We start from the raw sequence: 243,793 nt of genomic DNA, 5'->3' as shown, positions 1-243,793 counted from the left end.
TATATATACATATATATATTCTTTTTCAGATTATTTTCCATTATAGGTTATTACAAGATATTGAATATAGTTCTCTGTGCTATACAGTAGGTCCTTGTTTATCTATTTTATATATAATAGTGTGTGTATGTTAATCCCCCCCCCCCGCCTCAATGCTTCCATAAATTTTGCACCCTAGATCCTGCTCTAACTTTACCATAGTCCCAGCCCTGGCTGTTCTACATGATACTTAATTAAAATTTTTATTTCTACTAAGTTGTTTCTAATATGTTAAAAATTCATTTGAATCTTGGATACAAGACTTTGTGTCCAGCAAGCTTTGTAGCCCCGACTCTTAACTCCCAGAGAGGAGAATAGGGCATCCATGGCTTGACTCGTGTCTATTAAAGTTCAGTGATATGCAGATTCAGAAGGGGCTGCCCCACAGACTGAAAGAGAATGGAGTGTCTGCCTTTTTAGGCATCTGTGGGCTGTCCTCCAAAGCTCTCTCTTGCATCCCTCCACTTCAGAGTCACATACCAGGCTTCATCATGGGCAACTGGGGATCCAGGAAGTAGAACCGGAACTGAGAGCCAGGTAAACAGCTGTGGAAGGACAAGCACCAGAAGAAGAAGCCCAGCTTCTGGAAGTCCACGAAAGCCAGGAGTCTGTCCCCCATCTCCCTATCTACCACCTCTTTATTTTTCCACGCCTAGTGCCCATTACAAATGGGATAAGGGGTGATTCACAAAACTGCCTACAATGTGGCCAGATGAAATTAACATTTAAGGACATTGAAGGGAAAATGCGGACATGGACATAAACTGAAATCAGGGAGGAATGAGCAAAACTGTAGGCAAAACACCAGGTCAGAATCAGGGAGAGTCAAAGGCAGTGCCAGGGCCAGAACCAGACAGAGACTTTAGAGCAGACCCAAGGCTCTGTCTTACAACTTAGAGAGTCAGAATTTATTTTGACGCCATAATCCCTTACCTGGATGACTACATTAGCTTCCTACCTGTTCTCCCAACTTCTAACTCTGCCCTCTCCCCACAACCTACTGTCAAAATAGTAACCACAGTGATCTTTTGAAAACACAAGTCAGCCCCATAATGGGGGGAGATATCTACAAGTCATATATGTGATAGGGTCTAGGATCCAGAATATTTAAAGAATTCTTACAACTTATCAATAAAAAGGACAAGTAACCCAATTTTTAAATGGGCAAAGGATTTGAATAGACTTTTCTCCAAAAAAAAAAAATATGCAAATGGTCAATAAATGCATGAAACGTTGCTCAACATCATTAGCCATCAGGGAAGTGCAAAGCAAAACCACGGTAGAACACCACTTCACACCCATTAGGAGGACTGTGATCAAAAGACACACAATAAGAAGTATTGGTGTGGGTGTAAAGAAACTGGAGCTCATACTTTGCTGGTGGGAACTTAAAAGGGTGCAATTGTTTGGGAAAACAGTTCAAAAGTTACCATAGGGCTTCCCTGGTGGCGCAGTGGTTGAGAGTCCACCTGTCGACGCAGGGGACACGGGTTCGTGCCCCGGTCCGGGAAGATCCCACATGCCGTGGAGCGGCTGGGCCCGTGAGCCATGGCCACTGAGCCTGCGCATCCGGAGCCTGTGCTCTGCAATGGGAGAGGCCACAACAGTGAGAGGCCCGCGTACCACAAAAAAAAAAAAAAAAAAGTTACCATAGAGTTATCACATGGACCCCAAATCCTGTTCAGAGGTATATACTCAAGATCACTGGAATACTATGAGGCAGTTAAAGTGAAAAAAGTTACTGCTATGTGCAACAACGTGGATGAATCTACCAATGTACCGCTGCATCAAAGAGACGAGGACAAATGGGTACAAATTGTATAATTCCATTTATACAAAGGTCAAAAACAGGCAAAACTAATTATTTTGGCTCATACCAAAAGCATTAGCCCTTGGGCCTTGGGAATGGCAAGAATCAGAGCCTCCGTCACCACCTGGGCTCTGGAGCTTTCTTTGTCTCTTGTCTCATCCTCTATTGGGGAGTCAGCTTCGGTCTCTCCAAATGTCTTCCTCTACAGTGCAGAAACCATGACCCCCGGTCAACTCTGGACACACGTATTTCCAACCCCCTCACCTGCAACAAGACCTCTCTTCCCTCACTTCCCATTCAAAAAATGCTAGGGAAGACTTCTAATTAGCCAGAGATTATATTTGCTGACCCCCGGCTAGGCCGGCAAACAATAGCATAGGCAGCTCCTACGAGAGCCCAGTGGTTGGATTTGGGGAGTGGGAAGAGGTCTCTCTCGAAGGGATTGTGATAGACACACAATTTCATAAATGTCCATGCCATTCAGGCCTCACCTTACCTGGGATTCACTCAACTGATGACTCTGTCCCTTCCAGACCAATAGTTTATGCCTTGTCCTCTCCTGGATTAGTCCACATACACTAAGATGTCTCAAGTCTTGCAGGCAGCTGGGGAAACACTCCCGGGTGTACCCAAGGTGAACTGCCACTCCTTTCTGTTGCTGGCACTAACCCCTCTAGGTGCCCAGTGGCATTCTCTACCTTCAAGAAATCTACAAACCAAACCCTAGCCATGCTTGCCTAGTCAATTTGGCAATACCTACTAAATTTTAAATGTTTATATCTTTGATCTAGCATTTCTGTTTCTAGAAATATTACATCCTATACGCATAGAAACCCTCTCACAGGTATACAAAAACATGTGCAAGGATATCCATTGCAGTATTGTTTATATAAAGGAAAAATTGTGTTGGAAAGGGTTGAATTCCAAATATCCATCAACAGGAAACTCATTAAATAAGTGATTATTCATAGACATGATGGAACACTGTACAATTGTTTAAAAAATGAGATCCTAATACTGAAAGAAGTTCTATGTTACGTCAAAAAGCAAATTGCAAAACAATATCTATGGTACAATGATAAAAAATAAAAGAAAAGGTAATAATAATACTATCTGTGTTAGTAGGTGCAGAGAAGAAAAATCTGGGCAATATACACCAAAGTATTAACAATAGTTTTCTGGCACTGAGGGGAGGGGGGAAGGGAAGTGAAGATTTATGAGGGACTTTCATCTTTCAAAGTATATATCTCGGTAGTAGCTGAATTTTTCAAAGAAACGTAAACATACAACAATGATTTGATTTTTAAGAAAGGGTCTTGGAAGTTGGGGAGAGTGTGACAGATGTTGTTTGATTGCCTTTCAGACAGATGTCTTGCGTTCACAAGGTTGTTTAAGAATTCAGACTTATCTCCTTGCTCACTGACCCATAACACAACAGACTAAATGTACGACATGGGAAAATTCTCTGGGACAAAAGGCCTTATTCAAGCAGACCTAACAGCCATGAGCTATCTCATAATCGGCAGAGAGACAGACTTCGTTGTGCCTGTGCTGAGCGTGGGGAGAGGCCCGGTTGGGACTGCCACGGGCTGGGAAGGCGACTAACCCTTTTCTCCCAATAGCAGCTCCAGTGGCCTTGGCTTTGCTGTAAACAGGGCTGGGGGTGCCTGGTCTGGTCTGACTGTTGGGGAGACTGGACAGGAGGCCACAGGAGGAGGGTCAGGAAGCTGCTGCAGGGAGTAAGGAAGCCATGCACTTCAGAGGGCTTCAGAGCTGGAGCAATCACAGAGAAAATGCAGAGGGGGAGATGCACCTTTGGACGATGGGGAAATTGCATATCATTGAAAAGCAGGCCTATGTTAGGGACACCGGTGTAGGATCTGCATCCTGAGCTTTTCTGGCATGGGCAGATCATCTCTGAATCAGATGGTAGTAATAATCAATCCCTGATTTACAAGCCACCTTCTACTTTTCCAATTACATTGCCATCTAATCCTTATCTCACTTGATCATCGCAGCGTTGGAGGGAAGGAGACAAAGCAACTCTCATCGGTGTGGACGAAGAAAGCAAGGGTCCCACTCATGGTGTCCAGCTCCCTCAGCCCTCCCAGAACCCATCTGACTCTACAGGTCCCCATAAGCCCCTTTCGGTCTGAGTCACAGTTTAGACTCAAGTGGACCCTCTACCACATATTTTATAACTATTTTAGGGCATGATTTTTTGTTATAGCCTCTCTCTTTGTGGAAGTAGCTGGCAAAGAACTATTTCCATATCTCCTTAGATACAGACAGGCATGGTCACTGCCCCTTCCTTCTGGGAGACAGATGGGTGGGCTGGGCACTGGTTTCCCACCAGTTTTAATTCCATTAAAGCTCATCAGAAATTTGCTTCTGCATTTCACCAGGAATGCTGATTTCTTTCCAGAAGGAAATTGCTAATTGAATCACACAAAAAAATTTCTGTCTCGGACCAGTTTGGGGACACTTTTTCTTTTACAGATTGTTGGCATCACCCCCAGGTGCTGATGAAAGAGGCAAATGTGTTCGCAGAGGAGGAAGGGGCGCTGACTCCTCCTAACCCCAGGTTTGTCCAAGTGACCCCACTCCTCAAAAGGTGACTCCATCCCAGAACCGTCTGCCCAGAGAACACCAATGATCATTTTGCTGGGGTCACATCAGGATTGCAGGCTATGTCCCCCAGGGCCTTCCCAAGGGTGAAAGGGTGGGAGCTTGAACTTGAGATGGAAACAGCCTCCCTTCAGTTCCCAGGGTGAGCACTCCAATTTGGGTGCAGTTTACTTGATTGAAAGTTTGCGGAGACAGACAGGGCCCACCCCATCACAGGGACAAAGTAGGTGTTCCTATTCTTACAAATTCCCTTGGCCGTTCTGCCAGCAGTGGCTCTACCCTCCCCACTCACACCCTTGGCCAACCCCTGAACCCCATCCCCTAACTCCAACTCCACAAATATTCCTCCCTTCTTTATTATGCTGAGCCATTCTACCACCAAGACCTCCTACCACCAACCTGGGCCCCACAGGGCTCTTTGCATATTCAGAGACTCGTTACTGTGCCTTTCCAGATAATGGGGCACCTTCTCCAAGGCTCAGCCTCTCTTCCAGCCTCTCCCCACTTTTGAGGAAGGAGCTGGGAGGTGGGTGGATCTTTACTCACATCCACCCCTTCTACTCTAAGGCCCCTCGCAAGGTAGCATCTTGAGGTTTGGGATTTGTAAAGGGAAGGGGCTCTTTGATAGGAATGAAGCCACCAGCCCACACTCAGTGGTTGCCCCCGTCTATCCTCGACATGCTGAGAAGGTATCTCAGCAAAGGCTGGGGAACAGACGCCTACTGCGAGACAGATGCCAGCCAAGCTTCAGCATGGCCTCCAAGGACCCAGCTCTTCCCACCAGTGTCCAGACACTTCAGAGAGGCACCCTAACTTGGATCCTGTTACGGGAGTGAGGAGGAGAAAATAGGATAAAAAGCATAAATTGGACTAGAGGGGGTGTCACAGAAATGGTGGATTTCCTGGGATTGGCTAAAGTATCCACCATGAGGCAGAAAGAGGGCTCGAGCTAGCAACTGAGTTGCAGAATAATTAAACTCTTCTAAATTTTAATTTAAAAAATTCAGACACTTAGATCTATAGCTTTGAAATACAAGATGCATTAAAGATATTTTGATTAATATCTTTATTAAGCACCCAACATACTTCAGGAATTGCAGGATGCAGAGAATAAAACACTGAGAAACCAACAGGCGTGAACAAGTACAGGTGTAACTACCTGTGTGCACATCAGAGGCACCAGGGAGCCCAGGTGGAAAGCACCCAGATGGGGAGAGAGGAAGGCATCCCAGTGCAGGGACCCTGACCAGAACGACCATGCAAAATAGACAATGCAAAACATTGTCTATTTGTTTTGCCAGCAAAAACTGTAGACATTTCCACTTAAAAAAAAAAAAAGAACTACAAGGAAGATAGTAACATAAACATTGAAAATGAAATTCAAGGTAACTTGGAGTTAGGGGAGAAAAAAGGTCTGGGGTGGGTAGGTGTTCCAGGCAGAGGGGCCAGGTACAAATATGTGCAGGTTCCAAGAAAGCAAGGTCCAGGGGTTTCAGGGGGAGACTTCAGTGGGCCTGGGCCCCCAGGTCTGAGAGGTGGATGGGTCAGAAGGGGAAGGAGAAGCCGACCACAGGAAGGAGGCCTCGTTTGCTAAGGAATTGGGGTTTTAGCTAGAAGGTAAGTGAAGACGACTAAGGGGAACTCTGGCAGTGGGGGCTGCGTTTCTAAAAGATTGTTCCTTAGCTCTTTGGAGACTGGCCCCAAAGGAGAGCTCCTGGAGGATAGCCAGGCATTGAGAGGCTAATGTAATAACAGGCAACAGGAGGGAGAAGACGAGGGCCTGGGGGAGAGGGGAGGGGGGGAGGAAGGGGAGGGAGAGTCTGGAAGGGTCAGATGAACTGTGGTCACTCGAATATGTGTGGGAGGGGAGTCCCAACGCAGGTGAGGAGATTAACATCTGGGTAGGCCACAGGGCTACATCTCTGGCTAAGGAGCAGATTTTGAGGCAGGGACTGTCATTTGAATGATTCCCTGGCTTCTCTGAGTTGGGATCAGGGTGGGGTTTCCTCATCTGGGTTCTGCAACACTCCCCAAAGTGCCTTGGGTGCCCTTGGAGTAACAGAAAGGATGCCCGGTATTCCCCCAACTTCACTCTGGGCAGTGAAGGCATCTCTCCAGAGGCTGAAGCCCCAAGTTTCACAGGAGCTGGTCCCTGACCCTCTCCTGGAATCACCCCCGGTGAAAAGGGCCAAGCGAGGTGAAAAGACATCTTAATACTTTGTGGAATGGGCTCAACGTGGTGGTGTCTGGGATGGGGGCCAGGGCTCACAGGGCAATGGGGCTAACGCAGCTCGGAGGAGACTCGCTATAGGGGGCTGGGTCCACCCAGGGTCCAGCCCTGCCCCTGGGGGCAATGAAGGGGTTGCAGGGCAGATAATGTGCCAAAGGGCACCCAGGTTGGCTCCAAAATTGACTGACACTCAAAACTCAGGCCGCCTTTCACAATTTGCTGGGGACCCCCTCCTGGTAGAGATAACAGCTGCCATTTGCCAGGCTTTACCAGCTGCTCAAGTCTGTGCTGGGCCTGAAGCCAGCACTGCAGAGCCTCTTCCACACCCTTATCCACTTGAGGTGCAAGTACGAACCCTCATTACTTTAGCTGATGTCATTTTAATTGTGATCCCTCAGGCCATTCTCGCGCCACCCCTCGCTCTGTGATCCTTGTCCCCTGGTCTCCCAGTCGTGGCCCACACAGCCCTCAAGGCCTAGCTCAGGGCCACTTGCTCCCCGGCCCCAGACCACCTGATGACCCCACTCTGGAGCCCGCAATTCCGAGTCTGCTTCTTGAGGCGCACAGGCCTTTCCGCCTCGTGCTGGGGCTGAAAGCAGGGCTCTGCCGTGTTCACCTTCTCCCACGATGTCCTGCACACATCAGGGTCTTCATGGGCATCTGGAAGCAACTACTTCATGAAGGGAAGTGTCCCGCAAAAGGTAGCAGTGGGCGAGTGGTAACCTCTGCACCCCAGGCTGGGGCAGCTGACCATTGTGTCCAACCCACAGGCTTCTGCCACAGCCCGGCGGTGACCACATGGCAGATACCCTGCAAAGGCCCTTTCCTGGACGTGCAGAGCATCCGTCCCCCGGCCACCAGCCCTGCTCTAGGGATAGCACCGCATCACAGACTCACGGCCCCTGCAGCCACTATGCCTTCTTCAGGCTCTTCCAAAGGAAAGTTCCCCGCCTGGCAGATAGAGGCTCAGGCTCCCTGCTTCCTCCCAGGCCTCCAGTGACCCCTCAACCGTCTAGACAAGGAGCAAATAGCACCAGCACTGAGCAGGCCCTTCATAGGCCACACAGGTATGTCCTTGGGACCCTTGGCCACAGCCCTGGTGACCACAAACCCTGGGACAGTCCCTGCCCCACACTCCAGCTCCCACTGAGAATGGCTCTGCCCGGCCTGGTGTGCCCTCAGCACCTTTAGCCAGGCTTCGGCTGCCATCCCCAAACTCCCAGACCCCTCCCACTCCCCCCTGCACAGCCTGCCTGCCCAGCTTTCCCCAAGCAACCCCAGTTGTCTCCGTGACCCCAACCTGCCTAGCCAGTCTAGCTCAAGCCCTGGATCATCTCTTTTTACCCTTTTAGCTGTAGGTAGCCAGAGGTGCCCCGTGGAATCCTGAGGGATGTGTCGCCCACTTCCCAGGGAAGACATAAAGCACCTTTTCAGAACACAGCAGGTTTTAATTTCTAGAGCTGCAGAATCACCCTGAAAATGAGAAACAGGGTGTTGGGTGTCTGATAAGTGAAGATAGGGGTTTAGCGGATGACAGGTTCCGAAGGAAAGGCAGTTACACTACTTTGTCTAAAGAAGAGCCCAGGAGTCAGCCCGTCAGTAGGGTAAGCGTGGGTAGGAGAGCCCCACCGGGACGCACGGGGACGCCCTCGTTGTGACCCTCCGTCAGTCCGCGCCAAGTCCAGCCCTCGCCAAAGGCATCTGCCCAGCGGGGTGGCTGGCGGGCACCTGCAGCCGGGGCCCTGCCACCTCCTCAGACTCAGGCAGGCGGGTGTGGCCTGGGGCAGCCTCGTCATGCCCTCTGGCTTCCCACCAAGGCCATCCAGGCCACCTGCCTCTGCATCCAGCCCCGTGATGCCACTGCCCTCTTCCTATGCCAGGCACCTTCCTGTTGGGGGCAGGGACTGTGCCAGGCAGTCTTGTCAACAGGAACGGGCCGTGCTCCCGGGCGTATGGGCCCCATCCCTAGGCCTCCCTGCACATGCAGAGGGCCCAGCAGACACAGAGGGTGTGCCACCCGCATCAGCCTGCCACACTCATACCGGGGAGAGGTGGCTGGGTCACAGGCAGCTGCCCTCTGGCTCTGGGGACAGGGTGGAGAAGGCCCTGCCCTGGTTCACCTTCATCCAGATGCTGACCTGCAGAGTGTCCAGGGCTGTGAGGCCAGCAGGGGAGGACAGAGGTTCCCAGCCAGACTCCCGAAACCAAGCTTACAAAGTCAGTAGTCAGAAAGTCTCAGAAGGCCCCTCCTTGGTGCGAAGGGAACACCCGCACGAGGAAAGGGCAAGGGCTCTGGAGACCAGAGGGGAGGGCTCCCGAGGGCAGAGCCCAGGGCCTCCACCCAGGCCCCGCAGGCCTGGCTTCACACTGTCCCCAGACTGTGATCGTTCCTCCGGGATGCCTCGGACGATCCCCATCCTCTGCTGTGGAGTAACCAGGCCAATTCCGCAACCAGCTACCGGTGACAGAGAGCTGGTGGCAGGGACACTTCCACCTCCCCGTGACCCTGGCTGAGATGGGCATGGTGTGGTCTTGGAGGGGGAAGAGGAGACAATCTCAGCTCCCAGGAAGAGGCGATCTGGTGGTGGTGGGGGGGATGGGCAGAGGCAGGAGAGGTTACCGACCACATGTTCAGGAGTTCAGACCTTTGTCCCGCTAGCTGTCAGAGTTTCTGTCCTCTTTCCTAATTCTCTAGAGCAAGGAGCTTGGGGGACAGGCTTGACCAACTGCAGCCTAAGGTAGCACATGGCAAGGTACACAGCCGGTGTCAGTTGACGGTGAAGGTACCTAACACTGAAATCAGACGGGGTCCCAGCCCAACCAATTATTAGTCACTTGAGCTCTCTAAGCTTCTGTGTCCCCACCTGTAAAATGGTGATAGTATCAGTGACCATCTCGCAGGGCTACTTAGAGAATTAAACGAGAAACTCGACATCATGCACTGAGGACAAAGCTTGGCACCTGCTAGACCTCAATAAACCCCAACCACGACTGTTGTCCTGACTAGAAGTGGCAGCTGAAGAACCAGTGGGCTGCTTACACCCTAATCTTGGGGGGTCTGCCCCACTGGGCAGGCCTGCAGGTAGTGCCTCAGGACCAACTGCTTCCAGGGACACTGAGGAAATGCTTTCCCCCAAAGCTGTCTTTCTCCTCCTTCCACTGGCTTCAGTGTCTGAAGTTGTACCGTAGAGACTTGTTTCTTTGGGTGGCACCAGCAACATCTCAGATCACGGGTTTGCACAAAGCTGCTGAGAGAGCGGGTGAGAGGGCGAGGGGTCCAACGTAGACCCATTTAGGGGTGGGGATGTGAGCGGGGCAGATGGAGGACCGGCCTGACCTCCCACAGAACTCCGGATAAGGAGGGGGCCCTGGTGAGTCAGCAGCTGGGGCTCCCTCCCCCCAGCCCCAGGAGGCCTAACACACCAAGATGTAGCCTTTCCCTAGCGCCTGCCCCCATCATCACTTCCTGGGCCTCAGTTTCCGCACCTGAGAAGTAAGTACTTATCTCTTAGGATTGTGGTTAAGATCAAATGAGACAACGTGTACAAAGCCGTTCACACAGAGCTAAGCATGGGTGCTATATTTGCTCACTAGGGCTACATAACGAAGGACCACAGACTGGGTGGCTTAAACTACAGAAGTTTATTTTCTCATGATTCTGGAAGCTAGAAATCCGCAGTCAGGGTGTCAGCAGGATTGGTTTCTTCTGAAGCCTCTCTGCGTGGTTTGTAGGTGGGCTTCTTCTCTCTGTTGTCTTCACATGGTCTTCCTTCTCTGTGTGTCTGTGTCCTAATCTCCTCTTATTATAAGGATAGCAGTCATGTTGGATTAGGGCTCACTCCAATGACCTCATTTTAACTTCATTACCTCTTCAAAGGCCTGTCTCCACATATAACCACATTCTCAGGTACTGGGCATTAGGACTTCAGCATATGAATTCTGGGGAGGACACAAGCCCCTAATAGGTGGTGCTCGGGAAACATTGCTATTTAATTCAGTTCAACAAGTACCTTTTTAGGCCAGCATTATCCTAGGCTCTTAGAATGTATTCATAAACAAAGCAAACCAAGACCCTTATTTGTGTGGGGCTTAAACCTCGGGTGGGGAGAGAGGTGACAGACATGTACAGCCAACATAATAAAAATAAGTTAAATACTGTGCTAGAAGGTGAGCTATTCTATTGAAAAAAAAAAATAGAGCAGGGCAATGGAATCAGGAAATAGGGGTTGAAAGTTTAAATAGAGTAGTCAGGTTAGGTCTCCTTGCGGCAACATTTGCAAAGCCGTCAGTGAGGCTTTGATCTATTTATGACGATGATGATTCCCAGGAAATCACAGCAGATTCGCTGGTCTGCAAACTCCCACATCCCTGCCCAACCTCACCCACCTTAGTATCGGAGAAGAAACAGTGCCTCTGAGATAGAAGATCTTATCCTGGCTCTTCTCTTACTAGCCATGTGATGCAGGAGAAGTTACGTAACCTCTCTGAGCCTGTGGCCCTACACCCCTGCACTACTCTGGGCCACCACCTCAGGGTGGTGGGGTCAGAGTAGAGGCACGGCCATCCTGGGGTGGGGCTGCTCTAGGGTTGGCTGGGGCAGGTGCTGAGATTTCAGAAGGAGCCACCAGATTTTGTGTAGGAAGGGCTGTGTGTCAGTTAGGACTATGTTTACCTGCAAGTACCTGAAAACTAGAGTAACAGGGGCTTAAACAAAGAAGAGATCTTTTTTAATCTCTTGCAAAAAATAAATTCAGAGTTGGCAGTCAAGGGCCGGTGCTACTACTTAGGGCTGTTAGCCAGATTCCTTCTTTATTTCTCCTCCACCACACTCAGCACCTGGCTTTTGTCCTCATGGTTGAAAGGTGGCTGCTGCACCTCCAGGCCTCCAAACTGTCTTCCAGGAAGGTAGAAAGGAGAAAGGGTGAGGTCAGCAATCAGAGGTAAAGAACTGACGAACATGTCTGTTGAGTCAGTTCCTTTTTCAATATCTACTAGCTGACTTCTCCTCTCATTCCATTGGGCAGAACTGGATCGATATGGCCACCACTAGCTATGAAGGATCCTAGGAAGTATTTTAGCTGGGTACATTGCTACCCCTCTCCCCAACTCAGGGTCCTGCTAGTAGAAAGAAGGGGACAATAGACATTGGGTAGGTGCCTGGCACACTGCTCTCAGCAGAGCTCAGTACGGTGAGGGTGAGTGATGCATTAGACCCCTGGTAAGGTCAGTGCTGTAGCCAAGACCATTCCCACCAGCAACAATGGCCCCAAGACTGGCAGGAGAGTCCAAAACTGAGAGGGGCAGGGCCTAGGGCTGTGGATCTGGAGGGACTGCGTAGTGTGGGCTGGCCAGTGGTGGGTAGACTTTTTGCTTCTCTAACCATGCACCCTCCTGTCTCATTCACATACATGCAGCCCCTATGCACCAGCATCCTGCAGCCTCCACTTTTACCGCTTGCCCTGGGGTCTCCCGGACACTGTGAGCCTGGTGCCCATGGCAGCTGGGGGAGGGGGCCTGGGGGAGGAGGGGTTGGCCACTGCCCCTCATCACAGCTTCTTGGAGGTTTCCCCCTCCACTCTGCCAAAGAAGGGATGTGAAGCTGGGGTGTGGAGATTGTGTACCAGTTTTAATATTATTCCTAGGGAATCACAGCCCATCTGCCACCTGCTAAAGTCTAGGCTCCATTAACGTCCAAGGCTAGGACATACAAGCATGGTGCTGTGTTGGAAAGCGGGTGCAGGCAGGTGGAATGAGGAGCCCCAAGTTAATACTTCAGTGAATTATGCTGCCAGGCACGTGGGATGCTTAGCAGGCGCAGGGGACATGGTAGGGCTCCGACAGCTCCGTACTGACGGGCTCTCGTTGCCACCAGCTTAGGCTGAGCGACTTACGAGGGGGCTTGCGATCATCACACCTTCTGCGGACGCCTTTCTGGGCCCTCCTGCCTGTTCTCAGTGCTGTTTAACTCTCCACAATCTTCCAGCACAGCTGCAGATAAGAAGACCTCGGGACCAGAGGTGGCATTTGCAAATTAGAGCCATGTGAAAGCTGGGGTTGGTGACCCAGGAGAAAAGATGGGAAGAAGATGAATAGACAGAGGGCATCAGGCAGGGCATTCTGGGGAGAGGGACTGAGGGCCTGTTAGACTGCCAGGGGCGCCATGACAAGCACCACCACAGACTGGGGGCGGGGGAGGGTACTTCCACGACCGAAATTTATTTTCTTACGGCCCTGGAGGCAGAAGTCCAAGACTGAGTTTGGAGGGCTGGTTCCTTCTGAGGCCTCTGTCCTTGGCTAGCAGGTAGTGTCTTCTCCCTGTGTCCTCCCAGGTCATACCTCTGCATGTATCTGTGTCCTGATCACCTCTTCTTATGAGGATAGTGGTCATATTGGATTAGGGCCCACCCTCATTTTAACTTAATTACCTCTTTAAAGACTGTACCTCTCAAAGTTACATTCCGAGGTACTAGGGAAGAGGGCTTCCACAAATGAATGGGGGTGGGGCTGGAGACATAATACAGCCCCTAAGAGCAATCACATTGCGGATGTCCGGTACGGGGATGGCCCTGCCTGGGAAACGGGTGGAGGACACCAAGATGCTGTCCAGCTACCCAGCCCCACTCTGCTGCCTCCACCACAAGGCTGAGCCATCTCCTTCCTGCCTCCCCACCCCCCTACTTACTGCTCCCTACCACTCAGACCAGCTCCAGAGCCTTCTAAGACAAGATTAGCTTCTCAAACCACTTCTCAGGCTTGATGATAGCACCCGATGGTGAGTAACGGAGGGACTTTCAAGCAAGGTCAGAAAGGAGGCTGGCACAGAGTATGCGGGAAGGATGAGGTATTCTGGTTGCTCCTCCCCCAGCGCCCCAGGAAGTTGCCCGTCCAGGCCTCTGCCCTGCCCCGAACCCCGTTAGGCTCGCCCCGCCCCGGGCTCTGGTTTGCTGGCCCAGGCAGTGCTCTGACCTGTCGCTGGCCACACTGCCAGGCCTGCAGGTCTGGAAGGAGAACAGGGAAGCAAAAGAGGAAACTGTGTCAAGAAGGAGAGGGGAAGGACAGGGGCTCCCCCTTCCCTCTTTTCAGGCCCTGCAGGGCTAGGAGGCCCCGTGGGGACCGCATCCCTGCTGGGAGCTGCACCCCTGCCCAGCCTGGCCCCAGGTGCCCTGTCTGCCTGCTGTGACCTGGGCAAAGCATGCTGTTCCTGCACACACTCGTGCTTTCTGAAACTTGAGGAGGCCAGGGGGGTAAGGGGGTGTCCCGCACAGTCTGGGCCCAGCTGGTCAGGCTAATTTTAGGCTTTTCACAGCTTGACCAAGGCCCACTAATCTCCATTCACCCAGAGAATGTGCATTGATCAGATGGCGCCTTCACTCACTGTGACCCCCACCCGCTAAGAAAGCACCTCCCTCTGTCTAATTTCAAGCCCTCTTTCACCTGCCCCGGGTCCCACCCTTCTGAGGAAACCTGCACTGACCCCTACCTCCTCTCCCAGCCCCTGGGGCAACTGCAGTCTGAAGGCACAGTGGAGCCCTGTGTCCCCAGTGCTGGCACAGTATGGGGCCAAAAATAAGCACTCAGTCAGTATGGGTGGAAGGAATGAATGAGCACTTTATTACCCCGGGGCCATCGCATGCTACATGGAGGTTAGGTCTAAAGTTAGCAAATAAGGTCAAAAGAGCTCAGAGTTTAAATCACCCTTGAGACTCCATCAGGAAGACATAAATCTCTCAGTAAGCCCAGAGCAATGATACTTCCTCCGCAAGATCTCCCTCCTCAGACCCCCGCCCCCAAAGCTAAGGGGAGGGTCTTGGTCCTCTCCCCAGCCCCAACCCCAGTCCTCTGCCCAAAACTTGAGGCTTGCTCAGGGATTCTTGAGGTTCACACAATATGTCCCCAAAAGAACCCACATCTAGAATTCTCAGAAGTAAGAGGTTCTCCATCCCCTCTCAGCCTCTTCCGGGGCTGCTCCTCTGTTGCCATGGCAGCCAGGGTACAGTCTGGCAAATCCTCAGAAAGACCAGCAGGCTGAGGATGAAGCCAGTGAGAGACACAGAGGAGACCTCAAGGCAGAGAGCAGAAATCGGAGGCCTGTAGGAACGGCCCAAATTTTAAACAGCGCTGAAGTATGACGGGAAATACCCTCCAGCTCCAGGCATGTAAAGGGAAGTGCCCTAGGCTGGAAGATCCTAAAACTACCAGCCAAGAAAGGACAGCGATTCCTCTTACTCCATTTTTTCTCTATAGTTCGATGGGTTTTCTCTATCTTTTTATTTGCCAATTTCCAAACATAGAGAAAAATGGAAAGAATAGGACAAGAAACGCTCGTGAACACTCCATCTAGATTCAACAATTGCTCATATTTTCTATCTATCAGGATTTGGGAGTGAATTTAGTCATGGTGACACATGATCAGCCCTAAATGCTTCAGCTGCATCTCCTAAGAATGGTCCATTCTCCAACATAACCACAAAACCAAGTGTAATGGGTATTTGAATTTTAAAAAAAGTAACAACTTGTAACTAATATTTTTTTCTAAATAAGGAAGCTTTGCATGACTAGAAAAATAAGGGAAGGCCGGGAATTACAGAGTAAAATCATACCAAGCCAAGCCTAGAATGAAAAACTTCTAAATTGGGCTCTCATCACAGAAAAACAAGTGAGCTTTTCAGCTCTGCCAAACATCTACCCAGGAAGCCTCTAGGTATATATTTAACAGCAAGTCTCCAAATCATATATTTATATTTCCCAAAATAATGTTTTGTGAAACTAGAGATGTTCTGTAAATGTATGCTTATCACATAGTAGGTGCTTAATAAATTCAAGTGCAAACTGCCTTGGGGCAGTAGAAGGTCTTCGGAGCCCACCAGGTGGGCTGCACAGGGCTGGCTCATCCTGAATCGGCCCTAACTCAGCTTCACAAGAATGGCCTTTACTTAACCAAAGATTCCTCTGGTCCCATCAGCCACCAGCTCTACACGCTCTGAGACCTCCTTAGGCACCCAGGTCCTCCCTTATCTTATATAAATCCTAATTTGTTTGTGGCCCATATCACAATTTAGCTCCTAATTTGTCCTCTATTTTCTCCCCGTGGGTTGGTCTTATTTCCCCAACCAGAGCTGCAGACCCTCCTCTTTCTGCCGCAGCTCAGAGCTCCCAGCCAGAGTTGGCTACAGACTCCAGGCAGGTGATGGGTCACAGAATCCTTGGCTCCTGACAAGCCAGGTCCCTAGCTAAACCCCTTCCCAACACAATCTCATTTAATCTTCACAAAACCCTATGACGGGAGACCTAGTTTTTTTGATTTTTTGGGTTTTTTTTGTTTTGCGGTACGTAGGCCTCTCACTGTTGTCGCCTCTCCCGTTGCGGAGCACAGGCTCCGGACGCGCAGGCTCAGCGGCCATGGCTCACGGGCCCAGCCACTCCGTGGCATGTGGGATCCTCCTGGACCGGGGCACGAACCCATGTCCCCTGCATCGGCAGGCGGACTCTCAACCACTGTGCCACCAGGGAAGCCCGGGAGACCTAGTGTGATCCCCAATTTATAGACGAGAAAATTGAGGCTCAGAGAGATTAACAGAAGTCACACAACTAGTTAAGTAGCAGAGGCAGGATCTGAACTGGTCACTCAGAAGCCAAGGCCCAGATTTTTAACCACTGGGTCTCAGAGATGGGATGCAAGGCGAAGGGTGCTGCGGCGGTTCCCCTGCAGATTGGGATGCGAGTGGGTGAGGGAGGAGACGACTGAGGCTACACGCACGGAGCTGCTCTTCCAGCGCCGCAGGGATTCGGTTCCCAGTGCAAGGTTTGCATCCTCCTACAGAGGGAGGCCCACGGAGCTGGAGACACAATTGTCTCTTCCAGCCTAACCCTTGGATGTCACACAACAGGTGTTCCATAAATACTCAATGATCACAGGCAGGTATGAAGAAATGTGACTTATTTCTCCTTCATCACCCCCCTGCTTCCCAAGCAAATGTCCAGACAGCAGAGTGCAGGGAAAGATGTGTCCTCCATTTGTGTCCCCTTGACAGCTGCAGGGCGCCCCTCTCCGCTGGTCCAGTTGTGTCCTGACATCCTGCCATCGTCTCCTGGGGAACAGTTTCTCCACAGCAGACAACCAGAGGGAGAGACCCCACATTCTTCTGGAATATGTAGGACAGCTGTGGGGTTACAAGGGAGGCCAGAAATGGAGCAGGGATGGTGGGACTTGAGACACGGGAATAAAGGGCTGCCCCCAACAGACTCCTTCATGGTGTGACTCATTCATTATCCAGAAAATATGAAGCAGGAAACAAAGAGGAGATTTCAGTTCTTTTTCTCAAGCAGCCAAATAAAACTTTTAAATTATTATTATTATTTTTTTTTTTGGAGCAAGAACCTTGTACATGATGAATGTATGAGTAGAAAAGTATGCGATGGGTTTGAAAAATATTAGTGAGACCTGGAACTTCCACCTTTGTCTGTGTGGTTTCTGCCTAGGGAAAATTTAGGATTTGTTACTAGAGTTAAATTAAGAAAAAAATCTATGTGCTATTCAACTTCCACAGGGAAAAAAAAAAAGTCTTGAAAGTCAGACTATCACCTTGAAAAAGAATTCTAAATTACTTAATCCAGCCCACCACCCCATGCCCCTAAGTTAGCTTTCAGCAGAACGCGCTTTCCCCATCCCGTGTGGAGACAAGGGAAGAGCCAGCCCAGGGAATAGTGAGTAGCTTAGCGGAGGGCAGAGAGAGGGGAGCGAGGGAGCAAAGCAACCCAGTGTGTGCCCCAGTCTGGGGGAGGCAGACAGGATATAAAACAGAGCGAGGTGGGAGGAAGAGGGAAGCTACTGCTCCACCCCCCGGCCTCCCCACCCCTACTCTTTATTCAGGCCTCTGCAGAGAGGCTGCCTCTACCTGCCTGGGATGCAGCTGCATCCGTGCCAACCAGAGGGGGCATCTAGGTTAGCTGAGGCCCACCCCACATTTGAGCTTTGCCAGATCCACCCTTGGATCCTGGGGCCACAGGCCAGACTTTGTAGGAGCTGCGGGTCTAGACAGGGTGCTTCCTGGAGGGGCCGTCATAGCACAGGAGTTAGGGTGTAAGCGAACTGCCAACTCAGAACCAAGTGCAAGCACCAGGCTGACCGCAGAGGGGCCTCCTGCCCCAACAGGAGCTGGGTGGGCCACTCTGCGGTGTGACACGCCTGGGAGCACTGCAGGCCACAGAGTGGTCTCCGAGGATGCAGCAGCCACAGTGTTCTACATCACTGCCCTGTGCCCTTGCTCTGCAGAGTTGGCCTGGGGACAGTGGGCACATATGCATAGGGCCGAGAAGCCTCCCAGAACAAAAGCAACTCTGACCCTGGCCCCCTGGGCCTGTTGACCTTCAGCATCTCAAGGGCATCTCTGATGAACTGAGACGGTCCCAAATGAGAGCTAGTGGCGGCAAAGGCCTGAGAGGGGAATTCACTATGAGGACAGGTGGTGACGTGATTCAGGACCTGGGTTCAACGGGAAGGCTTAGCCTGCGGGGCTCAGCCTGTGGACTGACCCGGCTTCTCCTGGGAGTAGCGTTCAGAGACAGAGGCTGAGAGCGAGCCTGTAAACGGAACATTCATACCTCAGTAGCTGAGGGTGGGGCTCTTCTGCCATCGGGCTAAAAGCGGAGCAAGGGCACCATCCCAAGTAAGAACAACAAAGCCGCCTTCTGCAGGGAACGCTTTCCCAGCAGCATCTCCCTGTGGCAGGGGCCGAGCCACCCCAGTCAAAACGAGGGATAGATTGAAGTCGCCATCATTCACTTTCTCCCTGACATTTGGAATCCTGTGCCAACCTGGGTGCTTGTCGCCAGGTCCTGGCCCCTTCTGTCCCTCTGCTGACCGAGATCCTAAGCCTCTCTCCTGTTACAGACTGAGCTCCTGCTCTGTGTGTAGTGGGATTGACTGCAAGAGGGGCTTGGCTGTCCAGTTTCTGGGAGAGGCCTCCACATGGCACACCCTCCTCCTGGGCCTATGCTGAGCTCCAACACAGGAGTGAGTGCCGGTGTGTCACCCAGCCTCACCCACCCCAAAGCTCTACTTTCACCCACTCAGTATTTGTATGCCTGGGTCCCTGTACGCTCAGCCCCTGCAGCTGCACCCACATCCAGAAGCCTTTCTTCACTGAGGGCAGCCAGTCCAAGCATACGTCAGGATATTCCCTCCTTCTGAGCCTTTGCCTGTGACACCCTCCTTCCTCCTCCTACCTGGATTCACCTGGCTAGTGCTGAGAGACACTGCTTAGGCACACTGGCTGCAGAAGGCCGTCTCAGAATCCCTAGCATGGACTAAACTTCTCCAGCACCTGGCCCAGACCTTACTCCTAGTACTTCATTCCTTCAACAAATACTTAAGTATCTATTATGCACCTGCCCTCAGCCCTATGGGTGTAGCAGTGAACAAAAGAAACAAACAAACAAAAAATCCCCACCCTTATGGAATCTGCATTTCAGAGTGTATGGGAGGGAGACAAAAATAAATTAAATAAGTAAGTAAACTACATGGCATGTCAGATTTAGAGTTCTATGAAGATACACAAAGCAGCAAAAGGGATGAAGCATCAGGGGGTCATTTATGTGTATCTCTCACTACGTGCTCCTGTGGGATGGGCATTTGGTTGGGTTTCTCCTTGGGGCTCCAGGCCTAGCCGGGCATCCTGTTGACTGGTCCTTTTCCCCAGTGCTGTCACAGGCATGGCCACTTGCCCCTTGAGAGCACCCAGATCCCCTGAGTATCTGAATCCATGATCACCAGCCAGTCTCCAAGGCGTGAGGGCCCGGGGAAGGTCAAGACACAGCCTCCACATGATCCTGGGACCACCCAAGGAACATTAGCTCAGGCTTTCTTGAAGCCAATTCTGGGGATCCAGCCAATATCATTTCTGTGAACCCTTATAGAAGAGGACTTCAGGCAAAGAATCAATGGACACAAAATTCTGATTTTCAACAAACATGTGAATCACAATGTAGCATTAACACTCAGATGCATCAGAAGAAGGCCCTGCCCAGGGAGCTTCACAGGAGCCACAGTCTACTCAAAGAGACTAGCTCAGGACATGGGGAAGAGGGCCCAGCTTTAGTGCTTCTTTCTAGAAGTTTCCTTTCATGGTTTATTTTTTAAATCAGTTCTACCAGAGATGGGTATCATTTCCTTGCTGGCCACAGCTCAGATAGGCACCTCTGTGTTCCAAGAGATCCCTTTCCTACCCCCAACTCTAATTTGCCCATGGATCATCCATCCCTTACCCAAAGTGGCCCAATCACTTTCTCCTGGGACTGCAGAAGTGAGTCCCGAGTCCCAGAGGTGCTGCTGCTTAGAAGCTGGCTCGTGGACCCTGCAGCCGGGAGGTGACATAGGCTGGGGTCAGTGCCACATGCAAAGGCAAAGCTTCCCAGCTGTCTTGGGGAGAGTGTAACAAGTGTGCAGAGGGGTGGGGGCTGTGAGAGAGACAGAGACGGAGACAGAGAGATGGAGAGGTGGAGAGAGACAGAGAGACCGAGAGAGGGAGAGAGAGCGGCTGGGTCTGATGTGCTGTGTTACATGCAGCGGTGGAGGCATGCCCAGAAGGGCCGCACATGGCTCTGCCCGAGGATGCCAGACGGGCAAAGGTTCCTGGCAGAGAGGTGATGCCTAAGGTGAGCACTGAGGATGAGTAAGAATGAGAAGAGACACCTGAGGCAACATGGCGTGTACTGGAGTCTGCAATGACTAGACAGTGAGTGAGACTGAAGAAAGAGCAGGAGCTGAGACCTGCGGGTACATACCCCGAGGAACTTGGACGTGGTGGTCAGCCATGTTCATGGAGGAGCAAGAAATGCAATCCATATGTGATAGAATACTTTTTTTTAACCCTTACAGGCAGTATCAGGGCTAAAGATATCAATATCTATCAGAGCATTGGTAACATAGAAGTGAAAGAAATTCTTAGATGGATGAGAAATGACACAGAAGAGGAGGGAAAAGAGCACCACGCCGAGCATAGAACTCCAAGGAGCAAGACTCGGGTCTTAAGATCCAGAGCCTCCATCAAAGAGTCTTGGAAGAGGGCTTCCCTGGTGGCGCCGTGGTTGAGAGTCCGCCTGCCGATGCAGGGGACGCGGGTTCGTGCCCCGGTCTGGGAAGATCCCATGTGCCGAGGAGCGGCTGGGCCCGTGAGCCGTGGCCACTGAGCCTGTGCGTCTGGAGCCTGTGCTCCACAACGGAAGAGGCCACAGCAGTGAGAGGTCCGTGTACCGCAAAAAAAAAAAAAAAAAAAGAGTCTTGGAAGAATTGGTTGATTGACTAGGAGGAACGCCAGGCGAGAGGCTGTCTTGGAAGCCAAGGAAGTGAGAAGTCTGAAAAATGAGAGTGTGGTCACCATGTCACATCAACAAAGTGACCCAGGAAGATAAGGACTGAAATGTATACAGGGCCTTTGCACAGGCTGTGAGTTTGTCTGGAATGCTCCCCCCAACACACACATACTGTTCTCCAAGTTAATTCCCACTCTTCCTTTGGACCCTGACCTAAATGTCACTTTCCTAAGGATGCCTTTCCTGGCCCTTTGCTTGGTCAGTTGTCTCCCTGTTTTCCCTCATAGGAACATGTGATTCTGTGAAGGCAATCACCACTAGCTACAGGGTCAAACCAAGGTCTCAGTGGACAAGCACAATAGAGGCTTATTTCCCCTAAATGTAATGTTCAATGTGGGTCGGGTAGACCCCTTAATCCTGTAGCTCCACCATCTACATGGTGCCCACGGTCATCAAAACAGAACAAAGAGAGTTGAAAGAGATGCACCCCAGCTCTTAAAGTCTTTCCCTGGAGGTGATACACATCATGTCCACTCATGGTCCTTAGCCAGAATTAACCACTTGGCCCCAACTGAAACTGCAGGAGCGGGGGTGTTGGGAAATGCAGGGGAGCACACAGGATACTGGGGAAGTACTAGCTCAGCTGCAGCTCTTCCTGAGAAACTTTTATCACACTTGTCATTCTACAGTAATTTACAAGCTTCTTTGATGACAACCATCTCCCGCATTAGGCTGTGAACCCCAAGAGGGCAGGAACTGTGTGTATGCTGGCTTATCACTCATTTTCAGAGTACTATGTAGTGGGTGCTCACCAAATATTTATTAAATCATCCAATGAATAAACAAGTAAATGGGAAGTGGCCTCAGCAGGTGGGAGTTCATCTCGGGAAACACAGGACATCAATTCAGAGGGAATCAAAACTTTGAAGTCTAAGAGGTGATGTTGAGTTTGGGATCAGAGGGGCAGCACATTTTGATGGAGTAGGGCGAGAAGACCTGATAAGGAGAGGGGTGGGTAGATTTCCCCAGCAGCTTCTAGCCCCCTAAATCAGCTTTTATTAATCCACTTGGCAAGGGCTATGGCCCCTCCGCTGCTGCCTCAGGGTAAGAGATAAAGAAGCCAGTAGCTGGGGGAGAAGGGGAAGCCTGCATGGCCATCACTCCTTCCCCTCCCACCCTCCCCCTGCCAAAAATAACCTAACGACAGCAGAATGGGCAGTCTCTAAAATTAGGCACCGTGAGGAGGGGACGCAGTCTCAAAAGGACACTTGCTTTAGCTCTGTCAGTTGTCTGAAAGCAGAGGCTCTTTTTTCCAGGACAGATGGCTTAGGGACTGGTTCCTGAGACACAGGCAGGCAAGGAAAAGGAAACCAGTCAGGAGAAAAAGCCTTCAAACGTCTGGAGAGGCAATGGACTCTGGCACAATCTAAAGCCAGCTCTGCCTCTGATTAGCTCTGTGGCTCTGGCCACATTACCCAGCCTCTCTGAGCTTCAGTTTTCTCTGTACAACTCCTCACCATCAAGTCTAAGATGCACTTTTTTTTTCCTTCACATTTTAACATCTCTGAATTAGGACGCAATTTGCAATCAGTGTCAGGTTACAACACAGTTGACAAGGTGTTGTTGGGGTTTTTTTGTCCTTAATGTTACACAGAGTAGCATTTGATTTGATGAAGTGCAGCATTTCCCTTTTGCTTTAGGATCAGCAATCACATAGGTAAAGCCTCTGGCACAGGACCTGTGCAGAGTAGTTTTCAAAAAATTTGCGATTTTAATACTATCCCTTCAAGATTTTAAAAAATAGTCTTAAAGTCTTTGTGAATTGTTTGATTCCTACCCTCAGACTCTGCACAACTGTCATTACGGGCCTTAGGAGGTGCCCTTGCAAGGCTTGTTGGGGGAAGTGCTCTGATGTGTAGGCAGGACTGGAATACAGACTAGAAGACGGGTGCGGGGCTGTGTGGCGGGCAGGGGTAGAAAACAGAGAGGGATTAACAGGAGGAGAAATTAAAAGTGAAGTAATAATCGATCGTCTCCTTGGAGCTTTACAATGGCAACTGAAATGGGAGTGATGCCAGTTCCAAGCCTGGGAAAGGCAAATGAGCTCAAATGAAGTGATCGAGCCTCACGAATGACTCAGCAAGGAGCAAAGAAGAACACGCAGAACAAATCTTCCTGAGCCTTAGAGAACCAGAGGCTAAGCTCTGCCAGACCTGGAAGAGTTGAGAAGCCATAAGCTTTGATTACTGTAAAGTTGGAAGTTGAAAATCTAAGACTTTTTCTTTCCTTTCTTCTTTTTAACCGGAAGAGAGAGACCGTTGTTTGGTGCAAAGCTCCCTATCAATCTTTAAAGAAATGAAGGAACACTGTTAGGCACACGGGAGTAGATCTGGAAGGAACGCCTGCATTTACCCCCGGTAGAACCCAGCTCCCTCTGCCCTCATTCACCCCACCCCCAGATGATTGGTTCAATATGAATTGTATCAGTTTTGTTAAAATTTTGTTAGTGTGTGAGTATCTGGGTATTTGTATTTGACTTTAAGATTTGAATGTTTAGTGTGCTTTTCGAAATGCCTTTTAGGAAAGGATTTCATTGCTTAATGGAGCAGGGTAATATTTAAAGTAAAATCAGGGTTTGATCTGCACTGATCTGGAAAAGTTCTGCAGGATGTCAAATGTTTATGGTTTTACAGGTCCCAATTATAAGAATCAGGGAAAGACATTAAAACATCAAGATAGGGGCTTCCCTGGTGGCGCAGTGGTTGGGAGTCTGCCTACCGACGCAGGGGACACGGGTTCGTGCCCCGGTCCAGGAAGATCCCACGTGCCGCGGAGCAGCTGGGCCCGTGAGCCATGGCCGCTGAGCCTGCGCATCCGGAGCCTGTGCTCCGCAACGGGAGAGGCCACAACAGTGAGAGGCCCGTGTACCGCAAAAGAAAGAAAAAAAAAAAAAATCAAGATAAATAAGCTTACAGAGAAACTTGTGTAAGTAGTGACTCAGGACATTCATTATCTTAGGAGAAGGGAATTATTAATGAATTACTTTAATGGTAGAATTGCCAACTGTTATGTTACCTTTATGGCTGAATAGAGCAAATGTGAAAATGCTCAGTTTTGCTTATAATTCAGCATACAATTGTGTAAGTGTGCCCAATTCTACTCAAGGAAAGTATAAAGTTGTATAACCGGTTTATATTTAGAAAATATAGATTATACAAAAATGCAGAACTGAGTTTTTTATCATAAGATAGCTTGGCAAATAGCAACATGCTTAGAAATACTTTCTATGATGCAATTTGTCCTTTAATTTAATCAAGATGACTTTTCTTTAGAGATCATTTTTGTTAAAACAGTCAGTGATGGAACTTAAATTTGAAACAGTGAGATAGAAATTGGGCTGTTTTAATGTAATTTTAATTTAAAACATTCCATAGTGTTAGAGCTTATTTGCTTGGTAATTTGAATGAGAGCATGTAATGATTACTGGTGAACTTCATGGGATTTTATGTTTTTAGCGGTACCTCCTCTACCCATAATCTGGCCTGTGCTCTGACGTGGTTTGCGATGTAATCACTGTAAAAGAGGCCTGGGCTACTGAACACTTGGATCAACTTAGATCTACAAAGAGATTACAAACACTTTTTTTTGTTGTTGTTGTTTTTTGCGGTACGCGGGCCTCTCACTGCTGTGGCCTCTCCCCTTGCAGAGCACAGGCTCCGGATGCGCAGGCTCAGCGGCCATGGCCCACGGGTCCAGCCGCTCCGCAGCACGTGGGATCCCCCCGGACCGGGGCACGAACCCGCGTCCCCTGCACCGGCAGGCGGACTCCCAACCACTGCGCCACCAGGGAAGCCCTACAAACACTTTTAATGAAGATGTTACAGTGTTGATACTTTATTTTTTTTGAAAATAATTTTTATCTCTTTTCATATGAAACTTGTCTACGGCATAGTCTGTCCCTATCCCTGGGCTGGTTCCACAAATTACTGGAAATTTATTTGCATGATCCTGGGAGTGGCTAGTAGAGTGTGCTGTGAATATGGAATTGGTATGGTTGGATGCACTGGGGTTTGCAGAAGCCACACCGAGACTATACACACAGATCCTCAGCCTGGAAGAAATCAAGTTTCAGTTTGATGAATTTGCTCTGGGCCATCTCCAGGACACTTTACGTACCTTATGTACCGTTCCTCAGACGCTGTGGCAATGCAAATAACATCTTCTGTATCGATCCTAAAATAGCTGGAGATACTGCAGTTCCTTCTTGGAGGCCCTGATGGCAAGTGGAGGCCGGGTGCCAAGTCCATCAGCTGCATCTAGCTGCACCAATCTGGGCATGTGCCATGGCGCGTTGTCACTCAGCCCATGCCTGGACTGGAGAGAATCTTCTTCATTCTAGGTCTGAACAATCCTTTCTGGAATCAGTGGGACTAAACCACAGTAGCCAGCAACTTCCCTGAGCTCTCTTCCACCATCACAGAATCTTGGGAAGGCCAGATTCCAGCCCAGGCTGATGCTTGAGTGAGGGCTTGGTGCCTCCATTCTAGTCCCTGGAAGGCTTTGACCCCTGGATCCTTCTTCTGGCAGAGGTCATTGGTCACCCTTCAGTATGAGGTTGGGTATGTCTGTATTGAGGCTTGTCCTACCTGCCAAACTCAACCCATTTTGGAGAGGTAGGGAAAGAAATGGGTAAAAGACAACAGGTTAATAGAACTGAACATTTTCTTGCCTTTCTGATCAGCCCAGCATGCACTACCTGGGGTGGGTCAGTCAGCTTCCTGTGTAAGTGTTACAGGCCACCTCCTGCTATACCTCCCTCACATTTATACACATTCATGTTCACTCTCACATACACTCACTCACCTGTATGCACCACACACACACACACACACACACACACACACACACACACACACACACACACACTCCCACCAGCCAAATGGACAAACCACCCAAGGGAATCATGCACTTTCCTCAACTTAATAGATGCTCTTTCCCAACTATCCCCTCCCAGCCCCCAAGAAAGATGTCATTTACAGAAATCAAGATCCAACTCTTCACCCTAAAATCAAGGACAGGAAGGATCTGGCTACCTTTCATAGGTAACTATGATCTTTTTCATGACAAATTACAGGGTGTCAAAGAGCCTTCTAAACTCTGGTTCACACCACTATAGACAGATAGCACAGATGAGTCCCTGTACTGGGCTTCCCCTCTGCCACCGAGAGCACACCTACAAGCTCCTCAGCTGCTGTCTGTAACCCGTACTGGACGCCCCACTGCTCCTGGCGCCACCCAACTGGAAACCATTGGTCTCAGTCTCACTTGGATACTTGAACATAGAGCCTCGTCCAGTTCCTGCAACCAGCACTCTCCTAGGTAGGTGTCCTTCAACCAGATTATACAAGACGCAGAGTTTGAAGAGTATATTCATCTTTTGAAGCTCAGGTCTTCCGTCCAGGACAACCTAGAAGAAACTTACAATGGGGAGTTAGCAAATCCTTGACCACACCCAGCAAGGACTGATGTCATCGTAAAGAAGAAAAACTGGGAGCTCCAGCTAAAACAGGACAGCCCTGAATGGGGTTGGGTCCACCAAGACAGGAGACATCAGTCTGGAAGGGAAACTAGGATATAACTAGGTTGCATATTCATACAAATCCCATGTAAGTACTTTTAGCCCTCAAACCCCTGCCTCTATTTTTTCTCACCAGGCCCAGACCCTGTATGGTGGCCCTATCAAGGTGGTCACAGTAAGAGACTCACTTCCAATCATTTTCAATTCATGAAGTCAATTTGGAGGAACCAGTCCATCCATTAAGCTGGACATTCTGAGGACAAACAGTTCAGATGTGGGCCTGTGGGCCAGCAGAGAAGGCCTTCTGGACGTGCGGGGATCAGTCCAGGTCTTCGGTGATACTCTGAGGCCTGAACCACACCAGGTGGGTTCTGAGGACTCACAGGTGTAGTCCTCCAAGGCCTCCTGGTCAGGGGCAAAGCCCTACTTGACTGATGTTCTGACCCACAGTTATTTCCTGGACCCTGTCTTTACACTACGTGTGGGCCAGTGTCCCCTCCCCCAAAATGTATATGCAAAATACTTAAGGTTGACTTGACCGGGTTTCTGCACTCAAGGGGCAAAACTCTTATACATCAGGAATGATACTTCTCTGGTTGCCATAGGTATTCAAAAACTCACTTTTGGGCTTCCCTGGTGGCGCAGTGGTTGAGAGTCCACCTGCTGATGCAGGGGACACGGGTTCGTGCCCCGGTCCGGGAAGATCCCACATGCCGTGGAGTGGCTGGGCCTGTGAGCTATGGCCGCTGAGCCTGCGCGTCCGGAGCCTGTGCTCCGCAACGGGAGAGGCCACAACAGTGAAAGGCCTGCGTACCACAAAAAAAAAAAAAAAAAAAAAAAACTCACTTTTTCATTACCATCCTGTCAACAGACTTCCTCAGAATAAAAGGAATATTCTTTGGACCCCCAAATTAGCAAAAACTCCTCCCCAAATCACGATCTTATCTGCCCTCATCCAAGCCTATTCTAACTCAGCCCACCCATGTCCGCCTGGCTTGGAAGCCTCCCAAACATATATATGGGGCCACCATGTTGCTAGAAAACTTTTGCTCTGTTGCCAATTTTTCAAAGAACCTAGTTCTGTGAGAAACCAACTCCCAGGACACAGATAACATTAAAAGAGGTTTTAAGGCTTGGAGAGATGAACTTAACAGAATCTGACATACTGGGCCTCAAAGGCTAACGACAGCGTCTGGAAACAGCTCTCAGAGACAGGAAAACTCAGCCCTGGCCACTTAGAGTGGGCACTTAGCTTTCAAAGATGGGGTTTTCAAACAGCTAGCCTAGGCAACCTCTCAGCTAAACCTTTATCATATGAGCCCAAATAACAGGAGCTGGCAGAGGCCAGCCTAACTCAAGGAAGGTCCTCCATTCTAAATAAATTATAGCTTAGTACTCCTAGAACCTCCAGCATGACCAGATGCCAGCAACAGGCCAGTGTTGCATTCAGTAGCCCCTGGACAAGGTCCTGTACCATTGGGTAGGGACTTCCAGAGGACAGAGGACGGGGGAGGCTTGCTCTGCCATTATGACCCCTTCAGCATGTTCCCTGGGGAAGGGCCAGCACACAGGCCTGTACTTCTGCCAGGACAGAAACCCAGACACATCCAGATGTGAGGTTTCTGGCAGAATATACTCAGGTCCAGGCAAGGGCCAAGAAGACTCTAAAGGCTCCCTATTCACCTTGGATGCCAGAGGCCCCTGAAAAACTGGACTCTGTAATGGTTGTGGCCTCTCGAATTGCTGGTGTTATGGATGATGTCACCAAGACAATGCACATGATCTCCTGGACCAGAGCCCATTTCCAGCCATCACAGCCCTATTGGTCAAGGTTAGATTCTAATCCACTGACTACCTAGTGGCCTGAGTTAGCACCCCAGTTCTGGAAGCACAGTTCAAAGCCCAATGAGTGTCAATCCACCTCTCTGTCCCCTCGTTTTATTCAAATAATAAGTGAGCCAGAGCCCAGAGAGGTCCTACCATTGCTATACACAGAGGTGATTTTTAGCCAGAATCCATTCTGCTTAGTATATACTTGTAGAAATAGTGTAGTTCTGGTGAATAAACATATTTAATATGACTCCTGGCTGCGTGTCATATAGTCAGCATGACCCATTCCCTCATCCTGCCTCTAATGAGCTTTCTAACTTTGTCAATTTTTTATGACCCAGGACACAATTTTGTACAGTAAGTACAGATTCTTAAGCGTCTTAAAATGGCTCCTCAGTCCCAGGCACTGTGCTAGGCCTGGGGGCAGCACAGAGAATACCCAAGGGCCCTGAGGATTCTCACGAGCTTCCTGGCTATCATTGTCCCCTAGGACCTCGCCCCAGACATGCTTGCTTCACCAAGGGGAATCATATCTGATACATTAAAAAAAAAAAACCAAAAAAAACCCACCACGGATGTCTAGATCTCTCAGGCTACAAGAAAGACAATTCCAGAATGGAGACATCATCTGGTCTCCTCGCCCTTCTCAGCATCATGCCCTTGCTGAAATCTGGAAGGCCTCTTTCTGATTCAACTTCCTGTGAAGTTGCAGAGGTGGTGAATCCTGTCACATGCTGCCATCAGAGACCCCTGAGGGTACATATTTTGCCCAGTGGAGCCTTCCCTGCCTGCCCTCGCTCCCCTCCAGGAAGAGGAATCAGACGGGGTCAGGGTTGGCTAAAGGCCTGTACACCATTTACTTCCTGGCCAGTCTTTCCCCTGGACTTTCCCTCTTTGGGATCTCCCCTCCTCCCAGCTTTTAGGGCTGCCTCTGGCATTTCTGACTTTCAGATTCACCCTTCGCTTCATAATGGTCAGTCCGACAGCTGCCCCGTGAGCAGTACCTGCTGTGGTCCAGCTCTGCCTCAGCCTGCGCCCTGCCCGGCACCTGTCCAGCTGATGTTAAAGACATCCCTGGGTGTGTTTACCCCCAGCTCATCTCAGAAGTATCTCAGACTGATTCCTTGCTGTCCCATTCAACATAGGATGTGAGAGCTTCCTTCCGTAACTCCAACACTACCTGAGGCAACTAGGGCCATGCTGTCCTTCTCTGTTTACTCATGTCCTGAGCTGCCGAAAGGGTGGTTGTCCTCAGGAGGGCTGAACAGAGTATCAGGGCACAGTTGGTTGTTATTCCAGCCAGGCAGTCGGGGGCAACGTGCCGGCTGCCATCAAAGGGAGGTCCTCACTGGAGCTGTGACAGAAAAAACTCACCTGATAATTAAGAAGATGATTTATTCAGGTGATTGCAATAAGGAGAACATCCACTGATGAGGAACATCTCAAAGAAAAGGAAGGGGACCAGGGGTTTTATAGAGGCAGGTAAACAAGGGAGTCATCTTGGAATCTTACAGGAGTCATGAGAAAGGATGGAGTTGAGACTTCCCTTGGAAACTCTGAGGGCAGTGTGGTCCTTTGTGGTTAGCTGGTTTGTCATTTCCAAGGCACAAAGGGGTAGGGGGGATTTCTTAACCATCACTGCTGAAGTTGCACAGAGCTCAGATAACGCTCAGTAATGTCAGTCCCGCCTCCCCGTTCCAGATGACTATCTTTTGTCACTGAACAACTCAGAGGCAAGCATAAATCTCCCGAGTGGCATGAAGCAGGGCCTAAGAAACAGTCTCTCCAGCATTCTTGCTGGTGTTGTTCTTCTAAAACTGGTGGCGCATCTGTTGAGAGGTGGGGCAGAGGTCAGTTGTTTTATGGTCCTGGAGATCAGATATCTTAAAAGAGGGATGCCTAAAATAGAGACATAATAGTATAAGAATTGTATTAAGGTAAAGAGCCAGGAGTTGAACCTTGAGAATTCACCAGTCCAGGGGATTCTAGAGGAAGAAAATCTTGCAGCACCACTCCTTGAGTTTCTCAAAGCTAAGATGGCCATACTCTTGGTGATGTTGTGCATAGTCTTGGCTACCTTTCATTCACGGGCACGTGTGATCCAAGTATTTTGTTGGACTTCCTTAGTGGTCCAGCAGCAGTTTTTCCAGGGAGAATTCCAGCCTGTGCATGGTCTGCTGTGGAGCTGGGTCCTTAAAGGTTGCTGCCAAGTCACTAGGCTACAGCTTGCAGAGCTTCTTCAGATTTTGGGGGGAAAGGCCAGCTGCAAGGCAACCTGAAGTGCTGATAGGGATCCAGGTAGCCAAGTTTTAGTTCTTGGTAATGCTGAGTCAGGCAGGAGGGAGAAAAATTTGAAAAGTTAGTTTGGAAGATTGTAGTCAGATATTGAAGAAAACTGAAAGAATTGAAAATGTGGTAAGGATCGACAATTTCGACAAGGCAACAGATCCAGTCCAACTTAAAGGAAGGTACCAAAACTGGTTTTTCCATGAGGGGTGGGGGAAGGAGGTCAGTGAAATCTCATCAGACAAGACAGAGTTTGCACAGCCATCAGCTACCTGCAATGTACAAAGAATCGCTAAAAAGAAAAAAAACCTCAAAGGCAACGAACAGGGTGAGAGTCTGATAACCTGGAAGGGTGTGCTATAATTGAAACACAAATTTTCCCTTTTTTGATACCCCTCTTTTGACAAAGATAACCTCAAAGAAAGATTTTTCTTGATCACAAAATAAGGCTGGTTTCAGTAGATTTGGCCTATTTACATAGGTACCTCCAGAATGGCGATCTTCCACATAGGCCTGCTTAAGTTCGTTTGCTGGAAGTTCTAATAAGGTACCTCAGATTGGACTGTTGAAAGCCTCTTCAGGCTAGGAAGCCAAGCCAAGGATTTGCCATCAAATTCACCTGCAGTACTCATAAATTTGAGCAAATTCCTCTCTTCTCAAGGTTGCCCAATTATCCTAAGGCTCATGGGCCTGCCAGGAAGTGACCTTCCTTACTCACCTGTAAGGCTGGGAACTCGGTGAACAAGTACCAGGTCAGTTTTCTCAAGAAGGCTTTGTAACCATTGGCTCCATAAAATCAACCTTAGTTCTTTAAAAGTGTCAGGTCGTTTCTGATCAAATGAACATCATTCTCAAATATGATATTCCAGGCAAAGCCTTGGGTTCATAACCAGTGCTTCTAATTTTGTCCTGTTAACAAGGAAGACAGATTCTTATTGAACCTGTGCAAATAATTATATTGCCATGAAATTAAGAATACTCACAAGACTTTCTGAATTTTGGAACCATCAAGGAGGGAGCATAAGATATTTACACATGGTTTGTTTCTGGTTAGCAAAGCATAGTCTACTGAATTATTATGAGTTATAGATAGCTTTAGAGAAAAGAGAATGGAGTTCCTTATATACCTAGAAAACAGAACATTAAAACAACATCAACAATATTCCAAGCAAAACCCACCACCACCCCTCATTCATTCATTCAGTCCTAGGTAACGAATTCTTGTTCCCCTGGATTTTGGTTTTGTATTCTCATGAATTCATCTGTGTCTCAGCTAGAATTCTAGAAATCCTGACTCAGCCCACTGGTATGGTCTCACAGTTGTCTAAAAAAGGCCATCAGAAGCCTGTACCCCAAAGTGCCTAGCACAGTCCTTTTCCACAGGACTCTGAGACAGCCCTTCTTTGTCAAAGACAAGCACTCTAGTCTATAGCTGATTGTAAGTGCTTTCAGGGAAGCATCAGAGAAACCCAAAAAACTATCTTTAGATGACAAAATAAGATGGCTGTGGTTAACCTGTTACTGACATTTTCAAAAGTGAAAGATCGGCTGGGAGTTCATAACAAGAATAATACAACTGACAAGGAAATTTGGTTGTTTCTACAGCATAGAAACCAAAATAAAAAAGTCAATCCAGAAAATGTTTTAGGCAAAATATCTGTTAACATAACGAGTAACTCTATTTTCAAAGAAGAGTAGATATTATATCCAATTTATAAAAATGGAGGAACATAATCTTCAGAGGAAAAATATCTTCAGATATAACATATAGTAATCCTGACATAATATACACTAAGAATATATAAAGAATACCAAGTAAAGAGACTCTGTAAATCTGGAATTGGTCCTAAACCTCTGCATATTAATATAAGTCCATAGTAAAGGATATTAGTTTCCAGTTGAAAACTGCCACTGTAGTAGTTAAATTCAAATTAAAGAAGCTATGGCTGAGTTACCATTTTAAGAAATAGCTAAATTATGACTGACAACACCTCCTGTGGTTGTCTACAGTTGGTCCTGTGTCCATGGGTTCTACATCTGTGGATTCCAGCAACCGAGAACAGAAAATATTCTGGAAAAAAAAAATTCCAGAAAGTTCCAAAAAAGCAAACCTTGAACTTGCAGCACACGGGCAAATATTTAAATAGCATTTACATTGTATTTGCATAACATTTACATTGTGTTAGGTATTATAAGTAATCTAAGGAATACGGGAGGATGTGAGTAGGTTATATGCAAATACTTTGCAATTTTCTATAAGACTTGAGTATCCACAGATTTTGGTATCTGTGGGAGATCCTAGAACCAAATCCTTGTGGATACTGAGGGATGACTGTACGATCAGGTACAGCAGCACCAAGAAACAACAGGGCCAATGAGAGCATTGACAACGCTCTAGGAATTTTCCCCAGAGCATATAGTTCCTGAAATCCGAATTTAATTACAATTTACCAAACTGATTTATTACCCTGGGACATGCTACGCAGCATCTCTTCTGATTTAACAACTCTTCCTATGCAACTCATCAGTAGTAACCATCAAATAAACCCAATTATTTCCTGCCTTTTCTCTTTTTACAATGAGAGAACAAATCCTTTGTGCTTTTTCCTTTGGGAAATCTTAAAGACAGTCTTGGGTGCAAAAGGTATTATTTAGGATCAATTTGGGGTAAGACAAAATATCAAAAGTTGTCAGGATATTTGAACACCTGAATAAGGTAGGATCATGAGTTCCTGAGAAACAATACTTGGTACTTACTTAAAGTGACAAGAAAGGATTTTAAAAATAAGCATAGGAGGTAACGTGATTGTAAAGAATCTTAGCTCTTTCCTAAGTAAGAAAACTTCGTTCTCTTAAAGAATCAGGGACATAATAAAGTCAGCATAAACCATAAAAAGTTATTCTGGCAAAACACAGAACCTTTGTTACCTTGGCAAACCACACAGAAGGTACAGAATAACCTTTTACAGCTTCATATTCATTTCTGATTGCTGCTCTAACAAATTTGGGAGCTTGAAACAACACAGATTTATTATCTTATAGTTCTAGAGATCGGAAGTCCAAAGTCAGTCTCACTGGGTTAAAGTTAAGATGTCAGCAAAGCTGGTTCCTTCTGGAAGCTTCAGGAGAGCATCCATTTCCCTGCTTTGTCCAGCATCTACAGGCCCTTTTCATTCCTGGCTCATGGCCCCTTCCCCAATCTTCAAAGCCAGCAGTGAACTAGCTTTCAATCTCTTTCAGTGTCTGTTGTCATATCACCTTTTTCTTATTCTGACCCTCCTGCCTCCCTCCTATAAGGACCCTTGTGATTACACTGGGCCCACCAGATGTCCAGAATAATCTCCCCATCTCAAGGTCCTTAACTTAATCACCTCTGCAAAGTTCCTTTCACCATGTAAGGTGACATATTCACAGGTTCCAGAGATTGGGCCATAGCCATCTTTAGGGGGCCATTAGTCAATCTACCAAACCTCTCACGAAGGGCAGACCAATAATTTTCTCATTTTAACAGAGAGAAAAACAAATTCTAGTTTTGTGTCCGTATATTTGATACTAAAACTCTTTTTAAAAAATCTTATAAATAAATCCATAAAAAAAAAATCCACCAAAACTTAGCCAGCTTTGACAAATAAAATCCCCTTTTCTAAACCTTCTATACCTTTCTATATCCATTCAGGTTGTAACCTACACGTTCCTCTTTCTCATTATGGAACAACCAGTCCGTTTACTTTAGGACAAAATTACTCTTTTTTTTTTCTTAACAAAACACATCCTGCATACCTCAACTCCCGGAAACATTCCCCTGATGTTACTGAGCCACCATCTTCCCGGATCTCCACCCTCTTCTGTCTTTGCTATTACAAAGTGGGAGCCCTCGTCCTTCTCCTATGCTCCCATGAAATCTCCTCCCTCCTTAGGGACCTCCAGGCATCTGTGATTCCCTTCTCTTTCTTGTATCTTCAACTTCTTTAACTGTTCCTTCCCACAAGCACTTAAACGTGCTCAAGTCTCCGCTGTCTCCCAGACCCTCTCTTGACCAGGCCTTCCTCTCCACTTCCCTGTCTTGAAAGTGCAACCTCTACTCATATTTTCCCTCTCCATAGCTCCTGTTCACACCTTAAACCCACTGCCATACGAGTGCCTCTTCACCCATCACTCCACTGGTACGGCTCTCTCCAAGGTCACCAAAATCCTCCTGTTGCCACATCCAGCCGATAACTTCCAACTTTGTATCACTTGATCCTACTGTAGCACTAGACTGCTGACTATTCTTTCTCTGGAAATGTGTCTGTGGGACATTATGCTCTCCTGGTTTTCCTCCTATCTTTTGACTTCTCCTAGATGGCATCCATCTAATGAATTAGCCCTATTAACCAACCAGTTGCCTATGTCAAAAGCCAGGTTTTCATCCTATATTCTATATTCTCCCCTACCACCTATAGCCTTCAAATCACCAATTACTGCCTTCTAGATATTTTTTTTTTTCCTAACTGTTTCACTTTTTTTCCATGCCCCCTAGTTCAGGCTCCATTTCTCTTGCCAGAATGAAAATAGCCTCCCACTGGCCTCACTACCTCTAATCTGGCCTTCTTCCCACCCACAGTGTGTGCAGGATCAGAGTGATGTTTATAAATCTAAAGTACAGATCTGAGCTTGTCACTCCATGGCTTAAAGTTTCAATGTTCATTCCACCCAACCTATCCCCATTGCCTTCATGTTGAAATCCAGTCTCCTTAACATGGATGATATGGATCTTCAAATATTAGAGCTTTGTTTATCCTTCAACCTTATCTAGTGCCAATTTCCCTCCGTGTTCCTGCCATTTGCGACAACATGGATGGACCTTGAGGGTATTCAGGTATTCTACTAAGTGAAATAAGTCAGACGGAGAAAGACAAATACTGCATGTTCTCATTTATATATGCAGAATCTAAAAAAGATGAACTCACAGAAATAGAGAGTAGAATGATGGCTGCCAGGGGCTGCAGGTGGGGGAAATGGAGAGATGTTCATACTATATCTAATGTAAATATAATATGTATAATGTGCATATATCACATATGTAATGCTCATAGAGATGTACATATCTAATGTACAGCGTGGTGACTATAATTAGCAGAGAGTAGATCTTAAATGTTATCACCACACACATACACACAAAATCATAATTATGTGAGGGGGTGAAGATCTGAACTAACCTTATTATGGTAGTCCTTTTGCAATACATACATGATTCTAATCACCATATTGTACACCTTAAACTTACATATGTTGTATGTCAATAATACTTCAGAAGTCGGGGAAAAAAAAGAAATAACAAATTAAAAAAATAAAATTCGCCTCCACAAGCTCTAAGCTGTATATACTGTATGTTCACTGTGCTTTCCTGCGTTGGGTGCTATTCACATGATTTTCTTTGAGCATTTACCCCCATTTTCAACTGGCTAAATCTTATTTATACTTCAAGTCTCACTCTTCTGTAATTGCTGTTTTTTTGTGTGCCTTTCCTGGACCACAGGATCACTGAATGCAGGGGCCATGTATTGGCCCAGTGTCTCATTCCCACGGCTTGTGCCCAGTAATTATGTGCTCTCAATATGTATTTGTTGAATAAACAAAGTTTCAATGAGATTCAGAGCAGGTTATGTGGGTATGAGGGTGTGGGAAGGGTGAATGGGTGGAAAGAGCAGTTAAACAGGAGAGTTACAGAGTTCAGGCTTCAAAGGTAGAATCTTGGTGACTGCAGAGACCAGGATGGCGCTAACCAGGTGGTTGGTGAGTAGAGTGGAAGTGAAGGTCACTGGGGCAGAGAGTATGAGGGAACCATGACCTAATATATCAGATGAGTGGCACTTATGTTGCCCTGGAGAAGTCAGGCACAGGGTGGGGTGGGGAGGGAAGCTGTGAGTCAGGCTTCAAAGTCCTTTCACGAGTGGTGTGATTAAGGCAGGGAGGTGCCTTTTTCGATGGCCCAGCTTCAGCAGAAGACAGGAAGGGAAATGAACGTGATGGAAGAATTAACACAGGACCAATATGGACTCCAGGAGAATGATGACCCTCCTGTGTGACTCTGAGGTCTGTGGACATAGCATGGGAGACTGAGGGGCCCCTGTAGAGAGGGCTTCAAGGTGAAGAGGTCAAGGAATTTCCAAGAAAGAGGTCATGCCTCATATACTATAAAGTATAGAGTATATTATATAATACATATATATTATATTAATAGAAAGGGCTTGGAGTCCAGTAGAAGGATTGAAAAGGTATCTCCCCAAGGGCAAATTCAAATGCTCAGATGGTCAAGTGCTCAGATGATGCTGCTTCTTTCACTTTGGCTTCAGAATTTGTTACAAACTCCTTTTTCCAGAAACTTCTGCCATCTTGCTACTATAATTCTCAGCTGCAGTGGACTTATCCCAGTTAAAAGATTAATCTGGAATCCTGCTCTGACCCTTAAATCAAAGGAATCCAAACCTTGCGTGTGGGATTATCCACCCCCGTGCATTCTTTTATTCTGTGGGAAATCGGGTCCCTACTTGTTTTTGTGGAATGTCAGCACAATAAAGGCCACCTTTTGGGGGACTGCGGTTAAAAAGAAAACTCTTAAAAAAAAAAATGCAGTGGGAGTAAACTCCTCATTGAACAAAGTTTCAAAATTAGATAAAACTTGCGGTCTGCTCACTGAAGAGGGCGAGGCGCCTCCCTTCCCTGGTAACTAGAGAGAAGCAGAGACAGCCTCAGGAACCAGCTTGCTCAGGGCTTGCCATCAGTTGATTTCTCTCTGAGCCTAGACAGCTATAGTTTTTCTAATAGCTTCTAATATGTTTGAGATCAATTGTCCTTGGTTGGAATGAACTTTACCTGTAATGTGTTATTATTTTACTTATATTTCATACTTTTTATTTAGGTTTTTCATATATATATTCACTGGCAAGATTATATATATTCACTGGCAAGAGTCACTGGTTTTCTCTGTGTGTGTGTTGCATTTATTGAGGTTTTGGTATCAAGGCTATAACCAGAATAAGAATAATCGTGCCCCATCCCACCGCCAACTTGTTAGAAATGGCGAATCACAGGCCCCACCCTCGACCAAGGGAATCAATACCTGCATTTCATCAAGATCCCCTGGTAATGCACGTGGACATTAGTTTGAGAAGCTGTCCCAGGCCTTGGCATTTACCAGAAACTGCTTCTTCCATAGTCTCACGGTAAGCGACCTGGCTCTCCTCCTTTCCAGCACCTCCTCCTTTCCACACCTCCTCCTTTCCAGCTCACTTGGCCTACGGTGCTCATTACACCATCCTTTCACCCATCGTTCCTTAGATCCTGCTGCCACTTCCACAGAGTCTCTGCCCTCCCCTGGCTCCCACCTCCTCCCCCATTTCCTCATTCCTTCCTATCCAGCTCGGAGGCAACAGTCAGCAATTATTATTATTACTTCCTTGTATACACTCTCCCCTTCCTTTCCCCTTTTTCTCTCCATGGAATTATCTAACAAAAATAACCCCGGCTGAATCCAAGTCTCCACCATCCTGTGCTGGCACCATCCCAGCAAATTGTGGCCTCTGAAAAACAGACTAATCCCGCTGACTGGCCCTTCTGTACACCCTCCCCTCTCCCCTCCAGCTTCCAACACCTCCACCTTGTCCACGCTCTAAGCTGATGACCTTGCTTGCTTCCTAGTTCCCTGAGAAAAGAGAAGTCCTCAAAGGAAACGTCCACACGTTCTGCCACCTCATCCCCAGGGCTGCCTGTCCTCCGTTACTGTGAGGGAACGCTTGCCTTGCTGGTCTCCAAGGCCAGACCCGCCACTGTGCACTGCAACCTTCTCTACTTGCTCACTCAAGGATAACTCTCCAGAAAATGCTGCCCCACCCCAGTCATCATCAAATTTTCCCTCACTACTGAATCATTCCTGTCAACACGGAAGCTGGCTCTAACAGCTCCCATCCTCAAAACAAAACAAAATGAAATAAAACAAAAAATCTGTTTTGACTTCACTCTCCCTTCTGGCTGCTGCCCCATTTTTCTGCTCTCCTTTAGAACAAAGCTTCATGAAAAAATTGTCTGCACCCATGGTCTCTCATTCTAGAGCCCAATTCTCTCTACAGAGGTCTTTCTAGGTCTTATTCTTTCTAGAGACCACTCCTGTCAGGCTTTCCCACCCACTTCTGCTGAAACAGCTCTTCCCAAGGCCACTAGTTACCTCTGTGGCACTGACACCAGTGACCAATCACCACTACTAATCTTACTTGAACTATTAGCCACATTCAGAGCCATGGATCCATCCTCCATCCCTGATCTTCCAGCATGTGAACCTCTCCTGGGTCTCCTCCTGCCATGCTGGCTCCTCTCAGCATCCTTTGCTGGTTCCTTGTCATCTCCCTGACCTCTCAATGTTGGGGCCCAGGCTCACCCTTGGCCTTGTCTTTTATTAACCCTCTCTCCCTAAAGGATCTCCCTGAGTACTGTATTGAGATTTTACTTACTCTGAGGACTCCCCCAATTCTATCTCCAGCGCAGACCTCTCCCCCAAACCCCAGACTTCTACATCAAGCTCCCTCCTTGGGTGTCTCACAGGCAGCTCAACTTAATATGCCCCCAAATGTATTTCCAGGTTCCTCCCTTCATATCTGTTTCTGTTTAAGTCTTCCCCATTTCCCCAAATTGTATCTTCCAGTTGCTTGAGAAAACAAAAGACAAAAAAACACACACACAAAAACTTAGAAATCAGCAAAATCAGGCTTCCCTGGTGGCGCAGTGGTTAGGAATCTGCCTGCCAATGCAGGGGACACGGGTTCGAACCCTGGTCTGGGAAGATCCCACATGCTGTGGAGCAACTAAGCCCGTGTGCCGCTACTACTGAGCCCACTGAAGTAGTAGTGCCTACTGAAGCCCACGTGCCTAGAGCCTGTGCTCTGCAGCAAAAGCCACCACAATAAGAAGCCCGTGCACCACAACAAAGAGTAGCCCCTGCTCGCCGCAACTAGAGAAAGCCCGTGCGCAGCAATGAAGACCCAATGCAGCCAAAAATAAATAAACAAAAAAAATTTTTAAATGAATAAAATCTATCTTAAAAAAAAAAAAGAATTCAGCAAAGTCATGTCAGCTCTCCCTTTTAAATGTGTCTAGAACACGACTACTTCTTTAGTCTTCCACTGGGATGAGTCTGTCTTCTTGTCACTGGACTATTTCCAAAGCCTTCCAACTGGTCTGGATGAAACTCTCCAGGCCCTTCAGGCTGGGCTTCACACCACAACCAGAGTAATTCTTTTGAAATGTCAGACCACATCCTTTCTCTGCTCAAAACCCTCCAAATATCTCCCGCTCTCATTCAGAGTAAAAACCGAAGTCCTCACTTTGGTCTATATGGCCTCCCTCTCTTCTTATCTCTCCTCTCTCACCTCAGGGCTCTTGCCTTGCTGGGCTCCAAGGCATCCCCACCTCAGGGCCTTGGTCCTTGCTGTTCCTTCTGCTTTTCCATACTCATAGCTCACAGCAGGCTCTTTCTTCAAGTAGCTTGCCCCCTGCGGGAGCGCTAGAAATAACAATACCCTGCACTCCCTCGCCTCCTTAGCCTGTGTGCTTTTTCTCCATAGTACTAAAAACCATCTGATATCATATATATGTTGGTTTATTTGTTTGTTGTTTGTCTCAGGAGCAGGTAATGTTTCGTTCAGTGCTCCACCACCTAGAACAGTGCTTGGCACACAACAGATACTCAAAAATAGCTGTTCAGTTACAAATTAAAAGCAAAGCAACAGAAAGAAATGAAAATATACATGTATGGCATTTTTATGTACCAGAGTCTGTTGTCAGAGCTTTGCGATGCATGATCTCGTTCAACCTCATAAGCCTATGGTACTATGCTATTATACTTCTGTGTGAGTGTATGTGAAGGAACGTAGGAATAGGGACAGGAAATAGCCCATAGAGACTAAATGGTGGAGTTGAGATTTAAATCCAGGCTGTTGAATCCTATTAATATGGGTCATTCGATCACTTTCTACACTCTCTCTCAGAGGATGCTAAAATGAGAGTTACCTGTCCCTCGAAAGTAGGAAGGAATGAGTCTGCACAAGTCAGCCCCCGGCCTTTAGCAGAAATAGAGCTTTGTTAAGAGTTCAGGAAGTGGTCGTAGACAGTGGACGTAGGATTCCTTCGGTTAGAGTTCTTAGACTGACGAGACCGGGCTGAGCACCAACATCTAAGCTGCAGGTGAAAGGAGAGGAACTCCCGTTCTCTGCTTCCGCTTTTCTCTGCTCCCCCTCCCGCTGCGGCTCGGCGCGGACTCCTACGCCCCGAGTCCGCCCGGCCGCCCGGGGGCGCCCGCGGCCGAAGGGGGCGTTGCGGCACCGCCCGACGTCGCGCCCTCGGCGGCTGCGCAGACGCACGTCAAAGCCGGGCTCGGGCCGGGAGCGGGGAGCGGCGCGGCCTGGGAGAGACTGAGACTCCGGGAGCCGGGCGAAGGCTGTGCGGGGCCCCGCAGCAGAGCCGCAGCCGGAGCAAGCGAGCGAGAGCAGCAGTGCGGCGGCCGCCGCGGGAGCCCCTGGGCCGCCGTCCGCTCGCGCAGCCGCCGCTGCTGCCGCGGGATCCTGTCACCGGGAGCAGGAGCGGGCGGAAGACAACGGAGGGGCCGAGCGCCCAAGCCGCGCCGCGGGGACCGAGCGAGCAGCCCGAGGCGGCGGCGGCCGAGGACGGAGACGGCGACGACGCGGAGGCGGAGAGGGAGCCGCCCGGCCCAGCCCCGTGAGTGACCCCCGGCCCGACCCTTTTCGAGGCGCGGACGCCAGCCCGGCTTCCGCCTCCCTGCCCCGGCCCGTCACCGGCCCCGGGGCTGCCTCCATTTTCTCGGGTGGCGGCGGCGGCCCCAGCCCGGGAGTCGGCGGGAGCGGCCCGGCCTCCTCGCGGAGCCTTACTCCCTCGTCCTCGCCGGTGCGGCGCCCACGGGCCTGCGGCCGGGTCTCCGGAGGCCCCGTGCTCTCCTGCCAGCTTTCCGCGGTTCTGTGGCGGGGCTGGCGGCGTGGGGGCGTCTGCGGCCGGAGCCGGGAGGACAGGGGAGTGCGGGCCCGGGTAACTGTCACTCCCACTGCGCAAGGGCTCCGGCCACCTCGCTTCTGGTCCCTGGTAAACTTCCTGTTACCAGGAGGCGGATAGCATCTCTGCGTTCTTCAGTTCGGGAAAATGCCTAACCGATTTCTGGTTAGGAATTGTGCGGTCAGAGCGTTCCCGAGTTCGGTTAAACCAGCCTGCGCGCTGAGTGCGTGCAGGCGCCCTGGTCGGTCCGCGCCAGAGGGATTCAAAGGGGAACCCGGGCCCGCGGTCCCCTCCCCCGAGGAGCTTACGCTCTGGTGCAGGAGATAAGGCGAGTACACAACTAACCACGATACCGGGAAGGAGATGATAAGTCCTGTGAAAGAACTACAGAATGCTAGAAAGGTACCCAGGGAAGACCGGACTGATCGATCACTTCCGCCTAGCAGAAATCTGGAAGGCTTCTTGGGCGAGGCGGTACAAAGCGGGTCTTGAAGGCCCGACGGGATTTGGGAGAGAGGAGGGTTGCAGAAGAGAACGGTATGTGGAGGAGCCGCAAAGCTAGAGGACAAAGGTAAAAAGGTATAGTCTAGAAATAGTAGATAGTGCAGTTTATTGCGTAGGGCCACAGTGGGGACTGGGGGTAGGCCAAAGAGTTGCTGGGGGGACAGATCGTTGAATGCTGTAGAGGAGCCGTTTGAGTGGCATTTTAAGGAAACTTAGAGCTGATTTCTCAGTGACTCATGGGCCCGGAAATGTAAGCTAGGGGATATTAAGGGCGCTCTTGTGAAAGAAAGGAGAGAAGGAGGCCCAGTAAAGAGGTGACATTCTGTGCCTTGAATATAATGCAGTTTGAGATCGATTTTGACAGCTTCCCGGATATTCAAATAAATCCACGTCCAGGCTAAGCAAAGGACCTTTTGCAAAAAACTTCTTTAGATATAAGGCTCTTAAGAAGTAATGGAAAGGTGTGTGTAAAATGAGGTGTTTCTGTTGGTGCAGTTCACTAAAATGCATCAAAACTTCTCGCACTGTGTATTAGGTGTCTACATTTTGGAACTACTGAACTGAACATAACTTAGTTCTTTGAGATGGTTTTTGTGTAAGGCAGTCTAAACTGATGCTTTAAAAAATCAGATTGTCACTAATAGAAAGTTGGACATGGAACCTTTTCTTAGAAAGGTAAAAATTTCTTTATTAGTTTTTAGTTATGAAAATATTTATAGGAGAGCCAGAAATGAAAGTCTTTGGCTTTATTTTGTTCCTTTTTTCCAGATTACTAGCAAATAATTAACACCTTTATTCGAAGTCTAGAAGTATGGTCTATGGAAGCAGCTTAGAACCTGTGTTGGTTTTGTAAGGACATATCTGTTGTTTGTTTATATGACAAGTGAATGCCAACTTTTTTCAGTTAAAAAAAAAGACTTGTAAAATGCAGGAAGTACTGTAAAATTTTTAAAAATTATCTTATGTAATCTTACCACTTATGTTACTATTAACATTTTTGCATATGTCCTTTTCAGTCTTTTTATGTTTATTTTGTTCTTTACATAATGAAATAAGCTATGTATATATAGCTTTTCTTAGGCTTTTCATTTTTGTCATTGAATATCTTCATATAAAAATAGTTTTACTGAAGTGTAAGGGAAGTCTTTCTTCTTAAGTGTATTATTTTTTCTGACAAGATAGCCTTATTTACCTCAGATAAAATGCAGTAGTCATGCTTAATAACTGTTGCTGTGGACGGAAATTTTTCTAAGGGCTTCTTGTTTGAAGACTATTTTTTAACTTCTCTGTAAGATTTGGATCCTATTGCTTGTTGAATGAAGAAAGGTTTTATTACTTGGGATGTGTGTTGTCATCAGGTATGGAAGAGATCACACATTTCTGCTATATGAGTGGATGTACTTTTTTTTAAAAGGCACTATAAAAAGGTTACTTTCATAGCTGGTATAATATCTCCCATACACTGTGATGCACCTCCCCTTCCCACTCCACCCCATCTCCCCCCACCCCTAAAAAATAGTCTTTATACTAAGGCCATCCATATAGGTTAACTACTTTTTGATCATAATATCACAAAGATTCAGGCTAGGTGTATTTCATTTTTCTGTCGGTATTTCTTTAGTAAAATACAGAATTTGTTGTGAAATAATTTGCTGCTGTAACAAAAGGGACTTTTTTTTTTTTCAAGGCAGATCACTTTAGTTCATTAGCAGGTTCTTGTTTAAACCAGTTTTTTCCCTCTGCTTTACAATCTAAACTGCATTAATGAGGTCTCTGTTTCTCTTTCTAATGGCATTTAAAGTGTGATGCTGAGTTAGACTATAAATTTTCATAAAGTTACTGTAAAAGAAGAGCTGAGAAAGCCCAGTTTAAGTATGGGGCTTGGTTTTATAATCTGGTCTTATTTTTATTTATTTATTTTAATCTTTTTGGCTGCGCCCCGAGAATGCAGGATCTCAGTTCCCCGACCAGGGATCGAACGAACCCATGCCCCCTACAGTGGAAGCGCAGAGTCTTAACCACTGGACCACCAGGGAAGTCCTAGTATGGTTTAATTTGAATCTTTATTTGTATATTGCAAATGTGTATACCACAAGGCATCCTTTATTACTTTTGAATATTTACTAATGTATTTTTCTTTTGATCAACTTTTGTAGGTTATAGATTTCTGTAATTACTGCCATATTTTACCAAGCGTCTTTTTTCCAAGAGGAGTTGTTCATTGATCATTCACAGTTGTGCCACCTGTCATAAAATACAGACACAAACCCAAATCCCACCCCCCTACCTCCACCCACCTCACCTTAGCAGGCAAATACAAAATCCAATATATACAGCAGGATTTCATCATTTCAGGTAATGTCTTCTGGTTACCCTTCTGGTGGTGTCTCCATTTTAAACATCAATTTCCGTCTTCCATGGCTTCTTTTATTTAGAAATTTGATTTTATGGGTGTTGTCTGGTGTTAATAGAGGTGGATTAGTGTATATAATGGCAAAATGTTGGTAAAACTTTGTTGTGTGATGAAATTGTGGAAAAGAAGATCAAATCTTAGAACCTCTGTGTTAGGTTGCTTATGACTTGTTTTGTTATTTAATTATTGAGATATAAAGATCTTGTGTTTGTGTGAATGCAGATCAAGCCAAGTAGCCTAAACATTGCGTAACAGTTTGGTCATCGGTCTGTAATCTGTTTTCTATTGGAGAGAAGGCTAGTTTGGAGCCATCCTTAATTAAAGAAGGTATTGATCTATGGGACTTCTTACTTATGTGTCTCACCACTCAAATGACTATCCAACTGGACCCTAATCACTACCCTGTCAGTCCAGAGTATGAGGGCAGAGCACAGTGAGGCAAATATTTGTACCACCAGCATTTATAGAGTAGACTTGTCTGGGAGTAAACGCTAAATGTTTGTTCTGCTTCTGTTTCTTAGGCCTTCCAAGGATTCTGAAAAGAGTTATTGCAAGACTAGGTGGCAGATGATAGACTGTGGTGATGAAGTTAAGGTTAACAGCTTATTGCAGTCAGCATTTTGTGGGGGTGTGTGCACACGCATGTGTGTGCATGTGTATGTTGTCCTCCAATGTGATTTGTTTTCTACCCCACTGAGCTTCCCTGGCGCCACTGTGCTTTTAACTTTTCTCTTGAGATAGAAGGGGTGAGGGGATGGCAGAATTGTGGGTTTTTAGCAACTGTGATGTTAAGTTGGCAGAGGAAGGAAGAGTGGCATGCAGAGAATTGCAAGAAATCAGTCAGGTGTGAAGTAGCTCCAAAGGAGGGAGGTCAAGCCTGCCCTGGCCGTTTATGTTGGCAGTGTCTGGCACATACCTATTTGCATAACCCTTAGTACATTGTGTCTAATTTGATATTTCCATATTCAGAATACAGTGTTTAAGTTGTAGGTTTGTATGTGCTTCTTGATATGTATATATATATATTTTCCTGTGCATGGTTACAGAGGCAGAAAATCTAGTTAACCAATATTTAGTGGCATTCTGGTTTTATATGATAATTATTCCTTAGGAGCATTATCCAGCAGATAAATTTTTATAACCAAGGAAGTATGATAATGTTAAAATATCACAACACTTTGATTATTTTAATAACATGTTTGAGAAACCAAATACACATTTTGTAGCTTGATCTTAAGTTGCTACTTTATAACTTTGTGAAATGAACTGTAGTTTTTTCTTTTACAGGGTACCCTTAACATGTTAGTCACTGTTCTCTCCCTCCACAGTAGATTATGTATCAGCTGTATTTGGACACAAGGAAGAAATAGCATTAACAGTTTTCTGTTTACATGTCTATAGTTTAAGGCCCACTCTGGGATTTATAGGATTCTGAGAGCCAGTATTACCTGTGGTTAAAAGCACAGATGCAACCAGACTCCTGGATTGTTGAACCCCTCAGCCCTCCTATGGGCTCTGTAACTTCAGGCAATTCCTTCACTTCTCTCTAGCTTAGATTCCTTGGATAGGAATGATACAGACCATCTGAGAAGATTGTACGGGGATTAAACGAGTTACTATGTCTAGAGTGCTTAGAACAGGGCCGATTCATACTGAGTTTTGTGATGGTGCTGATGCTACACTGTTTCAAGTAGAAGAGAGCTTTAGGAGCCCTGTAGTCCGAATGGTTCTTCCTGCACTTTGAGCTGTAACTGGTGGAGTTTTCTGCGAGGTGGAGTCACTTGCTTAGGGTTGTGCTGCTTATTAGTTGTAGGACTGATGTAGAGTCTGGTTCTTTGTTCTTTATCCAGTTTGCTTGAAAGAAAGTTAATTTTATACTTTATGCAGTAATGTCTTCTTTGAATTTTTTCACAAAAAATTTACAAAGATTGTATTCATATGTTAAATGTTTTATGGCAATCCTTTTTTTAAAGGTGTTAATACACTAATGTTTATAATCATGATGTAGCTGAAAAGTTTTTTTTGGAAGGGGGGTAGTTGTATGAATATAAAGTTGTAATAGGTGAAGAATCAAGTGGTATTATCCCCCAGCATCATTACAGATGGAAGCCAAGGTGAGGGCATGTCCAAGGTCACACAGACATTGAACAGTTGAGCTAGGATTTGAACCCAGATCTGCCTCACTTCAAAATGTGTGCTCCCGGAAACAGTATGACTCTCTCATATGACATAGTTTTATCTCAGTCCATAGGGTTTTGGTTTCTTGCTGACTTCTTTTGATTTAGTACTTTAGAATGAAGGTTTGTAAGTATACCTAAGAGGGTATTAATAGGTTTCTAGGCAGCAACCACATGTTATAACACAAAATGAGATGTCTTCTTCTAAATGCTCTAGTTGTATAGAGTCATAATTTGATTAGTGATTATTAGGCCAGTAAGTAGTGTTTATTTTTCATGTTGGTCTTGTAGAGAAGATGGGAGGCTTTGTGTTATAGTGGGCAATGCAGAAGCCTGGGAATTGGAAGATCTGGGCTGGGTCCTGACTCGTTCACTAATCATGTCACTCTGGGCAAGTCTTTCCACCTCTCTAGGCTTCAGTCGTCCCATTATTATACTAAGGGGACCAGACCGAAAAGCCCTTTCAGTCTCTTTTGCTCTTATTTTCAGTGATCCTGTGTGTAAGCTTTCTGTAGGCTTTTCCCCCCTCTACTGGACACCTCTCCTTTTGCCTGTGGTCTTGAAGTCAGTTTCTTTACGTGAGCTCTGTGGCACGTAACCATGCTTTTACATTTTTTCTTCTGGTTGGTCAGGTGCCTCGTGTTATTTCACAGTGCAGTAGTTTTCTGCTTCAGGTAATGTTACATCAAAATGTATTTATTTTTCAAATTTTCTTCTTTTGTACTTATGAATAAATGGTTACGAACTAGTGTTATGTGGTTGTGAAGTACAAGCTTAGTAAGTTAATGATTAACAAATCCTCAAGCCTCACATCTAGTTTCACTGTCAACTTTTAAGTATCAATACTATATGTTGTGAAGTGTTACGAGCTGTTTGTTTTGCAGAAAGGAAAAATATTAACTAAAGGCAATGTGAATGGAAAAGAAAAGACCAAAAAATGTAGAAACAGATTTGAAGATGTGAAGAACATGCTCAAGATAGTATTCTTTGGTTATAGTTGGTACTAATCCTCTACCTGTGAAAGGGTGGTAGGCTGGCTTAGATCATAGGATGGTTTCTAGCCCAGGGTTCTGTAACTGATAAGAGATGAGAGTGATATTCACCACCCCTGAGCATTTATGACTCCTCAAACATCTATTCTGAATTAATTTGTTCCACAGGCAGTCTTTATTGCCCATTATGCTGGGTCCTGTTCTGTATGTCAGTCTCAGAGGTTTCCTAGTCCAGGTAAACAACTCTTCCCCTCTTTGATGGCATGTTATCAGCCAGTTTACTTTTTCTGGATTCTCCAGCAGGGAGACAGAAACTCAGGTCATTAAAATGATCCTTGCAGATCTTTTGGCTGTCTGTTTACAATATGGTTTTATGAGAGATTAGTAGTTGGTAGGAGAGGTTCCAGAGAAATTTTAAGTTTAGAAAGCATTGGATTAAAAACAGTTAATCAGTTTTTATTTTTTGATGATGGTCGTGTTATTGTTTTTCTGCAGAGCTTTTCAGAGTTTTTAATGATGTGGATTTTGACTGTCCAGGAGGGAAATGTAATGTACAGTATTTCCCAATTTTCGAGTTTATTTGGTAACAAGAACACCTCCTTTCCAGGAAGTACCCACAAACACCTTGAAGGAGGGTTCTGTTGGAACATAATTTGGGAGAACCTCTTATTTCCATACTTATTAGTATGGAATTCAAAGCATTTACTTTTTAATTGGAATGATTACTTACAGCAAGTTGGAATTCAATTAAGGTTGGAATATTTTGTTTTGTTAAGTAAAAGAATGAACGCTTTAGGTGAGTGGCTTTTCAAGCTCCGCCCCCCGCCTTTTTTTAAACTTCAGCCCACAGTGAGAAATTCCATTTTTAATCAGTGACCCAGCACACATATAAACACACTGTCAAAACTGAAAAAGAAGTTTCATGAAACAATACTTAGGCCTGCCTATGTACAGTGCATGTGTTCTGATACTTTTTATTTTGTTCTATTTTTAAATGTATGTTATTAGTTACTGAAATAATTCACCATTCAATTCGAGAAACACTGTGAGGTTACATGAATTTATAAACTCTTAAGATTTAGAGTGAGAAGATACTGTCAAGACTGTTTTGTGAGTGAGAAAACTAAAGCTCAGCCTAGAAGAGGAAGGGCTCTCCCTTTAGAATTCCTGGATTTAGATTCTGGTTGTGTTTTCTTGGGCGGGGTGTTCTGTGTCCATTCTGCCTCAGCTTTCTCATCTGTAAAATAGCAAGAGTAGAACCTACGGATGAAGTAGTCTTGAGGATTGGAGGATTCAGTAAGAAGTGCTTTGCATAATGTGTCTGATATGCTTTAAGTGCCCAATACCTTTTAGCTTTTATGATAACTGAAGTTATAAAACTCCTTCTGCACTGTACACACTTTCAAAAATATTTTAGGACGTTGAAAGTGTTAAAGTGGCCTTCAGGTGAACCTGAACTCTTTTTGATCTGCAGCTGGATATATCATTTGCTCTGATATCAGCCCTTTGGAATAGTAAGCTTTAAAATAGCCGTAAGGACCCACTTAAAGTTGATTTGCCTCCTAATTGTAAATGGACTCATAATTGCTTCATGCCATATTACTGTATTTTTTAAACTATTTTTAACAGTATCTTAATTTAGAATAACCTTTCTTTATAGCATGTAATTAAATACAAATAAGTACATACCTATATCAGTGGTTAATTTAGTATTCTTATAGTTGTAGTTCACTAAAAGAAGAACAAGGTAAAAGTTGTTCTTTCCTGTTTTATCTCCATTTCTGCATTTTTTAAATTCCCCTATCCTCAGTATTTTATAATGCTATTGAGGGTTTCATTTTTGTGTCCTGACCTAAGAAAAGGAACATTTAGAGGATATTAACAATGGTGGGGGCCAAATCCAGTTTGTAGACTGTTCTCCATTGTCCTGAACTTAGCTGGCTGCTTCAGTCATTTTTGTCACCTGTTGAGGCATTTACATTGTCCATCCCTAATTAAATTTTCTCCTGTTGTTTCTTTTATTGCCCATTTGTCCTCAGTATGACCTGAAGTTTCTGAAATGAGAGGTTCTAATCAGCATCACTGAGGCAGACCAAGTCAGTATTAAAGAAGCATAAAGATTCTGTACTTGTGTAAGTAAGAGGAATGAGGTAAAAAGAATAAATAATTACTAACATGGCATATATATGTTACCTGCTGGTATAAAGTTTAAGACCGCTATATATATTTACCTCATTTACTCCTTTAATAATCCTATTTTCATTACCATATTTTCAGTTGAGTAAACAGAGAAAAAGAAACTAAGTAATTGGTCTGAAATCATACACCTAGAAGGGGGCCCTAAATTTGAAACCCTGGTCCCGGAGGGTGCACTTGTATCCCACCATACCTCTGTTGCCTTCACCACAAGGTATTGAAATGTAGAATCATCCTGGAACATAGGAAATTTCTGTTACAGAAACAGATGAGATCAAGTTTTTTTGGTCAGGATGTGTGATATCCTAGGACACTGAGACAACTTGCACATTACTGAGTAGCTGTCAGGGGTCTTTGAGGAGCTGTGAAGAGAGAGAGCTGTGCAGGCAGAGGAGAGAAGCTAATGTACTGTTCTTCCAAAAGAGGAAAAGGTGGAATCCACAAATCATAGACAGTGAACTTGATGATTGCTGGACAGATTCCAGAAAGGGGTGAGTCCTTAGCAGAGTGTTGACTTCTAGAAGCTACTGTCCATTTATTAACTATTTCTTTTCCTAATAGGATTCTATTAAGTGTGTTGGATTAGGATGTAGCCAAGATATGGATCTGTAAGGATTCATAGTTTCATTCATATTTGAGATTGTCTGAAAAATGTTAAATCGTATAATTTAAGTTGGAATATTTTTTAGGACTTAGAAGTCATTTTGATGTCTTTACAAGATCACTTTACTTATGTTTATTGTATTAGAATATAGCTTTATAATAATACGCTTTTCCTAGGCTGCATCTGGCAAATCAGTTGCAGATACAGTGGCCCGCATCCCTGTGCCTTGCCTTCTCAAGTAGGCAAGGAGGAACTAGAACTGGTACCATCTTCCTGTATGTGCACACAGCAAAGTAAATACTTCCTAGTTTTATATTGTTAGAATCATTCACCCCTGTTCTTTAAGATTGGTCATAACCCATTTGTTTACCCAAGAGCTAGTCTTGCTCTTGTTCCTGAAGACTACCTAGCGAGTGACTGGAAGTAAGTTGATGGAGGAGGACTGGACAGTAGGGGAGTGCACTCCATCCTCACAAAAGCTAAAACCTTTTGGGGGGGGGTTAGCTTTTTTCTCTTTTATCTTATGAAAGCTCCTCCACTTTTAAAATTAAATGTAGTGAGGGATGAGTGTCCTTAGCCTAGGCTATCACAGGTGTTTGGAAAGGGCACAGCTATCTTTTGCAGATGCTTTTGTTGTTGTTAAGAAGAGGAAGGAATAGGGAAGAGGAACAAGGCATAGCAGTGCATCCGGAAGGAAGTGACCAGAGAGAAAGACAGTGGCTCTAAATTTGTATGTCATGTGCAACTTTGAAAGAGCTAACGATAAAGGTGGAACTGGTTGCTTTTAGGAATTGTCTTAAGAGCTGCTGCACTTCAATAGATTGTTAATCATGGAATATATTACATGTATATTAAAGGCTGTGGCCTCCCAACCAAAAAAAGGAGGGAATCTTCAGACCCCTACAATATAGACAGGATAAGTTCTTTTAAAAATCTTGAAAAACTTATCAATAAACTATCTCATCTATTCTAGATTCTACAAAAATACCAGGAGGTATAAAATTCATGTTTAAAAACCAGCATGAACTCTTAAAAACACAATAAAATATAAGAGAGACAACCTGCTGAGACATTACAAAAGAAGAAAACTATGTTTCGATTTCACTTGTGGAAATAGCCATGAAAATTCTCAGTAAAACACCAGCAAATTTAATTAAATAGGAAATTCTCTTAATTAAAGAAGACAAATAACGCTTGGTATTTACTGTGTGCCAGGCATTGCTCTAATATATTATCTCAGTTAACAGTCCTCAAAACAGCCCTAAGAAAGAGGTTGTTATTATTACCCTCATTTTATGCATGAAGAAATTTAGGCCAAGAAGTTAAATTGTATGTCCAAGGATAAATTGCCAGTAAGTCACAGAGCCTAGTTTTTGAACCCTTGAGGTCTGGTATCAGCATACATTGAACATGCGGTATCATACCAGTATGTGCCAAGATAACAATGCTAATTCAACAGTTCTTCCTGATTATGAACTCTTTAAAAGAATATCTGTTTTAAACCCACAGCAAACAACCTACTAAACGGAAAACATTGGTGGAATTACCCTTGAAATCAGAAAATGAAACAAGCGTGCCATACACCTTTGATGTTTGATATTATCCTGGCCAATGCAAGAATGCATCAAATAAAAGGTATAACTGCTTGAAAAAAATGGTGGAAAATAGCAATATTTGCAGATGTTGCAATCTTAAACCTAGGAAAACCAACAGAATCAACTGAAAAACTAAAAGTGAGAGTTCAATAAGATAGGTGTATACCACAAAAAGATATTTAAATGTTGGTAGCATTTTTCTTGCTAGCAATACCCAGTTATAAAAATACTGGGAGAAAAATCTCATCATAGCAACAAAAAATAAAATTCCTAAGTTGGGGGGATTGATATGAAATGTTTAGGATCTCTGAAGAAAACTAGTATAAACTTAACTGAGTGAAAAAACGACTTAAGAATGGAGAGTTACCATGTTCTTGAATTTGAGTACTGAATGTTATGAAGCAAGAAAATTTCCCAAGTTAAATTAGTGTATTCTTGGCCAGAGAATACAGTCAGATTTTTAAAAAGTCAACTTAGGGAGTTCATTGAGAGGTATATATGCACCTAATACATAAGTGAAATCATACATCAGTGGGGAAGGAGGAAGGAGTGTTTAGCAAAAGATTTTTAGATAATTGGTTATTTGTTCTTTGGGAAAATCGAGTTTGATAATTAAGCTACCCCTTTATGAAAATAAATCTGTTGGGAGAATGAGAAAACAAATAAAAACATAAATTAGAGAGAACATTTATCTGAATATTTATCAGACCTTTGGATGAGAAGCAGGCTTATTTCCATTGCTGTCAAGTGATTGAAAGGGAAAAGACACTAAGGTAAATATGTGAAAAAACTTTGCATAATGATAGACAAAAGGTTAATATTTACTTCAGTAATAGTAAAAGCTCATACAGACTGATAACTGCCATTTATTAGTAAGCTCTCCCTGTGTTTTCAGTACTACCCTGGGCATTTTATTCATGTTAAAAATTTAATAGTCATCCTATCATTATGTAAATAATCGAGACTCAGAAAGTAAATGTTTTGCCCAAGAGCTTTTGTGCACACTTGTACTAAATGGCAGGTCTTGGATTCCAACTTGGGTGTGATAAGATCTTATGTTCTCAGCTCTTAAAAGATGTTCTTTTTCAAACAGGTTGTAAGACTAAAAGCACTGGATAAATGAGTAGTCAATTCAGATAGTGGCTAAATAAAAGAAATTCAAATAAACAATGGGGCAGAGGCTATTAAATAGAGATTTTAAAAACTGATAATGCTTATGCTACTAGGGGTGGGTTGAGACGTGAGATAAGGCAATTTTATGTACAGCCTGGCCCTCTGTATCCACAGGCAGGGGTTGAGCGGAGTTGGTTCCAAGGACCCCCATGGATACCAGAATATGCCCTTATGTATAAAATGGCATAGCATTTGTCTATAACCTTTGTACATCCGCCAGTATATTTTAAATCATCTCTAGATTACTTATAATACCTAATACAATGTAAATGCTATGTAAATGTTGTAAATACAGAGTACAATTAACCTTTGGGGCAAATTAGATCAATTGGATCAGCTTGTTCTGATCCCTTCAGCAATGAGAGCAGGATAGGATGAGTCAGGATAATATTTAAGACATAGGGGAACTGGCAAATTGTTGACTACCTGGCCTGGAGCATAGTAGTTGGTGGGAGATTCAAGAGTTAAGTTATTCCATGACATGGGCATATTCTTCCTGGTGAACTGTAGATGTTTGCTGATTTGAAATACCAGATATTGCTAAGAAAGACTTATTTTCATCATCACTGACAAATATTGATATGCAGGTGACCCTGCTAGGCCTTGCTGTAGGTGGAGGGTGCTTTGCCTTTGCTAAATCAGAGTAAATGAAATAGAAAAGTTGTCTGGTCATAGGGGAGGCAAGATGGCCATAGTTTAGTAGGGGTAACCAAATGTCTTGGCTTGCCAGGAAAAGTCCAGGTTTATGCCTGTTGTCCTCACATAATTATTCATTGTGTCACCCTTTATTCCCTGAATTGTCCTGGTTTGGATGATAAATTATGTCATCTAACATTTAGCAATTGCAAAACTAGCTGTTCTTGGACCCCTTCCCTGCCTTATTTACTTATTTATTATTTTGGATGCTTAAGGAGCAGGGTTGTCTCTCAGATCCTCAGGTGTCTCCTCCTAAAGTAGCTTGATTTTTGAGACATTTATTCTGGAGCCATGGCAGCTATCTGATTCTTCTTTTGAACCAAAAGACTTTTCTCTCTGAATGAGAACTCCGATGTTCTAACTCTAAAATGTTCTGCTTTACCTCAAGTCAGACATTTGAATGGAGAGATTCTAAGTGTAAACACCTTGTTTTTGCCCCAATTCCCTCTTTCACTCTTCCTCCACTCATATGTGTAGCTTCTCAGGAACTACTGAAGAAAGAGAAGTTGTGGAGTTCTAGTTTTTCAGTGGTTGTTGTTGGATGCCATATAACTCTGAAAAAGACTTTTTTTAGAAAAAATTTGTTTTTGAGGTATAGTTGATTTACCATGTTGTGTTAGTTTCTGGTGTACAGCAAAGTGGTTCAGTTATACATATACATATATCCATCTTTTTTCAGGTTCTTTTCCCATGTAGGTTATTACAGAATGTTGAGTAGAGTTCCCTGTGCTATACAGCAGGTCCTTGTTGATTATCTGTTTTATATGTAGTAGTGTGTGTCTGTTAATCCCAAACTCCTAATGTACCCCCCCCACACCTTTCCCCTTTGGTAACCGTAAGTTTGTTTTCTATGTCTGTGAGTCTGTTTCTGTTTTGTAAATAAGTTAATTTGTGTCATATTTTAGATTCCACATGTAAGTGATCTCATGGTATTTGTCTTTCTCTTTCTGACTTACTTCACTTAGTATCTCTGGGTCCACCCAAGTTGCTGCAAATGGCATTATTTCATTCTTTTTTATGGCTGAGTAGTATTCCATTGTGTGTATATACCACATCATCTTTATCCATTCATCTGTCAGTGGACATTTAGGTTGCTTCCATGTCTTGGCTATTGTAAATAGTGCTGCTGTGAACATTTGCGTGCATGTATCTTTTCAAATTAGCGTTTTCTCCGGATATATGCCAAGGAGTGGGATTGCTGGATCATATGGCAACTCTATTTTTAGCTTTTTTAAGGATCCTCCATACTGTTTTCCATAATGGCTGAGCCAATTTACATTCCCACCGACAGTGTAGGAGGGTTCCCTTTTCTCTGCACCCTTTCCAGCATTTGTTATTTGTAGACTTTTTTGATGATGGCCATTCTGACCGGTGTAAGGTGGTACCTCATTTTAATTTTAATTTGCATTTCTCTAATACTTAGTGATTTTGAGCATCTTTTCATGTGCCTATTGGCTATCTGTATGTCTTCTTTGGAGAAATGTCTATCTAGATCTTCTGCCTTTTTTTTTTTTTTTTTTTTTTTGTGGTACGCGGGCGTCTCACTGTTGTGGCCTCTCCTGTTGCAGAGCAACAGGCTCTGGATGCACAGGCTCAGCATCCATGGCTCACGGGCCTAGCCGCTCCGCGGCATGTGGGATCTTCCCAGACCGGGGCACGAACACGTATCCCCTGCATCAGCAGGCGGACTCTCAACCACTGTGCCACCAGGGAAGCCCCCATTTTTTAATTGGGTTTTTTTTTGTTGTTACTGAGTTGTATGAGCTGTTTGTGTATTTTGAAAATTAAGCCCTTGTCGGTTGCATCGTTAGCAAATATTTTCTCCCAGTCTGTAGGTTGTCTTTTCGTTTTGTTTATGGTTTCTTAAAAGGACTGTTTAAAGAGATGATATACCTGTATTCACTACACTTATATATTTATGTAATCTTTAATTCTTAAACTTTTCCATATTTCTTCCACATTTCAGAGCAACTGTTTTCAAGGGAAAGATAAAGGGTTTCACAAAATCATCTTGAGAGTTCACTTTAGGATGTCCATGGGAAAAAATTGCATTTAATTTGCATTTGCTTATATAATATTGAGCTTTATTCTCAGTTTGTGACAATAAATGGACATATCTATTTACCCATTTTCATTTTTTTATGTTACTTCCTGTGTCATTTAATGACACATTTCAGATCTCCAGCCCCAAAAGTAGGCATGTGGAGTACACGGTAGAGTAAAAGATGGTGCCACTGTCAGCCTTCACTGCTCCAGCTTTGGCCTCTAAAAGGTTGAGAGAGCAATGTCTAAGCCCTACCCTTATTAGAGTTGCCTTTCTGAGGCACAGGGCTGGAGCAGTGATGCCTAGGAAGTAGCCCCTATGTTACTTGGAACTCCCTGTCTTCCAACAAGGCAGAGGTTTAGTGAAAGTTTATCTCAGGGAGGAGTCAAACACTCAAGGCAGAAATGCACTGGGGTCTCACCAAGAGTTCTCACCAGGGACACAAACTCTGTTGTGAGTGTCCATCTGCCACTGCGTTTCTCTGTTTACTCACTGTTGTGGCCCCCCTCCCCCCAGCATCCTCTCTCTGCAGACCAGCTTCCTCCACCTGATAGAAAGCCTGGTCACCTACATTTCTTTCATGGAGCTTCAGCCCCTCAATAGACACTTTAGCCCGGGGTCTACCTTCCTCTCTAGGTTACTTTGCTGGGGACAGCAGGGGTATGGTTCTTATAGGACTATAGCACCTCCTATTGGAGCTGTGTTAATGGTGTGGGGTGGGAGGGGCAGTTGCCAGAAGGAGATGGTGCTGGGGACCTTATGACCCTATAGAGTGACCCTGTGATGTTCCCAGCTGTGAGGATTGTTGGCATTCTTAGCCTCCTATCTGATTTGTTTAGGTGTCCAAGATACGAGTTCTAAAGGACTTCTTGGTTATTTGTCTGCCCTGAGGCCACATATTTCTTGCTATTCTTTTGTCCTTTATCTTTCTTTTTAGCCTTAAAAACAGGCTCCATCTTAGCTCCTCTGGCCATAGATATCCTCAAGGCCCAGAGGAGTCTGTAAAGAATTGGACCATAGTATCCTAAAGGAAATCCACCTCTGACTAAAAAGCTACTGCATTTGTATCAACAATCCTGGAAATACAGAAGGAGGGGCTGGGTGTTCTGCTTTTAGTCTAAACCAGCAGTGTTTGTTGATTGAGTAGCATTTTGATTTATCGCATCATTCTCACTTTGTTTCAGCTACAGTGAAGTGCCCTTTGCCTCTGCACCGCCCCCCCCCCCGCGGCCCCAAATGCCCTGACCCCTAGTTGTATTCTTGTTGTTTTTCCTAATTTCCTAGAAGACATTGGAATAGAATAGAGGTTTGGAAGTATAATTCAGCCATTATTTTAATTTATGAATGGTATTTTTTACACTATGAATAGAATACATTTTGTATAACTGGCTAAAAATATTTTTTGTAAACACAGCCATTCAGACCTTGTATCTGTAAAGCCTCATAGGTAATAGGGGCTTGAAAAATATGTTGAATAAACTTGGAAGTATTTTTTATTTATCCTTACTTACCAAATGACAGGGACTGAATAGGAGCTGCATGCTGGAGTCAGAGCTCTTTGAGTGATGGAGGAGCTGTGACAGCCATCTCTCTATGTTAGAAAAGAGGCCGGGGCCATTGTTATTCACAGAAATTATTTGACTCTGAAGAACAGTGATGGAAGTACTTTATTTTGCTGCACACCATACACGTTGATTGCCTCAATACACTTTCCGTGTTTGACTTAATTTCGTAATCTCTTCCCAGACGGGATGTCCCCTTAGCAGTGTTACCTATTTCCACCTGAGCGAGAAAATTGACGCACTAGATCTTGCAGTATTTAACAAGTTTATCATGGTGGTAAGGTTAAAACCACACCCTTATGTTAAGATTAGCTAGTTATTTTTTTTTTTCATGTTTCTTGCCTTCCATTTTAGGGAAATGCAAAAACATAGGGGTATGTTTCCTTCTCTTTTCCCCTTTCTGTCTCATCCTCTCCCTCACCCCAAAGAATTAGATAAGGAGCAAAGGAAAAATAAGGAAAGACAAAATGATTCCTGGGGCAGGGTTAGTACACAAATAAATGCATGTCTTTTACACTAGCTAGTTGGGGACCACCCATTTGGCTTTGAGTTTTAGAAGCCAAAACAAAGAAGAAATCGATCAATTGCAAGGCTGTGTTCATGAGATAAAAAGTAAACCAGCCACTTAGGAGAAGCATAATTTTTCCAGGAATTGAGACCCTGTGGATCCTTTATTAATGAAGGCTCTGGGTCCTTGGTACATTTCTCTCTGTTCTCTGAAGTGTCTGTAAAAGTACCCAGTTCAAGTATAAGGCATCTTAGTACAAGACATAGGAATAATGTTAGACTGGAGCACAGTTTAATTAAATCACTACTTTTCTGATGCTCTGTAGCTATGGAAATGGCCCCCTATAATCGTTCATGCCGTTGAACTTTTTATGAAAATTGAGCACCAAAGAGGTCCAAGGTTATAGTTTTCTAGTGACTGCTCTGCTTTAACAGTTAACTGAGGGGGCCAGCAGCACCAATCATCTGCCTTTGAAAAACTGAAGAGTTTAACCAGGACTGGGTTTCACATCTAGTTGTAGAAATTGACTTGGAGGCCAGGTCATTGAATTCCTCAGAAAACAGTTCTGTGTCCAACATGCAGACATGCTTTTTGGTTTTGTTTTCTGTTTTTTAAATTTTATTTTATTTGGCTGTACCGTGCGGTATGCAAGATCTTAGCTCCCTGACTGGGGATCGAGCCCATGTGTCCCCTGCATTGGGAGCATGGAGTCTTAACGAGTGGACCGCCAGGGAAGTCCCCCAAACATGTTTAATGGATAGTGTTTTACGTCACAAGGTAGTGATTGTTTTTTAATTTGTTAAATTTCTGACACAGAAGCCCAACATAAAAAACTGATAGAAGTGAGGTGTTTGGGCTAGAGACGAGGTGGACCCTCACCTGCTCCAGACCTTAGGGCAAGGTTTAAAAGCCACTGTGAGATTCAAGGCTAACACCATTTTAGTTTGGAAAAACTTCAAGAAAGCCTGGATCACCAGACTCCCACTTTTATGGAACAAGCTCACCCTGTGTGCCCCCTACCCACAGAATACCTGTAGAAAGCCTAATTTTAACATTTAACTCATTAACTTCCTGTTTAAACCACTGTGATTCTGATAGGTTGGTGACATGGTTAGCAATAACCCAAATATTTGGTAGATCAAGTTAAAAACTAAAGAAGGTGGATTTTTGAGGCCTAGTAATCATATTCACTTGAGTTGGTAGCATTCTTCTGCTGAAACAGTAAAGGAAAAACAGAATCCCATGTTCAGAATTTTTGTAGAAGGAAATAAGTTTTTAATGGAAGAAAATGTATCCTTTGTAGCTTTTCCTGAATGTTTTGCGGCCTCTACCTTAACTGTCTATACTCCCTTGGATATAAGATGTCTCTGTTGTGCATTTTCAATACAGCTTTCAGATAAAAAGCAAGTTTTCCATTGTGACTATATTGTGATGTCAACACTCACCTAAAAAGCACCACTCCATAAAGTGGGGAATGTTCTTTGAACAATAAAAGAAGCCACGTGTTTATTCTGTAAACAGCACTTAAGTTTACAGTGAGTTCTGTAAACTCACTGCCTTCTGCCTTCCTTTTCATTCAACACTTTATTACCCACCAGAGCTTGATGAAATTACAAAATAATTTTTGTTTCCTTATCAGAGTTCAGATTGTTGCATAAAGCTCTCTAATCAATTGTAATACATTTTCTGACTTTCATCCAAATTTATTCTGTCTACAAAATGCAGCTCAAGAATCATCTCCCTTGTTGAATGAAGTGTGAGACCTTCAACACACAGTGCCCTGTCTGTCCTCTGAGCTTGCAACTCGGCTCTCTTATTTGGGTTTTGTCATGCAGGGTCTGGTGGCATGTATTAGTCTTCCATAGATTTCACTCTTCCTGTGTGTGCCTTGTCTCCCTAGCTGTATTCTGAGTCCTGGAAGAATTCCTGTGTGTACCACATGAGGCATGACCACATCTTTTGGTCCACGAGCTGAGTTTTGGCTGTAGGATTGAGAACTTTTACCCTCCAAAAACACAAGCAAGAGTTTTTATATACGATCATGCCAATCAGGTGACAAATGAATTCAGTTACTTCCTCTGATATAAAATGTTTTTAGCCTCATTATTTCATCTAGAGTTTTTCTCTCAACTCAGGATCAAGCCTCCATATGCCAGTTAGTGTGTTGATTTGGAGGGGTGGAAAGGAATGTTGACTGGTTAGAAGAATTCTCAGAGAAATCATCTTTGGGTAAAATGTTCTACATGATCCTCTAAAGGGCCATGCAACTGTGTATTCCGTGACTCCAAATATTTCTGCTGGAAAAAGTCTGTTTACACTGAATACCACCATACGGTGGCCTTTGAGCAGTTTTAAAAGAAAACAAACCTTCAAATCTCCAACTATGGTGCTTCAGCTCAGGCTGGTTTTGTGGCATGTTTATGCTTTTGTGGGCATTTAGCCAGAACAGAAATAGCAATGCTGAACCTTGAAGGAGAGTGATTTTTCAGGTTTACATCTGATCCTCTAGAAATAAGTTTTACGGTTATAAATTTTAAAAAGGAATTTTTTTTTCAAAATACAGTTCTTAATTGGAATGACTGAAAGGAAAAAAATAAAAATCATTTCAGCACTCTCAGGTGTAACTTTTTAGAACCACAGTATTTTCTTTCTTTTTCAATCTATCTTAATTCTTTGACAAAAAAAAAATTTTTCAGAAAGGCTTTTATTTTTCTTGTTTGAACTTTGTTTCAAATTTTCTCACTTGTTTACTGTTCAAGTTTTGAATTACACAATTTTTTTAAGGAATTACCATCTTTTTAAAAGAGCAGGATTGGCTATTTGCTTTTTCTTCTTTACCAAACATGGGTGAGGCTGTGATGTTTACTCATGGTCATATGGACTGTGCTTCCACAACCTTGTGGCAAAGTGAGTAGTAAATTGAACCAGAAGAAAAATGGATTTATAATTTTTTCCTTGAAGATTAATGGTTTCACATTTAAAAATGTGGACACTGATTAACCTTTCATATTATTAAATTCAGTGCTAATTTGTCAAGGAATAGTTGAAGTTCATGTTTCTGAAACTAATTCTACAGCTATGATAATGTAACTTAATTCCTTAGAATATCTGTGAATGAATCAGTGTAGATAAAATTAAAGATGGCAGATCCATACTGATAAAAGGCTTTTAACATATTCATGGAAATCAGTTAATTAGTCATGTATTACAAGTATTTCTAAATAATGCTTTGTAATATGTAACTATGATTTCAAGTCTTAAACCAAGTGATGAAATCTTTTTGCCTTGTGATAATTTAAGAAATTAAGCATTGTGAACAAGATAGCTATCGTTAGTAAATGAACTACTCAGGTTGATTATAAATCTATTTTACAAACTGCCGTCCCATCCTATCAGTTGGTTATGAAATCAATTTAGTGGGCTATGACTAGCATTTTAAAAGGGAGGGAAGGGAGCAGGGGACTAGGATAGAATAAAATAGAATGGAGAATGTCAGTGTAATTTTGCATAGTGAGGATAAGTGCTGTTTGGTGGTACTTTGTGTGTGTCTGTGTGTATGTGATACATTTTTTTTATGTATGAATATATGTGTCTTGAAATCAGAGAAATCTGTAAGCTATCACTGCTAGTGGTAATGAGTTAGGTGACCTGGTGGCCTTGTGGTTGTTTAAATGACTGTACACACAAAATAGTTAGTGGGAAGCAGCTGCATAGCACAGGGAGATCAGCTTGGTGCTTTGTGACCACCTAGAGGGGTGGGATAGGGAGGGTGGGAGGGAGATGCAAGAGGGAAGAGATATGGGGACATATGTATATGTATAGCTGATTCACTTTGTTATAAAGCAGAAACTAACACACCATTGTAAAGAAATTATACTCCATTAAAGATGTTAAAAAAAATAAAACCGCTAAGACTGATGTCAGAAAAATTAAAAAAATCAACGACTGTACACACAATACAAACTGATGGCCGGCTTTAATTGGAAGGTTCCAGTATTTGTACTGTGCTTCTAAGAGGGAATAAAGGAAGACCTGTGTGACTTGCTGAACAGATTTGTATTTGACAGGAATCTGGTAAGGAAAGCTAATAATACTCTGTTTAACAAACTAGAGATCCAAGAAAAATTTTTAAATGTCAAATGTGTATTGAATCTAAATCAGAAGCAATTTAATAGGAATAATTGTTCAGTCCAGCAGGTTATGTCGCAAAAGGCAGTAGTAAACAATGGGTGCGGATGTGGTTCACTACAGAACATACAGGTCAATTATGTTGCTCAATAGAGAGCTGCCATGTAATGTATCAAAACTATTAATGGAGTTTAAGACTACATTTATGAAATCTGTGGATAGGTAGTCTTGGATCATATGTGGAGTACAGGGTCTGGTTTGGAGCACCACACTTTTAAGAGGGGTGGTGACAAGCTGGAATCCTGGAGAATAACTGAGGGGAGTCCTCTGATTGAGTCAACTCCTTCAAGTTTTATCTTCTTTATCTGTAACAAAAGCACAACTGGTTACATCTTATAGGAATTTGGCTGCCAACAGTGCTAAATGTAACGCAGACTGAATGGGAATATTATGGCTCTTGTTCCCAGACAGCTCACAGGCTAGCATGGTGATGGTAATTTATATATTAATATGTCTGATTAGGCTGTTCAAAGTGCTTTGAGTTCTTCTTTCTACATGACATCTAAAAATATTCTCAAATCACAGATTTGTGTTTTTGAAAAATATATCATTTAAATGTTTATTTGGCATCATCCTTATTTAACATGTATTTTAGTATAGTCACCATTTATAAAGGAATACATTCTGTACCACCCCACCCCCCAATAACTTAATTAGGTGGCTATTGGAGAAAGGTCACTAATTCATGTTACTATAGTGGATTTCTTGATTGATTTTTTCCCACAACTAAGCAGTGCTAGTGTGAAAGTTGCCTCACTGTCAAACTGGATATCATAGTGAGGTTTGTTAAATTAGATTCTACTAGAACTAATTTCAGAAAAGGATACCATTGTTTAACTGTAAGTAATGTCTGATATCTATAATATGAAATCTTGCATCATAGTCAGTATGCAGTTACAAGCTTGATAGGAAACCCAGAATTCATAAAGAAAAAGATTATAGATAAAGCTATAAGAAAATGAGAACTTTGTACATTGACAAAAAGTTGGAATGCAAATGGAAAAACTAACATTTGCAAAAAAAAGACAAAGGGATAATGTTCATAATTATAAGTATCCTATCAATCAATGAGAAAAAGACTCCAGACCCAGTAGAATAATGGGCATTAGAGATGTACAAACAATTTTGCTAAGGAAATACAAATGGATAATAGGCATGAAAACGTGTTCACTGTCATCAGTGATCAGCAATTCAAAGAATCAAGTTGATGTGTGGGGAAGAGAAGGTCAAGAGAATAGCATTTTTAATCTGACAGATTGGCAAAAATCAAAAGGGTTAGTAGGGCTGGTGTTGGTTGGCTGGTGAGGAAATAGCTGCCGTCATCCACTGTTGATGACAGTGTAAATTGGCATAAGCTTTTGGTGCAAGTTAAAAAACATTTAGAAGAGTAGTCCCATTCATGGCACTTATTTTAGTCCTGAGCAAACTACCTTTCTTTTAAACAACAAAAGATATTTGAAAACTATTATGGGGCCAATACTCAGATGGAGCAAAAAGCAGATGTATAAGAGCAAACTTTTCTGCAGAAGCCAGGTTCAAGTTAGTGTGTGTGTGTGTGTGTGTGTGTGTGTGTGTATTTTTAAGGTTAAAATTTAAACTTACAAGAAAGAAGTCAGAGAGCTCTGAAACATGATACAGTCTTAACTCCTAAGAATTACTTAGCTAATTCCAGTTTGGTTAAAATACTTCCAACCATATCTCTAAAGTGAATTCTAGAACTGTTTAAGTGATTGTTTATATGTGCCCTGCCCTGTTCCAGAAAGGATTTAAGGTAGCTTGAAGTATTGTTTTACTTAATTATCATAATTTTAGTCTTAGAAATCCTTAATGACTGCATGATACACTGAAATTACCACAGTAAAACTTGACACTAGTAGTATGGTTCTCTTAAAAAGTGTTTGAGGCTTAACATGAGATTCCTGTTTGTAAAATTAATACACAGATTTTTTTTTTTTAACAAGAGCTGGTGCTTTAAAAAATCCTTGTAAAACTATTTTTGTCTAAAAATTACTTTGTCTGAAGCAAAGCTCTCTCCTATAAACAGGTGTCTCTTGCTTTGTTGTTCAAATAAAGAATGAACTTTATCATTAGAGCATATTTCATAAACATTCATAATTTGACATTCGCATGTTTAGTGTGAGTAAAAGAAACTTTCAAGGGTTAATAGAAAGCCTATTAGAAGAACACAAAAGTGAAATGATTTCTAAACATTGTATTTACCAAGCCCATTTCATTAAGTTCTCGATCTGTAATTCATACATAACAAAAGCTATTAATTTAAAACAGGAATTTTTTCTAGAAATTTAAATTTATGGGAATACTATTAAAGATTGATTCACCTAGTGATTATTTACTACTTTTGATTACCAAAAACAATAACAACAACAACAAAAAACAGAATTAATGGTCCTTATGATGTACGTAATTGGTACATTTAGCTTTAGGGTCATGGAGAAAGTTCCACCAAGAATAGTCTACCCTAACCTACACTTCTAAATTCTGAAAATGTTAGAGATTTGAGGTCTCCAACAATCTCTCTTTTTAAAAAGTGATCTGGAAAAAATATTAGGCATATGCCTAAAGGAGATTTGTTTTAGTTAATATGACATTTTCCCAAAAGATGAGTGGCTGGAGAAGTTCGTGGTCACTCAGACCTATACATGTGTTTGGGAGATTTTAGTTGGAACTGGAAGGTAGTTCCTAGCTCTCTATGCAATGCACTTGTTATTTAATAGAAAAAAGGAACGTGGGTTGTCAACGATGAGCAATAAAAATCCTCTCCAAAGCATATGGAACAGAGATGTGGGCCAATTTTTGTTTTTTGATATTGTGGGGTTTTTTTTCGTGGGGGGGGGAGGGGACAGTCAAAGTTATCCTTTTCATATTTATTTAACTCATAATAATCTTAGAAATTGCCTTTTGTCTATTTGATCAGAATTTAAAGATCAATATTTTTAAAAAGACAGTGAACATTTATTTCTGATTACTTTTTGATAATTAAGTCATACTTCCATGTTGTACATTTTGTGATACTTGATCTGTTTGTAAGATGATAGGACAAATAAATACAAAGAGAATTTGAAGTCAAAAGACTTGCCTTGAATTCTGATGCAGACGTTCAACATGGGATCTCAGGGCTGACCTCTTATGTGAATCTAAAGACGTACAGCAAGTATTTACCATAGAAATTGGGGAAAGTGGGAAGGGGTAGTTTCATGGATAGAAAGTGTTGGATTTAGAGAATACACATCACAGTATAATGCCCAAGTGATCAGTCAATTAAGTTCATTCTAATTTAACATTAATAAAAAGTCAATGCAAAAAAGTTGTGAAGATCCAAAACAGGATGGTTCTACAAATTGTGCCACAATCTTGAGAACCCAGATCCACCCTTTCAGTATTTCATCTTGGTTAATTACATGAATCTATTACACTTTAGTCAGAATTTTGCCATGTTTATATTCATGGCACAAACAACATACAGGTGGCAACTTACAGATTGGAACAGTTAAGTGAGCAGGTGTGGGTCCAACTTTGTACATAGCAATAGCTAGATTATAGGTGCTTACCTAGATTTCCTGCTCACTTATCCTCCAAGACCATCTAGGTGGTGGCCCCTAACCCTGTTCTGGCTGGGTTTCAGATTAAAACTTTCTGGTTAACTCCTGGTTGTTTATGTATCAATAGTTTCTGTGGCCTTTTTTGTTTTGAGAACTGTTTTTCAGTTCCAGTCAATACATGTGTCTGGAGTCTTATGCAAAGCAATATGCCAAATGTTACGAGAATGTAACATGTTGGCTGGTATTCAGTTTTGCCACATTCAGTTTTGGGGCTTCCTGACTCATTGAGGGTGATACATATGTAAATAATAAAAGCACACTATAATCAAGGTTTTGAAAGCTCAGGAGTGAGGAGGAAGATTACTGTGGGGGTCTTCATGGAGGAGCTGTTATTTAAAAGTGGAATTAGACGTGGGCAGGATTTTGGACAAGTAGAGAAAAGGGGGGCATTCCCAAGGCGGGGATACTCATGCTGGCATTGCTGTAGTTTTCCAAGAATTTCAGGGAGGGGCACTATAAGTCAGCTGTTGAAGGCATTGCCTGTGTGTACCTATTTCCTCTGTAGATATTCTTTTCCTGTGCCATCAGCAGATAAGTTAGTTTATTGAATTACAGTGGACAGAATGACAACACATATACATTGGAACAGTTAAGTAAGAGCTGTGAGACTATAGAGGAGAAAGGGTTGTTTTTATGTCAGAAACATGGTTTAAGGTGATCACTTTGCAGTTATACATAAATTTAACTTTGACCGTTTAGGCAAATAAAGGGGAAAAAAGCAAAAGCAAAGCACAATGGACATACCAATTACAAGAAACATAACAATTCTTTAGAGTAAAAAATGTTCTCTATTACTGATTTTTAAAAATTATGAAAATGTTCAAGTATATTCAAATACTCTAGTATAATGAAGTTCTAGCTCCAACAGTTACTAATATTTTGCTCACCTTGTTTCATCTATCCCCCCCACCTTACTGTTAGGGAGGGGTGGTACTGTAGTATTTTGAAGCAAGTCCCAAATCACCTGTATTTCAGTATGTATGTCTAATTGATAAGGATATTTTTTACATATCTACTATATTATAATACCTAACAAAATTAACAGTAATTTCTTAATTATCCTACCCAGTATAATTTTCCTGACTTGCCCATGTATCTTTTGTATAGTTTGTTTATTTGAATCAGGCTCCAGAGAAGAGCCATATATTTGACTATGTCTAGTGAGTTTCTTTTATTACTTAACATTCTCCACTGCCTTTCCTGCCCCCGCTCTGCTAACGCTATTTGATTTGCTGCAGAAACCCAATATTCGTCTTGTCGAGGGGCCCTTGTTCTGGGTTTGACTTGGTGATTCCATGTGATGTTTAACTTGTTCCTTCATCTCCTGTGTTTCCTATAGACTGATAGGTTTAGGAACTTGATTAGCTTCAGTTTTTTTTTAAGTGGAGGAAAGGAGATCAAATATTTTTATAGATGGACCTTTGTGCTTCCTATTGCATCCTATCATGAGACACATTGATGTCTGATTTTCCTATTTTTAATGATAGATCAGTGTTCCAAGTTATCAGCTCCAGTTATCTACTATGAAGTTCTCCATCAACCTTTCACCTATGATTTTAATGGCTGTTGATAATTGTTGCCTAGATCCCTTATTTCATCAAGGATTACAAAATGATAATTTTCTACTTTTCTTTCTACATTTATTAGCTATATGAATCTTCTATAAAAAAACTTTCCCTTTCAACTCTTTGGCTACCCTCAAATACAGGCTACGCAGTAAAGACAGAATAAATGTGCCATTCCCTTTCTTTTATTTACCAGTTTGGGGGGTATTGAGTTCTCACAAACTCTAAGGTGACCAATGAATTTTCTTTTTTAGTATTATAATTTTCATGGGTTTTAATGTTTTATATTAACTGTATTATTGTTACTTGTACTACTATTAAATACATAATAACATATTATATATGCAAATTTTAATTTGCATGTCAATTCATTGCAATAATTTTTCTTTTTTATGCCAAAATTGTACCATCTTAGGCCTGTGGGAGCCTTTCAGGTTGGCTCCTGTGTCTGTTTTGGCAGGACCTCATCCATCTTTGCTTTCTGAGGTAACATGCCCTAGGCTTGGCTCATCTTATATATTTTCCTGCTCCTTCATGGAGCCCTGGTTCCTCTTATTGGGAATGATCTTGTACTAATTTTTTTTAATAGCACTTTTATACTCAGGAAAAAACTGTACATGTACATTGTAAATATTTAACATTAAGAAAAATTTAATATGGAACACACATTCTCACTACCCATTATTAACCTCTGATTTTTTTTCTCTTAGTCAACATATGTGTTTGCATATATAGAACACATGACTATTTTATATACATATATACACCCATATGTATATGTGGTGCATATAAATATATATATATGCACCTTTGTATCTAAAGTGTTTTCAGTTAAAAGGAATTGTGGGCATTTTTTCACGTCAGTAGAAATCTTCAGAAGAATAGATTTTTAAATGAGTTCACAATGTTCCATTATATTTCCTGGGGCTTTTTCCCTTTTTTTCAACTGTCTTAAGTAATGATTCAGCTGCCATCTTGGTACATAAATCTAAGAGAAGCAGGTTTAAGAGAGAAGCATTTTTAAGTCTCCTGATACATAGTGAACATATTCATTGTCATATGAAAGACACTGGTTAATCTGATAGATGGTGCATTAAGAGTTGGAGTCAAAACCTTGGAAGTCCTTTCTCTTCCACTTTACTAACTAGCTTCATGGTGTTTGAATAAATTATTCAATATTTTTGTGCCTTAGTTTACTCATCTATAGAATAGAAAAAAAAATAAAACTTAGTAATGAATCAAAAGAGTTCTACTCTTTCCTTGAGAATCAAAAGATAGTTTGCTCATTCTACAGATATTCTACAAGTATGTTCTAGACACTGTTCCAGGGTCTGGGTATACAACAATGAATGAGTGAAACAAACAGAGTCCTTTTCCTGGGACATATATGTCAGGTAATGGTGACAAGTACTGGAAGAGCAATGAAGCAGGATAAGGAGATGAGATTAGGGGAAAGGTGCTCTTCTGGAAACACTGGTCAGGGAAGGCCCTGTGAGTAAAATGAGGGAGAGAGCCATAGTGATCTGAGCGAAGAACTCTCCATGAACAGTATGGGGAATGTACTTAGGCCGGGCCCAGGAATGTCAAGCCAGACAGTGTGGCTAAAGCCGCGACTGTAAGAGATGAGGACAGAGAGCAGTAGATCACAAGGAGCCTTGCAGGCCTTGGTCAGGAGTGTGGATTTTATTCTGAATGAAGTGAGAGGTCATTGGGAGAGGAATTAAACAGAGAAGTGACGGGGCTTTGTAAACTGTGAAGTGTAGTACTGTAGGAGAGATCTTACATTATTTAAAATATTGCTACTATTACCACCATGGTAACCATCTGATTTACCATCTAGGCTATAAAAAAAATGTCAGTCTAACTCCTGCATAGTATCCAGTGTTGCACATCATTGGCCCCTGAAAGTCTGATCAAGATACATTAATTGCAAAGCACACTTTACAGGTCGTCTTGTATGCTCTTGAACACTTAATTTTGGTTTTGACATAGTTGATGATGAGCTTTGTATATGGTAGCTTTGGTAATTAACCAGAGGTCCAGTTGCTTCTTAAAGCTATCCATGGTTTATTTTAATGGAGCTGAGTCATTGCATCTTATTTGCAGCTTAGAAGGGCATGTAGCCTATCCTTCCAAAAACTGAATCAAAACTTTTAGATGCAGGTTTTAAAAGGATAAGATCACTCATCTTACATTGCTATACAGTCTGTGTGGATACTTGTTTTTTTTTTTTTGCGGTACGCGGGCCTCTCACTGTTGTGGCCTCTCCCGTTGCGGAGCACAGGCTGCCGACGTGCAGGCTCAGCGGCCATGGCTCACGGGCTCAGCCACTTCACGGCATGTGGGATCCTCCCGGACCGGGGCACGAACCCGTGTCCCCTGCATTGGCAGGCGGACTCTCAACCACTGCACCACCAGGGAAGCCCTGGATACCTTTTTTAAAACCCATTTTGGCTTTGGAAACAATAGTCATGAATCAGATTTTAGAAGGAAAAAAAAAAACATGTAATTATGCTTAACTGCTGTTTATTCAGATTTTACCATATGCAGATGCTGTTCTAAACACTTGAAACACATGCAATTCTTATACCAAGTTGTTAGGTTGCTATTGTTTCTCCCATTTTAGAGATGAGGAAAGGGGGCTTAGAAAAGTCTTAAGTCAGCTAAGGCATGGTGAAGCCAGGATTTGAACCCGGGTTATCTTTAAAGCCCATGTAATTAACTACTGTGCCTTATATAATTGCCCTACCTTACTATATGGGTAGTCTAGCACCTAACACAAGATCTAGCATGTTGTAGATATTTAATATTTATCTGAATCAAGTAACATTAACCCTAGAAGCAGGGGATTTAGGTCTCAGAGCCAGCTATCTAAAAAATGGATTCAGATGTTTACTACATTTCACACTTTCCATGACTGCTTAATTAAGTACCTTGATAGTCCCCTGCAACAGTCTTATTATTGTATGTGGGGTTTTTTGTTTGCAGTTTTTGCATTTGACCACCAAGTTTATGAGTCAGATCTAACATATATGTTAACACAGAGTCCTGTGAACTCAACTGTTTAGGAATGTGTTGTCATTCAGGAGCTTTTCTGTATTGTCTTAAAACATATACACCCACATCCATATATGCCAGAATGTTGTCTTCTTGAGAGCAGCCACTCTTGGTGCCTTAAGTTTGTATGGTACATAGTGAGTGCACGGTTGGTACTTGAATGAATGAATGTCCTAATTAGTGGCTTATGGACCATTTGACTACTTTTCAATATTTATCAGTACATAGGTGACTAGAGTTAGCTGCATTTAGGGGTTAGGGGTATGTTGCACGAGCCCAAAGCAGTCAGATTGCCTAAGAAGGTCAGTGCCTAACAGTCCTAACTAATGGTGTTACCCTTCTAGTTTCCCAGTGGGTGTTCTGTATGTTCTCCAGCGGTTTCTTGGTATGGAGCTTTGTACTCTGAGGAGTATTAACCTAACAGACCAGTGACTTGAAGTTTTTGTGCTTTGTAAGATGGAGGTGCCCATTTCTGCTATCATCTGGTCTCCATCTGTTTTAGAGAAGAGTCCCCATGTGAAAGACCACAAATACAGAGCAAGTAATAAAAAGAAAAATATATATCAAACTGTTAATACTAGCTGTCCCTATAGGCTTTGCAGGTGATTTTCACTTTCTACCTTGAGTAGTCCTTTAATGTTTGAATTTTGCATGATGAATAGTATAACCATTTTTTAAAAGCTAGAAGTTTAACACTCAGTGATGGACATAGATGCAGGAGTAGATAGAAAAACTTCATTTATTCTGACTCCCAGCCTAGCCCTCTCCTCCCTACCCCAAGGATATAGAAGCTAGCTAAGGACTGTGCTTATGTGGACAGTGGCACAAAAAGCAACCCCACCCACCTTTTAAAAGTGATTTCAGTGGGTCAGTAAATGTCCCAGTCATCGTGGCGACCAAATTTTCAAGAACATCTCCTAGGGGTGATATTGGCCCCATTGACAACCACTGCCCTTTGTGGAGAATAGCGAGGGTCTACACTTGATGTCTGTAGGGACAGAGAGATTTAGAAAACAGAATTTACTGAAATTGTGAACTGATTATATGGAAGAGTTAATGAGTGGAAAGAGTCTGCTATGGTGACCAGGTTTTGTGATTGGGTGCACAATGGATCCATTCACTGTGAAGGGGAATTTAGAAAAATAAGCAGGACTTGGGGATGAGGTTTGAGTTGCCTTGAGGACATCTTTCGGGAGCAGTAGTTAGAAATGTAGGCTGATTGGTCGGGGCTGGAGGTAGATTTCAGGTTGTTGAAAACGTGGGTAGATGAGATCACTCAGAGAATATAGGGTAAGAAGACAGCCAAGATAGAACCTTAAAGGACATCACCATTGGAAAAAAGATGAGTCATTGAGTTAAAGGCAGAAAGAAAGAGCATTTGGAAAGACAGAAAAACAAATGCGTGAAACCTAAGGGGTGTAACAGTGCTAAATGTTCCTGCAAATTCCTTTCATGCAGATTTAGCATGTTATTTCATAAATATTAATTTTAGTTTAAAAGCATGCTAAATTATTCCCTACCCCTGGCCTCCCTCCTCCCAATTTTCAAGTTATATTTCCCCTCTAACTCTTCTTTACCTTTGGGATTCAGGTATACACCACTAATAAACCATCAGGAGCACGCTTACCGCCAGTGTGCGAGATGGTAGGCACGGGTTTCCACAGCCCTCTAAATGCGGACAGTGGCTGGCGTTCTGCCAGTGGCATTGGTAGTTTTGACCCAGCCCAAGGAATCCTACTGAGGTTTATTATGAACCAATTTTTTTTTTGAAGGAATGGGGAAATGAGTATTTGAAAACTAAATGAATTTTTTCAATTATAGTACCTTTTTTTGTCCATTTCCTTCATGAACTCTAGTTATGTCTGAAACATAGTTTAGGCAAAACATAGTTTAAGAAGAAATTTGAATGTACAGAATAGTTGAGTGGCAGTGAAAACCCATATATCCATTTAGATTTAAAAATTAAGATTTTTACCATACTTGCAAGTTTGTGGTACTCTGGCTTAGAGGTAGTTGGCATATTTAGGGAACAGAAAGGACCTCAGCGTGGCTGGACCTCTGTGCGAGCCTCTGTGGGCTGTGCGAGTTGGAGATGGGTAAAGCTATGGTAGGGAATTTGGATTTTACCATAAGGGCAATGAAAAGTTATTGAAGGGCCTTACTCAGTGAACTCTTGCTGTTATTGTTCCCTAGAATTCTCTCAAACACGTATGACAAAGGAAGAAAGTGGGAAATGAGAGTCAGGCAGGTGAAAGGTGTCTTGTAACCATCTTATCCTTTGTTTAACCATTGCTGCTTCCAGCTTTGGCATCTTCATACTCTTGGGATTGTCAGTTCCAAAACTCAGACATGTACCTGGGTGTTTCACATCCTTCAATGAGACAGAACCCTGTGAATAGCTCTGCTTGATGGTGGACCAGGCCCCTTTCAAGGCACCGTCTCCACTCCTGGGAGAAAGCAGTGTGGGCTGGAGAGTTCACTCTCAGTGGTGCCTTTGCTATCATTTGAGCACTGTTGGAAGGTCGTGAGTTGTTCTGTGAAGGGATTCGCTTCTATTGCTTGTAAGGACTGAAGTAAGGAGACTGAAGCTTCATGTTCAACCCTTAAACTAAATTTGTATGTGGTTCCAAATCGTGTGGATTTCAGGTTGTTCTTTATTGTCTCTAAACTTAGTTAGTGATTCTTGAAATCTAGGTTAGTCATCCATATTTTTTTTTAGCTCTGTGTGTGTGTGTGTGTGTGTGTGCACATGCACATGTGTGTAACATTAAATAGCTTTCTTACTTATAGATCATGATCAAAGTTTGCTGGTTTTATTGGCTCTGACTTTGGAGATGAGTAAGATTAGTAAACTGGCAGCCGTACTTTTCTGTGTCATTCAGCCTTCCATGGAAATGTTTTATGAATAGTACTTTTTATGTATTAAGGATAGATTGTTCTATATTATTCATTGATTTCTTTACACTTAGTTTTATGTTTATCAAATTATACATGTGAAATTGAAGGACACAGATAGTTACAAAAAGAGCTTGTAAGAAAAAATACCAGTCCCCCACTCTTCCTGCTCCCCAGAGGTACGCCCTCTTTTGATCAATTGTTTTGGGATCTTTCTCCCCATCTGTAATGAACATGCTTATATGACACATCCATGATTTCACCATATTATAACATTTGCCTCAATAGCTGCTTTTGTTTTCTTTATTAAAGTCAGGAACACGATAAATGCTTAGTAGCTCTGTGCATATGAATCTAACATGTTTACTGAAACTTTTATTTCTTAAAGCATTTCTCAGCCTTTTAGCAATGTTCTAGGCACATGTATTGGCTACCTACTTGGTCATCACTTAGCAGCCATTCATGAATTTTAAACTTTTCTATGTTTTCAGTTAATTATTTAAAAAGTTGGAACGCTGAGTGGCATACATTAGCATAAGCTTAATGCAAAGCAAACTTAGACATAAGAAACAAATTCTAATGCAGAAGTTTTAAGGGGTATTATTTCCTTGTTTTTGACCCCCCAAATCTGTCTTAGTTGTGTTGATCAAGAATTGGTGGATTTGAGGACGTAAATGAAAGAAATAAAAGGATTTGTTTAATTATTGCACTCAGGCTTTAAAGTAAGAACTATATGATATAGTTTTTATTTATACTTTTTTTTTTTTTTTTTTTTTTTGCGGTACGCGGGCCTCTCACTGTTGTGGCCTCTCCCGTTGCGGAGCACAGGCTCCGGACGCACAAGCTCAGTGGCCATGGCTCACGGGCCCAGCCGCTTCGCAGCATGTGGGATCCTCCCGGACCGGGGCACGAACCCGTGTCCCCTGCATCGGCAGGCGGACTCTCAACCACTGCGCCACCAGGGAAGCCCAAAGTATAGTTTTACTAGTTTATATGTTCTGCAGAATCTTGACTGCCCAGTGTATTAATTAAGAGGAATGATTGTGTCATGCTTCCCCTTTCCCTCAACAAAAGCATTTTATATATGTATTCTCTTCTGCAGCTGTACTCTTTTTGCTATGACCAATATTTGGTGTGTGGTAGGACTTTTTTTTTTTTTTCTTTGGTAGGACTTTTTAAAACCCCCTTTGCCCTGGAAAGTCACTTCTTCCACCGTTGAGTCAGAGCTGAAAATATCTCTGTTGCATGGCACCCTAACATTTCCTGCAAAATTCCGTTAAACATTCCCACCTCTTACCCAGCATTGACTTGTAGATCACTGCTATTATTTGTGGAGTACAAACAGGGAAGATTATGTTTTCATAGGACGTATCGTGAGTGTGAATCTACTCTGTTTATAGAGAAGCAGGCTGCATTGCCCCCTACCCTTCTTCAAAAAAAAAAAAAAAAAAATTTAAATAAATAAATAAAAAGAAAAAAGTAATGGAAAAGAATGATCCAGAATTTGGGTCCCATCTTGCCAGGTAATCAGAGAGAAAAATATAACAGCCACCTGTAGTTGATCCAAACTTCTTGTCGTAGAAAAAATATTTAGAAGTAAATTTAGAACCTGTGTTTGAGGACATTTCCCTTTGGTTAATGAAGATGTGGTTTTAATGTGATCAAAAGAGGATTTATAAGCTGACAGAAGGTGAACTATATAGGTGATATTTGGGTATAGAGATTGGTCAAAACAGATCATATCAAAGCATGTCAAGAAATAACATACTTGTTCATGATTTAGTTGTAAGCTTCTTGTTAGCATTCATTTGCACGTTCTTTTCCCCTAAATGTTTATTTGTAAACAGATATGCAGTTCACTGTATCTCATACTTTAGAGAAAAAGCATTCTAATACTTTCCTCCAGTGAAGCCTTAGGCATAGGTCAAAGGAAGTGTTATGATGCTGTTCAACAGAGATATTTTATGTTGATGGGGGAAAAAAACCAAAGTAGGGTTGAGGTATCTGAGACCCACCTCTCCCCACTTTGGCAGAGGTGGGCAGTGGGTGCCAGGGATGGTTAAATACAGGAGTTTGGAACTCACAGTTTGAAAATCACTCATCTAAGTGATCTATAAGGTTCTTCGGAAAAGTGTTGTCTTTTGGTATCTTATATGAGATTGTTTAATGCCTGTGAGTGTAAATTAGTTTATTTAATGAAAGAAATTGTAACTTCTGACATGTTCCCAAGTTACTTTCATTGCTTATCTTGTTAACTTTGTTTTTTCATGGTGACTTTTTGGAATAGTTGATGTCCTCCTTTTGCATGATGTAATATTGTGGTTTATGTGGTTGAAATGTTGTTTTCTGCTACCTGCAAAATTTTAAGAACTTCCAGAAGTTCATTGTCCCCAGAATTTGTGCAGTGAGTTCCTTCATGGGATATAGTCATATCCAGGCAGAAAAAGTACACGTTGAAACCGTCACTTAAAGAATTTGAGGATCTGATGGGAGATTTGTCCAAGGCTCTGTCCAAGGTTCTCTCCAGCCCTGAGACCATAGGATTGACTGAAGAGGAGGAAGGGTGTACCCACAGGATGCTGAGGAAGCAGCATCAGCATGAACACTGGAAAAGGCGCATCTGGAGAGACCTAGAGAGTGGGTCTGTTGCTAGTGCTTTTTGGCTAAGCTCCTTGCCTAACTTTTTACCTCAGTTTCCTCAACCGTGAAATAGAGATATCTATTAATTGGAGGTATAGTGTGGTGATTAAGGACGCTTTGGATCAAGACAGACCTGAGCTGGTTTTACCCCTTAGTACCTTGAGGCAGTTTCTTAACGTCATTCAACACATTCAACGTTACCTGTAAATGGGAGTAGAATTAATGTCCTCGGGGAATTGTTTGAAAAGATCCCATAGATGATGGATTCAATTGCTTAATAGGGGGCCTGGCAGTGCTAGTTACCCTCCATCGTCAGCACCATCATGTTCCTCCTCAAATGGGTGGTTAGGAGAGCAGGGGATTAAAAAGGTATTTTGAAAACTACGAAGTATTCTGTAATTTTATTATCATTTCTTATATATTTGTGGGTTTCCTAGTACTGATTTTGAAAGCGATACAAAGTAACTTTCTCAAACACTGTTTTTCTTCTCAGATTAGGGTTTAGAAAGTATGTCTTCTATCCACCTCACTTTTTCTCACTTGTACCATGTGCTGTGTCCCCAGGTGAAGCAGGCAGAGCGCAGTGAGGCGCCGGTCGCTGCCGCCATGCCGTTCCCATTTGGAAAATCTCACAAATCTCCTGCAGACATCGTGAAGAACCTGAAGGAGAGCATGGCCGTGCTGGAAAAGCAAGACATCTCTGACAAAAAAGCGGAAAAGGTGTGTATTTGGCTTTATTTTATATTTTTAATCTTTTGATTAGGAGCAAATGTAAGACAAGTTATGAGGTGATTTCTAAAAATCAGTAAATCCCAATTTGGGTTTATTTGGGGTTTTTAAAATTTAGTCCTAAAGTGGCATTTGCTGGTGCTTAAACACCACGTGTTTTCTCCTGTACTGCCATCTAACAAATACATTTTTGACTTTTTTCTCAGTTTTTCATTTGAGGTTTTCAATTCTATTTAAATTTCGGGTTTTTTTTTTCATTGTTGATGTAGTTTATCTCATTTCTGAAATCAGTGTTTCCACTGGTAGTCCTCTTAGGGAGATAACCTCTCCTGATTTTCTTTTTGTGTTCTCTGTGTCCATGACAAGTATCTTCTTCTACCCAGTCACCACAGTCCAAAACCTGACTTTCATACCAATCTGTCCCCCCCCCCAAAAAAATCATCTTTCAATAAATAGTATGAACCCCTACTTCCTAAGGGGTTTATGAATTGATCCCGACTTCCATTCCTACTTCACGAAAATCCTCATGACCTTTTTTATGGACCTTAGCAGTAGCCTCTTAAGGGCTCTTTCTGAAATATCTCCCCTGCTTTAAACCTTCAGTTCAGCCTTCTCACATAGCACACGAGACCCTTTGTGACCTGGCCTGTGCTTCTCTAGGTGAATTTCAACCCCTTTCTCCCTTTTTCTGTATGCTCTAACAATCTCAGCTTGTCTCTGTTCATTGAAAGCAATTAATAGCAAACAATTAGCCATACTGTCTTTGTCTTGTTTTCACCCCTGCACCATTTTCCCCTCAGCCCCCATTCATTTTTCAGAACCACCCAATTCATTTCTTTTTCCTGTATGGCTTCCCAGAATATTCGGTCTCCCGGCCTTACCCTTACACTCTAAAATGAATCTACCATTTGGCCACCTCCTTTGGAAATGGCAGGAGTGCTGCCATCTTCAACATGAATTTATTTGTGTCATATTTTTTCTTCCTTACTAGACCTTGAGCTCTTTGACCCATGTGTCATTTCTGGCCCACCTGTGCCCTCCACAGTACCTGTCTCCCATGGGCTGGATGCCTGATGATTCACTGGATGAGTGTTTTGATTGGAACAGGATTTTCCATCCTATCTTTTATTTTAGCAGGTTGTTTTTTGTTTTGAGTTGACACTTAAACTGCTTAATTTCTACCATCTTTTTAAGTCTAAGACTGTGGTTTACCTGTATTCTTATAAAGAAAGGAATTTCGCACTCGTGGGATTAAGATTTGTAATTATAGGCTATTTAGTTGTATCTTTCTGTCATTGGAAGCAATCTACAATTAGTGAAATTTTCTATAATTCAATTTTACTTTAGATCTTCCATGGAAATTCTAGACAGTTTCTTGCGTACCTTAGTAAGAGATGTAGATAAATGTTAATAATATGATGAAACTAACTTCTTTTAAAGATGGCTGTTATGTTATTTTGGTTGAAGTATATGAAGAAAATCTGGCCTCATACAGATGCATAATTGGAAAAGAGAGGAGTATTTTAATAGCCTTTCAGATAATTTTGAATATTTTTTGATACCACAGCAAAATTCAACAGTTGATAGTTTCTTGGTTGTAATAGACTCAAACTGTATAAATGAACTTTTCATACTCAGTACTTTGAAAAGGTCCTTTGTCCATGCATGACTTTGTAACATGCACTGGTCATTTAGAAAATATTGGATCACTGAGTTACATACATCTTCCAAACGTTGACACATTATTCAATATCAAAAATTCACATTTTAAAATATCACCGCTGTGATCTCATCAGAAAAGTATAAATTTTGGAAAGTGGCCAAACTTACTTATGTTGTATTCAAATTTCAAAATTCAAATCTGGCAACAAATACTATTCGTTGGTTGTTTTCCTTAAGGAGACAGGTTCACTTTGTTTATTTTTGAGAAAATGTCTGCCAAGTATACAAGCCGGAATAATTTGTTAGTTTTTCTTTCAAGGAAAAGTGATGTTCCATAAAGAAAATAGTTTGTTCAGCTCATAGCTCAAACATTATCATACAAGTACTTTTCTTCAAGACAAGCAGTCTTCAGTAAGGGGCAGAAGGTGCTTTATGTGTACTTCCTATTTATCACACCAAGTGTTAAAAAGTTGTATGTATACTCAGGTCAAAATTTAATAAAATGAATTTTTTTCCTGCTTTCTCATGACACTCTTAAGTGAAACAGTTTTTTGAAGCTGAGTGCGTGATGATGAAAACTACAACGATAACTACTACAGTTTGTTGTCACTGCCTTGACTCAGGCTAGAGGTCAACACCATCAGTGCAAATGGCAACGGTGGAAAAAGGCAAATTATGTGTTTACATTGATATGAAAGCAGTTTTGACCTCATGGACCCCTTGAAAGGGTCTCAGGGAACCTTTTTGGGTAACACAGAGGTTGAGAATTCTTGCTCTAAACCTAAGCAAGGATAGACCTCCTGCTAAATAAAGCAAAGAAAATTAGTTAAATTTATGAAAAATAAATTTTATTTCAAAGGAAGGGGACAACTCTGAAGATTGAGGAGCAATCAATGCAAATTACTTATCCTGAAATAGATTAGAAATAGGGAGGAAAACCCTGAACTTTCTGATTTCACTGTCTTATCAAGATTCAGAAGGACATAGCACTAATGCAAATGGTGAAGAGGGAATGAGACCTGAAAACAATGGAGAGATGAAAATATAACCTCTAAATTAAAAACCACGAAAAGCAACTTCGACATCATACTTAAGACTGAAAACTCGAATGTAGTCCCATTAAAACCAGGGTGCTTGCTATGACTTTTTATCTAGAGCTGTTCTGGAAATTCTAGGCAACGCATAAAGAAACAGTTTAGAAATAAAAAACACAGCTATTTAAAATCAAGAGGGGAAATTACAATGTTGAGATATTCATATATCTTTACAAAACACAAGAGAATCAGTGTGAAAATGAGAGTTCACTAGGGCAGCTAAATACAAAATGCATAGCTTCCCTAAATACCATCAAAATGATCTAGAAATTGTAATTTTTTTAAAAAGTATTTTATTTACAGTAGCAACAACAAAAAAATAAGGTGTCTGGGAATACTTTCATCAAGAAGTATGCAGAACCTATATGAAGAGAACTATAAAACCTTATTCAGAGGTACAAAAGAATACTTGGTCCATGTTATTGGATGGAATATAGTTAAGATGCCATTTCTTATCAAATTAATTTTTAAGCTTAAAGCAGTTCCATTCAAATCACAGCAGGATCTTTTTGTACCTTGACAAAAAATGATTCTGAAGTTGTGGAAGAGTTAATAAAGTAGCTACAAAGTTGTGCTGGAATTTAAGGAATATGAATTCCACTTTGTTTTGAAGCAAAACACACATTTCACACATCCACTCACAGTCTTTCCAATCATGGTTAATGATACGCCATCCTTCTAGTTGTTCAGGCCAAAAGTCTTGAGTCACCCATGACTCCTTTCACACTTCCCAGATCCAATTCATGAGCAAATACATCCACTTTATTGCGGGGGGGAAGGGGGGTGTTAAAAAGCCAGACTCTAATGACCGCTTCACCCCGTTTTCTTAGTCACCACCTGGGTCTGAGCTACCATTATCTTTGCTCCGGATTACTGTAGTATTCTTCTAACTGGTCTCCCTTGCCTTTCCACAACCATAGTGATTCTTTCAAAACATGAGTCAAATAATATTTCCCTTAGAGTAAAAGTCAGAATCCTTACAAGGGCTGAACTAAGTTCTACAGGTCAAATCCTGCCTAGGCCTGTTTTTGTAAGGCTCATGAGCTAAGAATGGTTTTTACATTTCTAAAGGGTTGGTTTAAAAAGCAAAGAAGATTATGCAACAGAGACTTTATGTGGCCTATAAAGCTTAAAATATTTCCTGTCTGGTGCTTTTACCAAAAGATAAATGCCCACCCTTGCCCTGGTCAGTCAGGCCCGTGACCTCAATGGTCCCTTCTCCTAGTATTCCCCCCACATTGGCTTGCTTTTCCTTGTGTACTTCAGTCACACTCCTGCCTTATGGCTTTTGCATTGGGCTGTCCCCTTTACCTAGAATGCTCTTTCTCCAACTCTCTGCTTGGCTAACTCCCTTATTGCCTTCAAGTCTTTGCTTAAATGTCACTTTTCACCCAACCCCCTATTTAAAATGCAGCCTAGTACCCGGCATTCCTGTTCCCCCGGTCTTGCTCTGGTTTTCTGTGTATCACTTAACACCTTTAATATACTTAATGATTTTTGTTTGTTTGTTTTTACTAGTTCTTCCCTCTGTTAGAACATAAGCCTTCCAAAGACAGCTCAATAATTATATTTTATTTATTGAAAATGGAATACAGAGTTAACATAGTTCTGTCAAGGTAACTCTTCTAAACTCTTAATTTCTACTGAATAGGATAAAACATGTATTACTGAGAATGTTGTAATAATTTGTATGTTGAGTTTATGACCAATAAGAGGGTATCCCAGCCAGATATCTTCTGAACTTTATGATGGTGACCAAGTATCATATTCCCTTGTAGTGCTACCACCCACAGAAATAGTGAGATAAATGACCCTTCTCAAGAGATCTACCCTGTTGGTCCTAGTATCTTCCATATAGTTTTGTGTTTATTAATTATCTTCCCCTGTAATTCAGGATGCTTAGTGGACACTTTTCCTGATTGGATGAATAATTATACCCAGTGGATCTGATTAGTGGATAACTCTGAGCACCTAGGCAGGGTTTTGGTGATCTGTTGCAGGATACTGTCCCCAACTTTAAACTTTTAATAACATTTATTGTCACTGATTTATCTGAGGAGAATTAAAAGGTTTAATTAGCAGAGCTTGTGAATGATAAAAATTGGAGAAGGATAGGAAACTCTATAGGTGACTAAATCAGGCACCAAAGAAGGGTCAATTAGCTGGGGGTAGTGGGGCAGGAGTTGGAGGAAGGACATGATTGTAACTGATAAAATGCAGTTCAGATAAAAGTATAGCTCTGTACTAGGGTCTAAACAGATGAGATACCAAAGGAGAAAATACAACATAATTACTAAAAATATTTGATTAAACCAAAAGAAGGCAGAAAAAGAGGGAAAAATGGCTTTAAGGAACAGATGGAACAAATGGAAAACAAATAGCAAGATGATAAACTCAAATGTACCATATCAATAATCACATTAAGTATAGATGGCCTGAACACCCCAATTAAAAGGCAGAGATTGTCAGGTTGGACAAAAAATTCCTGTCTGGATGGACCTAGAGATTATCGTATTAAGTGAAGTTAGTCAGACAGAGAAAGACAGATATCATATGAGATCACTTACGTGGAATCTAAAAAAAAAATGATATAAATGAATTTATTTACAAGCCAGAAATAGACTCACAAACATAGAAAAAAAATTTATGGTTACCAAAGGGGGGGTATAGCAGGGATAAATTAGGAGTTTGGGATTAACATACACACATCACTATATATAAAACAGATAAACAACAGGAACCTACTGTACAGCACAGGGAACTGTATTCAATATCTTATAATAACCTATAATGGAAAAGAATCTGAAAAAGAATATTATATACATGTATAACTGAATCACTTTGCTCTACACCTGAAACTAACACAACTTTGTAAATGAACTATATTTTGATTTTAAAAAATGGTTAAAAAAAAAAAGAAAAAATCCTAACTATATGTGCCTACAAGAAATGCACTTAAAGTGACAATGACACAATTAGGTTACAAGTAAAAGGATGGAGAAAGATATACCATGTTAACACTTGTCAAAAGAAAACTGGAGGGGCTCTATTAATATCAGACAAAAATAGATTTCAGAGCAAAGAATATTATCCAGGATAGTTATTTCATGATAAAATAGGGGTCAGTTAATCCAAGGGACATAACAGTCTTAAATGTTTATGCACCTAATAACAGCTTTAAAATAAAGCAAAATAAAACAAAGCAAAAACTCATAAAATGAGAAGATGAAACCATCAAATCCACAATTATAATTGGAGATTTCAGTACCCCAATCTCAATGACTGATAGAAGAAGTAGGCAGAAAGTCAGCTAGTAAAAGGCTAAATGTATGTGACATATACCTGTGATCACAATGGAATTAAATTAGACATCAATAACAGAAAGAGCCTTGGAAATATTCCAAAATATTTGGAAACTAAATATCATACTTACAAATAATTCATGGATCAAAGTTATTTGAGTGGAATAAAAACATAGCAGAGCTAGTGAGATGTTGCTAAAGCATTACTCAGAAATTTTATAGCACTAAATGCATATGATAGAAAAGAAGAAAGGTCTCAGCTTCTACCTTAAGGAAGTAGAAAAAGGAGAGCAAATTATAAAGTAAGGAGAAAGGATATAAATAAAGATCAAAGCAGAAATTAGTTAAATAAAAGCCAGAGCAAAAAATAAAACCAAAACTGGTTCTATCAGAAGTTGAATAAAATTGATAAAATCTAGCTAAGACTCATCAGGAGATAAAAACAATTACCAATATCTGGAATAAGAGAGCTGACATCACTACAGATTCTACAGGTATTAAAAGGGTAATAAGGAAATATTATGAACAAGTATTTGCCAATAAATTTAACAACTTAGATGAAATAGGCAAATTCCTTGAAAGACACAAATGGCTCAAGTTCACTCAAGAAAAAAGTAGATAACCTTAATAGCCCTGTATCTATTAAAAATTGAAAATTTAGTTAATAATCTTCCCATAAAGAAAAATCTAGGCACAGATGGCTTCACTAGAGATTTAAGGGAACATTTAAGGGAAATATAACACAATTTCTACACAAACTTTTCCAGAAAATTTATGAGGAATAGTTCTTAACTCATTCTATGAGTCCACGATTATCCTGATACCCAAATCAAAGACGTTACAAGAAAACGACAGACTAATATCCCTCATGAACACAGACGCAAAAATTCTAAACCAAATTTTAGCATTCCTGATAAAAACTCTGCAAACTAGGATAGAAGAGAACTTCCTTGACCTAGTAAAGGGCATCTATAAAAACCCTATGGGTAGAGAATGGACTTGAGGACAGCGGGAGTGGGAAGGGTAAGCTGGGATGAAGTGAGAGAGTGGCATGGACATACATACACTACCAAATGTAAAATAGCTAGTGGGAAGTAGGTGCATAGCACAGGGAGTTCAGCTCTGGGCTTTGTGACCACCTAGAGGGATGGGATAGGGAGGGTGGGAGGGAGGCGCAAGATGGAGGTAATATGGGGATATATGTATATGTATAGCTAATTCACTTGTTATAAAGCAGAAACTAACACACCATTGTAAAGCAATTATACTCCAATAAAGATGTTAAAAAAAAATCCTACGGGTAGCATTATACGTAATGGTGAAAGGCTCATTTATCTCTAAGATCGCTAATAAGACACGGATGTCCACTTTCACCTCTTCTATTCAACTTTGTACTTGTAGATTGCAGACTATGCAGTCAGGCAAGAAAAAGAAATAAAAGGCATGGAAAGAAAGAAGTAAAAACCTGTATTGATGACATGATCACCTACTCAGAAATGAAGGAATCTACAAAAACCGTAGTTGAGTTACTGTATGAGTTTAGCAAGGGTACAGGTTATAATATTGATATACAAAGAGCAATTGTATTTCTCTATAGTAGAAATGACAGAACCAAAGTTGAAATTTAAGAGTATCATTTGGAATAGCATCAAAAAATATGAAACACTTAGAGATACTCTGACAAAAGAAATGAAAGACCTGCACACTAAAAACTACAAAATATTGCTAAGAGAATGAAAGACCTTAGTAAGCGAGAGATACACCTTATTTATGGGTTGGAAGACTCAATATTGTTAAAATGTCAGTTCCCTCCCAAATGATTTATAACTTCATTGTAATCCCAGTGGACTTTTTAATAGAAATTGACAAGTTGGTTCTAAAATATATATGGAAATGCAAAAGACCTAGAATAAAACAGCTTGGAACAAAAAGTTGGAGGGTTCACACCATCTGATTTCAAGAATTATAAAGCTGGAGTAATCAAAGCAGTGTGATATCAACATAAAGACATATTAGATAGACAAATAGATCAGTAGAACAGAATAGAGAATCCAGAAAGAAACCTACACATGTATGGACAATTTTTGACAAAGGTGAGAATGCAATTCAGTGGAGAAAGGACAGTAGTTTCAACAATTGGTGCTGAAACAATTTGATAGCCACGTGCAAAAAATGTTGGACCCGTGCCTCATACCATATACAAAAATTGATTCAAAATGGATCACACAACTAAATGTAAAACCTAAAATTATAAAGCTTATAGAGAACAGGAGAAAAATCTTCATGACCTTGGGATAGGCAAAGAATTCTTAGCTATGACACCAAATGCATACTCAATAAAAGAAAAAAATAATAAGTTGGAATTCACCAACACTAAAACCTTCAACTCTTCAGAAGACACTGTTGAAAGCATGAAAAGACAAGTCACAGACTGAGGAAAATTTTTGCAAAGCATATATTTGATAAAAGGTTAACATCGAGAATATGTGAAGAAATCTCAAAAAGAAAACAAACAATCCAGTAAAAAAAAAAAAAAAAATGGATTAAGTATACAGTTCACCAAAGCTGATACACAGATTTCAGATAAGCACTTGAAAAGATATTAATCTTAGGAAATTGCAAAATAAAGCTATGATGAGATACCACTTCACACCTATCAGAATGGCTAAAATTGAAAATACTGGCTACATCAAATGCTGGTGGTTACGCAGAGCAACTGGAGCTGCTGGTGGGAATGTAAGATAATACAACCACTTTGGAACAAAGTTTGGCCGTTTCTTGAAAAGCTAAACTTACATCTAGCCATTTCACTCCTAGGTATTTACCCAAGAGAACAAGAAATATATGTCCATACAAAGACTTCTACATTAATGTTCATAGCAACTTTATTTGGAATATCCAGAACAGGAAATTGCCCAGGTCTGTGAATAAACCTGTTGTGGCACATCCATAGAATAGAATACTACTCAGCAATAAAAAGGAATGAACTATTGCTGTACCCAACAATATGAATGAATCTCAAAATAATTGTGTTGAGTGAAAGAAGCCAGACTATGAAGAGTACATAATGTATGATTCTGTTTATACAAAACTCTATGAATAGCCATAATGACAGAAAACAGATCAGTGATTGCTTTGGGGTTGGCAGGGATGTATGTGGAGGGTTAGAGTGGGGTTGGTGGTATGAGGGGATTACAGTGGAATCATGGTGGTGATGGGCATGTTCACTGTCTCGAGGGCTTCAGAGGTGTGTACAAAAGACCAAAGTTATCAAATTGTACTCTTTTAAATATGTGTGCTTTGTTGTATGTTAATTATAACTCAATGAAGAGAGTAAAAGACTATCCGTGTACCAACTGAGATATAGGTGGCTTAGAAACCACAGATGTTTGCCCTGAGAATAAATAGATCATGTAATAAAGCACCTAAAAAAGACTATTGAAAACCTAGGTTGCAATAATAGAAAAACACTAAATTCAAAATGATCATCTTCTGCTCTGTGTAGATAATAAGTCCATATTTGAGGATGTAGAGAAACCAGAGTGTATTGAGAGGGGAGTGACCAGGTTAGTACAGAAATTCAAAGTTCTGCCATGAGAAACAGTTGAGTGAACTGGAGGTGTGATGTAGAGAAAGAATAAAATTTGAGCCCTAGAGCTCTTAGTAAAATGTTTTTAGGGGATCATCTAATATCAGATAAGGGAAGCTTCCAGACAGTGACAGGAGATAGAATTAAGGCCCCGAGAGTGGAGGAAAAACAGGGAGTCCAATTTCATCCTGATATTAGGGAAAATAATAAGTAGAAGTTGGCTTCCATGGGAGATCGCAAGGTTCCTGTTTCTGGATGTGTATTGGTGTGGGCTAGGTGGTCACTTAGGTCTTTTAGAAGGAATTCAAGCTTTGTACGATTGACACATTGTTATATCCAACGCCATATTTTGCAAGGTGCCTTTGTAGAGAATAGGCCTCCGTCTTATTTTGAGGTAGAATTATTTGGTGTTATTATTCTCACGATCCACATGAAGAAAGCTCTTGTTTCCTAGAGCACCTGTTATATTAGAATCAGAGGTGGTATTCACTCCTAGCTCTGCCAAACCCACGGTAAAATTTTGTCTGTTTTTGCTTTATTCATTATATCCATGGGCATTTTCTCACTCATTTCTTGTGATCTTGTAGACAAAATGATAAATATAACGTTTGAGTGTTTCTTTCTTTGTAGTGTGTTGATGTTTTTACTTGTTCTGTATGGTAGGTACACAGTTGCCATATTAAGACTTGTCTATAATACAAATAGATTACTCCCTTAGGAACTGTGCCATACCTTTTAAAGAGAATTTGAAAACTACTTTCCTTATACTTTTAGAAAACACAGTTTATCTTACCATCCCTATTTTTAGGTAATTGGGGCATGGGCGTGGGGTGGAGTGGAATTTGTTCTTTCATTGCTGACAGCCCCATAGATCTGCATACATAATGACTGGTTACACACTGCCCACTGCATGCTATGTAAAGAAGGTATAGCTGCCTTGCTCAGCTTATCCTTGGTTCCCTTCATCACTGTGAATGCATATGTTCACAGTGTTGAATAGCTATATTCACTCATTTCATGAGAGGAGTAAGTTTGCTGGCATATTTAAGAGGGGGGAAGGGAATAGCCTTTTCATAGCATAGCCATTTAACAGTGACTCATGGTTACTAAACTTGTTTAGAGTAATCTTTGACACCAGAAGGTTATTAATAGGTCTTTTTTTAGTCCATGATCTTTCAGCTTAGTATACTCAGACATTTTCTTCAGTGGAGAGACACATATGTGTGTAGGATTTTTTTTTAATTTAGAAATTAATATGATAATAGAATTGGTCTCATTATTAAGTATTTGGCACCAGCAATATTTCTCAGTTTACTTTTAGATTCCATCTCACATCCTTTATCTTAATTTACTTTAAGAACTTCCTTTTTTTAATGAGATCATCTAATCCCTTTTTGAGAATGAATTAATATTTAAGGCAGTAAAATAGATTGATATATATTTAGAGGACTTTGTTTAAAATGATTCTTTTGCTAAAGAGTGGGTATAGTGGGATAGGGAGGGTGGGAGGAGGGAGATGAAAGAGGGGAGAGATATGGGAACATATGTATATGTATAACTGATTCACTTGTTATAAAGCAGAAATTAACACACCATTGTAAAGCAATTATACTCCAATAAAGATGTAAAAAAAAAAGTGGGTATAAAGAAACTCAAAAAAAGAGAAGAATATAAGACAAAATAATAAATGATTTAAGCCCCCTCCTCCTCAAAAAATCTGCGTTCTTTGAGGCATTTCTCAATAATAATAACTAGTTACGTGTAAATTATACATGTAAATTATAAGTTACGTGTAAATTATACACTTGATTGTGTAAACTAATAGGGAACAGAAGCAAGGAAAATTCTGCTTAATCATTTCAAAATTGTTTCTAAAAAAGATGACTATAAAGAATGATTTGCATTTGAATTATGTTTCCTTATGCTGAGCTCCATCCTTACAGTAGTTAGCAGGACAGTTTTTTTTGCAAAAGATAACAATAAGAGTAATTACTGTCATCACTTCCATTGTCATCTTTTGCAGAAGATTCCCAACTTGCTTGAATCCATAGACATTTTAGTGCCCTTATATATATATGGGCAGATAGATGGACACGTGGATCAAGTTTTGTCCCTGTTCTTAAGGAGTTTATAAGCTAGTAGAGGAAATAGGTATGTAAAACAATATAGTGTAGAGATACTTGGAGGTATGAGTGAAATTCTATGGGAACCAAGAGGATAAAGCAGTTGCTACCTCTGTCAGAGACGGGTACATTAGATAGCATTAGGTGACATTTGAAGTGGTTTAAAGGTGTTTGGCAGGCAGAGAGTGAGAGGGAACAGAATGTGAAACAGACTAAAGCCTGGCATATCCAGAAAACAGTGACAAGTTTAGGGTGACTATAGGAGTTACTAGAGGAGAATGGTAGGAAGTGAAGCTAGAGATGTAGATTGTGGTAGATTGAAAAGTGCCTTATTTACCACCTAAAGATAGACTGAGGGAGCTGAAGAAATCTGCGGTTGTTGTTGTTGTCCTGCTTTGTTTTAAATCTTTATCGTTAGATAATTTTTAATTCACAGGAAGGTGCAAAAAAATATACAGGGCGATCCCATGTACCTTACACCCAGTTTCCCGCAATGTTAACATCTTACATAACTATATACAGTATCAAGACCAGGAAGTTGACGTTGGTGTAGTCCACAGGCCTTATTCACATTTCACCAGCTTTACAGTTTTGTGAGTGTATGTGTGTGGCTCTGTGCAGTTTTATCACACGTGTAACCACTACCACAGTCAAGATGCAGAGCTCTTCTATAACCGCAAGGCCCCCTCCTGCTATCCCATTATAGCCACACCCATCTCCTCTCCCCCATCTCTAACCCTTGCTGGCAACCACTAATCTGTTCTCCCAACCTATAATTTTGTTATTTCAAGAATGTTTTGTAAATAGGATCCTATAGTATGTAACATTTTGAGATTGGCTTTTTTGCCCATTCACCTTAATTCCCCATATATCTGTGCAAGTAGTTGTGAATATTAATAATTACTTTTGATTGCTGAGTAATATTCCATTCCATGAATGTACCATAGTGTGTACATAGGGTAAATGTTTAACCATTCACCCTTTGAAGGACATCTAGAGTGTTTCCAGTTTGTTTTACAAATAAAGCTACTATGAACATTTTCATACAGGTTTTGTGTGAGCGTAAGTTTTCCTTTCTGTAGGATAAATGCCCAAGAGTACAATTCTTGGGTAAGATCATGTTTAGTTTTTTTTTTTTTTTTGCGGTACGCGGGCCTCTCACTGCTGTGGCCTCTCCCGCTGCGGAGCACAGGCTCTGGACACACAGGCTCAGCGGCCATGGCTCACGGGCCCATCCTCCCGGACCGGGGCATGAACCCGTGTCCCCTGCATCGGCAGGCGGACTCTCACTGCACCACCAGGGAAACCCCATGTTTAGTTTTATAAGAAACCCACCAACCTCTTTCCCATTACATTCCCACTAGTAATGTTTCAAAGTCAGAGATGGGGTGAGATTGGAAGTGTTGTAAAGATAGACATAATGGCAAAAGATTAACTTGATAAGAGGACTCTGATGACAAGGAAAGCTTAAGGGTAAGGAGGAGAAGGAAGATGTGAGACTAGATTTCTGAGGGAGGATTGAAAGGATTTGATGGGTGTCCACATTTAACTTCAGGTTCACATATCCTTAGGCCTTTCCTTCTACCCACCAGATATTTTTCAGAGCATGAGTGAATAAACTGTGGCCCAGGTCAGCCCATTACTTGATTTTGTAAATAAAGTTCTATTGGAACACAGCCATACCCATTCATTGACACATGGTCTGTGGCTGTTTTCCTGCTGCAGTGGCAGAGTTGAGTAGTTGCGACAAAAACCATATGACCCACAAAAAGAGAGCTACCTACATATCTAAAGAAACTTGATAAGATACTTCTTTTAAATTTTTATTTATTTATTTTTGACTGCGTTGCGTCTTGGTTGCAGCGTGCGGGCTTCTCATTGCAGTGGCTTCTCTTGTTGGGGAGCACAGGCTCTAGGCTCACGGGCTTCAGTAGATGTGGCATGTGGGCTCTAGAGCGCAGGCTCAGTAGTTGTGGTGCACGGGCTTAGTTGCTCTGCGGCATGTGGGATCTTCCCGGACCAGGGCTCGAACCCATATCCCATGCACTGGCAAGTGGATTCTTAACCACTGCACCACCAGAGAAGTCCTGATAAGATACTCTTGATGAGATAGATTATAACAGGATTCTTATTTCGTTAGAAATCGGGGGTGTGGTGTGCAAGGCAAGTGTTGTTCTGTGTTTGTTTTGCCTTGTTTTTTAAGGGTTTTTTTTTTTTTACCCATTTTAAAAAATTGAAGTATAGTTAATTTACAATGTTGTGTTAGTTTCAGGTGTACAACAAAGTGATTCAGAAATATATATGTGTGTGTATATTCTTTTTCAGATTCTTTTCCATTATAGGTTATTACAAGGTATTGAACATAGTTCCCTGTAGTGTACAGTAGATCCTTGTTATTTATCTGTTTTATATGTAGTAGTGTGTATGTGTTAATCCCAAACTCCCAACTTATTGCTCTTCCCTTCCCCACACTGTCCCCTTTGGTGACCATTAAATTTGTTTTCTGTGTCCGTGAGTCTGTTTCTGTTTTGTAAATAAGTTCATTTATATCATTTTTTTAGATTCCACATAGAAGTGACATCATATGATATTTGTCTTTCTCTGTCTTACTTCACTTAGTATGATAATCTCTAGGTCCATCCATGTTGCTGCAAATGGCATTATTTCATTCTTTTTTATGGCTGAGTAATATTCTTGTTTTGCTTTTAAACTTAATGTTCCACAAACGTGCAAAGGGTGCTCTGGAGAAGCAGGCAGGCCACGGTTTCAGGTGTTCTTTCTCCCTTTATCCACTTTTTCAATTTTACCTTATCCTTATTTGTATATTAGGGTTCTACACAAGATCTTTACTTTGAAAAATGATGGCAGCAGGATTAGGAAGTGTGATTATCAGTGGCCCCCAAAAGCACTTAAAAACCACTGATTTCGATGACCTCTGACATCTCTTCAACACTTAAGATATTGTGATTCCATACTGAGGCATCCCTTCAGACTTAACATATTCAACTCAAAAATTCATTTTCTCTGCCCCAGAGAAAATGGTCTCTCTCTTCCTGACTGACTGGTTTAAGAAATATTGCCTTTCTGGCTCAAAACCTTAGAGTCATCGGATTCTTTCTCTTTACTTAAGTATCTTTTTGACGAAGTCCTGTTCGTTTGAAACCATTACGTGAGGGGAGAGGAGGCCGAAATTTGCAGCTTCTCCCTCTTTCCCTTTTTGTAAGCACTCTGTAGGTAATGTGGGAACGTGGGTGTGTGGGTGCATATGTGTGTGCAAGAGATCTATGCTTCCTTCATTAAGCCTGATAGTTTTAATTGATTTCTATATTTCTATCTATATGAAGTGTTATGTTTTAGTAATATGTTCATTCCAAAACTTCAGAAAATTCAACAGAGTATAAAAGGCAAAATAAAGCTCATCCTAATTCCACTCCCACATGAAATGACTACTGTTAAGATAGTGGGATATCCTCGCAGATTCTCATGCATATTCTAGCTCTCTCCCTCCCTTTCTGGGGCCGGTAAGTTACTAAACACGAGGTCATGCTATTCTAGGTCCTGGTTTGTTTTTTAATTTTTTAAAAAAAATTTATTTTATTTATTTATTTATTTATTTATATTTGGCTGCGTTGTGTCTTCGTTGCTGCGTGTGGCTTTCTCTAGTTGTGGCTAGCGGGGGCTACTCTTCGTTGCGGTGTGCGGGCTTCTCATTGCGGTGGCTTCTCTTATTGCAGAGCACTGGCTCTAGGCACGCGGGCTCAGTAGTTGTGGTGCACAGGCTTAGTTGCTCTGCAGCATGTGGGACCTTCCTGGACCAGGGATCGCACCCGTGTCCCCTACATTGGCAGGCGGATTCCTAACCACTGTGCCACCAGCAAAGTCCTTGTTTTTTAATTTTAATGTTAACTTCTTTGCATGTCAGTATAGATCTACTTAATTGTTTTTAAAGCTTGCCATAATCTTCCATTTTATGGGTACACCATGATTTAACCAGTTCAGTGAGATAACTTTTAGTTCTGATCCTTTGCTATTGTAAATGACACTGCTTGTACTTAACATCTTTGTGTAATTATGTTTCCCCAGGGTAAATTCCCTAGATGTATAATGGGTGATTCAGAGGGATTGCACCTTTTAAGGCTTTTTGATACATTTTGCTAAATTGCCCTCCAATAAAGTTGTACCAATATATTTTTCCACTACCAGTATATCTTCTAGAAGTCTTTGCCTCTAATAGGAGGGGAAAAATGTTTCATCATTTTAAGTTAATATTACGATAAAGTAGAATATTTTCTTTTAAGGTTATTAGCCTTTTAATTTCTCAATTAGCCATATCTATACTTTAAGCGTTTTACTCTTGCTGTGTTTAAGTGTGCTTTATATATTGGTAAGTTGGGCTTAACAAGTAACTTTATCTATTAAAAATTGGGAGCCAAGGGGAGGGCAGACCCAGTGTTGTACTCCAGCAGATAAACCCTGTACCTCCATGTGTGATTAGACACCTCCCACCGTAAGGCCAGTTTGGGATCTACTGAGTAGTTGGGCCTTGTTGGGTCCAGAAGAGGTGTGGGTGATAAGGGCCACGAGCACTTCAGGGATGTGGTCTGGAAGCATTAGCAGGTGAGTGAGTAGCTCCTCTGGTCTTCTAAAAATGTGTTTTTGTATCACTACTTGGTATCTGAGTGGTTGCCACTGATGACGGTAAAATGGTACAGGGATGGGTACTGTGGAAACATTGGGCTTAAGGCAAGAGATTTAGTATGAAATCTGAATTCTTGGAAGTCTTGAAATAGGTCACTTGTACAAATGTTTGGCTTGCTAGTTGCTTTTTTTCCACCTCGTATTTTTTTAAAGAGAAAACAGGCAGTGGGAAGTCTCACAGCCTTACTTCTAATTGGGGATATCATTATGGGCATGACGCTTAAAATTTTGAAGTAGTTACTTGTCTCCTCACCCTGGGAGGGGAAGAAGTATAGTTCTGATATTGTTACTAGTGAGGTGAGAGTAGTAGGTGTGAACTTTGGAATATTGGTTACTGCTTAAGTAGATCCTGTACCTTAAATTGTTTAATTTTTAAGTATTTTTAAAAGATACTAAGTAGAAATAAAGTCGTTATCAACTGGTTGTGGAAGTCAGTGAGGCTTCATGGTACAGGATTAGTATGCCTGCCCCACGCCCTACCCCGGCCTTGACTCTGAGAAGCTCTGCCAAGCCTCAGACTCTTTCCTCCATGACTCTGCTCAACTGGGTGTCCCCAGACTCCCGCTATATATGTGGCTGCTTTGTAGAATCATACAGGGTAAACCACTTCTCAGAAGCCGCAAGAAAACAATCAGGAACTTAAAATTCTGTGTCTCTCTCTCATCTAGACGAGTCAGCAGTGTGTGAGTTAGTGAGGCACAGTTCACATCATTTTCCAGTCAAGTGAATGGGCTTATCATGAGGGGGGTGCTTCTCTCACATGTTTCTCTTCATCACCATGTATTTATTAAAACAGTTGGCTACTGTTAGTAGACTGTACCCATGAAACATAATATAAGGCTTACTGGCCACATAAGTGTAGCATCTGTGTCTCAGAACACCATGTTCTACTGACAAAATGTCCTAGACAATTCAGTTATTTAACAAAATCATGATGTCAGACCGTGTGTAAATCACTGTCTCAGTCACATTGGAGGGAGGAGGGTGTAAAGAAGCTTAAGCAAGCCCTTTCTGAAGCCCTTGAATGTGTGCTAGGGAAATGAGAGGTGCAGATGAGGAGATAGAGCACCGCAAGGCCCGGGGCTGAGACAAGGTGCAGCTGCTGTGGCATCAGGAGGAGAATGGCAGGAGGGGGCATGGGCTGTGAGAGGGGAGAGGGGTAGTGTGAGCATTTGGGGCCACTTGAGAAGAGACAAAGCCTCCAGGGCGAGAGAGTGAGAGTAGATGACGGGGCAGGGGGAATTGGGAGAACCTTTATTTGGCATTTGAGATCTTAAGAAATGGAATAGATCCCACCAGGCGTCGGGCCCAGCAACCTTGCATGAGGCCACACAACTGGCAAAATTGCAAGGGGGGACTTGAGGCAAGGCCAGCCTCCTTTTCATGTAGGGCCCTTTCCCCAGCACACATATATAGAGCCATCAGCCTGGGGATTACGGAGGGCTGCCTCTTACCTGTGAAGTAGAAGCAAAATAAGAGGATTGATTAGCTTTTAAGACTGATAAAATGATTGCAAAAGAGTACCCTTCACCCTGCTTCCCCAGATGTTAACATTTTATGTAGCCACGGTGCAATGATCAAATCGGGAAGCTAACATTGATACAATACTGTTGACTAATCCACAGACCTTTTTCAAATTTCCACAGTGTCTGCTAATGTCCTTTTTCTGGACCAAGATGCAGTTCAGGATCACACGTTGCTTTTAGCTGTAACATCTACTTACTCTCCTTTAATCAGGAACAGTTTCTTTGTCTTTGACATCATGACCTTGACACTTTGGAAAAATACTGGCCACTTACTTTGTAGAATGCTCCTTAATTTGGGTTTGGCTGATGTTTCCTCCTGATTCAATGCAGGTGATGCCTTTTTGACAAGAAAGACCACAGAAGTGATGCCATGCCCTTTGCAGCGGGTCCTTTCAGGAGGCACACGAGGCCAGTAGTCTCAGTACCATTCATGATGATCACATGGTTAAGTGGCGTCTCTGTGTAAAAGTACTATTTTTCCTTTGTCATTTAGTAAGTCTCTTAGGGGAGTGAGCATCTTTGTTTAAAATTTCCCCAGGTGATTCTGGTGTATCTCCAGGGTCGAGACAGAGGATGGCAGAAATACATCAAGATGGATCAAAGAAGTCGAAGATGTTTCCACTAGAAAGTCTTATTTCCAAATGGGGGAGGTGAAGCTAGATGTTCAGATACGGAACAGAGAAAGAGAACTAAGTTCTGTTGTGGAAAGTGAAGCAGTTTTGAAGTATTTGCTGCTGGGAGTAACTGGTTGAAAAATCAATCCAGTTTGAAGGAATGTTTCTGGCTGGAGTGAAAGCAGTTGAACAGCATGAATTTTAGGGAACCAGGTGTGCACAGGTTCCATCACCTTCTCTACCCTGGGGGCTGAAGTAGAGAAAGTCTTCAGTAAAGGACACCCCACATTGTTTAGGGGAGCAGGAGACCTGGAGCTGTGAGCACGGGCAGCCCTGAAACTTTGTCTTAACAGGACAGGTCACACGGTCATTAGAGAGCCCGGTGGATTAGGTGTCATGATGATCTCAGCAGCTTGACCATGGTACAGTGTGTGAGGAGCTGTGTGAACAGCTTACTTAGTAGGTGTGAGGAGACAAGCAGGGGGGTGGCAGATAAGGAGGATGTGGTCAGAGAGGCAGAGAACGTGCTGACATAATGCAGGCTGGCCAGAGAGAGGGGACTGGGCAGGGTCACTAATGTGAATGCTGATGAAGGGAACCAAGTGAAATCTAAACAAGAACAGCCAAGTTTATTTACTCTGTATGTGGTGTCTTCATTCAGTAAATTCTTGCTGCATCACCTTTTCTGGTGAATCACTTAATTTCATAAGCATTTCTGATCATCTTTTAGTAATATTTGGTCATGTTTATTTCTTTTTCAAGCTTTTTTAAAATCAACTTGTAATTGTGTTCAACTTGTAATGGGGAACAGAACTCACACAAATAGTTGAAATATACATAAAATTAGAAGTTGTCAATTGGAATATGAACTTGATTGCTCTCATGTATCAGGACTGTTAGTAAACAATAAAGTTGATTAATTTTAGTTTTTCTTTTATATCATGCTGCTGATTATCCTGTGTCGATGGTAACTAACCATGGAAATACCCAGGTTTGGAAGTCACTTGTCCCCAGTGCCACTCTCTACTTCTCAGTAGTTTGAGTAGCCTTTTACCTGTTAAGCCCAATTCTAGCCTTTAGCTTTCTATCTGGCAGTGTTTGTGGCACTGGTTTTCAAGGCGTGGTTGGTCGGCCTATTTACGTGTGTAGACCTATACACAATACTTAGTTATTTGTTAGAAATCTTAAAAATTTAGGGGTGATGTGTGGGGAGGAGTGAAAGGAGGGAAACAGAAGCAGAAATTAGATAAGCCAATTGCTACCAACTTAGTAAACACTTTGATCTATTTCTCTCATTCCCTTTGTCATTTTGCTCTTAAAAAATTAAAATATGAACTGTAAAACATTCAAACAAATCTGAAATACAGAAAGTGCAGAGTGAAAGTATTCTTCTTGCCCCTCCCCATAGGCATATTGTACTCAGTTTGGTGTGTATCCTTCCAGACTGTTTTCTCTGAGGAAACAGGGAGTTAGGTTCATTGCTCACCACTGAAACTGTCAGGTAGATTCCCTCAACTTTTCTTGGTGAGGTGTTGCAGAGTGTCCTTCCTTCAGGTCCCTGGATCTGCACTACTTTTTTAGAGGAATTCCTTGACTTTATGGTGTGAGAACATCACATTTCCCTACATCCAGTGTTCATCTGGATTTTGTATCCCAGTGATCACGTATACTCATGTTCAGCCACTGGGACCACATTGAGCATGAATGGAGCACCTGCACGCACTGGGCTACTAATGGAGCAGAAGGAAACAGACATTCATTAGAAATACAAGGAAAAGCAGAGTTATATACAGCTGTGAGAAACACTGTGAAGCAGTACCAGGTAGTAGGAGAATGTATGATAGAATTGACTTGGAAAGACTTCTCTGAGGAGGTGATCGTTGAGCTGAGCAGTGAAGGAAGAGCGGGAGTTGGCCGGGAGGTGGGGCGGAATATGAGCACGAAGAGCATTGTGGGCATAGGCACCCACATGTGCAGGGGCCCGAAAGGAGCCCAGTGTGACCAGAGCATTGGTGTATAGATAGTGGGGGAGGAATTGCAGTGCAGGGTGAGGTCAGAGAGGTAGGGTCAGACCATGCAGGGTTTTATGGGCCATGTTAAAAGGGAATTTTCTCCATCCTGAGAGCAATAGGTAATTGAAGCATTTTAAACACAAAGATTTAAGCATTTTAAGACAAAGGATTTAAGCACAAATCTTAATCATATTTGTGTTATGAAAAGATCATTCTAATTGTGATGTGGAAAATGGACTGTAGGGAATTCAAGGAAACCAGTCAGTAGGCTCCTTAGTCATCCAGACAAGAGTTATGGGGACTTGGGTGGTGATGGTGGAATATAAATGGATGGATTTTGGAGACTTGGATTAGATATCGGGGCAGGGTGAGGAAGAGGGAAGAGTCGAGGATGAATCCTAAGTTTCTGACACGTTAAGAGCATCAGTAGTGGCATCTCATTCCCAGAAATAGGGAACAAGGGAAGAACATAGGCTTTGGGGCAAGAGCATGAGTTCTGTTCTAGATGCATTAGGTTTGAGGTACCTTGAGACATCCAAGTAGAGACACTTCTAGCAGCTTGCTTAATATACTAGTAAGAGAACTGGATTAGAGATAGGAATCTGTGAGGCATCTGCATTTAGGTGTTCATTAAAGTTGTGTGTGTGGATGAGGTCACCTAGGGAGAGATGATAGAATGAGAAGAAGAGGGCCCTGTACTCTGCCTGGAGGAATTCCCAATATTTAAATGGCCCACTCCAGGAGGATGAGCCAAAAAGGAGACAGAGGAGCAACCAGGGAGACAGGAAGAAAAAAAGTAGGGTGTTGGTAAGTCACAGAGGACAGGAAGGAGCGGTTTTAAAAGCAGAGTGTAGCCAACTTCAGATGCTGCCGAGAGCTCACGCGTGATGAAGGCTAGAAATTGTCTTTAATGGCAGGCAGGTCGTTGGTGGCTGTCTGAAAGCTATAAAGTACTGGCTGTAGAAGCCTCACGGGATTGGGCTGAAGAGTGAATAGGAAAGAGATGTGGGTAGTAACAGACACAGGGAGGTGTTCTGAGAGGCTTAATTATGGCGGGCAGTAGCTGGGAGGGGGTTATGGAGTCAAAGGAGAGCTTGTTTAGTTTTGTTAGTGGGAATCTAATAGATCATATTTAAAATTGAGTTTGGAGGAATCAGGTAAGAGGGGAGTCGACTATATGAGGAGATAAGGTAACAGACAGGATGAGATCCTGAGAAGGCAGGAGATGAGTGGAATCCAGAAGCAAGGAGGGTTAATATAGGTAGGTGAGTATAATGGTTAGAAGCAAGGAGGGTTAATATAGGTAGGTGAGTATAATGGTTAGAAGCAAGGAGGGTTAATATAGGTAGGTGAATATAATGGTTAGCAGAGGAGAGAATTCGATGGTGTTTTCCTCCCCGCTCATAATGTAGGTGACAGTGTCATCTGCTGAAAGGGAAGAAGAGGGCTTTATGTTTGAATCCAGGGTGCCTTTCATCTTAGAAGCACCATAAGTAGCTTTCTATTTCCTTGCTTCTCTCCTCCATTTCTTAAAAACAGCTTTTTTGAGATACAGCTTGCATATCATATAGTTCACCCATCTAAAGTGTACAATTCAGTAGTTCGTAGTTTATTCACCGATAATGTGCAACCACAAACAACACAATCAATTTTTAAAATTCCATCTCCTCAAAAAGAAACCCCATACTTTAGCTATCACTCCCCTTCCCCCCAACATAGTGAGCATTTTGATCTTCATCTTTTGTTCATAGTGAGCACTTCTTCATCCTTTACTATCAGAAAGCATAGAGTATGGTCTGATCTCAGATTTTCAAAGCAGAGTATAAACTGAGACACATGAAGGGTTATTAAGAACCTCAAAACTTTAATCTAGTCAGAGAAGCAGACGGGGCTAAGGTCTATGACGTAGTAGGGTCACTGAGTAAATTCAGCAGATAATATACTCAGAAAACCTACTAAATGTCAGATACTTCCCTGTCAAAGAGAATCATCTTAAGAATAGAGATTAATAAAATGAAATTGTAAAGGCAACACATGTAATTAGATTATAAGGGAACATTTACTGTTGATAAATGGTTTTTATCTCCTGGTCCAGAAAAAGTACCTTCTGGGGTACTTACAATTTATATATGGGATGACAACAAACTGCTGTCAGAAATCTAAGACATTAACAGAATAGGGTAGTGACAGCAGACTCAGAGAGGTAAAGGGTCTGCTTACATTGACACTGAATAAGGTTTCATAATGGGATTATTAGGAAGATACTTTGTAAGCATTTAGAAAGGAAAGCAGTAGTCAGTAGAAATCAGCATAGACTTAAGTAAAACGGTCGTACCAAATTAACTTTATTTCATTTCCTTATATTCAGGAAATGTGGAGGAAATAGTATATTCTTATTTTATCAGAGTATTTAACAAAAAGCCTTTCAAATATCATTTGGAAATAAGTGTATATGTAAGTGGCTGAGCAGCCATGCCCAAAGATTATTTATAGATCATTACTGAAAAGAGCATGATGATTCAAAGGCATAATGTTAGGCTCCATTCAGTTACTTCCTTTTCGGCATTTTGGTTAATGATTGAGGCCATGCGAGGCATACCTACCTATCAGATTTCAGATGATACAAATATGGGTACCATAGCTGGCATTTTGGATGTCCTTCAGAATTCAGAAATACCTCCACAGTGTTGAATGATGGGCCATTAATGAGATTAAATTAAATAGTGAGAAGAGTTAAAGCCATCATTGCAGTGTTTATTCCGAAGATCTGGCTTTGAATGAATTATATGATATAATTGCAAAAATTCTTAAAGGTAGCCCTGAGCTACATTAAATTTGCAACATTTGCAGGGAAATGGTGGTCCGGTGTCTTGTGCATCATTCCATCTGGATAGAGTTGAAACATTAATCCTGTCTTTCTTAGGAGTATAGTTAAAGTAGCTGAGAAGAGGTTTTTCTGGAGAAGACTAGGGAAGACAGGCAAGCTGTTTTCAATGAGGAGCCTTTATGTGGAAGAGAAGTTAAGATACTACCTTATCTGCAGTGCAGACCCAGGACCAGCCGACACTATAGTGAGGCAATGTTCGTTTCACTATGAAATTTTCTAACAGCTGTCTGATTCTGAAGTCTGCTAATCCTGCGTTACTGGACACTGGAAATATTTAAGGTGAAGCAATGTGGTCATTTGGTAAGAAGATTTAGAAGGTTGTAGAAGGGAATACCGTGGACCTAGATAATTCTTTAGGTACCATTAAAGGCTGATGTCCTCTGAATCTGTGCTAAGTAATCTCCCTGAAGTAATTTCTGGTCATAAATATTTCCGTTTATTTAGCTTTTTACAGCCTTTATGTTTTTCACATATCTTTAGTATTCTACTTTGTTGGCTTATTAACTATAACTCTTTTGGGTTTTTTAGTGGTTCTTTTAGGACTTACAGTGTATGCCTTTTAACTTGTGGTTTGTCTTCAAGAAATATTATACTGCTTCATGTATAAAAACCTTAACACTGCCCCCCCTTGGAGCTATTGTTGCCACATATTCTTGTTCTGCATATGGCATAACCCCAAAATACAGTTATTTATGCTTTAAACAGCCAGTTGTCTTTTAGAGACTTTTTTTTAATAATGGAAAAATCGTTTCCATTTATCCACATTTCTGTCTCCGGTGCTCTTCATTCTTTTCTGTATACACAGATTTTCATCTTGAATCTCCTCCTGTAGGACTTCCTTAAACGTTTCCTATAGTGCAGGTCTGTCTGCTGGTGACAAAATCTTCCAGCTTTTCTGTGTCTTAAAAATTCTTATTTCACCTTCATTTTTGTATAATATTTTTACTAGGTATAGAATTCTACAATGGCAGTTTAGTTTTGTTTTTCCCCCAGAATTTTAATGATGTTCCTCCACTATCTTTTGACTTGCATCATTTCTGTCAAGAAGTCTGTTATTGATTCTTTGTCTGTAATGTTTTTCCCCCCTCTGGTTGCTTTTAAGAATTTCTCTTCACTGAATTTAAGCAATTTGATTATTCTATGGCTTGGCGTAGTTTTCTTCCTGTTTCTTGTGCTTGGGATTTTTTTTGAACTTCTTGGCTCCATGGGATTACAGTTTTCATCAAATTTGGAAAATTTTCAGCTATTATGTCTTCACATATTTTGTCTGTCCTTCCCCCTCCTTTGGGGACTGCAGTTACACATGTATCAAACTGCTTACAGTCATCCTGTAGCTCACTGCTGTGCTGTCTTTTTTCTCCCTTTCTTTGTGTTTCATTTTGAATAGCTTTCATTGCTCTGTCATCATATTTACTAACCATTTCTTCTGCACTGTCTGCTCTGCTATTGATCCCATCCAGTGTAATTTTTATTTCAGAAATTTTAGTTTTTATTTTTAAGTGTTTGATTTTGGTGGGTTTTTTTTTACGTCTTCCATACCTTTACTTAACATGCTCGTTTTTTCCCTGAATATAGTTATAGTAACTTTTAATGTCCTTGTTTGATTTCTACCATCTGTGTCACTTTGCAGGGCTGTTACTGTTGACTGTTTTTCCTCCTCATTATTGGTTGTGTTTTCCAGTTTTGATTCTTTCCAGGCTTGCTTTTAAGCTTTTTGGAGAGCAGAGTTTAGTCCAGGGCTAATTTTTTATAACAGCAGAGACAAAACCCTTTGAGAGCTCTGCTTTATGCCTGTGAATATGAGGTTTTCCATCAGGTTGATGGGAGCCTTGCGTGAGCTCCATGGCTCTGTTCCCTGGCCTTGGGTACTTACTCGCATGCATGTGCTTACCAGTACTCAGATAGAGTAGCAAGTGAGTCTTTGCAGGTCTCTAACAGTCTCTTCAGCGTAGCTGTCTCCTCTCTGGTACTTGGCCCTGCAGAAGTTCCAAGTCTCCTTGGCCTCCATAGATTACCAGCTCTGTCTCCTCACGTGGAGTTTGCCTGTTCTGCCTGGCTTCCCTCTCCCTGTGACGCGGCCTGGAAATTTTCTCGGGGCAGGCAGCAAGCTGGGGCAATTGTGAAGTTCGTTTCGTCTGTTTCCCTTCTCTCAGGAATCACTCTCCAGTGCTGCCTGAAGTTCAGTGTTTAAAATTCATTGTTTCAAATATTTCCCTCCAGTTTTTGGTCTTTTTCATGGGGGAAGGTAAATCTGACCCTTGTTTTTCATCCTGCCAGAAGTGGAAGTTTTTAGTGACTTTTTATTTATTGCCAGTATCTTAGCTTTGCATTCAAAGCCTCTTTCAGCTTCATTTCTTCTGTCACTCCCTTATTCCCTCCACACCTTTTCTCTGACAGGCCCTGTGCTGCTTCCTCTCCCTCATCCCCAGTTCATGCCATTCGTTCCCCTCAGTCTCCTTCTCCCCAGCCAGTTCTTGCTTGTCAGTGTCTCTCCATTCTCATGGTCAGCTCAGGTGCCTCTTCCATGTTGTTTCCCTCCCATTTGAGCAGAACTGAACTTTTTCTCCCTGTTCTGTTTCTACTGCAACAACATTGTTTTCAGCGTTCAAGTATACAGGTTGTGAATCTGCTGGCCTTCCCTGTCGAGCACATATGTCAGTCCCCACCTGTGCACACACATGCAGTTTTTGACTCCTGAGGGCCAGGATGGGCCTTGCCCACCTTTTTGTCTTGTACAGGGGTCTGGGGGTATGTAATATATAGAGAAGGTATTTAGCAAGTGTAGGTATGTTATATATGTTTGTGAAAATGAATTTTCTCCTCTCCCCCAAAATCAGGCTACAGAAGAAGTTTCCAAAAATCTGGTTGCCATGAAAGAAATTCTGTATGGCACAAATGAAAAAGAGCCACAGACAGAAGCGGTGGCACAGCTCGCTCAAGAACTGTATAATAGTGGGCTCCTTAGCACCCTAGTAGCTGATTTACAGCTCATTGACTTTGAGGTAAGAAATCAGTTTTTTATTTTTCAAAAACACTAACTATTCGTAGTCATTTTCCGTATGTTCTCTCCTCTGAAACATTTTAAGGTTCCTGTTGGGCTCTTGGCTCAGGGGTACTGACCTGTAAGCATACCCGGGCTGCCTGTCTAATTAGCGGGGCCAACTCAGGAACTCAAGGGTATCTCGGACTTAGGCCAGGTTTTTTCCCCCTCTTTCACTACATCATATATGAAGTTTTTTAGGTATTTGTTATGCCCTTTCATTTAGGCTGTATTTAATAAACAGCTGCTGGTTTACATAATTCACTGGTTCTTGGCTCTCAAGGAAAAAACAATCTAAAGAAGACCATAGAGTGTTAGAATTTTTGAGGTAGATGAGATCTTAGAGAACATCTAGGGTTTTTTGGTTTGTTTGTTTTTAACCTGCTGAGAACTCACTACAGTCGAGATTATATGTGTTTTGTTTGCTCGGCACTGCTTTTAAACATTTAAATGAGGATAACATTAAAACAGCAGGAGATTTTATACACAGTTTTGAATTTCTGGCTTCCCTTGGAAAATCTGGCAACATTGGGCCTTGTAGTCTTGTGTGGCCTCTCAGCCCATGACGTTGGCATCCACACTTGGGTGTGCCACAGACGGCACAGCTTGCTTTTTCTACCTCGGCCTGCTGCACTCATTTGCATTTCCTGCTCGTCCCTGGTAGGCGTTTGAGATTGGTGCCCAGGCTTATACAGCCAGATCATCCCATGTTGGATATTTACTGCATTTATTAGTGAGAAGAATGGTCCTTGATACCAGTCTGAATAAACTAGTCTGAGAAGTGTGTAATGAAGGGCTCTGGCATGGTTGTGAGCAGTCTCCTCTTTGACTCTTCGTTATGGCTGTGCTTTGTTTAAGCCCCAGTGTTTATCGTCCTGAGGGATTGTATGTCTATTCAGGTACTTGGAAAACCAGGGGAGAAAATGACAGACACCTGTAGCTAGATTCAGTTTTAGAGAAGGGTGGGGAAGATGTGGTTCATAGGTTACTTGAATGTATTATCAATAGATAATAAAAGAGAATAAAAATTTACTTCTGTCTTTTAGAACAGACAGAACTATGATATTTCCATTTATATAGCTGGTTTCATATATCTTTAATAGAGTGTCAAATTCCAACAGCAAGGATTTTTATCTCCACTACAAAGGTGGGAGTGCACTGGACCATCCAGTTCCTTCTCCTTCGTCTTCCCACCCCACTCCCCAACCTGGACCTTGAACTTAATATTCATTTGGGACTTTAGAGACATAAATTTAATTTAAGAGAAATGTGTGCCCTTGAGACTGGTTCTTCGAGATTGCCATTACTACTCCTGACCTAGCACAGGCCCCAGGGTCATCTCTAGTGCTGGAAGGCTAGCGTTTCACTCACTCCCCTGCAGACTTGTCAGCCTTATAAAGTGGCAGTTCTGAAACATCTCTTGGGGTCTACTTCTGCATTTGTTACTTTCTTGTGCAACTTTCTGATTATAAGTTTCGCTGTACTGTGTTAACATCTACCTGTTTTGTTTAGTGAAGTACAGCGGTGTAACTCTGATCTCTGAACTATTGCATCATGTGATACTTAGTACCTTAATTATCTATATATAAAGTTTTTCCAATTACACCTAGTTTAGTAGGAGGATATGTCTACTTGCCATTAAAGCTCAACTTCTTACAGAATTCTTTCATTTTTATTACACTAACAATACAGTTTCTCCTCCTTCCACCACTATAAAAGGAAGCTATATGTATTGTTTACAATACAAGCATCCTATTTGAAGCTGCTTGGGTGGGAATCAGATCCCTGAACAATGTAAGCATATAGCAAGGTCTTGTTTTTCATATCTGAGTCAGCATGATTCTGAGAGTTAGAAATCATTGAAATTATATATAGTAAGATTTCACTTTGTCAACACATTATTCATGTCAAAAATACTTTACTATTAAAACTTAGGGACTTCCCTGGTGGTCCAGTGGTTATGACTTCACCTTCTAGTGCAGGGGGTGTGGGTTCGATCCCTGGTCGGGGAGCTAAGATCCCACATGCCTCGAGGCCAAAGAAACAAAACATAAAACAGAAGCAATATTGTGACATTCAATAAAGACTTTTAAAAAATGGTCCACATCAAAAAAATCTTTAAAAAAAAATTCACTGTTAAAACTTAGAATTTGAAATTACGAAGGAAGAAATAAAATAAAATTTAATGTCTATGAACATTTTAAAGTCAGATATTCAGTCATAATTATAAATACACAGTACCTAGATTTGAGTTTATTTAGGGCATTTTGGCATTTAGTCAGGCATTTTGATATTTTTGTCTTCCTTAATAGGGCAAGAAAGACGTGGCTCAGATTTTCAACAATATTCTCAGAAGACAAATTGGTACAAGAACTCCTACTGTTGAATACATCTGCACCCAACAGAATATTTTGTTCATGTTATTGAAGGGGTATGTATAAAGTATAATGTAATAAGATTTATATTTTTGACTTGAAAAATAAAAAGGAAAGATGGTCTTGGGCAAAAACAGGATGGTGAATGTCAGAAAGCATTTCCTCTGTAGTTTCATCAGCTCATTTTCCCGTAGTTCTGGAACACATTTCCCTCCTTAAACTTTAACCTGTGAGCTAAACTGAATTTGAAAATGCCCATGGGATTTTAAAGTTAGGTGAATTGTGAGCCTTTAAATTCTCAAACCATACATGACTGAAGAAAAAAATAAGTCCTCTGTGTTCTTGTTTCTGTTCTCTAAGATGTAAAAACCTTAATTGTTGAAATATCAGCTAAATCATGTATTTAAAGACATCTTCTTTGGACGTACATGCACACGGTACTGCAGTAAAGGCTTCCCAGTAAATGGAGCTTGGATGCTATATAGCTTAACCTTGTTCAGTCAACAGTCAACAAAGTGCATGTTTATGACGTACTTCCCTTTGCTTTCCACCTGTGTGTGTCCACTCACCCGCTTAATCCAGTAACTCACAGTGCATCTTCCTGGAGCTACTGTTGGGCTGAGCAGGCGTTTATCTTTGGGTAGCCTGTCAGTTTCAAAAAAAAAAAAAAAAAAACCAAAAAAGCCTTAAAACTAAAAGTTAAAAAAAAAGTCCTCTTCTCTCTCATCACTGATTGGCAAGGTAACCTCCTGTTGTTTCACACCAGAGTTGTTTGCCAGCTCTGGGTACGTGTGCACTGGTGGTGTTCTGTTAAATTGGCGGGCAGCTGTTTTATTGGCATGACTGGTGGCGTGAATCAGCTTGCTCTCCTACCCCAGCTTTATAGCTTGCCTCACTCTGATTCATATCTCTGTGGTTTAACACTTGCCCCAAGTTCAAACTCGTTTAGACAAAGCATGAGTCAGTGCATGTGTTGGATGCCAGCATTCTGTTTCCTTCTTTCTAGTTCTAACTATCTATGTTGCTTCTTCAGATGTTGCCATACGGAATTTTGGGCATCTGGTTTTTTGTTGTATCAGTCCAGAGCCGCGTGTATGAACATGTAGTGAGTAGTCTGAAATTTTAGTGTTCTTAGAGCAGCTGCCAGATGCCTTTGTGTATTTTTAAAGCCAGTCTTCCTTTTTCCATAGAAAGCAGCGGTTGTTAAAATCTATGAATTAGTTAACTCTGCCTGTGTTTTCACTTTAGAGTGGCCAGGGGTATGATATGAACATTGTTTAATGTCATGTAAAGTAAGACTTTGGAGGTAATATTTAAAGAAAGGTTTCAAGCTCTCAACTGAGCTGACCAGAGCAGAAACCTCAGTTTAGGGAGGCGAGGAGAAGCCATTGGTGTTGGGATCCCACAGAAGCCGTCCCCCCACCCCTTACAACCCCTTTCCTACCTGTCACCAGGCTTCAACAATTACTAACATTTATTAACATTCTTGTTTCATCTATTCCTTGCCTCTTGTTTTTCCTCCTCAAACATAACATCACTTCAGTATGCATCCCTAGTACATAATAAAAGATTCTTTAACATAACCATAATATCATTTAAAAACCTAATATTATCTCATGCCCAGTCACTGTTCAGATTTCCTTGATTTTCACCAAAAATGTCATTTTTCATTTTGTTTAAATCAGTTTTCAAGCAAGGTCCACAAACTGAATTTGGTTGATATGACTCTTAACTCTGTTAATCTATAATAGTTCCTGCCCCCTTCTTTTAACACCATTTATTTGTTGAAGCAACTGGGTCATTTGTTTTGCAGGGAAACCACATATTTGGGATTTGCATCCTGTGGTTTCACCTGTAACCATGTTCCTCTATCCTCTATTCTTTCAAGTTAGTTTGATTAGATTCAGCTTCAGTTTGCGGGGGCAGGAATTCTTCATGAATGGGATTGTGATGGGATTGCTTCCTGTTGGGCAACGCAGGTTGTCCTACTTCTGGTGATATTTAGATTGATCAGTGGATGTAGGTGTTGTCTGTCCATTATAAAGTTCTCCATCAACCCTTCACCTAATGGTTCTAGTATCCACTGAGGATCATTGTCTAGGTTCAAAATGGTGATTTCCTAATTCTGTTATTCCTTCTCTGTATATTAAATGTGTTTTGTTCCTCAGCAGTGACTTCTATAGGAAAGACAGAACAGATGCTTGATTTTTTCCACTGTATCATTTTTTAGTATAATCGATTGGTGCCCTAGCCACTTCCTTAGATGAGCAATGAGTATGTTATTGTCTTAAGCACCATTATGACCTCAAGTTTTAGGGGTTTTTAAAATATATTTGATGTGTCTCAGTCCGTTGCAGTCATTATGACCAAATTTTTATGTCCAAATTGCCCCGTCTTGGGCTATTGGGAGCTCCTTCAAATTGGCTCTTCTGTCCTTTTGGCAAGACCCCATTTGTCTTTGATGGCTTCCTTGCTGTCTGGCACAAGATGTCCCTTGCTCATTTTGTACAGATCCTGCCTCAGACCCGGAAACAGCCATTTCTTCCAGGGGCCCTGTTGAAACTACCTGTTTAAGATGTTTCTGCATTTTTGGGAATTCCCTGACAATCCAGTAGTTAGGACTCGGCGCTTTCACTGCTGAGGGCCCAGGTTCAATCCCTGGTTGGGGAACTAAGATACTGCAAGCCATGCAGCGTGGCCAAAAAAATAAATAAAAAGATTTTTCTGCTTTTGTTGATTAATTAGTTTGGACTACTTTAACGCAATGTGATTATCCACTCGGGCTATAAGTATTGACACTTTGATGTTAGACATTTGGGGGAGTTATGCTAACAATATTAGTGTGCATTTGAAAATAATCCTGTTGCTAGTGTTAGTCTAAATCTGGAGCAATCATTTTTCTACTGGGATTTAAATGTTAATGTGCTAACAGGTTGTACAGCGTAACTGTTTACCTTGTACTCACGGGTTTACATTTAATCGTTTAAGACAAGCTTGACAAACTGCCATCAAAACCTGCCCAACTTGTTGTACCAAAGTGTCTTACCCTTGTCTTTCTAGTCTCCTGCCTGTTACAGATCAGCAGAGATGAATTGTGTGATCAGCCATGTTGTGAGCAGACATTTTAATAACACCTAAGAGCCAGTAAGCATTCTAGCTGCCATGCCACAAGTGATACAAAGGAACGTGGTTTTGATCTTGTTGAGGACCTATGATGAACATATGTACAACAGAAGGATAATTTTACTAGATAACACTACTAGTGGATTTCAGGGGATAAAATGTGGGTTTAGTCAATAAGGCAAGAGTTGGTAACAGAAGATGGACTTAGGATTGAGGTTCCAGATAGTTTCAAATTTGCATAGGCAGAAAAAAGAGTGAGTACAGGGGCAGGAATGAACACAGTGATTGACAACAGGAAGGAGATAGAGTGTTTTATGGCATAGTGGGAGAGGAGTTGTACCAGAAGAGTAGCTATGATGTGGGGAAGCCTGGGCATCAAAGTTTGTCTATTTGATTAGCAAGAAGAAATCCTTATAAGCTCCTAAGCTGGAAAGGCTATTGATAACACTAGTCGTCGGATAGATTTGTTAAGACAGAGCTTGAACAAAGGTGCTGGTTAGGGGTCACTTGAGTGACTAGGTGTGACTTCATGCAGCACTGGGAATGGATAAAAGAAAATGAAACAGATATTGCAAAGAAGCATTTAAAAGGAGTGGTGACATTGAGGATGGGAAGGTTGGGAGTAGGTAAAGAGGGGAAGGTTTAGAACTGTGCTGCTCAATACTGTACCTACTAACAACATGTAATTATTTAATTTTAAATTAATTTAAATTAAATGACATTTAAAATTCAGTCCCTCAGTCATACTAGCCAGATTTCAAGTGCTCAGTAGACCGCATAGTTATAGAACATTTCCATTATCAAAGAAAGTTCTGTTAAACCTGTTTTAGACCCAGGTATCTGAAGCAAAATAGTGATGCCATATTAGACTTGTAGAGCTTATGGTAGGCCTTTAACTGAAGTTGTCCGGAAGCAACAGAAAATGCCTCACTACAGCCCAGGGTAGATCTGAGCTGGGGCAATTTAGGAGCCATGGAGGGAACCATGAGGTCGTAGGAGCATTCACTAGCAGGCCAGAGGCAACAGAGGAAGGACCTCAGCCAGGCAAGAAATAGAAACAGAGGAGGTAGAAAGGAGAGCTGGGAGAACTTTTCTTTTTTTAAAGAGAGAGATGCAACGATCTGCATTGTCAGGAAATTAAATAGCAGAATTTATGAGAAAAGACCATTTGTTTTAGCGAAGCGGAGGCATTTACTCGTAAAACGTTAGGAAATGGATTCGATGGCAGGAAAGTAGAGGACACTGAGTGGGGAAGGAGATTAAGCCTGTGTGTGCAGCTTGGAAGGAGGTGGAGGAACAGAGTGATGTGTTTGAGCAGAATGGCAGAGTCCAGTCCAAGGGGTTTGATGTACATCAGAATGGAAGAGTCTGCTGGGCTGAGAGGAAAACAAGGTTCTCTTTCTGATCACGGGGAAGGAAGAGGCAAGAGACATTGAGGTGGGTGTAGAGGAAGGCTGTGCGGAAAGCTGATGAGGGATGCAGTGGAGTCCCCTGTGTCCACTGCGAGAGCCCTCGGGCCATCCCTGACTAGGCACTTGGTGACATCCTTTGTAGCATTTATGTGTTGCTGCCAACGGTCTTGAAAGTACTATTTTGAGTACTGAATTGAAACAAGTATAAATGCTGTATATTTGATAGACCCGTTTAGATACTATGAATTTTAGGAAACTATTTTGCTTATTTCATATTGTTTTTTGGTTCAGCTTTTGGTTTTTCTGAAGTGGTGAGAGCACCACATGTAAAACTAAACCGTATTTGGACCCTGTAGACGTCTCTTCAGATCTTTTAGCTTAAGTAATAAGCTTTTATTTTCATGATCGCTCTCACGGCTGTTATTTTTCTTCGGGTTGAAGCAGTCACCACCAACTAATGTGTGTGTGCCCTCTAGACTAAATCCCTCTGAGCACATATTCTACTCTGAGAGAGATGCATTTCGTAACCTGCTCTGTCACTTAATTAGGACATGTCTGAAACTTCCTGTTCTAAAAATTGGAACTGTTAGAGTTTTTAAAAGAACAGTGATGGGGAAAAAAAGCAGTCATCTTTGTCTTTTCTTTCTGCAGATATGAGTCTCCAGAAATAGCTCTGAATTGTGGAATAATGTTGAGAGAATGCATCAGACATGAGCCACTTGCAAAAATCATTTTGTGGTCAGAACAGTTTTATGATTTCTTCAGATATGTCGAAATGTCAACATTTGATATAGCTTCAGATGCATTTGCCACATTCAAGGTAACATAAAAACTGTAGAATTCTAAATATACATACAAGTGACATTAACAGGTGTGCTGTTTTTCCTAAACCTTCTCTACCCTCCAAGTCTATACGTGGCTGCCCTCTAGCGGGAAGAGAGAAGATATATTTAAATATGTATTGTGACTCAGGTATACGCAGTAGAGTCACAGCTTAAAAAGGGTAGAAAAGTTAGATTCTAAAGTCTGTCTAAAAGGCAAAAGTCCTGTACGGTCAAAAGTACACTTTTCTGTTAAATTACCCATCAAGTACAGTATATAGATATGCAGTACATGTGAAAATCAGATTTTTCTCCTGTGTTGGAACATACTGCAGCAGTTTCTTTTTTTATTAAGCATCAGACAAAGTAGTTGGCTTCTGTTCAGGGCCATTGTTAATTCGCAGTATACTAGAACCACACTCAGGACAGAGATTTCCCTATTGTGGACAGGCCCAAGGGCACAGTGGACTTCTCTCTCCCATCTCCTGCTCAGGCCAGAGCTTGTGTATTAAACACAAGGGGTGGGGGTGCAGAATCACCAGCACTACTACTCCCCCCTCCCCTGCCTACCTTGTCTCCCTGTTGTGTGTTTGTGTAAATTAAATACACAGATGATACGATACCACTGTACAACATGCACATTTTTGTTTTGAAATGCAAAGTTCTGTGCTGTTTAAGGTATGTAGATAAAGCAGTAATGTTTTTTAGTGTTTTTCACAATGAGAGCAAGCCTTTATACGTTATATCCCCTTATGTAAAATGTCTGACCTCATAAGTGAATATTTAGAACTGTAATTTTAATATAATCAGAATTTAATATACTGACCTGCAGACTACTGTGCTCAGAAACCATGAACACTGTCACAGTGAGAAGTGGCCACTGTTTTTGTGAAGGTTCACTTTTATGTATAAAGAGCCGTTGAGATAATGAGCACGTCTTGGTCTCTGAATAAAATTTGTCCCTCAGAGCGAATGAACACCCTCAAAATGGGATGAAAGCCTGGGAACTTGGCCGCCTAGGGATTATTAGAGAGGATGTCAGAAGACCTCAGATATTTATATGTTAATGTACAAAGCAAAATGAAATGAATATGAGATTATAACATAGAGTGGAAAATATGACATCTTAGGTATCACTGCACTTGGTGGGATGGGACTCATGACCTGGGATATACTGATGGAAGGGGACGCCCCATTCAAAAGAAGCAGACCTGTAATGAAGGGAGATGTAGCAGCACCATGTGTCAAGAAGGGATACTCCTGGGTGGGAAGAAAGCCAGAAGCCTGAGCGTGGGACACTCTGGGAGGAGGAGGGTGAGGGCAGAGGAGAGGAGCAGCAGTGGGGTCGGAGAATGCAGCCAGACCGCCTGACCAAGAAGAGCACAGGTCACACGCTCCTGGCGCAGTTGGCTCAGAGGTGAGAGAGAGGTGCTAACTCTGTGCCACAGATGTGAGTCCCTGATTGGCCTTGCTGATAATTCCATCTCAGATAGGATTGCTGTTTTGAATGAAATTCTCACCAAGAAGAAAACGGTGGTGATGGAATCACTGTGGGTAAAGCAGCCCTGTCAGGTCGTGGTAGCCAGAGAGGGAAGGATTGGGCAGAGTCAGGCAGGTATTCCCTACCTGAAGAAAAACTTTAAAACCATGTAGGATTCTAAGGATGAGCTCTAGAAGAGAGAGCAGTGAGGAGCGAGCTTGGCTTCTGTATCTCAGCTGCTCCCGATGACTCAGAAGGGGCAGAGCTAATTAAAGAGCCTCCTGAATGGAGAGCTGTCCAAGAAGCAAAGTTAAGTAGAGCCCAAAACTAAGACAATATAAGAGAGGCACAGACCTACCAAACACGCCGAAGGTACCACCCACCCCTCCTGAAAATGTCTGGTCGGCTCTGGTCTCACTTTCACACCAGAGGTGCTGACAAGCAGGGAGGGAGGACCGCTCCTCTTCTGGTTTGCTAATGTCTTCTTTGCAAAGAACATTTTTATATCAGAAAAGAGTAGATGGTTCGTGCTCTCCTTCGAGAATATGACCAGAGCTACCTTCCCAGAAAGTGCACTCTACACACAAAAACTTTGAAACAAATGCAGCTTATCCATAACCCTGGATTTAAAGTCCAAGGAACAGGTGCTGAGTCTTAAAAGGAAATTAAAACTACCTGCGTGAAATATGTCTAAGATTCATAGCTTGAACGAATGGGGTTCTGAGATAGTAAATCAGTGGCCAAATATTTGTTCGTGATTTTTTTTTTTTTTTGAGGAATTAAGGAGATGGGGAGGGACATCAGAAGGCCCACAAATATATTTCCAATTTTCCAGAGTAAAAGAAGGTAGATTCCCCAGAGAGGCTGGTGGAGCTCGATATTATACCTGTGTGAGGTACTAGAAAGTATTGCTAAAGAGATGATTTCTGAGCATTTTGGAAAGGAAACCGTGTACCCACAGCCAGCATGGATTCACTAAGAGTAAGTTCAGTCATACTAATCTCATAGACGCCAGTAGACCAGGGGGCTAAGGGTGTGGCTGCCTGGATTCAGTTCCCAGCTCTGCTGCTGATTTAACCTCAGTCTTTTCATCTGTCAAAATGTAGGTAATACTAGTATGTCAGGGTTATTGTGTCTTCACATAGTATGGGTGCAGTGAACAGTAGCTATTAGAATTATTCCTTTATGACAATGTGGATATATTAGATGTTGAATAATTGTACAGGTCTGTTTTCATGGAAACAATGAAAAGATAGGAGCTAGATGGAGTTTCAGGGTAGCAGTTCATAATTAATTGAACGCCATATCCATAAGGAGCCAGAAAATGGATTGCCACCCTCCTGGAGCAGAATTTTTAGTGGATTTGTCTTTACTCAGCACAGCTGAACATTTTTATTAAAGACTTAGATAAAGGGTGATAACAAATGTATACCATGAGGGGATAGAAGGCAGATAACAGAGATCCTGAAATAAGGCCTCATAAAGATCCAGAGAGGCCAGAAGATAACAGGTTGAAATTAAATACGGATGAACTGAGGTCGTCCTCCGGAGGACTCAGCTCTGTCAATATGAGATGTGGGAGTAAGGCATAATAATAATAGGTAATGCTAGGTGTAATTGTTACAGAGTGTAATAATGACTAAAAGGCAGGTAACGTCATATCATACTCAACCCTATGAAGGAGATACTGTTATTATCTCCTTTACAGATAAGGAAACTGAAGCCTAGAAATGTTGGGGGAAGTCAGACCATAAATGGGGAAGCCAGAATTTGAACCCAGGCAGTCTGACTAGAGAGCCCACCCTGAGTAAACAAAATTCTGAGTATGTCCAGTAAAATTAAACAGTATGATGCTGTTGCCCTGCCCCTAAGCTACCTGTGACCACATAACATGTGACCTAAGGAGCTGTCGATGGTCTCAGCCCCACTATAAGCTTATAAGGTAACAACACATAAATGTGTTCCATTCCAGGCGCTACACTTTAAGAGGCACATAGACAAATAGATGACTTTCAGAAGACAGTAGATGGTGAGGGGGACTGAGAACCTGTCATTCGAGGAGTGGTTAAAGGAACTGGACGTATTTAGCCTGAAGAAGAGGAGACTCGGTAGGGACTTGCGTGAGAGCACCACTTGTATTTAAAGTGGGTCCTAGAGAAAATGTACTAAACCTAGTTCTGTTGAGTCTGACAGTTTTCTGGAAATAACCTGGGGATAGGTTTTGACTCTGTAGCACAGGAGGAACTTTCTGACTTTCAGAGCTCCAAAGGTGAACCACACAGTTGGAAGAACTGAGTCTCTTGTCCTTGGACATAGACAGTCATCAAGTACGAAATTGGGCCACATGACTTGCCAAGCCTCTGTGAAAATAGCCCCGGGTGAGCAGCATTTCTTTAGGGATTCCAGGGCTGTCTTTGTGACATGATGTTCGGGACCCAAACTCACATAACTTTTAGGAATCTTTTTAATTCAGCCCACCCTAAAAGTCGGCTGCTCAACCTGCTGGACTTGGGAGATGACCCCTGACCTTTCTCCAGGTAATACCGGGGTCTCGGCTGTACTGGAATTTAACAGGTTCTTTCTGTCCCCCTGCTGTCTGGCCCAGCAGCTCTGCTGATCTGGGACCGCGTGCACCCTGTCCACTCTGCAGGTCGCTTACCAGATGCTGGCTGCATGACCACTTGCCTTCGTTTTCTGATCTGTCAGTTTCTGCCCCCCCCCAACTCCCACCCCAGCCTGGTTTGAGCTCTCCAGAGCTCTCGGCTCTAGTTCCAAGGGTAAGGTCTTTTCCCACCTCTCAGGAGACAGAGGCTCTGCGCAAGTCCCCACTTCCTCTTTTCCCAGCTTAGTATCAGCCTTTTTACTCTGTGCCGGCTCCCAGCAATTGTTCCTTCCCTGCTAATGTTTTCCTCTCCTTAAAGAAGGGCTGCTTTAGCAGCCTCAGCACCCCTTTCCAGTCTCTCCTACCCCCAAGACCATGGAGAAGTGATTCCTAGATTGGCAGTGGTTTCCTGAGCTTCCTGGTCTCTTTCTTTAAACCAGATGATAACAAGTAGAATCTCTGATGGGGAGATGTTTGAGGTTCCCCCTTGTCATGTGTGGCCCAACTGTGAGCTTCTTGCTGCTGCTGGAGATACAGCTTTCAAGGTAAATAGTCACCTTACTCAGACCTAAAGAAAAAAACTCTGGTGCAGCATATTTAGGATCTTTGCTTTTCAGGGTAATACTTTCTACCTACCTGTTTCTAAGAAACCAACCCCAGTGGAGAGCCGTTGTCTCTGAGACCCCCTCCTTTGGCATTCTCTTTCGTCATATCATGACAGAGCGGTGAGCACCTGGCTCCCGGCTCTGTACTTCCTTACAGTGGCCTTCAGAAAGACCCAGCCACAAAAAGTAGACGTGACACTCAGTCTTGCATGGATCTAGCCACAGCAGTCCTTAAATTAAGTTTTTCATTGTTCATTCAGTTCATTCCACAAGTCTCTGAGTGCCTGCTCGTGTCTTTAGGTCCTGAGGTTCAGCAGTGATCTCTTTTTTTTTTTTTTGGCCACACTGCACGGCTTGTGGGATCTTAGTTCCCTGACCAGGGCCCCCTGCAGTGGAAGTGCAGAGCCCTAACCACTGGACTGCCAGGGAATTCCCGGTTCAGCAGTGATCTGTCCAGACAAACGCCTGCCCTTGAGGCTCCTAACTCAGGGGAGACCGTCATAGACCACACAGTAGCGTGTTAGAGGCGGGACACACTCTTTAACAAGCATGCTTGATACATTCCCATAAGGTTCTCATGTTCCTGTCTCCCTCACATCTGACCCCATGGACCAATAGATAATATAAATTCTTCTAGCCCTGCCATCTCCTCCTTTCCATGTGGGGAAGCCTCATAGCATTTCTTTCCAGATGCTTGAAGGTACTCAAACTCCAGGTTTTCTAATTTTGCCTGTTTAATCTCCAAGGGGGATTTAGGAAAAATTGGGTAGACCTTCCATGGGCATAGGACACATACCCCATCCAGCAGTTTGAACACCTGTAAGTCTTTGGGGTAGAGTTAGAAGCCTTCTTAAAAGCATACTTTGAAGATTGCTTAATGTGCTGTTTTCCCAAACATGTTCCCTGATTCTGTTGGTTCATTCACTTATTTATTAAATATTAAGCTCTTACTATGTGCTGGATACTGCATAGGTGCTGGGGATTCAGAGATTAGTAAAAATAGACATGACCCTTGTATTTATAGACTTTACAGCCTATCATGAGAGAGACATTAATAAAATAATCCCACAGATGTCAAGTCATAACTGTGACCATGCTTTGGTGCCAGTGACCAGTCAGGAAGGGTCCCCCATGGAGGCGATGTTTGAGTCGAGGTCCAAAGGTTGGAAGTAACTAGGCCAGGGGAAAGCCTCTGCAAAGGAGGCCTTTCAGGGAAGGGTGCTAACAAGCCGGCAGCAAAAGAGCTCCCTGCAAAATCTCTTGAAACCTGATGGATCCCCACGAGGGTACCAGAGCTGTAGCTCTTTCCTCATTCGTTGACCATGGAGCATTCCTTAGAGTACTTCTCAGGACATACTTCAGGAAACACTAGTTCATTGTAACCTGGGTAAGTCGAACATACACAGCAAAGAAAACAAGTTAAAGGAAAGTTGGTTTGCAGAAAGGGGATTGTTGGCAGTGACCTCTCCAGTGGGCAGCTGTAAAGGAATTTAATTCATTAATTCACCAAAGATGAATTGGCTGTTCCTGCTGTCACGTGTTTCCATTCTTGTTCCCACCCACCTGGTGAGACCAAGCCTAGTTGATTGCTGACTTCTATGTCCTTGAAGGCAAGGACCATATCTTTTTGTCTTTGTAGCCCCAGCACCTAGAACTTTATCTGGCACATAGTAGGTGTTTTCTGAATGAATGATCCTTGAGTTGTTTCCAGGGAAATTCATGGGGTGAGGCGTAAGCTCGATTTCATAGGGGTGCACAATTGGACTCTAGGTCATACTAACTTCTGGTGCTACATGTTTGCAGCATTAGTCTGCTTACTTAGGAGCTAATGTTTATAATATGATGGGGCTTTTAAAAAACATTCTACCTCTGAAAAAAGATTGCATTCAGTATGAAACTGAATGTAACTGAATTTAGGAGGAAGAAGATGGAACCTCCAGTACTTTTTCTAATAAAAGAAATGTCCTCTTTCGCCACCAGCAGTATACTATTTGACATTTTATCACAACCGTTTACTTTTATTTCATTTCAATTCTTGATTCCCTTTCTTTGAGTTTTTATCTCCATTGCCTTATAAATTTTTTTTAAATTTTTCCTTCTAAGAGCTGTAGACCTGTGACACTCAATCATTACAATCACAATTTGATTATTAATGATTTCATTTGCTCTTACATAGAATCAACATTTTCAGTACAATTCATGCTCAAATGTTTTTAAGTATAGTAATTTTTAACAACAGTTTTTATCAGGTAAAATGGCGTGGAATGTTTAGGATTCTCTTTTCTAAAAGAACTTGAATGCCAAACAACTGTAAAAAGTGTATTTTCTTTTCCTAGGATTTACTTACAAGACATAAATTGCTCAGCGCAGAATTTTTGGAACAACATTATGATAGAGTAAGTACATGAAACACTATTTTAAAATAGCACATTGTAAGTTTTGTTACCAGAAATGAAAGATTTTAATTAGATTTTGTACCAGAGTATTTATTTTGGAAATACAATGTTTTTAATTGGTGCTGTAATCATTTCTCTACTAAAACAAGGTATAGAGCGTTACGTGGTCAGAACAGAATTTTATCTTTTTGATGACACACTGCACTTTGCATCTTTTCTCGCTTTAGAAGAGGAAAATAAAGCACTTTGCTGCTGAATGATAATATACAGTTAAGATAAAAAGAAAATTACCGTCTGACTTCTTATCTTCCCCTTACTTTCCGTTAGTTGCTCACATTCCTGCTGCTTACAAATAGAGAGAAAGGGGCACAGCAGCAGGTAGATGGGCAGAACTCTAGCCTAGAGGACGCAGCAGCCAGTTCTGCCCTTGCTCTGCTGCTGACTCCTTGTGACCAAGACCGAGGCCCGCTGGGGGACTCAGAAGTCTGTCCTTATTTGTAAAATGAAGACATTGGATTAGCCCAGCCTTAAGGCCCCCTCCAGATTGAGCTAGTAGTAGAACCCCCAGAGGTTTGTGAATAGTGCTGGGTGCTCTGATAACCTGGTTGCCCTTGATCATCACAGCAGTAGCATCATGTGTTCTCTCCCACCATGTGTCAGCTCTGCTCTCCACAATTCCCATGAGCACTTCCTTATGCCGTACTAGTTTAATGTAGGCATTGTCCAAGATCTCATAGGTGCTCCTGGAGAAGTTATGATAGTAACAATCCACGTAAAATTTCTATCTCTCCCCCAAGATTTGGCTTAGGTTTTCATTCTTCCACTAGTTGTTTGAATTTTTAAAATCCTAGGTATTGTTAATACTTCACTGTTCACTGTGCCATTGAACTAAATTAGAAGATTCTTGGAGGCAAAACCTATGCTTTCTAATTCTCTCGTGTTCCTTTTCCCGTCTTTCCCTCCCACTCCCAGTAACATCCTAACACAGTGCTGAGTACATATTAATTCCCTCATAAATAGCCTCATCAATGGCTTAAACATAGCTGGTCTTTTTTTTTTTTTTTCTGCCCGTGTACATTGGGATGTGGGTGTGTTTTTTTTTCCTGTGCATTTGTTGGTTTAAATCGGAAGCACAGTCGTTTTGTTGGTGCCTTTTACAGTAGTTAGAAGCGTGGGCTTTGGCACCAGACTGCGTGGAGTTTGGCTTCAAGTCCCAGCTCCACCGTGTGCTTCTAGCTCTTGGGCAGCAGCCTTCATTCACCCTCTGTGCCTTTAGGATCTTCAGTTCTAAAAGAAGGCTCATAATAGCACCTTCTTACTACTGGGTTGCTGTGAGGATTAGATAAGAATGTGTGTGTCAAATGCAAGACACAGTGCCTGGAACACAGTAAGCATTTAATAAACATTAGCATTATTATTTCTATTACCACATAGTCTCAAGGGTTTTTTTTTTTAATTAAACATATGAGTATCTTAATTTAAAACCTACCAAAGATAAAAACTAATTTCCTAGAAATTTGCTACCGGCAATGATGTCGCTTTAATTTTGCGATAAAATATTTTCCTATATGTTATTAATGGGTGACATTGGTTAACAGGATTTTAGCAAATTTATGTGCAGCAGCTGACAGAAATGTGCATGCAGTGCAGTCAGATCCAAGGAGGAGAAGGAAAGTGGGGAGGTGCAGGCAATTTAAATTAAGCCGAGGTGGAGTTACTGGGCAAAAACACATGCTCTAGAATCTGTACACTTGACTCTGAGCTTTCTAATAATTAAAGCATAGAGGGAAACAAAACCAAGGAAAAGCTCACAGTATCTGTAAAGCCTGTTCAAAAGAAACAGCCTTTTCTAGCACTGGGACCTGGAACAAATTTCTCCCATCGACATTCTTAGACGGGAATTGAATTACAGTGTCATGTAGTGGACGCAGTCACCGAGCATGCCTCTGCAGTAAATAGAATGGCGCTCACGGAGAGCAAATCTTTGAGGGGCCCAAACAGTGCCTGACCTCTGTCTCTCCTAGTCCTTTATTGCTGGCCCAGGGATAAAATCTAACCAGGCAGTTCTCCTTGAGAATAATTTCTTGCAACCAAGCTTACCCTAAAAATTATGCAGCAGAAAATCTTAACTTGCATTTTCTGTCGAGAACTTGAGGTGTTCCTGTTTCTGCATTATTGATTAAAGGCAGACCCAATTGTTTGATCATTGGCTTGACGATCATTTGAGAGAAGGTAGGGTTAACAGCCATCTCTGAAGAGAAAAGTTTTAGTTGCTTGCATACTAAATAGATGGCCATCCCACCTCTTCCTAGAGATAAGCAACAGAATGAATGCATAGGCAGTTCTGGTTAGCTTTAAACCAAGGGCTGGAAAACGTTTTCTCTAAAGGGCCACCCAGATAGTAAATATTTGAGGCTTCATAGCCATGCAGTCTCTGTCAGCTCTCCTGTCTGTTCTACTGCAAAAGCAGCCATAAAGAGTTCATAAACTGAATTTGTTTACCATACACAAATGAGCATGGCTGCGTTCCAATAAAACTTGTATAAAAACAGACGGTGGGTTGGATTTGGCCCATGAGCTATAGTTTGCCAACCCCTGCTCTAAACCACAGACGAATGGCTGATGAGAACCCATCATAAAGCAAAGGTAGAAACGGTTTTAGCATGGACAAATTACAAAGCAGGCATCCTCTACCACCCACCACAACCAAGGAAAGGTCTCAGTAAAGCACTGATACCCAGCAGAGTCATACTAGTACTGCAAAACTTTGGAACTTTTAAAACCTGTCTGTAGTTAAAACAAACAGCTAAGTGGCCTTCTCTTCTAACTTTTGGGAAGTGTGGCCCTAGCCCTTGTGTGCCCTTCACTTCTATTTCCCACCTCCCTGCTTTCCTCTGCTTCTGCTCCTGCTCCTTACCATTCCAGGGACACTGTTCTTGTTAGGGAGCACCATTTTGTAAATCTAGTGGACATTCATCAGCTCTTATATCTGTATCATTTTGCATTTTCCAGGTCTTCGCTCATGCTGTGTTCTTCCCTTTCTATTCCCCAAGAGTATCTCTTCTCCTCCCCATTTCCGAACGAAATCTCTCCCATTAGTCAAGTTTGAGCTCAAGTCCTACCTTGTGTGGGACACCTGCCTATTTAAAAGTGCTGAATTTCTTCTCTTTTCTATTTTTAATTATTTTCTCTTCTTGCTTTGAAAGAACAGGCAACTTTTCTATTTGTGCTTGTGCTTTGGACTAGTTGAGTTGTAAAAAAATAGGAATTTTCTAATCTAACACCAGGAAATGAGAGCTGACTCAACAGTGAGAAACAGTGGGGGAAAGGGAGTTATGTTGTGTGCATATGGAGTTTGGACAGAAGAGGACCAGATTTAAGCTATATGCGCACCTGGCTAGAGCTGGGAGGGGGCCAGGAGCCTTCTTCGTGGAGGTAACCAGTGGGTATCACCTTGAGGATGGGTGTGAAGCAGACAGGAGGGGCTGAGCTTGGGCAGCGATTGGCCTTTGTGCTGTTAGAAGTTTGTACTCAAGCTTTTTAATGTTACTACTGGTCTTTAAAAAAATAACTCTGATACGTGTTTTCTTGTCTTTTAGTTCTTCAGTGAATATGAGAAGTTACTTCATTCAGAAAATTATGTGACAAAAAGACAGTCACTCAAGGTATGACAAATTATTGAAGTAATGCATTTCTCTCCACCCCTTATTTGAAATGTGTGTTTGGGGAAAGGGAGATATGTTGCTATGGGTTCTAGACCTTTGCAAGGAAAATACACTTGCCCATGGTCAAGATTTTTGTGGAAAGGAACAGGCGGGGTTCAGCAGTGGTTCATGCGGGGCAGCTGCCCCTGCTCACCTCCTCATGTGTTAGAGATACCAAAATGGAAGATACAGAATTTTGAAGAGGATTTAATCATTTAGTAATGAGGTATTTTAGATTTGGGAGCCTATTGTTAAAACTTAGAATCGTATCACCAAATTGAAGGCGCTGCAGGTGTTTTGTTCCCCAGAATGCTGCCCAGATGGCACAGGCTTGCTGTGTGAGGGGAGAGGGGTGGCTGTGAGCAGTGACACTGTGAACCGTAGACGAGTTTGGCTGCTTTGTATCAAAATAGGATGTGGACAATTCCATTTGAAACTTAAATATTTAAAACTCTAGAACAGGGTTTGGCAAACTACCAAATCCAGCCCACTGTGTATTTTTGTAAATAAAGTTTTATTGGAACACAGATGCATTCTTTTATTTATATATTGTCTGTGGCTGTTTCGGCTACAACAGCAGATTTGAATCGTTGCCCCAGAGACACTGTATGGCTAGCGAAGGAACGGATATGAAGCAAGTCTTTCATTCCTACAGTTTCTCATGAACACATGGAGAAATTCTGAGGACCAGTGGTACTCTAAAAATGTATTTTAATTTGTACTCTCTTTTTTGCTGCCACATTGGCATTTATTTATCCCTATGTTTATTTTACCAGCAAATTTGTATTCCCTGTACCAAGCTTCAATTTATTTATTTGTTTGTTTGTTTTTGTTTATTTTTGGCCCCGCTGCATGGCTTATGGGATCTTAGTTCTAAGACCAGGGAATGAACCCTGGCCCTCGGCAGTGAGAGCATGGAGTCCTAACCACTGGACCGCCAGGGAATTCCCCCAATTTTTTATTTTTATGTCCAAAGAAATTCTTTAAATTACTGGTCATCCTTCTCTAGATAATCACATTGAAATGAGTCATTTTCAGTATTTCTTTGGTTTCTGTGACAGAAAATTAACACCCAATAAGTCTATGCATACTTAATACTACCTTTTGAGCCTCCATAAGAGTAAATACTGGGCTTCTTACTTTGAAAGTTGTATATTTTCTGATTCAGATTTGATGTGAAACCTATGTGAGCTTTTGAATTCTTCCTCTAAATTCTTTATAAATCCTAAGTAGAATAGATTTGTTTTCCTGCACATCAGGTTATTTTTGATTTACTATGATGACATGTTATTTATCTAGAGATCAGTTATCTGGGAACTTCAGGTATCTAGAACATAGCTAGGAACCCAGAAAGGAATTAATAACAGCAAGTAAACCATGGCAAAGTAGCTCTATCCATGCATTTTCCTTCCCTTAGACGTCACTCCATGTCTCTTATTAGACTCGGGTCCAGCGTGCTTTTCGTGTATTCATGCTTTTACTTCTCACTATACTCTCATAAGATATAGGTCCATTAACCACTCCCACTGTACAGATGATAAAACTGAGGCACAGAGAAGTTAAATAACATTCTCAAGGTTAGAGAACTCACAGGGAGCAGGGAGTCAGGACTGGAACCCAGGAAGGCTGGTGCCAGGGGCCAGGCTCTCCACTGCTCTGCTTCTGCCTGTGTCCACAAGGACCACAGCTTGGTCCCTGTCCCCAGGCAGGTTATACCACCTGCACACTAGTCCTTGACTAGAAGTTGGCACACTGACAGCATGAAGAGGTGACTGCTGGCTTCAGAAAAAGAGAAATCTAGAACAAGCAGGGACAATTTTAAAATTAAGGGCTGATACGGTATAGTCAACTCCATAGAACTCAGGAAGCACAGACTTAGCTGAAGGCATGAACTTTTTTTTTTAGCTTAATTAATGTCATTTTTAGTAATGTTGAGGAGTCACTAAGAAAAGCTTAGAGTATCTTCAGGATACCTTGCTTAAGAAGGAACAGAAAAGTATTTGTTTTTATAAACCTTTCTGAATCAGATAAGATAAAATGATAAGTTTGGTGTGTTTAGAGGTAAGTATGTGGAAAACTTTGTACATGAAACCCTTTGTCCTGTAAAGTTCAGATAAATAAAATAAGAAATAGTAAAATTATTTTTAAATTAAGCTAAGGTATATAGTTATTCAGTAACTTATCGTCTGACCAGTTTCTTTTTACTGAGATAACACAAATGCGTATTTAAAGAATAGGTTCTGACAGTCTCAGATTCTGGGCCAAATGTGACTGGAATGTCCTCTTCAGAGAGCAGTGTCAGGGTTTAAACCCCAGAAGAAAAGGTAGGTCTTCAAGTAACAAATAGGAGGCACTCGTTAGCTTTTAGGTCATAATTCAGTTCCGTTCATCAGTCTTTTGAGTGCCTACTAATATTCTGTGCTTAATAATGATGATAATTTAATGAATTGTTTTTAAAACTTTGGTTTTACTTCAAATCTTAAATGATAATGGAAGAGTAATTGTTTGTCTTCTCAGCTTCTCGGTGAGCTACTATTAGACAGACACAACTTCACAATTATGACAAAATACATCAGTAAACCTGAGAACCTCAAGTTAATGATGAACCTTCTACGAGACAAAAGCCGTAACATCCAGTTTGAGGCCTTCCACGTTTTTAAGGTAGAGTACTAAAAGCATAAACACTAGTTGTTCATCCCATTTCATTTACAAATTACTGAAGTTTTATTAGGTTCATTTTGGTAATCTCAGTGACACAGCTCAGTTCAGTCAATTTTCATAGTTGTGTGGTACAACATTTAAACAAAAATAGACCCAGAAACAGGGTATATACCATTCGCATTTGGGAACAAGAAAAGTTTATTTGTAGAGGGGTGTCGTTTTTCTTTGGCATAGAAGATTATTAATCATCAAGTAAAGGGTAATCCATTTCTTAATGCTTTCCACGGAGCTTTTTGTTCTTAAAATCCATTCTGACCTCCTCTGCCCAGAAATAACTCCTGCTCATTTTATTCTACAATCAAAGTCTATATTTTAATACCAACTGCTGAGTTTCAGAGCATGAGTGAATATGTCAGTCCTTTTTGTGCTAAAACATGTAATTCTCCCCCTTTTTTAAATTGTAAAATAAGGTCTTCCAAAGCGAACACCTCTGAATTAATAATCCTGGCTTCACCACAGGCCCCAGGGAAGCATTGGATGTGTATAGCATGTGCTCTGCTAACTGCGGCATACATGTCCCCGTGTCTTGTTCTTTCCCTTTGGCTGATGTTGATTTTTCTCTGTGCAGGTGTTTGTAGCCAATCCTAACAAGACGCAGCCCATCCTAGACATCCTCCTCAAGAACCAGACCAAACTTATAGAGTTCCTCAGCAAGTTCCAGAATGACAGGACCGAGGATGAACAGTTTAACGATGAGAAGACCTATTTAGTTAAACAGATCAGGGATTTGAAGAGACCAGCTCAGCAAGAAGCCTAATTTCCTGTAAACATCTAAAATATTAAATCCAAATTCAGCATTTGCTGTTAGCTGTTCAGCATCAGGCACTGTTATCAATTCATGAGGAACATTACTGCTAATCTGCTGTTAAGTGAACGGTTTTCATTTTACCTTGTTTGTTTTTTTTAGTCCAAGTTGGAGAACGTAGCTGCTGCTTTCTTGCGCACTAGAGCACACGTGGACTTTTTCTTGATCTTTGTGTCATTTCAGAATTCAAAGACTCCGTTTGCTGTAGAAGTTGTGAACATGGCTAGGTTCATGAAGGCAAATGCGTAGATGATAGTGTGTGTTAGGGGAAGAGGGCACTGATACTATCAGAGCAGACCTGCTTGTTTGCCTTTATCTTTGTTAAAGATCTGGGTGTGGATTCTTGGTAAGATTATATGCCTTCACTAATGGAAGACTGTGCAGAGCTTTATTTGAAATCATAGGGGAACTATATCCAAGATGTGAGCTTCTTGGGTGGATAAAGTTGACACACGAATAAATTGATACTGAAACTTAGCAGCTTCTCAAAATTGTGAAGCTTCGTAAGGTCATAAGGAAAATGTATATATGCTTTTCACAGCTTTCTAGAATTTTTTGACATTTGATTTTCTTGAGACTTGTAAACCTGGATATGTTGAAGGGTATTTGTTAATTTTACTTTTTGAAGGTATTTTAAAACAGTAGAGCTAGCAATGACACCTCGCATTTCATTTCAACAATGCTTACAGTTTCCTTTTGTATATAATTCTTAGAATGCTCATTTCTTTTAAATGATTTAATTTGTACAGCAGAGGAATGTTATTGTATTAGTATGTAACTATTACCTAATATTGAGTTTTTGCAAAAAATGAATGCTCATAATATGTAATTGAAATACTTCAGATCACCTGAAAATGCTGATTTAAGTATCACAGCATTAAAAGAAAAAGTAAACCAGTCCTTTGTATTCAGTTATCCAGTGGGGTGCCATCAGTAGGCTACAATACAGATCTGGAACTCAGTCAGCTACACTTTCCTGCATTAATATTGGCCTCACTCATTTAAAATGAGTCATGAGTTCTCCACATCTATGAATGATACCGATTATGCTAAATTAACACCGATTCTTTGTGTGTGGGGGAGACCTCTGTAGAGCACCTTTTCTTTCTTAAAGTAATCCAGTACAATAGTTGTGAAACTGAATAATTAAAACTTTGGCTTCTCTTAGGAAAAGAAGAGTTCCTAGTCATAGGTGTCCTATGGGGAAATTTATTTTTTTTAATGTCCTGTTCCTTAATGCTGCAAATTATCAGTATTTATAAAGTAACTGATTTTGCACCACTTTTTTGTTACTGTGACCACGGCAGAACATCTCCTAGAATATATCTATGTAAAGTTATTAGAATGGTATCTGTTCATCTTAGTGATATGAAGATCACAACTAACAACTTACAAATCAGAGTTTGTCAGTTCGAATTCAGCATGGCTGTAGCTGATTAAGAAATTTATATAATTATTCTTTGCTAGCCTCTCTTACTAATTGAATTATCAGCCAGTAAAGTGAGACTCCCAATTGATGTTTCAGCGGCTTTAAGATCTCCTTCTAGGAGCACCTGTTAGGAAAACAGCTCTAGAAAACATAGATATATTTTATTCTGTTTAATTGAAATGGCAGTCTACACTTATAATTGGTTTTCCTGAGGCTGTCTTTACCAAAATCTGTGTAAAATAATTCATGTTTTTCTATCGGAACTAGAGAAAGCAATCCAAGCTCCTTGAAATGAAAATATCCAAGATGTTTAGGAAGGCAGACTTGGCTGCGATGCATCATTCTGGTTCTTGTGGTCCAGTGCTGGGTATCTGGATTCCGTGTGCAAACATTAATTACACCAAGTGGAAGAAAGGTTTCCTTGCCAAGCTGGTTCTTAGAACTTGAAACAACAGCTTCCACTTTGGCAATGCTGTCATAGCACTAGAGCCTTTGTGTGGAAGACAGGGGTGCAGTGTGTCAAAGAAAACACTGATGTATTACTATTGCATTGGAATCTGGGGATAGTTAAGACTTTGGGGTTTTTGTTGTTAAAATGTGAAAACATTCAAAGTTGAAAAGTTGCATTTGAAGTTATCATTTAATATATTCATATTACCAAAACTACTATACTGGAAGTGGTATCTTTTTGTGTTATAAAGGTTTCATTTTACATAAGTCAGTTACTCAGTGTGTGATTTTTTAACCCTTAAAAAAGGTGGAGATGTATACAATTGTTAACAATGCCATGGAAGCATTTCCTTTCTCTTGAGGAAAAGTAAATTTCTTATCAGATTATCTGGCTGGCCCTGTAATTTAAATTAAAATAAAATTTTGGAGAAACAGCATTGTCGGTTTTTTGGTTTTATTATGTCATAGATAAATTCATCTGTGTCACTGTGAACAACACCATCAGGAGACACAGTAGCACAAACTTTGTCACAAACTGTACCCAGGAACAGTTAATACACAAGCCTCTAAGTCTTTTTTTTCCCCTTCGAGGTTTTATTTTTGTTGTCAGAAATGTGGTTTTCATTTAGGTCATAGCTCCCTGGCCTTGCCTTTCACAGTTAAGTATTATTAAGCCTTATACAAGCGTTGCTTCTTAGACCGTAGCATTTGGGGAGTAGATCCTGTCGCTGGTTCTGTGATTATTAATACGCTAAGATAAAAGTGAGTGCTTGGCAGGACTATTTATAAATTACTTGAGTGAAATTATATTTTCTTCTTTTTTTGGCGCGGGGGGGGGGGGTGCTGTGTTGGATATTAGTTGCTGCCTTGAGGTGCGGGAGCTCAGTAGTGGCCCTGCGTGGGCTTAGCTGCCTAGCAGCACGTGGGACCTTAGTTCCCCCACCAGGGATTGAACCCGAGTCCCCTGCATTGGAAGGTGGATTCTCTACCCTGGGACCACGGGCGAAGTCCCTTGAGTGAAACTATAATGAAGGTTGAAAGAACTATGGAAGGAAGCACAGTGTTAAATGGCACCTGCAAGGAGGTCCGTCCTCCAGGCCACCTGCTAAGACGTGGCACACAACCCTGCCCTCGAGGTATATTGTAACCCTTGTCAGCGGATGGGGTCTTCATCCTCCCCGACGTGTTCCTGCCAAAAGCACTCATCTGAAATCGGAATAACAGCGTTTTGCTGTTAATCTCTTATAGGCAGTGCAACCCACGTGTCTGTCGCGCTTCTCCAAAGACGACGGCGGGACCAGGCGACGCTGCCCCTCCTGAGGGTGAGCGGGGGAGCCGCGCGTCACGCGGAAGGAGAGTCCACACCGAGGCCTGGATTCGGGCTCTCACGCGAGTTCCGCTTCCTCCTTCAGCCCCCCGCCCCGCCCCCCGTCCCCACGCCCGCAGCTGAAGTTACCCGGCATCTCCCTTCATCTGTGACGGTCAAACAGACCGTGGTGGCGAAGGCCCGAGGAGGGCGGCCGCGCTCACGCGCTTGTTCTGGAAGCGGGAGCCGCCGGAGGCCGTGAGTCCCCGCGCCCAGCGCGCCCCGCAGAGGCCCCGAGGCGGGGCACCGGCCACTCCTATGTCCTCCCCACACCTCACGACCCTCCCGCCAGAGAGGTGAAGGCACGAAGGACGAGGTGAGACTCCCCCACCACAGTCTCAAGGTGCTCCCTCCCGCCGAGCGGCGACCCCGCTTCCGGCGCCAGCGCGCACTTCCGGTCCCTCGCGGCCGCCGGGCACTTAGCCCCAGACGGTTAACGCGAGCGGAGAGTTACACCTTCTCGCGGGCACTGCCGCCTCCCGGAGTTCACGCCTTCCGGGGCGCCGGCTGTTGCTTCGCGGGCCGCGCGGCCCCGCGCTTGCACGAGGCCCCACAGTGACCCTCGGGGGATGGCGCAGCCCGGGTCCCCGCGTGGCCGTGGGGCGGGGGCCGCACACCTGACCTCGGCTCCGGTCCCCGCTGCGGCGGTAGGGTGCAGCGCGTGCACGGAAGGCCGGTGTCCGCGCGCTGCCCGGGGACCCTCCCTCGGTCCCCAAGCGTGGCAAGCAGCGGTGTCTGCGCAGGAGGTCGTGTGCTCTGAGATTATGAAACACGTTTCTAGGTAGCCCTTCAGGAAGACAGGCACCCAGATTTGGGGGAAGGTTTCTGTTTTTCACCATCCTCCGCAAGATGAGCTGCAGCCCGTGAGCATTCCTGTTTCTTGTATCACCTGCACACTCGCTGTTCCGTGCGAGCAGCACGGTTCTGCTCCGCTTTTCAGTATCTGGGTCCTCTATTCGTTGGAGATTCAATTCAAGCGCGTGCGGAAGCGGCGGGCAGGGCCCAGGGAAGCTTCCTAAGACGCGGCGGGCAGCCGGCTCCCTCTGCTTCCTCCCTGGTGGGCCTCCCTGCAACCCCCCCACACACGCCCCTCCTTGCAGCTCCCCACCTTACAGTCTCCCCCGTGTGCAGAAGGCGGCCAGGGTCCCAGAGGCGCCGCTCCTAACCCGACAGCGCCCGGTCCTGCTGGGCTGAGGCCGCCCGGGACCAACTCCCTGGGGCTGAGTAGGTGGGGGCCGGTGGCGACCCCCGTCACACGGACACACCAAGAGGACCTGGCGGGGCCTCACCCCAGTCCCTTTGCACCCCCTCCTGCTCTCCGGAAGCTGCTTGCTGTGGCCCCGGGCACCAGAAGTACAGCAGTTACTGTCCCCAGAAGCTGCCCTCACCCAGCGCCCGGCCCCTCAGCCGGGGTGGGTGCTCCCCAGCAGCACTCGGCTCGAAGCCGCCGCGTCCATGGTTTACTGACACACCTTTTATTAGATGCTTTCCCTCCCCTGGCTCACGTCCCGCTCGGTACGGGGTTTCCTGGGGTTGAGACCCAAGGAAATGACTAGCATTTGAACCCTGGTCCCAGGCTCTGCTTACAGGGACACCCCACTAAGACGTGCTTGCTGTGTTCCTTCTAACCCCGGGGCATGAACTGCCACGCCTGCGGGCGGCCAGGTGAGGGGCCTCCCTCAAAAAAGGAGGCCTGGGACGGCGGAGCAGTGCCGCCCGCCCTCGGGAAACTCCCTTCCGGGCCCGCTCGCCTCGGTATTCGGGAGAGACCGTGGCCGGCACAGCGAGGCCGCTCAGGACCATCGCTGCTGCTGCCGGAGGGGGCGGCTGGACAGGGTACACCCACGGCCCGAAAATTGTTCTCCACGGTCGTCAAAACTGCTAGCAAAACGGAAATTCCCAATCCCCTCATGCTCTGCCCGCTTCCAAAAGAGTTTTTTTCTTTTTTTAGAAAAGTATAGTATAACCCTACAAAATGATTGCACAGTTGGGAATCGGGGCCAGAGTTAGGAAATGTCCGGGTCTAAATTAGAATTGAGATGGGGATCAGTGTGGAAGGGACTAGGGTGGAATCAACCCTGGGCCTCCTTCCCGTTTTCCTGCACTCAACGCTTTACCTTTAAAGATCCACTAGGTGACAGTAGAGCTCTTTGTTTTCAGCAGCTGCCAAGCCTGGGGCATGGGGCATCCAGAAAGCAAATCCAGCCTAACAAATGTGAAGGGACCCAGAGATCCTGTGGCAGTTGGGTGCCGGGCGGTCCCGGGCTTCCTGAGTGCCGTTTTGAGCAAAAAGGAAGAGGTAGTCAAGCGAGGCTGTTTAAAAAAAAAAAAAAAAAAGGATAGGGCAGATGTGTGATAAAGATGTGAAGTGTGATAAGGATAGTAAAGTGTGAAGGGTAGGATTTACATGATGGGTATATGGTTGTTGTGTTTTTTAAGAAACGTTACTTTTTAGAAGCGTTTTAGTTTTACAGAAAAAAATTGCAAAGATAGTATAGAGAGTTCCCTTATACCCCGCACCTGGTTTCTCTATTATTATTAACATCTTAAATTAGTATGGGACATTTGTCACAATTAATGAACGAATACTTACGTGTTATTATCAACTAAAGTCCATACTTTATGCAGGTATCCTTCGTTTTCCCCTAATGTCTTTTTTTCTCTGCCAGGACCCCATCCAGGATCACACATGCCATTTAGTCATCATGTCCCCGGAGGCTCCTCTTGGCTGTGCAGTCTCAGACTTTCCCTGCTTTTGATGACAGTTTTGAGGAGCACTGGTCAGGCATTTTGTAGAATCTCCCGTAGGTGGGATTTGTCTGATGTTTTCCTCATGATTCGAATGAGATTATGGGTTTAGGGGAGGAAGACATCCTCATCACAGCATATCAAGGATGCACAGTGTCACCAGGACCTATTCCTGTCGATGCTGACCTTGATCTCCTGGCTGAGCTAGTGTTGTCAGGTTTCTCCCATGCAAAGCTGCTCTTTCATCTTCCCTCTTTCAATTCTGTCCTCTTAGGAAGCAGTCGATATAAGCAGCCCACACTCAAGGGGTGGGGGTTAGGCTCCATCTCCTTAGAAGCAAGTATCTACATATATTTCTTGGAATTTTTTTGCATGGGAGCTTTGACTCTCCTCCCCCATTATATCGTTTTCCCCTGTAAAATCCTTTCAGTTTTCTGCCTGAAACGTTTTGTGCTTGAAACGTTTCATAATAAAATGAAACAAAATCACTGATCCAAAAAATGGCTGAGGGTGGGGTGTGGTATTCACCCAGCATGTGTGGCTGAATGCAAGGTGAAAGGCCACTCCGGTGTTCAGGATGTGAGGGGACAGAGCAGCACATGTAGCATCTTCACCACTGCACGTGTGTGTCCAACAGATGTACCAGGTCCAAACCAGAACTCCTGCAGGCCTCCCACCCTCCAGGCTCAGGGCTCTGGTTGCTTAAATCAACAGTCATCCTTGATTCCTTGCCTTGTCTCCCACCATCTCCTCCCATCCAGTCAACAGCAAATCCTGTTGGTTCTGCCTCCAAATGCTTTGGTCTCAAGGTTTCGAGTCAGATGTCCTTGCAACAATTATAACGAGACCTTCTAAAATTATAAGAAAGCTTTTTTCCCTTCTTAGGAAACAGACTTAGAAATTTAATTGTATGATGATGCAATACAGAATAAGTATCAACTTTATTTTTGTGGTAACTAGTAGGTAAATATTGGGCTGGCCAAAAAGTAAGATGTTACGGAAAACCCAAACGAACATTTTGGCGGCCCAATATTTGCTAACCATCTCCATCTAAACCTTCCTAAAGCACCCACGTCAACATTCTTTCAAGGTTCTTCATTAACTGCCAACAATCCTCATTAATACTGACTGAGTGATTACCAAGCATTTTACAAGGGCTAACTCACTTAATCCTCATAACACTCAGATGGTTAGGCCCTCTATTATCCTGATTTTACAGAAGAGGAAACAGAGGGACAGAGAGGTTAAGCTACTCAGCTAAGGCCACACAGCAGTAGGTGGCAGAGCCAGAAGCGGACTCAGCAGGCAGCATCTCTCTTCTTCTTTCTCGGTCTTACACTCCACATCCTCTTCCAAGTGCCTGCCTTCCTCCAAAGTCAGCAAGAGCAGATAATGGAGGCCCAGTGAGCAGTGGCAAAGTGGGTCTCAGAATCTCACCCACTCTGACCAACTGTTTACATTAAACGCCCAGGAGGAGAGGCCGTTTGTCTGGCACCCTCCTCACAGGTTCCTGGAACCATGAGGCAAGGCTAAGAGCAGCTTCTCAACCTGATATGAACATGCCACTGGCGGGGGGCGGGGGGGGGGGGGTTGTGGCCTTGATTAAAAGCTGATTCGCATCCAGTCTGTCTGGGATGAGATCCTGCTTTTCTAACAAGCTCCCAGGGTGCTACGGCCCCAGGACGGTCCAGCCTCTGGCGGTGGGGACAGGTGGGCGTCCACCCTGCCATCAGGCCTTCCGGGAGGGCCACGTGCCGGAGGACATTCCCGAGCTGCCACTGGCCGGGGTTTCGAGTCTGGCTGGTAGCAGCTTCATCGGCTGACACTGGGGCAGCAAATCTCTGTCCTGCTCAAGGTGCAGGAAGACGAGGCTCGAGAGGGAGCAAGGTTCCTCCGGGCTCGGCGGTCCTTCCTCATTCCGCACCAGCTGGTGTGGGTGCAGCGCAGAGCGGACGCCCAGGGCTGTGCCCAGGGAAGCACGGGAGGCGCTCTCTTCCCCCGAGGGTGTCCCGGGAGGGCTGGGACCTCTGGCAGCTCCAGCTGTTCCTCCCCAGCTCAGTGTGCAGTTCGCAGCGACTCAGCTGGAAGCAGCTTGCGGGGGCGGGGTTTCCTTCGCTGAGGCTCGTCCTGTTGCATCCACCCCACGCATGTAACCCCCTCCGCCCAGGACCGCATCAACCGGCTAAGGATAGTGAGCAGGAGGTAAATGTCTTGGAGCCGTGGTGCCTTTCTGACTCGGCCGGGCCTGGACATCCCACTCCGACTGTGTGTAAGTGACAAGAACACACCCTTGTTTGGTCCAGCCACGCCGCTGTGGGCTTCCTGTCACATCCGTCCAAACACCACCCTAAGGAAAGGGTCCCCGAGGCCCCTGTAGGAGGGGTTCAACACTCCACTGCAGGTGTGGGCAGTGGGAGGGATGGATAGCTGTTCCCAGGGACACCCACCAAGTGGCTGCTCCCTGACATCGAGGGAATGTCACAGAGGCCAGTGTGACGGGAAATCCTTTATTCCTCTTGCAGGATGTTGGACTTTGACCCAGATGTCTTAATCCTTTCAGTCTGCTGTAACAAAATGCTGTAGACTGGGTGGCTTACAAACAACAGACATTTATTTCTCACAGTTCTGGAGGCTGGAAGCTGAGATCAGGGTGCCAGCATGGTCAGTTCTGGTGAGGGCCCTCTTATGGGTTACAGATGGCCACCCTCTCCCTGTGTCCTCACATGGCAGAAAGAGGGTGAGGGAGCTCTCTGGGGCCTCTTGTATAAGGGCATTAATCCCATTGGTGAACACTCCACCCTCGTGACCTAATTACCTCCCAAAGACCCACACACACACCTTCTAATACCATCACATTGGGGGTTAGACTTTGACATATGAATTTTGGGGGACACAAGCATACAATCCATAACACCAGACCTGCACTTGTGAAGGTCAGAGGTTTAATAACTGTCTCAGTGAAAGAATGTGTCAGTTTAAATATTACTGTATTTTGAAAATGTATAAGACAAAAAGTCAAGTTCATACAGGACTTTAAGTAAAATTTCCATATATGCATTTCCTCTCTCCTTTGTCTCCTCATCTCTGTGTAGTGGGGAGAGTAAAACCCTCCTCTTAGACTTTCTGTGAGGATGAAACAAGCCCGTGTTTATGAGGACTTGGGAGCGTGCCCAGCACATAGTAGGCCCTCAATAAGTACTTGCTTGGAAAAACCATCAGGTGTCACATTTTTAGCAGTGTCCTTCAGAATAATACTGCCTTACCCTGATTCATCACACTGGCTGATAGTTAAAAGCAAGTCTCAGGAACATCCCAGCATCTGCCCTGCCCAAGGCCACCATGCTTAGTAATCATCACTATAGCTGTTGGTTGTTGAGCGCTGCCTGCCTGCCAGTCATGGGGCTGAGGGTGTACGTGCATCAGCTCATTTAATCCTCACCAGAGCCTTATGAGGGCAGGACTCAAATAACAGTAAAACAGAGCGGTTGAGAGCATTCATTCTACAGTTCAGTACACCCAGTAGAAACTCCAGATTTGACCTCTGCTTCCAGCCAAGGTTTAGAGGTCTCAAAAGACTTTATTCCTGTGATAAGAAGAAGGAAAACAAACAAACAAAATTGAAAGTATATGTTTCTATGAAGCTAGCAAAAAGTGAACACAAGGAAGCCTTGATGAACTAAATTCCCAAGAGGACTGAGACTTTCATAGGTGAACAGGAAACTGAGGCAGCTTCCATAACCTGGTCTGGGTAAGAGCAATGCTGCCATAGATGGAGAGACTTCGCAAAGATAAGGGGAAATCAGCCAGATCTTGGAAAACAGAGTGGGTTTGTGGTACAGATTGGAGTCTGGAAGAGCACCAAACACAAGGACACTTGGCCCAGAAATTTCCTCCTCTGAGTTTTGCCAAGAAAACAGAAATAGGGTAGAGGATGGTAAGTAGAAGGAAAAAGCATAATCCCAAGCATTCTTATGGTGATTGGATTCTGGGGCTCTGCCAGAGCTGAATCCAAAGATGCACCAAAAATATCTGAAATTGAAGCCAAATGCCTACCAGTTCAAATGATAAAAAGGTCAGTGGCCCAGGAGACTGGGGACTGGGCTAACCACAGAGAACATGGTTGAATTAAAACTGCAGCCCAGGGCTTCCCTGATGGCGCAGTGGTTGGGAGTCCGCCTGCCGATGCAGGGGACACGGGTTCATGCCCTGGTCCGGGAGGATCCCACATGCCGCGGAGCGGCTGGGCCCGTGGGCCATGGCCGCTGAGCCTGCGTGTCCAGAGCCTGTGCTCCGCAACGGGAGAGGCCATGACAGTGAGAGGCAAATCTCATCCTGTTCTAGGAGGAATCTGAAGGATCACCCCTGCACCAGATGGAAGAAAGTGCTTATAGTCAACATGAGTGTGTATACAATAATATTATTCTACACATTCAAGAAACTCAATGAATACCAAGTAAGATAAATTCAAAGAGATCCATATAGTAGGACCTCAATTATGTTGAAACCACAAAGAGAAAATCTTAATAACAGCAAGAGAAAAACAACTCGTCGGTAAAGGCAAACAACAATACAATAATAGCTGATTTCTCTCGTCTAAAAGGATGGAATCCTGGGGCAGTGAAATGACACATTTAGAATGCCAAAGAAAAAATTGTCAATCAGGAATTGTGTATCAAGTGAAACGATTCCTCAAAAATGAAGTAAAATAGAGACATTTTTAGATAAATGAAGACTGAGAGACTTTATTGCTAGCAGACCTGCCTTACAAGAAATATAAAGTCCTCTGGGGGAAAGGAAATGAATCCAGATCTTAACTTAAATCCATGGGAAGAAGTAAAGAGAAATAGAAATGGTAAATATGTAGGTTTATGTACCAGATAAACATGTTTTTCTCTTACTTCTTCCCTTAACTTCCAAAAGACATGTTTGCATAAAGCAATAAGTATGACACTGCAGTGTTGTGTTTATAACATATATACATATGGATAGATAGATAGGTAAATAGATAGAATGATTTGTTGTCTATGACAATAATAGCACAGAGGAGAGGGGGATGGAATTGAACTAGACTGGAGCAAATGTTCTGTGTTTTACCAGAATTGAGTTAGTGTCAATCTGTGGTTAAATGCATATTGTAATGCCTAAAGCAATCACTGTGGGGGGAAGAAACTTAAAATGTCATTTAAAAATCAACAAAAGAATTAAAAGGGTATACTAAAAATATGTATTTAACACAAGAGAAGGCAGTAATGAGGAACAGAGGGGGAAAAGGCATACAGAAAACAAATAGCCAAATGGCAAATATAAATCCAAACATATTAATAATTACATTAAATGTGAATGGTCTGAACATCCCAATCAAAAGGCAGATGTTGTCTGACTGGGTGAAAAAGCAATATCCAGCTAGAGTCTACCTACAGAAGACACACCTTAGATTCAAACACACGAATAGGTTGGAAGTAAAAGGATGGAGAAAGATAAACCATGCAGTTAACATAAACTTACCGTGTCACCCAGCAATTCCACTCCAAAGAATCTTCCCAAGAACAGTGAAAGCATATGTCCACACGAAACCATGGACCTGAATGTTCACAGACGACATTATTCATAATAATGAAAATCTTGAAACAATCCAAATGCCCAAAGACGAACGTATAAACAAAACGTGATGGACTCATACAATGAAATACTATTCGGCAGTTAAGAAGTACAGACATAAGCTACAACATGGATGAACCTGAAAAAAATTATGCGAATGGAAAGAATCCAGACAAAAGATTACATATTATCTGATTTCATTTATATGAAATGTCCCAAATTTATGAGAGAGAGAAAGCAGATCAGCAGTTGTTTAGGGGTGAGGATGGGAGAAAGGATGAATTGCAAATGGGCATGAAGGAACATTTTAAGGTGGTTGAAATGTTCTAACACTGGATTGTGAAGATGGTTGCTCAGCTACAGATTTACTAAAAATTATTGAATTGAAAAAAGTATACATTTAACAACCAAAAAAAAAAAGATATATGACAGAAATTTTGCTTCTGTCCATCTGCCTTAATGTTTGGAAACACTTTAAAATACAAATAAAAATTGTTTGTAGGGCTTCCCTGGTGGCACAGTGGTTGAGAGTCCGCCTGCCGATGCAGGGGACACGGGTTCGTGCCCCGGTCCGGGAAGATCCCACATGCCGTGGAGCGGCTGGGCCCGTGAGCCACGGCCGCTGAGCCTGCGCGTCCGGAGCCTGTGCTCCACAACGGGAGAGGCCACAGCAGTGAGAGGCCCGCGTACCGCAAAAAAAAAAAAAAAATTATATTTCTTTCTATTGCCTAAATATAATCCATTGGGAAATAAAGTAGTAATTGATAATGCACTTTTTCTAGTACAAAGTCATGGTTAAATATCATTGTAATATGGACATAAAGAAGAATAATTTGTATTTTACCAAAAAATATTTTAATGAAGGTGAAATAAAGACATTTCCAGAAATATTACAGCTGAGAGAATTCATAGCCTGCAGACTCTCTGTACCAGAGATGCTAAAGGGAGCTCATTAGGCTGAAGAGAAATGATACCAGATGGAAATGCAGATCTAATAGAAAGGAATAAAGAGTGCCAGAAATGCAAATACACGGGTAAACATAGAAGACTATTTTCTCTCTTTCCTAATTTCTTTAAAAGGCAGTTGACTTTTTAAAGCAAAAATAATGCCATATTGTGGAGTTTATAACATATATAGAAGCACGGTATAACCCAGGGGAAAGACAAGAGAGGAGTAATTATATCGTTGCAAGTTTCTTGTGTTATGCAGAAGTTCCTTAATACTAATTAAACATACACTGTAAGAATACATGCTTTATTTAATCTCTGAAGCAACCACTAAAAAAATTCAAATAAATGAAAATTAAGAAAGTACAGCTGCAAAATCAATAATAGAATACTACAACATACCTGATTCATTCAAAAGAAGACGGAAAAAGAGAAACCAGGAACAAAGATCAGATAGGATAAATAGAAAACAAACAGCAAGATAATGGACTGAAACTCAACCACATAAATACTTAACATTAAATGTATTAATAGTCCGACTGCATAAAATTAAAAATTAATTGTCGGACTGCATAGAAAAGCAAGACCTAACTGCGTGCTGTTTATAATAGGTGCACTATAAATATAAAGATACAGGTAAGTAAAAGGATGAAAAACTTACAATGCAAACACTAATTACAAGAAAGCTGATGTAACCGTATTAATATCAATAAAGTAGACTTTGAGGCAAGAAGTGTTACCAGAGATAAAGAGGGATATTTCTTAATAATTAATAGGTCCATTCATCAAGATGACGTAACAATCCTAAATATGTCTGTGCCTATTAACAGAGTTTCAAAATACGTGAAATGAAAACTGACAGAACTAAGTGGGAAATAGTTAAATTCACAATCATCGTTGGGTAGGCAACTCCCTTGTGGTAAGATTGCCTCCAAAGACAGCCAATACCAATTCCTCCAGCCTCCAGCCATGTGCCATGCCTTCCAACATGAGATGGAGCTGTTTTCCTGCTCCTTCAACCCAGACTGTCCTTGTGACTTGCTTTGACCAGCTGAATTTAGCAGAAGTGACACTATATCAATTCCAGCCCAAGTCCTTAAGAGGCATGGAAGATTCTCTTTCACTCTCTTGGACTAGACTATTGAATATGAAAGACAGGGAAGCCCCTTGGAGGACAGCTGTTGCGACCTAGGCAACAACAAGTACCAAGGCCTCAGACGTGTGAGTGAGTCTTCCAGATGGTTGCAACTGTACAGGTGACACCAGCTAACACTTCAACAAGAAGAAATGCCCAGTGGACCCACAGAATCATGGGGAACGATGAGTTGTTTTAAGCCATGAAGTTGTGGGGTGGTTTGTCATGCAGCAATCCATCATTGAAACACGCCTTTCATCGTAGTCGGTGGAACCAGCAGACAAAAGCCAGTGAAGACAGCAGCTTTACCGCATGGGGACGGCATCCTCTGTATGCCCACACCCCCACCCACACACTTTGCTGCAGCTGCCCAGCCCAAAGGAGGGGTCGTGGGAAGTCCCCAAGGAGGGCCAGTGACTCTGAGAGGTGGAAACAAGAGAAGGTGAGGAGCGAGATGTCCAGTTGGCTGAGATTCTGGAGCTCTTACTGCAACTGTTCTTCCAGGGCAACAATGAAAGGCGTGTAACATTTGGACAAGGTGTAGGGGGGATGATGGCACAGCAGCAGACGCAGCTTTGACGCGGATGCTGACTTACTCCTTCGTGAAAACTCTATGATGGTCAAAACTAGCTCTATCAGAAAAAAATGGTCCCAATCCTGCCAAGGAGGAAGTGTCCACACTCGCTGGAGCCCCGCTAGGCTAGGGATTTTTTTCATGTGTTTTCTATTGTTTAGTGGGTGGTGAGGTGATGCGAGCCACAGAAACAAAAGAAGAAATGGGTCCAAACTCATCATATTGTATACATTAAATATCTATAGCTTGTTGTATAGCAAATATACTTCAATAAAGCTGTGAAGGAGGAAGAGGAGGAGGAGAAATAAAAGGAGAAGAAGAAATGGGTGACTACATCTGCTCTGCTCCTACTCTATATCCTGGTTTCGGAAATCTACCATCTTCCTGGGGATGATGACTTCAGGAAGAGAAAAGAAAAGGCCGTTAAAAGAGTAGTTGAGGGCTTCTCTGGTGTCACAGTGGTTGAGAATCTGCCTGCCAATGCAGGGGACACGGGTTCGAGCCCTGGTCTGGGAGGATCCCACATGCCGCAGAGCAACTGGGCCTGTGAGCCACAACTACTGAGCCTGCACTCTAGAGCCTGTGCTCCACAACAAGAGAGGCCGCGATAGTGAGAGGCCCACGCACCGCGATGAAGAGCGGCCCCCACTTGCCACAACTAGAGAAAGCCCTCACACAGAAACAAAGACCCAACGCAGCCATAAATTAATTAATTAATTAAAAAAAAAGAAACTCAAGGCTAAAATTAGGGAGTTGTTAACTACCAAAAAAAAAAAAAGAGTAGTTGACATCTCGGAGGCGGATGAGAGACACATGGCTCTTCAGGAACGTACAGGCCAACCTGAGCAAGGAAAGCCTGATTTTTAGCTTTCCCTGCAGGAGTGAGATGTTTGATGAGGAAGAAGCCCTGAGGGGCTATTACTAGGTGCTGGGTAGAGCTCGGTGGCAGGAGCTCTGGGCCACCTGAGCTCCCTTCAGCAATTGGAGGCGGGTCCCTGGGCCATGGCAGCCTTGAATAGCCGAGCACCCAGCTAAGCCCTGCCCACCTCAGCAGACACCCGGGCAACCCTGAGACACACGAGCAGACCCAGCCAAGATCAGCAGGGCCAGCCAGCCCATCTCAGCATCCGTCAACCTCCCGCTGACCCTGAGATTCATGAGAGAACCAGGCTGAGGCCTGCAGAGAGCAGCCAACCTCCAGCTGACCCCGACATGCAGGAGTGAGCCCACCTGAGGTCAGCAGAACTGTCAGCCAAGTTCAGCCCAAGTTAGTCAATCCCGGCCAGCCTGCAGATTCATTATCAACATCAAGCTGGACAGGCCTGGGCGCCCCCGGCAGGGCCCTGGGGCAGAGACGTGCTTTCAACAAATGGCGCTGAAACAGCTAGACAGTTACATGCGAAAGGAAGGGAGGGAGGGAGGGAGGGTTGGAGAGACGGAGCGAGGGACTGAGAGGGAAAGAAAGAAAGATCTAAGCACAGACCTTTCACCCTTCACAGAAATTAACTCCACAATTATACCCCAATAAAGATGTTAAAAAAAAAATTAACTCCAAATGGATCATAGACTTAAATGTGAAATGTAAAATTATAAAGCTCCTACAAGATAATATAGAGGAAAACCTAGATGACTTTGGGTATAGTGATGACCTTTTAGATCCAACATCAAAAGCAAAACCCATGAAAGAAATTATTGATAAGCTAGACTTTATTAAAATGAAAAACTTCTGCTCTGTAAAAGACAGTATCAAGAGAATGAGAGAGGGACTTCCCTGGTGGTCCAGTGGTTAAGAATCCACCTTCCAATGCAGGGAATGCAGGTTCGATCCCTGGTCGGGGAACTACGATCCCACATGCCGCGGGGCAACTAAGCCCGCCCGTCGCAACTACTGAGCCCGCGCACCTCAACTAGAAAGCCCATGTGCCTCAAACTACAGAGCCCACGCACTCTGGAGCCCCCACGCCACATGGAGAGAAGCACTTGCACCACAATGAAAGATCCCGCGTGCTGCTACAAAGACCCAACGCAGCCAAAAATAAATAAATAAAATAAAAACAGAGAGAACAAAAAGATAAGCCACAGACTGGGAGAAAATAATTGCAAATGATATATCTGACAAAGTACTATTATCTAAAATATACAAAGAAGTCTTAAAACTCAACAATAAGAAAGCAAACACCATGATTAAAAAAATGGGTCAAAGACCTTAACAGACACTTCATCAAAGAAAATAGTCAAATGCAAAATAAACATGAAAAGATGCTCCACATCATATGTCATCAGAGAAATGCAAATTAAAACAACGTGATACCACTACACACCTATTAGAACGGTCAGGATTTTTAGGGCAGTGAAAATACTTTATATGATACTATAATGATGGATACAGATTATTATACATTTGTCCAGACCCACAGAATGTACAATACCAAGAGTGAACCCTAATGTAAACTATGGAATTTGGGTGATAACAATGTGTCAATGTAGGTTTATCAACTGTAACAAATGTACCATCTGATGGGGGTGGGCATGTTGATAAGGGAAAAGGCTATGCATGTGTGGGGTCAGGGGGTCATATTGGAAATCTGGATACCTTTCATTCAATTTTGCCTTGAATCTAGTCTCCTCTAGAAAATTAATTCTTAAAAAAAGAAACTGGAGGACATTAATGAAGAGCTGGAAACTGACAACTCTTTACTTGGGCTTAAAATAGGGGCTTTTAGAAAAGGATGTATCAAAGAGCAATCTAAACATACAGAACAAGTTGAGGTGATGGCTGGCATTACACGAAACCTTCAGTCTTTAGAAGATTCATCAAAACACATCCAATATCAAGTACCTGCAACTGCAACAGGCTTCAAAATGCATCAGAAGAAAAAAAGAAGAGCTTTAGACAATGCTAAAAGGTGCTTTGGATGAAAATGATGATCTGTAGGGATGCATGAAGCTGCTTTCACAAGAAGCCAAAGAAGGAAAAGGGAGAGTGAGTGAACATATTAAACACAATGAAATGTTAGCGAATTCTGAAGAAAATCTGATCAAGCCTCAAGTGGCCACTTGCTACAGAGAAGCAATTGGCTGGCGTTCTTAGAAGACAAGGTGGATGGTGGCAGCTTGGAGTCAGCTATAACGAATGCACCAGAAAACAGGAGACTTCTTAGAAGATGAATCAAAAGGACTTTTGAAGAAACTGATTGATGCCACTCAACGAAAGGGTTATTTTAAAACACTTTAAAAGAAATAGAATGTACACTAAATTCGTCGAAGAAGATGAAATAGCCAGTGCCCTCATATTTAAAGTCTTCAAACTAAGAAAGCTTCACTGAAGTTAGAAAAACACAAAAAGGGAGAGGCAATAATACCAGCAGAAATTTCAAGTCCTTCCTGAATTACAGCAAGAAAAATAAACGAATGTTCGCCAAGTAATCCAATCTAGAGAGAATTTGCTGTTTAACGTTATAGGAGAATCTTTCCAAAGCAGATGGCAAGGTCAGCTGGGCTGGATACCTACAGCGTACAAGCCAAAATTCCATCAGAAGAAGAATTCAAGAGACTCATGGGCTATTACTGAAGCCAGCTTATTTCCCATGAGAGAAAAAGCTCATGATAATGTGGCTAAGCGCTCTGTTGGCTGAAAGAAACCTTGATAATGTAAGAAAAGCATTTCATACATCAGACAAAAAATACTGAGGAAGAACTTTAATCTTTTGAAGACCACCTTATGTCCCTGATGTTCCAAATGGACATACGGCAGAGTCCCAGAGGACCACTAGAGGGGGGTACCAGGTGAAGTACAGGACGCCTGGTTAAACTGACAAATATTACCCCAGCCAGGTCAATATCGCCGGCCATAAATGATGCTGTAACATATTATCTTCGATGGGATGTGATGAAGATGGCACTTTACCTCTGTGATCTTCCTCCCCCAAACCCATAAACCCCTATCTAATCATGTGAAAACCATCAGACAAATCCCCTCTTAGAGGGACGTTCTACAAAATACCTCAGAACTGTCCAACAGTCATGAAAAACAAGGAAAATCTGAGAAACTGTCACAGCCAAGAGGAGCCTAAGGACATGTGATAACTAAATGTCCTGTTGGATCCTGAGTGAGATCCTGGAAGAGAAAAAGCACATTAAGTAAAAACTAAGGAAATTTGAATAAAATATGACCTTTAGTTAATAATAATGTATCAATATTGAGTCATTAATTGTAATAAAAGTACCATACAAATGTAAAAGTTCCATACAGAGGGGAAATGGGGTGTGAGGCATATGGGAACTCTCCATACTATATTTACAATTTTTCTGTAAACCTAAAACTGTTCTAAGAAAAGCTAATTTTTTAAAAAGTCTGTGAGAATACAGGAGATTTGAACAATATTATCAAACAACCTGTCGTAATGGACATTAATAGAACTTTAAACCCCAAACTGCAAAATACACATTTTTTTCAAGTGCACATGGAATGTTTGTCAATGTCTACTATACACTGGACCATAAAGTGATTCTCAACAAACTTGAAAGGAAAAGGATTGAAATTATATAGCGTATGTTAGAGAATGTTCTTTGAACACAGTAGAAAGAAATTAGCAGTCAATTACATAAGATCTCTCTCAAATCTCCAAATATTTAGAAATTAAAGAGCAATCTTCACAGTATTCCATGTGTCAAAGAAGAAATCACAAGGAAAATAAGAAAATATTTTGATATAAGTGGAAATTAAAACCTAACACAACAAAATTTATCCTGGCCTTTGGCTTCTCCATCTATGATTGATGATGTGATTGGGACCTCATCCAGTCCCACGACTTTAAATTCCATATCTAAGCTGCTGAATCCCAAATTTATATCTCCAGCCCAGCCTCTGCCCAGAACTCACATATCAAATTATTTGATGTCTCCTAGATGCTTGAAGGGCATCTCAAACCCAATATGGCTAGGAGAGCTCTTAATTGTCCTCCCTACAGCTTCTCATTTCACCACCATCCATCCGGTCCCTTGGCCCCAAACCTACGAGTCATCTCTCTCCTTCCCACCTCCCCACACTTTTATCTCTCTCCAAGTTCTTCTTATTCTACCTCCGAACAGATCTGGAATCTACCCACTTCTCTCCATATCCCTCACTGTATGTCTCAGGGCCTGGGACAAAGTAGATGTTCAATAAACAAAACTTGGGGTGGAGGATGAACCCCTCTTTCCCAGGTCAGGGGACTTGGAAAGCTAAATTAGAAACCAGAAGTTTGCTTAGGATGGTTTGATGGTCTTTTACAGCAGAGTGTGGGAAAACCTGACGGCTTCACCCTGTTGTCTAGTTTGCTCCGGACTTCATGCATCCCTCCCTTGAACTTGATTCACTTCCATCCTCTAGCAAGTAGGTGACACTTACTTGAGTTGGCTGAATGGATGAGTTTCTGAAAGCCGTCTGGTCCCTGCCCGTTGAGCTCCGTGTTCTGCCTCTTTCCCGTTAATAGTCTTTCCTCACCCCGCCCGGGTGCAGCATGGTTAGTTAACTCTCAGCTTTCTTGGGTTTCAACACATTATAATCTCATGGCCCAACCCTAGTAGGATGCTGCTCAACCTTCGAAGCCCAAATTTACAAGTATTTCTTACAGTAAGTAAGTCACTTATTTCAACCATTATACTTTGATTCTTTTAAATTTCATTCTAAAGATAACATTCATCTAAGTGTATGAGTTTGCTAAGGCTGTCATAACAAGTAACAGAGACCGGCTGGCCTAAACCACCTAAATTTATTTTCTCATAATCCTGGAGGTAGAAGTCCAGGCTCAAGTCAGGAGGGCTGGTTTCTTCTGAGGCCTCTCTCCTTGGCTTGTAGATGGCCGTCTTCTCCCTGTGTCTTCACGTGGTCTTCCTTCTGTACATGTCTGTGTCCTAATCGCCTCTTTTTTAAAGATATCAGTTATATGGGATTAGGGCCCACCCTAATGGCCTCATTTTAACTTAATCACCACTTTAAAGGCCCTCTCTCCACCTACAGTCATATTCTGAGGAACTGGGGGTTAGAACGTCAGCATAGGAATTGGGGAGGTGACAATTTAGCTCATAACACCATGAGTCGTTAATTCCTAGACTTTCTTTTTAGTATTGACAGCAATAATTACAGAAAAAAAGGAAATCCTTAAGCACAGCCTGAAAGACAGCTCAAGGTCTAAAGCAAGATGCGTCCCACACCCAGGTCAAAGCTGACAACATCCACATTCCCTGAACAAGTACAAATGGCGGGGTCTGCAGACAAACAGGAACTTCACTCTTACCTTGTGGGTGAAACATAGCTGCATCGTAAAATATGAATATGAAAGAATGGACAAGGCAACGAAGACTCATATAATTCCACTGTCTCCTGATTGAATTTCCACTTCTGAAAAAAATACAGGCTCCATATTTGATAAAAGGGTTAATCTCTAGTCCAGCTGTCCTCCCGCAATGACTCGTCACCATCCAGCTCTCCACTTCAGTGACACCTCCTCCTGGAAGCCCACCCTGACCCCTTATCCATTCTTAAACATCACTGTTTTATTTTCTTCAAAGCATGTAACACTCGGGAATAATCACATTTATTTACTTGATTATTTCTGGTCTCTTTTCATTAGAATAGAAGATGCAAGGGAAAGGTAGGGTCCTTGCCTGTCTTGATTCACTCCTAAATCCTTACAGCCCGGCCCGTAAGACACCCTCCATCAGCGGGTGTTGAGTGCATGAAAAAATAGCTGCTACATTTATGAGTCGATTTGGCTTTAGAGTGACTTTTACAAGTTCATCTACCAAATTGTACTTCTCTGAATCAAAAACGTTGAAAATGTTTGCCTTCTTCGATGAGAGGTGTCTCGAAATTCTAGCAGGGAAGTAAAATCGAGGGGGGTGATGCGAAGGTGAAATTGAAAATTAGCAGAAGCGCCGCCCTGGAGGTGGCCACCAGGAGGCGCCACCTAATCGCCCTGAGCAGGCTGGGGAGGTGCCAACCTCAGCCCGGGCCGGCGGACCCTGGGCGTGGCCACCGCCACTTCCAAGTTCTTCGTTCCCAAACGCGCCCCTCCTTCCCTCCAGGTACCCCGACGGAAGGAAGAGGGGCCCGGCCTGCGATGGGGTTCCCAGGAAGAAGGCTGGCTGCAAATATATTTCCCCCACAAAAGCAACTACAAAACAGAATTCCTAGGAATCAGCTTTATGAACTGTGTAAAAAAGCACAAAACTTTCCTGGGGACCATAAAGCTTAAATGGCGAGACAAACCATATTCCTGGATAGGAATGTAGACTCTCCCCCAAATTAAAGCAAATCCAATAAAAACCCCAATAGGTTTTTGCAGACAAGTCGAAAATTCATTCTAAAATGTGTCTTGAAAAGCCAATACGTTACAATCGTCAAGAGAGTCTTTCTAAGTGCGCAGGCAAGGAAGAAATCGTAATGGAAAATCTGATGAATTTCTATATCAAAATAGTCCCTGAATGCAATCAAAAGGCAGGTGTCGAAGTGGAAAAACACCAGTGATTTCTGATGGACAGAGCTAATAGTCCTAATATACAAAGAGATCTCTGTTTTTTATGAAGAGAAACACACGAGTAGAAAAACTGGGAAAGGACACAGGCAGAACCCTAAAGAGTAGGGTCAGGAGCCGCCTGGCCAGGGTTGTGGGGTTTATCCTGAATGAACTGAGAAGTCAGAGGCAGGCTTGGGGAGAAGCAGGGCTTGGTTGATTTACTTTTAAAAGTGCGCCCTCTGGTGGCTGAAGCGAGAACAGATTTTTGCGGGAGCCGGGAAAGGTGGGGAGGACCCTGCAAAGGGTCAGGAGAAAGACCAGGTGAGGTGATGGCGTGGACCAAGGTGGGAGAAGCGGTCGGATATGGATAGACTTTGGACCAGGGAAGTTGCTGGTAGATTCAGTGCGGGGTGGGAGACAAATAAGAGGCACCAGGATGATCAAGATCTGGCGTTAGCTGCTAGAACAGAGTCGTCCTCGCTCAAGTGTGGAAGACTGGGGAGGAGCAGGTATGAAAGAGGAAGTGCTTTGATGAAGGGAGTATAAACAGTCACAGCTTTTCTAAAGGGCAGGTTGTCAATATGTATCAAAATATTTCGCAAGAGGTAGGCCATTTAAACCAGCAGACCCACTTGTAGCAATGTATCTTCGGAAAATAGCAAGCTAGGAAGCAAGGAAGCACACAGCATACAAGTATCTTCATGGCTGCTTTGCTTGGAAGAGCAAAATTTTGGAATATTCTTCAATCAATAACATATGGCACATCAAAGGATACAATTCTATACACTCATTAAACTACAATCTGTATTTGATGACATGGAAAGCTGTTCAGAACATTTTGTTAACTGAAAAAAGCCGATTAGAGAACTGCGTAATTCCACTTTTTACAGGATAAACTTTGTGAGTATATATATGCATGTAGAGAAGACCTAGAAGAATATACACCAATTGTGTATCGATACTGATAACAGAAGTTATCCTAGCAAAGCGTAATTTTGGACAAGGCTGCTGCTTTGGGTTGAATTGTGCCCCCCAAATTCATATGTTGAAGTCCTTAACCCTCAGTACCTCAGAATATGACCTTATTTGGAAATAGAGTTGTTGCAGATGTAATTAGTTAAGATGAGCTGATGAAGATGGGCCTTAATCCAATATGATTGGTGCCCTTATTAAAGGGGAAATTTGGACACGGACATACATATGGAAAACTCCATGTGAAGATGAAGGAAGAGACTGGGTGATGCTTTCACACACCAAGGAACGCCAAAGTTTGCCAGTTAATCAGCAGAACCTGGGGAGAGGCGTGGAGAAGATTCTCCTTCCAGACCTCAGAAGAAACCAACCACGGCACTAGGAGACTATGAACTATGAAACAAAAAATTTCCATTGTTTGAGCCACTCAATTTGTGATACTTTGCTATGGCTGCCCTCGCTAACTAATACAGCTGGCTTCCTATATTGTCTGAAATTTCTCCAATATGCAAACATTTACTGCATCCTCAGAAAAACAAAGTATTTCCATTTAAATTTTAAAAAACTTTACTAGAAATTAAGTCTCATATAACGTGATGGGGTAAAAAAAAACGATTCAAAATATATTTCAAATTCTTATACCTGTTGATGATATTTTTATTTTTTATGAGCAGTGTTCTGAAAAATTCTGATAAAATAGTACTACTCTTTTTCAAATGATTTAAATGGAACCTACCTCCCACCCACCCCGCACCAACTGGGGAGGCTACAGAGAGGAAGCAGCAGTAGTGGCAGAGCTGGTGGGGTTTGAACTGTATGCCCTTTGTGAAGAGTAGTGAGGATGTTCACTGCAGCATTGTTTATAATAGTGAAAAACTGAAAGTAATCCCAAAATAACCGGCAGCAGAAAGTTATTTGAGTTATGATACCTCCAGTTCTGTGCTGTTTATTATCTCATTTAAGCCTAATATTATCACTTAATTATTATTACCTATGAAATAGGTAATATTTCCCCCAATTGGTAGGCAGAGACATAATGAACATGAGAACGAATGTTTTATCTTCACTAGTAATAAAAAAAATGTTAAAGAAGAAGAACAGAACAAATCTGAAAAAGAATATTCACTTTTTTAAAAGGCGGAAATAAAGTAACTAGAAAAGAGAAAAACAGAATTGATAAATCTAAGACGTTCTTTTAAAAAATACATAATTAGCAAATGTCTGGCACTTAAAATTTTTTGAATAAAAAATTGACAAAATGTTATATTATTAAATAGAGCTACCATATGATCCAGCAACCCCACTCTTGAGTATACATCCAGAAAAAAATGAAAACTCTAATTTGGAAAGATACATGCACCCCAGTGTTCATAGCAGTACCATTTACAATAGCCAAGACATGGAAACAACCCAAGAGCCTATCAACAGACGACTGGCTTAAGAAGATGTGGTATATATACAATGGAATATTACTCAGCCATATAAAAGAATGAAATATTGCCATTTGCAGCAACATGGATGGCCCTAGAGAATATCATGATTAGTGAAGTCAGACAGAGAAAGACAAATGCTATATATCACTTATATGTGGAATCTAAAAAATAATACAAGTGAATCTATATGCAAAACAGAAACAGACTCACAGATGTAGAAAACAAACTTATGGTTACCGAAGTGGTGGCAGGGGGCAAATTAGGAGTATGGGATTAACAGATTAAAAACTACTCTACATAAAATAGATAAGCAACAAGGATTTACTGTATAGCACAGGAAAATATATTCAATATCTTGTAATAACCTATAATGGAATATAATCAGAAAAAATAAAAATAAAAATCACTATGCTGTACACCTGAAACTAACACAATATTGTAAATCAACTATACTTCAATTTAAAAAATTATAATGTTGAGGTATATGTTTTTACTTATCAAATTAAAGGACGCATTTTAAATGACTTCACCAAAGGTAGTATAGCCACTTCTCACAAATATGGCTGATGATAAATTGAAAAAAAAAATTCTGGAGAGGACCACGGCAGTGTTTGAAAAAAACAATCTATGAGATGAGACAAAGATTTACACACAAAGAGGTTCATGAATATGAGACAATTTTTAATCATGCCAGATGTATTTGTTTTATATTGCTGCTGTAACGTATTATCATAAATTTAATGCAACACAGCTTCCTCATCTCAGAGTTCTGTAGGTCAACAGTACAGGTGGGCTCTGCTGTTTCCTCTGTGCCTAGCCTCACAAGGTCAAAAGCAAGGTTCCAGTCAGCTTGGGCTCCTTATCTGGAGGCTCTGGAGGGGGATGTTCTCCCAGGCTCACTCAGGTTGTTGGCAGAACTCAGTTCTGTGTGGGTGTAGGATGGAGGTCTCCGTTTTCTTGCTCTCAGCTGGGAGCCTCTCTCCTGGCTTTAAGGGCACCTGTTTCCCTGACAACACCTCCCCCCAGCCCACATCATCTTCAAACCAGCAACACCGCATCCAGCCCTTCTCATAGTTCAAATCTCTCTCCATCCTCCTTCTGCCACATCTTTCTCACTCTAACTGGAGAAAGTTCTCTGCTTTTAAGGGCTTATGTGATTAGACTGGGCTTGCACAGATAATCCACGATAATCTCCCTATTTTAAGGTTCATAACCTTAATTACATCTGCAAAGTTCCTTTCACCATGCAAGGTAACAAATTCACAGGATGCAGAAATTAGGATATGGGGAGCGGGGGTGGGTGGGTATTCTGCCTACAACATGAGAAAACGCTGAAATTATTTTTAAAAGAAAAAATCAGGGTTTCTCGACCTTGGCACTATTGACATTTTACACTGGATAATTTTTTGTCTTGTGCATTAAAGGATGTTCAGCTGTATCTCTTGTTTCTCTGCCCACTAGAGGCTGGTAGCACCTACCCTGCCCCCTCCTCCTCCCCCACTGTGACAACTGAAAATGTCACCAAACACTGCTAAGTGTTCCCTGAGGGTCAAAATTGCCCTCAGTTGAGAACACACACACACACACACACACACACACACACAGGCATACACACAAAATGTGGTTCCAGTTTTGTAAAAAAACACAGCACAAACATACTTACACACAGAGAGTAAGAAATATTGGAGAAAAAATAACAGAACACTAACAGTGGTTATTGTGGGTTTTGTCATAATAGTTGTTTTGTTTCTTTATGCTTTTCTCTGCTTTTCAAGTTTGAATAACTATTACTTTTAAGCATTATTTTACTAAGCAATTTCTCCCCAAATAGATTTCCAAACACGAAATCTGTGTCTTTATTCTTAGGAGAAGTCCTATATGGCATTTCACTGTTCTTGTGAGGTACTGCTGAATTTTTGTATCTCTATTCATAACTAAGATTATGTTTTTCTCTTTTATTTGTCAGATTTTTGTATCAGAAGACATAAACTATACCTAAAACTAATCAAAGCATCAGTAGAATTAACTATTGCTTTAGTTGGAAAGAATTATCCAGTTAAGTGGTCTGGCTGCTCAGAACCATTTTTTGAGATAATTGCTTGAGAACTTTTTCCAGTAGTTTCCTTTATTATAGGGCATTGTGATCTTCTACTTTTTTTTTTTTTTAATTTCTGGCTGTGTTGGGTCTTTGTTGCTGTGCATGGGCTTTCTCTAGTTGCGGTGAGCAGGGGCTACTCTTCGTTGTGGTGCTCGGGCTTCTCATTGCAATGGCTTCTCTTGTTGTGGAGCACCCACTCTAGGAGTGCGGGCTCAGTAGTTGCGGCATGCGGGCTCAGTAGTTGTGGTGTGCAGGCTCTAGAGTGCAGGCTCAGTAGTTGTGGCTCACAGGCTTAGTTGCTCCACGGCACGTGGGATCTTCCCGGACCAGGGCTCAAACCCGTGTCTCCTGCATTGGCAGGCGGATTCTTGACCACTGCGCCACCGGGGAAGTCCCCTTCTACTTCTTGAGTCCGTTTGGCCACTTATACTTCTCCATAAAATCATCACTTCAGAATATCTATATTAGATATGATTGTATATAAAATACATTATAATTTGTAATATCCACCTTGTCTATAGTTACATCTTCTTTCTATAGGATATAGAAATGTATTAATGTTTTCTCTCTTATTTATTAGATTTTCCAAAGATTTGTCTCTTTCTACTGATAGTTTTCAGCAGAACGCTCTCTTTGATATACTTAGCAGGTATAGCCATTATGGAAAACAGTATGAAGGTGCCTCAAAAAATTAAAAATAGAACTACCATATGATCTGGCAATTCCGCTACTGGAGATATAGCCAAAGGAAATGAAATCAGTATCTTGAAAAGATATCCGCACTCCCATGTTCATTGCAGCATTATTCACAATGGCCAAGACATGGAGACAACCTAAGTGTCCATTGATGGATGACTGGATAAAGAAGATGTGTGTGTATATGTAAAATAAATACTATTTAGCTGTAAAACTGAAGAAAATCCTGCCATTTGTGACAACATGGATGAACCTGGAGCATGTTATGCCAAGTGAAATAAACCAGACAGAGAAAGACAAATACTACACGTGAACTCATTTGTATGTAGAACCTTAAACAGTCTGACTCACAGAACCAGAGACAGCATGGTGGTTACCACAGGCTGGGGGGTGGAGGAAATAAGGAGAGGCTGGTCAAAGGGTACAAACTTTCATTTATAAGATGAATAAGTTCTGGGGAGCTGATAGAACTCGAAGGGTCGTGGGTATACACTTGTCTGAGACCATTGCATTTCCAGTAAGCCTCTCCACTGACCTTCTAGGGCTTAATTACCATCGTTAAGCCTTAAATAACCAGTGCTTTAAATTGTAATAAACCAGATGTTTTTTTAAGAACGGCACTCAACTACTCAATTTGGGGAAAGAGGTAAAACACATGTAAAAGTTCACATCTGGGGTTTTAGTTTTAAAATGAACTGTTGCAGGGGTTGATTCCAGGAGACCTTCCTACTGGGGCCAATCCTGGCTCCTCAACTGGGTTGATGGGGAGAGGCACGCGTCACAGGTGAGGGTGCGGCGGAGCAGCCCAAAGGCATCCCAGGTGAGATGAGGACTGAGCCTCCAGACACCCTGCCCTGCGGATCTTCCCATCACACTTGCCGTATCCTCCTGGGTGGGTGAGAAATGGCCAACAGGACCCTTCACTCAGCAACTGAGGCCACAGGTTACACAAGAGAGTGAAAGAGCAGGGGCTGCCCTCATTTCTCTGCTTCCAGTGTCCTCCGCATGCACCCCCAGGAAGGTTCTGCAGGAATTAAGGGTGAAGGAAAAAGGATGATGGAGAATGAAGGAGGTGTAGATGGATGCAGGATGCAGGATAAAGGCAAGCAATTGGGCACCTGGCCCTGAAGCCTCCTGCCAGGGCCCAGGACACGTCGGAAAAGGAAGTGGGAGGAGGGAGCGGTGTGGGTAGGTTCAGTGGGGGCTCCAGCATTTCCAAAGAGGAGGGTATGAAGTGGGATAGAGGGCACGGGGAGCTTGTCTAGAAGATGCATTTGCCTGGCAAACACGGTTTTAACAAAGACTGTATGTTCTGGAGATGCTGGTCTTGGAGAGGCAGCTGGAAGGGATAAAGCAGCGATGGGGACTGAGTCCATGCCTGATTGGATGGATGGATGGATGGATGCGATGGATGGATGGAGTGAGTTGAGTGAGTGGTTAAGGGAACCTTAGACTTCCCCAGGTCGGAGCAGCGCGCCCGGCAGCGGTCACTGCGAACCCAGCTGGCGGGAAGGGGGCGCAGGCGCGCAGGGCGCCAAGGCCCTCCCTTGGGGGGGGCGGGGGCGGGGCGGGCTGGGGGTGGGGTTAGAGAAAAGGACCCAACGCGATTCAAACTTCCGGTGCCTGCGGAGAACCGAGCGGCTGTGGTACAGATAGAGGCTGCACAGAGAGTGGCTGCACGGCCGGAGGCTGCAGGGCGGACGCGCGGCCTGGCGCAGCCATGGTGAAGATCAGCTTCCAGCCCGCGGTGGCCGGTATCAAGGGCGACAAGGCCGACAAGGCTTCGGCCTCGGCCTCGGCCCCGGCGCCCGCCCCAGCCGCTGAGATCCTGCTGACGCCGGCTCGGGTGAGAGGGACCGGGGGTCTCAGGCAGGGGACGGGGGGTCGAAGCGCGCCTTGCCGGCCCCGGCGACTACCCGAGGCGCATCGGGACCCCGGAGTCTCGAGCGGAGCGGGGGTGGGATTCCGGAATGGGTCATCCATCCCAGAGTGGGGAGGGGCCTTGGGTCCTGGCCCTCTGCGGCAGCCGAAAGCATAAGTCCGAAGAATGGGAGGGGCTCCGAGTCGATGGTCCCAGGTGAGGAAGCGCTCAAGGTCTCTTCCAAAAGTGGACCGAGCCCTAGGCGCCTGGCCCCAGAATAGGGGAGGGAGCTGGTCCGGAGAGGTTCGAGGAATGTCGGTGGGGGTATGTGTGTCTGGTTCCAATCATGGAGGAGGGGCCGCGGGTCGAGTCCCCAGGTGGGGGATGGGAGGAGGGTTGGACATTGTTTCCCCAAAGTAGGGCGGTGGGTTGTGATTGGTGGGGAATGGGGAGAGGGGCTCTGGTGCCAACGAAGGGGGCGGGACTATTGATTGCGTCCCAAACGGGGGACTGCTGGGGGCGAGGGATGTGCTGTTGGTCTGCACCTGAATTGGTGGACCAGAAAGTGATAATACATGAAATGGAGATAAACCAGAATCCGCCTGGCCGCACGTCCGGGGTTCGAGATTCGGGGTTACGAGGCTGGGTGCCCTGATCCCACCGCCCCCCCTGCCGCCTGGGCCTTCCTGCCCCCTTCCTTCCTCTCCCGGCTCCCTCGCACACTGGGCTACCCCCTCCACTCCGCGGTGCCCTGGTGCCCTCTAGCACCCAGGCTGCGCTTTGTGGAGGCGGGCCTCGGTGCACCCCGCCCCCTCCAGCGGCCTCCCCTCCTCCCCTTTCCCTCCGGCCTGGGGGAGAGGAGGCATTTCCGCCGTGGAAAACTGTCTGAGCTGCGTGGAGTCCGACCGGGGGAGGGCCCAGAGGGGGCAGGACGCGTGGCGGGCAAGGAGGGGAGGGAGAGAGAGCTGGTCCAGCCTGGCCCTGTAGTGTCTCGGCAGAGGTGTCTACGCTGCTTCCACGCGGCCGTCGCTCCTGCCGTTCTTGGGGCGCACCAAGCTCCCGTCCCCCCCCCATGGGAAGTCTTCTTCAGCGCCAAGGCCCCTCCCCAAGTTGATGGCTCAAACTAAACCTTGCTTGGGGGGTTGGGTATGGGAGGGTGGGTGCTTCAGGATGACCTGTGCCCTGGAAGAGAGGACACAGGAGAGGGTCCTCAGAGGTGGGTGTTATAGCCAGAGCAAAGATACCTAAGTGAGGAATTCCAGGAAGAGCCTTGGCACGCTCCCCTGCCCTGGTGTGGTCGCTGCAGCATCAGTGACCCCCGGGGCTGGGTTTCCAGGGGGTGGGGTGCTCTGCAGCCGCCACCAGAGCAGCTCCATCTTCTTCTAATGCTTAAATGGGGCGGGGGGACACTTCATATTTGAAGCCATGGCCTGCACCTTTAACAGTTTGCAGGGGGCCCTTTAAACCTCCTTCCTCCCTTCCACTTAGCCCCTGGAGGGTGCAGGGCTGGGGGCCCAAGGCAGCACACCCACTCCTGTCTTCTCCCAGCTGCTACTCCCAGGACCAGGCACCCAGCTGAGGCCTGGAAAACTGGACCCTGCCTCCAAAAGCTATAGGATTTGGGCAGGAGGGAGGACCAGCCAGACAGTGGAAGGATGGATTTCAAACCCATCAGAAGGTCTGCCAAATTTCACAGGAGTGGCACGTCCCCCGGCAGCAGCCTGCTGATGGGTGTCAGGCGGGATGGCAGATGCCAGCATCGCCTTGGCGGTAGCTGACATCCAGCTTCTGGCTCCGGAGTCAAGCGTCCTCTCTTCCCCCTCATCCAGCGTGAAATGGAAATATCAACGTTTTCCCTGTGCTGTTTTCAGTGGCTTCGAGCCTGCTGAGTGTGCCTCGCCCCCAGACCTCGTTAGTTGGGTAGGGTCTCCTGGCTGTCTTAATTGGCAAGGGGGAGCGATGGGGCCCCTGGAGGAAGATGAAAATCCCAGCCCCTTTAGGACAGATCTGCTTCAGGGGATCTGAGGGGCCCTCAGGGGATCAGGGGAGGCTTTGGGGTGTCGCATGTTGGCTCTACCAGTCGCCTAGTGGAATCGGAGCCTTGGGAAGAGAGTGCACTTCTGTGAGCCTCTTGTGGCCTCGCCTGGCCAGTGGGTACGTTTCCCCCACATCCAGTGCCCAACGTAGAGCAAGCCCCCCCATTCTTGCCTCCTACCTCGCCCAGTAAGCTCAGCAGGTGCCCAGCTTTCACAGTAGCCCAGGACCGCATCAGCCTGGGGCGAGCGGACTGGGAGGCCCCAGGAGCTGCTTCATCAAGACAGGACATTTGGGTTTGTCCCGCGCTGACGGGCCTGCCGGAGGAAAGCTTATCAGAAGGTCTGTTTCGGCTCGGGGTGACCCTGGAACCCTCTTTGGTTACTGAACTGGACTCGAAAGTAAGATTTAAAGCCCTGGAAGGACCACTCGATGAACAGATGAGTTCACGAGCGCCTTTCACCAGTGAGCCACCCTCTAGCTGTCCTAATAAAGTTTCAACCTGTGTGCAGGCCCCAGTGGCCAGGGTAGGGCGGCAGGAACACTCTCACATTGGGCCTCCCCCTGCTTCTGAGTAAAAACTGAAACAAGGAGGATTTTGTCCTCACATGTGCCGCTGGAAGGAAGTGCCTCGGTGGGCCAGGAAGGGATGGGTGTGAGGGTCCAGCTGCGCCTCCAGCTGCCCACCCCCCCCCCATGTGGTGCTTGCCTCCCAGATGATGAGGGGCCTGCGCTGGTGGGCAGCTGGCAGCAAGCCAGCCTGGAAGGTGGGCTGGACGGGGAGCACCCCCTCTTAGTACGCTCTGGCTGGATTCTTCCCCTTTGGAGGCCCACTGGCCTGCCCTGGGCCTCTCAGCCCAGTTCCCCTCTCCCTACTATCTGCCTGTGTCTTTGCTCCCCCATGTGTGCGCACGTGAGCACACACACACACACACACACAGCCAGGTGTGGGCATGTAGAGACTCGAACAGTCCGGGCTGGGGGCCTACAAGGGGAGAGAACCGTGTTCAGTACAGTCATCTCAGCGCTGGAATTTTCTCCTTGGCTTTTGCTTTTGATTAATGGCCCCTGTGTCACCCCCTCCCCCGGCCCGCATACCTGGGGATCAGATTTCACTTTCCCCATCCTGGCCTCAGGTCCTGGGCAGGAGGGAGCTGAGTCTCCTGGAGCGGTTGGGGGAGGGTCCCCTGCCGGCCAGGAGGGTGGATCGCAGGGCTTGGCGTCCTCCTGCCCCAGTGCCCCATCCCCGCCAGCCCTGCGGCCTGGGCCAAGAGGACCTTGGTGAATGGGCAGTCCTGCCCTTTGCCCGCCTGCCCTGGGCCTTCCCTGAGGGGCTGTGGCGTTTGGACTTGTGCCACAGTGGCTTTTCTGCTTTCTCTCTCATTTCCCTCTCTTCTCTGTTCTCCCCGCGGCCCATCCTTGCATGTTTCAAGGCTGTCAGCAGATTGCCACAGAGGATGAGTTTCTCTTACCATAAAAAAAAATGTTTATGGTAAGAGCAGGGAAGCGCAGCCCCTGCAGTGTCTCTGAGCTGTGTCTCCCCCAGGAGAGCCCTTCCAGCCGCAGCTCTGCTTCTCGTCCCCCCCAGCCTTTGTTCTCTGGGGTCTCACCTTGACTGTCAGGTACAGAACAGAAGAGGGAATCTGCCTGGCCCAGCCAAGCAGAGCAGTGCAGAGGGCTGTCAAGAGTGTCCTCCGGGTCCATGCCCTTCCTCCTCACACGGCTTGCACCGTGGGCACCGGTGGGTCACAGGGCAGGAATGGGTTTCCCTGATGGCAAGTTCACGATGCCTTACCAGCATTTACCCAGCTGACGTCTGTACGTCTGAGCACAGCTCTGCGTGCTCCGTGGGCAGAGGCCCAGTCCCCCGACCCCGGCTAGGCTTCTGTCTGTCTATCTCTCTCTTTCTCTCTCACTGGTGCCCTTGCCTTTGTGGTCTGCAGCCTGGGAAAGAAAGATGCTGAGGAGGGGGGACTGGTGCTGGGGAGGTGAGGCGAGACCCGCCCCCAGCCGTCTGCCCGGGCCTGCTGTGGCTGCATTTCTGGCTCCCTGCTAGCCGCCTCCGAGCAGCCTGCAACTGTAGTTACTCTGCTTGCGGTTCATTTCGACATCCTTACCGAGGGAAGGTAGCTGGGGAGCTCTGTCCATGAGCCCTGCGGGTCTTCTGAGTTAATGCTTAAGTTGGCTGGGTTCCCCCTGGCTCTTCTGGCCCTGGCTTTGCCTAATCATTTAAGGAGCTCCACTGCAGGCTCCGTGAAACAGGCAGGCCTAGGCCTGGGCCCCTTTCGGGTCCCCGGACATGTGGCCCACGTGGCCTACACGAGTGCACGGCGAGGCCTGTGGCTCAGGAAGCCCAGTTGCCATGGAAGCAGTATTTTTCTACTTTCTGGAAGCCCCCAGATGCCTGGCTGTGGGTAACTGCTCCATGTGGCGGGGGAGCCTTCTCCTGGGGCTCCAGCATGACAGGTGAAGCAGCTGGGGGCTTCGGGAAGCAGGCCCCTCGGCCGTCATTCCTGTCATTCTGGGTGAGCTGCGCAGCCCGGATCCTAAGGGGTGAGGCCCCAGGTTCCAGCCCAGGCTGTTTACAGGCTCCCCAGAGGCCTCTGAGGGCTGCAGCTCGGGGCTGACCTTTCAAGCCCTGCCAGCGAGGGCAGGATTCAGGGACTTCCCACCCACCTGGGGCTTTACGTCCCGGTCCCAGTGCCTCTGTCTCGAAGCCGGGACACCAGCAGCCTCTGGGCCTGCTTTCCCTTCCATCCCTCCTGCTCAGCCATGATGCTTCTGGGGGTTTGGCCTCCGCATGCCAGACCGAGGGGTGTCAGGTAGGGAGGGGTGCAGGGCGTGAGCCACGGGTGTGCCCTAGAGGGGTCTGTAGGAGCAGGATAGGAAGCCATTGTCCACAGCTCTGGGAAAGGGGAGGATCCCCAGCCTTCACAGGGACACCCACAGAGCCGTGTGAGGACACAGGGTGAGATCCAGGGGTCCTGGCTGGAGACTGTCCTCAGCCACTTGCCTCATTTTCCTCTGGAGCCGCTCCCCACTCTCCGTCCTCCCTGACCTCCTCCCCACCTGGGGCAGCCTGGCCCCCCTGCCTGGCCCCTCCCCCCTGCACATAGAAACACCTGACCCAGTCGGGAGCAGAAAGGAAGCTATAAAACTGGTAGGCCTCCCCTTGTCTGTGAACCTCAATTGTGGAGCTGGCCCTTGGGCTCTTGCTTTGTAGCCCATTGACTTTTTTTTGTTTTCTGGTTTTTTTAAAAGCGGTTCTCATAAGCTTGCTTTTGCTTCTCTGGTTTGCAGGAGCAAAGCATGGCCACTGTGCAGCCTCGACAGCTGGCTTGTGGTGGCCCTAAAAAAAAAGAAGGAGAGCTTTAGCTGATAAAGATCTGCTATTTTTATCTACCACTTTATCCTTTACAAAGGGCTTTCAGGGTCTCTGTCTCCTTTAATCCCAACAAAACCCTGTCAGGAAGAGTCTGTTCACATTTCACCGGAGGACCTGCAGAGGGTTGGAGGGTCAGGAGGCTGGGATGTTCCCCACGCATGGATCGCAGCCCCTGTTGGGGGCCTCTGGGTCCCTGCATCCCTACTGGTCTCGCTAAATACAAATGTTGTGCCTCCAGGGCAGGATTCCCAGTGGGTGTGGCGCCTGGCCTTTCTTCTGCGTCACCCACCTTTCCTTAGGACCCACTGAGGATGGCTGGAGCCCCTGGGTGGCTTGTTCCTGCAAGACACTGGCAGAGCTTGGTCATCGGGTCGCCCCATCCTGGGCTGATCCTGGGAGCCCGTTGGAAAGTCAAAACGCTTGCAGTCCCCCACCCCCTCCCACTGGCAGCTGTCCCTGGAGGCCCTGTGAGCAGTGGCCACCCAGGTGTGCTAGTGACCTTGGTTATTGCCCCCAGGGAGCCCCAGCATGCCAAGGAGATGCCAGCCAGGGGGGTGGTCTCACCAGGTGCTTCTCTGGTTTTGATCGCAGCACCTCTGCAGCAGGGCCAGGGTGGGGAGAGGCCCCAGGCCTGCAGATGGCCCAGCCTGTGAGGGGGTATGGGATGGGCCGGGTCACCTCTCCATCCTGTGTCTCCATCCCATGGTGCTGGAGGCTGGGGGCCACTGGCCTGGTGATACATGTGCCTCGTGATAGGGGTGTGTGTGTCTTTCAGGCATTTTCTACCCTTTTCCTGAGGAAAGGGTGTGGGGAGAGGGGAGAGCTCCAAGCAGGGAGGCATCACCCACTCTGGTGGGATGCCCCTCTGCTCCCTGAGGCCCAGGTCCCCCACCCCTACCAGTCTGGGCCTCCTGTGTGCCCTGAGAATAAAGGCCTGTCTTGGGTAACTTGGACGTGCATCATGTCCGCACTGCCGACCTCCCGCTAAGCAGGATGAGGGGAGTGGAAGTGGGCACAGAGCGCTAAGCAGACGGTTAGCGGCGGGGCCGGAGTGAGAAGGCCCAGGCTCCCCTCCTGCCCCCCCACCTCTGCCACAGCTCCTTGAGGTTGGCAGGGGCACTGGCCTCTACCCTCACCCGGCTGCATCTGGACACCGTGGAGGAGGGATTGAATGATGGATCCCAGAGGCAGAGCCAGGCCTGGGGCTTTTGCAACATCTCCAGGGTGAAGGAGGCCCGGGTTAGGGCAGGGGTGCCAGCGAGGAAGGGCACAAAGACGAGCGATGGCCGAGCTCACACAGCTGGGAAGAGCCCGAGTCACGAGATTCTCAGTCCAGCGCTCCAGGGAACGCAGGGCTGCTGAGCTTTACACACACCTCCGGCCACTGGCCCAGACGTGTGTGGACTGGAGTTGGGTCCGCTTGGCTTGCTGCTTCTTGGCAGTCCTGCAGCTACTGTCCCAAACCTGAGCCTGGCTCCCTAGAGAGGGTTTTTCCAGGAACCTCCTGCCCTGGCCTGCCTGCCGGCAACCACGTTCCCCTCCCAGCAGAGGCTTGCGGAAGCCTCCAGACTTCACCCTGTGGGCCTGCTTCTGACAGCCTACTCGATACCAGCGCCCGTGTGATGCCATCGCCGCCCCGGCAGGCTGGCCTCTGCCCGGGGTGGCCGGAGGGCGCGAGCTCCCGCGCCCAGACCCTGCGGGCCTCCCAGAGCCCTGTCCCCACTGGTCAGTGACCGTTTCCTGCCGCAGCTTCCTTGGAAGAGCCCAGCAGACTCCCCACCCCCACTGTCCCCATCCCGGTCCCTCTGGGCACTCCAGCTTTCAGGTGGATCTTGTCACTTCCTACCTTCGAAGCCTTCCTTGGTCCCCACTGCCCAGGGCAGCAGCTCCCGGCCCTCCCAGTCACTCCAGTTCCTACAGGTTCCTAGGCCTGGCTCAGTCACCAAGGCCATATCTGTGCTTCCGCCCTCTCTACATTTGAAAGAATCTACTGTGGTCACAACTGGTATAATGAAGGGGGCTAATGGCGTGGGTGATTCAAAACACGCTTGCTTAGTCCCCGTGGGTCCAAGGTGGGGCTCCGTTTCTCTTTAGATGGGAACAGCTGGGGGGTCCTGGTAACGCTTTCCTTTCCTTCCAGAGACGATGCTCTGTGTGTCCTGAGCGTCGTCCTCCCCTCCCTTTGCTCCAAGGCTCCTTCCCAGCCAGCAGAGTGAGGTCTCACTTCCGGAAAGGGGTGGCAGGGATTCCCAGGGGTGCGGGGCCACCACGGGGCTGACCCTGCACTGCTGTCCACAGGAGGAGCGGCCCGCCTACCACCGCTACAAGAAGGGGAGCTCTGTGGGCGGCTTGTGCTACCTGTCGATGGGCATGGTCGTGCTGCTCATGGGCCTGGTGTTCGCGTCTGTCTACATCTACAGATACTTCTTCCTCGCTCAGGTGAGGTGGGGCGGAGGGAGGCGGGGCCTTGGTGAAAGAGTGGCGTTTTAGAGAGGGCAGGGCAGGGCGAGGGTTTGCCGTGGGTGTGGGCCGGCAGGATCAGGCCCTGTGAACGGCGACGGAGAGGAGGGGACAGCAGGAAGCCCTGGACACGCCCCCTAGGTGGGAGGGGTGCCCGGGCAAGCCCAGAAGACCTGCCTCCTTCTCCTCTCTGGTCTTGGTCCGGGAGACAGGACCGGGTCCCCGTCCTCTGACTGCCATGGGCTCCGGAGGAGTGTCCTTACCTATCTCTTTGGTTGCATCTGAGGCTGACAGGGAGCTCTCCCAGGAGCATAGTCGGTGATGGGGGAGCCGGGATTGGAATCTGGGCTGTGAGGCCCGCAGCCCCTTCCCACAGCGTCACCCCAGGGCATTAGCACCAGAAACTCAGGTGCAGCAGACATTGGAACTCTGCGATCCCTTCAGAGCCCAGCCCCTGTGCCCATGGATCTTGCTCTAAGGGCTTACATTCCACGCGTGGACATTTGGGCTATAAACCGTGAAGGGTGGAGGGTGGCTTATAGACAGTCATCTCCACCTATGATCACACCCTGGTTATCTGCTCACACAACCAATCTGGGCACGAAGCTGGGCCAAAGAACTGGTCGTGGTCACAGCAACCTTGCGATCAGCCCAGGCCTGGGGAGGGAGGCAGGGCCACCAAGCTCTCAGAACTGACGGTAGTTAAATGAAAGGTTGCTTAATAGAATAACCATAAACATAATGAATGGGGAATCTCGGTGACAAAAAGGTTGGGAATTGCCAGTCATTTATGACCCAAGTGACCTCTTCCCACCCTCAAGCATTGGACTTTGACTTTGTTGTCATCCAGTTTTTCTACGGTGGAAATGACTAAAGAGTTTGCAGTCCATGTGACCTTACCCTTGACACCTCAGCTCCCCTCCGTCCACGGCCTGCTTCCCCACCTGTTCCTGGTTGTCACTTTCTGGGGCCTTTTCCTGTTGCAGCTGTGGCCCTGCCCTGGACCTCCCCTCTGATCCCAGCCCCCCCTCATGCCCTCTTGGGGTTCCTCACCCCACCCCAATTCCCAGGGAGTAGGGGAACCTCAGAGCAGCCTCTGGGTCTACACCCTGGGACAGTATGATTCCTGTGTGATGATTCATGGTCCCGGGACAGCTTACACTAAAACAGACAAAGGGGTGTCTGCCCATCGTGGGCCGGACCTGGAGGAGGCCCTGGATAAGTAGGAGGGGCCCGCAGTCCACCGGTCAGTCACGTAGCCTCGGTCACGCCAGGCTGCCTCCCTTCCCTTACTGATGGAGTGATTAGGCGTGTCCCTCATATAGGGGACACCATGTTTGTGTAGGTTTCTCAGGAAGCACAGGATCCAGGGAAGGTGGTGGGTCCTTGCTTGAGGTTGGACACGGTGCCACTAGAATCTGATAACAGGGCTGCCTCTCAGCTCCTACCTCCTCCCTCCAAGGTCTGCAGGGCCTCGCAAAGGGGGCAAGAAGGGCGGGCAAGCACCCCCTGGTGGTGGCGGAGGGTGGCACCCTGCAGGGCCCAGCCTGTCCAACCCAGAGTCCCCCTGTTTGCCCCTGAGGACACCCCTCCGACCCCAGGCTCTTTCTCAGGTGTCTGTCCCCCCGCTGGTCCGCCCCATTTCACAGCCATAGACTCATGGACTCAGAGGCCAGAGGGGCCTGAGGGGTCACCTTGTTTTACAGATGGGGAAACTGAGGCCCAAAGAGGTCATCCTCCTAGGAACTGGCAGACCCGGCTCACCCTCCCTGACTCCCCATGTTTCTTGGTTTCTCCATCTGTGAAATGGGTGTCACAGACCCATCCTCCCTGCCTCCCCAGGCCTTCGGAGCCAGGAGTGGTTGGGCAGGCAGCAGTGGTCTCACGGAGGGCGCTGTGTGACCAGACTCTCTCCCTCCCTCTCTCCCCCCGCCCCTCTCCTTGCTCAGCTGGCCCGAGACAACTTCTTCCACTGCGGCGTCCTCTACGAGGACTCCCTGACCTCGCAGGTCCGCACCCGCATGGAGCTGGAGGAAGACGTAAAGATCTACCTCGAGGAGAACTACGAGCGCATCAACGTGCCGGTGCCCCAGTTTGGGGGTGGTGACGCTGCAGACATCATCCACGACTTCCAGCGGGTAAGGCCGGCCAGGGACCCGGGGAGGGGGGGCGGCGGGGGGGCGCCACGAGGAGGAACAGGTGTGAAAGGAGGACGCCCACGCCCCTTGTACAGACTTGGAGTACATACCGTGTAATATAAACCATGGAGTAGATATCTACGGTTTAGGTCAATCAGGGATTTAAAGAGACCGCTTTTATCATATACGTCATGCGGTTATCACTGAATGTGAACTAGTCACGGTTGATTTTCTCCTTGGCCACCTGCCAGCTGCGGACGCTGGCTGGAACAGGCGAGGCCAGTGTTCCTTTTTACTGAGCTGTTTCCGTGTTGACATCTTATCGAGATGCAGCACATGGGGTTGGGAGGGGCATCTCTCGCTGAGGGTCCAGGCTGTCCATAGGGGTGGCGGGACCTCCCAGCTTTGGTGAGATGCACAGGGGGGACGTTGCCCTGAAATTCGAACCTCGGCTGTATACCCCCAAGAAGAATCCTTGTCACAACCGAAGCATTTAATAGTGTTTTCATCTAGTGAGTGGAACCTTCTACAAACATAGGCTGGGAGAGGAGCGGGAGAAGGGGTCCCCGCCCCGGTGCTGAGGAATCTGGGTGCATCATGGGTGCGGTGGGGTTCGTGCCTCATACAGCCCGCCGGGGCCAGTCCCTCACCTGCGGAGACTGACGTGGCCCCCTTTTCCTGTTCAGGGTCTCACTGCCTATCACGACATCTCCCTGGACAAGTGCTATGTCATTGAGCTCAACACCACCATCGTGCTGCCCCCTCGCAACTTCTGGGAGCTCCTCATGAATGTGAAGGTGAGCAGGGCCCTGGCAGCATCTTCTCTCCCTTGTCCTCCCTCCATGAGACGAGGGAAGGATGGGGGGCCTGGGCGTTTCTGTCAGCTGGACCCAGCACCCCAGGTTGGTCCCCCCACCTCCAGCTCCCTTCTCCCACATTCAGAGTCAACACCTCTCCTTTCTGCCCCCCCACCAGCCTCCCACTTCTGCCTCCCTCACTTGGGAAGAACCCCAAGACCAGCTTCCTTAGTGTTCATGGCCATGCGCCACGTCACCCCGTGTCAGCAGTGCAGGGAGGTGATGGGGGCCCTGCCCCCGAGGAGTGCTCCCCCTAGGGAGACCAGACTCGCACACATGTGACTCACGGCAGTGCAGGTGCAGGAAGTGCCTGGGCACGTCAGAAAGGCGAGCCATGCAGCCTGTGGATGAGGGGGTGGGCGTGTTGGATGGGCACTGCAGGCGCTGGGGGGGGCTCGGCTCAAGCTAGCAGAAGGAGGGAGGCGAGCGCAATGGGCAGTCGGGGACGGAGAGCGGCGAGCCCTGGTACTGACCCAGTGCTGTGGCCACTCCCTTTGCAGAGGGGTACCTACCTCCCACAGACGTACATCATCCAGGAGGAGATGGTGGTCACGGAGCATGTCAGTGACAAGGAGGCCCTGGGCTCCTTCATCTACCACCTGTGCAGCGGGAAGGACACCTACCGGCTGCGGCGCAGGGCCACCCGGAGGCGTGAGTGGCAGACTCCACCCACTTTGGCCCCTGCCCTGAGCTCCAAACCATGGCCACCCTCTGGCAGTGCCTGGCCGCGTAGCTGGAGACCAGCTGTCAGACCTCAGATTGTAGCAGCAGTAATAACAGCTAATGAGCACGTACTATGTGCCAGGCACTGCTTCACACTTTTTTTTTTTTTTTTTTTTTTTTTTTTGCGGTACGCGGGCCTCTCACCGTTGTGGCCTCTCCCGTTGCGGAGCACAGGCTCCGGACGCGCAGGCTCAGTAGTTATGGCTCACGGACCCAGCCGCTCCGCGGCATGTGGTATCTTCCCGGACCGGGGCACGAACCCGCGTCCCCTGCATCGGCAGGCGGACTCTCAACCACTGCGCCACCAGGCAAGCCCTCTGCTTTACACTCTTCATGTCCTCCTAAGAGAGTGTAAGTTACCATCGTCCTCATCCTTGTCATCATTATTCTTGCTGCCCCTTTTAAAGATGAGGAAATGGAGGCACAGAGAGGTTAAGAAGCACCTCTGAGGTCTCACAGCAAGAAGGTGGCAGAGCTGGGAGGTCTGACTCCAGCTTTTGAGCTCATGCCGCTGTACCACGCTGTCTCTGGGTGAATCTGGGTTTCATTTCCTGGGCCTCCTCCTCCCCGGCCCGGGTCCTGAGGCCCTGCTCAGGCTCTGAGGCTGGTGGCCTTTGTGGCCCAGACAGTTCTAGGCCAGGACACAGGCCTCACTGGGATTTCTCTGTTCTCTCCCAGGGATCAACAAGCGAGGGGCCAAGAACTGCAACGCCATCCGCCACTTCGAGAACACCTTCGTGGTAGAGACGCTCATCTGCGGGGTGGCGTGAAGCCCCGCCCCTCCCTCCAGGCCCCGCCCCTTCCCTCTTCCATTTTCTCTTCTGGACACTCTGGCCCTTCCCCTTGCTTAGCTTGTACTTCGGACACCTTTCCATAGATGTGACGTGTCTTCCCGTTTCTCTCCAGCCCTGCCCGCCTCCCTGTACCAGAGCTGTGACCTCTCAAGGCCTGACCCTCTGCTGACCTCCTGAGTCTGGGGGATGGAGGGGGTGCCCCAAGATGGTTTCTGTGACCACCATCTTGAGGTCAGGTCCCCGGGCGCCTGGCCCACAGCTGCACTGGCAGCCCAAGGGGGAGGACTGGAGGGAACGGCCAGGCATGCTGGGGCTCTGGCGAGGGGCGGGCTGGGAGCGGGGGTGTGGAGTGGGGTTCAGGAACGTCTGCACAGCTGAGAAAGGTCTGAGAGGCTTTTTTCCGTGCACAGCACACTTCCACCCCTGTCCCGGGTCTGAGCTGAGGCTAGGAATGTACCCAGGGGTGGACCCGCCCAGAGCACAGGGGAAGGTGGCTGTCCTGGGGATCTCCCCAGGACTCCTGTCAGTGCCTTCAGCCCACCAGTGGGAGCCTGGAGTTTGGGGGGTGGGATGAATCCGTCAAGCACAATCTCCGGGTGGAACCAAAGAAGGAAGGAGCCAGGGCTGCAGGCCCTGGCCCCCCAGGAGCACAAGCGGGGTCCCCCGCAGCCACAGCCAGAGAAGGAACAGGGCAGAAGTGGGGAGATGTCTTCCTGTCCACGGGCAGCCCCGCGGGCTGAGCACGGAGCAGGGATGCACTGTGGGTCCTGCCGAGTGGGCGGGGCTCCCTGCTTTCTCCTGCTCGGGGGAGTTTGAGAGGAAAACCGGGGGAGGGGAGGGAGAGCCACCTGGTACTTGTACACCCTGCCTCCTTGTTCTGAAATTCCGTCCCCCTCTGCTTTGGGGGAACACAGCGTTATTTTCCGTTTCCTTCTCACTTTTGCATGTTTTTACTGATGATTCGATGTGCTAACCTTCTCAGCCCTGAGCCCTGAAGAGGAGGGCTCTGACGCCTCCAGTCAGACTTCGGTGCTCGCTGGAGATGAGATTCTTAAATGCCTTGTATATTTTCTCAATTAGATCTCTTTTCAGAAGTGTCTGTCGAACAATACACATCTTTGACTTGTGATTCTGGCTTGGGAAAGGCGGGTGGGGGGCGCGGGGCGGGGTGTCGGCTTGGTGACGGGTGCCCTCCAACCCGTAGGCTGGGCAGGTGTCCCTGGGGGCGGGGGGGGGGGCAGGTGGGCGTGGTGGGAGCGGCAGGAGGGAGAAGCTCACTCACAGGGCTTGGCATCTGGCCCCTGAAGAGGTGGGCCTGCTCCGAGGTTCAGCCAAGGAACGTAGGTGTCCCCTTCGTTCTGTCACTCCCCGCCAGGTAGATTCCCATTTTACAGGCAAGGGAGGAGGAAAGGGACCGCAGGTCATGCAACTTGCCCAAGGTCTGGCTGCTTTTAAGTGCCTCTAAACCACCGGTTCAGTTCTACACGGAAGATGACATCATTATTGCTTGTCCTTAAGCACAAGGACGGTGTCGCCACACTTTCTGGGCGATTAGTAACCATCTCGGTGGATCTGAGGTAGGGTTTGACATGAGTCACAGGGTCACATGCTGCAGAGAAGAAGGGTGTGGGAGCTGCCTGGAGCCTTGGCTGAGTGGACCTCAGAGGTGCGACCTGGGTCCTGCCCTGGGGGCAAGGATGGGTGTCTACACCCTTGGCTCACAGACTAGGCAATCCTGCGAAGGACGTAAAAGATTCAAACTAGTGCAGACACGCCTTGTTCTCAGATGCAAATGCAATCTTGCAGAGATGTTGGGTTCTGTTACATTTCCCCATCTAAATGCAAGGCAGTCACGATTAAAATGCCAACAGGGCTTATTCTTTAACTGACACATTCAGTTATTTGAGGAAAGTAAACATGGGGGATAGCCAGGTAAATCCTGAAAAGGGGGCGGGGGGGTGGAGAACAGTCTCCAAATATAAAACCTAGTAGAATTAAAGACTTTGGTGTAGCAAAGATCAATGAGACACAGTGGAGTGCCCAGAAGTTAAGTACAAGGAAATTCAGGTTAGTGGGGTACGTGTGGGTTCTTTTTATTGGAACAACTGGCTAGTCATTTTGACAAAAAAATTAACCTGGGTCCTGCTTCCCTGTAACAAAATTAATTCAAAGGTTTTAAGTATGAAATGAAATCTTAAAAGTACTTGAGATGATTTAAAAGATCATCTTGAAGGAGGGTAGTCTTTTTAAGCATGATACCTACCAGTAATAATAACTGGGACTAATAAAAAATTAAAATTTTTGTGCAACAGAACATACCACAAAGTCAAAAGTTTTATAAGTGGCAAACTGGGGGAGATATTTTAGAAACACAGGACATAAAAGGGCTATTTTCCTTAGTATGCTAAGTTCTTATAAATCGATATGAAAAGAACAACCCAGTAGATAAAGGGGCAACGAATAGGAGCAGGCAGTTCACAGGGAAATACAAATGGATCGTTGCTTAAACGCAAACATGTTTAATCACAGTTGCATAGAAAATACAAATCAAAACTAGGGAGATACAATCTGATAAGTTGGGGTTTTTTTCATATTTTCTATTGTGAAGCACTTAATACGTACAGAATACTCTATCTAAATCACCAGCATGTAAGTTATGAAGTACGGTGACCCCACAGCCAACCCACGAAACAAGACTGCCAATATCACTGAATTCTTTGCATGTCCCTCTCCCCTTGCTTCTGCAGAACAAGCCACCCCAGAACTTAATTCTGCAGGATGGCTGAGTTCCACACTGACTGACATTAGCCCTCGTGGGCTAGGGGCTGCCTCGTGCTTTGCACTCAGCTGGACGCTTCGCTGGGCTGGGCCATCCAAAATGGCCCCTGCCGTCCAGGGTATGGCTACAAATGAGTGCCCATCAATACCCTGGCCTTCCTTACAGCTGGCAACTGAGCTCCAAGTGAGGGGAAGGGTAAGCTGCCAGTCCTTTTAAAGCCTGCAATCTGAAGATCCAGAATATTACTTTAGTGCATTATTGGTCAAAGCAAGTCACCAAAGTAGCCCTGATTTAAGTGGAGGAGAAGTAGACCACCTCCCAATATGGGGAGAAGCATTCATGCTCAGGGGTGAAACGAACTGTTGGCTCCCATGTTCAGAGACTCCCACATCATCCCAGCCTCTACTTCCCACCCCCCCCGCCCCACTTCTATATCCTATGAGGGACATTAAAGATACATCTATTTTTAGATCCAAAGACAATCATGAAAATATACCAATTTTCCATCTATTAAGCCAATCTTTGTATATTAATTAATGAATCCAGGTAACTCCTATCCTGAGTTTCTCTGCTTTGCTTTAAAAGTCTTTATAACCACATATCTATGAAGCTCTTAATGTAGTTTTGCTTGGATTTGAATAATATAAAAGTAGTAATAAAATACATGGATTATTCTCTGATTTGTTTTCCTCCCCTCAACCTTATATTTCTAAGGTTCAGCCATGCTGACACCTGTAATAGTATTTAATTCATTTGTACTGCTGTGTATCAATCCACTATGTGAATATATAATTTAATTGCCTATTCTAACAATGAATATTTGGGTTCTTTCTGACTTTTTACTATTATTACAACAATGCGTTAATGAACATTTCTTCTACAAGGCTTCTGGTCACCTCTGCAAGGGTTTCTCTATTAATATACACCTGTATTCCCTAGAAAAGGAATCTTTGGGCTACATAGTATGCAAATGGCCAACTCACAAAAATTCTACCAGATTGGGGACTTCCCCAGTGGTACAGTGGTTAAGGCTCCGTGCTCCCAAAGCAGGGGGCCCAGGTTCAATCCCTGGCCAGGGAATTGGATCCCACATGCATGCCACAACTTGGGAGCCCACGTGCTGCACCTAAGGAGCCCTTGAGTCGCAACTAAAGGAGCCTGCCTGCTGCAGTTAAGACCCAGCGCAACCAAATAAATAAATATTAAAAAAAAAAACACTCTACCAGATTGTTTCTTATGAGTTGAGCCAATTCACATTCCCACCTGTACTGCATAGGCATCCTCCTTGTTCCAAGTTCTTGCCAACACATAATATTAACAACACTTGGGATTTTTTGTCAATGGATTGAGAGTAAAATGGTGTTTCATTATGGTTTTAATTATCACTTCCCTGATAACCAGGAACGTGAGTCAAGTTTCATATGTGTATTGGACCTTTTATATAAAATGCCTGTTTGTGTTCTCTGGCCTATTTTTCTATTGGATGCTTCATTTTCTTCTTATTAACTTGTAGAAGTTCTTTATATATTTTATCATTGACGTGTGGCAAATACCTTACCCAACTTTGTGACTTGTCATCACTTTTCGTTGTGACCTCTTTGATGAGCAGAAATTATTGATTTTTTTGTTGTTGCCTTTTGCTTGGCCATGCCACATGGCTTGCAGGATCTTAGTTCCCAACCAGGGATTAAATCTGGGCCCTCGGCAGTGAAAGCTCGGAGTCCTAACCACTGGACCACTGGGGAATTCCCAAGCAGAAATTATTGATTTTAATGTAGTCAAATGTATCCATCTTCTTATTTTTGGTTAGGGTTTTGTGCACCTTGTTTCAGAAATCCATCCTATCCCAAGAATGAAAAGAGATTATCCTATATTTTCTTCTATTCCTTTTAAAGTTTTATATATTACATTTTAAAATCCCCTGGAATTTATTCCCTGGTATGGTGTGAGGTAGGAATAATCATTCGTTCTCTTCGTCGTGGATTATTTTCCTTTCCTCACTGAGCTGCAGTGTGTGCCTGCAATGATCTAGTTTCCATATGCATAAGGTCTATTTCTGGGCTCTCTAGTCTGTCCTATTGGGTTTATTATTTGAGCCATAACCACAGTTAAAATAAGACGTGCACATCTGACTGTGCACGTCTCCCACCTTAATTTGCTTCAGCAGTGCCATGACTGTTCTTACGCTTTTGCTTTCATATGCATTTCAGAAACAATTTATCTAGTTCTACAAAACGTTCTGTTGAGGTTTTTATTGAACTCATATTAAACCTATAGATCCACTTGGGGAGAATTGAAATTGTTATAATACTGAGTGTCCTGATGCATGAACATGGTATTTTTAAAATTTTTTTGGATTTTTAATATCTTCCAATACAGTTTCATACATTTTTCAGTAGAGGTCTTGCACAGTTTTCATTACATTGATTCCTAAATCTCTTATACTGTTGATATTATAATTAATAATTATAACTCTTTGTTGCTAGTGTGTAGAAATGTAATTTATTTTTGACTATTGATCCAGCAAATTTGCCAAGCCATCTTTCTTATTCTGAGAGGTTACCCAACGATTCTTTTGTGTTTTTGATATAAGCAATTGTATTGACTATAAATAGATTTTGTTTCTTCCATTCAAATAATTAAAACTTTTATTTCTTTTTCTTATTTACCTCCCTGACTAGGAGCTCTGGTACCATGGAAATAGTTACAAATCTTGTTTTATTCTTGACTTTAAAGGGAATTCACCTTGAGTGTAGCTCTAGTATAGATATTGGGAGAATACTCTTTTTTTTTTTTTATCTTTATTGGAGTGTAATTGCTTTACAATGTTGTGTTAGTTTCTGCTGTACAACAAGGTGAATCAGCTATATGTATCCATATATCCCCATATCCCCTCCCTCTTGAGCCTCCCTCCCTCCCTCCCTATCCCACCCCTCTAGGCCGTCACAAAGCACCGAGCTGATTTCCCTGTGCTATGCAGCTGCTTCCCACTAGCCATCCATTTTACATTTGGTAGTGGATACATGTCCATGCCACTCTCTCAGTTCGTCCCAGCTTCCCTTTCCCCCCCATGTCCTCAAGTCCGTTCTCTACGTCTGAATCTTTATTCCGGCCCTGCCACTAGGTTCATCAGTATCGTTGTTTTAGATTCCATACATGTGCGTTAGCGTATGGTATTTGTTTTTCTGAGTTACTTCACTCTGTGTGACAGTCTCTAGATCCATCTACCTCATTACAAATAACTCAGTTTCATTCCTTTTTATGGCTGAGTAATATTCCATTGTATATATGTGCCACATCTTCTTTATCCATTTATCTGTCAGTGGACACTTAGGTTTCTTCCATGTCCTGGCTATTGTAAATAGTGCTGCAATGAGCATTGGGTTACATGACTCTTTTTGAATTATGGTTTTCTCAGGGTATATGCCCAGTAGAGGGATTACTGGGTCATATGGTAGTTCTATTTTTAGTTTTTAAGGAACCTCCATACTGTTCTCCATAGAGGCTGTATCAATTTACATTCCCACCAACAGTGCAGAAGGGTTCCCTTTGGGGAGAATATTCCTTCTGAGGTTAATTAAAGAAGTTGTCTTCTATTTCTAGTTTTTATTTTTAATAAAGAAGGTATGTGGGTTTTTTTAAGATTTATTTTTTATTTATTTTAAATTTTTGGCTGTGTCGGGTCTTAGTTGACGTATGCGGGCTCTTCGTTGCGGCGTGCAGGCTTCTCTCTAGTTGCGGTATGCAGGTTTTCTCTCTCTAGTTGTGGCGCGCAGCCTCCAGGTCACGTGGGCTCTGTAGTTAGTGGCACGTGGCCTCCAATTGAGGCACGTGAGCTCAGTAGTTGTGGCGCACAGGTTTAGCTGCCCCGCGGCATGTGGGATCTTAGTTCCCCGACCAGGGATCGAACCCGTGTCAGTCAAGGATGTATGTTGAATTCTTTTATCAAATGTTTTTTCTGCATTTATTGATAATGACTGCATGTTTTTCCCTCGTTAATTTGCTAATGAGGTGAGTAGCATTAATAACTGATCTGATCATGATGTATTACCTTGTTTCTATGCTATAGTATTCTGTTTGCTAATATTTTGTTTAGGAGTTTTAGATATATGTTTATTAGTAAGACTGACCTGTAATTTTCCTTTTTCATACTGTCCTTTTCAGGCTTTTGTGTTAAAGTTTTGCTGGTCTCATAGTATGATTAGGAGAGATTGGTTTTGTGGTTTTGTTTTGTTTAAGTTTAATAATGCCCAGTCTTCCCAAGTGTGTATAAGTCTTCTTGTATCAATAGTGGCAGTAGGGGCTTCCCTGGTGGCGCAGTGGTTGAGAGTCCGCCTGCCGATGCAGGGGACATGGGTTCGTGCCCCGGTCCGGGAGGATCCCACATGCCGCGGAGCGGCTGGGCCTGTGAGCCTTGGCCGCTGAGCCTGCGTGTCCGGAGCCTGTGCTCCGCAACGGGAGAGGCCATAACAGTGAGAGGCCCGCGTACCGCAAAAAAAAAAAAATAGTGGCAGTAAATTGGTTTGACAAGAATCACATTGTAAAATTTCAGATTGTAAAATGCAATGTGTGTGACGCAGCCATTTCACCCCTGGGAAATTACCCTATGGGTATACTCAAACAAGTATACAGAAATATATGTACGAGGATGTTTATTGCTGTAATAGCAAGAAACTGGAAACCAAAGACCTTCAGATGAAGAATTAGTTTTAAAAAGAGAACTGCAATATTTTGCTGCCATTACAAAGAATGAAGTAGATCTACTTGTGCTGATGTGTAAAGTTCTCCAAGATCTATAATTAGCGTGAAGCAGGTGGCTGAGCAAGAAAAAAAAAAAAAAAATATATATATATATATATACACACACATATACCATTTGTGAACTTTCTAGAAGCTAGCTCTGTGGAGGTGCATAGGAGCTGTAAGACTTTATATCCTTCCACGTCATGAAGATGTGCTCTTTTTATCACTTAAGCGTGTGTATGACTCCGCATATATGTACCCTGCTGCTGGGACGGAGGAGGGCCTGTTAGGTGAGGAGGTGGCCTCGCTGTCAGCTAACCGCACAGTGTCTCACCTGTTTCCCCTCTGGCCCTTGAGGTCTGTCACCCGTCCTAGAAAGGAAGCTCTGCACTAGTCCCAGGTTTGGCCTGAAGACTAGAACAGTTGGAAATGTTAAGTTGACATAAGTAGGAAGCGCTGTAACCTCTTGCAAGCGTTGCTATGGAAACCAGAGCCTGGGCGGTCTCCACGGAAACCATTCTCAGCCTTCCCCCCTGAAGGAGTTACCACCCACTGGTGCTAGTCTTACTTATTGGGACCTCAGAGCATCAATAAATGCTTAGGGAGGGAATGCTGGATTGGCTTCTGCCCACCCTGGGGATGCCTGGTGGGCTCTGGGCACCATCTGCCGTCCACCTGAGAAGGAGAAAGAGACCGTCCCCATGGGACGTGCCCTTGTGGGGAGGCACAGCACCCACATATGAAGCAGACACACGAGGCAGTGCATGCAGCATCCCAGGAGGGAGAAGGGGCACTGGAGTTTGGAGGTCCAGGGGTCTGGACTCTGCCACTGACCACCAGTGTGGCTGTACAGCTACAGTGAGTTAACACTGTCTCTGGGTTTCAACCTGCCCCTGTTTAAAGTGGAGAGTTCGGACTACGTCATTCTGAAAAGACTAAGTCTTTTCCAGCTTTAAGAACACTGGTTTGCATGTGGCCTGGCAGCATGGGGCTCAGAGGAGAGAGACCAAACAGTGACCAGGGCAGGCTTCCCAGGAACTCCTCTGAGCTTTGAAGGATGGTGAGGAAGAATGGTGTGGGGGTGGGGGGGGAGGGCAAAATGCAACAGGGACAAGAGGTATGCCCTCCATGGGCCAGAGGACATGGCACCTACGGCCCTCCTGGGGCTGAGTCCTCTGAGGGAGGCTGAGGGACTGGAAGGGGGGCTTGGGGGCACCAGGGATGGGTGGTGCCATTCCAGGAGGGTGGGTCCAGAGCATCGGTGAGGCCCCGAGCCTACCACCTACCACTGGGTCTCCTGGCCCCTGCTGTGTGCTGCGTATTCTCCCGGACCACAGAGCGAGCCAACCACCTGTGAGAACAAGTGCTCACGTGTCCTGTCTGGCCCCGCAGGAGTGAAGGCCCTGCCGCTAACTGGGCAGCAGTGAGATAATGGGCGGGGGGAATGGGGAAGACGGGTAGACCATGACTTTGACCAGCATCCTTGTCCAACACTTACTGAGCCAGGACCCATTGTGTACAAGCACATGCCTTTCATTGATTCATTTGTTCATTTCTTGCCTCGTCTCTGGGGTAAATATGAATCTCATAGCTGCAAACTCAGTCATGCAAGAAAGTATCTTTATTTTTCTATAATAATCTATCTTGTAGAACAATCTAGTTCTCAAATCCTCATTTAGCCTGGTGGCAGAAAATGTCATCTTGATAATTTGGGGGTGAATGCAGCTGTTACTTCCATTTTAAGGGTGATCAATTAAGGGTTCACCCTTTTCATAGATTTTTGCCTGCTCCCCCGCTCCAGGGCCCAGCGTCTGAGTCACGGGCTTATATTTGGCATTTTCCCCACCAACAGGACTTTGATGGGAGGTGGTGGCTGCCTCCTATTGTAATTTCTAGGAACACGTGAAGACTGCGTCACCCAATGCCCTGTGGGCAGAGGGAGGTGGTGGCGTCCTCTCTGGAGTTCCCTTTGTCACCATGTAGTTGCTGGAGCTGCTTCCTGAGCCCACAGTGATTCTCTGAGCTACCCAGTATCCTATCATTGAATCCCTTTCTGGCTAAATTAGCCAGAATTCTTCCTTGTTTGTGTAACAGTTTTACTGAGCAAAAGAGCCCTGTGGGTAAAATCAGAAAACCACTTCATTCTCCCTTTTCCTTTTCAAACCTGCTCTGTGGGGTCAGTTCTCCCTCAACCCTGGATGAAATCTAAGGTCAGTTTCTTGGTTTTTCAGGTCAATCCAAGATAATAAAAATGCCCTGGGTCACTTTTAGCCACAAAAATCCGATTTCAGTAATTACAGCGTGGAGTTATGCAAAACAGTGGAGACTCCAAAGTTCATGGAAGCTGGAGCTGCCCCCTCCACCGTGGAGACCCGCACCACAGGGAAGCCCCACCGGTTCAGGCAGGGAGAGCCCTGCCAGCAGCTTCCCCCCCCTGCCTCGTGCTTCCACTCCTCCCCGCCCCGGGCTGCTGGGTGACGGAGGGAGGAGACAAGGGGCCAGAGAGGCCACCGATGGGAGACTTCGACACCTGTGGGAGATTTTGATCCCCCCAATCCTCACCTCCTGCTACATCTCAGCGCAGGTGATCTCTCTGCCAGCTCCAGACTTCTAGGGCTGGGTCTAACCATCCCAGGCCAGCTCCTGAGACATTCATGGACCCTTTGATGCCATGCTTCTGCAGCATGGGCATTCCTGGCATAGCCAGTTCCCCTTGCTCTGTGCTCCACTAGGGCTGCTCTAGACACAGCCCGTCACCGCTAGCCTCTACACGTGCTTGTCACACACCAGGTCCGCAGGGTCCCCTATCCCAGCCACAGACGACACATAGCAAGTTCTCTGGCACGCTCAGGGAAGCCCCTCTCACTTGGCAAAAGGCCAAGGTACGTAGGAGGCTGATCATTCTCTCCTTAGAGACGCTCTGTCCAGGTAGCATCCTGGGGTTGCAGGACTGGTTTGGGGCCACCTCCTTTCAAAGCCCTTTATTTTGGAATGTCTGTCTAGGGGGCACTATCCCCCTCTTTTCTCAGATCCCGAAGGGGTGTAACAAGTCTCCTCCTTGGCGCTGACCTCAGGTGATGAGGGTCAGGGGGACCAGGGCAACCTCACTTGCCTCTGACTTCTTTTTCTCTCAGCTTGTGGGCTCTTCATCTACACTCAGAGGGGGGATGCAGGGAGAAGGGGAAAGGGCCCCCCCGTGGGCATCCCAGGCAGCTGGTTCTGTGACTGCGGAGGGGCTGGAGCAGTGAGTCTGACCTGAGGCCATCTCTTTGCACCCAGCCCAGGCTGGGCTGGGAGTTCCAGAAGCTGTGCGAGGGGGAAGGTTCTGACATTCCAGGGCTCCTGGAAACTGAGGGTGCCCAGCCTGCATCTTGGATGTGAAAGGAAGTTTGCCAGCCTCATCTCGGGGAGATGGGTCAGATGATGCCCTGCACATCAGTGGTCGCAGGTCAGCCATGGAAGACAGTGGTTAGAGAGTGAACTCTGGACTACCAGACCTGGGTTTGAATCCCATTTCTGCCACTTACTGGCTGTGTGGTTGTTTTGGTTATCTATTGCTGAGTAATAAATACTGCAAAACCTGTGGCTCAGGATAACAGGTATTTACTCAGGATTTTACAATGTGTGCAGGGCTCAGTGGAGATGGCTTGATTTTGCCCTATGTGTCATGAGTTGGGTTGTCTTAATGGAGGAAAGAAGATCCTCTTCTAAGATAGTTTCACATCAGTTCAGGGCTCAGCTGGAGCAGTCAGCCAAGAGCCTTGACTCTCTTCCAAATGGGCCTCTCCACCTGACTGCTTGGGCTTCCCCACATCATGGAGGCTGGGTTCCAAAAGGGAGGAAGCCAAAGCTCCTAAGCCTTCTTAATGCCTGGGCTTCAAGGTCCCAGCACATCATCTCCTCTTCATTCTATTGGTCAAGCAGTTCTGAGCCTGACCCAGATTCAAGAGGAGATATAAGCTCCATCTCTAAAGGGGAGAAGTAGCACCCATGTACATGAAGGGGTGAAGTTGTTTGGGGCCATCTTTGGATACAAGCTACCATTTGAGCAAATAACTTGAGCAAGTTATTTAATCTCCCCAAGTCTCATTTTCCCCCTCTGTAAACTGGAGATAATAATATCTATCTCGTTTGGTTACTGATAGGATTAAATAAGCTCTCATTTGAGCTCACAATAGTTGGAAGAATGTATAAGTAGCCCATGGCCCAAAAGAATTCAATGTTAATATTAGACAATCCTGTGCACACGTTACGCCAGAAGACGGTGGAAAACTTTTCCCGCCGTTAGTCCTTTTGGCATCTGCCTCTGGTCTCTGGCCTCTAGGGTCCTCACCGGAGATCCCCCCAAGCCTTCCTCCCCTTCTCCTGGACATGCAGCAAAGTGCCTGGGGGTCTGGGCTTCACTCCTGGAAGGTCTTTTCCTGGCGTCACTTGGTGGTGGGGGGCGCGTTTGGGCCCTCAGTTTCCCTAGGTTGGGACACATCCTGTGGAACGATGCTAACATTGCCCACCCCTCGCAACCCAAAACCCCTCCCCATGGGCTCCCACTAATTGAGAGGGATTTATTGTTGTAAAACTATAACCGACCTCCTGGGGGCCTCCGCGGGTCTTCTCTTCGTGGTAAAGTTAGCTGGGGAGGGAGAGAATGAAGCCAGAGAAGAGAAAGAAGTGGTGAGTCCAGGCTTGGAAGAGGACAGACCACCCCCTACCCCAGCCTCTGCCTGGGCAGCCCTGGCAGTTCATCAGTGCAGCGAGGTTCCGTTCTGCAGGGCCGAGGCTGTGTCATTTCTGTAGGAAGCAGGGGACACAGCTGACCCATCCTGGGGCATCATCAGGCCTCTCTGGATCCAGGCGGTTAGAAGCAGTTGGCAGCCATCTGATGGAACACCAAATGGCTTGAGAAATGGGGCAGCTCTAATCAGTCTGGGAAGCAAAATTCCTTTTGTCCCATTTCAAAAGAAATGGGAAAACCTGATTTTCTAGGTGTTCAGAAATGCCCTGTTCCTGGGAGGCAGGGCAGGCCTGGGCTGTGGTGACTGGAGACCTTACAATGTGGGGTTGGAGGGGTGAGATGCATTCTGTTTCAGGAGAGCCCCCATCCCCCAGGTGTCACGGAGGACACCTCAGCCCCTAACCACCCAGGCTGCACCCACCTCCTTGGCCTGCAGTGCAGATGGAGTCCCAGCACCCACCCACGTGGTTTCTCCCCTCAGGGAACCTGTCACCACAGAGCTGCCCCACACAGCCTGCCCGGTTGGCTCCAGAGACCCCCGTAGGGCCTGAGCTCCTCATTCTGGCCACCGTTACCCAGGAGACCTCTGTCACCAAGGCTCCAGGGCCAGGCTTTGCTGAGCAGAGATTGTGCCTCTGAGACCAGGAACATTTCCAGTTGGCTCTCCTCCAGCTGGCTTTGTGCTATTGTCTGTCATTGCTGGTAATGCAACTCGCATTGACCAGAACTGGGACAAGCTCTGGGTGGAAAAAACAGTACTTCAGTGACTTGCACCAAGTCTCGGGCTCCAAGGGCCCCCTCGGGCAGTCCTGAGCCTGGGGGCTTGTATGCCCTGGCTCAGGAGGGCCATCTTCCATGAGTTTTGTGAGGCAGCCACGTGGCCGCCCCTCCTCGGGGCAAGTGGGCATCCAGCAAGTGAGAACGCCCCACACCACTGCCCGCGGGGGGTCGAGAGGAAACCCTCACCGCATCCAATCCTGCCTCTGCACAGAGAGGGTGTCGTCCCAGTTTTCCAAGCCGTTAAGAGAAGGCCTTCTGCACATCGTTCGGCTCACCCGGGCTGCAGGCTGGAATGGAACCAAAAAGGCGCTGAGTGAGATGATGTCAGTCATTCACTCAGTAAACAGCTCTGAGCCATCCTGTGTGCTGGGTCCTGTCCAGGGAATGGGAACAGAGATAAGCAGGACACAGCCTTGCCCTCTGGGAGCTCACAGACCTCATAGCCAGCCTCTCGGCCTGGGTAGACCTGCTATCTAGACCAAGATACGAAACACGGGCTTTCGGAGCATGGTTGAGAGCCTACAGTGTGGCAGGCGCTGGGCATGGGATTGTGAACAAGAAACAGGCCCTGCCCTCTTAGAGCCCGAGGTCTGGTAGGAGAGAACAAACCGGAAGTTATCGGGCATTGTGCTGTTATGATGGGGAAGTCCAGGGTATCATGAGGGATGGGGGTGTGGCCAAAAAAAGCAAAGCAGGGGACCTGTGTGTTGGATTCATTTTAAATGTTATCCTCCGTCCTCAAGACCAGATGTTTTCACAGTTTTGTGATATTACTTGTTTCACTTTCCTTTTTGACCTTGGCCGAGTTCCCATCAGACAGAAGCCTCAGCCATTCCTGCACAAGGAGATGGTGATCAGACCCCACAGACAGCCACCAAAGGCCACCCTCACACATTCATTCAAGGCCGAGGGATGGGACACCGCTCCTTGGATTCCATGACCTCTGGCTCCTACTGAGAAAGGAGGGCCGGAGTTTGACGGGGACACAGTGAGATGAGCAGAGTCCTGCACGGTGGGGACTCGAGACCACATCCTTCCCCCTCCTTCAACCCACAGCCGGGGCTGGGCAGAGCCTGGTTCTTCCAGGATGTTCAGCCTCCCATCGGCTTGCCGCCCCTCCAGGTCCTTTGGCAAAATTTCAAACCTCACTACTTAACTCTGAATTCCCACATCACCAACCCAGATGCTCTGCTCAAACCTCTCCATTACACGTGAGATGACGAGGGTCCTGGGGCTTATGACTCCTTCAAGCTTAATTAAATTCAAGCTTAATTAATTATCTGCTGAGCAACCTTTCCAGACTTCTCTGGATTCCCCCGAGAGGAGCTCATCCTGCCTTTTCTTCTGGGGGCTGCTAAGGCCTGTCCCTTGGTTCTTGCGAGAAACAGCTGACCTTCCCATGACCCAGTGACCGTTCCAGCCCTGGTGGTCCCTCTGTGCAAATGCCGGTTGGCCCTGGTCTCAGCTTCAGTAGAGGCAGGAGACCAGACTGCGTGGAGGAGGACAGTGGTCACTCGCGTCTTATCTCACTGCACACTCTCAAGTCCGCTCTGGATCCGACGCCTCTCGGGCCACTTTGGACCCTCTCGCTTATCTGTGGGTCACTGGCCACCAGCCCCAGCCTTTGCTGAGGTCGCCACCTCTGTGTGGGGACTCAGACCCCCTCAACCGAGCAGCCTCCGGCCTCGGGTGCACGCTGTACATTTCCTGCCTCCCGGGCTGCCCTGGGCATGAGCGTGTGAGACGCTGCATCCACCCATGAGCAACTGGAAAGCCCACCAAGTCACAACCTACATGGGAACCAACGAGAAAGGGGAGACTGTGGACAAATTCTCCCCCTTCTCTTCTGCAGGACTGTGCTGAGAAACAGTTATTTAGACAGATTCTCAGAAGATGGCCCTGGGGCACTGAGCAACCGGTTACATTTGTTACCAGTCTGCACTCAGCTGCATAACCCACTCTGGAACTGGCTCCCTCTCCGTCCCAGACGCACTCCCTTTCCCTCTCCTGCTCTCTGAGGTCACCCTCCCTAACAAAGGGGTGGCACCGTGGCTTTGCTTCTTGCTCTGCTTTCCAAGGAACCCAAACCAGGCCGCCTCAATTTCCTTTCCGGAGCACCTCTTCCACTCTGCGGGATGCTCCTGGTGCCACAACCAGCAACCCCACTGTCCCCTCTGAGACGGGCATGTGGCCATCTAGCTGGTCAGTACCTCACCTTCTGGCCACAGAAACTGGCTCAGGAACAGCCATGGGACCCACCTGAGTCTTCCCTGGGAATTAACATGGACACTGGGGGCCTCATACACCCATAAGGTCATTGCCTTCCTTCTTCTCCACCAGTGATGGATTCCGTCTCATCCACTCAAGACCCAGCTGGACTCCTGCTCCCGGGAGACTTTCTTCAACATCCTGGCCCAAAGAGATCTCAGCTGCTTCACTCATTAACACCCGGGATCCCCATCACAGTTGCCTCTCCAGCCCCCTTGCTACCATCCTCAGGCCTTGCTCTTCTAGCCAGTTGTTTGAAGCTGTTACTGTTATGTAGGCACTTACTCGTGTACCTGTCTCTGCTCGGCATGGAGTTCTGCCAGCAGCCCGTGTTGATTCATTGGCCAAAATGCAGCAGGTGGGCATTCTGCATAGAAAGAGGCCAGGCTGTTGAACATAAGGTGAGCAAATTGTTCAGGTTTGCCCAAGCCAGCTTTCCCACTGACTGTCCCATGTCCTGGGAAACCTGCAGTGCTGGGCAAACTGGCACCGTTGGTCACCCTGTCCAACGGGCAGGAGGGTGCCTCGTTCCAAAGCGAGGGGTGTGGCCTGAACAGATTCAGCCCAGACACCATTCACGTATTCATTTAACACAATGTGTTGAGCTCCGATTATGTGTCAGTCATTCTTCTAAGTGTGTTTACTGGGGGTGAACAAGACCTGGTCCCTGCCCTCAAGAGCTTGTAGCTCAGAGCAGAGGTCAGGAAATCTTTTCCGCAAAGGGCCAGATCAGAAATATTTTTGGCTTTGCACACGCCATAGTCTCCGTCATATCTACCCAACTCTGCCATTATAGCTACAAACAGTTAAATTGGGCGTGACTGTGTTCCAGTAAGGCTTCGCAGGCAGCAGCCCCAGGCATAGAGGTAGAGACAGACACACAGAGCCTCAGGACGCCTGTCGGGGCCCTGCTGCTGGCTTGAGCCGGCACCGTAGGCCGCCACGTCGTGCATTGTGTGGTCCCACGGTCGCCGCCATGGTCAGCTGGACCTGTTGGTGAACACCTGACCGTCCTGAGGCCGCCAGTGGTTGACATAGGGGGACTGGCCAGCCGAGACCATGGCCGCTGGCTGGAGCAGTGGTGGCAGGAGACAGAGCTGAAAGGCTGGAGGGGATAGCAGAGTCAGGAGACCTTCTGGGGCCTCCAGCCCTCCAAGCACTGAGCCATGGCCCCAGGGGACCCAGCCCAGGGAGGGCTTGCTTTGGGCCCGCAATGGAGCTGAGTCCTGTTGCCTTTATTTCCGTGGGCATCCTTACAGTGAAACAGCTTCCTCCTCCTTTCCTTTCTTTCTTGTTTAACGACTCAGTGATTTGGAGTAAAATTATAAAGCGTGTGACTCTCATCCTCATCCAGTCTCTATAATAAATCTGTTTTTCTTTTTTTTTTTCTTTCTTTCTTTCTTTTTTTTTTTTTTTGCGGTACGCGGGCCTCTCACTGCTGTGGCCTCTCCCGTTGCCGAGCACAGGCTCCGGACGCGCAGGCTCAGCAGCCATGGCTCATGGGCCCAGCCGCTCCGCGGCATGTGGGATCTTCCCGGACCGGGGCACGAACCCGTGTCCCCTGCACCGGCAGGTGGACTCTCAAACACTGCGCCACCAGGGAAGCCCTAAATCTGTTTTTCTTGAAGAGATCTGAGCGAGTTCCCTACAACCAACAACCCTCATGCACCCCAGATCCATGTGAAGACAGAGCACCGTGGGGACACAGAGGAAGGGCCTAATCTAGGCTTGGGGGTCAGGGAAGTCTTCCCAGAGAGATGGGCGTCCAAAGCCAGGACCAGAGGGCGGTACGAGTACCCCGGAGATGTGGAGGAGGGGGAGAGTCCCATCACTTCTTTGACCTTCAGGTGGCAACATCTGGACCAGGTGGCAACATCTGGACCAGGTGCCCCCTACCGCAGGCACGGGGTAGACAGAACCCTCCATCAGCCTCTGCTAACCCGCACCCAGCGAAGTCGGAGCAGCTCCCCTGCCTCCCCGACCTCTGCTGTGGAGACCACCCTGGTTTCAGTGGACGGGGCCTCCCCAGTGCCCCCTGGGGGCCTCGACCTCCTCATCTTCATGGAAGGGAAGAATCTGCACCGTCCCCGGGTGCAGTCGACGGGCGCTGTGCTGCCTGCACCGCCCCAGAGAGCTTTCGTCCAAAACACCCTAACCCAGTGTTTCCCAAGGAATTAGGTGAGATTATACCCCTGCGGCTCTGAGACTGGTGGGAGTGTCTGACCATACACGACTCCCTTCCCGGTCCCATCAGAGAGGATCCCCAAGTCCCACCTGCACGCCAGAGCCCCTGCTCTCCCCTCTCCCCACAGCCAGCCCTCCTCACCCTGGAGCAGGAATCATTTCCTGCCAGGAGGCTTCTTTGCTGCCTGCGAGAGACACCAGATCCAGCTCCCCAAGTAAATAGGAGCAGCTGGAAGTCGCACATGAGACGCCCAGCAGCCCGGAGCTCAGGCCCTCTCCGCAGGTGCCTCCATTCCCCTGGGCCTCCCGCGGCCTCCCTCCCCCGAGAGAGGACTGATGGCAGCTTGCTGCAGGGGTCCCCAGCCTTGGGCCCTGGGGTCACTCCGCTGTGGCAGGGACGGGGGACGTTAGGCCTGACGTTGTCTCCGGGGATATGCCACCCCTATCTGCTTCCATGTCCCATTAGAAGAGTCTGAATTTGCTCCACCTACCCAGGCCTGGGCTTCTCCAGGAACCGGGGGCACATGCCATATTTGCCCAAACCTAGGGCAAGCCTGGGTATGAAGCATCTCCCACTTGGCCATTCAGAAGATGCGTATGCAAAAGAAATAGTTTTCTCAAATGAGAAGATCCAATTTGAATATACAGACTATTAGGGGTGTGTGTGCCATTGTTCAAATGTCTCAGGGAGTAGCTCGTGGGTGCGTTTTTAAAGGCATATTTTAATTTCATAAAAGGTAACTAGTACATTAATTTGAAAATGTTGCTCCTTTCCGCTTTCACATTTTATGGAACATTTTTATCTCAGCTTTTCACTAGCCTCTTGGGTGTCTGTGTCCTCACCATCCCTTGGGCCAAGTTAAGCCACCAGGGGCTTCCGAAGCGCATGACCTCCGCTCGAGGCTCAGTTACTCTGAGTCAGCACTTTTTAAATCCCTGTGTGACACAATCACTGGCCATTTTATCCCAAGCCATAAGTGCCCCTTCCTGTAATGTTGGAGGCTTAGAGTTTTTATTTAACCTTAAGATAAATGTGACCTCATTCATAACGGGTGATGTGGGACATCCCAGGCACCTGGGCATTATCATCACTTCTACGAGGGTGGTGAGGCTCTTTGTGCCCGGTTGGAGATGAGGGTTTGGGGGGGAACCCTGGCTCTCTGTTACCTCCGGCAGGTGCTATGGGGCCTAGGATTCAGGTGGAGTCGAGCCTCCAGTGGCCTCCTGGTTTGAAGTGAGGGCTGGGACAATGGTGATGGCTGCAGCTGTCAACTAGCAGGTATTTATCGGCTCCGCCGTGCGCCCAGCCTGTGCCAGGCCCGCGAGGCAGAGAGGGGATGAGAGCCCTCGCTGGGAGAGACAATTAAGAAGGACCGTTTCTATTTAGAGCTCCGTGCCCAGTGCACCGCGTAGTGGAGGGCCAAATCAGGCGGAACAGACCAGGGGAGAAGAAGTCTGCTCTCCACCATTTGCTGACTGGGGGAGGCTGGAGGGCGGGCTGCGCCCACCTCGGGAGCAGACTGGTCACTCTGTGACAGCTCAGGGTGTTTGAAGAGCCCCGAGAGGATCTCAGAGAGGGGAGGGAGGGCCAGGCACAGAGACCCAGAGTGCTGTCGTGGAAAGAGCCCGCACCTGGGAATCGGAGAGCTGCCGCCACTCATACCTCCATTCACATCTGTTTCCACATCTGTAAAACAGTTCCCTTCCAAGGCAAGGTCCTGTTCATATCTATTTCTAGTGACGAGTCCTCTGTTTTATGGGGTCACCCTTACTATTTTTTTTTTAAGATCTTTGTTTTGATGTGGACCATTTTTAAATTCTTTATTGAATTTGTTACAATATTACTTCTATTTTATCTTTTGGTTTTTTGGCTGTGAGGCATGTGGGATCTTAGCTCCCTGACCAGGGATCAAACCCACACTCCCTGCATTGGAAGGCAAAGTCTTAATCACCGGACCGCCAGGGAAGTCCAGGGATCCCCCTTAGTTTAATCTCCAAACAGAAAGACTTGTGATTTCATCCCATATTCAATGGGAACCCTGGCGTCCCCACAATAGTCTTAGGAGTCCCAGGGGAAACGGTCCTGGGTCCTACAAGTCTGTATATCTGACCCACATGGAACACCTCTCCAATTCCCTTCTCCCATAAAGGACGACTGACATAGGCTATTGGAGTGCGGGATACTCTGTGGAAGCCCAGGGCTAGTGGATTATATAACGTACAGAAACTTGAAACGTACCCAAGCCCCTTTCTCTGCCCAAGGATTTCCCATTGGCCTGTGCCGCCCCCTCCCCAGGTGCGCTGATGCCAGATGTTCCACAGCCTTGGGAAGTCTTGGCAGTACCTCACCCATGCAGGCTGTTTGTGTAATTTCAGAAGCATAGGAAGTATTTCTAAAAGTGTTTCCCCTTTGCTCTCTTGATTTCTTCTTTGAGTTATAGCTTTGTCCCAGTTTCATTGTAAATATCCCAACAAAGAAGAAATCACGTGGCCAAGCAGTTAACCGAGGAGGAACGAGTAACAACTGATAAGAAGCAGATGGCCTGGTGTGGGGGGGAGAGCAGTAGCAGGGAGGGGGCGCTGGAGGAGTTGGGAACCTGAATTCTCAAGCTCGCCAGAGGCTGTATCTGCTGGTGTGATTGGAGATGCTTTATGGGGTGACAACAAGGTGCCCCCGAGAACTTTCATGTAAGGTTAGGTAAGGTCATCCTCTGAGAATGGAACTTATTACAGCAGCACATGGGAGGAGCAGTAATAATTAAAATATCATATATAATAATATGATGATAATGTAACAGGTATGACCTGCTTCACCAACTTAGATTACAAATATGTTCACATTTCTTTTATTGCCCCAATTCATTGTTTTAGTCCCCGTGTGTCTTTGGGGCACGAAGAGAGTTGCCCCATATTATTCAAAAATCTCAGCGTCCAAGGGGAGGTCAGCTTTGTTTCTTCACGCCAGAAGAATCAGGGTCCCAAGAGCCCACTGCTACGATTGCTCCTTGCTGTCACAAGGTGTCGCTATTGAAGCTCGCTCTCACAGACGATGCTGCTACCCTGGAGGGTGGGATGCCCTTCACGGACTAGGTGCAGGATTACAGCTCTTCTTAGTCTACTTTCCCACACTCAGCCATCACTGCCCAAAGCACGGCCCCTGGGGCGTGGAGGCTGGGTGGGAAGGGTAATTAGCATACGCCACCCTCCACACCGGCCTCAGCCCTCCTCCTGTGAAATGAGAGCAGCACATCAGCCCAAATCCCCCTTCAATCAAGGTGATTTAATTGGAGGGCTTCTCTGCTCTTCCCTGCCACTGCTCCTTGGATCACCCTAGCTCACCTGAACAGGTGTGCCTGACTTTGCATCTCAGAGATCAGGGCTGGGATGTGGGTGCTTCTGTTTTCAGAGAGCCCCAGGGAGTCTCACCCATACCAGCAGGGGCGGGCCAGCTTCTGCTAAGTGCCACAGCTCACACCCCAAGAGAAAGAGGCTGGCACCCTGGTGGCTCGCCTTTGCATAACCAAGGCGGTACACAGAACAGGGTAGTGGTTACCAGAGGTGAAAGAGCGTGAGAATTGTGTAAAGGGGATCAGCTGTATGGTGATGGATGAAAACTCCATATTTTGTGGTGAGCATGCTGTAAGGTATATAGAAGTAGAAATATAATGTACACGTGAAACATATGATGATATAAAACAATGTTACTTCAATAAAAAAATAAATCTAAAACTAAAATAAAGAGGGCACACAAATGATCCTTCTCCAGAGGAAGAACGTCTGTTCCAGGTATCGCTATGTCTCTGCCTAAACCAGGAGCTCTTAACCTGGGAATCAGGAGTGAAATCCAGGGGCGGCGTCATGAACTGGTTGGGGAAAAGCATTATGTATTTATTTTCACTAATCACTGATTGAAACTAGCATTTCCTTCCTTTGTGCTTATAGGCATCACACCACAGTAGTACATACGGTGCCTGGGACTTTGTCACCAGTAGAAATCACAACTATTTTCATATAGCACCACAATTGCTGTAGATATTTTAAAATGTTATTTCAGCTCAGCGCATCACTAATTCAAGATCATGATAAGTTATTGAACCTGTCACTAGACCTCCTTTATCCAAGGCCTCAATAAAGCACATATATTGCTCTATCACAATTCTTAAATTCTGTTCATTGTATTTCAGTATATTTGGTTTCCTTTACCATCCTATGTATTTTACTTCATGCATTTAAAACTATGATCCTGGGCTTCCCTGGTGGCGCAGTGGTTGAGAGTCCGCCTGCCGATGCAGGGGACGCGGGTTCGTGCCCCGGTCTGGGAAGATCCCACATGCCGCGGAGCGGCTGGGCCCGTGAGCCGTGGCTGCTGAACCTGCGCGTCCGGAGCCTGAGCTCCGCGACGAGAGAGGCCACAACAGTGAGAGGCCTGGGTACCACAAAAAAACAAAACAAAACTATGATCCTGGGGAAAGTCCATAGGCTTCCCCAGACTGCAGGAGGAATCCATGACACAAAACTCATTAAGATCCATGGCCATCCAGAGAGCAACTGGCCACTGTTTTGTTTAAAAAAAAGAAAAAGAACCTCACCACAGTTCTAAGAGCTAATATTTATGGAGTCCTTACCACATGCCAGACATTTTCTATGCATTGTTGCATCATAGGTAGAGCTGTTATTTCCATTTAAAGCTGAGGTACTGGTGCACTGAATGACGTAACTTGGCCATGAGAACACAGCGGTCAGGGTAGGAGCCAGGAGTCAGCCTTGACCTTTTAACCCAGTGCTGAGATTTCACCATTTTCAGTTAGGCTGCCTCCAAGGCCCCAGGGAGCTCGATCTGAGTGTAGCTCACCCTCGAGGGCTGAGGGCCGGGCCATAGCCAGCTCAGGCCAGGGGAGGGAGGTGGTCTCAGGGGGTCCAGTGTTCAGCCCACCTGGGGTGACCACGGCCTGCTCTCATCTTATAGGCACCAGGCAACCTTCAGTCCCCCAGGGTCACCCCGGCTCCCTGCCCCTTGCAGGCCTGGATAAACCTGACCAGAACCCCAGTGTCACGGGCTGAGGGGGACAGGGCCCTCCCCAGGACAGCCACGCACTCCAGGGCTCACATCCTTCCTCATCTTTCTTTTCTGTGCTGCTTCAGGCCATCAGCCACCACGACTTCCTTCCCTGGTTCCACAGCGTTTGCTCATGCCAGGCACTGCAAGATTTTCACCATTTACTAGAGATCGGCCAGGTCACACATGCCCTCTGCCATCCTTCTGGTTCTTTCCTGCTTCCTAACACTCTCCCGTCTCCCTTCTTCCTTCCTTCTTTGCTGAGGCAATAGATCCTGGCCCCTTTCTCTCTTGGGACAGTTCCTCCCATTTTCACCTCCAAGGACTTTCCCCAATACTTTCTTTTCTGAAGGGGAACTTCGGTAAATAACATTTTCTCAATCTAACTAATTACTAAACTGAGTCCTGTCTTAGTTCAGGCTGCTGTAACATAATACCATGGACTGGGCAGCTTAAACAACTAACAGACAGTTAGTTCTCACAGTTCTGGAGGCTGGAAGTCTGAGATCAGGGCGCCAGGATGGTTGGGGTCCAGTGAGAGCCATCTTCCTTGTCCCGGACTGCTGACTTCTCACTGTGTCCTCACACGGTAGAAGGAGCAAGGGAGCTCTCTGGGGCACTAATAGGGGCACTAATAGGGGCACTAATACAGGCACTAATCTCATTCATGAGGGCTCCACCCTCATGACCTTATCACATCCCAAAGGCCCCGCCTCCTAATACCATCACATTGGGGGGAGAGGGTGGGATTTCAACATATGAACTGGTGGGGGGGGCACAAACATTCAGTCCATAACAGTCCCCAAGTGTCCCAACCGAGGGAGGAGGGAGCCCTGAGTAGGTGACATGTTTGAACTTGGTCCTTGGAATTGAACATCACTCATTCACATCATTGATACCGTGGCTTTTTCAGCTGATCCTCTGTGCCATCCAGCTACCAGGAGCCACGGAGGCATCAGCTGGGCGCTGAGAAAGCCCACCCTGTAGCCCCAACCCCATCGGCCTGCCCACTCAGGATGGGGCTCTGTCCTGAACACACTCCGCGCCCTCACAGAGTCCCAAAGGTACTTCAAGGCAAAGACCCCGGGTCTGGTTTCTCTAAAGACCCCGTACCTGTGTGCCTGGGTCTCCAGCTGCCTCAGCTCCCGGAGACTTTCTCTGTCTAGCTGTCCATTTTGCACTCCTTTCTGAGACAAGGTGACCCACTCTGCCCTCTGTTGTTTCCCACCCTGTCTCAGACCCAGCCACTTGCTTCCTGGGGCTGGCTACGCCTTCCCAGAGCGCAGCTGGGAGATCCAGCCAAGTGGCTTGAGCTGCCCACCAAGCGTTGTGCCCGCCTGCCTCTCGGTGGAGGTGAGCAGCTCGGCCCCCCACCCCCTCCGGTGAGGACCTACTGCCCAGCTGCTCTCAGGTCCTCGGCGCAGGGGACCTCCTATCCAAGGTCACACATTCCCAGGCCCACATCTGAGACTGGGTCACGTGGGGTCTACAGGCCTGGAGTCCCATTCCAACTTGGGATGACTCTGAATGGACCTCACAGCTGCAGGGGTCTCGCGGGCATTGGCTGAGGCGCAGTTGGGCCTGCATCCCGGCTCAGCTTCTCCATCACTCCCACTGCTTCCGTCATCTCCCTTCACAGGCGTTGGTGCTGAGGACACTCCTTAACAAACCGCCCACACGCTGAGCTCCAGCTCGGAGACAGCTTTTCAGGACACCCAACCAGCAGGGCAGGCATCCTGTGGCTCCAGCCTGGGGTGGAAGCCAGGCCTTCGAGAGGAGAGAGTGGGGTTGGGAGGACGTGTGGGTGATGGGGGGGCCTTTGGGTACCACTGGAGCCCCACGGTCTTGACCACTCAGACCACAGGCCTCAGGATGCCCCACATGTGCCCACAGGTTAGGGCAGCTGGTGTTGGGGTGCTTCTGTAGAGTCGCTCGGGGGACCTGCCCACCACGGTTCCTCCTCTTTTATCGTTTTACACATCAGACCACCGTGTCCTGCCATTCAAGGTGCCATTGAGATGTTTTTTTGAAGTTTAGAAACCACATGCCACACCCAAGGCCTACAGCCGGTTTGGGTTCGGAAATGGCCCTGTTCTCCGAGCCCGGGCTCACTGGCCTCTCAGAGGGGCTCGGAGCCCACTGTTCTGCCCTTCTTTTCCCACACAGGAGTGGACACACAGTGGCTGCTCAGGAAATATGAGGCCAGTTGAACTGAATTGAAGCTGAAAGTGGTTCCATCCACAGATCACAGAGGGCACTTGCCCATCAGGACCACAAGGGCCAGGAAGAGCTGGTAAGAAGCCTCTTCTGGCGGGAATCCATGTGGGCGCCGGCGCGGCAGGGAGCAGCATGGGGTCACCATGGTGGAGCTGCAGCAGCTCTGGGTGCAGGAGGCGGTGGACCCCTGGTGAAGAGTCTGGAGAGAGATAACATCTGGAAGATGCAGGATCTCAGGTTCCGGCACAGCACCGGCTGCTGTGAGGACAGCCAGGCGTCCGTGCAGCAAGTGCACCAGTGCGTTGAGCACTGCCACGCACCTCTGGCTCAAGCCCAGGCCCTGGGGACCAGCGAGTTGGAGAAGTTCCAGGACCGCCTGGCCCAGTGCACTATGCATTGCAACAACAAGGCCAAAGATTCAATGGATGCGAGGAGTAAAGAGCTTCAGGTGAAGCGGCAGCTGGAGAGTTGCATCATCCAAGTGTGTGGATGACCGCATGGACCTCACCCCAGCCATGACCAAGAAGATGAAGGAGTCTCTCGTCCACTGGGAAATAGATGTCTGCTATTGGCCATCGGGGCTGAGGGCAGGAGTCTATTTAAAAAGAGGAATGGGGGGCTTCCCTGGTGGCGCAGTGGTTGAGAATCTGCCTGCTAATGCAGGGGACACGGGTTCGAGCCCTGGTCTGGGAGGATCCCGTATGCCGCGAAGCAACTAGGCCCGTGAGCCACAACTACTGAGCCTGCGCGTCTGGAGCCTGTGCTCCGCAGCAAGAGAGGCCACGATAATGAGAGGCCTGCGCACCGCGATGAAGAGTGGCCCCCGCTTGCCACAACTGGAGAAAGCCCTCGCACAGAAACGAAGACCCAACACAGCCAAAAATAAATAAACAAACAAACAAACAAAAAAAGAGGAATGGGGATTTGGGTCTTTAAGGAAAGTTTATGAATGAGGAAATTAGGGATGCCAGCAAGTTTCAGTCACTTGCCTCTGGACACTGGTTCCTCTGTGTTTCATTCCTAGAAAGTGAAATGGAAAACATTGGTGCTAAAATTTGGGTCAGAGATAGTACAGGAGAGTTTTTGTGAGCCTGAATTTCATGTGGCCAGGGCTTCTCCTGACAATAGGCAATCTCCCTTGTACCAAACCAGAGCCCTCCAAAGTACCAGCTTCTCTTAGTACAGAGATACCAACAGGCTGGCAGGTTCATCTGACCCACCTATGATCTGGTGGGGTGTGAGAAGAGGTGTTTCTGTTTGTTGCCAACTTCCTGTTGCCAGTTTCTTCCACAAACTGTAATAAATCAAAATCCAGGAGGTCCCTAATTTAGAAGGGGAAAGGGGGCTTCTGGGGTATTGTTTTGCTTGGTTTTGTTTTACATACAAGGGCATGAAGTTATTTAAGATGCAGAGTTGGGAGAGGTAGTTTGGATAAAAATTTTGAAAGAGTCCATTTCTGGCCAGCAAGAGGTGGATGTGCATTTCTTAAAATTCTCACACATGACATCTTTCAGCCTGGAGACCCTGAAAAAACGTAAGAAGCGACATCACACCGGTATGGGAAGCAAACCTTCCCTCTCACTGGCAGCCATGGTGGGCCCTGAGGCTGTCTGCAGCAGACTGACAAGACAATCTTGCAGTGACACTCACCCTTGAAGGCAAAGAGGATTTTGATTGTGCTATATGCTAGTGTTCAGGAATGAAGAGTGAAAGAGGAACTGTTGGCTGCTTAATTAATAGAGTTATGAAGTACTGGCTTTGGAAAAATCTGGTTTTCAAAGAACAGAATAGAGTGAAAGCCTGAACCCAGTATTACTTACTCTGCCCCCTGAAATAACAGAGCTCTACTGAGACAGTCTCTTGGCAACAGGAAGGTCAAGGGAGAAAAAGTCAGCAGCTCGGGGGGCGAGCTGTGACTCCTTTAGTGCAAAAGAAGGACCGCCCTCTGTTACCAAATACAACTTTTGCCTGGGCTTTTGTGACATGCATTCTTCTTGCTCCAGTTCTAGCACCTTATAGTTTTGATAAGGACCTTGTTACTTGAAATGATAACATAGCCTGTCTGTTTGCCGTTTCAAGACTGTGATATATTTTCCTAGTGGTTTGGTTTTAAAAATAAACAGGATTCAATTTTTCTTCCCCCCTCCCAAAAAAAAAGTCTCTTCCATTCCCTCTGCCTGAAAAGGAAGCCAGGTTTTTTGTCCAGAGGTCGGGTAAAGAAATCCCTGCAGGAAGTTGTGGGTGGGGAGTACAGAGGAGTGTGGCCGGGCTCAGCGAGGTTAGAGCACCAGCTCCCCGAGCCTAGGAAGGTGCAGGCTGTTATAGTTCCCCAGAAGAGCCAGGACAAGACTCCGCCTCCCCATGGAATGGCAGGATGGCCGAAGGGAGCCTCGGGCTTGAAGGGGAAAGACCACTTAACACCACGTTCTCTGGGGCCGCGGGGATGAGCTTCGTGCCCAAGTGTTTGAAGGGACTGTTAAGTGGACACCACAGCTGTGACCAGTGTGACCTGAGACTCAGAGGCTCCTGTAAATAGTGCAGCCACTGAGGGACCCCATCCTTAGGACTTGTGCAGGTCCTGGGAGAGGGAGGGAGCCCCAGATGATGGAGCTGGAAGATCCTACAGTAAAGCTTGATGAGTTCAGAGCAGGTGACATTCAATCTGAAGAAACAAAAGAAGCACAACACTCCTTTTGCTCCAGATCACAGAGTAAATCCGCGTGCAGTGGACTGCATGGTGCCCCTCCGCCCAAATTTATACACAGAGTAAATCCGCGTGCAATGGACTGCATGGTGCCCCTCCCCCCAAATTTATACACAGAGTAAATCCGCGTGCAATGGACTGCATGGTGCCCCTCCGCCCAAATTTATACGTTGAAACTCTAACCCACAATGTGACTGCTTTGGAAATAGGGCCTTTAGGAGGTGATTAAGGTAAAATGCGGTCATAAAAGTGAGACCCTGATCCGACAGGATTAGTGTCTTTATAAGAAGAGACACCGGAGCTCACGTGCACGTCCTCCTCCCTCCCTCCGTCCCCACCACGTGAGGACACAGTGAGAAGGTGGCTGAGAGCTCTCATGAGAAACCACACACTGCCGGACCTTGGATGTAGACTTCAAGAACTATGAGAAATAAATTTCTGTTGTTTAAGCCCCTCAGTCTGTGGTGTTTGTTATGGCAGCCCTGCAGGTTATACACCATTCCCTACCTAGGGATGGGTTTTGCAGCGTGCAAGAGTTTCCAGCTCCATTACATCCATTTTCATCCCTATTTTATCCATGTGGCTTAAATGTACCAGCCTCTGAAGTCAAATTTTCTTAATACTCCAAGAACCATCAGTTTGCTCCCATCAGTGCAGATGTCCATTTTCTGCCAGGTTCCCCTCCGCAAGTACTTCTGGGTCTCCTGCCCCAGGACATGCTGACAAGTCCCCCAAATGCCTGCTGGGTTTGCATTTACACGTGCTCCACTCTGCTGCACATGCTGGATTCCCATCAGTGAGAGCTGAACCCTGGCTCCCACTTTAAGTCTGTGCTGAAGACTGGAAAACGGGAAGAAAAGTGCAGCCAAGAGGCTTGTCTCTGCCATCGGAGGCGGCCCTTCCCAGAATCCAGGGGCAACAACACCTGGCACATCTTGGGGGGAGGTCTGCCCACCTGTCTGGTGCCAGTACTTTGGAAACTTCCTTGACCATCCCAGACCCTTGGCCATGTGGCCTCTCTGCCCTTCAGGGAAACCCCACCATCCACTCCAAGAGCTGTGGTTTGGCCCTGGACCTCACTCAACGATTCCTGGGTCATTGGACGCCTCGTTCAGGCACCATCCATGAGGATCAGCTACTTGGATCCTCTGCATTGAGCCAGGTCAGGTCTGATAACTGCACACCTTTCCAAACCTCTCTGCAGCCTCCACTGGTCCTCACTCCTCCCTGAACGAGAAGCCACGCACACGTGTCTGTGCACCGTCGCCCGCGATGTGCAGCAATGAGCCCCTCAGAGAGGGGTCTCTGGCAGCGGAACACACTTCACAGAGATGTTTGTTACACAGACGCACCCTGAGGTGCCTTTTGCGTGACTGTAGGTGCCCCTCAGAGCCTGAGGTCTCAACAGCCTCCCTCGCAGGGTTACACTTGCTTAAGCGAGGCCCCCAGAACAAAGTCTGGCTGAGGCTTCCAGGTGAACTCAGGGCCCCTGCCCCCCGCAGCAGAAGTAATGTCAGGCTTTGAAGTGACAGGGCTTCGGAGACCTCAAAGCACCGAGGGCCACATTTAGCTCCCGATCTAGCGTCCTGTGGGCCCTCCTGCAGCGGCTTTGTGCAGAGGACACATCTCGCAGGCTTGTGGCAGGGGGTGGGGTCTGAACTGGGGCAGAGGGGCGTCTGTTTGTCCTTCCACCCCGAGCTCCCGAGTCCGCCTTGACCGGCCTGCCATAAGCTCTCCCTCAAGTGCCCACTCACAGCTCTGAGTCCTGGGCTCACTTGAGAAGCTGGCTTTGGGTGGAAAAAAGCCAGAGGCAGCTGCAGTGGTAGTTTCACGGGTTGTTGCCCCCCACCAAATATCTCTGTGGCACTTTTCTGTGGGTCTTCGAATCCTCTCCCCCCCTCGGCAGTGGGGTCTCATGGTGGCCCTGGAAGGTCACTGCGCACAGCACAGCCTACCCTCTAGGGTCAATGGAGGGTGGTCTGCTGTGGGTATCACCACCATCCCCACGTGGTTCCTACATAGGGGCATCCCTGTCCCTTTCTCGTGACTGTTCTGCACACCAGGCACTCCTCACACCCACACGGTTGCTCTTCTCAATTTCTCTCCTCACTGTTCTCTCACCAGAATCCTTTTTAACCTCTGTTAGTCACTACAGGTGCCCACCAGGTGTCAGCCATTTCACGCATCTGTGCAATCTCTGTTTATTTGAGGTAACAAGGCTGCTACCTCACTACAAATGTGGTTAGTATCTTGCAGCAGCTGCGTAGCACCCGTACGGTGGCTCTTAGCTTCGTAGGGTCCCCAGAGAGATTCAGTAGGAATATAGTGGCAAATGCCGTCGGTGGACCAGCATTCTCCATGCAAATGTTCCCTGGGGAGGGTCAGTCCTTGCCCCTGAGGGGATGTGGCCCAGATGTGGGTGGCTTCTGGGTCAGCAGAAGATGGCTGTTGAATCAGCCTTCTCAGGCTGCCATAACAACATACCACAGACCTGTTGGCTTTCACAACAGTTCTGGTGGCTGGAAGTCCAAGATCAAGGTGCCAGCAGGGTTGATGTCTGCTGAGGGCTCTCTCTCTGCATTGCAGAGGGCTATCTGCTCACTGTGTCCTCGTGGAGCTCCCATTCAGTGCATGGGGCAGGAGGAAGCGAGCACTCTGGTGCCTCATCCTATGAGGGCACGAATCCCGTCGTGAGGGCTCCACCCTCAGGACCTCATCTTAAGGAGACACTTAGGAAGATACTTAGGAAGAAACCATCACATTGGGGGTTAGGGCTTCAACATATGTCTTTGTGGGGAGACACAGTTCAGTCCACAGCAGCCATCAAGGAGCAAGGATGCCCCCAGTCATCCCTTGGCACCCAGGCCACAATGGGGCTGTGCTCAGGACTGTGGGGGACTCAGGAGGACGGGGTGGCCCAGGCCAGCGCCTGGCTGTTCACACTCTCCAGGAGCTCTGGATAGGTTCGTAGGATTCACGTGGGATGAGCCATGAAGGAAAACTCAGATATAACCTGGGAGAAACGGACTCACTCTGTGGGTGGTCAGAGAAGGGAGCGGTCATCAGTGGAGGACTTCTGGAGAACTGGCTCTGTGTCTTCAGCCTGTTAGTGGTCACCAGGTCTCCTGCGCTGGGCCACACAATGTGTGCACCGGACTCAGGGCCTTTGGAGGCAGCTCCAGTGTCATGGTGGTGGTGGGACAAGATGGCGGGAGCAGGGTGGAGTGGACTCAGAGCTGGAGGGACCACAGCCTGTGGGGTCTGTGTGGCCCAGTTGCTGTCCCAGAGAACCAAGTACCCAAGTGGATGTGAGGGCTACATTTAGACCCTGCAGGGTCTGGCTCCTGGCCACCTGGGACAGGCCCCAGCTGTGCTCCTGGGACAGGCCAGAGGGTGGATCTCTGTGCTCCCAGACTCCGTGTCCAGGTGGCTTCTTCGACATGGTCCCTTCATAGTTCCTTTGACCAAGATTATTGGGTCACCTGACAAGGGCCATCAGCAACCAGCTCTTCTCTGAGGTCAATAAGGGTAGCCCAAGACAAGGTCACTCAGCATCATCGAATCTATTTATTTGGCAAATCAGATTATTCAAATTAGTTTTCCAGTTAACTGTCCTAGGTTCACACATGTACATATACCCTGTGTATCTCAGATTTTTCCAGATTAGGAGTACAAATAAGGCCAGACAATGTCCCTAAGCCTCCACTGGTTTTAGTAGTGAAAATTTCAGCCTCTTCCACAACTAAGTTCAGCCGTCCCTAACTCACTGACTGCCACTTGCTGCAGGGTGGGCCCTGGATGCGTCAGCACAGTAGCCTTAACCCTGACCCTCTGCCCCTTCTGTGCCTGCTGGGCCTGACGACTTAGCCCAGAGTGTGGACCCTCCTGTAGAGCAGCCTAGCCTGCAGCTCCGGGCCTGTGCCCACTCCCACAGACCCTGATGGGTCCTCTGTGACATGCAATCCAGGGTGGGTCCTCATGGGGAGAGAGAAGAGGCCCATCTCCTCCCCCTAGCGTGTTGGGATCAGTCAGCGGTTCCCAAGGCTCACCTCCACAGTTGTCACATCAACCCCAGTGTGCCGCATCCTTCCAAGGACCTACAGCTAATAGTTACGCAGCTTGTGAGTCTATACTCCCCTCCGGCCCTCTGTCGCCTGGCTCGGCAGAGTCATGCTGCCCACAAGACAAGACTGTATGTTTGCAGACATCACTGGGGATGATGCGTCATCAGGGCCCCACCATCCCTTTCCTCTTTAGAAGCCTGTCTGGCCCTAAGCACACTGGTAGATACAACTGCAGCATGAACCGCGCCACTCAGCTCCACTGGGCAGGCTCCCAGCTCCCAGTGCAAAGAGAGAAATTGGAGGTGGGCGGTTCCTAACTCCACCCACCCATGGGCTCTGACCCCATCCAGCCCAGTGTCCTGCTGGATACATGTCTGGCTTTCTGAGACTAGCACGAGTGTGCCTCGGCCCAGGATGGCCATGGGACTGTGCAGCCTGTAGGCAGGTGGAGGAGTGTCCAGGGCTTGGAGCAGCTGGGCGGGACTCATCTCTGGGTCTGCGGAGCTCCTGCCCCTGGCTGCCGGTTCATGGAGGCCCAGTCTGAGGGGCGGGAGCCTCTGGTCCTGGCCGTGATCACTGCTCTGCACCCATTTCTACCCTTTCTTCCTCACCCTTCCCTCCAGCCCCACAGAGTGCCACCTGACCACTGACCGCAGGGGAGGGGGGAGAAGGTGGGGCTTCTGCCCTTATATGGCTCTCAGTCAAATTGAGGATTCTCAGACAGGAAGCCGCTCTGCCCTCCATCCTTCCTGCTGGTCTCACACCCCAACCCCCAACCCCCAACCCCTCACAGAGCCCCAGCGCTTCAAGCCTGAGACTGTTACCCAACCTCACCTCCTCCTTCCTCAGGGTTTTATCTAAATCGCCCTCTTCCCCCCCCCCACAGTCACCCCTCCCTTCCGTCCACCGCTTAGCGATGGACACCTCTTCTCCTGCAGGTATAAGGCGGTTGCTTCTCTTCCTAAAGTACCCCCCCCCCCACCGTTCACATTGTCTCATTTGTTACTTCTCATCCCACTCACTCCGTCTTGCAAACCACCCCACAATTTATCCTGATCACCATTTCACTCTCCGGAGGCTGAGTCAGAGGCAGGCTTTCAGCTGCCACCACTGCACCTTCTCTAGAGCATGAGGGAAGCCCAGTCCAAACTATGATTCAATCGTTTACAGTTTCCAACGAGGAACTGCCAAGAGCCCTGTGTCGTCAAGATGGTTCCTCTATTCCTGGCTGCCTCATCTTCTCCCTCCCAGCCACTGGATGGGGACATCTCTGTGGACGGTGCCACCGTGGCCAGCTGCCCAGCCAGGACTCAGGTGGGCAAGACAAACACCTTGTTCTCCTCTGGCTGAACCGAATCAAGCCTGATTCCTTCTCATCATTCTCAAGGAAACTAAACCTAATCAACAACATTGCAGCCTGTTCAAGAGAGCAAACTGGTCATGTCCAGGAATTTCCCACTCCCAGGCTTGTCTCCACTGCCTCTCCTCCCCCGGGCCAGAGCTCAAACTCCACGCCGTGGACGCCCCAATGGCAATGCGGGAGGGGCTGCCCGGTTCCGGCCCTTGGCCTGTCTCCTACCTTTCCCAGGTATATCCTGCCCCCTCGTGGCTCTCAGGTGTCACCAGCGCCTTTCCGCTCCGTCCCCACTATTTTCACAAAGTGTCCACAGCATCACAAAGCCTGGTCCACACCGGCCCACCTCAGTCCCTCTGCAGCTTTGTCCTGGGCACAGGAAGGTTTGGCTGGCCTTCCAGGCTTTTCCAAGGCCCATAGAAAACTCGGGGCTCTCTGCACATACTTGCTCTCCCCAGTCACACATTCTGCTGGCATCTCTGTGAGGTCATGGGCCAACAGAGCTCCAGAAGAGACCAGAAAGTACAACTGCTCCACGCCGGGATCCCCAAACCAAAAAGGAGCTTGGTCCATCCCTCCCACTCCATCTCTCCTCCATGCCAACCCTCTTGATTCTCTCTCCTAACTCCTCTCTCTCTTCCTTTCCAGAATCTTCTAGCCTAACAGAAGGACAGAGGAGAGCTGGGAAACAGCCTTATTCAGATGGTCTCATTCTCAATTCTTCCGACCTCATGCTTTTTAGGCTTAGAAATCAAGAGCTCACCTGGGTCTTAAGTTCTTCAGAGCTCCCCAGACACTGAGTGGTCTATATCAAGTTGTCTGGGTGCTGGGGAAAGGGTTTGGGGTCACAGTGAGCAAAGATGGCATTCAAGTGAGCATCAGAGGGACGGCACACCAGTAAATGTGCCATGTGTCAGCCCCCCCATATCAGAGCCCTAGGAAGAGGTATCTGCTATGGAATTCAGACTGAGGTTTCCTTCCTCCAAGCACAGCTTTCTTCCCTTAGCCACGGTGGTCATGGAATTCTGGAGGACCAGCTGGACCCTGGAAGGCTGGTGGGCCATCATGTCCATGCGGAATTCTTTGATGACAAAGTAGTAGCAGAAAACATCCAAGCAGCAGTTGACATTGGAGAAACACATGGACAATTGCAGGAACAAGATGATGTTCTGCCTGGCTCTGCACTCCACGATAAAGCCATTCCTCACCAGGAACTGCAAGAGGAAACTCAGGTGGACTGGGAGAAAGGAGATCACAAAGACAGCCAGACTGGCCGCGATGGTCCAGATACAGGCCTTCTGCTGGACCCAGTCCTGGGTGTGGTCCCGACGGGCGACCAGAATGCAAATGCTCCTGGAGGAGCAGAAACCCATGATGCTCATGGGAAGAAGGAAGCCGAAGACCTCAAGAGGGAAGAAGACCTTGGCACTCCAGGTGCCGTCAGACATGTTGTGGAAGCACGTGTAGTTTTCCACTTTCCCATGGAAGCTATAGATAGGGGTGCTCCCCACCCACACCAGGACCCAGATGGTGCAGCAGATCCCAAAGGTCTTCCTGGGGGACCGGAGGTGGCTGACCAGGAGCGGGTACCGGATGGCCAAGAATCTGTCCAGACTGATGAAGCAGGCAGTAAAGATGCTCCCATACATGCTAATGAAGTAGAGGCACTCCACGAGGGTACAGAAGGGCAGAAGGGGAGCCTTCACGTGAGACAGGGCCATCTTGAATGGCAGAGAGAACACCAGCAGCAGGTCGAAGACCGCCAGGTTGATCATGTAGATGGAGGTGGCAGCGTAGCAGGGCCACCTCTTCTTCAGGAAGGAGCTGAAGCCTCGGATGGCGAGCAGATTGAGGAGCAGACCGAGGAGGAAGGTAGGGGTGTGGACAGCCAGCTGCACGGTTTTCATCAGCACCTCCACGTCATGGAAGGAGCAGTTCTCACTCTGGCTTCGCTGGCTCATGTTCCTTCCTACAACGTCAACGGTAGATGAGATGAAGGTCCTCTTACTCTCTAGAACTGATGGATTCACACGACTTGGTCAAGAATCATAAACATGACCCCTTTCTCACACAGCAATCTATGCTCTTTGAATAACGATCAGAAAACACAGGACGAAAAATTACCTCGAAATCTGTGGCCCAGATAGAACCACTGTTACTTTACGTATATGTGTGTGTATGTGCATATATATATATATATATATATATATATATATATATGTACGTATATGTCTGGGTATATATATATATATATATATAAAGTATATATATAATTCCAAACTCTTTCTGTACACACACACACACGTGTGTGGCTTTATCTTTAATAAAAACAGAATTGTGCACAAGCAACTGTCCCTTTTTTTCCAATCAGAAGTCTTTCTGTTGAAAGTAGTAACAACAACATAAGCCCTGACCCAAACTGGTTTCATCAAAGAGTGAATTTCACAGAACTGGAAACATGAAAACTAGGGCAGGGCTGACTTGAGCTGCAGATCGTACAGCTTCAAATGCTCTTTTCAGGACCCAGCTCCTCTTTATATGTTGCCCCTCTGCTCCACCCCACCCCCACGCCTAAGGCTGGACAGAGCTCACCCCACCCCCGAATGTAGGGCTGGTGGCAATCAGGGCATCACATTCCCCTGGACACTGTCATCGGTCCATTTATAGGTCCAGGGATGAACAATAGACCCAGAGGCGATGAAAAGCAATGAAACTCTTGCTTGGGTTTCTAGGAAGGGGGTTGGGGCTTTGGAGTTGGGAGGATAAAGTCTGAAGCTGCTAAAGCCTCTTGTTCTCCGAGGAGAAAACCAGACAGAAATTGGAGAAACATGGAAGAAAGAACATTCCCAGAGGGAATGAAGTAAGGGCTTGAGGTCTCCTCAAGGCAAAGAAAGGCCTTTGGACAGGTAGAAAATTAGAGCTGGCCTCAGGGACAAGATGATCAAGGCTGCAGCTGTGGCTGCAGATGGAAGCTGGAAGCCAGCAGAGAGAGGGAAGTCACAAGCCCTTGGGAAAGAAGGAGCTGAGTACTTTTAAGACCCTATAGAGAATGCCATTCCAAAACCCCCTCTAACTGCTAGCAAAAAACAAAACAATAAAGCACATTTATCTCTCATCCATTGAGCACTATATATAGTAAATATGTAATATACATTATTTAATTTGGTGGCTTTCCAAAAATTCTACATTTTCCTATGTGCTAACTTTTCTTATAGGTTTATGTCATGAGAGATCTAGGAAAATGTATTTGCTCACATCCAAAGCTCCAGGCTCCTGTGGTCTGTGTGAATGGCACCTCCTGAAGGTGTGCAGCATAAGCCCCAGGTGCACCTGCCCCAACACTAGGGTGCCTGGAATAAATTAACTGCAGGCTGGCAGGCTGCCCCCTCCCAAAAAACATGCCGAACTATCCACCAAGAGCATCTCAAACAATAGCTAGAATAGTTTGGAACCGACAAGATAAATTTCAAAAATGGTGAGAAGGGGCTTCCCTGGTGGCGCAGTGGTTGAGAGTCCGCCTGCCGATGCAGGGGACATGGGTTCGTGTCCCGGTCCGGGAAGATCCCACGTGCCGCAGAGCGGCTGGGCCCGTGAGCCATGGCCGCTGAGCCTGCGCGTCCGGAGCCTGTGCTCCGCAACGGGAGAGGCCACAACAGTGAGAGGCCCACGTACCACAAAAAAAAAAAAAAAGAAAAAGAAAAATGGTGAGAACAGGCAAGAACCCAATTCGATCCAACTGAAAGGTGTTGCAGCACCAAAGAGGAAGACTCATTTGGCTCAGAGAAGTCACCTTCAACATCAGAAACAGCAGAAAACCAAGAACCGCAAAGATAAGAACAAATACAAGCTTGTGCTTAAAGGGATTCGACAAGACTGCAAAAAAAGGAACTTGGGCATCTGTTTTTGGCTGGGTCATGCTCAGGCAGACTCCATGGGTGAACCCAGCGCACATCGCTGATGATTCAAAGATTAGAACTGAAGTGGCCAAGAAAAAAATCGGTGATGCTCAGAGATAAACCCAAACTCAAGCCCACAACATGGCTGAATTGAACAAACCGATGCAAAACAGAGAAAAATGGCCTGACGGAAAGCATCCATTCTAGGATGCTGGGATTTGTCTGAATTGATTGTACCAGGTGTTTGTGTGGAAAAGAGACAAAACTCAGCTATCAGCGTCCTTCAGCAGGACGATCCTAAAGGTCACATTTGAATTGCTGAATTACTTCAGTTTTTAAAAATACTTATTTATTTATTTATTTACTTGGCTGTGCCGGGTCTTAGTTGCAGCGGTCTCTTAGCTGTGGCATGTGGGATCTAGTTCCCTGACCAGGGATCGAACCCAGGCCCCCTGCAATGGGAGTGAGGAGTCTTAACCACTGGACCACCAGGGAAGTCCCCTGAATGACTTCAAATGGGAGCTTTTCAAACGGAAATTTTTGAAGCTAGAAAAGCACTCTGTGGACTAGCAAAAAGAAATTAGGTTGAAAAAAATACTTCCAGCTAATGGTAGAGTAAGCAGAAACTCTAAAAAATTAATCCTCTGAATTCCCTCTGAAAGTTCAAGGAAACCATCTTTTAAACAATCTTTTTTATAAAATGATCAGGAACTTCACTGGAATAAGATAAAAAGGCTTCAGGCTGCAGCAAGAGATAAAATACTCATTTTTTTCTCAAAGATGGGCTGCCAGTAAAAACCAATCTACTTGGTATTAGGAGCCAGCAACCTCCCCACTCTTGATCCGTTGCCTGGGGCTGTCGATAGCTCCTGTTCCGGTCAACTCAGGGACCCACTGCAACCAACTGATCGCAGTGTAAGGTGGGTGGGTGGGAGGCTGTGAAGTGGATGCTTAGACAATATTAGACATTTGACAGATTTACTAGGGGAAAGGCCTGTGAGGGATAAAGGGAAAGGGATAGGCATGGACAGGGAGAGCCCTCAGACCACAGTGCAGCTCTGAGAATGATGGGCCAGGTCGACGGAGGGTCCCTAAGCACAAGTTGCCCATTGGAGAAGTTCCACATCTAGCAGGAATTTCCCAGGACCAGTGCTTCCATGGAGCCCAGTTGTTAGCTAGAAGCAGTCCAAGGTGAGCATGGCCCCAGCTGGGCTGTCAGTCACCAGGGCCCTGGTCCCAGCCTCATGCTAGGAAGGAAATAGAATGAATGGGGAAAGGTCATGGGTCAAGCAAATCGGGTCTGTGAATAGACGTGAAGGGCCTGAGAGGACCTTTGTTAACCACCAGCAGCTTGTGTCTGAGAGGTGGGGCTGCACTGAAATGAACAGCAGAGAAGATGAGAACTTGGGTTAGAGGAGCCACGTCTCACGCAAAATTTTTGGAAAGAAAACCACTCCCAGATGTCCCACTTACACCTTTAAATGTCATTAATACGGAACCTTACAAACATCTGTGAACAAACCAACCCAGTCTCCTGGAAACCTCTCTGGAAAAATAATTAATACCAGAAAAGTTTTGAGGGAGAAAATTTGAGCAACACGAATTCCGTGCCCAACTGGGTGGCTGTTCAGGTGTGAAGGTCATAGAAAGCCACACTCAGGTATGTGTGGCTTCCAGGAGAAAACTGCCTCCAGGAGGCAAAACTTTAGATCTCCAAGAGGTACTAACCATAAAGGATGCAAACATCTAGGTGGGAAAGCTTGGAGCTGAGCATTAAAAGCAGGAAACTGGAAAGAGAATGAAGCTATGATGAATATAGTTAAAGATTTAAAAGAAAAAACAGTAAAAGAGATCATCCATGTCTTTAAAAAAAGACAAGCTGTAATACCTCAGATAAATTAACAAAGAAGGAAGATGTTCTTGGGTTGAAGGAGGCAGGGGTGGTGGAGAGTACTGGAACACAGGCGGAGCAAATACTCTGTAAAACGAAAGTAAAAGTCATTGTTCTGGGGCTTCCCTGGTGGCTCAGTGGTTAGGAATCCGCCTGCCAATGCAGGGGACGCGGGTTCAAGCCCTGGGCCGGGAAGATCCCACATGCTGCAGAGCAACTAAGCCCGTGCACCACGACTACAGAGCTTGCGCTCTGGAGCCCGCGAGCCACAGCTACTGAGCCTGCATGCCACAACTACTAAGCCCACGAGCGTAGAGCCCGGGCTCCGCAACGAGAGAAGCCGACACAATGAGAGAGGCTCGTGCACCGCAGCAAGGGGTAACCCCTGCTCGCCACAACAAGAGAAAGCCTGCGTGCAGCAACGAAGACCGAAAGCAGCCAAAAATAAATAAATAAATTTATTTTTTAAAAATGAAGAATACACTTTATAAAAGAAAGTCATTGTTCTGTTTTTTTAAACGTGAATTTTACAGAAAGCATACGTTTTTTGTTTGTTTTTTTTTTTGCGGTACGCGGGCCTCTCACTGTTGTGGCCTCTCCCGTTGCAGAGCACAGGCTCCGGACGCGCAGGCTCAGCGGCCATGGCTCACGGGCCCAACCGCTCCGCGGCATGTGGGATCCTCCCAGACCGGGGCACGGACCCATGTCCCCTGCATCGGCAGGCGGACTCTCAACCACTGCACCACCAGGGAAGCCCTGTACGATTTTTTAAACCTTGAAGTAACCACTGACTATTACAAACAGGATGCTTATCCTCAAAATCACTAAAAAAGATAAAAGGAAACAAAGAAATCAGACAAAATAGCAAAGAAGTAAATAGAATGGGAAAAAGTACCTAAGCATAGAAATCACAGCAATAAATATGAAAATTTCAAAATATTTAAATTAACCAACATTTTCAGTTCAATCACAAAATAAAATTCGACTCTTTGTTGCTTATAAAGGACACACTTACTTAATAACAGAGAAATATTCAAAGTAAAAGTCCCACGATGAGATAGAGGACAAATATAAACAAAAGGAAAGTCAGAGTGGCAATATTCATACCTAGCACTGTAGAATTAACAATAAAACTACATATCAGGATTAAAAATTTTATCTTATATTAATGAAAGAAAGATCTTAAAGGCAAATATAGTAATCTTATGCACTGAAGGTTGTTGTATAAAAGTACATAAAGTACGATTGTTAAAATTCAAGAGCCATTGGCAAAGATATGGTAGTGTCAGATTTTAATATACTGTAGATTTGAACAGATCGAGTTGGCAAAGTATAAATTAGAATATATAATTATATAAATAGTATAATGAATATAATTTAATTAATAGCTCTTAGATTTGATTTTAAATAAATAGGCAATCCACATTTTTCTCAAGTATCCAAGAAACAGTTGTCAAGATGAATTACCTGCCTAGCAAAAACAAAACCTTCCATTAAAAGAAAAGCAGAAATTGGGGACTTCCCTGGTGGTCCAGTGGTTAAGACTTCACTTTCCAATGCAGAGGATGCAGGTTCAATCCCTGGTCGGGGAGCTAAGATCCCACATGCCCAGAGGCCAAAAAACCAAAACATAAAACAGAAGCAGTATTGTAATATAAATAAGAAGGCAATGTAAGCTTAGATAGAGAAGAGAGAAAAAATGAGAAGAAATGACCTTATTACTTGTGTACTAATCCATTTCAAAACCTTGAAGTAGTTGAAAATTTAGGGGCAAAACATAATTTACTACAAGTAATACGAGTTAACCCAAGTAGTATTGATTAGATCAACAACCATGAATGAAACTGAGAATGTTATCAAAGAATAAACAGTTTCTAACATAATTTTGTTTGGCTCTAGCATATTTTAAATTTCAAGGTCGAGATGATTCTCATACTCTGTAAACAATTTCAGAACATAAGATAATAATAATGAATTTCTGTTATGAAACTAATTTACCCAAATACCAAAACTTGACAAATGTAGCACAAAAGAGAAAAACAATTGCTCAAATGCATGTATGAATACAGATGCAAACATCTGAGTTACAATATTACCAAATAGAACTCAGTATATTAAAATTATAAATCATCGTTTTACCAAGTCAGATTTACCAATGTAAGGCCTTTTCAATGTCAGGAAATTTGTTGATACTGTGCGTTACGTCATCACGGCAAAAACGAAAAGCCATCTCACTGTATGATAGTTTTTCCACAAAAGTCATTTAGATGAAGGAATAGGATACTTCTTACAACACCTGATAAAGAGTAACCTGTTCACTTTAATAGCCAACTTTACATTTAATGGTTAAAAAAAAAAAAGAGGCATTCTTGTTGAAATTGGACACTTGCCAACACCCAGAAGTTCCAAATAATGTGCTAGACAATTAACAGAACCCAGAAGAAGAAATGAGGTATTCCCCTGAATCGATAATGCAAATGGAAATCTTAGTCAATAAATGATGTTGAAACTAACAGTGAACACAGGGGTAAAAACAACTTTCAGGTCCTCATCTCACACCAAGTAGCAAAAGAAATTCCAAATTCATTAATAAATTAAATTTCAAAAAAATCAAACCATAGAAAAACTAGATGAAAAATTAGTGGTCAATTTATAAAAGCCAGTGGAGGGAAAGAAAAGCTCTTTGTCAGAATGGCTGAAAAGCAAAAGAATCAGAAAACAGACAGGACAGGTTTGACTGCACAAAATTAGAAAATTTATTTTTGTTAAAAAAGTTTAACAGGGCTTCCCTGGTGGCGCAGTGGTTAAAAATCTGCCTGCCAATGCAGGGGACACGGGTTCGAGCCCTGGTCTGGGGGGATCCCACATGCCACGGAGCAACTAGGCCCGTGAGCAACAACTACTGAGCCTGCGCGTCTGGAGCTTGCGCTCCGCAACAAGAGAGGCCACAACAGTGAGAAGCCCGCGCACCGCGATGAAGAGTGGCCCCTGTTCGCCACAACTAGAGAAAGCCCACGCACAGAAACGAAGACCCAACACAGCCAAAAATAAATAAATAAATTAAAAAAAAAAAAAGTTTAACATCAGATAATATACTGGAGGAAAGGAAGTACAACAAATAGGTTAAATGATGTTCCTTCTCTATGAAGAATATTAAAAAATGTGTAACATCAAGACCCACAATAGATAAACAGGCAAAGGACACAAATAATTCCCACAAGATTTACTAAGAAATAAAATTTTTGCTTATATAATCAAAGAAGCTGGCAAGGGTTCCGTGAAACAGTCACCAATATACTGGTGAGTATACACAAAAGTACTCAACCTTGGGACGTTGATAACTTATATTACAAGCCCTAGAAATCTTATTAGCCTTTCATTCAGAGATTCTAAAAATTTACCTTAAGTAAATTATGCAAAAGAAGGAAAAAATATGTACAGAAATATGTTCACTTTAATATTTTTTTCTGATAGCAAAAAATACATGCATGCATTTAAATGTCAACAAGAGCTTAATTTCACTACGGTAAATCTAGTCAATGGAAAATTTTTGTCTGCCTATGTTATGTTTATACTGACTACATTAAATAAGAAACCCACAAACTACAGAATTATACATTCAGAATGATTTCAAATATGATTTTAAAAACCCACACAGAGGGAAAAAATCCTAGAAAAAGTTTCCAAATACCAAACGTTGGTTGCATTCTAACAGTTAGATGGGGGGTGATTTTTAAATCTTTTATCTTTATCTCACTGTTTTGTGTGTGTGCGTATTTTTCTAATGATAAAATGAAAACAATTGAAAAATTGTTTAATGCATTAAATGCTGGGGAAAAAGAAGAAAAATAAGAACAGCTTTTGACTTTCCCTTAAAAGAAGCAACATCTGGGTGTGTGCTTGAGGCAAGGTGGGAGTGGAAGGGAGGTTTACACAGAATTTAAAGGAATGCATTGAACTAACAGATGCTCAGTTGATGAGGCATAAATCTTGCCAGGTCAAAGATTTCAACATGGAGTGTCAGAGGGACTTGGGAACAAAGTCTGAAGTGACAGAGAATTGGACAAGTGAGGAAGCTGGTGCCACCTAAGCGACCGGAGAACAGGCACAAGAGCCCGATACCCGACAAAAAGCAAAGCTTCCTCAGTCCGCAGGTCAGCCATCACGTCGTGAAAACTGTGCATAAGGAGGAAAGAAGAATATGAAAGAGGCTCAAAATGCCAGATGAACATTGAGTGCCAGAGAGTGGGTGAAGGGGAGGGAAGACGTTTAAACACAAAGTTCAGAGAGCTATTAGTAGAAACAAATGTAGACATTAAAATTTAACTATTTTCTAACGTGGGTATTTAGGTTAAATTGTCTTGTCTATTTTAAAGGGACAAAGGAAGAGAAAATTCACAGTAGACACTGAAAGTGAAAAAAAACTGCAATGTCTCAATATAGAAAGCAGACGGGCAACCCCATGGAGGTTTAGACAAATGTAACAATTATAATAAAAATTATAATACTCCTTAACAATTATATTAACTATAATACTTCTTATCAAAGGGGGAAGCCGATAAAATATTAAAACTCAATCATCTTGTGCCAATAAGAAACACACAAAAAACCAAAAAGGCATAGATAGAGTAAAATGATAAGATAATCTATGGATTATCAGGCACACAGAACGCTAGGAAAGAAGGAAATATGACAAAGTAATTCTTTTTAGTAAAAAGAACTGAGAGAGTAACACAGAAACCCCACAAGGTAAATGTTATAATAAACAATTAATACGTAAAATTTATGTTCCAATGAGCGTAGCCAAGAAATCCATGATGGGAACAAGCAGAAATGCAAAACAAAGTAGAAATAGAAATATAATTGTACGTAGAGACCTTAATGCTCCCCTCTTAGAATATCACAGATCAAGTAGGCAGAGCTGTTTAGAGCCCAATGAATAAGGCAGAACTAGCAGATTAGTGAGAACTACGTCATAAATCAACGGAATACGCTCTCTTGGGGAGAGGACAAGTGTCTTTCAACAAACTCATCCCATTCCTGAGCCCAGCCAAGGACTCCAAGGCAATGGCAATTCCACTCTTCTGTTCTCAGATCCATTTGCTGCAGCACCGCGATAGTAATAATATATAATAAGCATTTTTATGCATTCTCTTAAGCAGTCTCTTAGGTAATGTGTCAAAGATAAAATCAGAAGTACATTACTGAAATATTGGAAAGGAACAAATATTTATATATAAAACACAGATGCAGTCGCCGCTGAAAGGAAAATAATTCCTAAGTAGTCTCGTAAACAGGAAGACAGTGAGAAACGAGGTGAACCCCGGCTACACTCGGAAAATCTAGAAGAGGAGCGTGGCGGACCTGTGACAAGTGGCCCTTGCGCTGCTCTGACCACCCAGGCACCAGAGGCTGTATGTCTGCAGGGGCTGCATGCAGAGGGACTGGGAATGTAAAGGAAGGACTAGGGTTGTTCATAATCTATAAAAGAATAGACATATCAGCGTCTCCAAGGCTCAAGACAAGCTCCACTGTGTGACTCCACAGGGCCACAAAAGAAACGGTTTCCAGGTGCTGTAAAAAGCAGATCTATCTTGCTACCAGAAGTCGGAGAGCAGACCAAACGGCCATGTAATGAGCTCTCTGTCCCCAGAGGTATGCAAGCAAAGGCAGAATATCTGTTTATTCAGAATGTTGTCAAGAAAATTCATGTATATGAGAGGTTTTCTTTTTAAACCCTGAAATAGAATATTCTGTCAATATATTGTTTTCTAATGTTTAGTGAAGAGGAGAGAAAACATCTCGTACAGGATAAAAGACTGGGCTGGGAGTCCAGAGGCCCCTGTTCTGCTCCTGCCTCTCTCTGGCTGTGGGGCCTCTGTCTGGGTTCTCTCATCCAAACAGCACTGCCCAGCCCTGGGGTCCTGGAGCCCATGGCCTCACCAAGGGGCTCTCTTACTGCCAACTCGGCCCCGTTCTGGGCTGTGATTCCTGCAGCTGTCAGGGCCCAGTCTGCCTACATCTTCAAGGACCCAGCATCCCACTTGGGGCAGCCCTGATCCCGTGTGTGTACAGCGGGGGCATCTAAACGCAGCTGTGGCTCAGACCAAGCCAGGCTTCCTTCCTGGAAAGTCCTGGATTTTCCAGAAAACACCAGCAATGGGAAAAATGCAACTTTAGGTGGTTTGCAGGCTAAGACGACGCTTCTCTCTCTCTTTTTTTTTTTTTTTTTTGCGGTATTTGGGCCTCTCACTCTTGTGGCCTCTCCCTTTGCAGAGCACAGGCTCCGGACACGCAGGCTCGGCGGCCATGGCTCACGGGCCCAGCTGCTCTGCGGCATGTGGGATCTTCCCGGACCGGGGCATGAACCCACATCTCCTGCATCGGCAGGCGGACTCCCAACCACTGCGCCACCAGGGAAGCCCGGAAGATGCTTCTCTTGTGCTGCCGAATCCCTCATCCTCAGGGAGCACTCTGGTGGGAGCCAACTCAGAGATGGGAGTCCCAGCCTGGGGCTGAGCAGAGCTGGTACAGCCTGAGGGACGTCGTTTGAAGAGGAACATTCCGCAGGACCAAGTTCCTTGCCTGAAACCCCAGTCTCCTCTGGGGGCGCAGTGGTGAATGCCACAGTTAGAATATGAATGTTTACTTGGATGCAGTTATCTGTTACCAGTACTGCAGTGTTAGCTGGGCTTCTGGGGCACGATTAAGAAAGAACAGGACACGGGGGGATGGGGCACATAGACAGAATCTCCGGGAGTCCAGAATTTTGCTGTAGCTGTACTCTGAGCTTGGTGGGGGTGAAATGAGACTGGGGGAGTGCAGGGGCCAGCTCAGGGGCTTGAGATATGGCCCCTCTGTGCTAAGTGCTCTAAGGAGAGAACTTGATACATTCCTGGGATGCTGTTATAATTATGCCCACTTTACAGATGAAGACAGTGGGGCTCACAGAAGTTAAAGAGTCTACCCAAGATCAAACAGGTAGTGAGGGGCCTCCCTGGAGCTCACATTCTGCGTCTCTCCATCTTTCCCTCACCCCATCCCCACCGGCATCATGAGCAAGAGGAGCCGGTATATTCGGGACTCCCAGCACCCCCTTCCTCACCCCTTCCAGTGCCTGGCACCACCCAACAGAGTCTGATACACTCAGACTCCCCTCCCCTCCTAAAAACCCCATCCCTTCCTCCAGTCCACTTCCCTGATCCGCCGTATCACCTGATATGATGTCCCTGCTGTGGCCGGGTGGAGCTGTTAACGGCATCTATGTGCCATTGGGGTGAGTGTCCTGTCATCCGCAAGCAACTCCGGGAAGGTGATATAACAGTCCGTCAAAAAGGGCTTATTAGGGCTTCCCTGGTGGCGCAGTGGTTGAGAATCCGCCTGCCGATGCAGGGGACGCGGGTTCGTGCCCTGGTCTGGGAGGATCCCACATGCCGCGGAGCGGCTCGGCCCGTGAGCCACGGCCGCTGATCCCGTGCGTCCGGAGCCTGTGCTCCGCAACGGGAGAGGCCCGCGTACCGCAAAAAAAAAAAAAAAAAAAAGGACTTATTAAATGAAAGAGGGACTGAATTAACGACCTGGTCTGGGGCAGCTCCAGGGTGACAGGCGTTCCCCGTGGAGCTGAGACAGCCAGCCAGACCTGAGAGCACCAAGCCTTCCACGGAGCCCTGAGCTGCACTGTGCACATCTCTGCCCCAGCTCCACCACCCCGAGAGCGCAAAGCCCAGCCCAGGCCAGTCCTGCAGACATTTCCTGACTTCCCATTCTCCACCTCCACTCTTAAGAAAGATCTGGACTCCTCAGGGTTCTCCATGCTGCTGTATCTTCCCTCCCAGCCTCTCCGAGGGTTCGAGGATAATCTAGTTATAAGACATAACGGTATCCAAAGCTTGCTGGGTGCTAACTGGGGTGGGGAGGGGGAACAAGCACTTCCATCACTTACTGCTCTCCAGAGCCCCATGAGGAAGAAACTATTAATGCTCCCATTCCCCAGAGAGGTACACTGAGGCCAGGGAAGTTACACAGCTGGCGAGTGGCTGGCCTGGACTCCCAAGCATGGCTCTAGCCTGCCACGAGCACCCCACTCAGGGGCTGCAGGGTGATTCCTGGACTTTGTAATCTTGGGCTCGTTGTGCTTTCCTGGCCAGATTCCAGGGCAGCAGGCAGCCAGGGCAGTGGAGGGTGGTGGCACGCAAGCCGAGCTCCCAAGGGGAAGGTTCCTGCACTGCCTACAGCGAGGTTTCCCCACTCAGGCAAGATGCTGCCACCCTGAGTCAAATCAGGAGGAAGTTGAGGGTTCGTAGAAAATGTCACCTGCAGTCAGGGACAAACCAGCCCTCCGCTGCCACTGCCGCTGTCACGGAGGCTGCCCGGGGCTGCCACTACCCCTGCCGTCTGGGAAGGCCCGCCGAATCGGGGCAGGTGTGGACAGAGCCCAGGACCCGAGGACCCGGTTGACCTCAGGAAAGTCGCCCGCAGTCCCAGAGAGCAAGGTCAGTGTTTGGTTCTGTGTGTCGGGCTTTCGGAGCGGCCCAGGGGCTATTACCTGTAGGGGGTCCAGTGCAGCCGATGGAGTTGTGAGATGTCATTTCTCCTCCCAGCTTGGTCACCAGCCTGCTCTGGCGAGAGTCACTTCCCTCTCTGGGTCTCAGCTTCCTCACCTGTGAAATGCGGGGGTGGGACCACATTCTCTTCAAGCAGCTCCGCAGCAGCCTTGTCTGGCCAAGGGGCTCCTTCTCTCGGGTCAGGAGAGGTGCTCCTTCTCTCGGGTCAGGAGAGGGGCTCCTTCTCTCGGGTCAGGAGAGGGGCTCCTTCTCTCGGGTCAGGAGAGGGGCTCCGTGGGTCTCCCTCCTCTCTAAGTGCAGCTAGAATGCGGCCTGGGGTGGCGGACATGTTGCCAGGAAGAGGCTCTAAGTTCTTGTGTCCTCTCAGAGGGTCTGCGCACTCACTCAGCTTCCCCCAAAAAATGTCAAGAGGCACCGCCTGAGCCGAGGTGTGAGAAGCCTCTGGAAGAGGAGGGACCATCTCACGCAGCAGACATTCTGAGCTTGGCATCACACAGGGACAGCCAGCATCTGAAAAGGGCTGTCACGGCTTCCAGCGCTTCTGGGGTTTAGGATTCAGAAGTACTGCCCACAGAAAAGAAGGTGGTGCTGGACACCTTCATATTTCAGGACTTGTGGGTTGGGAAGGTCCAGCCTAGGAGACCTCAGCCCCTGCCTGCGTGTCCTCAGGGACGGTCAGCAGGGCATGCCCGCGATGTTGCTCCTTGGTCCTAGCTTCTCTGCGCCTGGCCTCCACAGGGACTTGGGTCAGCCTTGGGCTGCATCCCTCCCAAGGGCCCTGTGAGCAGAGATTTCCCCGGGGCGGCCCATCTCCAGGGCAGGAAGAGCCAAGCGTCACCCATGGGCCCCAGGAGGCTGTCAGCAAGGAACCCGTGCAGGTTCCAGACATTCAGAAAAGTCTGGGCTGAAACGCAGCCTGGCAGATTCCGCTTCCTGCCCAGGAGGGACTAGGAGATCCCACGAAAGACTGAGGCACGGGCTGTTTCTACAGGCCTGGCAGGCCGGGGCTTTCAGGCATCTACAGGAATAGAAACTCTCCAAAGTGGGTCGGGGTGATTTATCCCAGCAGACTCTGTCTCTGTATAAACAGTAGCTTGTGTGTGACTGTGGGCGAGTCACCTGGCCCTCCAGAGCACGGGCTCCTCGTCATTCGGTGAAGACCTTGACAGAACACTTTAAGTTCTCACCGTCTCCGATCCAGTCACACTCGTGCTTGTGCTATGGGTAGAACCAAGTTCACTCACTGCCCTGGGCCATGGAACACAAGCCGGCCTGGGCTCAAGGCGGGGCAGCGGGCAGTCCTTCCCCAAGCGAGGCCACCCCAGGCCCCTGGCCCAATCTAAGCCGAGGTGAGGCGGCCAGGCCAGGGCACCCTGGGTGAAGCTGCAGGAGGCCAGGAGTCCGTGGGGAAAGCAGCAGGGAGGAGATGGGCAGGTGTCCAGGGCCTGCGGCGTGGGAGCTCCGGGAAGGGGTCAGCCTCGAGGGGCCCACAGAGAAGGACTCACAGCTCAGGCCCTCCTCAAAGGGAGCCTTACCCACCTCCTGTTCTGGCTATCTTTTTTGTTGTTGTTAATGAATATTTCTGTGTTTTATTACTGTTGCTTTTTATTTTAAATTTGGAACGCAAACACGTGATTCAAATACACATGTAAACATACAGTAAAACGTCTGTGCCCAGCACCCACCTACCCTCAGGGTGCCGCTGATTGCAGCTTCTATCACAGTTTCTATACAAGCATGTACACATATGTGGGTCCTAATTTTCTCCCTTTTAATGCAAAGACAAGTCATCTTCCACCTCCCTTTCTTGAAGACCTTTGCTAACGACCCTCATCAAGGGAGTGGGCCCCTGGCAGGGGAACGACCCTCATCAAGGGAGTGGACCCCTGGCAGGGGAATGACCCTCATCAAGAGAGTGGACCCCTGGCAGGGGAACGTGTGGTTCAGGGAGGCTCAGAGTGCGCTGGCTCGTTAGGGGCGGACCAGGCAAGGACTTACCCAGGGCTGACCCATGGCTCCGGCTTCTCCATCCAGCTCCATCCAGAGTTGCCCACCGCTGTGGGAGAGGGAGGCGGGGGCGGGGGGGCGTGTGGTGTGTGCATTGCAGGCTGTAAGTGCTGGGTCACAGTCACATAGGATGCCTCCCAACCCTGCCCAGAGGAGCTACTCAGGGAACAGGGGGAGGGACAAGGTGGGGAAGGAGGATTCTAGAGGCACAGAGAACAGCCAAGGGCAGTCACGAGGATGGAGGAGCGTGGCGTTTGGGGGGATCCGGGGGTTTCTCTGTAGGGTCGAAGGGCTGGCCAGACAGCAGCAGGGGCAGGGGTGCTCAGGGGCCCCAGGGAACGTATGCACTGGATCAGAATGTCATACAGGAAGCTATCCAATAAAACAGAATGCTCTGACATAGTCCAGAGCTTTTCTTCTCACACCCAGCCAAATCAGGACCAGCTACCATGGGCTGGGGCAGTTCAAGAATTGGACACAGGACAGACCCACTCGGGGGGCAGGGTCAGTGTGGAGTGAGGGCAACAGCAGTAAGAGGAAGGAATCAGGAAGGCAAGGGGGTGTCGGGTGGTTTGAGGGAAGGGTCGTTGTCATCAGAGGCAGCCTGATTCCGGCGAGAGCCTCAGGCGGGCCGGGCTCAGTAACCGCTTCCCATGCAGCTGCTTTGTAAATTTGGCTCGTTGCCTAACTTCTGTAAATTGGGGGTCAGACATTCATTCAATCAACAAACTCCTTACCAGGCAGTGGTGGTCAAGACAGACAGCAGGACCTGCCTCAGAACACTGCTTTTAGGAGTCGGCATGACCGCAGGGCTCAGAGCCCCAGCAAGTGTCTGGTACTTCACGATGCTGAGACCCCTCGGCCCCCATTGACGTTATGTCTGCCTCAAGGGTCTCTTAGGAGAAAAGGAAAGCAGCAACGTGGAGAATGAAACCTTCCTGATAGAAGGGGATGGGGTCCCAGACATGAGGCAGCCTGGACAGAGAGGGGAGGGCAGGAGAAACTGAGGACGGAAAGGCAGGGAGGCACCCTCAGCGCCACACCTCCAGGCTCTGCCACAGATCTGTCCCTAAGCTCAACCTATGCATTTAGCCTGCCTAACTCAGTCCACTGGAGCACAAATGAGGCCCTTTCCGGGGGGTCTGAACCAAGTCCCTGAGGACCACCCCACCAGGCCCCCTAGTTGTTGGCAAATCAGCTGAACCCTAGTAGCACCCACAGAGACGGACAGCATCCAGCCTCCCTGAAAGTGGGCATGTGGGTAGCTGACAGCATCAAGGTCTAGACGCTTCCTAGCAAGTAGAACCTACTAGGGCATAGCAGCCCTTTAGGATTCACCCATTCCCCTCCCACACGCCCCTTCCAGCTCTCGCTAGAAATGTAGTGCAAGGTTAAGGCAGAAAGTTCTGGGTGCTCAGATACCTGGGTGTGGGCTTTCCCTTCGGTTCCTGTCATGACTCTGGTCATTTCTTCAGAGCTCCCTGCCCCCCACAATTGTCCTCCCTGTTGCTGCTTTTGGCCCTAATGCGATCTGGAGTCCCCCGAGGGTGCAGGACTCAGACAAGGTGGACTCCAAGGCAGACGCCGAAATTCCGCAGCATCAGAGGGGCCCTTCACCATGAAGGGTGTAAAGACCACAGGGCTCTAGAAAAGATGGGCATCCAAAGCTTCCCCTCCACAAGGGAGGAAGGGTTCTGCGATTTATGTGTAAGCAGGGCCAGCACTTCGAGGAAGCATCTGAATGTAGATGCCTCCAAGTTACCACCCCTGGCTTTCTTGTCCAGGTTCTCCAAGGCCCCTCGGGGGTCTGGCCCTCAACGGGGAGAGTGACCTGGGCTGAGCCATGGAGGGAGCTTCCTGGCCTTTCCGCCTCCAGCTTGGCATCCAGGGCCCCAGTCCCCCTCCTGCCTGGGCCCTGGGGGCTTCTCTCCTCTGGCCTCCGGGGCTCCATGACACCTGCCGGAGGTCACAGCTCCCAGTTACACTGTATGTTTCCCGGGGACATGATGGAGTGGGGGAAGGGTGGACCCTTCTGGAATATTCTACTCTTCATATTTCCTGTTGCATAAAGTGCACTCTGTCCTTAGCCCACGTGTGCAATGGGAGTGTAATAATCTCTTTCACGCTTTAGTTACTATATCTGTCCTACTTATTTTTTGTGTTTTCTCCTCACGACATTCCTTCCCAACCCTCTCCCACTGACACACATTTTTATCTTTGCTGCCAGAAAATTGTCAATTGGGGTATAATGGTGTGTCCTTTTGTTCCCATGGATTGTCTTGCAGTGATTAATACCGGGTACATCTTCACCCCTCTACAGCTGGAGTTAGCATGGTGTTCATTTCCTTCCTGGAAATCTTTGAATTCATTTTGATTAAAAAAATTTTTAATCCTGAGTTGGAGGATTAAAAAAGCTTCTCCAATACCGAGGGCCTGACAGGTCCCTGTAAGAGTGAAGCTGACCCTCCTATTTTCATACAGAAACGCTTTGTCCCCAGAGCCTGTTGCCCGCAGCTGTGGTGCCTCCACATCTGCTCTTTATTGTCATCAAATATCTTCCCAGTCACTCCCCGCTCGTAGCTCAGTCTCCATCCCTGGACACCCCCCCACCCCAGGAGACCTCAGCAATGCCAGGACAGCATCGTCCGCCATTTACACAGGCAGTCCTGAGGATCAGTCCGTGGGCTACGCCCTTATAAATAAAATCAGTCCATTCTCCAAACAAACCGTGAGGCGTATACTATTATTAGCCTCATTTACAGACGAGGAGACTGAGGTGCAGCAAGGTCGAGTCATGGCCCCACATGTGCGCCAGGAGCACAGCTGGACCTGGTCATCAAGCCGCGAGTCCAGGTTTGTACCTGCTGGGACTGGCGCTCAGTGCACACCTGCACCACCTCACGGCATCCTCGCAAAGCCCCACGAGGCAGGGCCCATGAGCACCTCCAATTCATGGGTGTGGCAACAGAGACACGAGAGGTTAAACAGCGCACCCAAGATGACCCAGTTATTAAGAAGCTGAGATGCAGTGCAAACCACACCTGCCTGGCTCCAGAGGCTCCAAGGTAACTGCTACCCTCACCGCCTTTTAATTTGCACGTGCTGCTCTCACAATGCAACCTCCTCCTCTTCGCGCCTCCCGCCCCTGGGCACCCCCAACCCCACAGCCCCTGAAAGCTCCCCTCTCCCTCGAGCCCTCCCTCCACCCGCTGCACCCCCTGCCTCTCCACTGCCCAGTTCATCCCCAGCCCAGGTCAGTCCCCACCCCTGCTGCACTCCACCCCCAGGCCACTGAGCCAGCGGAAAACGCTCCAAGAGGCAAAGGGAGCCACTCAAAACGGTGGTCTTGGAGCACCAGCACCCCTTCCTGGTGCGAGATCAGACCCACCCCAGCCTCTCCCGTATCTCCTTCTGCCCTCCCCAGGATCCCCACCATCCACGGATGCCTTTGCCTCCAACGTCAGAGAGAAAACCTGGCTCATCGAGCATGAACCTCGGACTCCTTGTCCTCACAACGGCACGGTCTGCACCCAACCAACTTCCGCAAGGTGTTTCTGCTGCTTAGAGAAACTCACCTCCCAACTCTAGCCCACCTCACCTGTCTCCGCGGGGAACCTGCCCCATCAAGTTGTCACCGCTGTTTATGAGGGGTGTCCGTAGGGCATAGAAAAATGTTAGGGGATGTTACAAGAACAAAACTTCATTCCCTGCTTATTGGTTTTGAAGGTAGACACTTACAAATTGGATGGATACCTGTTCTATAATCTAAGGTGACCAGAAACCTTAATTTATGTATGATATGATCTTTACAGAGATTTCTGTAAAGGAACATTAACTTCTGTTACATAACACATATAGTGTTATATGAAGGGAAAGCTATTACGGAAGGAAAAGTTTTCAGTGTTCATTAAAATAATTGGATCTACACCTCTTCTAAATGAAAAGAACATGGGTATGAATATTTATAAGATGAAAGCACAGAAGCTTCGGATTAAACAACATTCTCAAAGTTCTGAACTCGAGACAGTGTTAATCACCAGGACAGTCTCCACGTGGGGCCAAAAGTCTCCAGGTCCACGTCTTCCAGCCCGGATGCATCTGCAGCCTGGATCCTTGCTCAGGCCCACCCTCCATCCTGGTCCAGGACTCCTCATCCCATTCCCTGATCCCATCACTTCCCAGCCTCCTGCAAAAGAAAAGCACACTTTGTTCGAGTCCAAACACTGCCTCTGATGGTCTCCTTCCAGGCCTCTGTTTCCTCATCTCAACTATGGGCACAGCTGTGCTGCAAGCACGGCCTCCGGTCATCTTACTCTCTCTCTCTAGAATTATCTGATCCTAAGGTCTGGGGAAACAGAGGCAGACAGAAGTCCAGGGTCAGACTCTCACCTTGTTCATTGGAAACAATGAAGAAAAAGCAGCCCTAATGTTATTCTGCTGTCCCCAGCCCGTCGCCTTCCACTCCGCCTTCCCTTGCCTCTTCCCCCTTACCTGCTCCCCTCTACCCCTGCCTGCTGCAGGCCCCTGCTCTCGGCCCTCGGCCTGGCCCTCCTTCTCCCCCTCACCCAGCCAGGCTCCCAGCTCTCAGCAGCAGGCCCTCTCCTAACTTTGGAGCCTGCAAGGCCCACTGCCTCCACTGATCCCCTGGAGTCCCCTGCTCCCCCTGCCCCGCCAGTCCCCTCCCCTGCCAGTCCCCCTCCCCACCAGTCCCCTCCGCCACCAGTCCCCCTCCCCCCCCCCTCTTCCCTTGCCGCCTGGCCTTCCTCCCTGCTCCTCACTCCTCCTTTGTCCTGAACTGCACTTCTGGCCCCCCTCTGGCCTCCAGCCATCTGGGCAACCTGCTCACCTGTCCCTACATCTTTCCCGCCCAGTCACCTCCTCCCATCATCTCCCCTCCTTTGGGCCATCATGCAAACCATCCCAGAAGCCTGGTGCCCCTGCCAGCGGGCCCCTGGGCCTCTTGGAGCTTCGTGAGTTGGGCACCTCCTGGGCTCAGGGAGAGCCTGGTGGGCCCACCAGCGCTCCAGGAAGCCCCCATCCCTACAGCCAGTTCTCATCCATCCATCTGGGGGTCTGACCTGTGTCACCTGGTGGCTGCCCCTCCTTGGGATCAGTCCATCAGGCCACGGGGGGTAACACGCTCCTCTGTGTCCACTCTGGGGTCCCTCCAGGCTCTCCAAGCCATCACTGGAAAGGGGTGTCTGGACTTGATGGACTCAGGGCGTCTTTCCCTGCAGGGTCCTTCCTTTCCAGGTGGCCAGGCACAGACAGCCTCATTCAGGAGGAGCAACTGCGCCTGGCGGCTGGTATGTACCCCACGCTCCAAACCAGGTGCTGGCTCCTGGGGGTCCCTTTGGCAGAGCAAAGGAGGCCTGAGTAGGGGAGGCTATGGCAGCAGGAGGAGGGGTGATGCCAGGCTCTAAGGTATTGGGGCACAAAAGCCTGCAGGAAGGGGGCAGTGGGGGGCAAGCCCCTCCCTACCAGACCTTGGCTTCAGAAGTCCCTGACTTAGGTTTCTGAGGTCACACCTACAGCCACCGTACAGCACCCTGCCACCCCAGAGGTCAGCCCTTCTCACCCCCACCCACTTTGGCTGTTCAGATTGTCCCCTGGGGCCAGGTGCTTTCCTTGTCCACCTTATAAAAGCTCCCTTTGGGAGCTAACAGCTCGATTGTCTCCATGGGGCACCGGCCCTCAAACTCATGCTGTTTGGGGGCCCCCTCCCTGCCCTGCTGTTTCTCCTTTGCACCCTTAACACAAAAGGCTGACTTAGCCCCTCCTCACACCACAGAACCTGGCGGCTTCCAACCCAGCTCTGGTTCTGCAATCACAAAACCTCAGTCTGCACGAGGGCCAGGACCTCTCTGCCCCCCTCTCTGCAACAGCAATGGAATGTGCTTGAATTAAACATTTATGGTCCCCAGCCGCACTCTCAATCCCCTGGATCTGTTGGCTCTTTCTGCCCCAGGACCTCAGGGAGGTTAATTCTGGAAGCCAAATGTGAGGTGACCAACGGCTGTTAACAGCGCAAATCTCCACTGAAAGCCTCCACCCTGAGCTCTTGGTGCCAGGGAAGTGCACACGGCTGGACGCAGCGGGAAAATCCAGCCTTGGCCGGTCCAAGGGTGGTGAGCAAAACCCTCAGATTCGCCCCGGTCCCCGGGCCCTACACCCCACCGTCAGGGGCCTGAGTCACTTCTTGGGCAAGAGGCAGCTTCCCCCCAGGAGGCACTAGTTTGCTACCTGGGGGTTCGGGTGGCCAACTGCCCTGGTGGCCCAGGGCTCTGAGGGTTCCTGGGACACTGGTCTTTGAGTGGATGAGCTGCCACAGCAGGTCAGTGAGGGAGCTTTGGGGACTGGCCCCTCTCACCAATCTGAGGGTTCCTCTCCCTGAGTCCATCTCCCGGGGAAGGACATTATCTGTTGGGCTTTGGCCCAGGGTCCTTTCTTCCACTGACTGTGCCTGGGACGCCCTGATCCTCTTTGGCTCCCGAGATGCACATGGGTTCCTCCTGGACACATGAGCACACACAGGGCCCTTCACTGCAGAGTCACTGGGCCTCAGAGCAAACACCTGGGGGTGGCGTGAGTATTTTCCTCTCTCCCTCAGACACGGCTGGCAGGCACCCTGGTTTCAACACCACAGTGACCACATTTCCAAGAAGAGGCTCCCGGTGCCACGGTCAGACAAAGGGGCTGTGTTACCTCAGGCCGTGTTTGCTGCCAGCATGTGGGAACGTCTGGAACATATCAGACAAGGGGCTTCAGGTTACACGAAGCAGACCAGTCTCAGGAACTAGAGTGTGTGGTCTTGGGCCCAGCGGCCACCCCCAGCCCAGCCCAGCCTCTAGTCTGGACAAGGGGCCCAGGCAGTGAAAGATGACGGGATTCCACACGTCTGTTCATTATTTTCTCCATCAGGAATTCTTTCCTTCTGAACCGACTCCTGGTGGGGTCTCAAAGGAGTAACAGACCACCTTGCCATAGAGGGGGCTTTGCCCAATTAATCTGCCCCAGGGTCCAGAATAATTGTGCTGTGTGTCGCCATCTTTCCACAGACCTTCACAGGCTCACGACCAGAACTGTACACACCCACCCTGAGAGGTACACACACCCAGAGACACAGAGATATGTAGATATGTCCACACAAACAAATATACACCCAGAGACATGCCCTAACCTAGAAACACACACACTCACACAAACTCATCCAAAGATACACATAGACAGGGGCACAAACACACACACGCACACGTGCACACACACACCCAAGGACACCCACACATGCTTATACCCCCACAGACACACACACAGACTCACTCACACCTAAAGACACAGGTACGTGTCAAATCACACAAATGTGTAAAGAGATCTAAAGTCAGAGAACTACCCATATCACACACTCACTCAGCTATGCACTCCCAGACAGGCACAGCCCTGAACCACTACAGATCCTCTGCAGCTCCATTACCTCATAGCTGGGTCATGACCTCCTCTCCCTCCCCAAGGCCACAGTCCAGGCTTCCTAAGCCTTCCTTACCGAGAGTCCTGAGCAGAAGACAAGATGGCAGGTCATTCAAGAGAGATACTTGGAGGGGACAGAGGCAGGATACAAGCAAACTTGACCTGAGCCAGTGACAGTGACAGACGACAGCATCACCTTCCTGTTATATAGCACAGTCCTCATACTCTTGGTCTCCCACAGTCCAGGGTGAAACCCCAGACCTCCCCACCACCCCAGGATGCAGTTGGAGAAGAATTTGAAAAGATTCTTGCAGTAAATCCTAAGAGCTTTCATCATAAGGAAAAAATTTTTTTCTATTTCTTTAATTTTGTATTCATATGAGATGAAGGATGTTATGATAATTTATGATATTAAATGTGTTATGATAATCATTTCATGATGTATGTCAGTCAAACCATTATGCTGTACACCTTAAATTTATACAGTGCTGTATGTCAATTATATCTCAATAAAACTGGAAGGAAAAAAAGAAAATATTCTTGCAGCCTGCATTTGGAGAGTCATTAACCTAAAAGTTTCTCGAAGAGTCCCAAACTCATAAAAACAACTAAAGAATGAATTCTATGGAGAATCCTATGAGAAATGAAAAACATACTGCTATGAAAGTGAAACATTTAGTTAATTATGGTGTATCTTGCGTGAAAGAACTATATTAGATTTTTAACTCTGTGGAATGATACATAAGCTAGAATATAACTTTAAGAAAATAAATTTGCCCTGTGTCATTCCAAAAAATATTGCGTGGCAAGAGCCTCATCTAGGAGAAAGTTAATGCTAATTTCTCAAAATCTGTAAACTATGCAGCACACATGATGTCGGAATTACCAAATAGAAGAGAGAAAGTTGGGACTTCCCTTGTGGTCCAGTGGTTAGGACTCCGTGCTTCCACTGCAGGGGGCATGGGTTCGATCGCTGGTCAGGGAATTAAGATCCCACATGCCGCGACATGGCCCACCCCCGCAAAAAAAAAAAGAATAGAGAAAATTTACCAAGGAGAGCAAGCTGTTTGAATCCTTTAAACTTTGGTTAAAGTTGTTCTCATACTAATAATTGGGGCGTGGAGTGGGGTGGTTAAATGTCACATAAAAAAGCTGGCCAGGCAAGGACTTCCCGAAATGCCACTTGAGGAAGTGAAACTGTCAGGACGGGCTGCATATGGAATCAATTTTCTTTACAAAAGACCGTCTTATGTCATTTGCTCCTAAAATGCATAAGAAGTATCAATACAATCAAATTTCTCTTTCTGCAACCAGATGACCGGAAAATGGTTGCGCCAGCCTTGCATACCCTGGTCTTCTGCCCTGTTTTTCTGTGGCCAAAAAAAAAAACACCAAAAAACGGTTTTAACAAATACTTTTTATATGGCTTTGAGAAATATTTGGTCTTTCCCGATAGCATCTCACTTGAAAGAAAAACTAGGGAGCTTGACTGGTGCTGGGGACACTTGAATCAGGAGGAAGGTAAATGAAGATTCCAGGTCCTCTTTTGGCTGAATTCTACCAGCTCTGGAAAATGAAAAACTCTCCAGGAACCCCAAGCAGCAGGCAAAGGGCAGGGCTTGGACCAGACTCCCAGAGCCCTGGGCTTTTGCATCCAGCCACCCTCCGGAGCACTGCGACAGCCTTAAGCCTCCCTTGAGTCCCATCACCTCTTTTTCATTTTCCCCTGGGCAACTGAAGGATACCGTGTTGGATGTGAGGAAATAAGTCCCCCAAGGCCAGTCATTTGTTGGCGAGAACCTTGATGCTCATTGTGTCTCTTCCAGGTCTCAGTAAACAGCTCCCAGGTAAAGTAGGAGGGCTTGGCCTTTCTTAAGAGCTAATTAAACCGCCTCCAAGTAGCACCTGGGGAGGAAAGTCAGCTATGGCATGGCTCCCACTTCCCCATCTCGGGGTGGGAAGCATGATGCACGAGGGGTCTCTTAGAGGACAGGCCAAGCTTTCGAGATGGAGAGCCATGGGGACTGGCCCACCACGGCACCTCCCCCGCACCTTCTTCCCCAGACTTCTCATTGTCCTGCAGCCCCAGGGCTGGCCGGGCTGAGCCTATGAGAACCCAGTGCTTACCTTTGCCCCGGGGGAAAGGGGGCCCGGGCAGCTCTAGGGGACAAGGCTCCTTTTCCATGGCTCCAAGGAGCTGAGCCATGGGTTTCCTCACTTGGGTGGACATTGCAAGCTCTGTCCTTGTTCAGCCCTGTCTGAGATGCCTGGGGGGAGCCCGGAGGTATCATGGGTCAAGGAGAGAAAGGAGGGTTCTCAGGGGTGGGGTGATTTGGAGCCTGGGAATGACGTGACCCAGACGTTTCCCAGATAAGTTTCCAATCCAAAAAGGGCAGGGGTGGTCTGAGGTGTTTTTCATAGAAGCAGTCCACTTCTGTCGCCCTGAGAAGACTGTATCCTTCCAGCTGCCCAGCCCCCAGGGCTGCAGAGGTCTGGGCCTCATACCACTGGCTCCATAGAGATTCATAGGGGTATCTTCTAGGATACCTGAACAGGAGGCCAGGTGGACCCGTGACCCCCAAGGTAAAGGTGTCTGTGGGCCTCTGGCAATGACAGGGGCCAAATGTATTGACTCACCACATTAACAAGAGGGAGGGACCAGGGTGCAGGCCAGTGAGTGGTCTGAAGTGAAAAAAGAGGACCCCCTATCTGATTTGGAGAACAGCTCTGTGTGTGTGTGTGTAAAGAGAGAGAATGGACAGGAGGCCTTTGGGGGTCAGGAGTCAGGTGAAGGAGTGTGTATGGAAGTTTCACATGGCCTGGCCCTGGGCACGGTGCCCGGGGCAGAACCTTGTTCTGAAAGTGGGGTCAGTGCCACGATTCCTTCCCCAGCAATGAGGCTGCCCACTCACTGAAGAGACACTAGGCCCTTGTGCGGTAGGGGAGGGTTTGGGGAGGGGCTACCACTCCCCCCTCCCCAGTCACCTCCATCCCAGCAGGCCCAGAGCCAAAGTGTCCTGCTGGGCCCTGAAGAGAGCCAGTCCCCCCATCCTCAGTCTGGGGGGCACCCCCGCTGTCCTGCCATGCCAGGCCTAGGGGGTGCAAATGGCCTGAGAAAGCCAGGGCCCTGGGGAACAGGTTCTTACCTGGCTCTTTGGCCTGTGCCTGGACCAGGGCCCAGCAGAGACTCTGCTTGGGGTAGGACCTAGCCCTGGAGGAGAGGAAGTGAGAGAGGAAGGGGGTAACTATGCAGGAAGGGGCTTATGGAGGGCTCCTCAAACTCTGCTCCTCTCCCCACTTGCCCTTGGCATTCAAATTCGGAGCTCAGGGTTACGGTTTCATGGTACTACATTCACTTCGTAATCATTTGCAAACTTGAGGCCATCAGCAGGTGGCATCCCAGCTCCCTCGCCGTGAACCCTGGAGAAGAGGCACCAGTCGGATGGTCTGTCTTCACAGCAAGAGATCTCACCTCACAGGAAGGCGGTTATCAAGACTGAGAAGTCTACAGGGGCCGAAAGAAAGCATAATCCTGGACGCTGACCACACCACATTGCGCCCTCCTGGAGGGGGCAGGGAGCCTGGGCTCTGTTTCTGGGCTCTCAGGGGTCACCCCTACCCATGCCCCGCCAGCACGCCAGGGCTCACCTTCCTAGGGGGACATGCCGCCGCCTTTTGGCTGCCCCAGCTCGAGCTGTCTGGCCCAGCTGGGGAGACAGAAGAATATGAAAGTGGGTGCCCCCATTTCTGGCCAGTCCAGCCTTTCCTTGCTTCTGTCCTGGATGGGAAACAGGAGGAGCCCTGGCTGCACTGGGGCCTGCAAGAAGGGAGTTAAGGACGGTGTGGAGGCCCTGAGGCTCAGGAACCTCCAGGCTCAGAGGCGGCCTGCGTCCGGTCCCCCCGTCGCCCAGCCTTCACCTCCAGCCGGAGTGCTCTCTCCCAGGTGGCTGAGAGCTCACTGTGGAGAGGGGGGCCTCTGGGAGTGCTGGAGGGCCCGCCAGGCTGCCTCAGAGCTGCCCACCATGGGCTGCCCTGCGCCCCCGATCCACGAAGCTCTGAGAGGTCTGGAGGCCCGCTGGCAGGGGCATCAGGCCCCTAGAACAGTTTGCAAAATGACCCGAAGGTGGGGAGATAGCGGGAGGAGGTGACTGGGCGGGGAAGTTGTAGGGACGGGTGAGCAGTCTGCCTGGGTGGCTGGAGGCCAGGCGGCGAGGGAAGAGGGCAGGGGGAGGGGGCCTGGCGGGGGATGGGGAGCCGGGGACTCCAAGGGGCCTGTGGAGGCAGTAGGCCTCACGGGCTCCAAAGGGAAGTGGGGGGCTGCTGCAGCAGGTAGGGGTAGAGGTGAGCAGGTAAGGGGGAAGAGGCAAGGGGAGGGGGAGGGGGAGGGGAGGGCGGCAGGCTGGGGGCAGCAGAATAACAGCAGGGCTGATTTTTCTTCATTGTTGCCAATGAACAGGACAAGAGCTGGACCCTGGGGTTCCGGAATCCGAGTTACCTCTGCCCTGTGGATTTGTCCTTGTGACCTCGGAAGCAGAGAATTCTAGAGGGAGAGAATGAAAAGTCCCGCCTGCAGCACAGCTGTGCCCACTGTAGAGATGAGGAGACCAAGGTCTATATGGGGACCATCAGAGGCAGTGCCTGGGCCACAACCGGGTATGTTTGTCCCAGGGCAAGGCCCCTCTCCAACCTGAGCCAGCACAAGTTAGGCCCATCTGGGGGTTCATGAGACAGACTCCTGGCTCCCCCATCCTTGGAGAGAGCCTGAGAGCCTGGCTGGCTGGTGCTCTGGAGTGGCCCCTCTCTCCCAGGCGTATCTTCCCTCTCCCAGGAGCCCCTCCATGGCAGGGTCAAGAGGCTTGGATGCCTGGGAGATGTGTGGGCTGAGGAATTTCCTAGAGCAAACAGGGATCCCCATGTTTGTCTCTGAGCGTCCCTGACCCAATGGGGCCCAGGCAGCAAAAGCAGCCATGGAGTGTCGGTCAAAAAGCAAGAGCCTGGAGTGTGGAGAGTCCCCTTGGGGTCTGTGCTGGGACGTGGTGAGCCAGGCGCTGCCCCCATTCTCCCTGGCTTCCTACCCCAGGCCCAGGAGTCAGGACCAGTGAGAAGAGTCAGGTAAGAAATCTCTCCATGGAGACCGCTTCCACCTGTCATTCATCACTCACGCAGTAACGTCCCCGTGCTCTCTGGATCCCAGGAAGGACCTCAGAGAGATTTCCCAGGACAGTGATGGAAATTACCTAAGACTGGACATTGGACTGGGACAAACCTGATCCCGCCCACGTGTGACTGACTGATTTTTCCTAGAACTTCCGTGAGCTTCACAACAGAGACCAAGGAACCTGGGTTTCTGGGGACTTGCTGGACTCACCTTGCAAGTCCACTTGACCCTCATGCCTTCTCCTCTGGATGTTTCACTGTCTCCAAGCAAATGCCCAAGAAATCCTGAACCCCATCAAGCCACTCCCCATGTCATATCCTACTGCACCCCCCTCCCTTGTCTCCACTTCATCTCTAAGCTCCCTTCCAATGATTCTCCAGGCCTGGGGCCACCATGCATCACTCTACCATGTTCTTCACTGTCCTCCACTCCCCTCCGGTCCTCACTTGCTCTAATTACAATGACTCCTTGCAGACACCCCAAGATGCTGGCAGGTTCTTGGGAAGAGCTCCTGTGCCTGCTTCCCACCGTGAGGGAGCCACGGGGAGAGTATGACAGGGCCGCAGACAGGATGTGGGGATCAGAAAGTGAGGGTGGCGATGCTGCTCCCCCTGCCACACTGGAGACCGGGGCGGTGTGCCAAACCTCCCAGAGACCCCAGTGGCTCAGCCCGGAGTGGAAGCACTGATCTGACTCTTGCACATCTCGGGGTGGTGCGAAACCCCGAGTCAGCCCCGAAGGTTCTAAACCAGGGGCCACAGAATGATTCACTGAGCCTGGGAGGGGGCAGGAAGCAGGAGGGCATCCCAGCAGGGAGAGATGTGGGCGGGTTGGCACACCTGTGAAAGCTCCTGGCGCCGCCGTGTCAGGCCAGGGCTCCTGGGGGATGTCGGTCAGCGTGGCGCAGAGAAGCCCGACGACCGGATGCTGACCCCGCCCCCACTCCCCGTAGCCACGCCCCCACACTCGTGAGATCTGGGGAAAGCGGAGGAGTATCCTGAGTTAACCAAGAGGAGGGGCCCTTGAAACAGAAATCAAGTCCTGGAAGAAAGGAAGAAGCTCTGGCTTCTTCCTTTCTTCACGTAAACAATGTGAGTTTACGAACTGAGATGGGAACCGGCCCCATCAGCGTGGAGGCTGGGATCCCAGGGCAAACCCCACAGGTTTGGAAGAAAGCTCACGGAGGGAACTGGAGGGGACTTGAATTCCAGGAACCATTGCTGATTGGTTCAGAGGGAAAGTTCCTCGGTGAGATGACTGACAGCACGCGAGCGAATTCTCAGAGTGAAAACGAGAATGCAGTGCCTGCGTGTGGGAGCCCCCGGGAGTGACTCAGCACTGATGTGTCACGCGACATTCTGCTTTAGCTGGAGGTTAATACCCTCGTTCAGGAGTGGGAAGAACACAACTGAAAGCTCTGTCGCAAATAGGCATGGAGCTCGTTATCACGACTCCCCAGACACAGACCACTGTCCCAAAGACGACAAAGCAGGACCACTGCCCGTGCTCACGACAAGGAATCCTTCCCGATGCCCTGCACGTGACAGACACCATTCTCGGCCCTGCAGATGCGACGATGAAGTCAGACACGTCGTCCCCGCAGGCACTGGCTCTCTGAACACATAACGGTGCCCCCGTATCCGTCCCCCAGGTATTCTCACTGCGCCGCTGGGACTTCCTTCCTCCCCCCGACCCAGCCCCCTCCCCCCCAACCCCGCAACCCCCGTTCCCAGCCACTCAGCCTCCAAGTGGAAGGGGGTGTGCCTGCTGGCCCAGGCCTGGGGCTCTCCTTTGTGATAACGATTCTTGCTCATGGGCAAAGCAGAGAGAACCCTAAAGAAGACCGGAGGCTCAGGTGATTTCTGCAAAGGACAGTGGAGCTGGGAGGGGGAGCCCTACAGACCAGCCTGGGCGGGGAGGTGGGCTTGGGTGGTTGGGATTTAAGAGAGAAAGAGGCGGAAAGAGAGGGAGTTGATTCTGGGAGGCAGCTGCCTTCTTTAAGAAGTATATTTCGAGGGTGAGTGCTGGGGCGAGGTTTTCACTTACTTAACGGAGCATTAAGAATGTACTCCCAGGACTTCCCTGGTGGCGCAATGGTTAAGAATCTGTCTGCTGGGCTTCCCTGGTGGCGCAGTGTTTGGGAGTCTGCCTGCCAATGCAGGAGACACGGATTCGGGCCCTGGTCTGGGAGGATCCCACATGCCGCGGAGCAACTAAGCCCGTGAGCCACAACTACTGAGCTCTGCGCATCTGGAGCCTGTGCTCCACAACGGGAGAGGCCGTGACAGTGAGAGGCCCACGCACCGTGATGAAGATTGGTTCAGAGGGAAAGTTCTGCGGTGAGATGACTGACAGCCACTGGCAAGTGGCCCCCACTTGCCACAACTAGAGAAAGCCCTCGCACAGAAACGAAGACCCAACACAGCCAAAAATAAATTTAAAAAAAAAAAGAAGAAAAAAAGAATCCGTCTGCCAATGCAGGGGACGTGGGTTCGATCCCTGGTCCGGGAAGATCCCACATGCAGCAGAGCAACTAAGCCCATGCACCACAACTACCAAGCCTGGGCTCCAGAGCCCGCGAGCCACAACTACTGAGCCTATGTGCCACAACTATTGAAGCCCACACGCCTAAAGCCCAAGCTCCGCAACAAGAGAAACCACTGCAATGAAAAGCCCGCGCACCGCAGCAAAGAGGAGCCCCTGGTCGATGCAACTAGAGAAAACCCCCGCACAGCAACGAAGACCCAACACAACCAAATAAATAAATAAATAAAAGAATGTACTCCCAGACATATGACTCAGTTTTCTCCTTAAAACAATGACATGAAAAGGAAAAGGAGGAAAGGCTTACTGAATGCAATGCGTGCCCTCATTTGGGTCCTCACCTGATTCCAACAAACCACCTGTAAAAAGACACTTTTGAGACAACTGGGGAAATCTGAGTATAGATTGGGCGATAGATGATCTTAAAGACTGACTTTAAAATTTTTTTAGCTAAGATGGTAAGTGGTGGTTGCATTAAAAAGTGTCCTCGAGATTTGTGGTTGCCAAGGCAGGGGGTGGGCGGGGGAAACGGATGGACTGGGAGTTTGGGGTTAGTAGATGCAAACGATTACATTTAGAACAGAAACAACAAGGTCATACTGTACAGCACAGGGAACTATAACCAATCTCCTGGGGGTAAACCATAATCGAAAAGAATACTTTAAAAAAACAAGTATATCCGTGTATAACTGAGTCACTTTGCTGTACAGCAGAAATTAGTACAACATTGTAAATCAACTGTACTTCAATTTAAAAAAAAAGTATCCTCAACAGAATGATGCACCCTGATGTGTTAGGCTGAGATGTCATGAGTCAGTGGGAGTGGGTGGGGGAAGGAATCCATCTGAGAAGGTTGGCGGAAATTAATCGTTGAGGTAGCTGGGCGGGCAGTCCCAGCGGGGCCGACTGTGTTCCTGCAGGAGCTGGGCCGACTTTCTGCTCTGGCAGTCTCAGAAGCGAGCAGGACTGGCCCACTGAACTCTTGGGGACCTCTGGGGCCTACCAGGGCCATAGCAGGTGGGTATCCAGTGTGGTTCTTTAGGACTCTACTGGGGTTCTTTGAGACACTGCCCCAAGCTGGAGATCAGAACATCTGAGTCACATCATATTCTGGTGAACCCCAGAAAGTAGATAAGAATTGTCATAGGTTCATGCTGAACCTTGGTCAACCTAACCCATTGTCAACTCCCCATGTTTGACTTGGGTGTATTCAACTTTCCAACAGCCCCATCACCTTTGGCCACAGTCCAGACCCTCCACCCTTTTCACACACCCAGCCCAGAGAGATCTATTGGCCGTCAAATCGACATTTTGAACTACCTACTATAGCACCTGCCTGGAAGCCCACAGCTGTTTGTGCATCTGCCTCTCTTGGTCTGTATCACCCTAGTTTTGCTACTCATGGGCCTTTTACTGAGGTTAGTCCTTATAGTTTATGACTGTGAATAGAAAATGGAAGTGCTGATACTAGTGATAGGAAAAGACCTTAATACAGGTGACACACAGGTGGAGATCCTGAGATATGCTGAAGTAGCCAAGCTCGGCCTCGGTCAGCTGCACCTTGGACGTAAGCTGGCCACACCTGCTGCAATGTGAAGGGCAAGAATGCAGTCAAAGGGTACGTGCACAGTCATGGTCATAGAAGATTGCATTTACACTGCAAGGTGTAATGAGAGGTTTGGTTGTATTTTCAGCTCCAGGGGGAATAGGACCCATGCCACACTCCCTGCCCCTTTCTCACTAGCTCTGAGTCTGTTGCTGGACTTGATGACTTCAGTTCTGTCTTTTAAGGACCACTGTGTTCATCTTCAAATAGTCTCCCCAAGTCTATCACAGCCTGCACACGGCTACCAGTGAGGGCTTCCTAAAACAGAGACCAGGCCCTGGTCCTGCCCAGGTGGACTCTCTGGGTCCCAGCTCTCCAGCCCAGGGACTGCCCACTAAACTGCCCATCAGGCCCTGCTAGCCATGCTTCCTCCAGGCCAAGACCCACCCGGCACTGGCGGCCTTCCAGCTGCTCTCACCCGGCTCCATTAGACATGGTGGGGCCCCCTGGACCTGTTTCTCTCCAAAATGTCTCGGGCTCTGCAGCTTCTTCCTTCCCTTTGTGAAGTGAAGCACATCCCCTCACAGCTGGTCTGCTGTCACCTCCACACAAGCCTTTGATAACAGCTGCTTAACCAAAGGTTTTTCATGTCACCACTGAAAGGGCACCATGGATGAGCTGAAGCATCAAGTCTCCATCCCTGACTGGCTCCCTCTGTATGCCTTTCACCCCCACCTTCTTCCCTGGCTCCAGGCCCCTCGGTGACTCTCCTCTCTGCTCCTGCCTAATCACACTGACCTGGGCCAGCGGACGGGTTACAAAGCCCTTGCTTTTATTTATGCTTATTGCAAAATAAAAAACAAAAAAAAACTGAGGCCAGAGATTGGGAGGCACCATGAAGAGTCTGTTTTATAATTTTCATTTCTCACTTCAGGCCATATATATTCTTTCCATGCTAGTACACGGTCTTCATAAATATAAATATATATATATATTTTTTAAACAATATTACTGACTATATTCCCCATGCTGTACATTTCATTTTCATGACTCATTTTTTTTTTTTTTTGTGGTACGCGGGCCTCTCACTGCTGTGGCCTCTCCCGTTGCGGAGCACAGGCTCCGGATGCGCAGGTTCAGCAGCCATAGCTCAGAGGCCTAGCCGCTCCGCGGCATGTGGGATCTTCCCCTGCATCGGCAGGCGGACTCTCAACCACTGCACCACCAGGGAAGCCCCCATGACTCATTTATTTTGTGGGAAGTTTATACTTCTTAATCTTCCTCACCTATTTCACTCATCCCCCCCCTCCACCGCCCTCCCCTCTGGCAATGACCTGTTTGTTCTCTGTATCTATGAGGCTGTTCCTATTTTGCTATGTTTGTTCACTTGTTTTGTTTTTTAAATTCCACATGTAAGTGAAATCACACAGTATTTGACTTCGTCTGACTTATTTCACTTAGCATAATACCCTCTAGGCCTACCCATGTTGTCTCAAATGGCAAGATTTCATTCTTTTTTATGGCTGAGTAGTATATATATATATATATATTCCATTGTAATATATATAACGTAATATATATATAGGCCACATCTTCTTTATCCATTCATCTATCGATGAACACTTAGGTTGCTTCCGTATCTTGACTATTGTAAGTAATGCTGCAATGACCATGGTTGGGGGGTGCAATATATCTTTTAGAATTAGTGTTTTTATTTTCTTAGGAAAAATACCCAGAAGTGAAATCGCTGGATCACATGGTAGTTATATTTTTAATTTTTTGAGGAACCTCCATGGTGTTCTCCACAGTGGCTGTACCAATTTGCATTCCCTCTAAGAGTGCACAAGTGTCCCCTTTTCTCCACATCCTCACCAACACTTGTTCTTTGTTGTCTTTTTGACGTTAGCCATTCTGCCAGATGGGAGGTGGTGTCTCATTGTGGTGTTGATTTGCATCTCCCTGATGATTAGTGACGTTGAGCATCTCTACATGTGTCTGTTGACCATCTGCATGTCTTCTTTGGAAAAATGTCTATTCAGTTTCTCTGCCCATTTTTGTTTGTTTGTTTGTTTTGGCTGCACCTGGTCTTAGCTGTGGCACGCGGGATCTTCATTGCAGCATGCGGGATCTTTAGTTGTGGTGTGTGGGAACTTAGTTGTGGCATGCATGTGGGATCTAGTTCCCTGACCAGGGATCGAACCCGGGCCCCCTGCATTGGGAGCACAGAGTCTTATCCACTGGACCACCAGGGAAATCCCTCTGCCCATTTTTTAATCAGGTTGTTTGGGTTTTTTGATGAGTTGTATGAGTTCTTTGTATATTTTGGATATTGACCCTTCTCAGATATATCATTTGTAAATATCTTCTCCCATTCAGTGGGCAGCTACTGATAGTTTCCTTTGCTGTGCAAGAGCTTTTAATTTGATATAATCCCATTTTATTTCTTCTTTTGTTTTCCTTACCTGAGGAAACACATCCAAAAAACTATTGCTAAGACCAATGTCAAAGCGTGTACTGCTTATGTTTTCTTCCAGTTTTACGGTTTCAGGTCTTACACATAAGTCTTTATTCCATTTTGAGTTTATTTTTGTATATGATATTAAAAAGTAGTTCATTTGATTCTTTTGAATGTATCAATAGCTATCCAGTTTTCCCAACACCATTTATTGAAGAGGCTGTCTTTTCCCCATTGTATTTCTCCATTGCCTCCTTTGTTGTACATTAACTGAACATAGAAGTGTGCGTTCATTTCTGGTCTCTATTCTGTCCCAATGATCTATGTATCTGTTTTTGTGCCAGTACTACATTGTTTTGATGACTGTAGCTTTGTAATATAATTTGAAATCAGGGAGCATAATACCTCCAGGTTTGTCCTTCTTTCTCAAGATTGTTTTGGCTATTCAGGGTCTTTTGTGTCTCCATACAAATTTTAGAATTTTTTGTTCTAGTTCTGTGAAAAATGCCATTAGTATTTTGATAGGGATTACATTGAATCTCTAGATTGCCTTGTGTAATATGGTCATTTTAACAATATTAATTCTTTTCATCTGTGAGCACAGTGTATCTTTCCATTTGTTTGTGTCATCTTCAATACCTTTCATTAAGCTCTTATAGTTTTCCAAGTAAAGGTCTTTTACCTCCTTGGTTAGATTTATTCCTAGGTATTTTATTCTTATTGATGCAATTGCAAATTGGATTGTTTCCTTAATTTCTTTTTCTGATAGTTTGTTGTTCATGTATAGCAATGCAACAGATTTCTGTATATTAATTTCATACCCTGCAACTTTACTGAATTCATTTATTAGTTCTTTTTTTAATAAATGTATTTTATCTATTTATTTTTGGCTGCGTTGGGTTTTCTTTGCTGTGTGTGGGCTTTTCTCTAGTTGCAGCGAGCAGGGGCTGCTCTTCATTGTGGTGCGTGGGCTTGTCACTGCAGTGGTTTCTTTTGTTGCAGAGCACAGGCTCTAGGTGCACGGGCTTCAGTGGTTATGCCATGCGGGCTCAGTAGTTGTAGCCCACGGGCTCTAGAGCACAGGCTCAGTAGTTGTGGTGCACAGGCTTAGTTGCTCCGTGGCATGTGTTCTCTCTCTTTTCTCCTTCTGGGACACCTATATTGTGAATGTTAGTATGCCTGATGTTGTCCTAGAGGTCTCTTACACTGTCCTCATTTTTTTTAATTCTTTTTTCTGATCAGTTTGGGTGACGTTCACTACTCTGTCTTCCAGTTCACAGATCCATTCCAATGTATCATCTAATCTACTCTTGATTCCTTCTAGTGTTTGTTGTTGTTGTTTTTTCAGTTTTTGTATTCAGCTCTGTTTGATTCTTCTTCATTAAACTTCTCACTATGTTCATCCATTCTTCTGAGTTCATTGAGCACCTTTATGATCATTACCTTGAATTCTTTATTGGGTAGATTGCTTATCCTCACTCTTCTTAGTTCTTCTTCTGGGTTTTATCTTGTTCCTTCATTTGGAACATATTCCTCTGTCACCTCATTTGACCTAATTTCCTGTTTTTATTTTTATGTATTAGGTAGGTCGGTTATGTTTCCCAATGTTGGAGAAGTGACCTTATGTAGGAGTCATCTTTTGAGGCCCAGCAGCACACTGCCCTCTGGTCAGCAGAGTTATATGCGCTAGTGGTGTCCCCTATGTGGGCTGTATGAGCCCTTCTGTTGTGGCAGGGCTGACTACTGTGGGCCTGGTGGCAGGTGGGGCTGGCCCCAAGCCCAGTTGGCTGCCAGGCCCTACCTCATGCGGCAGTTGCTGGTGGGCTGCTAGGCTGAGTCCTGGTGCAGCTGGTTGTGGGGCCTGGAGGATCCCGGAGCTGGTGCTGGCCTGCTGGTGGGCAACGCCAGGTCCTGGGGAGGCTGGTTAAGGGGCTGGTGGGTCCACAGCTGGTACAGTCCTGCTGGTGGGTGAGGCTGGATCTCCAGGAGGCTGGCTGACTGGACATGGGGGTTCCCAGGACTGGTGCCAACTGGCTGGTGGGCAGGGAAGCCCCCTGTGGTAATAGGCTAGAGGGAGGACTCCAAAATGGCCCTTTGCACTAGCATCCTCATGGTAGATTGAGCTCCCCAAAATGGCCCTTGCCAGCATCTATGTCCCTAGGGGGAGTCCCAGTCCCAGTTGCCTCCTGCTTCACCAAGATCAATAAGTGAGTGTGACTCAGGCTCCTTTCAAACTACTCCCTCTGCTGGGTCTCAGAGCATGTGGGATTTTGTGTGCACCCTTTAAGAGCAGAGTCTCTGTTTTCTACAGCCTCCCAGCTCTCCCATACACAAGCCCTGCTGGCCTTCAAGCCAGTCATTCTTGGGACTCATCTTCCCAATTCAGGACCCCTGGGCTGGGGAGGCTGATGTGGGGCTTGAATGCCTCACTCCTTGAGAAGAACCTCTGCAATTGTAATTATCCTCCTGTTTGTGGGTCACCTATCTGGGGGTGTGGGTCTTGACTATACAATGTCTCTGCTCCGCCTACCTACCTTGTTGTGGTTCCTTCTTTATATCTTTAGTTGTGAAAAATCTTTTCTGCTAGTCTTCAGGTCATTCTCATTGATACTTGCTCTGTAAATAGTGGTAATTTTGGTGTGTCTGTGGGAGGAAGTGAGCTCAGGGTCTTCCTCCTCCACCATTTTGGCCACTCCCTCCATAATTATTATTTTTTCTTTTTTTGGCCACTCCACGTGGCATGCAGGATCTTAGTTCCCTCACCAGGGATCAAACCCATGCCCCCTGCAGTGGAAGCACCGAGTCCTAACCACTGGACTGCCAGGGAATTCCCAATAATTACAATTTTTAAACCACGAATTCTATTAAGTGGGTATACCAGCATTTATTTAACCATTCTCCAATTGTGGATCATTTGGGCAGTTTTTCCTTCTTTGGGGATTATTGTTTTAAAATATATCCGCCAAGGGGAATCATGGTGTCAAAGGGCATTAATGTTTTTATGGCCCTTGCTATATATTTTTAGATACCCCTTTCTAAAGAGGAAGGGGGAGGAGGCTGGTATCAATCCCCCCTGCCTGGATCGGTGGTTCTCAAAGTGTGGTCCAGGCACCCCTTGGGGAGAGGGTTCCTGGGACACTTTTAGGGAACCCACAAAGTCAAAACCATTTTTATAATATTACTAAGATGTTATTAGCCTTTTCCACACACTTCGTCTCATGAGTGTACAATGGGCTTTTCCAGAGGCTGCAAGATGTGTGATATCACAACAGACTGAATGCAGAAGCAGAAAGGAAAAGTCAACCATCTTTTATTAAGTCAGATATCAGAGAGATTTAGGAACCTGTAAAAATAATACCTCTCTTCTCACTAATTATTTTGTTTTGGAAAATAAAATTATTTTTCATAAAAATGTTTTGTAAATATTTAAAATTTTTGTTTTAATTTCTAACATCAAAAATACTGATAGACATAATCTACATAAATGAAAGCTTTGGGGGGTCCTTAATACTTTTTAATAATGTGAAGTTTTCCTGAGATCATAATTTGAGAACCGCTGACCTGGACATGATATGGCAGAGTGCAGGGTCAGCTGAGTGGGGCTCATTTCAACCAACACCTACTAGCCTGTATCCCAGGCAAGGCACCTGGGATGACATGCAAAGAAATGCTACATTTTTTTCTTTTTATCTCTTCTTCCCCACTTTTATTTCTTCTGCTCTTCCCTTTCCCTCTTCTCAGTTTTCCTCTTGTTTTTCTCCTTTCCCCTCCCCCAGCCTCAATTCTCATAACAAAAGTCACACAGATAACAACACCTTCCCTTTTTCATATGAACTGAAATTTTTTCTTACATCTAAATAAAGATTTAGTGACATTTGAAATAGGCTTTTCGTTATTACTCATCCCATTCAAAAACGTAATGTGTATATTTTTAAAACACCTCTTCACATGTAATCAAAGAACTGAAAATGAGACTTTTTTCCCTATCAAATTGGCAGGGATTTATTAAATGACAATCCTTAGTGCTGGCAGAAGTCTAGGGAAAAGGACACCTTCATGCAATTTCTAGAAGGCAATTTGGCAGTACCGATCCAGAGCCTTAAAAACAGCTTACCCTTTGACCCACAGGAACATAAATGTTTATCAGGTCTGCTTTGTGCCACTTGCAACTTGGAGTTTCCTGAGATCCTGAGAATTGAGAGTGTAGGAAGGAACTTTTTTCCCCTTTTATTCTACCCAGAGAAAATTAAATTAGGGAGGGAGGGGCTTTCTAGACTTCAGGTAGAAACAACATGATCAAAGGCAAATCTTCCAGCAGGCCAGGGTCTTCTGGAGAGCAGGGAGCCTGAGGAAGCCACCACTTGGGTGCCGGGAGCTGGCAAATCTGGTGACCGCTTTGACTGTTCTCCATATCGGAATGCTTTCTTGCTATTCTCAAGCCTTTAGTAATATATGATTAAAAGGTACATCCTGGGCTTAGCTATGAGATCCAGAAGTCATCTGGAGTCTCACCACCCCTGGAGCTCTAGACGAGACTGGTTCACCTGGACCTCAAGGGGCTGGAGAAGGACAAAGCCCTCCCTCCCTGGGATGTCCTGTTCCATGGATGAAGAATAGCCAAAGCCCTCCCAAGTTTTCTAGGAGCTCCCAGGGAAGGGCTGGCTGACATCTCCATGGTGTCCTCTGGCCACCATGCTGTCAGCCTCTTCCTAGAGTTCCGGCAAGCCCCGCCTGCCCACAGGCAGTCATGAGTTTCCTGGGAATTTTTTAAAACTTGGGTGCTGCAGAGAGACAAGAGAATTCATGTCACAAAACACAAACTTCAGCTTAACCACAGCTAAAATGACCCGCAGCCACCCTGTCCCTGGGGAGCAGCCTCAGGCTTGCCTCCACACGGACCCCAGCCTCTTTCTGGCAGGCTCCTCTCACTGCCTTCCCGACCTTTCTCTCTCTCCACCCTTACCTCCCACAGAGCACTTGAAGCCTCTGAGTTGTGGCACAACTTAAGTCCCACCTTCTGCCCTAACAGTTGTCGAGATGTTTCCTCGGCTAAGAGGACTTCTGGTGTCAGTTGTTACAGTGATTTTTTTCATCCTGTTTCAACTGGGCTTTGGAGAATTGGGGTAAAGCCTGGATCCACACTTGGGGTGCAGTGGCTTGGGGAGAATGTGCACCCCACAGAAACTGGTTCTGAGGTGGCCAGAGGTGAGGAGGGAGACACTATGACTAAGGTGACCAGGGGCAACCAGGAAGGTTTTGTGGATCCTGGAGCCTTCCTCAGGCCTTCTGGGATAATGGACCCCCCAATGATGTCCACATACTAGTCCCCAGAACCTGTGAATGTTAAGGGACATGGCAAGGGGAATTAAGGTTACAGATGGAATTAAGCTTGCTAAGCAACTGCCCTAAAAATAGGGAGATTATCCTGGATTATCCAGATGGGCCCAATGTAATCACAAGAGTTCTTAAAAGTAGAAGGGGGAGGCAGGAAAGAAAGCCAGGGGGATGTGATGGGAGAAGGGCTCAAGACACTGTTGCTGGCTTTAAACATGAAGGAAGGGGCCACGAGCCAAGGACTGTGGGGAGAGCAGCCTCGAGAAGCTGGAAAAGTCAAAGAAACAGGTTGTCCCCTGGAGCCTCCAGAAGGAATGCAGCCTTGCCACCATCTTGATTTTAGTCCAGTGAGACCTGTGTTGGACTTTCAAACTACAGAACTGGAAGATAATTAATGTGTGTGTGGTTTTTTTTTTTTAAGAAGATGTTGGGGGTAGGAGTTTATTAATTAATTTATTTATTTTTGCTGTGTTGGGTCTTCGTTTCTGTGTGAGGGCTTTCTCTCGTTGTGGCAAGTGGGGGCCACTCTTCATCGCGGTGTGCGGGCCTCTCACTACCGTGGCCTCTCTTGTTGCAGAGCACAGGCTCCAGACGCGCAGGCTCAGTAGTTGTGGCTCACGGGCCTAGTTGCTCCGTGGCATGTGGGATCCTCCCAGACCAGTGATCGAACCCGTGTCCCCTGCATTAGCAGGCAGATTCTCAACCACTGCGCCACCAGGGAAGCCCCTGTGTGTTGTTTTAAACCACTCAATACATGGTCCTTTGTTAGAGCAGCCACAGGAAACTAATAGACCTTCCCAGACACTGTCAGGAGAAGAGAACCTGGTAAAAGTCTGCACATCCTGGGTCCCTGGGATGGTAATGAGGGCATTATGAGGCAGGATCGTCCAGGAATCCATAGATGCTGGAAACATCCAGGATACGTATACCCAGAAGACACCCTGCCAAAGACCACCACCGTGAAAAGTATGACTTTGCATAGGACCAGGAAGAACGGGCTGGCAGTCCCCCGGGTCTCCTGGAACCATTTCCCCCCCGGGGAATTCCCTGGGCGGGTCCTTGGTTTGGAGGCTCAGAGATCTGTTGGGTGGGCCTCATGGAGTGTTCTCACATGAGCCAAGCTCATTCTGAGAACCACAGCTCCCGAGGCTGCATGCCACTAGCTTCTGATTATCAGGACCTTATGTCTCTCAAACCACGATACCTAGGAAGCCAAATCATAACCGGAAGACTTCTGAGCAGGTTCTGTGACTCGAATGTTTCACAGCCCCTGCTACACAGCCCACAGCTGTACTCACAATAGCTGGCCCTAGCACCAGGTAGGCTGTGTGCATCCTTGCACCTGGTCCCCCACCCCACCCCCCAACAGAGTGCTGACAGCTCTGCCAAGGCCTCATCCTTCACAGTCTTCTTTTTAGTCTTTCCACAGTGACAAGAAAGTCCTTGCTCTGGCTCGGGAGCCCTTCTTTCTCCTGAAGCGGACTTGGCTTTAATCTCTTATGGTCCATTATCTGTTGATTTTCATACTTAGCTTTCAGACAACAGTCTTCCCTTTTTCCCACATCACTGGCAGAAGCCTCCTGGTAGTTTCTGTGCACAGACAACATCTCTCAACCTATTTGTTCTTGAGACAAAAAAAAAAAAAAATCCTTGGAGATGGGGGTGCATCTGTGGCTAGGCTGGACCCTGAAATGGCTCTGGGTACCTGTCTGGGAGGCAGGCTTTGGTTTTTCATCTTTATCCCAGCAAACTGTGATTACCTAGCTCCTCATACCCAGGGTACACCTACTCTGTCTGTTTGGAAGCCTCTTTAACTTGAAGACCAGCTACTCCCTTTCCATTTTACTCTCAAAATTTGTAAACCTCAGATTCTCTGTAGCTCCTGGGGCTCTTTGTATCATATTTGGCATCCTTTCCAACTTCCCAACAGAAAGACAACCACGAGATCTCTCCCACACCCACCTTTCACCACTAAGCAGCTGTCTGACCTTTGGTAAAGCGCTTAGCTCCTCTAAGCCTCATTCTCTAATCCTACAAGTATTTATTGAGCACCAGCTAAGTGCCAGTGGCTTAGGAAAGTTTCTAGAAATGTAGCAGTAAACCAAAATCCCTGCCCTCAGGAGCTTGCATTCTAGTGGGACGAGACAGGCAGCAAACAGATAACTAACATACATCGAATGTCAGGTGGTAACAAGTATCAAGGAGAAAACTAAGGCAGGGAAGAGGGATTGGGAGAGACAGGGACAGGGGCGGTGCTGAAATTTGAAATCCAGTGACCAGAAAATCCTCAGTATGGACTGAGAAGGTGAGCAAAGCCCTGAAGAGGATGAATCATTTCCTTGTTTGTAACATAGGGATGATAATAAAGTATTTCGCTCATCAAATTGCTGTGAGGGGCTTCCCTGGTGGCGCAGTGGTTGAGAGTCCGCCTGCCGATGCAGGGGACGCGGGTTCGTGCCCTGGTCCGGGAAGATCCCACATGCCGTGGAGCGGCTGGGCCCGTGAGCCATGGCCGCTGAGCCTGTGCATCCAGAGCCTGTGCTCCGCAACGGGAGAGGCCACAACAGTGAGAGGCCCGTGTACAGCAAAAAATAATAATAAATAAAAAATAAACAAATTGCTGTGAGGATTATATGAGTTAATACATACAAAGCACTTAGATCACTGTCTGGCCCATTGTAAGTGCTTAATAAATATTAGTTATTGTTATAATCATTACTTTAATAAATGTTTTTTTGAAGGCTTTATGTTTTTCAAACATCCAATTTAGTTTGTGATGGGAATTCAAAGATGGCAAAGGGATATGCATGCCATTATACTCTTTCAAAAAATCAAAACAGAGACATCTCTAATCAATTCCTACCCTCTTCCTCCCTGAACCAGGAATCCTTCTTAACATAGTCCTCTGGGCAGTCCACAGTAAACAACTGGAATTGACAGGTGAAAAGAAACTTATGGGCCATCCCCTGATGCAATTGCAGTTAGTGACAAATTCATCTTTTGAAATTCCCCCAGTATTCTTATCCATTTACCGTGTGACGGTAATATCCTCTCTCCCCAAGAGCTGGCATCCCAACTCATTCATCTTTTCTATGCAATAATAATCTCCATCTGCTTTGAGTGGCAAAGAAAAAACGAATTCACAGTCCACTACTGAGATTATATAAAAAAATACAAACCACACTACACTGTAATTTGTCTAATGATTCCCTGTTATTTCTTTAGGTATCACCCAGTAAAAAGATCTTAACTTCCTATTATCTGTGTTTCCTTGATATGATAACAGGTCTGAGTCCTTGTCATGAACATGTGTGACAACGGATCAGATGTTCTTAGAAAAGAAAGTGGTTTTCACCCAGAC

At 46.0% G+C, this 243,793-nt stretch overlaps 4 protein-coding genes, 2 long non-coding RNA genes and 1 pseudogene across 15 annotated transcripts; 4 read left to right on the top strand and 3 right to left on the bottom strand.

Annotated features, from left to right (window-relative positions):
• Positions 1-9,959: 9,959 nt before the first annotated feature.
• LOC111171915 (uncharacterized) lies at positions 9,960-76,782 on the bottom strand. The gene is made up of 5 exons (XM_089916078.1): positions 76,715-76,782; positions 75,888-76,113; positions 29,606-41,844; positions 26,343-27,401; positions 9,960-25,663 (listed from the first exon to the last, which is right to left on the bottom strand). Exons 1-3 carry the CDS (start codon positions 76,780-76,782, stop codon positions 41,104-41,106), a joined length of 1,035 nt encoding a protein of 344 aa, XP_089772204.1. The 3' UTR covers positions 9,960-25,663; positions 26,343-27,401; positions 29,606-41,103.
• On the top strand, positions 41,343-127,810 carry CAB39 (calcium binding protein 39). 10 transcript variants are annotated; one of them, XM_089916233.1, is made up of 11 exons: positions 41,343-41,457; positions 49,871-49,963; positions 52,141-52,266; positions 76,739-76,894; positions 103,248-103,412; positions 105,763-105,881; positions 111,012-111,180; positions 118,205-118,264; positions 121,864-121,929; positions 124,486-124,629; positions 125,258-127,810. In XM_089916233.1, the coding sequence occupies exons 4-11, from the start codon at positions 76,781-76,783 to the stop codon at positions 125,444-125,446; spliced, it is 1,026 nt and encodes a 341-aa protein (XP_089772359.1). In that variant the 5' UTR covers positions 41,343-41,457; positions 49,871-49,963; positions 52,141-52,266; positions 76,739-76,780; the 3' UTR covers positions 125,447-127,810. The 10 variants fall into 10 exon arrangements, with proteins under 10 accessions (XP_089772359.1, XP_022423630.1, XP_089772362.1 ...); XM_089916235.1 differs by lacking the exon at positions 41,343-41,457 and adding an exon at positions 60,110-60,261 and having other exon boundaries at positions 46,321-49,963; XM_089916236.1 differs by lacking the exon at positions 49,871-49,963 and having other exon boundaries at positions 41,439-41,457.
• A 26,239-nt stretch (positions 127,811-154,049) lies between these two features.
• Positions 154,050-167,803, top strand: ITM2C (integral membrane protein 2C). Its single transcript, XM_022567925.2, has 6 exons — positions 154,050-154,286; positions 162,019-162,159; positions 164,130-164,318; positions 165,005-165,115; positions 165,676-165,826; positions 166,577-167,803. The coding sequence occupies exons 1-6, from the start codon at positions 154,161-154,163 to the stop codon at positions 166,666-166,668; spliced, it is 810 nt and encodes a 269-aa protein (XP_022423633.1). The 5' UTR covers positions 154,050-154,160; the 3' UTR covers positions 166,669-167,803.
• A 23,646-nt stretch (positions 167,804-191,449) lies between these two features.
• Positions 191,450-193,254, top strand: LOC149748505 (TIM double twin CX3C motif protein pseudogene; annotated as a pseudogene).
• A 4,448-nt stretch (positions 193,255-197,702) lies between these two features.
• On the bottom strand, positions 197,703-216,005 carry GPR55 (G protein-coupled receptor 55). Its single transcript, XM_022567927.3, has 2 exons — positions 213,906-216,005; positions 197,703-201,542 (listed from the first exon to the last, which is right to left on the bottom strand). Exons 1-2 carry the CDS (start codon positions 214,045-214,047, stop codon positions 200,509-200,511), a joined length of 1,176 nt encoding a protein of 391 aa, XP_022423635.2. The 5' UTR covers positions 214,048-216,005; the 3' UTR covers positions 197,703-200,508.
• On the top strand, positions 212,875-220,626 carry LOC111171918 (uncharacterized). Its single transcript, XR_002643784.3, has 3 exons — positions 212,875-213,852; positions 218,694-218,996; positions 219,356-220,626. It is a non-coding gene; the product is annotated as an uncharacterized LOC111171918 (long non-coding RNA).
• A 4,166-nt stretch (positions 220,627-224,792) lies between these two features.
• Positions 224,793-227,576, bottom strand: LOC149748504 (uncharacterized). The gene is made up of 2 exons (XR_016394012.1): positions 227,044-227,576; positions 224,793-226,900 (listed from the first exon to the last, which is right to left on the bottom strand). It is a non-coding gene; the product is annotated as an uncharacterized LOC149748504 (long non-coding RNA).
• Positions 227,577-243,793: the final 16,217 nt, after the last annotated feature.

This window comes from Delphinapterus leucas, chromosome 8, assembly GCF_059928025.1.
Source record: "Delphinapterus leucas isolate spDelLeu-1000000601 "Yukka" chromosome 8, BTC_Dleu_Yukka2, whole genome shotgun sequence".
Lineage (NCBI taxonomy): Eukaryota > Metazoa > Chordata > Mammalia > Artiodactyla > Monodontidae > Delphinapterus > Delphinapterus leucas.
The sequence above is the reverse complement of the archived record's forward strand: the minus strand, read 5'-3'. Positions and strand labels throughout refer to the sequence as shown.

Excerpts from the sequence above, each read along its gene's own strand:
- LOC111171915 (XM_089916078.1), bottom strand. The coding sequence starts at position 76,782 with ATGGCGGCAGCGACCGGCGCCTCACTGCGCTCTGCCTGCTTCACCTGG. Across the intron at positions 76,114-76,714 it reads GGACACAGCACATGGTACAA|CATCCTGTGGGTACACCCTT; the intron begins GTGAGAAAAAGT and ends CTGCTTCCTCAG. Across the intron at positions 41,845-75,887 it reads AAGTTCTTAAAATTTTGCAG|GAAGTTTACCAGGGACCAGA; the intron begins GTAGCAGAAAAC and ends TCCTGGTAACAG.
- GPR55 (XM_022567927.3), bottom strand. The coding sequence starts at position 214,047 with ATGTGGTCCCACCCCCGCATTTCACAGGTGAGGAAGCTGAGACCCAGA. Across the intron at positions 201,543-213,905 it reads CTGCACTGGACCCCCTACAG|GAAGGAACATGAGCCAGCGA; the intron begins GTAATAGCCCCT and ends TTGACGTTGTAG.
- CAB39 (XM_089916233.1), top strand. The coding sequence starts at position 76,781 with ATGCCGTTCCCATTTGGAAAATCTCACAAATCTCCTGCAGACATCGTG. Across the intron at positions 121,930-124,485 it reads CAAAAAGACAGTCACTCAAG|CTTCTCGGTGAGCTACTATT; the intron begins GTATGACAAATT and ends TTGTCTTCTCAG. Across the intron at positions 124,630-125,257 it reads AGGCCTTCCACGTTTTTAAG|GTGTTTGTAGCCAATCCTAA; the intron begins GTAGAGTACTAA and ends TTCTCTGTGCAG.
- ITM2C (XM_022567925.2), top strand. The coding sequence starts at position 154,161 with ATGGTGAAGATCAGCTTCCAGCCCGCGGTGGCCGGTATCAAGGGCGAC. Across the intron at positions 154,287-162,018 it reads TCCTGCTGACGCCGGCTCGG|GAGGAGCGGCCCGCCTACCA; the intron begins GTGAGAGGGACC and ends TGCTGTCCACAG. Across the intron at positions 165,827-166,576 it reads GCGCAGGGCCACCCGGAGGC|GGATCAACAAGCGAGGGGCC; the intron begins GTGAGTGGCAGA and ends GTTCTCTCCCAG.